Here is a 280607-nt window from a genome sequence, read left to right on the forward strand (position 1 = left end):
TCACTGCCATTCCCCTTGTTGCTATGACATTTTGTCTCATGGGTGCAGTAATGGAAAAAAATAAAAATCTCAGTCTTCTGGTTCATAATAAGCTTCATGGATATGAAGAATACTTCAGAGAATAACTAAGGAAATAACCTGTTCAAATTATCTCAAGAAGAATTTTATATTCTCTCAAGCAAAAAGCTACACTGACTATTAATCCAAGTGTTGTAGAAGATGGTTACTCTGGGCTGAATTTTTTGAGTCTGGGGAAAAAAATCATTTTTTTTAAACTAACAAATGAAAAGGCCCAGCTTATTTCTTTAAACAGTTCTGAAGAAGAAGATTTCTTTTAATTATTGCCTTTGATTTCATCATTAGATGCAAGATTGTACCAAGGAAAACCAGAAATTTTTATTTATTTCTATTTATTATTTATGTTTTTTTTTTTTTTTTTTTTCTTTCTTAGATGTCTTACTTTGTATGTATGAACATTATGTCTTCTGTTTGGACAACATAATTCACTGCCAGAGATGAAAGTTCTGGGTGCCCTGAGGGCCCTGGCTCCCAAATACACAATTGCTGATTATCAGGAATTTGAAGCTCCACTCCCACTCAAAAATTTGGAGGGAACATTGTGACGAGGGTGAAAGTAGTCTTCTGGCTGTCATCAGAAAGAAATATCCATCTTCATTCATCTCTCCACCAGGAAGTTACAAATCTTGGCAAACAAGGCTCAGTCAAAGACAAGTTCTACTTTCAGTGACATTGATGTAAATCCAACGAAACTTCTCTCACTTTGAGGGAGTTAAGCTAGTAGTATCCAAGATAAGGATTTGCCCTGACATGTTTAACATTTCTATTATTTTAATTAGAGTAACCCCCAAAATGGGGTGCTAAAGAAAATGCCATCTTGATTTCCTTTCTAATACCTGCTCTTTAATTCATTTACTTCTGCAGTGAGCTAAAATTATCACATCACTATTGTCACATGCTTCTAAAACTGTTCAGGTCAAGGTATTGTATTACCCCACACAGAATCCAAAGAGTGGACAATATTGTGAGTATAGCTGTGCAAACAGGCGGTCACTCACAAGGAATAACCTTATATTACAAAACAGTGAGATGGGAAAGTAATGAAAATATTTTGTGACTCATTTAAAAGATGGCTATGTGCAAATCAGTTGTGTCTAGTGATGAACCTTTGCACTGGGCAATATCTTATTTCTTTTGCAAAAGCATGTTGGTTTTTGTTTAAAGTCCCCACAGCCTACTTTCCTTCTGTGTGCAAGTGGTTCTATGCTAGACTTGTTTTCTGAAAAGAAAAGGCATCTTCTATTCTTGCTATAGATGCAAATATTTTCTTTTAGGAGAAATGAAAGATTTTATCTGCTTAGTAAATTATAACTTGTCCTCTGTTCAAAGAGAACATGTCTGGCTGGAAATTTTTCTTTGATGGGAATTAAACAACAACAACATTTTATTAGATGTACCTGGTCTATACTAACTAGATAGCAATAGAAGTTTTACACTAGACATGAAAGCCTAGCATCAGTTTCAGATTTACAGGCATGCTGCCAATAACTACTCCTCAGCAATCTTTGTCTCAGGAAAGATCACTCCTCTGTCCTCACCCATCTCCGTAGGCAGAAGTTCTTGAAGTCCTTCTCCTGGTTTTATACACAACAATACTATTACAAAAGAAAGCGCTGGCCTGTGATCAAAGAGAATAAATACTCCCCTTTCCCTTTTCCCCCTCAGAGAGGCCACACTATTTGAAATTTTCCAAAGAAGCCAAATACAAAAAAGGAATCAAAAGATTGTAAAGGAACAGCCTTTCAATAGTTTGACATGAGAAAAAAAAATGGGAAAAGATAAGGAAAACACCAGAGAATAACATCTGTCTTAAAACTCAGAACCACTCTGCAGTCCCATAATGAAATAAACTTCTAATATCCTTTCATTAGACATAATTAGAAGTTTCTCTCTTGAAGAGGAGAACAGCCTTCTTCGGAAAGCATTACTCCCCTCTACCTTCAGCTGCCAGAAAGTCTGAGACAGGAAGCAAGAGTCTTAAGGGCCAAGCAAACCACAGGACTTTCAGCTTTCAGGTCATGAGACCAGATCCTTCAGAGGTGAACAGCACAGCTCTCCAGACAACACTACCCTCTCTTTCATTGTAAGCAAAAGGAGAAACAGTGCTCCAGGGCTCATTTAAACTCTTCAACAACGCTAATATTATAGTTTTCACTTTATCCCCATTTTAAACTCAGAACACCCATCCATCACATCAAACAGATTAACAGGTGCTTTTCCACACAGACTGCATGTGCACTGACCCATTCTTAAGCAGGGCAGCAGAGTCAGTGTCCAAGGGGCGTGTTGTCTCCAAAAAAGGATCCACATTCACCCTGCCACAGGTTCTTGATTGAAACTTACAAGATTTGTAGATGAGCGCTCTTTTTCCATGGGCATTGCTAATACCTACTGCTTCCTGTAAAGCTAGGAAGTCCTTGCCAGTGACAGGTTCTTCTTTCTTCCTCCCCCACCCTTTTTTTTTAAATCTTCACAGAGCAAGGGGAAACAAATTTTCTTCCAGAGAACTTGTAGGCAAATGACCTGGACAAAAGCTGCCTAAGTAAGAAGGAACCAAAACTACAATAAGAAGACACCAGCCAAGAAACTATAGAGCTCTTAAAATGAACTCAATGAAAGAGATTAGGCACATGTCAGCCAAGGAACTATAGAACTCTTAAAATGAATTCAATGAAAGAGATTAGGCATATGAAAATGTAACATATTGGGTGCTAGAATATTTTCCAACATGACTTTGAATGAGAATTGTCCCTGCTCAACTGCAACCAGTGTTTTATTGAAAGAATGATTAAAGGATAGTGCCTTCATTGCTCAGAACAATATCCTGAGCTGGGCATAATTTTGCAAAGGTTTCTACATAATTTAGGCAAAATACTTATGTTCTCCTTGCCTCACACCCTTAACTGTAAAACTAAGTCAGTTACTTTTCATGATCACACTTTGGTCTAACTAGCTGTTCAAGATCCTTAATAGCTGGTTGTATTATTTTTGTATTCAGTTGCAGAAATCCTGCAGTCGCTACTATGACATGCAAAACTTCAGAGATAAAAAGCAAGTGTTGGATGAATGTATGGACAAATCGATGAATTCAGACTGTGAATTTGAGGCCAAATAGTAGGAAGTGAAGGAGAACAACTGACATTCATAGAGGTTTATTAAAGTCACAGAGCTGACAAATATCATAACCACCTTGGTTAAGAAGTATCCAGATCCCATTTTCAGTTAAACGTAAGTCTCAGTGTATTACAAGTCTCTTTAGCTCTGCTTATTCTCACATAAACATCCCTATTATCTCCACATCATGGTCTTCCTATGAAGTCCTTCCTTAATGTAACTGCATCCACTGCTCATAGAAATATTCCAAAGCCTCCTGGGTCTTTTTCCATTACTAACAAAATTCCTATTCTGTTCTGCCTTGCATTACTACTCTTAGAGCAATTATTTATCATTTGCCAGCTGCAGATAAATTACTTTCTCTTCCTTTTCTACATTTAGCAATACTGGACTCCAGACATTTGAATATAAGAGATGCCACTGCAGATTGTGGCCTCCTCGCTAAAGGCTGTTAGCTAGATGACACAACCAGGGACAGATTAAAGGAGTACAAGAGGGCATCTTTAGCACAAAGCTTTCTGAAAAGCTTGCCTGAATCTGGAAAGAAACTCTCTAGAGCAACAGTGCACTCAGGATACACAAACCAGGAATGAAAGAACCTGATAATGAACTAATGCATTCTTGATTACAGTGCAACTCTAATGAAATCATTACTTTGGTACTGGAAGAAAAGTTTTCCTTAGTGCCTATAATATGGCATTGTCTTATGCTAAAATTCAATGACTGTCCTTAAGAGAAAATTTTAAATGCAATTTATCCTATCTATTCCATTGTGGATAAAAAATGGAACAGCTTCCAACTCAAAATTGTCTTTACATGTCTGCTTTTTTATAGAAACCGCTTCTCCTTTTCCCACATATCATCCCCAAGTTTTCCCTCTTGCATAATAGTTTTTGACATTATTATGGTTTCTGTAACATAGGTAGGCCAAGAAGCTTAAACCATTTGTGTTAGGATGTGGACTTTACTTAATGGAGCAGGAGTTTTGTGGAATTCAGCACATCAGTGCTCAGAACCTTGTCAAAGAGTTCAAGGGTGTGGGTGTAGATGTGTGCATGCTCACTCCTAAGGAAAGATAACTTTTATCACTTCAAACATTTTCACTCTTGTGGAAAGAAAAAAGAGTTAACGGTAATTGTTATTTGACATCTTCAAGATAGAGCCAGCTATCTTGCACAAGCTAACTGGACAGCTGCAGTAGACTGGCTGCAGAACACCAACACAATGCGTATTCGGTGTGTGTGGAGTGGCATCTACTGCTGTCCCTGTTACCCTCCCCAGTGTGGAAGCAGCAGAAGTGTCCCCAGGCACTCTGCTCCCAACTCTGTTCCTCCCCTCTGTGGTCATAGCCCTGCCGGGTGCAACTTTTTCAAAGCTTTGGGCAGTAAAATTCAACTCTGATTCAATTTCAATAAAATAAATCTCTGTCTCAAGCTTAACAAAGAAAACTGACAACTTTACAAAATAAAAACTTAGGCCAGCCAACAAGTCAAGTGTGATTGCAAACAGCCCACTTCTTACCTGACAACACTGCCAAGAGACCTAGCAGGCTCAGGCCAGATAAGGCTGCCCCATGGAGGATCAGCAGGTGCCATTCTACAAAGACCTCATCTCTATGTGCAGACTGCTCTTTGGAGTTAGGCTAGAAAATTATTAAAAAAAAGTAAAATGAATCTTTTATTATTGTTCTGTTCTGCTAAGGAGAACAGAAATAAAAATAGAATTTGGGGCAGAGACAGCAGCACATTCTGGCAGCGAGCATTCTCATTTCTTTCTGAAAGATAATACTATCTATCAAGATCTATCCCATAAAGGGTTTCATATGCTGCTGTTCCACTTCCTCACATTCAAGCTGAAAAGATCAGAAATTGTTTTCCAGGGGACTCACAGGCAGAAATCATTCTTTCTATCCAGGTTGCTGTAAGAATGAAAAGGTTAGCAAGCCTAACAAGACAATAAAGAAAAAATGTGGTGTAAAGGGGAAACCTGAAAAGAGATGTGGGTAGAATCAGTATTCATAATGCAAATTCAACACAGCCTACCCCAGAACTTCAGCAGACTGGCAGGAAAAATTAGTGTAGTATAATGAGCTGCATTCATAGTAATTTCCCCAGTTAGATGTTAGGAAATACAACAAACAAAACTTTGCTCTGATATACTCCTCTGACAGAACATTTTAAATACTACCAATCTAAAAGGAAGCCCCTTTGAAAATTTTCAGACTAATTTCAGGTACTACTACTAAAAAAGCAAAGCTACCCACAGGACAGAGTTTGTATCAAGATCAGCAAATCATTCTGTCAATTGATTCTTCTAGGCCCAAACTCTCCCAAGCCTCTGCATGAGAAAGCAGTATTCACTGGCTTGTGCTAAGCTTTGCTGTCTGTGCGCAGTCGCAACATACATGTAGAAGTCTGCAGGTATTCCACAGAACACACTGACTGCAGGCATGAGTAACACTGAACACCAGACTTTCAGAGCTCACAGGGTGACATCCCCAGCTCTACAACGGTGTAAATACTACAAAATGTAGAATTTTGTGCCACAGATTTGGCACCACAGACTTTGGCCAGGATCCTTCATATCTGTCTGATTTCATTTCCCTGTGGGAAAAGGACGGCTGCTTTCTTCTAGTGTACAGGTAACTCATTCCCATGGTGTCTGTGACTAGGGAAATGCAGACCTTGTTCATTTAGCATTTGTGAAGTACACTGAGCTGCCCAGAGTTCCTGTATTTTAAGTAAAGATATTACTAGCAAGCAGCCAGAGGTACCTAGTAGTACAGCTATCGGTACTCCTATTACATAAAAGGGAATTCTCAGGTATTTGGAAACTGTTTGGATTGGATGTTGTCTTAGATCATAGGGACTGATGCTGGAAAAACCCTTTTTCAAATAGAGTGTCACTCAATTGCTCAATTAAATAGAGCTCTATTGCCTCATTCCTAAAGTTGGACTGGAGCTCCACTGGAACAGACTGCAGAGTCAGCACTGAAAGCTGTTCATTTTCTTACGCTCCTCAAAATACCTGTATAAAATCACTGAAGTCTTTATGCTGTGGCTTCTCCATGTTTTTAAAGAAAAGAAGGTTATGTAATCTTCTCTGCCCATCAGAAGCATCCAGCAGTCATATCAACAACTCTCTCAGACTCAGTTGATATTCCTCCTCTTTTCTATCCTTTGTACTGTCTTTAAAAGCATAGATCATAAAATATATTAGTTAACATTAAATGGACTAAAACCAGAAAAAGACAAAACCATTTTAATAAAAAGTATTCTTTCCGATGGTCATATAGATATTAGGCATATTAGGTTATGATAGACTAATTTGATTACTTCCACTTATCACATTTTCAGCTTCATCCACATCTACAGAGGTCCCAGGAGTACCTTTTTCTTTGAAGCTTTAGGGAATGGAGAAAGCATGAGGTTTTTTGACTGGAACTCTTTCCACAGTTAGGCCGTTTGTTTTCAACTGAACATGTTACAATTTATATGCATTTTCCTCCCCCTTTCTCAGTTTCATGTGAGGGGAAAAAAAGCTGGCTGAAAATCTACATCTGACCAGTCTGACAGCTGCTCTCAGGAAGTTTTTCGCATCTAACATGGACTACAGTTTTTTCTGGTTAGTGAACAAGTATAATGTTACTTTTCACATTCCTTAAAGCAATTCCACTCTTTATTTTAAAGGAGTTGAAACTGTATGACATATAAGAAAAAAATGAAAACATAAACTTATAACAAACTACTCACACTGTTTGAAAATACATATATAAATTCTGAAGTTTATCCAAGTGGTTCATTTTCCTTCCTATATAACATGATCTAGAGAGTAGAACATTTTACCCCATTGCAATCTTTTTCTTCTGGAGATTTTTTTCACAGTCCTGCATACCTTTGTGGACCTCCTTAAAGATAAGTTATTGGGCCCAACATGTGTACTTAAAGCTTTGCTGATACATAGATATGCAGGATTAGAATCTTAAAATCCAAATCTTGAGGATACATTCACATAGTTCTAACAGAACTGAACAAAAACGCAACAAACAGAAAGTATGCCACTAAGGAAAAATAAATTAAAAATAGCAGAGTTGTTTGCTGGGGGTTTTTTGTTTGGTTGTTTGTTTTTTTTTAAATAGGCCTGTTTGAATCTGGTCTTGCCACCATGTTGGAAGTTCAAAGATCAGCTTGCTTTACCTGTTTTTTGTCTTGAACCTCAGTATGCAGTCTTTCTCCTTAAATTCATCTCTGTACTGTAGTACACAGTACCATACAACCTCCACCCACTTTTCCTCTAGTCCTTCCCCGACATCCCCACCTCCCTTTGCTGGACTCCAGCAGTGTCTCTGTCCCCAGTCCAGATCAGCGTCTACCAGAACTGCAAAAACTCATTTCAGCATAAAAAAAAGTGGGGAAAAGGGGCAGGAAACTACCATGCCACAGGATAAACTAGAGTGCAGGTTCTCAAAAAGTTTGTAATGGGGGGATTTCAGCTGGTTGTAGCCTCCTAGACTTCTCGTATGTGTCTGTCACTGCCTCTTCATGTGATGTTGAAGTGTGATGATTGCTGTAGAATGAATTGCTCTATATGCATGGCTTAAACAGGAGGCAACTGCAGGCTATCAAGCATCTCAGCATTGCCATGATTCAAATAATGTCACAAGCTATGGCAGGTCTCTATGGAAATTATTTGCTTCTTATGGAGGTAGCTCTGTTTATGAGGTGCAAAATGTTTTGAATCAGATGTCTGCTGTTCAAATCTTTTACTTCTGGCAAGACTTTTGAATGATACCTCAGGGAGCAGTTCTGGACAAGTTGAGAAACTGTCTATAAAAATTTACAAGAGGTATTCTTTAAACATATCCTATACTGTACTTGATCACTTTGTACATTTTCACTAATGCACATTCACTAATGCACATTTCTCTGTGGGCCTCACCTCATGAAGCCAGAAATTTGTCAGGTCTTCATGCTTTTTTTCCTTTTCATCTCCTCTTGTAAATGAGGACTGGGGAGTCTCAGGTATTTTGGACAGCAGAACACAAACTCATTGGAGGTCTGCTCCTTTTCACATCGCTGGCAGAGTACATAAACAAAAACAAAACAAAAAAAACCAAAAAGTAGGTTTGCTTATTTCTAAATTCATTTACATGGCACAATGTAGAAGGGACTAATGATAATTCCCTTCTGTAAGCAAGATGTCAATCACAGAGAACATCAGAGTCAGCCATGATCAACATGAGCAGATGCTAGAGCTAGGATGGAATTGAAAGCTATTGGATTCCCTAACCTGTCCTTCTCAAATACACCCCATTTCTTATCTTAGAGTGTCTTATTTCCCAAAACAGCAAGTCCCAGCAGCAAGCAGGGACAGGCCTCAGCAGAGGTACCATCTTGATGGTCAGCAGGAGCCTTAACAGAGCTCTGAGACAACTTCAGTTATATGAAGCCAGTGGGCAAAGAGGAGTATCATTTATCTACACAAATGGCAAAAATAAAGCTTTAGGAAGGCACACAGTGAGAATTTCTTCACTGTTCACATCCCTGATTTTGCAGCCATGTGATGCAGCACCTGCTATGAAATAAGTTCGTGCCCTGAAAAGGCTCCAGGCTCTAAACCAGGTGCTAATGCCAGTAACTGAGTCACAGTGGAAAACTCAAGTCCTGCAGGGTAGCCATAAAACAGAAGATGAGAAAAAAATGCAAAATAGATTAAGAAACTACATAATTTATCAGAAATTTATCAACTTTATCGGAAATAACTGCTTAAAATAGGTTCAAATAGCAACACTTAAGTCACTGACAGCATACACAAATCTTGTTGTATTAGAAATTACAGTTTAAAATGAGGTGATTGATCAAGCATGATATTCTTCCCTCCTCCAGTATCACAAACAGCAGATTGTGGTATTCTCCTGTCTCATCCTCATCTACCTTTAGGTTACAATCTTTCTTTGCTTATTCATATCTGCCAGTGAAAGATCTGGAAGTTTTGGGAGGGAGTGTAAAATCTGCCAAACAGTACCAGGAAATCTAACACATGAACTCACATAGATACATTATTAGTTTTCCTGTAAATGGATTAATGCAGAAAGACAGAATCTTTTTGTTTGTTTTGTTTTGTTTTGTTTGTGCAAATGGGACATAGTGCATGATCTTTCAAGAGTAAAGAGCAGAACCACAGAATCAGTACAGCAGTTCACCCAGGCCTTGACCCTGCATCTTTGAAATTAACAGAAGTTTTGTGACTGACTTCAATAGTATGAAGGCATATTCTGGTAATATCTGAAGCTTCATAGATGCATGCAAGAAATGCCCCAGTGGAGTACCAGGAAACCAATTTAATAAGTCAGCATATCTCTCAAGTATAATATACTACCCAAATATCAAATCCTCTGCCTTTCAAAGATAAGACTCCCTACAACAGGAACCACAGAACGATCACACCTGTCAAGAAAAAAAAGGCAAAAAGAAAGAACTTTCAACAAAATCAAAAGCTCTTTCATTGGAGGACAATATATTGCATCATAAACATTTACTTTAGCCTCTAAAATGGTAAATTCATGTTGTTACTCAGAAACTAGGTTATTCTCTTTACTAATTTTGCACTACTTTTGCTCTGGGAACAAGATTCATAAGCACATATATGTATGTATATTACTAAAACACAAAGTAGGATGCTGTAATTCTGCATCTTTTATTGAAACTAACACTCATGCTTCAACAGAAGCAGCCTACTTGCTATTTAGTCTAATTTTAAGTTCCTTTTCACAATTATTGCTGTGGAATTAGAGTTGTGCCTTACTCTTGGATGTCAGAGCTTCAGACTGGAAGTCAGGCACATGCACCAGGACACGAGCGTTTCAAAGTACCCCCATCAAAACCGGACTTTGGAACAGTCTCCTAGAATTGGTCATTCCCCCCAGCAACCACATTTATAACTCTGCATCATCCATAAGCCTGAGGCTGATAAATATGCTGAAAAGGTCATGTCATGTAGCAGTTGCTAAAGGGATACTACAAAAGGCCACAAGTAATAAGTCATGCAGGAAAAATTTACTCACTAATCTTAACACTCTTACAGTCCTTCTTTGCAGAAAAGCAAAACTGCTTGCTGGAACAAAGGATGCCCCTGTCTAGCTAACACTTTCAGTACCTTCCTTTTTAAAGTCTTCTACTGAGACATACCATTTGGTACATTTTCATTGTTAAGTTGGGGCTTTTACAGCTGCAGAAGAAAAGAGGATGAGAATTTGCACAATGTGTTATACAGGTCCATTTCAGCATGGTAATTACCTGGCTTTTCCAAACATAAGATGTATCATAACGTATCCGTGATGCAATTTCCAGTGACTGACAATCTTCACAGCATATGGGATGTCACAGATAACATGGCTTTTGTTTTGCCAACAATTTTAATTCATCAATTTACTATGTCATTGCAACCCTATCAAAGCACATGTAACATCACAAACACAACTGAAACTGTCTGTCTTCTTTGTATTTCCTCTTACCTACTACAAAATAAAACCAAACAGAATATACCTGTGTGGTGTAAGGGTTAACTCCAGAAATTAGTGCAATAAACGCTCTCAAAGCATTTGTTGTCTCTTGCAGCAAGGCATGGATATAGGAAACTCATCTTGGATACAGACTGTCTTTTTATGATAGAAAGTGTATTTAGAAACAAAGTATATGGAACATCAGCTTACCTCACAAGATAAAATGGTGGGAATATTTGTTTTGGCAAAACTCACAGGGAAACAGTTACTGTTTTGTAGGAAATTTTTAAAGATAAAATAAGGCTTGGCTCATCAAAAAAGTAAACTAAACTTCAACAGTAAGCAACCCAGGAAACTTAAGTTTCTTTATTAATCTTTTTTGCTGTTGTTTTTCACTCAGTGGCACAGATCATTTAAATTGATAACCGGTAGTTGAGCTAAAAGAATGTCCTGATAAAGAGCAGCTTTAGGAGGGCAGGAAACTTTACCAGAAATATATATATTCTGCTGGTACAAACTTTCAAAGGTAAATGACACGAAATCTGAGTATCTGGCTACAATAGTGCCCCCAGGTGAAGCGTTGTTTCTATCAGTTTTTCCTGCATGCTAATGCTGTAACAGCACTAAAAGAGACTTGTATCAAGCTGTTTAAGACCTGTGTTTCCAGTGCTTTGGAGCTACAGCTCATCCTATGGAAAGTCCGTGATGCACATACAAATCCACTTCAGCACCAGAAAAGAGCAGGCTACAGAGAATGTGAGGATCAGCCCAGATTTGTCCTTTACCGGGTCCAACAGCCTTGAAGGGAAAGAAATCAGCTTCTACGCAAAGCATAGCTGATGGATGCTGCACTGAGGCCTCATCCTGCTGGGACATCAGGACAGTCTCAGCAGCTAGGCTAAGGGGTAAAGAGGGTGTTTTTGGAGGAGACTTTTTTGTTTGTTTTGCTATTAGCCAGGAAAGTGGAGGAAACAAGGGATGAGTTTAGTGGAGAGGACACTTCAAAGAAAGATTAACTTAAAGTAAGTTTAATGAATTTGCTACAGTATTACACATCTTCAACAGATGTTTCACATAAAAGCATTTATCCTGCTACCAATATTTGCCACATAGAAAAATATTAAAAATGTATGCTGGGAAGCAAACGGGAATTTGTAAGTGAGCAAGATAAACCAGGCCATTAGGCTGAAGAAACATTCAGTGATTGAACAGGTATTTCTCAGCCTTTATTCTGAGCTCTTGCATTTCCTGGAGAAGAGCCAGACCTCTCTTTTGGCCCAAAGAAAGGTTTAATCCAGGGCTGGAGGTATAAGTGATATTTCTGGCTCCATCACTTAGAGCCGAATGTGTCACTCTTAGGCAGTGCTAACAATGACGGAGTGTGGAAGTTATAATCCCTCAGCTTCCCCATAGATCTACCCTTGAAGCATAGGCTTTGAATTCATATAGCATATAGGAGTACACCCATTTCTGGTATCTGTCTGCCCGTAGTCTCCCAAATCTGACCTAACTACATACCTAAGGCCTAGGGAGGTCAGCATGCACACCTTGCATCCATGCTATCTTTCCTGAACTGGCCTCAGGAGTCTCACTTAAAGCCCACTTACATTGCTGAAGACCCAGGTGTAACCAGAAACATATCTTTCACTGTAAGACAAATGGAAACCAAGAGGGATTTAAGAACTACTATTCTTCCAAAGGTAGATACTGTTCTTTAAAAATCAGCTGTAAACAACTCTGAAACTTTAATAAAAGTTTGTCTGTCAAGCCATCCCTTCTGGACCATGGATCATTCCCAGTTAATTAATACAGGTTTCTCTAACACTTTCAAATAACTGAGGTCAAGACAAGAATACCTTGCTCATAACTGACTGAGAAACTTGACGTGGAGTGAATAACATATTTGCTATTCATCCACCTCTTCCTTTCAAGAACTAAAACAATACTGTTGTCACCACCAACACTTTGCTATTAAGAGATGTCTGACCGAGTACTACAGCTCTCCAAGTGTGCACTGCTGTTGTTGCATCCATTGCAGTGGAGTTATCATCCTGTACAATGAGGCAGCACAGATATGTCCCTGATGTGCAAGTATACCAGGAAGAGTTCTTACTCCACCCTAGCAAATATTTAAACACATCCTTAGGGCCTGTGTTCAAGGGCAGGCCTTGAAGGTTCAAGTGCTCAGGACCTTACAGGACAGAAGCCCTCTTCCCTAGAAGCTGTGTGGTATCTTTCTGACCAGTGAAGAAGTACAGATTCTACTTCAGACAGCAGGATTTGGGGTTTTTTTGTTTTGCAATTGATTGGGGCTTTTTTGTCAGTTTGAATTTAATAGGGAGTACAAGTGTATTTTCACTTGCTGCCTGAGGGAGAAAAATCAACACCTGCCATTTTGGAAGTTGTGCAGTTGAAGGGCTGGCTGCCTCAAACATGTAATCAAAATCCAGGAATCCCCAGCTAGCTGTTCCAGCTTATTAAGGGTGAAAATATTTTAAACACCTATGATTCCAGCTGTCTGTGTAATTTCTTTTCATAAAAAAAAGTCAGGCCAGCTGTAGCTTGTTTTCTAACAACTTAACGCAAGTGGCTGAAAGAGCCATCCTCTCCATAACATTAAAAGGCCAGTCAACAATGCCCTCTACTATAAAGCTTCTTCCTAGTAAGGGATAACATAGTCAGGGGCTACCCATAGAGCTGTGCTTTGATTTCTCCTTGCTCATGTTACCTTGTAGACTTAATAGGCAGTTCAGGTCTATTTATATATAGACTAGATTGTTAGTCAGGTGGAAGCTGTGTTGACACCACTTAAGCCCAACTAGCAAGATTAAAATCATTGCCATGATGAAAATGATATTCTGACCACCTATGGCACTCCAAGTACAACAAGTTTGGATGTTAGCTTCTGGAAAGAACACAAAACAAAATGTACCAAAGAAACCAAAAACATGCTCCCCCCCCACCCCAAAAGCCTAGAATTTATCTAGCAATTTTCAAGTCAGTCAAAAAAGAAAAGGCACAGGCATGAAATGGCAAAGAAGTGTTTTTTTCCAAGCTTTGAATTAATTTGGGGTACCACTGCCCAACAATACCCAGAATTAATTCAAAGGCTGGGATGGATGCTTGAAGTGGTAGGATAAAAGCACACATCCATTATGACTTTTCTTTTTAGCACAGTGTTAATGAAGTACAGGCTTTTCCCTTGCATAGAGGCAGAAGCTGGGTTAGTTACAGGCTGGTTTTCGCTCTTAACTGCAACGGAATACTTCAGCTGCCACCTCCTGGATAATCAACCCTACTGCACTGCAGCTGGCTTGTTTTCCATCTGCCTTCCTAAATCTTGTAAATACAGACGAAACAGATTCTCCTTTAAGTGTATTCTTATCCTAATCCAAACAGGTGCTTTACTAACTGTATTTTTCACCAGTAGTAAAAAGTGACAAACAACACTGTATTTTCAGCCTTGATCCCAAGTCTGCATGCAGCAGACCAGAAAAGACTAGGAACTTGGATGCAACACAGAAGGAAAGTGACGGGTCCAGTGGAGGATGGGATAGGTACCACAGACCCACCTACCAAATAAGATGGCAGTACCGAACTAGGGGGATGTCTGTTCTGCCCAGATCTGCTGAGTCCTGTCAAGTCTGGCCTTCATGGGGAAGATCAAGAAGCTAAAAGTAGAAATCCTTGATGATGGGTAGCAGTGTGTCAGAGATTTTACCAACATGACGGGGTAAAACTGGTTACTGAATAACACAGGTAAAATACAGGTTTGTGGTGAGGAAGAGAAAGGTATTTACACATGCATTTCATCATTTGATTACTATTATGACATCAGCTTCTACATAAGCCAATGTACCTTCGTCATGGGTGATATCTGAGCAGTGGTAAGAATGAAGTGAATGTCTCTGGGTGACCAGTCCATTACAGCACAGGAGCTGCAGCCTTTGAAATTCTGCATCTTGTTCATATGGGGCTATCACCCTTGAATAGATATAAAGGAAGGATATTTTCAGCCTCTCTGAACAGGAATTTTTAAGGTCACTGCATCTACCTATCTATCTGCTGCAACGCCCAAATGGAACTACAGAGAAAATGCTTATGATAAATACAGGTATTTCATGCTGGTCACTCGGGCTAAAACTAAGAATTATAGGATTCTACTCAGAATACTGAAATAAAGAGAAAAAAACCACCCTGGACCTGTCAGACATTATGTCTCAGGGCACCCTTGTACTACAAGTCAACAGAAACTGTGAGAACATGACAACATATCTCCCTATTCATCAACCCCATTCGACTTTGTTGGACAAGGCACAGGTCATAGCTGAACATTTGACCTAAACAAAACATCATGCCTAGTTAAAAACAGGCCCATAGAGAGTAGAAATTTACAGGTACAACCACCCATATAAGCACAGCCATCAGCAGAATCCAGTTACTCCCATCACAGACTAACTTGCTGCCAGTGGTGTTCCATAGTCCCTGTTGGCTTTATCCCCTTAGTACCAGTCTTCAGCAGCTCAGGGTATTCTGACACTGCGAAACAAGTATATCACACTCTCAGGAAATGTGAGTTCTTCAGGCAAGGCCATGGCTGGATGCTCTATTCAAAACCTCTGTTCATGGATGAGAAGGTCAGAGAAGCAGAGCAGTAGACTTAATCCCTGGGTTTAAAAAGAAGCAACACTACTTCATTGTACCATAACGAATCACATTTACTTCCAGCCAAGCAAGACAACACTTACATAAAAAAAGCACACTACAGAAAAATTGCTTGTACATTTGAAGTTTGCCTTTTACTCTCATAATCTCCCTGCACATTTTCAGCTGTTTTTTTTTTCTTTTTGGAAATATGGTATCCAGTGCTCTGGATCAGCGTCTGTCTCCCTGTAAAAGAGGCTGGGGATCTCTGGCTTACAAGCATAAAGATTAAAATACTATTTCTCTCTTGAAATTCCTAATAACTTAGACAATGAGAAAAGATGGGGAAATCAGCATACTCAACAAATTAGTATAATGGGAATCAGAAAAGTGGGCTTAGGAGGTTTACCTATTTTGTGATTCTTCTCTAATGGGATTTAGTGGCCTAATTATCAGTTTCTTCGAATAAGCCAATTTTTGCCCTTTTACCTCTGAATCTCAGAGTGGTTCTCCATGAACCTGCTAACACAATTTCCCACTTCTTTTTCATCCCATAATGCAGGACAGCGAATTCTCTTCTAGTATTAAACAGCCCTGTTCACACAAGAAGAGCGCAGTCACTTACTCACACTAACATCATGTTCTCTGAAGTTTCTAACACTATCAGCCATTCATTCCTGCCCAGTATTTCTTCCCCACTAGTCTGCATTCATAGACTCCTTCCTCCCAGTCCTGATGCCAGTCTTTCAAGAACCTCCTGACTCCCCATTTCCCGCTGAGCTCTTCACCCTGCCACTGCCACCTTTGGTTCATGATCTAATAAAGGCAACTTTGCTTATCAGTAATTTCAAAGTAATTTTCTAAGATGGGCATTACACTTTTTTGGCCTCTGCTGTCCACTGTATGGGTTTGTATAGAAGCCACAGTCATTTGCAAAGCACTTTGAAATTATTCTTGATGAGATGTACTGCATAAATAGTGTATTATGTATTTACAATCTGTATCAATGTTGTACTCACATCTCACACAATATTTCATAAGCTATGGGGATTGTGATGATTTTCTTACAACCTGTAATTAATATTTTTTAAAAATGAAATGAAACAAAACAAAACAACAAAACAACTCCCCTCAAATTATTTAGTCATTCTTTGATCAAATCTTGGAAATATAGGCCAAATTGATTTAACCCAATTACCCTTTCTCTCTGCTTCACTCTGTGTTTCAGTCACTTGTCACTAAGATGAAGCATGGTTTAAAGGAAAAAACTTTCACTTCTGTCTGGGAATAGCAAGCTTGTTGAAACAGAATGCTTTTTTATTTGGGGGCTGACCTTGCCTTCATTTCCTTTCACTCTTCATCTGTGTGTCACTACAGCAATGTTACTAAGGCAGGGAGATAGATATAATCTGTCTGTTGTAGGAAAATAACATCCAAGAAAGTACATGCAATTTATACCTAACTGTTAGGACAGAAACTTTTTGAGGATTTTCCTTCTTCTTACTAGCTGTACAAGGAGTTTACAACATCCTTTATGCTGATCTTACCCCCCATCCCCTCAGCTTGCAGAGAACTGTGGGACACTTACTTTCTTTTAGCACACTTACAATGTGCAAATTTGACGCAGGAGTATGATATTTTACTGCAGTTTCCCAAGGGCATCAATTAGTTTCCTTTCTTTCATCTCCACTTTCTTGGTAGGCAGGAGTGATGCTTGGTCACACTGAAGAAGAGATATCACCATTGGGGCTCTCAAATACACAAATAAACAGCACTGTTCTTCTCACGAAAGCAATGCAAGGAATAAACATGAGCTTGAACTCAAGGAAATGCAGTGTAACACAGCTGCAGGGTTAAATATGTACACAGGTTATTTTTCTGCTTCATCATCCAGATCTGCAAGTAATACAGCTCAAAACTGATGTTGCGTCACCTTGAGGAATTCACAGCTATGCAACATCAGTCAGAGCCAGATCAAAGATCCACTGCTAGAGGCAATAACTTTTTGGTCTCAGCTTGCCGTGTTTCAGAAATGTGGTTTCTCTGCAAAAGCCAGACTACTGAACTAGAAAATTCATCAAGCTGTTTCTTTCAATTAGTCATCACGATATGCAGAATGAGTTTTAGCACTTCTCAGCATTCTGTACAGGTTAGCAATGGTTTCTTAGATCATTTTGAAGTAGCAAGGCTGGAGGGAGGATCAGGTAGGTCACTGTCATTAAAAACATTTTCATCGACTTTTGCCAAAGTGAAACTGATCATTGTCCATTAATGCACTCATCACCTTTTCATACATTCAAGACTGCTTCACAACCAGACCTTGAAGCATATATTCCCTTTCTTTTTGTACTTCTTGCTCAAATTAGAGTAAGAGAAAACACACTTATTTAGTATTCTCATTCACAATCTTTAGTAGGAAGAAAATATGTCAATTTTATTCCTGATTGATACCATGCTGATAAGGGTTATGAATGCCTACATGTATTGTTTCGAAAACAAGGAAGCTTTGGAATACAAACAAAATACCTTGCAAATCAACCTGAAACAAGTCAAACCAGAACCTCTTTGTGCAAAATAATTCAGAATACTGATACTTAAATGAAGCCAATTATTAATTGGGACAGCTCACTAAGATATAGAGCAGGGAAGTAAAAATTATGTTTGGGTCCTCCATCTCATTACAGAACAGAGAAGGAGCAGTCATTTGCTATCAAAGTGATAGCACCAAGACTTCTTGGTATTTATCTAGACAACTTACTGAAAAGCTTCATACTAAGCAATATCAGGATTACAGGCTAGAGGACGAATTTTGGAAAAACTCTTAAAAGACTATCATGTATGCCAGCTTAGCCAAGGTAAAGTAAGGGGAAAATAAAGTGGATGCAAATATCTGAAGGGAAGAAACATTAAAGGAAGAAAAATCATTTGCTGAAATAGAAAGCTTGCTATGTTGAACAAAGAGGTGAAATTAAAATAAGGACATTTAATATGCTTATTACCAAAAATAGTTTGTGCTAAAATATGTCAGGCTGTGGGAAATATCACAAACAGAACTGAAACTTCGTAAGTATTTAGAGGAAGAAAAAAAGCAGTATTTTTATACACAATCATTCTGCAGCAAAAACGAGATTATGTAGAAAATACGGAACAACAGTGATCCTTTTGCCACAATGTTTCTAACTAATAGGACTGCCAATGTGTTAAAAAAACACAAACATTTAAATGCTGCATTGGTAATAACACTAAATAACCATTTTCTTAAAAAGTTGGAATCTTGGCAGGCCCTTGTAATCATTGACACACTCTTCCACTTCACATAGACATACTCAAAACATTGAGAAATACAATTTGAGCATGTTTATGCAACGTTTTGGAGTAAAAGTTTCAGGCAGTTTTCTCTCAGTTTCAGCCTCCCCACTGATACGCCAAAGGAAGAGTGTCCCACAGCAACCACAACAACAGGCTATATACCCTTCTTGATACACCACCGTCCCACACAGGGCAAACCAGCGTACCATATATGTTGAAACAGAGCAGCTCCCCAGGCAATGACACCCCCCTGCAGTGTTGTGGCAGTGCAGGGACCATGCCAGAAGAAACTCTCAAGGTTTTTTAATGATCCATAGCTATTTTCATTATTCTTGTCACTATTATTAAAACAGTGACAGTGTGACAAAGACTGCAGATTTTCAGATAGTTCTGCGGAATGAAACAGCAGAAAGCCTGCAGCCTGGCTGTACACACAATTAAAATGAACAGGCTACAGAGACTGATGCAGTCCCCCCTGACCTTAACGATGTTGATGTTTACATATGAACCTCCCCACTCGGCTGCAGATAAGGAATGACAGACAATACTACAAATTAGTGAAGGTCAATAGAGCAGGAGGCAGCAGTTAGTCAATTACAAAAGCAAACCCTCTACTAAAGCACGAAGTCCTGTGTTTTCTCAGTATAATCAACTGCCTGAGTCATGGAGTCTAATAAAATTGACCTGTTTTTCCTTTGCCTAATTGACTGATGCCTGGAATTGCATGAACTTTAGGTGTGCTAGAATTGAAGTCTTAATATCATGTAGCAAAAGGCAGACATCTAATTAGTCTGTCCTCAGGTCTAACGGCTGCTTCTGCGATGTGCAGTTCCATCCAACCATGACAAAATCTTTGCTTTGAAGGTGTTTACAAAGACAAAAAAAATTGTTTACAAGCTATGTATGAACTCTACTGGGTGCTAGTAAGGTTGCTACAGCAAAACAGTTCTTGTGTGAAGAACGAGGATTGAATTATAAACAAAAGCAAAAAACCACTCCACTTTCCTCACATAAGATGTGTTCTTTCTGGCAGAGAGTTGAAGAAAATCATGAAGTTAGTTTTCTTGATACAGCAAGGTGTAACAATTTTCCTGATTCATTCTCCTGAATAAGTCATTCAAAATCCTAAATACCCATGCAGATCTGTTTTTTCCCCTTAGCACTGTGGGTCACCTACACAACTATTTGAACCCTTTACAAAGCTCTATACATCTTCAAGATTTTCAAGGGCTTTTTTCCCCGCTTTTCCTATGTATTTTGAGCTTAACTTAAAATGGTCTTCAGATGAAATGTCTCAAAGCTTGATCCCTAGTTATAAGTAGTTGCCACTGCTCTTGCTGGTTCATGGCTCCTCCTTAGCTAAGATATTTGTGTGTACTTGATCTTAGACACCATTGCTGAGCTTTAACTGAAATAAAGTTGGACAGTGGTCTCAGGTACTATTTGACACTTGGGTTTTCAAAGGAATCCAAGGACACCCAAATCTCATTGCAAGAGTTGGTGCCTAACAAAATCTCAACCCAAATAAGAAGATATCTTACTGGTTTTTTGCTATGTCTCTGAGTAAAAAAGTAGTTGGACATGGAAGGCCTGCCAGGTTTACTTTTACTCAAGGCTCTGTGACCCTCTTCCCCTCATACTATACTCACTGAAGTCAGAAATTGGAAAGAAGCTGTAAAACTCCACTACTATATCATTTGCAGTATGAGAAGACAGATATCATTAAAAACAATAATTTAAAAAAGAGAATAAAAATTGAGACAAACTCCAAAAATGTACTTTCAGTGTATAATTCCCTACGTATTCACAACAATATCATGTAGTTTTTGTTCTAGACAAAGCAATTGCCTAGGGTTACCACTAATAAATTCTGCTTGAAAATATATTATAAATAAAGTTCCTCCAACAGTGCACCACAGAGCAGACCGCCTGCAAAGGAATTCTTCTGACACTAAGAACTATAGACCAAGACGTTGAAAAGCACATTCTCGAAAACTCAAAGCAAAATTATAGCTTTCATTTATGCATAGTTTGGTGACAAAGTATACATACTCTCTCTCTCTCTAATCACACACAATATTTTTACATATATAATTAAAACATACAGCTTGGAAAATCAGCTTCCAAATCCACTCAGTTTCCCATTGTCATGTTAGTACTTTCTCTGCCCCACTAAACCTCTAACAACATTTTTCAACAGTCCCTCTCTTTTGGCTGGGAAATTTCCTAGTTATTTTCCTTCTTTGCCAGCTGCACAGTTACCAATGCCTCACTAACACATTTCCCTTGAACTGATACTGCTTCTCAACCATCTCTATGTTCCCCAGTGTTGTACTGATATTTCTGAACTAAACAATGCATTCTATCACCACACAAGAATCATCCGCTAAAAGGCAAATCAATTTATTTGCTATTTCTCATTTCTTTTACCAAGGGGCTACTTAGTTGAAAAATCAAAATTTATTTTAAACATTCTTAAAAACAGCACACTTAAAATGCACAGCATGAAACTCAAGTTGTTTAAACAACAGCTTCAGTGCTCACATATGTTCAGAAGCGAGCATCCAATGCTTCCAAAAAGTATTAAAACAATACTTTATGTTGTCACATAAGGCTATCTAGATCTACAATAAAAGGCCAGGGGAAATGGAATCCCTTCAGTCACAGACATGAGCCTGTTACATTCAAGGACTGTCACAGATAGAAACATTTTAGAAGCAGATAGGGAAAAAGGGAAAATAAGTAGACTTTACATCTCCTGTTGATCAGATTTAGTACGTTGTACAGGTCCATTCAGTCCCGCCAGTTCCACTGACAGGTCTTAGAAACCTTTAACAAACTTTAAAGCTTCTCTTGAACTAACTCTCATATAGTTTAAGGGAGTTCACAACTGGCACTGGTCTGACATTAGCATTGTCATGCATACTCAACTTTTACATAAATATTTCCATTCCACTGAAAAATTGCTTACACAATAACATCAACAAAAACTGAGTAAACATCAGAAGCCTAAGCGTCTATTACCCACAGCCTCAAATTAAAACAAATGACTAGTATAAATGACTTTTAGCAGGATTAGTGCTCAGAAGTATGAGATTCCCTTCGGATCTTTGAGAAACCAGAGCCCAAATTTTCCTTTTAATGAAAGACGGTACTTTAGTACTAGACAGAATGTTAACAAACACCAAGGCAAAATTGGGAAAGGTTAAGAAAAAAATCCAGCTTCATTCATTACTAAACATTAACTGTGTTCAAACTCCTTCCCAAGGAAGAAATAACATTGGGTTTGTGATACTACAGTTACTTCTGATGCAGCAAAATTTTATGTCAAATAAAATTATGTTCAAGAGAATGCCTTAACATATCTTTCCTTTGGCTATCACAGTTTTTGTCTCATTATCCAAAGAGGCATGACAAAGATACAGAGGGAAGGTTAGGGGAAGAGGAGAAACAAGAGTTCTGACACATCACCTATGCCTTGAGGTTCCTGAGTCCTGTTGCACACGTTGGCAGGATCAAGTATTTCTTACTGCACTGGGTACACGCTGCCTGTGGAGCTGGCTGAGTCCAGAGAGGCGACACCAGGAGAGCTTAGGCTTTCACTGACTGCACTGAACAGACACAAATGACTTTGGTAAATATCTACACCTCTATGCCTAAATTCACTGAGCACTGTGCATACCAGTTGCATCTCCACCATAGTAGACTTGGGCCCATCCAGAGTGCACCAGTTATGTCCATACTGGAAAACAGAAGGCTCGTTTCCAGTTTGTCTAGAGTTTTATCCAGTGCTAGAGCTTCCTCACGAATGGAAGCAGACACAAACCAAAGCCAAGGCCTGATGTGTACCCGTATACAGATGATCTAGGGACAGGGTTTAAGTGAGAAGACAAACGAGCACCAACATGACCTTACAAACTCACCCACGTACATCTCCTATAATACAGTTAACAAATCTTGAGCTGGCTCTTGTATTTTATAGCACAGTAAGTGCTCTATAGAAAGTTATGATCTGATAAAATGCCAGTTAACATACCTGAAGGCCAAAGAGGTCTCAAATGGGAAAATCAGTGAGATCTTCCTGAAGAGCAAATTTAAAACATAACAGCTTATAGAAAACAGACGCTATGGCAGCACACAATTGTATGTTGCAGTTTTAGCTTAAGATACAGCCTCGTGAACCATAAAATGTGGTAATCTTATATGGAGATATGAGGTCTTTGGAGCAAAGAAAATGGATCTTTGAAAGCTATGTTAATAGAAAGTGGTTAGCACAGTAAGGCAAATGAAAGAACTAATTTACATGCAATTAAACTCCAGAGACTCGGAGAAGTAATTCTCAAGTCTGTCCAATCAAAAATGAGGCATATAAAAATAAAAGAAAGGATCTGATTAGTTGGGAAAATGGGTACTCTGGTTTTTAGCAACTTGTCAGACAAAAGCCAAAGGAAAGATATTTAAATGCTGCCTTTCAGAGAGGTGGGTCAGCATATGCCCTAATATGGGGAGAGGGCATGTCAAGAGAGACACTAGGGAGGTTAGAGTGTAATTCCTAGCATAAAGGAGATGTTGAAAATCAAAGAAAAGACAACAGAGGAATTTGAAAGGCTCAGTAAAGCCAAACAGTCCTGAACGGGTATCTGCAGTATCTCATGCTGTTGTAAAGCATGTTTGCAATTTATGAGAATTACAATTTTGCTATGGATAAATTGCAGCTTGAGTGAGAAAACTCTAGCAAGCCTACAGACCTGATTTCTGTTTCACAGAGAGACAAAAACTCTATTAAGAGAACAGGAAAAAGCACTGGTAAAAGTTCCATTTTGTAATGCTGAAGTTAGTTTGTTGGGGTTTTTTCCTTCCCTGGGTACTTTTGCAGGGACAAGCTTAAAGACTAGTATGACCTACACTGCTCCACTGAGCATTTGCAGCTAACAGGATAGCTCACTGACTTGAAAAACATGATCACAAGATGCTAACATCTTAGTAACTGTGTTTAATGTTAACTACTCTACATTGCAGCTTGTCTGAAGGACACACATGAACAGTTACCACATCTCAGCCATCAAAAAATACTATTAGTCTACAACATTACCTGAAATCTTTTTGCTCATATCATTAACTAGAAATCATGCTCAACCATGTACTATTATTTGCTGAAGTTGAATCTGACCTGTTACCTGGAATTTAATATTTTTAAAGTTAATTTCCTGAAAGGAAATCTAAAGCTATAGGGAGCCTGAATTACTGATACTCTTGCTAAAACTGTGATTAAATTTCAGTGGGATCACATCTACTTTCCTGAAATCATGCCATACTGTTCAGTGCAGCCTTAAGAATCAATGACCTGTGTATCACAGCATCATAAATACTGTGTCATTTTTTATTAAAACAGACTTTTGATTCAAGGAACACTGAAGTATAAACATGTCACAACAGTTCCAGGTGTCAATGTGCTCTAAGTGCCATTAAATGTAAAATCTCTGGCATTACAGAGCATCATTAGAATAATTTTTGTCAAATTGAGTAGAGTTAATTAAAACCTATTATATCCTGGAAGGCACACTACAAAAGACAGGGGTAGTATGCAAGAGCTATACATATTATTTCTATTCCTAACAAAAGCTGCCAAGCAGAAATTATCAGCTTGTTTAAAAATAGCAAGCTGTTAAGACTCCAAGTAATGTGGAAATATTGTACAGTGGTATTTCAACCAGTTACCTTAGAAGTGTACTAGAATCATAGAATATCTCAAGTTGGAAGGGACCCATAAGGATCATCGAGTCCAATTCCCTGGTCCTTGCAGGACTATCTAAAACTAAACCATATGACTAAGAGCATTGTCCAGACAGTCTTCAAACTCTGACGGGTTTGGTGTTGTGACCACTTCCCCAAGAAGCCTGTTCCAGTGACCGACCACCCTCTCAGTGAAGAACCTTTTCCTAATGTCCAATCTGAAGTTCCCCTGATGCAGCTTCATTCCATCTCCTCGTGTCCTATCGCGGGTCACCAGAGAGAGGAGATCACCACCTCCCCCTCCGCTGCCCCCCATGGGGAAGTTGTAGACTGTGATGAGGTCACCCCTCAGCCTTATCTTCTCCAAGCTGAACAAACCAACTGATCTCAGCCACTGCTCCTAAGTCTTGCCCCTGAGACCTTTCAACATCTTGGTCGCCCTCCTCTGGACACTGATATCTTGATGTCCTCCTTATACTGCAGCTCCCCAAACTGCACACAGTACTCGAAGCAGGGCTGCACCAGTGCAGTGTAGAGTGGGACAATCACCTCCCTCGACCGGCTAGCTATGCTGTGCTTGATGCACCCCAGGACATGGTTGGCCCTTTTGCCTGCCAGTGCACACTGTTCACTCATATTCAACTTGCCATAGTTATATACATTGATGAGATCCCTCCTGAGCCTTTTCTTCTCTAGGTGAAACAGTCCCAGCTCTCTCTGCCTTTCCTCACAGGAGAGATGCTCCAGTCCCAGGCAGACTTCTCCAAGGGGCACCCCAGAGATGGAGGAGAGCTGTGAACTCAAGAAGCTTTGAGAAATCTACTGCAGTCATGAAACATGTTTTCCTAACTTCAGTGGATGACAGGCTCTAATCCCAGAAGGAACAACTTGGCCTATCATACCATCTTTGAAGTCTGGTGCAAGATAGAACTCAGCAAAGGGGCTGGCCTGCCTTCTCAGGCTGGCTTTTCCAAGTATTGCCTGCTGCTCTTGAAGCAGGAAGATGCCATCTGTGCCCTGGGTCTGGGGTCAGGGATGTACTAAGAGCTGCCTCCAGCACCTGGTGCTCTACACACAGCATTTCCTCCCATCCAGGTCTGCTTAGACACTTGCATGGTACCCCAGGGCTGGGGGCAAAGCCCTGCGCCGCGTCACGTACACGTCCCCCTTTCTTCTTCGCACTCCCAGCTCTGCCCTGAGATATTCCCCTCCTGTGCCACTCGCAGCTTGCAGGGGAGAGGGAAACAAGAAGGAGGCACCTCCCCACCTTCTCCGTCCTGGAGCACTCCAGCTGGTATTTGTGCAATGGAGACAAGGGGCAGCCCCCATCAACATGAGCCTGATGCCATCTTTACAGCTCGATGCAAAGTGGGAGTTGGCAAAGGGGCTGGCCTGCCTTCTCAGGCCAGCTTTTCTTCTCAAGGACCAAGGTCTCAGCTGGGTCCACAGCGTGAAGCCTCAGTGCAGTGGCACGTGCTGTGGTCTGTTGTTTGAAGCATTGCAGTGAAGCGTAGCAGCCCTCCATGTGCCAAAGGCGCTGTCTGCCCTCTCCTGCAGAAGACCAGGCCACGGCCATTGCTCAGGAAGATGACTTTGCAGAGGTACAAGGCTGGACAGGGTGTTTCCCATGCTCCCTAGTCCAGCCACTGAACTTTATGAATGGGACAAGCAGAGCAGGAGATGACCGCAAGGACTTCATGTCACAGCAAGACTTTGGATGATGTCCCCTGCTCACACGCGCACTGGGAAGGGAGCGTGGCTTGCAGGAGTGCCTGAGCCCTGTGCTGAAGGGGGTCTCCTGGGTCCTCGGGGGGAAGGGCTCTGCTGGACTCCTCCAGGCTGAGAGCACAGGCTCTGTCGCCCTCAGCTAACGAGCTACCTGGCAGCTTGTGGTGCAGCAGGAGAAGGCCCTGGCCACGGCCGGGCAGGCTGTGACCTGCCTCTTGGCCCTGCCGTGGTCACACCAGGAGCCGGCTGCAGAGGGTCACAGGGTGATGCTCTTGCAGCAAGTTTTGGGATGGGGGAGGCTGCAGGGGTGGCTTCTGTGAGAAGATGACAGAGGCTTCCCCCATGTCCAATAGAGCCAGTTCCAGATGTCTCCAAGACAGACCTGCCACTGGCCAAAGCTGAGCCCGTCAGTGACACTGGTAGCACCTCTGTGATAACATATTTAAGAAGGGGAAAGAACTTCTGCAGTAGCTATCCAGGTATTGCATTGAGCTTTTCAATGCCACTGCACATTAGAACACATTTTCAGCTCTGGGATGTTGAAAAAAATTTTACATGCTGCAGTGAAGTCCTTATGCCAGTGTACAAAACCATGATGATGGTAAGGCAGAAGCAAAAGGACCAGTCTCCAGCTGTACCCTAGAGAGGCCTTCAATAGCCACTATAGCTGCAGGACAAATTCCAGCCTTACCAAACAGCACTAAAGAAACAGATAAATAGGAATGGCAGTATCGACCCATTAACTTTTCAAAAACTCCTTTCAAACATAATCCAAGCATGTTAGCAGGTTTGGGCACTACAAGGAAAATGTAGAAATTAAGCAGCCTTTTTAAACTCCTCAGAGATTCTCAGATAACAGTCATTATCCTCCCTATAACTCAAGCATCTACAAGCTGCATTCACAACTGGGACATATTAGGACAACAAATATATTTGTTTAATAAATATGGAAATTAAAACACAACAGTTGGCATTTACTATGCGTTTCTTACATGAGCTACTACAGTTCATTTTTGAAAGATATTTCTATTAGAGTTTGCTTGTGTTCCCGCTTAGCTTACTTACAAAAAGAAGTTTAACTTTTCGGGAAGCAAGGCAACAGAGAGTGGAGTACCTGCTTCTTCCCTATAGTTATTCCATACCTAAATGTAAGATTTTGTCACCGTGCTCTCTTTTAAAAGCCAGTTCAGCTTGCCTGAGAACTGAAGCCTGGTGCTACTTTAGGCAACAGTGACCATCCACTTGGTTCCATTTTAAAACAGAGCATTTGTGACAGTTTCAGAAGTGATACACACAAACCTTCTCTGGCGTTCAACTCTACTGCACCTCTGGCTATCCTACAGGATAAAACTTATTAATACTTAAACATCAGCATTAAGACTATCATGCATTTTACATAGCATGCTTTGGTTCTAACATGATTTCTTCATTGAGTCATTGGCCAGCAAGGCACTTGTTTCCATCTTACCTGAATTATTCATGAGGCATTCCCCTGTAGAAATCATCAACTTAACTGGAAGAATCATTCAACAGAACACTCCTGTCATATTTTATTTTTTCCCCTTTATTAAGTTCCAATGTTAATCAAAAGCATTGCATTTTTTTTCCCCAAGAAAGAAATAGTGTATGAAGCATTTATTCATGAACATCTATTATCTGCCACACATGAGAAATAGCACCTTGGACTAAAAGGTGGGAAATCTGTTGTGCAGATGACAAAGTTCCTAAAAATTACTGAATAAATACAAATAGGTACATATGAATAACATTTTGATATAAATACAATTTAAGTAACTACTTGCCAAACATTTAACTCTAGGAACTAGTAATTTTCTCAAAATAAAGGAACTAGTATGATTGTAACTTTGGATGAACTTATAAAGGGGATGACAATCAGCTGTTGCCATTGAATAGACACAATTCATACAATCATTTCAGGAGGACAATGTTTCATCATGAAAGCTGAAGACATATACAAGGTGTAACTAGGTTTCCATCTTCTGCGGTTGCTTCAGCAATTTTGGAGGCAGAATATATTCAGTATTTTACAGGCAAAAAATAAAAGCTAACTAAAACTTGCAGCAAATTCAATCCAAATCACCAAAATTTAATCCAAAGCTTCACAAAGTTTATACCTCTGCAAGGGGCAGCACAGGACCTCTTTTTATTATTTCAACAGAATATAAAGTGGAAGACTGTTCTCTGAAAGGATACAGCATTCACATTACAATTTTTCTGACTTGAAGGTGCTAGGAAGTCAGAGCAGATGCAAATTACCCTGTCTAAACTCTCTGATTCTATAACTCATACCTCTCTCCACATCCAATCCAATTCCTCCAGCAATTCCTCCCACACTCGTGAATTTTAGAGCTACCTTAAAAAAAATCCAAAACAAGAAACACCCAATTCCCTGTCCCCAGACTTTGTTATCACTTTGAATTAGGTATAATTTCTCATATACACACTGTGAAAACAACAACAGTAATTCAGATCAGTTTATGTCTGAGGTAAACAATGCTGCCAGGTAAGTGAATGCTTCTCGCTTGATTTTTAAATATGCTTAACTTCCTCCTGATGTAAAGTCCTCAAAAACTTAACTAAGGGTATATCCTAAAGAAGAGGCTGCATCCATCCACAGATTCACTTTTATAGCGGTAATATACAGTGTTACAACAATTTTGAGTTACACAGTAGTCAAGCCCCTTTCCCTCTGTCTTTGAAGTGATACATACCTCTAGAGACAGAAGGAAAGAACTGTTCTTGTTCCCTTGAACAGAAGGGCTGCGATTTTCCTTGCATCTTGTGAAGGGCACATAAGCGAGGACCTCCTGTTACCTGCTCATAGGCAAGGTGTAAAATCTGGTCATTAAAAGTTTGCTTTTATATTTTGCCCTTTATCATTGGACAAATACTGACTTCTTATTTTTTTCCATTTCAGATAAACCCCTAGTAAACACTAACTGCAACAGAAATGGACGTTCACACTGTGTTCTCCTTCCTTGTATCAAAAGCACATAATGCCCCAACAGCGCCAGAACAGCTCTGCAAAATATCATCCTCCACAGTGACGACGGGGTCAAAAAGGAAACTAGACTGCTGTCTGAACAGAGAGGCAGGGATGATTTAGTTTTGCAGGCAGAGGTGCAAGTTCAGCCTGCGTAGCTAAAGAATGTGAAACTCTCACTGATCACAGGGAGACGAGCAGCACGAATCCCAGAGGGGAGAACTGTTGTCTGTCTGGGGGGGACACAGGTGAACAAAGCCAAGCAGAACAAGAATCTCACAACTGTTTAAAGATCAACTGGAGTACATATTTTGTCTAATAGAAATGCCTGCTCAAACAAAAAGAGAAAGCAAATGTATTTGAATAAGGCAAGGGTCACAAATCCTAAGTGTTCTATCTTTTTTGGCTAATACCTGACTACCAGTACCTTCCATTAACAAATCTTATTATTGACACAATCCAGAATGAAACAGAATGACCAGTAAGATTTGAGTTCTGCATAACTCTCTTACACTCAAATGGAAAAAAACATAGACACTAATCCATAGACACTTTCAGTGAAAATGAAAGTCCACATAACTTTTCTAGGGAAAATTATATAAATTATCTTTTCATCTAAACTTAGTATTCCTCACAATACTGAATCCACATTTGGCAGACACCAGCACAACTAAGAGTGATGCAAGTCATCCCATCTAATCCCTGAAAAGAATAGGAAACTTGATCTTGTGTAAAGTTAAAATCCCTTAGAGGTCTGTTTCAAGTATAATAAAGTACCATAAGTTGATAAATTAATATACTACAGTATCACTTTCTCCTCATTACCTTCTGCTAGTAATTATGGAAAAAAATTCGAATGTAATGTAAATGACCTCAATTCTGCAAACACTTAATCACAACTGGTATACGACCCATTTCTCAACACATCCACCTAAAAATGTATTAAAAAAGCATACAAAAAAAAAAAAAAACCACTAGAAATTTACTATTACTTTTACCTACACATCTGTTATATACATATGAACCTTTCAGCAGCAAAAGGCAAACAAGACATTAGAACCACTGACTTTTTTTTCATAGAAATTTAATTTCATTTTAAAATCTATTTAAAAGATCGTGATAACTTATAATAATCACTTACATATTTTGTAAATACAATCTATATTTACATGCATGTATATATGCAAATGGTTTATATATTATTAATTTGCCAAATATTCTATGTTGCTCTATTCCACTAATACAGAGAAGTAGATATGTCTTAATGTGCTTTAAATCTTTTGTATATACTTTGTGATACACCTCTTTATTGAGAGTAAATCCTAGTATTCAAGCCCAAAAGAATCTTTCATATGGCAGATAAAGTCCCAGTTTCAGTTCAGCTATAAAAGCTAAAATATGTTACCTGTCCTTATAGACACAGTAGGCCACAGCATAGCATATGGTCTGTTACAGCTACTGAGGTTTTTAATTATTATTTACATGGGCAGAGAGAACAGTTCAAAGCTACTTCCAACTGAGCATCTGCTGCCTCTTACATCTATGACAGAAGATGTACAGTATGCATAGTCCAACCAGATCAAGTGGTGTATATACATCAACTTAAACCATAACTGTGCTGCAAGCATTGCTGCACCACAGGTATAGCAATTTTTCTGTTGCTTAGTGATGGGAAGTACCTTCTCAAACAGAAAACTAGTTAGCATCTTTTAGGAAATACAAAGGGATCCAAATAAATATTTAGTGAATCTTAAACTAGTAGAACAAAGCAGCTGCCCTAGGATGTACTCCACAAACAAGACAAACTGTTAGGACAATCTTGGTATTAAGTGAACACCAAGCCATAGTGATGAGTATCGAGCTTTATAGCAACCATACCCTAGCAACAGAAACAACTTTTATCTAAATCACCTACTCAACTTCTTAAAACACACACCTTTCTCTCCTTCTCCCCTCTTTACTTCCCCCTGTCACCTGTCCCCCACCACAAAAGCAGCAGCTCTCAGGACATGAAGTGCTGGGGCTTTGGAGGGATTGTGAAAAGGGACACAGGAAAAAGCCTGGTAACTAACGGTGTATGGAAGTCCCTAAAGTGCAGGTTTTGTAGCAGGGAGATGAGGAACGGCTGCATGAGAACAGAACCAGCTTTCTTTTTAGCCTGAGTACCACAATTTGGGGAAGGAAAAAATGTGGGTGAAGTTCACATCATTACTCCTAGTAGGGCACTGAGCTGGAGATACAGTGCTTGGGGGATGCTAGAGTGTGGGAAGATGTGCATGTTTGTGAGGTAGCAAACAGGAGTCAGCCACTACTGCAGAAAGAGAGACCAGAGCTCTGAAGCCGAAATGCTTGAGAAATTGCCACAGCAATTTAGTCTTCATGCAGGTTTCAATGGATAACAAAGGAACCTTTTTCTTCAAACGCCATAGGAAAAGCCACATCTCTTCATTAACTGACTGAATGGTGTTAAAAAGGCACAAAAAAGGACTAGGCTTACCTCTTTGTGATACCAGCACATGTGAACAAATTCAGTTCTGTAGAGACACAGTAGCACATGATCACAGTAAATTAGATCTTTTATTGCTTCGAAGCAGAAACAAATATATAATTTATGTGCATTCACGTATGTAGGCATAATAAACACAATCCTCAGGAGAAAAGCATGAACCACTATCCCTTTTTAAAAGTTCAGGTTTTAATTAAATTTCAAAACAAGCAGGGAAGTTGTAGAAAATAATGTAGCATAAACAATTTTTTATCTAATGTAACAATTGAGAAGAAAACCCTTGGTCTTAAAATAATTTTCGCACCTTTTGAAGTCACTTGAAAAGTTTCCTTTTTATTTCAAGAAAAACTAATAAGAGAGTAATTTATTGGTAGTATGGTAACACCATCTTCCAGCTGGAATTCCAATGGAGTTATGAGGCAATGAAACTAAAATCTTGAAGAAAAATAAATTTATGTTTGTTCTGAGCGTCTCTTCACTTTTAATTTGAAAGCTTTCTAAACAAAAGGTGTGTGTGTGGGCGGTGTTCTTATTTTGAAAGATTTCTAGCTTTGTCTTTTTTCTTAAACTTTGCTGTACAGATTATGAAAATATGGAGACTTAACAATGCCCACCTTCGTAAAATTTTTACATGTGTTCATGTGTTCAAAAGCCTGCTATCCAAGTCACCAGTTCCCCAAAGCATGACACAGTGGCACATGGAAAGCAGATTTCATTTTGGTAGCAATATTTGGAAATACAAAGTGGACAAGGACAAAGGACCAAACATTAGAAGCAAACATGTTCCTTTTTTTTAATCAATATCTTGTTAGACTGGTCGGTTTCACTCATTAATCTTTTGGTAAGTGAAAAATGAAACAGATTGACTATTACTGCAAAAAATAAAATTGCAAATTAAACTCATTCTAATGAAATTGCTTGCAAAGAGTGCTACTTCATCACATACAACTTCCGTCAAAAGAGCTTGGACTTCAGAGTACCCATTTCTTTGAGGCCATGTATTTAGAGATAAATTCTGAATCCAAAAGACTTGAAAAAAACTTTCTAGTCTTACACTATGTATATTTTTAAAGCCATGTAAGTTCCACCAAAAAAATAAAAAAAAAAGTATTTTGTGTTTAATAGCTTTGAACAAATCTGAAATTGAACTTCATGTGACTGCTGTGTTGCATCTAAATGATCACTGTATTATAGCTGAGATGGGACATACAAAAAACCCAAAAAAAGAAATGCCTGGAGGTTTGCAATGAATTATTTTTCATTTCTTCAGCAACTGCTGCATAGTGATTGATCTAGTATCGTACAACACAGGAAATTAGCAATTAAAGGCTTCCATGCATCCAGCATTACATCCTACAAATCCTGTTAACCACAGGAGCAAAATTAGAAGAACAAGATGAATCAACAAAAGTAAAAAGTGCTTATTGTAAGCTGTGTGGAATTTGTCCTTTGCTGAAAAACATGAAAACTCTGCAGAGATTGCATGCACAAGAGTATTTAATGTAGGATTATAACTCAATTAAGACAACTATTTCTCTGATCCTGTAATTCTAAGGCATTTTGCAGATGTCTGTGAATCCCAGGCTGCAATACAAATTTCTTTCTGTTCTCCATAACATAAACTCACATGTTATGAAAAGACTCATTTAGTCTTCTGTCTAGGAAAATAATCTTCACAATGTAGGTCAAAAGATATTCTACTGTTCTAGATGAATCTAAAATAAGGTAAACTAAATTAAGATACAGAACATTAAATGTGAACATTGTCCATATATGTAAATACGGCATTAACAATCAAGCCTAACTGATACCCTTGTTTCCTTAAGGAATGCTTTGACCATGTCCCTGGGCACAGGGGAAACAGATTCCCAGGCCAGCATGAGCCATGCCAACCCCAGAACTGGAGGCAGTGTCACACACAAGGCTGTGCACGCAAATTGCACAAGATTGCAACTTCAGCCTCCAAGCTAGCCTGGAGATTGCTGTGCTGTGCTTTGCTACAGGAATAAACATGTCCTTTCTCTGTTCCAATGTGAACAAAAGTGCATTTACACTATCATTAATCATATGACACTGTTTCGCTTCAGATTTGTCAAAACTAATTCAGGTTTGCTGAATTTAGCGACAGATACGGGATTTATCTAGACTGGCAGAAGAGAAAAAGGTTACATAAACTTTGCTAACATATCCAGACAAATTAAATTGTTAATCCATGCCTAAACAAAAGGTCACTATTAGCTCTAAAATTTCTTAGCTAATCTCTGACCTAATTTTGACCTCTCTTGTTAATTGCAGAAATGCTTTCAGTTAATGTATTGGTTAGCTGTGTTTACACCCTCCACTTCTGTAGTTTCTTGCCTTGCAGCTCATAAATTAAAGACAAAATATCTTTTTCTAAGTCTAATTAGTACCCAATTAGCTCCATGTTGTTACCTAGAGTGGAACCAATAGTAAAGACAAATATTAACCATTTTCATCTGTTTCATGTAGGAGGCATTTATGAACATGAAGAAAGGAACATCAAAAACTTTATTTCAATTTTTTTTCCTCCAGATCATAAAATATTACTTTACAAAGCTTGTAAAAATAGCTAATTCTTCAACTTCTATTAATTCCCGTTAGAAAGAGGTACAGTTATATCACTGCTTGAAGAGAAGAACTAATTAAAGAACACATGCAAATCTAATGGATCTGCAATCATCTTAGTAGGTTGTATCCAGACATAATCATTTCTTATTGCATCATACTTCTTACAGAGATGTTTACACTGGGTTTGTTTAATTCCTTTAGTATCATAACGATTGCATATCAGGGTATGGTGTATCAATATCCATAAAATGTCCCCTTCTGTGAAAGAGTAGTTTTTGTTGAAGTAAAAGTGAAGCACTTGAGTTATAATTCCAAAAATAATTTCTCTACATTCACTTTTTTTTTTTTTTAAGTCAGAAGTGTTCAGGTTCTAAAAACATATGTGGGCTTAATTTAAAAATTAAGCCTGAGAGACAAACTAAACCCGACTGCATTGTAAAATGTATATAAATTTATGATAAGGAATTCTAATAATGTAAGAAATAAAAAACTCAAAGTAAAAAAGAACTATACAAATAGCATGCCTTATGTTCATTTGAACTAAGTAATATAAGGAATTACAGTTTGAAAACCTACTGTAATCAGATACTGAAGTTATAATGCTCAGCAGAAATTCAATATACTTCTAAATGCTGAAGCCTTACCATTCCATCACATTCATATTCCGCGTCTTCGTACTGATAAAAGCTTCTCCAAAGTAAATTTATCCAGTCATACTGAGGATCATACTTGTCACCCAAGAGATAACATAACTCTAAATTATGCTCAGAGTTTTCTTCTTCTCTTCTATAGGAAATGAGAGTGATCTTCTATCATCTGAACAAAGGCACCTGGCCTACTGCAAAAATGAAAAAGCTTGTCCATTACTGTTTGTCACATTGGTAGATAAACTCTTGCCTATGAAGGGCCTAAAAGTTGTTTTATTACAGTACAGTCAACTGTTTGGATCAAACCCAGATTCATATTCATTTGCTAGCTGCAAATAAATCCCACTGTACTGTCAGTACAGTTTTCTTATATTTTAACATTATTCACCAAAAGCTCCATTCTTCTGAGTTTGCGCTTATTCTTTGGCATTGGCTTGTCATATAAACCATTTTTGAGAAGATGCTCCTTGCTGTGATGGATCTGGGCACCATGCTGAAGCTGGAAAGAGCATAAAGCTTGAAGTGGACGGAGTATAGTCTGCAGAAAGATGAAGGGGTGGGGGGAGACAAAAAAGCCAACTTTTTAGTAAACGATTTTAGAGACATCAATTATTACAGGCTTTGTATTCAAGGACTACTTAAAAATGCTAATAAAATATAATTTGGATGATAAATGCTGATAAAATATAACCTTTGGAGACAGAGGGCACAGCTGAATAAGAGATGTACTAAAAAGAAGCCACATAGTAGACATATATCCACCTACCTGCTGTCGTCCCTTACTCCTTCCTTGGACCCACTCACTCCTGACTTCAGTCCCAGCTACGTTACTCTAAGTTATGACTTTAACTTGACCTTACCAATGGACTACGATCAATTACTGTGGCTCAGCCAACAAGTTGTAATAAAATAAGTAACAATAACTAAGCTGTTTGTGCTTGCATCCTGAAAATACCTTAAGGCAGCATTTTAGAAAGAGAGGAGGGACTCATGATCAAGGCAGCTGGACTGCTATCCTGGAGACTGGACTGTATCCCTGCTTCTGCCCAGCGATATTATGTAGGACTAATGAAGCCACACAAACAAAATTTATCTCAATTGGTTCCTAACTGTATGTTCTTCATTTTCTGGTTGCCTGACTCGGTATCATGGGGCTTCATGTGCAGATGTGTAAAGCAATCACAAATGTAACTGCAGTCAGCAGGAGATGAGTTTCTACCAAGTAAAATGTGACTCTTCCAAGCACACAGGAAAATGAAGTTACATTGGGCATGAAACTAAGTGCCCAACTTTAACTTCCATGGCTCTCAACTTCAATTCATCATCTTATATGCTGGGAATAGCACTCATTTAATTCAGAGAGGGTATAAAAACGTGCACAAATGTTTATGAAGCTCTTGGCTATTGCAACATTTATAGAAGCACCTTTGAGAAACTGGTAATTTTGCCTTTGAAAAGTAGGCTGGGCCAGTTCTGAGTGGTAGGGATGAAACAGAATACAGGACTGGGAGTTGTAGACACTAACAAAACATTCACCCTGGACCTGAATGAGACAGAAGTCCTAATGAAGGAAAAATATGCCAATGTTGTCCTAGCACACCAAAGGAAAAAGTAAATATACAAAACCCACTTTCATTTCAGTATTTCTAATTTTTCATAGATTTAACTTCTACAATAAATAATTACATTCTTTTAGCATAAAAGCATATGGTAGCCACACTGTCATAAAAGATATACAAGTTTCTAGAAAAGTTTCTTTACATAGAGTTCCAATTTGTGAGCCATATTTTCTTGTGTGGCCACACACTGTCCCAGTCTGGTTCCAAATGCAATTGATTTAATGTTGAGGTGACTCTAGTGTCACACAGGCAGACACAGGGGTGGCATACTCTACATCATGACAATTGCAGAAGCAATTTTTGACCTGGGAATCTTTTTTAGCAGGCAGAGGTCAAGTACCAAAATATTCATTATCTGATGGAGAGGGATACGAGCACCCCAGGGTGGACACTAGAATGTAGTGAATACATGGATAAGTTTTAAATCTCTGTCACAGACCCTTCTGTACTACATTCTGGGCACAGAATCAGATTGCAGACCTGGGTCTATGGTGCAAAACTACTCATAGGTCTTTTTCAAAAGGCTTATTAAATTTGTATTACTAATGTCAGCAACAAAAGATTAAGAAGGACATTATCTTAATAACCTCTTCCATCACAGACTAGTGGGATCACAACTTGCAAGGAAAAGGCTAATGTCCAATTAGTATTCTTTGACCTAGGATAAACTTAAACTCAAGACTGTTAAGTCCCAAATTCCTCCGAAGACATGTAAGAGTTGTGAGCTGGCTGGTAGGAAGACATAACCCAGTGGGTTGCATTCCATGGCTGCAGGAGTGCAGGAGGTCAGTGGGGCACGCTTACAGAAGCATTTTATCTTCGAGCTAGCTGTAAGGGGGTATTCAGATCACCTCTGCCATCTAGTTTTTGCAGAAAGCAACTTACTACTTTCCATGCAGTAATATACTCAATTGCCTGTCTCAAACCGGATCAGTTTTTGGGTTTTTGAGAGTCGAAGATCACCCTGCTGTGCTTTGACTTCAGGGGATCATTTAAAAATACTGACCTATTAAAAAAAGATAACGGTTATTTGATTCCAGTAAATATCCTGAGACCAACATACACTAAAAAGAAAATTAATCCTACCTGACTGATAACTAATGAAACTTTTTAGAGTCTAGCACCAGTTACTCTCAATGACATTTGTCAGCCCAGTAACTTTAAATTCAGATATTAACTGAAGAAGTAAACCATAAATTTAAAGGTAGTTAAATAATTTAATATCCTACATAAGAGAGATAGAAACTTTACTGATACTAATCTCCATTTTTTCTTAAGTTTCTCACACCTTGGAAATATTTTTCCATTTTAACAAGTTATTTCTAAAGGTATTTTACAAATTCCCAAGAGCCTCAACTGATAGTACCTGAAGTAATACTATTCCCCATTATTAGAACATGAAGAGACTGGTGAAAATATCTGAATGTTTCTATGACAATTTTGTTCTCAACAGAAGTAAATAAACAGTCTAAGGTGTGTATACATATATACCATCTCCTAACATCTATTATAGGATGTACAATTTAAAATTAATAAACTCTCCTGAATTTAAGTGGTTTCAGGTTTTATCTACCATTAGGAAAAAGCACAAGAAAGTCAATGGCACAAAGCCTTCAAGACCCAGCACAAAAATTTCATTCCAAACACTGCTTGCTACATCATTCAGTACCAATGAATCACTAATCAACTAAATAATCATCAAGTTTTTTTGGCTTCATGAAAATTAGACATCAGAGTGATTATAGGCTGTAATCTCTGCCAAGCTTACTAATATCTTCCTTTGCTACAAAATACTAATCATACTTTAGAGTGAGTATAACTTCCGTTACATGAGTGCAACATGTAAATTCTATACATTATAGCACATTAGCATGTGTTGGTCTCAGAATATTTACTGGAGTCAAATAACCATTATCTTTTTTTAATAGATCAGTATTTTTAAATGATCCTCTGAAGTCAAAGCACAGCAGGGTGATCTTTGACTCTCAAAAACCCAAAAGCTAATCCAGTTTGAGACAGGCAATTGAGTATATTACTGCATGGAAAGTAGTAAGTTGCTTTCTGCAAAAACTAGATGGCAGAGACGATCTGAATACCCCCTCACAGCTAGCTTGAAGATCAAATGCTTTTGTAAGCCTGTCCCACAGCTTACAGTTAACTGTTAATTACCGTTATTTAACATAGTACATAAACCAAAGTAGTTTTCAATACACGATAGTTAAGAAATACCCAAAAGAAAACTGTTTAAAAAAAAAAATCAATCTAGCATGTTACATTTGTACAATTTAGTATATTACATGTGCCTGGTACACAGTCTATGTTTTGAAATTTTGCAATAAGAAATGTCATGTGAACTTAGAAGAATGTCACAGGAAGAGATAACTACAACAGTGCATCTCTGCACTATTTGCCCTGCAACATACAGAGTAGTACTTTTATTTGTTTTGGGATAAATCCCCAACTGTCATCTCTACAGATTTTTATTCTGTATTGTGGCAAGCATGTATTTGGTGCCTTATAAACCAACCATTTTAAAAAAGCAATGTACAGGTGAAAAGAACCTGATTCACTCCATCATATTTAGAACTGCAGGGCAAAGTGTACAAGAAAGTAGTACAGGATGAGAGAATGTGATGGGAAAGAAGAAGGAGGTAGAAGGAAAGAAGGAACTGGAAGACACTAGGACTGCTGAGTTAAAAATGCATAAAAGGTACAAAAGAGAAACAGTGAACAGAAAAGATAAATGGAAAAAAGAGGGAAAAACAAAAGGGAGATTGAGTAAAAAGTACAGGAAAAATCTTAAATCCTGAGACAAATGAACCTGGAGACTGCATAGTGAAAACTTGTAGAAGTGGAAGTGCCAGGGGAAAGCACTAGACAACTAAAGAAAAGGAAGAGAAAAAAAAAACAAGGAAAAAAGAGGAACTGAGGAGATGGGTTGAGAAGGTAGCAGTTGTTTTCAATAACCAATCTATTACTCCATACACAAATGGGCTACCACAGTAAAAATGGTCTGCAAGATAAGTAGTCTGCATTCAGCCTTGATGGACATTGCAGCACCAAATACAATCTGTTACAGGACATGATCTGACCCTAATGGGTACTTTTAACATCATCAAAGCAAGATTTTTAGCCCTGAATCTTGCCCAGGTTTACCTTCAGACAACTCTTTGTGGTAAAAGAGCCAATCTAACTCCATTATGGGGTAGAACAAAAAATACCATACTAGAATTTAACATACTCAAAAGAGGAATAGCAAAACAATCATACAAGACCTTTGTACCTAACAAGTTCCCTCAGCAATCTGACAGCAATGTTGAATAAAGAATAGGAAAACTATAGAGACTTTTGGAACACGACAGGAAAGAGTCACAGTTATCTGAACATGCTAGAGTTAATAAACATCTGAAAAAAAATAGTTTCTATTGGTACATTCTTGGTTTAGTTTGCTATGCAACAAAACCCTTACAATGCCATTAAGATTTTGAATGTCAAATGTGACATTAATAGCTAAGTACCTTTGCATCCCTTCTACTATTCATAAAAGAAAAACTCAGATGTTTAAAACTACATACCTCTTGTATACTCTTATTTTTTTCCATGATACTAAGAGCAACAGCTGCACATTCAAGTGTAGACAGACAGGTGTTTGTTGGCTGAGTACGGATTACATATTGACTTGAAATGTTGGGTTTTAACTGCACCTGAAAAATAGCACACTCTACTAAAATAAACAGGTCAGTATATCAAACAAAATACTTCCTTCCTACACTAAGCAAAACACAGGCCCTTCCCCTCTGTGGGCAGTCACCTTCTTTCCATTTTGCTGTTTTGTCTCCCAGTAGCCAATAACTTTATGTTACTGTTAAGTATAATACTATAATGCCTGTAAGTTGCCATCAGAGACATGAACAGCTCATTTGTTACTGTACAAACACATAAAGAAAATACAATTGTTTGTTTAGAGAAAGACTGGGTGAAATTTTAGCAACCAATTTCAGGTGCCATAGATATCTTATACAAAAATAATATTATTCACCTATGCTTGTTTTATCGTACACTCCCATACAATAAACAATGACTGTATAGTCACTGACACTATTTACCTTGGTTAAATATTATTTGTCAAGTTCTGAATGAAAGACTTTTAGAAACTACGTTTACTCATATAACATACTCGGGCACTGATTAGAACTATTTGCTTACCTAAATCACGTTTGAAAATGATCTGTTGGTTCTGCCTCAAGTGATAACCACTCTATACTATCACACAAGTTAAAGGTTTTTAAGAAAAAGAAATTTAATTCAACCACTACACTGCCTATTTTATCAGCTCCAAAAGCTTTTACTGAGTTTATAAACAGTGGTTGAAACATCAAAGAATTTACATTATTATATGTTGTGTCAAAATTCAGATATTATTCCTTTATTCCTAAAATTTCCATCTCCACATATGTTTAAAATATAATTTGCCAAACAAGTCAATGTTTTAGCAACATTGTCACTATTCGTAACCAAAATTTATCAGTTCCTTTTCCAAAAAATTGTACTACAGTACCATAAACCCTAAGGAGTTATTATAAAAGAGCAAGGCAATTTTCTTTTTTTTTTTATCTTATCCCAACAATTGTCTTTTATTTTTCCTTCTTCTCAAAAAAATGAGTGACTGTTCCCTATGGCCACCACAATATTGCTCCCATTCTTCGTGCCAGACGTTTTTCAGCATTCCTCACTTCATTCAGTATTTTCCCTCTTCGCTTTTCCCATTTTTGCTTTTACTTGTAATGTTTCGTTTTCCTTCATCTCTTTTACATGCAATGACCCATTTTCAGCAGTTCAAGGTATCTCATTTATAAAAGAGAAACTCCAAGCCGCTGAAGAAACCTGAATGAATAAGATCAAATTCCAATGGTTTACCTGATCCCAATGTAATGGGAATTAAAAATAAATAAATAAAAAGGTGACAAGAGAAGAAGAGAGCCATTCTGGAAAGGACAAATAAGTTAGCTATAAAAGCTCAATATACTCAAATATAGGAAAAGACAGAAAAATGTACCTTTGTGAGAGAAGGTCCTAACTTGTTTATCAAAGGAAACTTTTTTTTTTTTTTAATGCTAGTCTTCTTATTGGGTAGGCTTGAAGGATCAAAACATGCACATTTCAGAATGTTTTAAAAGTTTCCAGCAAGGATTGTTTCGATAGTTTAGAGAGATCACTTTCAACAGCCAAAGAATACACACTTGGTTTGCAAAATTGAGAAGCTGAACTCATGTTAGTTGTGTAAAGAATACAGCATACTAACATTATGATTTTTGCATTATATAAAAATACATTTGTATTCTTTCCACAACTGTAATACTGGAAATGTCATTTTAATTAAATAATTTTAAAATCACATCTTCCAAAATCTATTTTGTACCCTTGAGTGAAGATCGATGCTTTTGCTATTTTAAAGCTGCTTACCATAATAATTACCTGGAATGCATTGTATTTTTAATCATAGAATCATAGAATCATTTAGGTTGGAAAAGACCTTCAGGATCATCGAGTCCAACCATTAACCATGCCCACTAAACCATGTCCTTAAGTACCCTGTCCACTCGCTTTTTGAATATCTCCAGGGATGGTGACTCAACCACTTCCCTGGGCAGCCCATTCCAATGTTTAACAACCCTCTCAGTAAAGAAATTTTTCCTAATATCCAACCTAAACCTCCCTTGCCTCAACTTGAGGCTACTTCCTCTTGTCCTATCTCCAGCCACCTGACAGAAGAGACCAGCACCCACCTCACTACAACCCCCTTTCAGGTAGTTGTAGAGAGTGATAAGGTCTCCCCTCAGCCTTCTCTTTTCTAGACTGAACAGCCCCAGCTCCCTCAGCCGCTCCTCATAAGACTTGTGCTCCAGGCCCCTCACCAACTTGGTTGCCCTTCTCTGGACACGCTCCAGCACCTCAGTGTCTTTCCTGGAGTGAGGGGCCCAAAACTGAACACAGTACTCGAGGTGCGACCCCACCAGTGCCCAGTACAGGGGGACAACCACCTCCCTGTTCCTGCTGGCCACACTATTTCTGATACAGGCCAGGATGCCATTGGCCTTCTTGGCCACCTGGGCACACTGCTGGCTCATATTCAGCCGGCTGTCAACCAGCATCCCTAGGTCTTCTCCTGTCAGGCAGCTTTCCAGCCGCTCTTCCCCAAGCCTGTAGCGCTGCATGGGGTTGCCGTGACCCAAGTGCAGGACCCGGCACTTGGCCTTGTTGAACTTCATACGACTGGCCTCAGCCCATCGATCCAGCCTGTCCAGATCTCTCTGTAGAGCCTCCCTACCCTCAAGCAGATCGACCCTTCCCCCCAACTTGGTGTTGTCTGCAAACTTGCTGAGGGTGCACTCAATCCCCTCATCCAAATCTTTGATAAAGATAATAAACAGAACGGGGCCCAACACCGAGCCCTGGGGAACACCACTTGTGACCCGCTGCCAACTGGATTTCACCCCTTTCACAACCCTCTGGGCTCGTCCATCCAGCCAGTTTTTCACCCAGCGAAGAGTACACTTGTCCAAGCCATGAGATGCCAGCTTCTCAAGGAGTATGCCATGAGAGACAGTGTCAAAGGCCTTGCTGAAGTCAAGGTAGATAACAGCCCCAGTCCTTCCCTCATCCACTAGGCGGGTCACCTGGTCATAGAAGGAGATCAGGTTGGTCAAGCAGGACCTGCCTTTCATAAACCCATGCTGACTGGGCCTGATCCCCTTCTTATCCTGGACTTGCCATGTGAGTGCTCTCAAGACAAACCGTTCCATAATCTTCCCCGGTACCGAGTCAGGCTGACAGGCCTGTAGTTCCCCGGATCCTCCCTCCGACCCTTCTTATAAATGGGAGTCACATTGGCAAGCCTCCAGTCCTCTGGGACCTCCCCCGTTGACCACGATCGCTGATAGATGATAGAGAGTGGTTTGGCAAGGATATCTGCCAGTTTAATCAGGTTATACAATTACCAACTGTTAATTAAACTGAAAATGCACCAGTGGTCTCAAAGCACGTATAAATGTATCTTTCCTGAACTTACTTACTATTCTTAGATATTTGAAAGTAATGGTTACAGGTGATAATATACAGAGTTATTTCCTGTAAATTCAATGGTCATCCCCACTTAAAACTCATTTTCATTTTCTGCACCTATTCAGCATATTTCTGCAAATAAATTGGCACAATATATGACAAATTACTCCATGAATGCCTATTACCTACTACAAAGTCGAACCTAATATTTTATATTTAAAGCCAAGATAGTTGAAGTAGTTGATTATTCCATGTCTGCAAACTCATTGTCTTTAGTCTCTAGCTCTGTACTCTTGACTGTCGAAAGAAAAGATTTTATACCTAGCACTTCATTAGCAGATTATGCTTGCTGTTACACTATACTGGAATCCTATCATACAATCTTTAATTTATAGTCATACTGTAGAATTTTTATCTACCGTATGAAAGATGTTAACAGTTACTTGGATATTCAACAGCAAATTCTGTCCATATGCTGGGGAACAGATCCAGGGCAGATTTAAGAATGAAGGTAGTGGATACATACTAGCCTTTATCAACTACCTTCTTCAATTTGATATTGAAAAATTAAAAGAGAGTGAATTGATTTAGGGGAGAAAATGTAGAATTTGGATATCTGTGTATGTAATGAAATGCAAAAGAAAATTAAAATTAAATTAATATTTTCATTTGTTGTTCCTGAAGGTTTGCTCAGTTTTATGCTCCCTTTACTGGGACCATGTATGGATATCCATCATGACAGACTAGGAAGGCTAGTTATTTCAAGTATACAGAGATCTATGCTGGAGGGAGCTTTTAGTCCCTACTTAGAAATTCCTAGGTAGGTATTAAAAACCAGGGTAAACTCAGGCCATTGTTTCTCCAGCATGTATCCTGAGCAGCAGAGCAGGCACATATCCACACTTTTTCTCAACAGCTGACAGCCACACTCTTCACAAAGTCTTGCTACAGAGGTTGAAACCACCTCATGGACTACCTGCGGGCATACTGGCTTCCCCCTATTCAACACAGGCAACAGTGTCTAAAGGCTTTTTTTTTTTTGTAGGAGCTAGGAATAGTTTTGTCTGCTGGTTTCTATACTTCATTTCTTGAGTCTCATGCTGAAAAAATCCTAAGATCATCAGCATTCCAGAGAAGGGAAAATTATTCATGATTGCAAGACAACTTCTATGGAAGAAAAGCTGCCTGCACTCTGTCTTACACCGTGGAGCCGAGAAGTGTGTAAGGGCAGCTCTCAAACAGCTGACAATGTACGAAAGGGCAACTTTATATTTCTAACAGTAACATCAGCAGCAACCTAATTTCTTCTTTCCTGGGAAGAGTCAGAGAGGATGGAAACAAGTGGTCCCCATCCATTTTTCTGAAAAATGACATTCACTAGGATAAGATGTAAATACCACAGAGAGAGAACACAGTGGTGGAGATCAGAGGAAGAATACCTGACCAGGACAACTCCCTGGTACAGTTTGTCCCTTAGGCTTCTTTCAACAAACATGCATTTTACCCTACTCTTTACTCCAGAGCAGCACAGTATCTAAATAAGCGATCCTCAGTCACCTGAAATACTGTTAGGGTAGCCTTTGTCTATCACAAATTGGATAGACTCACCGAACGACTGATTGTCAATCAGAAACTAGGTACACTCACTGAATGAATAAAACACACAATGAGGAGCTCCACCAACTTAGAGCATAAACCGAATGGTGAGACAAAACCAAAACAACATAGAAACCAAACTGAATTCATATAGTTAATACATATTTCAGACATGGGAAGAATATCTTCTTGAAAAAAATTGCCTAGATATATGAAATATTTACTGTTCTCAAACATGACTGGGTAGGAGGATGACTTCTCTCACTTTCAGCCAGCCTTGCCTTTTGTGGAGTTACTAGTTTCAGGTAGGGTATTGCAACAGTCTCATCAAAGCTTCTGCACTACCTAGATGTATTAATTCTTTGTCTGTCACCTGCATGTATCAAATCTAGCTGAACAAGCTTAATTCAAAGTTATGGAAACGTTCCTCCACAGTTAATGTAAACAAAATCAGATCATCTACCCCTTACATTACACTTCAAAAACTCAGAATGGGTATACATAAATACCCTATTTAAGTACATTTCAAAACAATAATCATGATATTTTATAACCACTTGTGCATAAAATGATAAACATACAATTTACTTTTTTTTTTTAGCTGTCAAAGCAATTTGCAAATCATACGCATACTTTGGAATAACTTCAGTAACTAAAAAAATACAGCAATGTCAAGTCAAAAAACCAGCAGCCTATTTAACACCACTCACCAAAATAAACAACAGTATAAGACAGAAGATGAAAACTGTTGCAACCAATTCAAACTAGAGAGAGGAATTTAGATAAGCTGAATGCAATTACTCACTGGAATGTAGCCAAAACACTGAAATTAGCATACCTATTCTCTTTATAAGTACAAGGGAGTTTGGGGGCTTAGTTTCCAAGCCATCAGAAGCATGAAGCAACACATACAATCAAGTTTCATTTCTATGTGTAACTCAAGACCCAGGGTTTCCAAAAGCCTGAATGTTGGCAATTCTCACAAACTGTTACATTCACTTAATAAACACTGGCTTCTCTGCCACCGCATTACCCTCTTAGCAAATGCTACAGCCTTTGAGTATTTACAAAGGATTTGAACCACAGTAAAAATAGTAACCCTTCAGTATTTCTCAGGTCTGAGTTCCTCTTCTTCCAAGGCCCTCTTTGGAGATCCCTGAGGCAAGTCACAACCCAGCTGATCCTGAGTTCCATTCAGAACTGATGGAAGCTAAAGTGTTGCCTTGATGGGGTCAAAGACCTGCTGTTTGAAATTTTTAAAATTTAAGTCAGTAAAGACAGGCAACTGATTTCTGTTCTTATTTTAAATATTAGGACTGGAGCTTTTGCAGAAAACTCCAAGTGCTATCCTCAGTCCTCTCCTTACTGTCATTATCCTTATCTTTTTACCTTTTCTGTGATGATTTCTTCACCATTACTCTTACTAGCTTTACTCTCCAAACAGAATCCAGCATTATGCAAAATTGTATCTGGAAAACAGTGCATCCCTAAGAGCACAGAAAGACTATAAAGTTAGTACACCTGTCTCACAGGGCATACTCAACAATTCTTGGTTTTTTCTGTCCTGTTTTCTGCAATTAGACTACAGGCACCTCAAAACAGGCAGAGGAACAACATATCCTTCTGTGGCTTCTGTGAAAAACCTAGTACTTACTTTAAGTTCCCTCCTCTTTTACTTATATTGATAGTGTCCTCATAAAATCCGAATTTCTGTTTGGGAATTAATTTGCTCAACTCTCAGAGAATAAAGTAAGCAAGTACCGTCCTGCTTAACACAGGCCGTAGTTATTGTTCATATGTACTGTTACTGTAACAAATATCTTCCAGAAAAAATACTATAAGCCTTTTTTTTTAAAAGGAATTCAAAAGGCACAAAATAAACCAGAAGGAGTACAACCACATCCTGCCATCTCACCCATCATTCTAGAAACTAAGAAAAAATTGCTTTTAAGGTGCTGAAGAGGAAGAGCATTCCATGTGTGCTACTGCACAACCAACCTCAGACAGAAAAGGTAAGCAGGCATGGGAAAGACCTTTCACTCAGTATTCAGTTAGCACAAGCACCTTTTAACTGTAAGCCAAAACAAACTATTTTCTGTATCTTATAGAAATTTCATGCAGTTAAATAAAATTACCTTCGTGACAGAGAAGATAGCCTGAGTAAATTTAGTCTCAGTATGCTACTGAAATTTAAATCGAGAATATAAATAAGTTATTTTGTTCAAAAGCTTAGCTTTAATTTAAAGTGACATCTTAAGAGCACTTTGTTTCTAAATACTGGAGGGAATAACTGCCATGCAACTGTCACAAATTGATAGCCTGAAAAAGTACAGAGATGTCACAAAAAACCCTGTTCACTTTGCATGACTTTTGATTGAATATTTAGGCATATCCATGACATTCCTGTGTATCTTCCATGTAAAATGGTGAAACAAGTTATAGATTATATTGTGACTTTCAGGTAAACTTGAATAAATTTGTTCAATTTCTACAAAATTACAAGATATTTTGCACATTGTCTAGACAATTTCCAATGAACCCCAAAACATTTCTCTTGGGGTATCCCACAAACCCTTCCTCTCAGGCAATTCATGGGGTCAGGTTAGACTCCAGAGTCTTATCACTACAACAAGCCTCAGAATATCTCACTACCGCTGTAATGGGAACTGCGGTAAATACATAATATTCCATCTTTGCATGAGAAGCACAACTGCTTCTGCTGAACAATGGCTGTGTATAGGTTTTACCTACTTACGCTCCTTTCAGCCTGTGCAGAAAAATCTGAATTCAGAGTTGCAATTCAGATTAGTTCTTTCACAGGTCAAAACCAGAAGCCTTCATACACCCTTATAAAACACACCTGTGTAACAGCAGTCCCCAGAATTTCTTTCATCATACGTAGTTAATGTATGAAAATACATTAAACTTCTATGCACTTTCAAGAATGACCTTTCTTTGCTTCTGGAACCAAAACAATTTAAGAACCAGATTTTATTGCTGTGGGGTATTACATGCTAAAGATAAATGGTCCAGAAGAAATCAGTAGAGCTACTCACTGAATGATTTAATGCTCATCATCTGAATATAATCCTACACGATGTCTCTTTGTTCCACGACTATGTCAAATGACAACTCTTTTAAAAATATCACCTCTGTGTTTCATGATGTCTCCTTCCTGTTACTGTATAAACAAGACTGAAAGAAAATAAATATCCAGTAATTTGGTATATAGAAAAATATTTGAGAATGCCATAAGTACATTCTGGGAAAAAAATAATTTCAGTGTTTTACAATATTCTGACATTTCTTTTAAAATAACTTTTTAATGAGGATAACTCAGACTGTACAGAGTATTTCTCTACTGTGTTCCTTGCTTTCATTTTTAGACATAGTTGATTGACAGGAAGAGAAATTAAATTGCAAAAGGAATGTGTCCTTCACAGACAGAGATTCTTACATCACATTCCCACGGAAAATTTTTTGGGGGGGGAATGGGACAATAGAAGAAATTTCCCCAAAACTCCCCACAAGTATAAGCACTTTCTGCACCTAACCCTTGCAAAAGTTTAAGTTTTTAGAGTACTCCTACAGTGCTTCAGCCAAATTTGTTCAATAGAGATTATTTCCCAAGAGCTGGGCAAGGAAGCAATGAACATAAAAAGGAAATGTTGCCTTTAAAAAGTAAATCAGAATAAACGCAAAGCTCTTATGATCGTACACGACAACATTACATTTTCCACATGTAAAAAATTGTGGTAAATGAACCAGGGCAGAAAAAAACACTGTAAACAAAAAACTTTACCAATAGCATCATTTATCTGCTGAAGACAAGTTTCTCACACAGCAAGCTTCCCACTTTGTAATTTAGCTTGTGTAAAGACTGGAGAATTTGATACATAAACATGAAACTTCCATTTATTAAATAGTTGAAAGAATTGCAAGCCAAATACCTACTTAAGTTAAAAAATAGCAACTAAAATAGATACCTCACTTTTCTAAATATATCTGTAATCCAATCTATATGTCAATATTGATCACCTTTACACATGATACTGTATGAAGTTAAGGTAAAGTTCAAGTTCCAAAGCACAATTTTTCTTGCAGGAGAACCTGGTAATTCAAAATACTTAGTACCATGTATGCAGACTGTTTTGAGAAAGTCCAACAACTACCTAATAATTTCTTAGGCTACATATTTCTCTCTTTAATGCACTATGAAATCAAAGATCTACACAAAAACATGGAACAGTTTGCAATGGTCTCCTTAGCACTTCATTTGATTTATAAAACTATTTACAACAGGCCCTTCTTCTGCCTATGCAATCACTACTGAATTTTTTCCACAAGGAATCTGTCATTACAGTTTTTTAAGAACACAAATTTTTAGAGTCTTCTCAAAGATGCTAAGAGAATTCAACAGTTTAGCACTTGTCACATCTTGCAAAGTCAAATAAAATTGTCTCCGATTTAGATTGTCAACTAAGGTAGCGTAAACACCTGCAAACTTTAGAAGTACCACCAAAGTAAACAATGTTTTGGAAGTTATTTCAGGTGCCCATCTGCATACTTTGAATCCTTAATGTTACATACAATACGGAAGGGGTAAAATTACGGAATCACAAAGTTTCAAATCATTTCCCACGATGTTTGTCATCACTTACACAATGCATGGAAAATGTAAAGCATGAAATAAGTGTCCACCCCAAAAGAAGTTTGGAAAATAAATCTATGCCTACCCGAGAACCTCTTTTTTCAAAGAAGAAAACAGGATATTCTGGCCTACACTTAATAAATAAGATGTAAACAGTAAGTAAATATTTAAAAAAAAAGGAGTAATCTTTTCAATGTTGCTGCTCTGCAGAAAGTAAGTATCTAACTTACTAGATAAGTAACACGAACTTTTACAGTAATGAAAATCTTCATCAGTAGAAGATATCTAAACCTGCATTTTCTAAGGTGTCAAGACTAGGCTGCTGATGGTGACAGACAAGTATCAGCCTCCAGTGCTGGAAGGAGATTGAAAGTTTGTATGCATGTCTCCTGCTTCCCTGGAAGACAAGACATTGGACTTGATGTCAGGAAATAAGCTGAGCTCACTAAATCACAATGCAACATTAAATAAGCCACCTTCCTTCTCTGAGCTCCAAGGTCTCTATCTGTAAGATGGTATTTACCCAATGCTGTAAAGCACTTTGAAGACTGAGGGACTGGATGATGAAGTCGGAGACAAATCAGAAACAGTAAGTGCTGTTACTGGAGATAAGAAGAGCATCTTCCTTCTGCTATTTCTGTGCGATATATTTCTAAAAAAGCTATGGATATGGCAAGGAGAAAAAAGTAAACTTGAATTATGCCAATCTTTCTTACATATAGGGATAAAAGAAAATCAAGGTTCCCTTCACTATTTCCCCTGTGTTTCTTGTACGAAAATTTACAAGCACAAAAAGCACTACAAAAAAACTCAGGCCGCCTTACTATCCTCAAAGAAAGCAAAATAGTATGGTCTTCAGTTAAAATAGGTAACTGAGATAAAGTGCAAGTGCAGACAAGCTGTAGTTCTAATCTAAAAGTAATAGTTCAAATTCCTGTAAAATAAGGCAGCCTGAGGCGGCTGACCCAAATGGCTTACATAAAATTAAGAGCTAACAGACAGTGAATTGTAAGGAAAGGAAAGTACTTACAGCTAAGGTAAAACAGAAGATAGGACTGACCCAGTAATATTTGGACTATACATTTTGCACAAATAATTGAAATAACATCTGGTTATGGTCTCAGGTTCTGAAACTGCAGGTTTTTACGTATAACTAAGGAATGAAATAAATTAATAATGGCATTATGTAATGTAAAAATAATTAAGTCCAAGTCATACAAGGCATGCTTGGCAGTTCATGAAATGACTATGCATTTTTAGTTAATTTCCACGCATTGTAATTTTTTGAATTTAGAGAAAGAAAGATCCAGAAATTATTTCTTGTAATACCTCTCTTGCTCTGCTTACCTTTAAAAAAAGAATGTCAGGCAACAGATCAATATTTCATGGAGCACAATTCTTTTAATAATTAATACAACAGGAAAGTGCTGAAAGTAAATGCAGTCAGTGAGCAGAGTACAGATCTAGAGAATGGGGTCATGAAATGAAGGAAGAAAATTTAATTACGTGTATTGTCACAGCCATTTAACTTTAATTACCTGCAAATATCAGAAAATTGAAAAGGAAAATTAAATACCTCAGTGTCAAAAAGTAGCATCAATGCAATAACATTGTTCTTCGGAATCTACTAATTACTTTTGCTTTCTCTGATTTCTTTTCTTCTTATTATATGTGAATAGTAAGTAAGCACTTCCTTGGATACAGAAAAAGCCGTGGAAGAAGCTCCTGAGAAGAACTTTGGCAAGGGCACAAGGGAACATGTAAAGAAAGACTAAAAGGAGGAAGAAGCCTTCAATTAATCTAGTTATTTGAAAGCAAGCTCAATCAAAATGAAAAATATTTCTAGTTTCCATTTTACAAAGTGTTCATATCCCATGAGAACTTCAGCATGGGTACAATGGTACAAAACCTGCAATTGCTCCTCAATTGTTCTAGCAGCAGGATATTCAGATAGTCAGCAAAGAGTTTGACAATAATTATGACAGAAATGGCAAAGAAATAGATTAAAAGCCAAGTTTCCGCCCAAGAGTAAAAATAGCATACTCTTCTGACATCTGGCAAATTACCTGAGACCTTTCAGTCACAAAGAAAATGTCACTGTATTAAGAGGTAATAAATACGTACTTATGACCAGAAAAATGTCAAAGTGGACCAATGTCATTTAAATTAACCTAAATGTCAGAAGGACAGACTCCTGTTGATTGCTCAGCATCATATCTCAGCTGTGCATGAAGTCCTGACCCAAAGCAATGCCCATTTCTCTCCCTCTGATCTCCATCTTCTCAAACAGCAATTTCTGCCAGTCCTAGCATAAACCACTTTGTTCTTTAGGGTCCAAAATATTCTTTTGAATGTTTCAGTTGTAATGAGACAGCAGCTAAAACCTGAACACATCAAACATTTCAGAATATATAGTAGATTTTAATTATTATCTTTGTCTTTCAAGTTATACAGCAGAAGATACGAGCTACTTACTTAATGAAAACAAGTTTTCTCGCTACATTAAAAATTAAACAATTTTAAAAAGCCAACATAACTCACAAACAAAAATTTGCTGTCAAAGCTCACAAAGACTTCTACAGCCTACAGATAAGTGGGCTTTCCTGTGGGATTATTAGTAAAATCACCACTGTCACATAATATTGATAAAAAACATTTATAACAAGTCAGTGAAAACAAGGTATTTTTATTCTGTTAGTAGGAGGATGCATGGCTGAATTCATACCACTTTCTGGGACCTACATTATGACAGTCTTCCCCGCTGCAACTGTTGTTGGCTGGCCTTTGTTGCCTTGGGTTCTGATTTGCCTCCTGCCCATCTGCACCACTTATTCATGACCATACCTCTTTCCCTTGCAGAATTAAGCTGGGCATTGTCCATTTACTTGCGGTCTATGGCAAAATTTGGTATTTAATCTCTCTCATGCAAATTGGAAACTGTGACAAAGGAAAACAGATATAGGAAAACAGAAAGATAAAAGAGAGGATAAAAGGGGACTGTAATAAAACATATTTACTACTTGGCACCATTTATTATTTGGTCCTCATATATTCACTTGCCTAAGTCCCATAACCGTGGAGGATGAAAGACTGTATTTTTCTCTGCATCTCCTCAGCTTACTGAATAGGAGATTTTATAAAAATCATTCAGAGACCAAACATCGGAAAAGGAATAAGCTAAGATACAGCCAGATGATAATACTGATTCTTGCTATTTTCCTTGCTCTTCTGTTCTGCATGTTTTGCGTATGCAGATGACTGGATTTTTTTATATTTCTATTTTTACATTAAATGTAATCCTCTCTCAAGGTGTTCAGACAGTTGCATATACATCTTAAACTGTATTATACTCATGTCTGTGAACACTAACTGTATTAGCAATAAGTTTTTAACCTCCTCTAGAAGGAATTTATCTAAATGGAAGATTACATTTTAGAATAGCTGCTTGTCCCAGCAAAGAAATTCTTCTGATTTTTGAACATGCTTTCAGAAACAGACTGCTACTCCTTCTTTAAACCTCTACGCTTGAAAATGGCAAATCACCAAATAAAGTTTTACTATCTAAACATACCAGAGGACCAGACCACAAAAAACACTTTCTGTTAAAAACCACATCAATGTAACTATTCACACACCTTTAAACATTACAGTTTGTCTATCAACTCATTCATAACTTTACCTATCATTAATCATTACTGGAAAAATAACAGAATTAATTTCAGCTTCTGCTCAACTATGCATGCTGCCAGTTTTGTATTGATAATTCCAGCATTGCTGCAAGTTGAATTGCTGGCAGAAGACCCTACTGCCAACTACAATTCAAAGTTCTACACCTATTGACACTTTCGCATTTTATCCTATCTATCTGCCTTAAACCAGATGGCATTTTATCACTTCCTGCCTAGCATTTAATCCCTCATCTTTCCCCATTGGGCTTCTCCTACCTAGTAACTCCAGTGGCGCCACTAGAATTGAAAAGCAGGTGGATCTCTTAAAGGAACAGCTTTTTTAACTTCTTCTTCTCTTTTAAACAAAGAGTGGCAAGAGTATGTTGAGCCAGCTTGTTTGAACAAAGATCCCTTACCTTGCCTTCCCTACTCCAAGTGCAGTGCCTTCATTTCTTACTGCTGATACAGTGCTCAGTAAGGTCCTGCCAATAGTTTGAGCATCCCTTCACTGACTCCTACAGAAGAAGGATGAGAACGCTCTTCCAAAAAGTCCCTATGATGACAGCATTTCAAGCAAGCTGCTTGGTAAGACTTACTCTCAGACACCCCTAAGTATCTGTGAACACATGCTCACCCAGCAGAGGCAGCACAGAAACCATGAAGTCAATCCATTAAGTGCTATTCACTTTGCACAGCATGAAGTTTTGACATGACCAACAAGGTAAATTGGCAAAGAATTCTTAAAGCAGATGTTGATGTGACTGACTTTGGTGAAAGATCAAAACTCTGGAAATTCAGGCAGCAGTTTGTGTTGACAACTGCCCAGGCATATTACAAGATGGTCAGTGAACAATGGGAAAGAAACAGAAATGCACAAGTGTTTCATAAATATTTCATCACACTGTCTTCCAAATTGTAACATATGGATTTGGGCCGCATTTCTCAGAAGCTGAGAATAAGGAAAAGTTCCCCCTGCCTGATACATTGCCAAAATTCTCTTTCATTGACTGGAGTTCAAGATAGCATATAACCTTGACATTGCAAATTTCTAGGGCCTTTTTAGAAGACAGTACGTCAACTATAAACTGGTAGTAACACTTCTAATTAACTGGTTTATGAGGTCAAAGACCACAGTTTCCTGTCATCAGTAACACTTTTTGTAAACCTCTCCTGTCTATTGAAGACAATGAAGTATTTTGGGGGGGTGAGGGGGAGTACTATGGTATTTTAAATTACCAGTAAGCATTCTTGCAACCTGATTACATCGTTTGCAAATTGAAGTATGTTCAGTGAACTGTGAGCATCTTATGCATGGGATGAGAACATTACACAAAGGTCAGACAGAAGGAAGTAAATAAACTCAGCAGGAATGATCCCTTTATAAATGCAGTGCTAACTAAGAATATTTGTGTGGTACCTTGAAACTTTGCAGCTTATTGCCACAAACGAGTTCATAAACAAATCGTCCTGAAGGTCTTGGCTCAAAACCATTATGTTAATGCAAATGTGCAATCTATTTTAATAGCATTATGATGATGCATTTTACCACAGGATTCCTAAGATCTCATATAAATATGAGTAACTGGCTGTAAAAAAAGAGGTTTAAAAAAGAAAGCATATGGTAGCATTTACCTCACCTACTAGTAGGTCACATTTTTTTCTACTTCATTTAACAGTTCATTTCAAGCCCATAAAACTGTGTAACAAAGAATACTTAATTCAATTGGAAAAATGGGGAAAATTGAATTTAAGAGAATGTTTAATTACTCTGGGAAGAATTTGGCTAGGATCCCTGAGCTAACAGCCCATCACTTATGGGAAGACATCATAAAAAGCTTGTGGGTTTTTTTTTGTTTTGTTTAAATATGTTGAAAGCACTTCAGCAAAACAGCATTTCTAGCAACAGGGGCTCCCTAAACTCATCTTCCCTGGTACAGAATTGAGAATATGTTCATGGAACTAAAAAGCCAGTATCATTTGAGAGCAACCTGCTGACTGTTCTGTGCAGTCAGCACCGGCCATTTAGAACAACCTATCTCAAAGGGAAAACCTTATGCCCCACAGCTTGCCACCTATTACATGACTCCTCTGTCATTCCCACCCTGGTTGCCTGGAGAAGTCCGATGAAGTCAGGAAGGCACCTTCCCACTTTGCCCATGGGACAGAGGGACAGCTTTGCGCTGCTCCCTGAGTCTTTCTCAGCTTGTCTGGGAGTCCTTACAAGGTGAGGTCCCAGCACAGATATGAAGACCTAGAACTTGTGCATTGTGCATTAATTGCCAGGGTTTTGGTAGCAGGGGGCAGCAGGGTAGACCTTGGTAGGAGGATATGCCCTGTGCCAGACACAGCCTATTCCAGACAGATCCACAATGGACAAGTCCTGCTTCAAGCCCATGCCCTGGTGGCAGCCTGGACCATCACTACAGGAAGACCAGGACCGCTTAGCAGAGCTGGGGAGTCCATCCAACATTCTCTGTTGCAATAGCAGGGCACTAGTGAGTGCTTAGCTCGGAAGAGACCCAGCAGCCAGCAGTGCTGAGGTGCCTGCGGGGGAAGCTGCTGCCCAAGCTGCGGAGGGAGGGAGGGCACTGCCAGAGAGTGGGGGGTGACTGTCCCAGATGGGCACCCCAACATCTTGGACAGGAAAAGAGGGGACCCTGGTGGTGAGTTAACAACACAGACTGATCAGACCACTCCAGTTACAGTCCTTCACTCAGAAGAGTGAAATTCTCTAAATGAGGGATGCCGACAGCCATTGCCCCAGGGAGACACCTCTGCTATGGTATATTGGGTTTATATGTGTCCTGGTTTCAGCTGAGATAGAGTTAATTTTCTTTCTAGTAGCTGGTATGGTGTTATGTTTTGGATTCAGTATGAGAAGAATGTTGATAACACACTGATGTTTTCAGTTGTTGCTAAGCAGTGTTTATACTAAGCCAAGGATTTTTCAGCTTCTCATGCCCAGCCAGCAAGAAGGCTGGAGGGGCACAAGAAGTTGGGAGGGGACACAGCCAGGACAGCTGACCCAAACTGGCCAAAGGGATATTCCGTACCATCTGATGTCATGCCCAGTATATAAACTGGGGGAGGCCTGCGGGGGGAATCTCTGCTCAGGAACTAACTGGGCATCAGTTGGTGACTGGTGAGCAATTGCATTGTGCATCACTTTTTTTGTATATTCCAATCCTTTTATTATTATCGTAATTTTATTAGTTACTATTATCATCATTATTTTCTTCCTTTCTGTTGTATTAAACTGTTCTTATCTCAACCCCTGAGTTTTGCCTTTTTCCTTCTGATTCTCTCCCCCATCCCACTGGGGGGGGGGCGGGAAGTGTGTGAGCAGCTGCGTGGTGCTTAGTTGCTGGCTGGGGTTAAACCATGACAACGTGCCAAGGTTTTGGGGGAGGCGGGGAGGTCTGCAGGGATGGCTTCTGTGAGAAGACAGCAGGAGCTGCCCTCATATTGGACAGAGCCAGTTTTAGCTGTCTCCAAGATGGATCCACTGCTGGCCAAAGCTAAGCCTATCAGGGATGTTGGCAGCACCTCTGGGATAATGTATTTAAGGAGTAAAAAAAACCTACACAACAGCAGCTGGGAGAGAGGAGAGAAATATGTGAGAGAAACAGCCCTGTAGACCCCCAGGTCAGTGAAGAAGGAGGGGGAGGAGGTGCTCCAGGCACTGGAGCAGAGACTCCCCTGCAGCCCATGGGGAAGACCATGGTGATGTAGGTAGTCATCATGCAGCCCATGGAGGACCACAGTGGAGCAGATATCCACCTGCAGCCTGTGGAGGACATCTGCTGCAGCAGGTGGATGTGCCCTGAAGGAAGCTGTGATGCTGTGGAGACCCCATGCCAGAGCAGGTTCTTGGCAGGAACTGAAGACCATGGAGAAGAGCCCACGCAGGATCAGGTCTTCTGGCAGGACCTGTGGCCCCACGGGGGACCCACACTGGAGTAGTGTGCTCCTGAAGGACTGCGCCCCATGGAAAGGACCTACACTGGAGCAGGGAAAGAGCATAAGGAGGAAGGGGAGGCAGAGACAAAGTGTTATGAACTGACCACAACCTCCATCCTCCATTCCTCTGTGCCGCTGAGGGGGAGGGGGTAGAAGAATCAGGAGTGAAGTCGAGCCTGGGAAGAAAGGAGGAGTGGGGGGAAGGTCTTTTTTAGATTTGTCCTTATTTCTCATTATCCTGCTCTGTTTAACTGGCAATAAATTAAATTAATATACCCAAGTCAAGTCTGTTTTGCCTGTGATGGTAATTGGTAAGTGACCTCCCTGTCCTTATTTTGAACCACAAGCTTTTTGTTCTATTTTCTCCCCCTGTCCTCTTGAGGAGGGTGAGTGATAGAGCAGCTTGGTAGGTACACGGCAGCTAGCCAACGTCAACCCACCACAAATGGCTACAGTGATGTGGGGAAACCGGAGCTGGGGAGATACCACTGATGGCTCTAGAGAGCAGAGTCCCAGGTAGTCTGCACCTATGTCACTTGTAAATGCAGACCTCTGTAGGGGAAAAAGCTTTTGGGATCAGCTGATGGAGGGATACGTGAAGCAATGGATCAATTCTGTTGTTGCCACAAAGGAGACGCCCCCCAAAGGGACAAAGTTTGGAAGCCATGACAGATGAATATTCAAACAGCTATCATGATATGGATGCATGTTTTGTAGAGACAAGGGGTGGAGGTTGTTGAAATGCTGAACCTGGAACAGGACCAGGGTGACAAAGGGTAGAGATTGCAATGCATGCAGATGTTGAAACTATTGTAATGCTCTTGATTTTGGTGTTTTCCAGGGGCAAGGCGGGGAGTTTCACTGAGCACATATAGACACTGCTACCACATCCATTCCTCTTGTCTGGTAGGAAGGGCAGAGTTTATAAGACATGTCTATTAAGGTTATGGTGACGCTAAAAGCAGAGCTTGTAATGAATGTAACATGCATTTTGCTGAGGAGAGGGGTGGAATGCATCAGGCATAATTGTCAGGGGTTTGGTAGCAGTAGAGCAGCAGGACAAAGCACTGCAAGAAGTGGCCAAGGGCTGCCAACACCTCAACAGAGCCACCACAGGTCACAGCTGAGCCTGCCAGTCAAACGTGGTGCCTCTGACACGACCAGAGGAGTTTGCAACTCAAAAACATATTTAAGAAAGAGTAATAAAAAAAAAAAAAAAAGAAAGAAAAGAAAAGAAAAAAGGAACAGGGCCAGAGCGGGTGGTGAGAGGAGACAGTTGAAAAGAAAAAGACCAGACCAGACCAGGAGGAGGAGAAGGAAGACAGGAGCCAAACTAGCAGCAGACCAAGCAGAGGCCACAGCTGGAACAGTGGCCGAATGAGCAGTGGTTGAGTAGGGGGATGCTGAAGGGACTGCCATCTGCGGAGGAACCCCCACGCACTGCCCCCAACCTCGTGTGCCATCTCTCCCCTCACTGAAGGGGCCAAGTGTAGCATGCAGTGAGAGGACTGGAGAACAAACTGGGGAAGGACACGTTTCAAAGAGACAAGGGGAGCCTTCCTAAAGTGTGTGTTTGGGTTTTTTCTTTCTATTACCAGAATCAGTAATTAGAAGGTTGTTTATTGACAAAAAATTAAATTTATTGAAATTATACCAAAATCAGTAGAACAGTTTTTCCCACAACAAATCTGGCAATTAAATCATACCGTAAGCAAATGAGGAGTGACAGAAGAAAACGAGATAATACAAACAGGTTGAAATGTTGGGACTACGGTGAAAGAGGGAAATCAGACCTGTGGAGAACAGGCATACCTCTGGTATAGCAGGGCAGTATTGACACCTGAAAAACTAACAAAGTAATCCTACAAATAAGGGAAACCCACCCGTATATTCCCAGCAGTAATGAAACAGCACAGCAGGGTTCTGCTTCCTGCAGCTGCGTTTTTCTCAAAACTTGTTTAATGGCATTAGCTAACAGTGTGGCTCCAGCTCACTCTTAATGGCTATTTTAAAGTATATTTGTCTCCTCTCCTTAATTTAGCCACAGAGCACAGCACCAAAAGAATGAGAGCAATTATGCCACCTGTAGATCATCAAGCATTGCAGAAAAAGTCCAGCCTTGCATTACAAAGTATGATTACACAGTATTCCCTGTAATACTTGTAATAACCATTGCCTCCCACCTAACCCTCAGTTTAACAATTTTGCAAAAGCGGAAGCACGCGTGTCTCTGTGTTACAAGAACCTGCGATGGGGAGGATTTTATGCCTCTTCAGCTTTGTAAGAGAATCTAATTAATTGGATTTTCCCAGTTATTTAGATGGCATAATTAAAAAAAATTAATATTAAAAAAACTTCTGTACAGATGTAGAACAATTATCTAAAAATAAATCCATGCCAATCCACCTGCAGTTCATATCAGGTCATTGACATGAAGTTGGAAACTGTTTTAAAATCCATCTTTTTTTTCTGAGATTAAATTATCAGAAATTCCTTTTATTAGTAGGATAGTTCTGTATATTAATGAAAAAATCTGTATTAAGAAAAGTTGAAATTACTTTTCTGAGACAACAAAACCTCCTAGACAACCACAGACTATGAAATAAACAGTGTTTTCTTTTTGCTCCCATATGCACCTGTCTGTTAGGACTTATGAAAATCTGCTGTAATAAAAATAAAATTCCCCATGCATAATTAACCAAAAAAAGAAGATACTAGTGATAGCCACCTACTCCCTTTTTCAGAGCTATAAGCACTTCTTGTCCAAGTGACTTCAGCATTCCAATTCCAAATTTACCTGTTTCGCTCAGTTATGTGTATATCTAACTGTAATAACTGCTCCTATAAAAATACAAACACTTAACTAATTACAAAAAAATGAAACTGACAGATGTATGAATTAACAGATGGATAAAGCATGAGATTTACAAAGTTCTTTAATCCATCTTATCAACTTGCCTGCTTCCTTCTGACTTTGCGGCAGTCTCTTATGTTCCATATAATTCTTTTTCCCCAGTCTATGAAGTGACACTGTCTCCCTCCCACTTTGAAACAATGAGCTATTTGGACAAAAAGCAATCTTGGGAAGCTCATGGGCAACGGAAGAACTGAACCCCTGTTTTCAGGTAGCAAGAATTTTGGTTTAGGGTTCAAGAGTTAATCATGTCTTCTCCCACTGCCTTTGGCACAACAAACTAGGAGCTGTTGCAGCCTCTGAATTCATACCTCATCACAAAAAAATTTGTATTTCAGGATTTGCAAGAGAAATTTTTGTATACATTGTGGAAGACCTTGAACTAGTAACCAAGGCTGTAAAATACAAACAGGTAAGATTTATAACTGAGCAGGGTAAAGAGACCACTCAGCTGGAAGGGACTCAAGTACAAAAAAATGCTGGACAGGGTATTACATTACATGTCATGAAGTAAGTCATCAAAGACTGCATGTTGAGAGTTTTGTATGAAGTCCATCTATCATCACATTTGATTACTACTACTTAGCAGAATGTCAGCTTGTGGTGGGTTGACCCCGGCTGGACACCAGGTGCCCACCAAAGCTGTTCTATCACTCTTCCCCTCCTCAGCTGGACAGGGGAGACAAAATATAACAAAGGGCTTGTGGGTCGAGATAAGGACAGGAGAGATCAACTCACCAATTACCATCACAGGCAAAACAGACTCAGCTTGGGGAAAATTAACTCAATTTATTACAAATCAACCAGAGTAGGGTAATGAGAAATAAAACCGAATCTCAGAACACTTTCCCTCCACCCTTCTTTTCTTCCCGGGCACAACTTCATTCCCGGATTCTCTACCAACCCGCCCCAGAGGCGCAGGGGGACGGGGAAATGGGGTTTATGGTCAGTTCATCACACGTTATTTTCTGCTGCTTCATCCTCCTCAGGGGCAGGACTCATCACACTCTTCCCCTGCTCCAGCTTGCGGTCCCACCCACGGGAGACAGTCCTCCACAAACTTCTCCAACGTGGGCCCTTCCCACGGGCTGCAGTTCTTCACAAACTGCTCCAGCATGGGTCCCTTCCACGGTGTGCAGTCCTTCAGGAGCACACTGCTCCAGCATGGGTCCCCATGGGGTGACAAGCCCTGCCAGAAAACCTGTTCCGTGGGCTCCTCTCTCCACAGATCTGCAGGTCCTGCCAGGAGCCTGCTCCAGCGCGGGGTTCCCACAGGGTCACAGTCTCCTTTGGGAACCCACCTGCTCTGGCGTGGGGTCGTCCCCAGGCTGCAGGTGGATATCTGCTCCACTGTGGACCTCCATGGACTGCAGGGGCACAGCCTGCCTCACCATGGTCTTCCCCACGGGCCGCAGGGGAATCTCTGCTCCGGCACCTGGAGCACCTCCTCCCCCTCCTTCTTCACTGACCTGGGGGTCTGCAGGGTTGTTTCTCTTACATGTTCTCACTCCTCTCTCCGGCTGCCATTTTCGTCTGTCCCAGCTTTTTTTCCTTCTTAAAAATGTTATCACAGAGGCGTTACCACTATCGCTGATGGGCTCGGCCTTGGCCAGCGGCGGGTCCGTCTTAGAGCCGGCTGGTATTGGCTCTGTCGGACACAGGGGAAGCTTCCAGCAGCTTCTCACAGAAGCCACCCCTGTAACCCTCCCGGCTACCAAAACCTTGCCACACAAAACCCATACAGCTTGTCACTAGGTCAATTTTTTCAACCTTTTTTTGGTGCTGAAGGAGTAGAAGGTCAAATATTTTTTTTATCCATCTGTTCACGCTATGCTATGCTTATCTCCTCATAAACAGAAGCAGCTTCACCCACAGTGCTCTGTGATTGCTTTGTACGATATACCACCAGCCTAACTGTGCCAAGAGTGCCTGCTGTGCAAACCAGCTCGTTCTTCCTTCTGAACTAATGGCATCCACTGCTCCAAGTTAACAGAATACTTTTCTGTATCACCTTTGCAAACCACAACAGCTGTTGCATGAAAGCCTGCAGTGCATACTCTAATGCTTGTGGCCTCTTCCTCAGTTGTGGCTATGCAAAACATCCCGGGATAATGTGCTTCTCGAGAGGGTGCCAGCTCATGGAGTACAAGACATAATCAATGTAATCATATTAAAAACTACAAAAGTCACCTTAAGCCATGTGTCTCAAGTTTCTGCTATAAAGTTCGTCAAAGCTCATGCTTTGTCATTTGTAAAATTTCCAGACAATAAGAATGATTCTGGTTCAAGACATAAATGTAAATCTTTCTGATAAAGCTAAATAAGTTAGATTCATAAATATATTTCCTCTGGGACTTTCTGGAAGAGCTCAACTGAAATTTCTTCAAAGATTATTTTCAAAGAAAAAAGCTCTGCTGACTGAACTGTTGATTAAAAGAGCTTTTTATTGAAGATCTTTAGATTTTAATACTAACTTAAAACAACAACAAAGTTTATTAAAATATCCTACAGTATCTTTAAAATCATTCAATACAGCAATTTGTATTACCTAAAATCAGTGAAGCTGTGAAGGAACACAATTAAATGTGATCTTCAAATGCCTCCAATTTATTGTGTCTTTGTAGTATATCTTGCAATTAAGAATTGCTAATCTCTTCATTGATTAACATTGATTAAAAGCTCAAACTGCCATTTGTTGAAGAATTTTAGTTGTAACAGTTTCTTCTTCATTTACAGATAATGTCTGCAGGAATTGTACCCTCTTTTCCTTTAATACCCCCTTTCCTTAGATATTGTCATACCTACCTCACTCTCTTTCTGGACAAAAACGTGCTTTCTTAAATTCCAAATATAATGACAATCTACTCATTATAATCTTGCACAACTGCATTATCAACCCAAAGTTTCAAAACATGAAACAAATCCTCCTTATTCAGATAGAGGACCATTTACAGAGTATTTAAATATGAACTATAATGTAGGAATACAGGAAATAATGTAGAAATAGGAAAAAGCCAGAAAAACCCTGAAGTGTTGGCCATGGCGCCTAGCTCAGTAAAAAAGATGAAACAACACAGTCACATGGTGAACAAAATTTAATCCATAAGAGAGCTGGTCTTCTCTTACAGACAGTTTTATTATAAGCTTTTACCACCTGACTGCTAATTTTAACTATTTAGAAGTTATAGTTTATATATAGTTTAGAAGGACTGCACAAGTACTTCTAGTTCATTTCAGCACAAAATGACCAAACTGAGTTTAATACACAGTTGTGTACACAGTGCTTAAACGTAGCCTTTGCACTGCTCCATGCTCAATGGGTGTCTTCATCGAGCACTACCTGTCTCACAGATAACTGCTTGCAGTTACAGCAGAAGTTCTGACTTAGCACTGTACTACCAGGACAGCACAAGCAAAGCTAAAATAACACTCAAACCACTAAATACAACCTTTAAACTTGATCTAAGAGACTAAAGCCAGTTAGGTCACATTTCAAGATGGGAAAACTTTTTTTTTTTTTCTGCAAGAAGGTATTTCTGCATTTGAGAACTCCAACGTCATTAAAACAGCTCCATGTGATTTGAATAATAGCAAGTATCAACTAGTATATAAAATAAAAATCAAACCAAGCATTGATTTTAAGCTCTGGTGTATTTAGTAACAACCAAACTATCCATCATAGTTTAAAAAAATATTTTAATACACTTATTAACTTAATACTTCACAAGTCACTGTATTTTTCATTTTCACTAAGAATTTAAACCCTTTAAAACAAGACTTGCAATGCAATTCCAATAAAAAGAAGAGTAGGGACAGCAGAATATTCTCTTCCTTTAAGAAAAGATCAGCTAAAAAGTACAGAGTGTTAACTGAGACAGGTTGTAACTGCAACTGTTAAAGTCTGTGATCCATGCAATGAAGAATTCAAGTATGCACAAAGAAGCAAATCTGCTAGGAACGTTTTTGATATTCCTGCTGTCTGCTTGTATTTTTCCCCAAGAGCTTAGAGTATGATCCTTCACATCATTGCTTCATAACTCAATGGCTCAGAACTTTCTCAGAAAGAAAAGTCTGTGATTCACCCCAGTGATAAGCCATATCTGATAGTTCACTTTTGCAAAGTCTTAAACCTTCTATATAGGTGCACACTGCAAGGGAGTGAAGGTACACAGTACCCTGTTAACAATCAGCATCTGGAAGACTGATTCTTGAACTTTCAGGACTATCATGTAGTTACATGTTCAGGTACAGAGGGCTCCAAGTTAACATTGCCACACTTACCTATGTCTATAAAATTTTGTACAAAACAAAACATTTTAAAATCCAGAATACTGTTATGAGCAAATTAAGTTTCTACAAAATCACACGTAGATGTGATTTATACCTAGTCTTTCTGGCGTAATAACCTCCTACAGTAAGAGCAGATTTGTTTGTAAACAGCAAATGTTTTTTTATTTCCTGTAGTACACAAATATATTTTAGTATCTTAGTGAAATGTAAAGTAATAGTAAAATAAATCTAAAGTAAAGTAGTAAAATGGGTTTTTACTGGATTTTTTAAATACTTATTAAATATCAGTATTTCTTAAGAAATTATGAATGTTTTGGGAAAACACATTTCACTCAAAATCACAGAAGCAAAGAAGAAAACTTAAGAAGAATATTAATTCTAACTGGACTTTTTCAGAATACCAGTTCCAAGCATGTAAAACACTAACAGTCTCTCCCTGCCTCCCATTTTATTATTAATATTATTCCACCCTTAAAAAGCAATTAATAGTCTTTAATGAAGAAACACCATTATGTTCTCTCATTGTTTTAGAAAAAAAATATGTATCCTGACACATGTGTAGGGACAAGTATAAGTACCAACCGCAGTGGGAACAATGAGAATATTCAGCAAATGTTTAATTTTTCAGTTTGGCATACTGAAGCTCATCTCTATCACCATTTAGTGGTACTATCTCAAAAAGCAAAAAATGTTTCACACAGCCCAATCAATAGTACTACTCAGCTTTCCAAGAGTTTCTTGGCATAGTATCTTAGTTTACTTTCATTACATTATTTTTACTCGTCCTACCACTTCAAAGTCTTTTTCAGTTCCATTTCACAGTAGGCAGGATTTCAGAATTTTAAAAGAACTAATTGTATGTTAAATGATCCATAATTTTTCTGTCTATTATTTTAATAAAGCAAACATTTTAACAGCCTCAGGGGTACTACTTACATTTTATGCTCCACTACAAGGCCTAAAAAAATTTAGGCAAGTAAAATGCCAAAATACAGATGCATTTAGTCCACATCCCTTTGACTTTCCATAAATGATCAGACCATATGAGCATTTATATAGCTAGGTTCAATTCAGTTAGTACTTAACAGAATTGGCTTAAGCCACTGTTTACCAGGATCACAACCATGCTTACACAGCACATGCTGTGACCACACACAGCTGTGGTAGGATTGCTACTGAGATTTATATAAGACAGACTAGTTTAAACCGATTACTTCAAAACTATCTCAAGGACATATGCACACTCAGGAAAATAACCCTCTCAAGTGTGAGGCAGATATAATTTTAAGATTCAAAGTGTCAACACTCAAAACGGAATTAAACACTGGAGTCTCTTCAGACTTGAAGGGTGCATGATCTTCAATATTTGACTATTATCTCGTCTAGCACGGCAATACTTGTCTTTTCTCCATGGAGAAAAGAAGGCTCAGGGGGTACCTCAACACAGTATTCCAGTACTTGAAGGGCAGCTACAAAGAGTACAGAGGCGCTCTCTTCACAAGGAGCCACATGGGGAGGACAAGGGGCAACAGGTACAAGTTGCACTGGGAGAGTTTTGATCTCAATTTAAGAAAATTTTTTACAGTGAGAACAATCACTAGAACAACCTCCCCAGGGACATGGTGGAGTCCCCATCACTGGAGGTTTTCAAGATGCGACTGCACAAGGTGCTAGATAATCTCATACAGGCTTCCCTTCCCACAAAACAGTGGACCAGGTTATCTTTCGGAGTCCGTTCCAGCCTGGGCCGTTCTATGAATCTATGATTCTGGTCCAAAAGATTTTTCCAGGGGGTCCCATGTGAAAGAAAGAAAACATAGCATGAAGACATGGTCCCACATGGAGAACTGAAGAAGGTAACTATAAAACATAAGAAAAAGTCTGAAAGGAACATGATAAATTCTCAAATGCATGGCAAGGCCTGAGCATTAGAGACCTGGTAATTTTCAGAGTCTCTGTGGACCTCCACTCTGAATAATTATCTTTTATGACCCCTAAAATTTCACCCATGGATTCTTTCATTCTTGCCGTAAGATCAAATCACTCAGATAACCCAAAAGGCCTAATAGAACATTATGTACTTCTGACAAAAACCAAAATGTTGAAACCATTTGCATTTTGGAAATAAAAGAATTTTAAGGAATTTGTTTTTAACATTGAGTTCTTCCACAATGATAATGTACAAACCAGATTAGTAACTTCACTTCTGTCCTCTCAGACACTTGCTGCAACCAGAAACAGGTGAGGCAGAATTTGGATGACTAGTAAGTCAGCAGGGTGTATTTTTTTCATAGATGTGCTTCCTGTCAGGTATTTCTGACAGGCACCGCAGGTGATGTTCTAGTTACATCAGTGTGACCAAATTAATGTATTTGTAATACAGAAGGTTAAGTAAGAGATGAACTTATCCTGAAGTATTATTCATTTTCTGCACCTTATTTACTCAATGCTATGTTTGGCAGGTGAAAACAAGTATTTTAGTTCTATACATAATACAGATTCTTTTTATGCCCCTGCATTTACATTATGAATATATAAAATTTTGCTCTTTGGAACAGTGCAGTTTTGAGCTTAAAGACCTTCTCAACTATTGGACAAAACTGGATCAACTATCTCTCTTTTCATTTTACTACTCAATGAATTCTGCTGGTTTATGCACGACTGACCATTTTCTTTATACTTGTTTAAATAAAAGTATGGTTCACAGGCAAAATGGAACTATAACACAGGGAACAAAATTCCAACATGAAGTTGTTTAAAGAAGGTATCTGGAAAATACTTTATTTCCAACATCTTTCCCATACGGAAGTAGGACTTCAACTCATGTTACTTAATTCCATTGATTATTCTCAAGAGTTATCTGTTGTAATCAACCATTGTTTCTCTAGCTGGTTAGCTCCTGATGTATTTTTCTCAGCAATAATGTGCAAGAGTGAAGCAGAGGAAAATAAGTGTTAATATGGAATAAAGTGAAACAAGACAAACATCATTACCAAAAAATCCAGGTACCATAGTAAAACTATATGCAAAATATTAGCTTTTTTCTAAACAAAGAAATACTGTCAATTTCTTTCTGGTTCAGCTGTTTTTATTTCAACAGGTCATTAGAATCTAAATTTAGCTTACATGTTAACAACTGAATAGAGAAAAATCAAATTTTATAGTTTACAATATAGGATGAGAAATAGTTTCTAACACAGCAATTATTATTATTATTATGAAATAGCAGTAATCTAAGATGAGTAAGTAACAGCCCAGAAGCTACTCTCAACACCATAATGAAAGAGAAATCAAAGATGATACTATCTAGGAGAAGAGACACATAACAAAATGGATTATCTAGACATATTACTGTTTCATATCATAATGCTCCTACTGATCTGATCTGCCAAAAACACTGACTATGGGCAGACAGAGGTAGTAGTTAAGTGCCATAAAGCAGCAATCACCTGGAATATGCTCAAATAACTGATCTTTCAAAAATCAAAATCCACAGTCCGAGACAGTCTAACTGTCAGCAATAAAACAAAACTGAAACAATGATCAGGTTTCAGCTTTATAGAGGAAGGTGGCATGAACAAAGATGAATTAGGCACACCAGAAGTAAATGACTTAATTTTTAAATGACTGGACAAAAAAACCCCACCTTTCAAAAACATGCAATACAGTTCTGTTTCTTCCAGGTTTTGCAGAGATAACCTGTGTTACACGTACCCATTGAGAGGAAATTCTGTCAGCAGCAAGTACATAAGAGAAGGGAAGCAAAAAGGAAGGCCATCTAGAATACCAAAGCTACTACTCCCCAAGTTAATTTTCAAGAAAGGGACACTAATCACAGTACAAATTAATAGAAAAGGGCTGTTGTGGAACAGTGGGCTAGAGTTTATCCGCAACCATTGGATTTTATCTTTGAAGATATTAATCTGTTTCTCTCAGGCCAAAAAAAACCCCAAACCCCCACACCAAAATACAAAAAAAAAAAAAAAAAAAAAGAAAGCTGCAAAAGAACAGGAATAATTAAATAATTACTGGCTTTGGCTAACAAAGCTAAAACTATCTTTGCAAGTTTTAAAAGGAACAGACAAGAATGAAAACCATTTTTTTTCCTCTCTCTACCCCTCCCCACAAGTGAATAGATTAGGAAAAAGTGTTTTCTTCTGCTTTTTCTAACTGGGGAAAACACTCTGCAATTGAGAATAGCCAGTTTACAGAATTTGTGATTTTTGACTTTTGCTGGCAAATTTGGTAGGGCGCAACTAAAGATATTATGAATGGAAACACTTTCTCACTTAAAGGCAAGTCATGTGTCCATGGTCAGGTGCCTCAGCATATGACAAATGTACTGCAGAATTTGAAATGGATTGCAGTGAAATAAATTCCACAAAATCTGTTCATAAAGTTGCAGTTAAATTGAAACACATTGAAATGAATCCCATAAGTTCCTAGATGTAAATTCCATCTGTTTTACCATCTTCCTCTGAAGGCCAAAATAATTTGACTAAAACCTAGAATCTACTCTTCTGTTTCACTTACACCAATATAACCTAATTGCTATACTATAGTAAAAGCCTAAAAGCAACTCCCAGATTTGATATAAAATAGATTTCATCCCTTAAAGCAAATTAGTTGTAAGACCTACAGTAGCTCTTTTCTTGAATTAGCAGCATGTTGACTAACAGTATTCCATTTAAACTGTTCTAACATCATAGTCATAAGGCTTTGGTTTTTAAGTTTGCAAATTGTCACCTCCTCTCCCCTCCTGAAGAGGTAGTCATCTTCTCACTGATCAAAAGTTAATTGAAGGATGAAGAGAATTTTTTCCGTTAGTAAAACTGTTGGTATTAATACTTTTTTTTACAATATACTTTCAGTAATGTCCCTGAATGAAAATGGCAGCTTTGTCAACAAATTCCACCTGGACAAATAATACTAGTCTTATGGAAATACTTTAGAAAACGAAACAAAATCCTTGTTTATACCACCCAGTGGGCACTATTTTTTATAAATGTTGAAAAACTTCCCTCTAAGACACACTATTATAACAATATATGGGTAGAAATATCTTACAGACATCATGCCATCTACAAGAACCTGAGTGATCAGGACAAAATTCTGCCCCATTTTGATCTGTAGCAAAACTGCTCCTATATGTGATTTTGGACAGCCAAATCAACCTAGCTGATGGAAACAAATATTTCAGAACACTTACGTATTTGTGAATTCACACCAAAAGTCTGGAGTCCCCAGAAGTTTCAAAAAACCACAATAAATGAGGAAATGCAAACTAGTTATAAACTGGAACGAAGATTGGACTTAAGACAGCTACTTACAGAAAAACTGTGTTCATTGCATTTGACAGTTCAAGGAGGTGCACATCTTTGCTTTCAAAAGGGCCAGATGCCCTTCACCCCTCCAGGAGCTGTGTGCTTTCCCACACCCTAGCTCCCTACCAGTATGACCCTGGGGGAACTAGTCAGGAGCAAAATCAAGATCTCACTGTAAGAACCAACACAAGATAAAACCTAAAGCAATGGCAGCGCTAAACTTTAGACAGCAATTTGACTTCCAAACAAATTCAAACTTATGGTATTGCACACAAGTTCCAGCCACAGAAGAAATGTAATGGTTTGACCAGTTTTTCCATGCTCCATTGACAAGCATATGACAAAACTACAAAACCAAAAAGTTACATTTCCTTTCAAAGACTTATAAAGAATCCAACCAGTAACCTTTTCCAGCTTCTGGATTTAGAAGAAGTTGGTTATGAATGATGCACAATGCAGGTATACAAAACTGCAGTGTGCCAAATTAAAGCCTTTCCTAGAAAATCTGCAATTTGAGCATTTACCTCAGACACACAATTGTAGTACATAAAGAAATGCCTCCTGGTGTGTTTACATGACATAAATGTAAATAAGTTCAATCTAATAAGAGGAGAAAAAACTTACTCAATAACAGGAACTGAGTCACATTAGATTAAGTTTTACCTTCAAAACTTATACTCAGGACTCCTGTGCCAAAGCCACACTCAATTATCCACTAAAAAATTCCTTGAAAAGTGGTGTCATACCATTCACAATGCAGCAACAGGAACCTAAGTCCATTAATGTTATTAACATTCTATTACAATCTAGGGTATTTTCATTAGGGTAGAGACAGCTGTAATAATTGTATAACCACAGCTTAAGTCTTATTGGCAGTTCAGGGGGGTGGATGTTGATGTTCCCAAGGAAAAAAAAGAAAAAAAAAAAAAGAATAAAAAAACCCAACAAAATCCCCAAACCACATGAGGCCAGTATTTGTTCTGCTTAAAGTCTAAGGAACATTTGCCAAAAGTCAGAAAGTTTTTAATATGGTGAAGACCAAATATGCAGGAAAGAGTGTGACACTTTCGTAAGAGGCTACAAAATTCTACTTTCAGCTTTCCTATTACTGTATTGCAACATACTTATGCAGGCGGAAAAAAATGCTTATTTCATCGGATATGTTATAACATCTTAGGCAACAGGCAAAAATTTTCTACACAAAGCAGTTTTCAATTTTGCAAAACAATGATCCACTATTAAGTTAGATGCATTAACTCAAAACAAACAAAAACAAATTTCAAGTGACCAAGGGGAACCCCCCCAATATTTACAGCCATCTTTCTCACAATCTTATAGGTTGTTTTATTTAACTGTTCAAGTTTTCCTTATCTTGTCAGCTGTTTACAGCTGAGAAGGAAAAAAGATTTCCATGATTTTCACCCTCACAAAAATACTCCGTTCTGACTGGTCAGAAGGCAAGCAACTATTAGAAACACTTAAAAATTTTTATTCTACATATTATAACTCACCTGCTTGGGAAGCCGGAAGAGAGAATTTTTGTAAAATATATCTTTAGCCTGACTCCATGTTCCATCGATGATGATCATAACAGATGGCCTAGAATACATCACAGCAACTTCTTCCAAATTGGTTGCTTCAGCTCCAGGATACAAAATCAGAGTATTGGGATTTCTGCACACAGTTGCTAATTCAGGATACCTTCAATGCACAGACACACAAAATGACAATAATTGTTACAAGTTTTCATGACATACTTCCAGATGTTCCAAGTTACTAACTCCCACTCTTCTTCTCCAAATTTTACTTAAGTTTCAAAAATAGTCCATCACTCAGCTACTACTTTCTCTTTCCAACAGCTCAGAAATTGTTGATTCTCCCTCAGGTACTAAGGGGGGAGAAAAAAAACACACAGAAAAGTAATCAATGAAAGCTGGATAAAGCAATATATCAGGAATATTTTCTGATGCTTTAATCATTAAGTCTCTAATATCTATTTGAACCAAAGACGTTTTGAATTGTTTACCAAAGCTCAACATATGTATTCTTGCAAAATTTGTTCAAGCACTTGGCACAGAAATAGTACAATCATCCCATTTTGAATCTTGTATATATAAAGAACATCAGCAATTCATGGTCCACATCTACAGGACATTTTTGAAAATTTTACCATCTCAATTTATCTTTTTTTTTTTTTCTTTTTTTTTTTTAATTACTACTTCTACAGTTACAGTCCCCAAACTTGTACATTCTCTTCTTTCTTCCTGTTGGCTTCTACACTTGGCAATGGCACTAGATGAATACCTATTAAATGTTCACTTCACATACATGGAAATTCCTGAACTTTTTGCAGGACACCACTGTAAATTAGTTTATAAAAATTTATGAAAGGCATTGTCATTTAAGTAGTATTGGAAGCCTCAAAACCCTCCTAGTCAAGTAGGCTGGTAAGAGAGAATCTGAGAAAAACCTGACCTTGTAACAAAGACTGCATTTCTTGTTTTGAATCAATTCCAGCAGTATTATCATGTAGTTTTCAGAATCACCTCAAACAGAAAGCAGGAAGAAATACAAAGCAAGGGCTGATTAGCAGGAAGAAATACAAAGCAAGGGCTGATTGTCTGAAGCATGTGACAAAGAATAAGAAATTAATTCTGCATAGTACCTCAGAAGTTATAAAGAGTAAGTGATGTGGTAGGAGAAGAAGAGCAGTATGTAGTTGAAATAGCGTGTGACTATTTGTGCTCTGAAGTGGAAAGGGAAGCCAGTACAACTTATCAGAGAAAATAAGGTGTATCAGAATGAGGTTAACAATAGCCAGCACACAAAGTGGACTCTCCATGTTACCTATCAAAACCCACTAGGTGCGAGACCATCAACACAGACACAGGCAGGATGTAGGTATGTAACTTCACACAGAGAAATTCCTAATGCCACTGTGACCCCACAGGTTTTTGGGCTGGGAAACTGTACCACTCCTCCAAAAATCAAGCAAGAATCTTCCTTAAAAGGAAAAAAAAAAAAAAAAAAAAAAAAGAAAGAAAGAAAAAAAAAAAGGTTAGGGAAGAAAGAAATGGTTAACAATGTGGTTTGAGTTGATATATACTAGGTGTACTTCAAATCTGTGCACTCCATGCACTCCATTATCACTCTGTGGGGATATATGTGAAAACACAATTTTATCAGTGTCAGATTCAGGCAGAACTGCAGTGCCTAAGACATTGAAACCCTGTGCTTAAGACTCTTATAGGACCATATGGGAAATATCTAAAAGGAAAGAGGAACTGAATTCAGTGTACCAGTAAGTCCAGAGCTAGTATTCCAGTATTTGACCATCCTCACCCCCTCAATCAAACTGTCCAGACTGATGCAACACTATATGGTTCATTACTGCCAACATTATTTACTAGAAGAGTAATGATCTTTCCTTCCAAAATGAACAGTAAAAGAAGTGTAAAGAGAGACAGGAAATCTGTAAGATAAGTCTGTGGCAAATAGAAGTATATGGAAATTTCTCTGTCCACTATCTTTATAAACCTTACTTACATTACAGTAATTTGGTATCACTTCAGTTTAACCAAGAATCATGCTACATAAAATCAAAAGCAAAGTATCCTAATTCTGGGATAGCAGAGCTTTCAAATCATTGGCATCTCTTAGATGATTAAAAAAAATCATAAAATAATGAATTCTTAAAACTAATCCAAAATCATAATGATTATGAAGAACGACAAGTTCATATTATGAACATTACAACTGAAGTATTAGTCTTTGAAATATGATTCAGTTGAAAAAAATGGTTTTCAATGCATACCTATCCAAGAATTCCAGTCATTTCCGTTTACAACAGTTTATATGCAAAAGCAAAGGCAGGGGGTGTTTCAAACAAATTTTGTATATTTGTCCCACAAATTTAACCTAGGATTTGAGGGCTGATTACGCATACACTGCCATAAGAACTCATAACACTTTACAAACTAGTAGGAGTTGCTGCTATCTTCAAAGAATTTACTATCCACAGACTTAATCCTAGAGTGACACTGAGCACATGCTGAGAGCTATTTAGTACTCTTTCATAGGAACAGGTTCTCCAAAATATATGCTGCGCAACACTTTCTAGGTTATGGTTCACACTGACAGTCACAGTCCACATTAGTAGCTTTATTAAAACATGTGTCTTCCATTCAATAAAACGTGCTTGTTCTCCCTTCCTTAGAACAGCACAGGAAGAATGAGCTAAACACAAACACCTAATGATTTGCTTAGAAAGGGATATTTGTATAAAACAAATTAGAAAAAAAATTTGTATGTATTTCTATACAGGTCTCTCCTGTTAATTCCACTGCAGGTTTTGTATTTGCTGGTGTTTAAGGCTTTGCTTCCTGTTAGTTTGCTGCTGACACATAGTGGTTAGACTTTTTCTATTCACATACTACGACCATTAAGAATTTGTCCCCCAAAACAGTTTTTATGTACATCCTTCAGCTGCATTTAATTAGATCTGTGAAAGAAATTCAAAGTTCAGTAAAAGACTGAATTTGCATCTGGTAAATAAAAATGCATCTGTTAACTGAGCAAATTGATATGGCATTCAAAAGGCAAGTATATATCAACAATACCACTTTTCACAGCCACTTAGCAAGAATATGGTTCTGATGAGCTTGCTTTGGGTAAACACTGTAATACAGTGTATTTAATCATACACTACTTCTGAAATACTGCTATAGGTCAGGATTTTCACTACAAGAGTCAAATGTTTTTGAAAGAAACTTACAGGAAACAATTGTGAAAAATTAGCCATTTCGCCATAATGCTGAAATAGAGCTGTTGCCTGCTGAGCTCTTTTGAAAACCTGATCCACATCCTATGGTACAACCTTTTTTTCCATATAAGCTTTCACTTGTATGCTTAAGCTTACTACAGCATGTAAGTAAAAGGAGTAGGAATTAGATTTCATCTTCACAAAGCTTTACTTCTAAGAGTAAGTCCATATAATCCTACTATAAAAACACATTCAAACAATGTTAATTTTTTTAAATACCAATAATTTATTCCATTGTTAAGTACAAGAGTGATTTGAGACAAATAGTGTGGCTTATTAAAAATACAGGAGACAATTTCATTAAGACTGATATTTGTATTCATGACAACTCACGAAATATTAAAGGATATACACCAGTTTTGAAACTCTTCTCAGAGCCACAGCAGAAGCTCCTTGCTCAGTCCTAGGCTACCCAGGAAAATGTATTTTTGCTTCTTATCCCTGCCTAAATTTCCTGCAAACAAGGGTGGAGTCAAAAACTCAGTACCAGGTCAGTTGGCAGTCCAGACTGCCTTGTTTAGAATGACTAGACAGAAATTTCAGGCCACACACTAGATCACTGCACCGGGAGGTAGATAAGCAACTTCTTAGCAAGACACATCTCTGATCCCAAGTCCTTCAAATTGCTAAAAGCTGAGAGAGGAATTGGGTAAGTCTCACCGTGCTTGTAGACACTCTTCTGTGAGCTCTTTATCTTTTGGAATGTGTTTTGTTTGTTTGTTTCTTTTAAATTCAAGCTGCTTTTATTTAAATTCAGGAACACAATTCTGTAGCCCAGCTAGACTTGTATCTGTGGGGAAATTAAACCCAACAGAAACACAAAGGTAAGTTAGGAGCAGAAGGCCGAGTTAGGATAAGAACAAGGACAAGCACAAGCTAGGAGCACAAGCATGAGCAGCCGCACCAGAATAAGCTACTCCAAGTTACTGAAGAAACAGTTGATTATGATGATGGAAGAATTTCACACAGCAGCTGCCTGCAGTCAGAAACATGGTCGTCTTGTTTTTCTTGCTATCTTGTGACGTACAGTAGTACAGAGTTTAACAGCATTTGTGACTTCAAACATGGCAAAATATAACATGCCTGTCATCAAGACATGTAGCTTTGGCAGTGCAGATGCAAAATGAGGGGGGATGTTTGTGCTGGAGGCAGCAGTTGCTGTAGACAAGACAGCTAGACTGCATGCCTCACAACAAAGCTTTGTTTATGAAATGTCTCCAGAAATGAGTTTGCCCACTAGTTTATGACGACCTGGAATCAGGATCAATTTGGTGAAGGAAGTTCCTCCTTTAATTGTATCTCTTCTCACTAGTATTCAGAACATCAACATTTCCTGCCATCTTTGAAACTTCAACCTTGCCTGCAAATGCCTGAACATGACTGTGGCCCAATACCAGCAGACATGTCAAAGAAAATGTCGAGGCTGGGCACAGTAAAGGAGCACAGCAGTAAGCCCAAGAGGCTAAACTGTGAGGGGAAGAAGAGAGTGAAGAGCAGTGTGGTTGCTGGTCAGCGTTGGAGACTATGTTGAGTTACATCTTATTCCACATCATAGTCCTAGGTCTTTAGATCATGCTTTTGTAGAAGCCTTTCTTAATGTGAAGCATAACTAACTTCAGAGAATTAAAGGGGACCTTAATTTTACCTTCCATTTCAGTCAGAACAGACATGCTGATGGCAGACTCTTTGAAGCCACCAAATTTCAAGAGGAGACTGAGAAGCTCAATTTCTAAACAAGTACTTTTCTTCCTACAGATCAGAGGTTGACTTTTAAGGAATTCACAAGTCTGTGTCAGTCAGGACAAAAGAGAAACGTTACATTGCTACAAATGAAAAAAATCTCTTGAACAGTCTGTTCCTTCTTGGCCTTTCTCAAAGACACTGCAAAAGAATGGTATAAACTCCTAACTGAGTGACAATGAGAACTTGTTAATTTAGGTACTGTACTTTAGTGTATTACCAGACTTGGTAGGCTTTAATATTACTTTGTTTTGCATGCTACTTCACAAACAACTTCTCTCATTAAAGAAGTGGACCAAGTAAAGAATTTCAAATACAAAATTGCTCTATGTTAACTTAACAGCCATGAAGACAATCAACTAAGCAAATCCTTCATTTATTTTGCGTCACACATATTCATGCACTATTAACACCAGTTATCAAAAGCTTCCTTTAGATTTGTTATGATTAGGACTTCAAAGCCATGAATCTCAATCCTTAAAAGAGTATATTAATAGTGAATCTCTGATGAAGTTACGAGTACGAAGGAAATAACTTATGCTCCATGTCCACAGAGGGCAAGAAAAGAAATAGTAAGTATAACTGCAGCAATACAGATTCAAACCATACAGGGACAAAACCTCACAAGCTCTCCAACGGTAATAAGTTATGTTCAGTTTAAGTGTTAAAACAGACCCACTGAGAATTCTGCAGACTCTCCTGTACATGCTATTAATACCATGCCTACATGCAGCTGATCTCACTTTCGTAGGGGAGTAACAGTGGCATCTTGATGATCTTTCTCTCTCTACTTCTCCAACTACGCTGCTATATACATGTAATGAACATCAAATGCCAATGCTGGTCTTCAGCTGATCTTATTCTTAAACAATGATTTCAAGTAACAGAACTATGCTGAAGGAATATCGTCTATACGGACATGATGATGTTTCCAGTGTTCTCACACAGGTACTTAATAACACATGATTTTCCTATGAACGTTCATTCCTGGTGCTGTACCTGCTGCATTTATATATATTACTAGCTTAGAGTTTTAATTAGCAGTTTGTGGACTTCAGAAAATGCTGGAATTCCCAAGAAAAATCAGTTTGTATCACCTACAGTTGCAATATTCCACTTCAATCCAGGTTAACATTTTATTGCAATAATCAAAAATAAGATCAATCTGAAGATAATCACCTACTCTTTCTATAAATAGATAAGAAATTTTATATTGATGTGTTACCCATCTTTCCATGACTGACAGCTGATGTAAAGCTCAAAAAGATGATGCAGTTTAAAAGATATGTTTTAAGGTGCAACTATGGTTTTAAACTCTGTAAGAGAAATACTTGCAATACTTGCTTCTCATACAAACTACTGTTCAGTCTTGGTTTTGGTATGCATCAGGCACTGCAGCCCTATATAATCCATTTAGTCTGACAACAATCTCCACTAAGCAGAACTATTCAGATACTTCATTCGTGCCTGAATTGTATCCAACCACTTTGTCATAGCAGATTTATACGTTCCCATGATCGTACTTAAGACAAGTAGCATTTCATTATCTCTGGGATGCATGCTCTTGAGACGTGTAATTTAAACACTATCTTATCTCATTATTATCCAGTTTTTGTATCATAAACATTTTTATTACACATCCATACTCAGTTTCTCTCAAACTCTCTAAGTGGTTTTAATTCAATGGGGATCTATTAAACTTTGCCAGTGTGAAAGGCAAGTGTTCAAATTTTAAAAATCCAACATTGCCATTTAGTAGCGAACAGTACTAATATTATAGAACAGATGCCAATTTATTATCTGTGGAAAACCATCAAGGTAATGGCAACTTCTCAGTTTTTCTCATCATTTTTACTATTTCACCTTGGTCATAAGCAGGTGCCTTTGCCTCTCTCAATACTCCAGCACTTGAAAGATTGTAGTAATACTGATCCCCGTAATTCCCATAAGGTAATAAAATGAATAAAAACAAAGGCAACAACCCTCTATCATTTCCACACTCAGAAATACTCCCTTAGGACCAGGACTGAAGCATAAGAGATACCCAGAAAGAGAAAAAACAATGTTTTCATATTAGATACTCTACTTTTTTGTAGATAAATGACGTTTAGTCTTTAATACAATCTGGATTATTTTCTCCCTTTTAAACAGATCAATTGTATAAACAAATTATTTTTGGTGGAAAGATCAACTAATGAGAAATATTTTTAAGGTCTGGAAACCTGTAATTTTACAACTAAAAATTTTACCATTTACTAGTGAAAAAGGTCATAAATACAGCTTATTAAATAACCCTTTTTAAGCTATGAAAACCTGTATATAAAATACTTCGTTAGCAAAAACTCTGGTAAGCTCCCTAGTGAAAAATTATCATCACCAATGCCTCCAAATAACATCAGCTTTTACAGCATAAACATGTAAATAAAACAGAGGTGTGTTTGTCTGTACCAGGACCCTAGTATGTGATACCAAGTTTCTTATTACTATCACAAGTGAAGCTGGCTGCAACATTCAATAAACTAGAATAAAAAGGAATAATGGGTAATAACGGGTTGTTTTTACTGTTCTTCTATTATTCCAATTTCAATTTACTTCTCCTTACCCATGTACTGTGCTTAAATTAAAACAAAAATAGAATATAAGCTAGTAATAAAAGGAAAACTACTTCCTGTCTGTACTGTTCAGAGTAGTAACAGTTTTTTCTAGAAAAATGGGTTTCAACCAATCTCAACATTTAAAAAACTGACTCTTCTAACTAATATGCCAACAGTCATATTTGGTAACATGGGCAGATTAGTTTTAAAAATGAATGCAATGGCAGCCAAAGGTACCTGTCAAGAAATGAAAAGCAGAGCCATTGTCTTGGCAAGTTTTTGCTTTGTTAGTGGACCTCAATACCAATTCCCTCAAATATTTCATTACTTTCTCGACGAAAAAAGTTTACTGCAAACCCCTCACCACCCCTGCCCCCCATCCCCCAAAAAATTTTTAAACAAAAAACAACCCCACAACAACAACAGATTCTTACGCACTAAAACACAGGTGTCCACATTCTACTGAAGGACACTTTTTTCCTTTACACTGCATTCAGTAACCTCTTCCTATCTACTGGTCATACAATCTAAAACTTAGCAAAAACATTTTATGGCTTATCTAGCATCATGGAAAAAAAGTAAGAAAACCAATATACAGTTTTCTTATGAAGAACATGAATATTCTTTCTACAGAAGAGCAGCAGCAATCGTTTGGTTAAGTTATACCCAGCTTCTTCAAGCAATTAACTGCAGAGAAGCCTAGACAGCAGTACTTAGCAATACCTAGAAGCCATAAGCATAGGCTAAAACACTTCTCTACTTAACAAATACACCCAGACTAAGAAGCCTAAACCTCTCTCAAGCAGCATGTAGGACTTACACCAAAAGGCAGCCAGAGAAACTGCAGTAATTCTAACAGGCTTTTATAGATCTTTTACTGAGTCTTGAGATGCCTGTTATGTTACACAAGCTAACCACCCATTAACATCTCTAAACGTCTTAAAATCTTAATTTCAACAACCAGATTCCCTTTCCCCCCCTAAGTCTGTAAAACTTCAGTTAAACATTTGTTTTCTATAATATCTGCATTGCATTATTTGTAACTTGTTTGCTATAATTTAGGATGTTAACTACATACATTCTAAAAGCCAGTACTTCTTCAGAGTGCTTGTTTTGGAGAGAAGGGTGACAAAATTGAAATAGAAGCCAGGAAACTGATGAAGAATTCTTGAAGTGTCACCACCAGAGACAAAAATAACCTTCCACTCCTTCTAGTAGAGCAAAAATTCTCCAAACGTACCATAAGCCCAAGCAGGTGGGGGCGGGGGGAAAGGAATTTCTAAAGCTACAGTCCCAGAATAGTAGCAGAAGGTCATGCAGTACCTTAATTCTAGCTCAAGGTATAACAAGAAAACAAAGCAGAGAATTGTACAGAGAAAAGACTGTAGAACAAACTTCTAAATACAGAATAAATATCCAAGCAAATTAGAAACTGAAGCCCAGGAAATAAAACATGTATTTGAAATGGCAGCAGCAATTAGTATATCTAGAAATGCCACATCCCTTTAAAATAAATGACATCCATTACTGTTTCACTAAAAAAAGTTGTGACTTTTGCTTCAAGAAAGTAATGCACCTGCTTCTCATCTGTAACTTGGGCTAATACAATTAATTTCACTATTAACACGAAGTACTCGCAACAAATAATTTTCAAGTGAAACAGAGGATAAATTTCTAATGCCAGATAACTTCTACTTTTTATTTGATGTGAAAAAAGGAAAAAAGATTCAGTGCAAATTTGGCACTAATTCACAAAGCTGTTGCTGAGATAGGCCCAGAGCCATCACCCTGCCAAGGCAAATCTGGACCACCGCACTATTGTTACACAGCTGGAGAACCACAGCCACTGGTCACTTACATCCACTTCCACAGTTCTTTTGCTGCACAAAGCAATAGTATGCATTTGAAAACAAAAAGCCCATAATATCAAATCTTTCTTTTCTACTACTGTGACACATAATCTTTAAGAACAGAAACATTAGCAGAAGGATCATGCGCTGTGTTGGGTTAGTGCAGCAAGGTTTCAGTAGAGAGGGAGCTGCAGGCTTGTTCCCTGTTGGATATGTCCTGAAGAGAGCTGCAGCCCATGGAGAGGACCCACACTGGAGCAGGGGAAAAGGGTAAGGAGGAAGGAATGGGAGAGAGAAACTGCTATGGACTGACTACAAAGCTGAAGGCTGCAATAGTCAAAGAAAAAAATAGCCAGAGAAAATGTTATCCAAATTATATTGAGGAATCTGAAATTTGATATGGTAAAGTACAGTTTCAGATGTAAATGAGCACATGTTCAGTTAGACAGCATTAATTACTTTCATACACAGAATCAACAAAAGCTGTGACAGGCTGATCTCTGGCTGCATCTACTCATTGATTGAGATATGGAGTAAAAAGGCATAAACTTATTTTAATAAACATAATGACGCTGAAGCACATAAAAAAAACTTACTAGAAAGTTAATTGAATAAAGAACCATATCTTGGAAATAGTTTAAAATTATTTGGTAAGTGGTAAGGTTGATATTTGATACAGTAAGAATATTTTTATTTGTGAACAAGCATTAGAAAAGTGCCATACCTACTGTATGTAATTACCACAAACAGCTTTATAAAATTAACAGAAGTTCCATCTTATTACTTCAAAACCAGTTGAAGTTACAAATTTTCCCAAGTGCCCCAATTAATTTTTGATCTAAACTACTGAACTGTAGCAGAGCTGGCAACTATACTGTACAGAATGTACTGGAGATTTGTGTAGCTTGATTTCAGAGAGCACTGCAAATAAACCTGTAATTGCCTCCTCACTGTCCTAAGTAAGAGGGTGGTGGATGCAGAGATATTTGCATCTGTTTTCCTGTTAGTGATCACTCATTAGAGTATATAATTTTATCATAGTGCACAGAATTAGCAAAGTAGAGAAGAGTGAATATTTGCAAAGAAGGAAGGTTTGAGAATAAGATTACCTTTCCAGAAAAAAAAAAAAAAAAGAAAGAAAAAGGGAAAACCACCCCTCCCAAACTGTCACAAAGTATAAAATGAAACTTAAAAGCAATAGTGACAAGGCTGTTTATAAAACTATGATATCATACTAAAATAATGTGAATTTTTGACACGTTAGACTTTAGATATAGCTGCTATCTCTGTTCAATATATGCCAGAAATTCCTGTTGAGCGGAACAAATGGTATTATTATTCAAAACCAATTGCCTGCAAAAAGTTTATTAGTAGCCTAAAAAGAACATGAATCCCATAACTTATATTTTATTAATTAATATGAGTCTATAGTTGTTTTTCCCTAATATTTCCATAGTGAATAGCAAACCTACTGCTCAAAGAAAGTACTGCAATTGTTAAATATGGTCCTATGAACGATGCTAGGAAAAGACACTGGCACATTTCCCCCTCCCCTTCCCCTTTTCTGAAGATCATCTCTTTATAAAGAGTATCTTAATAGACATCCTTCAAATCACAGAATCATAGAATGGTTTGGGTTGGAAGGGACCTTAAAGATCATGTAGTTCCAATCCCCCTGCCATGGGGGATGCCATGTTTGAAGAATTATACATGCTTTTGATAAGCAGAAGCACTGAACCAGAAATAGTGATTTAATAAAAATAAGTTTCGATCAAGAACTATGAAGCAGAAGTTATCCTACTAATGCTAGTGAATTTGAGATACCACCAACTTAGACAGACCTAGAAATCTGAAGTCAAACTCAAAGGGCTTGGATAGGTGGTAGCTAATGAAAACAGTATGGGATTTGTAAAATAATCAGATGAAGTAATACTATAAGAGGGGAAGAAATTAGGACATGCTATTTGGATTTGTGCTGCTGGAAGACTTAAGCAAAGAATGGAAAAAAGACAAAAGACATCCATAATTTCTAACGTGAACATACCAGAGAAGGCAAGGGAAAAGGGAAAGGAAATTATGCATAAGTTATGTACATTTGAATGTTGACAAGCCTGGCACAAGTTGTCAGTACAGAAAACCCTATTAATAAAAAAAGAAAAGACATGAAGCAAACAGCAACTACGGTCATGAGAAAAGCAGTGTTTCTAAGTGAGTATCACGGTTTAAGCCCAGCCAGCAGCAAAGCACCCTGAGGCCGCTCGCTCACTCCTCCCCCACAGTGGGATGGGGAGGAGAAAATATAACAAAAAGCTCGTGGGTCGACACAAGGACAGGGAAGGATCATTCATCAGTGATGGTCCTGGGCAAAAACCAGGCTCAACTAGGGAAAAAAACCAAAATAAATTGAATTTGTTACCAATCAAATCAAAACAAGGATAATGGGAAGTAAACCCAAATCTTAAAACACCTTCCCTCCACCTCTCCCTCCTTCCCAGCTCAACTCCACTCCCAAATTCTCTACCTCCAGACACCCATTGGCATAGGGGGATGGGGAATGTGGGTTGGGGTCCGTTCATCACACGTTGTCTCTGCTGCTCCTTCCTCCTCATGGGGAGGACTCCTCACTCTTCTGCTCTGGCGTGGTGTCCTTCCCATGGGAGACAGTCCTTCACGAACTTCTCCAACCTGAGTCCTTCCCACATGCTGAAGTCCATGAACTGCTCTAATGCGAGTCCTTTCCATGGGCTGCAGTCCTTCAGGCACAGACTGCTCCAGCGCAGGCTTTCCCATGGAGTCAAGGCCATCTTCGGGGGCACCCACCTGCTCCAGCGTGGGCTCTCCACGGGCTGCAGGTGGGCATCTGCTCCCCCGCTCCCCTCCATGGGCTGGGGGGGGACAGCCTGTTGCCTCACCACGGGCTGCAGGGGCATCCCCTCCTCTGGCGCACCTCCTCCACCTCCTTCCTCACTGACCTTACTGTCTGCACAGGGTTTTCTCTCACATTCCAATCTCCTCACTCACTGCAGGTTGCCCTTCTTAAATACATTATCCCAGAAGCACTACCACCATCACTGAAGGGCTTGGCCTTGGCCAGTCACAGGTCCAACTTGGAGCCAGGGAAGCTTCTAGCAGCTTCTCACAGGAGCCATCCCTGTAGTCCCCTCCACCACTACCAAAACCCCACCACACAAACCCAATACAGTGAGAGAGGAACAAAATAAAATGGATACAATGGTAAAAAAAAAATGCATATAAACATTCTCCTACCATTCCTAATGAAGGCAATTAAGTTACACATTACGATTATTACATTTAAAAATCCATTTGGTTCACAAATACAGCATACAAATATTCTAATATCAGTATAAGCTAGCTTCCACATTTTCCTTTCTAGAAGGTTCAAAAATCTAAGGTATAGGCTGTTAGAAGAGTCTCTAATCAAATTTATTGGTAAAACAAATTTTGTCAAGATTATAATCATTCTATATGCTCCTGTGTTTTACAGCATCAGCACCACGAAAACAACAGCCTTGTAACAGAAATGAATAGAAATAACTGAAACTACTGTGAATTTAGAAATTAACCAGAATCCTACCACACTGTTTTGGTAAGTCTGGTTAATCCTTACTATCAATTTTTCAGCATCTACTACAAGATACATGGTCACTTCACAAAGTCAGAAGTGAAAACTCCAGTTACCGTGGAATCAGCCTGACCTCACGCAAGTAAGGAAGCTTGCTTTGCATAAAAGTTTTGAAAATTTCAGTAGAAGTGATTTGAGCCCTCTGCTTGCTTATGCCATCCTTCTAGCCAATGTCCAAAAGGCCCCTATATTTAACAGGCTCAGCATCTGTACTAATAAGGTATGTCAGACACACAAAGAAGTATTTTACACTTTTACATAAAATTCAATCTCCAATCCGGCAGTGATGCTAACCCCACACTCCCACACCCCTGCCTGCCATACTACTATGATACTGGGTTCATTGTAAATCTATAAGAAGAGCTGAACAGAAAATATTAACTCACAGAAGTGCTATTTTTACAATACCACCACCGTTCAGTAAGTACTGATGACAAACTGTTTGCTTTTAGCTTCATCATTTTAGCACATCAAAGATTAACCCTAATATCTGACAATAACATAATCAATACAAAAAAGGTCAGAAATTTGAGTGCCTGGGGGGAAAAAACCCACAGATAACCAACAGAACTGGTCTTGTAATTCAGAAATGCCATCTGATGAGTCAAGTCACCATGCAAAAATTACATACTTTCAGTAGCATTAAAATGCCAGATTGCAGGAATAATGGACAAGACTGAGAAAAATCACAAATTAGCACTTAAAAACAATCAGATTAATCATGTCTCATCTTTACCATTACTCTGTCTATAATATGTTGAACACGTCAACTTCAAAAAGCTTTGATTAGTTGTTTACTCCTAGAAAGACTTCCAAAAGTTGGTTCTTTAGCTTTTCTGCAATATAGGTCAATCAAGAACAAGGTAAATATAATCTACATGATTTGTGTATTAGTTTTCAACCACAAGAAAAGGTGACCCAAGAAGGTAGACCTGGGTAGAGGAAATGTCAATTAAAAAAAAAAAAGTTTACTCTGTTACCCAAACACAAGTTTGTTCGGTTTTTTCTTTTTATAAAAAAAAAAAAAAGCCTGATTTTCAGTCTTACTGTCATAAACATCAGAGGCCTAAATATTAAGCTTTCAAATCATCCTAGTTACTCTGTAGTACCCAATTCTATGCGGAGTTCCTAATGAAATCCCTCTGTGCTCCTAATTAGTTTTGGATGCTGATTACAAAGCATAGGAAAAATGTAATTTTGTAGCACTAGGACAAATGAGGAAAAATAAACTACATACACCTGGGCAACAAACTTGTCTTCCCCTTCAAGAGAGGGGCACTGAAAACTGAAAGAGCTACCCAGCACAGATGGTATGTTCGTTCTCACCTCAAAGCAGACCTCTTCTGACAGCTACAGATTAACAACTGTCAGTTTGCTGGTTGGTATGCCACTGCTAGAGCTGTTGTGATGGAGACTTAAAAAAAAAAAAAAAAAAAATCAGCCGGTGCGTACAGCTTGATTTTCACTCAAATCCATAATGACAATTATTTATGCTCCCAAAGGCTACCTACCTTGAAGTGTTCTAAGTTTTCAGAGCTGTTGCCAAGATCTGCTGGATCCTGTAATAATACAAATACTCCCACTACCATTCTACTCTGATAATTTGCAAATGTATGGACAACCATCAAGGTCATCTGCCGCATGGTGAGACTTCTACATGCAGAAAAAGCATGTGTGCACCACATTACCCCACCATCTGTAGGCACCCTTCACATGTAAGATCAGCGCGAGCACAGATTTAGTTACGCTGTTTCTGTTCCCTTCCAACCCATGCACTTCTGGTGGAAGCTGCAAAGGATGTAAATAGCGTCACACAACTTCAAAAAAAAAGCAAAGGTACAGCCTTAATGTGCTTCAAAACAATGACATTTATAAAATGTACCAGCAAGCACTCTTTGACAATTTTTTTTCTTCAAAGTAACGAAGGCAGAAGTCTTCCCCCAACACGGGGCAAGGTTGAATAAGTTGCTTGTACAGCAGCTACCAAATTGCTTACAGACAGCGTGGCTTTAAAAAAAAACAAAAAACCCAAGCCCTGTTTAGTTTAATATGCCATAAAACATGAGCCAAACCACTGCAATTTATGAAGCTTTAAAAGTCCCATTACCAGAGATTTTCACCCTAAGAGGAGGGCAGGGACCAGTACAGCCCTCCCCATCCACAGTAAACACTCAGATGTTTCTACCTCTGTCTGCAGATGCCTGTTCCTAGAACACACCACAACAGAGAAGGAACTTAAGTCATTCCAGGTGATTAATGTGAGCTCTCTGAACACATCTACCCAGTTTATGGCCTGAAAGGATGCTAGAAGTCCAAAATAGCACTGATATGATGAACTAACCAGCTATTCAAGTACCAAGTGCTAGTTACAAATAAGGAATATGGATTAAAACATTGGCAGAATGCTTATATAGCTAAGAAAAAAAAAATATGTAGAAGTAACACACTGCAAAGCTGGAAGATAACTTTTCTCTCCTTCTCATCCTTCCTCCTTCCGGGAAGGTGAGAATGAACTCTATGACTGAGCACTCCCAATTTCTGCAGTCTCACTTACATCCACAGTACAAAGCAGGCATACTGCAGATACTTAAGAGTGGAGCCATGACTACTACCTAATTTCTTTTAGCCCTGCATCTGTGTAAGTCAGATCACCAAAATTCATATTAACCTAAAGAAAACTTCCATTTCTTTCACCACCTCCAGTATGTTTTATGGCAAAAATTTCTATTAGCTCTCATAGGAACTAGGTAGTTATGAATCTATTTAAACTATTTTGAGGCTGAGATGTTCCACAACTGGTTTTGACCTAAAGAGGATCCTTTAGGTTAGAGAAATATCTCTGGATTCAAGCTTGAAGAAGCTTTAATATTGTAATCATCACTTCTAAAAAAAATTCTAAGGAGATTTACTAGAAGCAGACTGTATTGATATCGTTCCACCCTCTGCACATTAATATGAAAAGTTGCTTCATTTTCAGGTTTAATGGGAAGACAGTACAATTTCCCTGTAGCCTTGAATTTCTTAGATCATTATTATAGTTACTGTCATAGAAGACTAATAGAAAAGCAATGTATTTCTAATGTGCTTTAGTTACTATACAGGCAGCACAAAGGTGTGGGAGCACCATTCTGAATCACCTTCCGACAGTTTTGTTCACTGAACTGTACAAAAAGTTTTCTTCAAAGATTAAACTCAATTTTAGAATTAATTTCCTTCATCAGTATTCATTATTTTTATTTGCTTTTATTGAAAATATATGAAATAAAATTTCACTGGCATTTGTACCAAGAACTGGTTTCTAAGACTTAACTTCATCTAATGAAGATTAAAGACACTACACAGGACACCAATATTGTCCAAGGTTTCAGAATAATAAAAAAATACTAAAAAAAATTCTGAAAGCTATGCTTTCTTGTAGTTTATTTTAAGAGAAAGAGGAAAGGATTTGAAAAAACCCGTTCTCTAACAGTTTTTCACCAGTGGACTCCCTTCTCAAGTACAAACTCCCACACTCAAGTAAAAACTCTTACTTATATTTCAGTAACACCAAATGGTTTGTCAGACAAAGCAAATATGAAAAGAACCATAGAGAATAGCAAGACAAACCTAGTATCAGGTAAGAACAGAACTGCAAAAAGTTAGGAGTTGCAGAGTAACCACCTGAAATTTCCAAGAGCACAAAACTGAGACAATAAAAGCTACAACCTAGAGGAAGACATATCGAGTGTTTCTGACTATGATACATAATTTATCTTTGCTGGAAATCAGAAGCTTATATCAAAAGTGAATGCACACATTTGAAATAAAAATTAAGAACTCTGTTCTCTATTAATAAAGACACTGAAAAAAAAATCTCCATAATTTACAGAAGACCAGAAAAAACAGCAATCCCACTCACCTGTCTTCACTAAAACGTCGACCAACCAAAATTTTGTATTTGTCTGGAGGAAGACAAGCTGCTAGCAAAGGTACTGTCCTTAACACTCGACTTTCCTATAAAAAAGAAAAGTTACTTTTGAATAAGATCACGAGGGCTTCTATGAATTGTTAATGTTTCCATGTACTTCCAAGTTCTTTTGACTACGGACACAGAAAAAAACTTACCAGATAACAGAAAAAAAGATCTACAAGAAAAAATACCCAATTTTGATGCATTCAAATTGTATTGTTTTGATTGACAGTATTGAATTTAGTCTTACCTAACTTATGATTATCAGCATAAATTTGAAGTAGGCTATCAGTATCAAAAACAACAACAAATCTTCACAGAATAATAAACAGTGGGCAAAAAACAGCATTAGCATTAATGTAATAGGTTGGGGAGCTAATACTGGAAAATGAAGGGAGGGCTTGATTTCCACAAACAGGTGCTAAAAATAAAAGCACTGGGTGTATCAGAGCAGACAGTATGAAATACAAACATCTCCACTCTGCTGTCACTTCACAGTAACCAGGACAATGGCAGCAACACTGCCACAAGTACTCCATCTTGTGCCATTCATGCTGTGCCGTCCAGGCATCTGCCTACATCTCTGTGCCACAGATGAGGAAGGCGACTGCCATGCCTGGGTGGGGAGCAAGGGCTCTTCAGATCTCAAAAAGCATTAGAGAGCGCTGTGTTGGAGCAGGGCTTCAGAAAGTGGAGGAAGAGGGAAGTACTGCTGGCTGAAGCAAACAATCTGCTTATCAAACTGAGCAATTTGTTTCTGTCCTTTATTTAACACAGCTGGGAACACACTAGTTTTTGTCTAGACAAGAAGTATTGCAAACTCAGCTTGAATATTTAGGATGTCAATTTTTGTTTTCCCATCAAGGAAGAGAGAGCATAGGTTTATCTTGCATTTAATGAAGACAGCAAGCCAACACCAAAAAGTGAATGAAAGTTTCAGTTTGTTTATTTATCACAAGAGGAAGAAAGGAAGGTTACTAGCTGAATCTGGCAGGAGGCAAGACACTAGAGAGCAGGTGAGGACTACAAAAACCCTAAACCCAGCAAGAAATGAGTTTTTACAATATTCTCAGCCTGAATGTGTCATGATTCAAACAATGAAAATCCGAAGATAAGTCCCTAAACCACAGGATTAATTAATGAAAACCCAGGGGGGCATTGGTCTGTCTTTTAATTCAGGAGCCATATATCAACAATTCCGTATTTGTGAACACGTAAGGCCTCAATCAGCTCTCTCAGTTCTCTCTGGGCAGCTGTTACCTTCCACAAGTATCAACATGCAGCTGCCTGCACCTCTCACATTTTCTTTCTACCAAAATGCTGTTAAATTCGTTCTGTAAAGAGTTTTATCACTGTTGCCTAAAACCTTTATTAATTTTGCTTTTTCTGATCCTCTATAAATAAAACATCACGGAGTTGAAGGCATAAGTTATCCTGCTACATCCACCACCACTTTGCACAGCAGCAACAGCAGCATGATGTCTCCTAGGGACAGATGAAGATCAAAGTACCTGGGGATTGAAGTACTAACAACGGGAGGGAGAAACATCCTTCAAACTACCATTGATTTCTTCTATCTCAGCAAAGTGGAATAAGCCATCAATGGTGGTACAGTGTTGTTTGTCTTTATTTCATCATAATTAAATAACACTCCAAATTCACTAGTCAGAAGACTCCCTTCTTCATAAGAATGTAAAAAGTAGCAATAAAAGAACTGGGACAAAATCAATTATTTGTCTCTGATAAGCAAACCAAAAGAACTATCATCTGTTAAGGGAAAGTCATTCAACTGTTCCCTCCAATGTCGAATCATTACTTCAGAATTACCTTTCATACCAAATAAATACATTCTCTTACCAACAGGAAAAATGGAATTTTCCAATCTAAAAAACAATCCATGTTTACAGGAAGATAAAACATAAAATTCAAAGCTGAAAGGAATTGTTTGAGAACAGAATCTTAAGAACAGCTAAGTCAAACTAATATTAAAAAAGTTTTCATTTGTTTATAATTTTCTTCATTAAAAAACATTTGTATTTAACTAGACTATATATAACCTATTATCATATCAGTTATTTTCCATTTACTGGTTTGAAAACAAGCAGTTACTCTCTCCTTTGCTCTTCTCAGTGTTCTAATAGTGATTTGCAACTCTTTGTTTATTTGTTATTTGACCATTGAAGTACATCAATAGAAACAGGATTGGAGGACTTATGTGGTGGGTTGACCTTGGTTGGCCTCCGGGTGCCCACCAAACTGCTCTATCACTGCCCCTCCTCAGCAGGACAGGGGGAAGAAAATAAGATGAAAATGAACTTGTGGGTCAAGATAAAGGCAGTTTAATAGAGAAAAGCAAAGGCCGTGTACAGAAGCAAAGGAAAACAAAAAGATTTTATTCTCTGCTTCCCATCAGCAGGTGACATCCAGCCACTTCCTAGGAAAAAGGGCCTAAGCACATGTGGCATGCCTTAATAACAAATGCCACCTCCCCACACAGCTTTTACTGCATCATGTGGTACAGAATATCCCTTTGGTCAGCTTGGGTCAGCTGTTCTTGCTATGTCCCCTCCCAATCTCTTGCCCACCCCCAGGCCACTGGCCTTTGGAGGGGGGGTTTGGAGGGACAGCCCTGATGCTGCTCAGCAGTAACCAAAACACTGGTTTGTTACTAACATTGCTCTAGCCACAAATACAAAGCACAGGACTATGAGGACTGCTATGGAAAAAGTTAACTCCATCCCAGCCAGACCCAGTACAACTTACTTCCGCATTTGGTTTTTTTCTCTTTTCTGGGAATTAGTGGCACTTTTGGTTAGCATAGCATTATCCATCTACAAGGAGCAGGACAGTTCTAACTAATCAAAATATTTATTAAAGCCAGCTGATATATATATTTCCTCCATTTTTGATCATGACTTGTTAGGAAAATTAGCAGAATTTTTCCCCTTATATTTGATTCTTACTGTTCAATAAGGAACACAATACAGCTGTATTATAACAAGCAAGTCAAAGCTAATGACTGGCATTAGATCAATATATAAATTCATTAAATACACATATACTAAGTTTTCTTCTCAGATGCTTAACACTGAAAATTCTTACACTTACAGAAAGAAAGAAGGCAGGGAAGCAGAACAACCTAAACAGATACCCTCCGCTATGCTTTAAGGGTTCTGGCCTGAGTTATACCTATCACTCAGGTTTTGAAAAGTACATAATGGCCTAAAACTCTCCTGGAGATCACTCTAAGGATGATAAAAGGCAAAGGTAAGACAGAAGCGTACAGAGGTTTATACACCTAGCCATGCCACTGACCTGACATAAGGTTCGTAACAGTAGGCATAAGAAGGGAAAAATGACAAAATTATTTTATTTACTTTTATATCTATATCTATATGCAAAGAAAAAAAGAAATTAGCCTAGGCAAATAACTCCTTCACCTTTCCACTAGTCCTGATGCTGGGTTTAGAATACTGGGTTTCTATATACTTGATTTTTAAATTACTCTCATTATGAACAATGGTACACTAACACTATTCAGAAAACAAGTATTTAGCCCTTGACATGGAATGCTGAATTCTCTTCGAATTCCTTCACAAATAAAAATCTAATTAATCCATAGACCTATTATGCAAAATGGAAGCTGGATGGTAGGATTCCTCACCTGGGATCGATCCGCTGTTCTACAATAAGTGATTCCTCTCCCTTTCACAGTACCTGATACCTGCACAGGTCTATCTGTCAGCATGGCCTCTGGGATAGTAAGAATATGGAGACGTAGTTACGTTAATCAGAGCACAGGAAATGTTGCTCCTGACTTCCTGCATTACTATCTCACCTGAATACAAGTCTCAATTACCATCATTTGATCACAGTTGGTGGCTTACTTCATTGCACTGCGGACTTCCAAAGCCAATAAATAATGCAGCACATAGAGGATGAGAGTTGGCACTGATGTGCAGTAGGGGAAAGACATTCACTACCTGTTAGTTTAATGAGATACTTTTGAAAAGGACTCTTATAGTGTATCTGTAACGAAATGGCAGACTGAAGGATCAGATACAGTCCAGAAGGCTTATCTGCCTGATTGATTGTATTTTGAGTATGAGCAGCTACAGCAAAGGGAACCTATCTTTTGTCAGCTATGCCTGTGCTGTTCTGGAGTGAAAAGCATCACCTGTGATGATCTAAGACAAACGCTTTCAAAGATCATTGTAAGATATTCTCAGCTTCCCACCATTTGTTAGGATTTATCTCTGATAAGCCAAGTGCCCTCGTATATCAGATAGTTAAATTTTTCTTCTCAGATGGATTGTCTTCAAATACAGTGGTCTTCCAATACTACTTTATCATGTGACTTATCATTATGTAACATACACTAATGGAAGAGTTGCATTCCATTGTAACAGAGAGCTGTTGCGATGGCTGATTAGTAAAAAGTATAGATAGCCTTTCAGAAGGACACAGGAATGGTGTATGAAATCTAAAAAGAATCTGCAAACTTTTTCTAATACCTTCCACCAGGTGTAAGAAAACCAACACAATTCAAATGCCAGTTCAAAGTTCTCTGGCACATTTTTAAACTTCTTTTTTCCAGCAAGCGACTTAAGCATTGTGGCAGTACATGACCACCCCACCCCCTGCCCCCCACCAGGAAACGAAATGGAGGAGAGCAAAAAAAACCCAAACCCTAGAGGCTGCAGGTTGAAAATTGAACTGACTAATTGAGACATGCCAGGTACACCAATGGGGATTAAAATGACCACAGATCAGATTCGACAAGGGTATAAATGGGGTCCCACTGGAGGACATTTTGGGAATCAGTCCTCCTTGGAGCAGCAGGTCTGCAGATGGGGACTCCCCCTTGGGTCGGGGCACTGCCTGAGGTAACTCCTCGAGGGAGGGAGCCCTCAGCTTTTAGGCGAGTGATATGCGCATTTTGAGTCATCATTTTAAATCTTAAGAATCCTTAAGTCGGCTGTGTATACTCATTCCCCTTACATCACTGAGCCTGTGGTTTACAAATGCTACGGGAGTTCTAACTAACTTTTTACTTAAAGTAAAAAGGGTGTTTTTTGTAACTTTTCTTGTTACTGAGCTTTAACACCTGTTGCATTTGATTGTGTGTGCCTCTGTAACAAGCATATACTTAAGTACTTTGTAACAAGAAGTAACACAAAGCAGTAACCTTATTATAAGTAGCCAATTAAAAATCAGAGCTTTCCCATTTAGAGACCAACTATGTCATGGCTTCTGTTTTGTTTCTCTATGAGAGAACACTTTTCTCTAACTTTCTCTTTTACATTCTGCTTAAGTTCCTTCAGGCAAAGACTCTGCATGCTGATTGAGCTACTGCATAATGCTAAGTAAACAGCTGGACCAGAAGACTACAGGTTTCTGAACTTCACAGTCTAGTTTGTAGACCCACCATCTATCCAGACCTGTGTAACTGCAGTTCAACTTCTAAAACACTTATGATCCACCACCATACTCCGTTGTTAACAGGCAAGAAAACATCAACATAAATTCTCCTACTAGGTAAACCAAAACATACTATTCTGAAGCTAAACTATAGTTTTTCATTGGCTAAACAGCTGAGATCATCACTAAGATGAATTGCTTAATTCATATTTCTAACGCAACACTAACATCAATAAAAGACCACTGTTATAACTGAAATACTTTCCTCCCTGGATCAACTCTGAGCACCTCTGTGAGACACCATGTCAAGATTAATTATTGCAATTTGTACCAAGGCAAGTAGACTTCAGATTCTAGCAGGACTATTCAGATAAGAAAAGATGTCTTGCGTGCATGGAAGTTGCAGAAATAAGGTGTGGTTTGAGAAGATAAAAGAATTTAGAAGAACTGAATGAAAGTTACAATAACTCAGGTGAACTGGCACTTCAATCGCCAAGTTTAAAGGGAAAAATCAATCATTATATGATGTTAACAGCATAGTTGTTTCCTCTTGCCTACCATTTCCTGCATTAATACTCTAGCCAAACTCCAACAATTACCACAGCCTTACTCACCTCTGCTGGATGCTGAATTATATACAAGCAGGTGGAGACCTTTAGCGGATGTATTGGCAGGAATGGACATAAACACACCTTCTGAGGGCGGCTACATGACAGAAGGGAGTGAGAGAAAAAATAAAAGTAATCAGCTATTTATGAGAGACTGTATAAATATGTTGCACAAATACATACTGCATTCTAAGAGGCACACAAAGAACTTCCCCTTAGGACACTGTGTATTAAACAGGATGTAATTTTCTGTTTCTAAATATAAAGAAGCAAGGTTTTCATTGAAATAGAGTTCTGAGAAGAGTGTTCAGACCCTCCCTGGGGTCTGGTTAGGATTAAAGCACTCTAAAAATCCTTTCGTCGTCTTCAGGAGAAGCAACTTACTAGTATCCATACCCCAATCAGAGAAGTCTGTTACTGCTTTTCATGCCAAGTTAATGTTTCAACAATTTGATAAAATATTATAATAGAATATACAATATTTATAATTGATGTAATATTTATAACAGATTAATTACAATAGAAAACTTTAGAAGTATACACACACGAAACCCCAGACATTCTATATTTATGATTGGGTTCCTTTTTATAATTCCATCTATGCTAAAATATCTAGTCGACATCTAGTATGAAAACTAAAAAACCTTATCAGGAACTTCTAATTTAGGTGTCAAAAAAGAAAATAAAAATTATTTAAAATTCTTTGGTGTACTGCATGTAGCTGTTAAAATGACTAGGAGAAGAACTGTATCTAAAGAAATGAACTTAAATATCACTTGGCGTGAAACTAATATGCTGAATGATCAAGAATAAACAGAAGCAAAGAATTAAGCTTGAAGTTATACATACAGTAATTGAAGTTGTTACACCAAAAACATGCATACACACACGCATGTGCACGCACAGAAGTCACTATAGCTACTCACATACATTATTCAATAACTCAGAAAAATGAAGGATTTCCTTCACAGTGAAGCTTTTACCACTATTCACCACTTAAAATCATACCATCCCTGCATACAAAGCTCTCTGAGCTTAAAAAATACAGCCAGGATTTTCAGCAGAATGCTAGGTACTTGGAGCACAACTTCACCTGCATCCTCCTTGTAATCTTTATTGGTAACAGTTTATATGTTGGTCAACGTGAGTCAGTAAGCAATCACTGCAGTAGATGGGATTTACAGAAGTGAATTCTGAAGACAGGTCCAGATCAAGTTCGTTGTGAGCCCAGCTGACACAGCTCTTGCTTGTCTACAAGAGCACACACCCAGCCACGTGTACTAAGTAATGTTACAGTAATCCAAGCCAGTACAAGCGTTCCGTAGTCAAACATTACTACTTACTAGTAAATGGCAAACTTATAAAAAGGCAGTAACAATAGATAAGCTACTCTTTAACAGTTGACAGGTTTTATTAATTTAAACCCCCTACTTCTAGCCCCAGCTACTGAGTCACAGAGACTATTCCCTTCTCCATAGGGTACACAGCTAAAGGTTACCCAACAGTCTAAATCCAAACTGCTGGGGAGAGTGTTGATGCAAGGGAAGGAATTGATACTCATCAAAATAAGCACTAGAAAAAGTATTTTAAAATATTTAGACTAAAAGGCCCATGGAGAAGAAATGAGCCTAATGACAAAATGGAAATTATTCTCATACAGTCTTCCAGTATACTGTTCCAGTGGCCTGCTGTCTGTCTTTCCTTCACACTTGTGCTGGCATTTTCCTGTTGCTAATCCTGCATAAATTTGGCACATTCTGTTGTATTAATGAAGAGGCTTTGAGCCTAAAATTAAGTATTCATTAATTTCATTATTCAGTGGGCTATTCCAGGCACCTTCACCATGAATGAATTGAAACCAACCTCACTTTCAGGTCTGGTGAGTCTAATTTCAGAAGTTCTCCAGCACTGTACCACCTTTTCCAAAATTTTCTCATGTGTAACCAATTTAAACAGAAATTTCTGAAAACAGTTTTGTTAACAACCTGGAAGCAGCAAATATCCCTGGAGGCTGTTTGTTGCCTGTACCCCAATTGTTAAGTAGAAGCTTATCCTCTTTTTCATCATCAGATTTCATGGACACTCAATTTCATACTAAGTGCAATTCCTTAGTTTCTCCCCATTATTAAATGGCTGGTTTCACTAACAAGAGAATTTGTTAAAGTTCTCCCCATTGTGGTGTTTTCCACTGAGGAGACATTAAGGCATGAAAATCCACTACACAAAGCTGTTCTGAAACAGTTAGCTGGTGACTTCAATCCAAAGAGCTGCATTGTTCACTAGCTTTTATAAGCAGACAGAAACAGTTTCCAGTGATTTCAGACCTCAGGGTGTTTAACTATAGCAAAGTTGCCTAGATATAACTTACTTATTTTCAAGTCTCCCTTTTGTATATGCTTTTTGCATTTTCCACATTTGCTTGGATTTTTCACAGGTAGTTTTTTAAAGCTTTGTTAACCTCACACACAAAAAAAAACCCAAACGAAAAAAGGAAATTACACAGAAAGCAAGCATTTGCAAATAGTTATAGAATAAACTCTACCTATAATTTGATTTGTAGGGAGCAGAGCACAAACTATGACAAAAAAAATACTTTCCAATGTAATTTAATTACTTACATATGTACGTACATTATTTAACTTTAAGCACCCAATTAGGTATGCAATTATATTGAATACGTACTTTAACAACCCCATCATGGGGACACAAGACTTATTTCTGTACCTTCACATTGGTACCTAATGGTTATTGTGCCGAGACAAATAAAACATTATTCCTACATGCAACTGATATTACGAGACTACATCAGTCAGATAGGAAGCACTGCAGAACACCAGAAGTTCTGTTCCACCACCACAAAAGCTGCCTTTCCTCTGAGAAAGGCCACCTAGGCAGAAAAGGCTTTTTGCCTTTTTCTTTCTTTTAAAGATTCTGCTACAGTCTTGCGCTACATACTCAGCTGCTGTTACAGAAGAGTAGGGGCAGCACCAGGGAACTTATTTAATGATGAACATCAGTTTTCTCCCATTTCTGGAAATGAAAGTAGCAATCTGCTTCAGACAGGAACAGTAGTATTCAGAATATTAAGGCAAAGGTTTGTGGGTGGGGATTAGGATTTAAAGGAGGATAGCTTTTACAGTATTATTCATCTGTATGCAATTTCACTACAGCTCAAAGCTATCCAGTGGCTTCTTACCTGTTTTTCAATACAGCACTTCTAGTTTAAAAACTTATGTCAAAGTAACCTGTCATATTGGTGGGTCAAAAAAAAAAAAAAAAAAATCATTCTATGTCTTGCCAAAGTGCTCCATATGCAAAAGACAGCCATGCACATCCACAGACTTCTCATAGCTTTCTTTCCATTATTCACATCTAAATTAATGATGTTTAGATTCAGAATAATATTTAATTTATTTTCCCAGCAGAACTGAATCTGAACAGTGCACTGTGCTGTACTGTGGTGTCAGGTTTAGTGCAATTACTAGTTTCGGGGCAGAGATATTCTAAAAGTGAATATGCAGCAGCCTGGAAAATAGTGAGCTAATGCTGAAACTCTTTCCAAGTCTCTGTATGATTTTCCTACAAATACAGATGTCCTCACTTGCTTCAGGACTAACTTTTACTGTGTTACAACATGTCCAAAGCGCTTCTGAAAACAGGCACCATTCTGGGAATGCAAATGAATGTACTCTTACACACATATTCCAAAAACTAAAGGAAGGTAATTCAAGGATTTAAACTCAAAGCAAAGAATAACAGTGTTACAATTTCATGCTCAGCATTTGTAGACATTTCTAGGGAAAGATACAAAGAAGTTAAGTGTGCCAAACACGTGTTCCAGAAACAATGCTTGCAATATTAAAATACAGAGGAAGCTGATGTTTTTAGACTACTATCACTTGTGGCAACATTTTCATGTTCCAACACATATTGCCAAGGTCAAGCCCCAGACTCTGTATTTTCAAAGAAACACACCTGCCCAAACAGAAATGGCTGCTTCAAGTAAATTAGATTTCTCTACTGTTTAGGTCAAAACACCAAGGGTTTCAAGGTCAAAACCCACCTGAGAAGTCTGGAGAAAAGCCACAAAGTTACTGTATGTTTGTTTTATACTAATGTTTTAATATGTGTTTTATATTAACACAAGTCCATTACGCACATGCATTAAAACAACATTCAGAAGTTTTACAAAGCTGTGTTGGAAGTTTAAAGGCACAAGCCCATACATTTTATAAAATTTGAGAACAAATGTTATTTTTGCTTACGTTAAAGGACAAATACAAATCAAAAATGGTTTTAAAATTACATTTTGCATCCTCCACCTTAACCACTACAGCTGTAGAAGGACCTTAAAAGAATGAGTGGATTAAGTTAAACATAGATAAACATAAAATGATGCACTTAAGAATAAACAATCCTAACACACCACACAGAAAAACCCCAGGGTCTGAAGTTAATATGGCATGACATTCAGGAGTTAAGACCTTATGATAAACAGTTCTGTGAAAATGGCAGTTTAATGCCCGGTAGTTCTCAAAAATGCAGATCAGATGTTAAGTGTTACTAGGAAAGGATGAAAGAATTAAACAGGGAACATTATTACGCCACTACCTAAACCTCCAGTTTGCACTCCAAGTGCAAAAAAAGGCTGGAGAAGCCAGGTCAAAAACAAATACGAGGAGTAATTCCTCATTCCAATGGCCACAGATCTCCTTGCTGACCAGTGCTGTGGATAGAAGAACTTTACATGGGTTCAAGGGAAACTAGAAAAATCTGTGAAATAAAAATCCATCAGATATGGAAGCACCACCACTGAAGGTACAAAGCCACAGCCAATGCAGAAAGTCCCCTGAGCTAAAGGCAGTTGGAGAAGGAAGTATCAGCATATACTTAACGCTTCTTCTTTAGATATACATATACACTCATTACAACATCTGTTCATGGCTGGTGACTGCACGCTGTAAATGGATCTTTGATATGCTCTAGTATGGCCATTCTTCTATCCTCAGTCATTCTGCACAATTTAAAATGAATGTATACAATGCCAATTGCAATGGCTTGTGATTACCTAGCTGTGTTTTTTTTACTTTCTGTATTTTAGCTCTAAAATTTGGCTGTATGTACTTCTGCATTTCTCTGGGCAAAATCTTACAGCTCCTCCGGGGTAGCCTTCTGTAACTGGCAGGACTTACTGTCATCTTAAAAAGAATTTGCTGGGTATGTTACATTTCTGCTTTTCCTCACCCGATGGCTACACAGTATGGGACCTGATGTAATTGCCACAACTTTCATGGAAGATAAGAAGCGATCCCTATTAAATGAAAACCTCTGTCTCTTGTGCTTAACAAAAGTGAAATAGTGGATTACCTCTAGATGGCTGAGGCTCATCTGGCAAACCCAGGGCTAGTGCAGCCAGAAGGAAGATTTGGTATTCCCTGTAGCTCTGCTGATAATAAGCATAGATCCTGCAAGAAAAGCCAAACTGCCATGGTCACCAGCTGAACTGTACATTAAAGACAGGCCTAAAGCTCACTCTGGCTAAGTTTACACAGTAGACTTGAGATTTCTGAAAGCTTGCTCATCCTCTGATCCCAATAAACATGAGTCAGATTTAAACTAGAAACTCCACAGCTGATGTCCCAAATATACAAGCTCTGCTGATCTGCTTTGTTAACTGAAGCTCACACGTGCTTTTAAACTACTGAGTAAGAGGGAAACTGTGAACTATAGTACTGAAATAATAAATGAAGGAATTACTTGGAGTTATCCCTCTTCTTTTGTTTTAAAATTGAACAGGATGAGCCAATTCAATCATTACCACTGCTTCGATTATTATGAGCTGCCCTTATTTTCTCAGTAGCAGGTAGTTTGTAGCTAAAGTGGCTGGGCAATTTTAAGGCACTACAAGATGGCTGTGTAACATTACCATGTAAATATTTTTCACCATTGCAGCGCTAGTAGTCCTTCAGTCTCATGTTCAGTTACCCTGGAGCACAGAAATAACAAAATACCATCCCTGCCACACTTCAGATTTAATTATAAAATTCATGGTCATAATATTGTGTTGTTTTAACTCTCCTGCTTGCATTACTGTACATTTAAGATGTCTATTACTACCCTCACAACCATTCAAATCAACTAGCCTACAGAAGACTCCCACAGACAACATCAAGAAATAAAAACTTATCAGAAGTAAAATGCAATAGAAGCTCATCCTTTTTTAGCCTCAGTTTTCTGATTACATGCCTACCAGCTCTTCAATTTCTCTTTAAAGTAAGTTTTGGAAAGCCATCTTTCTGAGAAGTGCTACAGCTCTCATGAAATGCAGAGAAACTCAAGGAGCCATCAGCACTGTTTAGGTTTCTTCTAGGTTTATTTTGAACATTATTTATTCAAACAAAATTTCCAAGCCTTAGTTTAATGGTGTTTCCTGAAAAAAAACAGGCATACAAGATTATTCTGACTCCATCATGTTCCAGCTTCCATCCTTTCCTCCAGTCTCTTTCAAAAGACTTTGGAACCCACTGGTCACAAGGCATAAAAATTTAAAATTATATTCTCACAAACTTCAGTAAGATTTAACAGCCACATAAATTAAAAACCAGGATCAGAAACACAGGTGGAGGGACTACTGAGAACAATCAACAAAGCACTTCCTTTTCCACTTGGTAACCTGTATAGAACCAGCTTCATGGAAAAAAAAAAGGAAAAAAAAAAAAAAAAAAAAAAAAGACGCATATTGCTGAGGTTTTGCTTCCCATGAGAAGTTAAAAATAAATGGAACAGGTGTATGGTTTAGGTTTCTTGGTTGTTTTTTGTTTTTTGTTTTTTTTTTAAATGGTGCAGCCAGTGAATTTGATGGAACATATCCCAGTTTCCTGAGTAAAACAATACATTTAAATGGAGAGGCATCTAATACAAACCATAGTGAAAATTATTTGCGCCTTTTGAATTTCAAATTTATAACTTAATGGGTTATTAATTATATATATTAATTAATAAAACAACTTTCAAAAATTATGATGATATCTACTGATTAGTCAACTTGCATTCCTGGACAAATCACACAAATACTCCTCATTCCCAGCTCCTCAACCTCTTCACCAGCTCTAGAAGCATTTAAAGAGCACAAGACTATTCTGCTAACCTCTGTAAAAACACGCACAGAAAAGATATTCTATCCAAAGAAAAGATCTCACACAACAGGAAAAAAACCTATTTCCATGTTACCCGCCAACAGGCATCAACTACTTTCCAAACAAACTGCCTTTAGGCGGAAAGAGGTAAATTTTCAAAGAAATTTTACAGTTATCCTGCACAAACGTTTTTGTACCCTTTCAATACAGACAGCAACTTCAAGCAATCTGACACAGGAATAAATTAACTCAGCTGATCAGAAATATGGAATACTTGTTCTAATTCATACAAAAGCTCTACCACTGTACCATGAGAGAGCTCTGAAGTCATTTGGTGTCTTCACATTTTGTGGAAGATCATTTTCCAATGCATAGGGAATGTGAACTGTGCTAATGAGCTAGAGGCACTGAGTTTGAATGTCAGGACTCTGTATAATGTCTACAAATATCAGCTTCCTCCTTTCATTGCTCTGGAGTGCTAGGCAGAAACAGAGAAGCATCCTCCTAGAAACACACATTTAGGGCATTATCAGACTGGATCAATTCAAACCTACAATGTATTCTGTTACAAGTTTCAAAACTTTTCCACCTAGTTCCAGGAAAAGCCACTGCAGCACTACATTTTAAATTCATTAAAATATACCAGGCTGAGCTTAGCATTTTGTACCAGAAGAGATTCAAGGCAGTACCACAAAATTCCAAACCTACACGACTATAGAAGTGACCAGTTACATAGAGGTTACCATTGTATCTGACAAGTTAGTTGCCAGCAGACTTTTCTGATATTTGTATAGTTGACACAACATAGCATCTGTTCTTCTTGCCACAAGACGCTAACAACACAGCATGCTTGGTCACAGTATAAAGAGGCATGATATACAACAGAGGCACTCAAAAAGCAATACAATATTTTTAGACAAAAACTGCCTTTGAAACAACCTAATATTCCACCACTGGAACTGTAGGGGGCAGGGGATGCAGCAATGGAAGAAGGCAATGGGATGGGTTCAGAGATACATCAAAGAGGTACAGAAAGAGGTTCGGAAAGGAGGACAGAGGAATGGAGCCATCTCCCTGCCTCTAAACAAGGCATGCACTACTGCTGAGCAGCTAAGAGATCACAGCACTATTTCCCAGCATTCAGATTCCCTTGGCACCAGCTCTCAGCAATTCTCCTGCTCCTACGTGCTATGGTGAGAAAATACATCCCCTTGTCCTTCTTTCCATTTTCCACTCTACTCTCAGCAATATGGGCTACAACCCTCCTGACCAAAACCCTGATTATGTTTTCCATCATATTCAATCAAGACTTCTCCATCAATTTGAAAACTACCACTCTCTTGCAAATTTGAAACAATCAATGGACTTTAGAAAACCCAAGTAAGGAACAAGGCAGTTAATTGACAGGGGCATCAAGCAATGCCAGCAGAGTAAGTTCAAAGGAAACACCTATTAGCATCTGTTTCATGAATAGCTACATTGTACATCTTCTCACATGAACATGGGAACAAAAAATTCACAGCAGGAAAAAAGGTATCCATCATCAAGAGCTATTGAAGCATGAAGATATGCCATTTGACTCAGAAAAATCCCAGAACCACTATTCCTATCAGCCACAGAATATCACTGTACAGTTGCTCTGAGTTTATGCTGATCCCCAGGCACCTGTCATTCACCTGTTCAACTCTCCACCACACGAAGCTCGGGTCTGACCCATTTGTTCTGAGTATAGTTTACTGGCACAAATCACTATTTAAAAGAATACACCTGTGAGGCCGTGTGCACGCAGCTCTCGGATATCTTTCAGTCTTCATCGGCACGCTAACCATGAGTGCATGTTTTACTGTTACTGAACAACAACACAAACAAGTTTATGAGCAACACATCTCAAAAGAAATGAAGCAATAGACCATATCCAGCTCCTACACTCAACAGAAGAAAACGAAGTTCAGCAAAATAAGCGGTCAGAACAAGAGCACAGACTATACATGGTCCCATTTTAACATTTACTTTCAGAGTAACCCAGTACATTTCAGGAACTATGTCCTGAGCTCTTACTGGAAAAAAAAAAAAAAAAAAAAAAAAAAGTGACAAAATGTATATCAAAAAGCAAAATCACCAAAACTATCCTCAGTGCAAGTCTTAAAGAAGCTGTTGTGTTAGTGCTGGTTTTGAGCTTGGAGTTTTCTGTTGTTGACACCCAACCACTGGAAATGGGATTTACATTACCAACTCATTTCTTTTTCAGCACCAAACAGCTATCAATTTGTAATGATTTTCAGCCAAAGCTCAACTCGTCTGGATTTGAACAACTGTAGCAAAACATTTGAAAAGCCTTACTTACATAGATTACAAGATGTTATTCTTCCTGGATTTAAGACTAAAACTGGACAAAAAAGGCAACTCTCTAGAGGTAAGGGATGGAAGCAGTCATTTATTTCATGACAAGATCAGAGTTCTCATTAAGGAGAACATTCCTGTCTTTTGGAAAATTATACCAGCTACTATGTTTCTTGAAAAATTAGGCAAATAAGTAAACATACATATATATATTTCTTTCCAGGAAATGTGTCTTTGTAAAAATATCTAAAACTAGTAAAGAAAAAAACCTTCACTTTCAAGTGTTTGGTAGTTGATGTGTCATTCCAAACTTCCCTTCTATTTTGCATTATCCTATTTTTCACAGTGGCTTTGAACACTAAGTAAATAGTACAACAGATTTTTTTTTTAATTTTTATTATTATCATTATTATTATTTATTATTATTTATTGAAGAGATAGTTGTACCTAGAGAATTACTACTTAAGGGTGAAGTGGCTTTTATGGAGAAGTTTATATCACTACAGTAACAGGCAATTACATCAGAAGTATTCTAAATTAATTTGGACATTTCCTTTAGACTTTGACGTTACAATAGAAGGTAATAGGTTACCCAACAAAATTAGTAGATTTGTTAGTACAGCATCTGTATGAATGCTATATGTTAAGTGTAAGCTGTCCTCAAGGAGTGTTCTTTTACATATTTCCATGCTGAAGGTATACAGACAAAAATCAATATATTCCAGAAATGCGGACAAGGTCCATACTGCCTTTACTAAAGGCTCTAAGTTGTGCAGTGTTCTCATGTGACCATTTCCCAAGGCAAATAATCTTTTTGCCTGACCAATTAAGTCATAAATAAAGGACAAACAAGTAAGTTTGGGGATTTTTTAGCCTGGAATGTTCACGGCAGCTTTACAGTGCTAATCTGAACGTAATAAAACCCACAAATATCTTCCAATGCTATAAGAGAGAAAAGCTACAAAGAATAAAATAACAAAATATCCACCCTGTATATTTTCCTAACTTATTATATGTAAGCAGACATTGGCAGGCAGCTTTCCTTGCAAATAACTGAAATTAACAAATCAATAGGAGAACACTCTTTCAACTATTTCAACTGTTTAAATTAAAGTTGGCTGTGGTTTCCACTGTAACTAATAGGAGTAAATAAAAAAATAGCATCTAGTATATACAGCACTGCAGTCATTACAGAAAGGCCAGGAAAGCCAAGAACTAATGAGCCTGAGTTTGCTGACATTTTCATGCATCTTGGCTCTACAGTCTGGCAGAATAGCTGGCACTCTGACAAGCTCGATGACAGACAGTTAGCAGAGCTTTAAATTTGTTGAAGAAGGTGAAGCTGTAATAGCATTTAAAGCAAGCCATTGAGACATTAAGATTAAGAAGTTAAACTGAAGTTTTAGATTGCCAGCTTTATAATTCTGAATCTGTCTCAGAAGTTTAGAGGCTGTCACAAGAACAGACAAACCAGAAAAATTCTGTAACCAAAGTGTTCTTGTAGAAAAGTTCAGAATTTCCTGGGGAACTAGGAACCAACCAATTCAAGAAAGAAAAAGAAAAAAAAAAAAATCCACCAATACAGAATCAGCATCTCCATTTTTTCATCCATTTGTATATATGCAGAGAACACTCCAGTTAATAGCATAAAATAAAAACAGAAGTATATTTTTAAAGAGCATACGCAGTTCCTAAATTAATGCTTCCTAAGTTAAATGAGGCCTGTGGATATCATTGGCTGAAGGTAATTTTTTTGAACACTACAGAAGTACATTTGTTTGAATGTTTGCTTCAAACTGAAGAGTTGTGTTTCCCCAAATGCTTCTTATTGTTTTAGCCTTTGAAATAATAATTAAAAAATGAGAAACTGTGCCTTTGGCTTTATGTGATAAAGTTCAGTCCAGCTATGGTTTATTTAAGTTGACATGCAGCTTGTTTAAAAGATGGTTAAGAAGTGCCTACATCTGAAAATGCTGCACCAAGCCATTTCTACCATAAGAATACAAAATGCTTATAAAAATAAAGACTGTCAAAGAGACTCTCTTGAAGTTTTCATTTCTAACACTTCCTTAATTTATATCTCTCCACCAATTTTAACTGAAAAGACACAGAATCTGAACTTTGTGTAGACAGGATTTTACGAACTCCAGTTACACAATCTGACCTATTCCCCTGCCTAAAAGCTTATACATGAAAAAGGAGAAAAGGCGTGAGCAGTTACTTGACTAGAATTAGAGTTGTTGCCTATTTACCTGCAATGACATCATGTATTAGGAAGGTCTGTCCTAACATGGCCCAAAATATTTCTATTACCTTATTTTCTTGACTAAAACTGAAAATAAAAAGCTGAAAACTATCTTAAAGGCATGGACTGGAACAGGGCAGAGAGCACTAAGCTATGAAACAGTCCAGAGAAGCAAAAATGGTCATAACATAGAAAGTACCTGCTGTGTGACTTCCCTACCAAGGGCCACTAAGCCAAAATCCAACCTGGGCTGCTCCTGCCATGCGTGGGTGCCCTCACCAGGCAGCATCCAGCTGTCCACCACCACTGCACTGTGCCCACAGCACCCCACTCCCACACCTGCTCCTCAGCCACTCCAATTTCAGCAAACTTCAAAATAAAAAATTCCATTCAATAAGAAATTTTATTTAATATTGTGGAGTGGCATTTTAGCAAGCATTAATACACTCACCAGCAATTACTATTTTTAGCAGTATTTCAGCTTCTGTTTAGGTTAGCAACAAATAATTATATAAGTCTTAATTGTATATTTACACAATTAGTCACAAATTTTATTACATTTTTATACAGATTTGCAAGACAAATCAGTCCAGTGCATTGCTAACACATGTATCTCCACACACAAGAACATACATAACTGATAAATCAGAGAAGCAGTAGCACAGCTTAAGGGAAGTTTGCTTCTGCCTTCTACTCAGCCTGTTTTCAGCAGAACCGTAGGGTTCTTCCAAAGCAATAAAAACCACCAGACAGAACTCAATGCTGATTCTCTGCTGGCACCAAGCTTTCATTATAATCCAGAAGAGGACCAAAAATATATTACACATGCAGCTTGGAATTCTGTAGAGCAGATGACCTCTTCCAACCTGCCAGGACTAGCGGGCAGGCTTGTCTCTTTAGCCTTGGGTCTGGTAGGCTTGCTAGCCCCTTGCATGCCTGCCCGAAGGGCCGCCCTGTGGAGGACTCTCAGAAATTGTGGCTAATCAGCCCTTCTCTCCCTCTCCTTCTCAGTCTGGTACCCTGGCACGGAGAAACACAGGCTCTTTTGCACCCCATGTGGAATAAAGGGTCATAGTGAACATTGCAGTGAGCCAGGGGAAAGGCAGCTTGAGAAACTAAGGGATTAAGACAGTGCTAGCTGGAGCTAGTGACAGTGTATTTCAGCTGCATTCATTGGTTCAAATAGCAACTGAACCCGTGTAAATGAGGTCTACAAATTTGTAGTTAAACTACCTAAGAGCTCATGCATTATTGTTTTGTTATTGTTGGTTTCTTGATTAAAAAAGCATAATTACAACTTGTCATTAAGGGTACCCTTGCAAGAATCTATGCAAGAATAAAAACTTGTAACACTGATTTTCCATGTCACAGTTCATGAAGTTTTTCAGTTTTGATTTGAAGTTAAAATTACATCCACAGAATTCTCTTGTTCCAAAAACACAGACCAAGTATCAACAAAACGGACTTTTCTATCTCCACATAAGCAATAGGTCTTTTAATATTTGAAAATTAAATCTACCTATGCAACTTTACCTTATTTAATATAGTATTTAAAAGACAGAGCCTATCAGCATGTATACTTTATTTGTTAATAGCGAAACAAGTCTGAATCCTAGTTCAAAACAAGCAGATGAGAAAGAGGAGTTAAATTAAAAGCTCAGTTCTACGCCAAATGAAGTAAGAAGTGAATTCTGCCATTGATTTTTAATGAAAGCACGCTTAGTACCCACACATCTTTCAGAAGTTAAAAGAGCAGCTAAGGTTTTGTATCTCTCAATCCATGCAACAATGCCATATGCTGTCACTTAGAGCTATGAATTTAAGCTTTCTTCCTTTCACAAATGCCCCCCCCCCCCAAAAAAAAAAGGCCAATGAAAGTATTGCTATACTTTATTTTGGTAAAACAGATGAATACACAACAGAAAGCCCATTCTAATCTATATTTAGCACTGACATAAAGTGGATGCCTTCTACAGACAAAACTTCTTTAAAGTGTACATACCCCTGTTGAAAGGAAAATCTACCATTCTCTGCAGTTTACCTTCAACTGAATGTAAGCAAAAAATACAGTTAACAGAGCTTCATATGATGAACAACAGAAGTTCAGAAAATGGTTAAATATTAAACAGAATCTTCAATTAAAGTATTCTAGTGTACCATTCACCACTTCTCCATAGACGGCAAAAGAATGGAGTTGTGTTTATACATTCAGAGAACTTCAGTATAACTCAACATTATAACACATATAAAAAAAAGTCAGTGTGCAAGCAATGTTCTGTTCAGAAGACTTCCTGATACCTCTTAGCTGTAAGAGTACTATAAATGCTACACTACACTCTAGCGTCCTTTTTCTGAATAGCAGGCAGTTCTGTCAAACTCACTTTGATTTTGATCTAGCATCAATCTTACTAAAAAGCAGTCAACCAGTTTTCTGGTAAAATGCAATGAAATAACATTTTTAAATAGTATAACTGTTACTAGCAGTAAACAGTAATTATAGTTCATTAAAATGTGTTGATTTTTACTGAATACAGAATATTTTATTTATTTAACCAGGCATGAAGTTCATTAAGTTATTCTAAAGCTTTTTGGAGATACTGTAAGATGCTGTTTTTAAGGTATACAACCAATTAAGCACAAATGCTTTTAAATGCTGAATATAGCGGTCACCACATCAAACTCTAGAACCATATTGATTTGTACCTAATGACCACTCAAGGTGCTTTGCAGTCAGCATTTCTTAGGAAAAATAACTTAAAATAATACTTTCTTTTGCATAAGAAAGCCAGAGGTCTGTTGCATAGATGAACTTTTCTTGTATAACTTGGAAACACTAGTGTTATAACTGATGTAGTATATTTGGCAAGCATGCTCACAAAAGTTAACAAAAACAAGCTTAGACTGCACCTGAGTACCTCATTAAGAGATTGACGGGAGCAAGATGGACCACAACACTAAGATTTTGCACTGAGAAAATTAGCACTGCCTGGTCTGAGAAGCACTGGTATTAACTCAGACAGAGAACAACAGTACAAAGCTATAAACAGACTCATAAAATAATTCAGATTGAAAGGGACCTCCGGACATCATCTGGGCCAGCTTTCCACTCAAAGCAGGAATAATTTCAAAGGTCTTGAGCAGACTGATCTGAGCATTTCCAAGGATAGAGACTCCAGAGTCTCACCAGGCAACCAGCTCTAGCATTTAACCACTCTCACAAAGAGTAATTTGTTTTTTCTTACGTTGAAACACAGCTACCTTCTCGTTGAAACAGCCAGGATACACTGGAGCTCTTCTGACACCAGGGCACACTGCTGGCCCCCCATTCAGCCTGCTGCCCACCTTGGTGCCCTAGTTCTTTACTGCAGAGTGGTTTCCTTGCCGGCCAGTATGCAGGCCTGCAATGCTGCCAGGGCTCATTCAGCCCCGGACACAGGGCATTGAATTTGCTGAATTTTGTGAGGTTCCTAATGACAAGACAGTTCATCAACATCTCTCTGAATGGCAGCTCTATCCTCCTGCAGTCCAGCAACTGCTCCCTCTATGTTGGTGCCACCTGCAAGCTTGTTGTGCACGCCTTCCACCCTACCACCCTGATCATTAGGAACATGTTCACCAGCTTTGCACACAGCATAAACCCCCACAGAAACCTCTCCTAAGCAGCTGTCTCATAGACTTTGAACTGTCGATCACTTGAGCTCAACAGTCCAGCCAGCTCTTTGTTCATTTTGTAGCCCCATTTATCCAGTCTGCATCTTCTCACCTTGACTACCAGGGTACTGTAGAAAATTGTCAAACACCTCTCTAGTATTCTTATCCACTCAGACAAATGTAACCACCACTATTTCAAAACCTGTCATTATGGTTAGATGCTATTAAATCCATTAACCAGTTTGGCAAAGTAGGTGGGCATGCTATTCTTCGTTCTGTCCCCTACCCCCACTTCTTTTTGTGCTACATGACTTCAATAGTCCTCTGATAGTGCCGTTACTAAATTTCTCCTTTGACCCCTCTCCAAACTGCTACATAATCTATATTTGCAAACATGAACAGAATATGAAACCAAAGCAGTGGCTCACAACAGAATTATATTGAAGGGTAACTAAATTAATAGGGTTTGATGGATTATATCCACTGTACTGTTATAAATCATCAAAGACATCACCAAAGTAGTTTTAGAGACTGAAGCTCTAAGATATTTAGGTGTCCAGATCCCTCTGAAACTACTTGAGTTTAAAACACATACATATTCATCAGAATCTCTGCTTGAGTTCTGTGGTGGGTTGACCGTGGCTGGATGCCAGGTGCCCACCAAAGCCGTTCTATCACTCCCCCTCCTCAGCTGGACAGGGGAGAGAAAAATATAACAAAGAGCTTGTGGGTTGAGATACGGACAGGAGAGATCACTCACCATGATTACCGTCACGGGCCAAACAGACTCAGCTTGGGGAAAATTAACTCCATTTATTACAAATCAACCAGAGTAGGGTAATGAGAAATAAAACCAAATCTCAGAACACCTTCCCTCCATCCCTCCCTTCTTCCCGGGCACAACTTCACTCCCGGATTCTCTACCAACCCCCCCAGTGGCACAGGGGGATGGGGATGGGGTTTACGGTCAGTTCATCACACGTTATTTTCTGCCGCTTCATCCTCCTCAGGGGCAGGACACATCACACTCTTCCCCTGCTCCAGCGTGGGGTCCCTCCCACAGGAGACAGTCCTCCACAAACTTCTCCAACGTGGGCCCTTCCCACGGGTTGCAGTTCTTCACAAACTGCTCCAGCATGGGTCCTTTCCACGGTGTGCAGTCCTTCAGGAGCACACTGCTCCAGCGTGGGTCCCCATGGGGTGACAAGCCCTGCCAGAAAACCTGTTCCGTGGGCTCCTCTCTCCACAGATCTGCAGGTCCTGCCAGGAGCCTGCTCCAGCGTGGGGTTCCCACGGGGTCACAGTCTCCTTTGGGAACCCACCTGCTCTGGCGTGGGGTCCTCCCCGGGCTGCAGGTGGATATCTGCTCCACTGTGGACCTCCATGGACTGCAGGGGCACAGCCTGCCTCATCATGGTCTTCCCCACGGCTGCAAGGGAATCTCTGCTCCGGCGCCTGGAGCACCTCCTCCCCCTCCTTCTTCACTGACCTGGGGGTCTGCAGGGTTGTTTCTCTTACATGTTCTCACTCCTCTCTCCGGCTGCCGTTTTCGTCTGTCTCAGCTTTTTTTCCTTCTTAAAAATGTTATCACAGAGGCGTTACCACTATCGCTGATGGGCTCGGCCTTGGCCAGCGGCGGGTCCGTCTTAGAGCCGGCTGGTATTGGCTCTGTTGGACACAGGGGAAGCTTCCAGCAGCTTCTCACAGAAGCCACCCCTGTAGCCCACCCCACTACCAAAACCTTGCCACACAAAGCCAATACAAGTTTCGTAAGGCATAAAGGGGCTATATATGTAAGAAAGTTTGTTGTACTTGATGTTTGGGTTTTTTTAATCTACTTGGAAATGACATATTCTAAAAGGCACTTAAAATCAACATAATGCACTGCATTAGCTGCCTGCTTTTTCATACATTAGGTTTTTTAAAAGAACTTAGATGTTCCTGGAGAACTAGATGTAGGTCTCCAAGAAAAAGGCACATCTGGATTTAATTGCTCATCTCTTTGGTATTGTAATGAAGAAATTCCCTATTAGAGGGTACAACTAACAAACACTTCTATTAAAAATAGCAAAACACATGTAAACCCTGACGATTTTACAGGCTCAGAACTCCATTCAATGAAAAGTCCAACAAAGAGAAATTATCAATTTTCTAAATCAAATCCTAATAGACACTGAGGAAAAAAATTAAAGGGATTATTTCCAAATTGCGTAAGAGTAATACTGAATTCAGAACTATCAGGAAAAACAAGTTCTATACATCATAAAACTGAAGTGGACAACTACTGTTGTCCTATACAAGTAACAAAACATATGAACCCCCAAATCACCCTTTGTGAGCATCGTTCTTTATAAAATACCACTCATTTGATTCACAATTTTCTAGCAGTTAAGAATATAATCCATTGTTAACAAAACCAGCCATGGTTAGTCACTGTCCCCTCATAACAGTCTGACCTTATCTCTGATTAACTTTTCTGGCAGTGGATTTCTCCAGACTGTTTGGCTTCCTTAATAAACCCACAAACTGTAGGTGCTTTATTTAAGGTAAGGAGCATTTTCTTTCCACTATCTGATGTGAGCATCAAAATACATAATTCCTGAACATTTCACATTCATTCCAATTTCCTCCATTTATTCTCTCCCCAGTGCATGATTGACCTATTTTCAATTTCATTAAACTGGACTTATGAAATAAATGGAAATGTTGAAGTGCTGGTACTAAGCAGAAGTATAGGGAAGAATGCCTATTCTATGACACCATAAGAAAATAAAAATATTTTATAACAAACATTGTAAGGTTGTATAAGCAGATATTGTCAGTTCATATAAGAAGTGTGCCTTTTAAGGTGCTCCTCCTGAAACCTAAGGAGCATGAACACTCAATTTTATTTAAAATCTCTAGCCTTTTGGAAAACAGTTGATTGACTGCTTAAAAAAGAAAAAAAAAAAAAACCAACCACCCCCCCCCAACAAACTCAGAAAATTGTATTATCGATTGTTGATATAGAAACAATTACGAAAAATATGTAGAAAGAAATAAAGATCAGCCACAGTATTTGGTTACTCATTAGGTAAGAAAAATTCCAGTTAACTTTACAACATAAATCATCTACTATCTATTACTGTTGTGCCAGAAAAGCCATAGGATGAGGCCTCCAGGACACGTTTTGTCTGTTTTGTTTAAATTATTGTCTTGCTGGACACTATGAAGTACAGCAAGGACACATTCTTCTTTATGTGACTAAGCCAATACAGCTGGACATTCATGAGAAGACAAACTTATGATTAAACGAAAACCAGCTGTTACAGACAGTTTGCAGTTCTTCAATACCAACATAGATGTTGAATAACTAGGAACTGAGGACAAGAATTTAAAAAGAAACTCTTACCACAAATGATAAGCATCATCGGTGTAACTCAGAAATTGTATGTAGAAAGATGGAGAAAAAAATAGCTGAGGCCTATGTCTTAGAAGCCCAAGGAAAGCTATGCTTCTAGTAACAACACAGGCAACTACTAGGCTGACACATCCAGGAGTTCAAAGTTGGATTATTTGTTCCAAGCAGAAAGCATTACAGACCTTGACAAAAAAACATCTCAGCAGAGCTTGTGGAGCTAAAGTATGATCCTGGTAAAGCTATAAAAGAGCCAAAAAAACCCCGAATCCAGTGCTCAGAAGACAGTATATGACTTAAAAAATGAGAAACTGACACACAGGTGCATTGCAAGGGATAAATCTGGATGGGAGATCAGATGGTGGAATGAAATACAGCCACTAAAAGAAGACTCCAACAACGACCTTCCACAACTGAAATGGGAGAAAAAAACAAAATCATAAATGAAAGGCAGCCAAAAAACTACAGGTGGAAGAAGTCAGATCACCCTGATAATTCATTCTCAGGAAAGTCGGGGGGGGGGGGGGGGGGGGGGGGCGGGAAGAAACAAAAATAAATTCTGGCATACAGAGTCAAGAAGCGGGGAAAGTTTGAGTGGTACATCTGAAGTGACAGGAAATCTTGGTTTTGTAAAAATGAAACTCAATTAGGCTGAGGGGAAAACAAAAGACGAAAAAAAAGGGTAACTGAAGAAGAATCTGAGTGAAGTAAGATCACATCAGTCACAGGATGTTCAGACAAGCTCTACAGTACTTTTATGTCATAAACAACTCTGGGATATGTCAGGGCTGGCTTTCCTCAAAAGGAAATACTGTTCTGTTTCATAGCACCACATTCCAAATGAAATTCACCCATGCCAATCTCAGATGCAAGCCTCAGAAACTACAAGAAAAATCACAGAATTGGCTGCACTTAAACCAACTCTTACTTGCATATATGGATAACAGTCTGAAGCTCTCACCTAACCATCTTCTGTAACCATCACAGCATGAAAAGTAAAGTATGTATTTTTTTGTTTAGGTTTTTGCTTTGTGTTATGTTTATACAAATCAATAGCAATTCTTGTAAAGGAACCATTGGTATTTTTAATATTCCTCATGATTAAATTGGGAAGGCTCGATCAATGTTGAAACATCTTTGGCTTCTCTTACAATACACTACCATCCCCGAGGCAAAGTTGCACTTGGTATAATTACAGAAAAGAAGCAGATCAAAGGTACTAGAGTTGCTTTTATGAACAAGATTATTCTCTGCTGCAGTTATCTCTGGTTGTGCTCCTACTAACCTATAGTTGTCCATAGTCAAAAGGATGTGGCCAGACTGACAAACTTTTTTCTCCTTTTTCTTTTTTTATTTTAATTTTAATGCCAGCTGATCAAAATGAATGCTAACCAAGTCAGTCGAGCACAAAATAAGTGGCCTAAAAAGGTCACTACTCATGAATCTGATCACAATATAATAGAAAATGAATAAATGCCTTTGAAATTTAGACCAGCAGAAAGAAGTAACATTCAAGTCACTAAAATTTTTAAATCATCAACAGTTCTGGCACCACTCATTACTGCCAATATAGGCCAAAGAGTCAACAGCATGAGAAACTACTCTGCATATAGTAACTGCTAAATGCAGAACAAAAATAAACTGAAACCCACTGACCAATGTTTAGCTTCATATTTATAATACTAACCAATAGAAGCCACAGAATTTAGTGTGTGAACTACAATCATTTAAAGCAACATTAATAAAAGTCTGTTAAGATTGTAAGAGGCACTGAACTTCAAAACTAATGCTTGGTAATTTTTCCACTTACTTTAGCTTCTCTTCCTAAAATGTGGTACAGATTACGTATACCTTAGTTCACCAATTTCAAACAAGTTACAACTTCATCTGTAGTAAATTCTACATTTATTTTACTATTAAGTATATAATTTCAAGAGTCCTTCCTAACATTCTTTAAAACTCCTTGAGAACCTTCTACTGAAAATAAATCAAGAACTCAAGAGACGTATGTGTCTATGAAGGAAAAAGGTAATTCTTGAATGCTAGAGACTTTCAGCTTGTGTACACTTGCATTCCACACCCCCAGCCCTATTAAAATTTCTTAGCCTCTTCAGAAGAGCTGACATATTACTGCATAAATCCCTCTGCTGCTCCAATGGCAGGAAAATCTACATAACCACTTAGTGCTGGAATAAACTTCCATAGTTTGTAAAATAACTTTTTGCATTGCAAAAATAAGCATTTATTGTTAAATAATCCTGCATTAGGCTGTAAAACCTTTAAGGAATGTTTTCCCCTTGATTCACATGTGTTTAAATGTCAAACTCACAACAGTAATTTGTTCTGTGGTCTTGCAGCTAGATTCTCTGCTGGCCAGTAAAGAACAATCAACTCCCAAGTCTGAGGGCAGACAGGCCAACAGAATCTCCTTGCTCAAGCCCTTAACTCACCCTGTAGCTTTCTAAGGGTACTGCTTCAGATCTACCTATGCAAATATACAGATATCCAAGATGGCTATGAATGCATAAATCAAATATCAAAAAGAATACAGTCATGGCAACAGAGCTTTTCTTCATGCCACTCACATTTGCTACAGGTTTGACAAAGCCCCAAAGCAGGGTCAAACACCTGATTTACACCAAGGTCTCTCTTACCTTCTCAGCTGCCTAGATACCGATGCTTACAGAAACTGAAATACATTCACATCTCTACCCTTCTGTGTTAAATTATATTTGAAATGATCTACGTAAAAATCACTAAATGTCATGAATAAACACTTTTTATTCACAGTAAGGAGATGAGAAACCTTTGCCAATACTTCTAGATATTTTCTGAAGAAATACAACTTATAGGTGACAAAGCCTGTAACTATTTTATCAGGCTCATCTGGGTTGAAACTAGCTTACAAAAGCCTCATCAATTCACCAGTTCAGGGAATTCTGTCCCCACATTTGGACAACACTTTTAAAAACCTATTTATGCAATTACCGGGCCAACACAAGGGTACAACAGAATTGCATATGCACCATGTTTTTTGAAAAGTAATAAATGAAAAAAGTTACAAGAAACAAAATTCAGTTCCATAGGCCAAAAACCCATGAAGAGATAAATAATTTCTGATTCCTTCAGCTACACTGCAACACACAGAACAATTTACCCACTTTGCTATTAACAGCACGAGCTAAAGACAACTCTTTTAAAAAACATAATTCCTTTCCCCAGTGTTTCCCTGCTAGGCACTCCCCTCTTCCCAGCTTCAAACTGGTGTTGTGTCACTGACAAAGTCCTTCCACACAAATCCAAAGGCAGACCTAAGATTTAATTTCTTCAACATAATCACTCTTCACAGACACTTTGTTAGACATATCTGCAAAATACTGAATACTACCTACCAAAATATCTTCCTCAGCAAATGCTGATGCTGCAGATACTTTTGATATACTGTCTTGTAAGCTACAATACATAGCATCTTCGTAATCAACCTTTGACTGCCACCAAGAACTGGAAAGCAAGTTTCATGTTTACAAAAGGTTACTATTTCTAGGGGGTTTTGCCTCATGTCAGAATTAAATTTTATTACCAGCTATTTGTGCTCTTCTGGCAGATCTATAATTGCCTTTGTCTCATTACTATCCTATCACTTCACCAAGACCATCTCCTCTGTTGAAGGTACTACTTCTTTCTGCCAGCTTTTGGTCAAATGGCCAGGAATGAGAGTATTACTATAACTTTATCATCAGTGGTTACATTATTATCTTCTGCAGCTCACAAGAAAGATATATACTATTAATTTTAGTTTATTTTGAATGGGGATACTTTTGATTTAGTAGTATTAAGTCATCTCAGTGCTCTATCACAGCAGTTTAAACTTATCTGAGTCAAGCTTCCACAGTTCCACCTTGTCGTGGTTTAACCCCAGCCAGCAACTAAGCACCACGCAGCCGCTCACTCACTCCCCCCCCACACCCAGTGGGATGGGGGAGAGAATTGGAAAAAAGGTAAAATTTATGGGTTGAGATAAGAAAAGTTTAATAGAACGGAAAAGAAGAAACTAATAATGATAATGATAACACTAGTAAAATTACAATAGTATTACTATAAGGATAATAAAAGGATTGGAATATACAAGTAATGCACAATGCAATTGCTCACCATCCAACGACCGACGCCCAGCTAGTCCCTGAGTGGCGATCCCCTCAGCCCCACTCCCCCCAGTTTATATACTAGACATGACATCACATGGTATGGAATACCCCTTTGGCCAGTTTGGGTCAGCTGCCCTGGCTGTGTCCCCTCCCAACTTCTTGTGCCCCTCCAGACTTCTTGCTGGCTGGGTATGAGAAGCTGAAAAATTCCCTGACTATGTCTAAATATTACTTAGCAACAACTGAAAACTTCAGTGTTATCAACATTTGAACTCAAAACATAGCACTATACTAGCTATTAGGAAAACAATTAACTCTATCCCAGCTGAAACCAAGACACTGTGATTCTGTGATGTAAGCAATAGTGACAAGACAGTGTGACAAGACAGTGTGATCATACTTACAGGCACAGCTGAGAACCCTAACCCTACAGGACTCAGAGTAGTCATTGACAATTATGTCCTGATAGGAAGCAGGTAATCCTCTTCAGAGAGCAAAAGAGAAAATGCCTGAAGTGGAAAAAAATTACCCCAAAGTATGAGATGGTAACACTGCTCCATTCCACCACCATTTGGAGAAGGACCTATATTACTAGTGTCTTGTTATCACTGCTGCACCAACCACAAATAACAGAGATCCCCATAGACTAAATGATACTTACCCTCCTTCACAGTAGCGCCATACATACACACACTAATACCAAATGATGAGATATAGCAATACCCTCCTGAAATCCTACAAGAGTCCTTCCAGTCACACAGTGAACCCACCTCTCCTGATGAAGGAACATAGAACTGGCACAATCTGGCTTTTAGTTGCTGCCAAATTTAACATGTATGTGAATGGGTCTCATTTTGTTTCACCTGCTTAGCCTTTTCCTTTCTGTCTCCTGATGATGCACAAATTTAGCTCCTTCTAAACTCTGCAGGATCACCTTATTTATCCATGTAATTTTGACATGAACATTCTCAGATACACTTGTAAACACACTTTACTCATTTAACTATACTGAAAATGAGTAAATTCAGCAAAAATATTGCTCAGATTTAGGAGTCTTTGAAAGTGCTAATAGCATTTGAAAAAATTTGCCTTTGATACACCACTTAAGAACCTGGAATAATAAACTTCACTCCAGTGATGCCTGTCACCTAAACGTGGGTTGTTTTTTTTTCCTTTTTTCAATGCAAACGTAACAGGAGATGCATGAAACTTTTTAAAATATATCCTACAGAACAGTAAGTCACCTCTTACAAGTCACAAACCATGAGGAAACACACAGTTTCAGTTTCATAAAATGTTTGTTTAAGCAGTGATAAGTAATCAATACTTTCAGGGAGTGAAAAATTGCAATAAACTTAGAGCACTGAAAATAAATGCCTGGAGTTCATTTTTAAGAACATCAAAGAAATCAAAGGCTATGGAGCTATTTTCTTGCAGCAGGCATTGCTAAAAGAATTAATGCATGTTTATTTCACTGTCTCTGATAGTTAATTAAACTTTAAAATTCATGTTTACACTTAAATACCATACCAATATGCTATAAAGCAACTGCATATATTTATTGTGTTGAAAACAGACCACATTGCTGCTTCAGCCTTTGCATGACTTAACAGGAATATTAAAAAATATTAACAAATATGGACACTTACGTAAGAACACTAAATTTTTCCTCAAAACATGAAGCAGCACTATGCCATCACATCATTATCAATCTATCAACACTACCAAGAGCGCTCACACAGTACCCAGTTTAAGTATAGTATCTGTAATACCTTAGATATAGGCAAAGGGAGCATTTGTATTAAAGGATTAAAGTTACTCCTTCTCTTCTCCCCCCTGCCCCTTGAAATACAAATACCATATAACAGCATATATCATAGCAGAACCTGAGAAAACACCAGTGGTTGTTATCCTAACTTTATCCTAGCTTTACAACATAAATTAGCCCTGCAAACATAGAGGACTGTTTCCAGTGGGGATTTCTGATGGCCCACAAGAGACCTAGCAATATGCGTAGATCATAAACAATACTCACAGTTAAAAATCTTAGTTTTTCCTGAAAACATTCCTCAGAAGTTCTCCTACTACAGTAAAATTCTGCACGTGCACAGTCAAGATCTGCGGTAACAAGTCATTGTGCATTTATTGCTTTTGTACTACCAAAAGGCTTTTTCCCTAACAGCACACCAATTATCTAGAAAAGAGTGAACTCCGACCTATACAAGGACAAAATTTCAAAATGGTATATTGCTCTCAGCTTGTCACACCACAAAATCAAATTGTTGTCCTATATGGCTTCAATTGTGGGGCCTCCTCATTTTGTTTTCCATGCTAACAGCAACTTGGAAACTATATTAAGCTTATTCTGCAATTTAAATGTCTTTAACTTCTGAAAGGAAGTTGAACATTGTCAGCTGAGAAAGCCTAAGAAGTGATCAAATAATCATTGGTGATTCAAAGTTTATCACCACTGACCTTTTGGTTTTGGCAGACAACCAATTGAATTGTAGCCTCAAGAATAAAACAGCATAAAGTCAACTGCACATACTTCCTTTGCATCAGCCATTTGCCACCTCAAACACCAACTATGAGTAGGATCATTTTCCACAATCTTTTTTTTTTTTTAAACTAGTGCTTACACACACACAAACCTTCAAAATGTAAAATTTAATTACATTATTTCATTCAAACTCTCCACCATAAGCTATTGCAAATGCTAGCATTTTCTCCACAACCACCACAGGCAATAGAAAGTCTCAAATACATAATACTTAGAAACATTCTGCTCCTTCAGGACACTCAAGTCATTCACATTATCCAAATAAAAACTTATCTACCTTACTCCCACATTTCTGTTTCACATCTTGACTGAATATTTGTTAGAAAGCTGTCAATCGGACATCTTGCCTTATCAAAAAAGAAGCCAAAACCTTAAGTCAGTCCCCATGAGGAATCACCAGATAATGCTAAAGAGAACCCGTTCTTCTGTGCTTTTGTACTGAATTCAGACCATCACCACGATAAACATTGATTCCAAATACTCTTAAATCACATTCATTAAGGTGCTTTACAGTAAAAATCTACACTATAGTTTAGAAAATTGAGGGATTCAGTTAAAGATACCTGTCCCCAACCATCACCATCATGATAACATTCAGGGTAATAATCAAGTTTCATAACATTCCCTCCCACGATGTACCCTAAGTCACTGACTTACTCACTTTTACTCCAAGTCATGCCACGGAATGCTGTGCTCAATGACAACCAGAATGAGGAAGAGGATGGAGAGGATACACTGCAAAAATAGACTGAGTGCAGAATTCAGTCTTGCATCGTAACCTCCATCAAAACTTAGTTTCAAAAAAATTGCCACTTTCCTTGTTTCTTAAAAAGCAAGCAGCTCTGTGGTCTTTTTATCCTCCCTGGTTTCTCTGCCCCTACATTTCTTTGTCTCTGTCCTCATTGTACCCATGCTCTTCACAGCAAGTGTAATTCATTTAGAGCTCTTTAGGAAGCTGTTGTTTTAATACTATATGGTGATGAGGAGCTGAGTAAATACTTTCCATCAGGTTTTACTATGAAAGAAAACAGGGGGATGCCTATTCTGGAAACCATTTTTGTAGGTGACTCAGCAGAGAATCTGTCCAAAATCAAAGGAACTAGAGCAGAGGTTATGAAACACACTGACTAAATAAACAACAATAATCAGCAGCACCCTACAGGCATTTTGAAAGAACTTAAGGTTAAATAGGTGAGTAAGGAATGACAGTAGGTTAACTCTCATTCAGCTGTTCCTTGGCACCTCAGGACTAGAAATGGCAAACATAAAACAACTTCAAAAAAATTAAAATCTGCAACAAATGAAACTGTTACTGTAAGCTGAAACTATAATTAAAAATATGGTTAGTGAACACTTATAAAAACACATGATTTACATGAAAAGACTTGGCATGGCTTTTGCAAAAGGAAATCTTGCTTTTCAAAACTATTTTAAGATCTCTGAAAGATTCAACAAACATAGGGATAAGGGTGCTGTCGTTGTAAAAAAAAAAAAAAAAAAAATAAATCAACTTTAGCTTTCCAAAAGACTTTTAACAAAGTCACTTACCAAAAGGTTACTAGGAAACTAAGCAGCCATAGCATGAGAAAGGGTCCTTATAAGAATGAGCAGAAACACATTACCCAAAGTATAAATCTCTGGCTTGCTCACACCTTGAATACTATGCGCAAAAGAGGAAGGTAGCAGCTACAACCAAAATAAACAGAAAGGTAATTCTTCCCCCTGGGATTTGTTGGCCTGAGGTGTCTTCTTGCCAGCCAGATGTTACAGATAAAAGAACTTTACATGGGTTCGGGGGGGCTAGAGAAATTCATAGAAGAAAAAAAAAAATTATGTACTGGGGCATATTAAACAAACACAAACCGACATCTGGCTCAAGAAGTCCCCTGAGCTAAAACTCACTGGAGCAAAAATGAGCAGCAAAAGGGAAGTGTCATGCATCTGCTCAGTTTTCACCTTTGGGCACCAACTCTGGCCTGTAACTATTTTTTTTTTAATACTTAACACAAATGTTATGCATTACACGATACATATTTTTTATGATGACTTATTTACAGGATCCTCACCAAAAATAAGCTCCTGTACTCTGACGCTTTAAAGAGACTACAACTACACTGTTAGTAAAATTACATGCCTTTCTACTTGTTTAACTGATCAACAGAAACAGATGAAATCAATGTAAGTACTGGAAATTTTTTTCTTTGGTGCTTTTGCACAAACTTTTCAGTTCAGGGACAACTGACATACTGCCAACTCACTCTATTAAAAGGACGTATATACATGGACATATAATCAGGTTACAAGTTATTTCTGTAAGATCAAAAGTCACTGCCTGCCTTAAAAAGATACCCGAGTTCACATCAAGTTATATTAACTCTTCCATTCCCCAGTGCTTGAATGGATTTCAAAATTAGCTGCAAAGTTGTCACATAAGGTTAGTTTCTCGTTTTCTTTTGACAAAGCAGCAAAGACTGAGCAGCCGTACTGAGGTCTGGTACTTCACCGCATGGCACTTAGGGGACACCGCACCCTCCTCTTCCCCACCTCACTCTCCCACAGACTCCAGGGAACATTTTCCACCTTGTCCAGGTGTCACAGATGCAGGCTGTGCTTGGAAAGAGAGGCTTGGGGTCTAACCCAGTACAGCCAAACTTACACGCCTGGCGAGAACCAGAGACTTCTCAAAAAAAAAAAACAAAACAACAAAACAAACAAACAAAAAAAAAACCAAAACGAAAAAAACAACCCAACAACTTCACACCAGCTCGTTGCCAGCCTCTGTAAGTCCCCCCAAGCGCTCCCCACCTGCCCCCTGCCCACCATCTTCCCCGCCAAGCGCTGCCGAGGCGGCTCCCCCGCCCCGCCGCAGGGAAGGCGGTTTCCTGGGGTGAAACGGCTGACGGCGGGCCCGAAACTCTCGTCTGCGGCCAGCTCCGCTGCCTACGGACGGACGTACATCTCGGCAAGGCGCGCGTGTGCGCTTCCGCAGCCTGTCCCTGGACACGGATACGTGCCAGATTTCCGGGGGGGGGAGGGGGGCGCACGCGAGGGCGAGATTTCGGGGAGAGGCGCACGCGAGGGCTACTCCTTCCCCGCCAAGTAACCGACCCCCCCCCGCCCAGCCCGCCGCCAAGTAACCAAACACCATTTTCCCCGAGCGCTGCGCCGCCCGTCGCCCACCGACGACGCCGCCACCACGACGACGACGCGCCGCCCCGGCGCAGGCTCCCGAAGACCGGGGCGGGGCGGGGCGAGGCGAGGCGAGGGCCGACCGGGCCCGCTGCTCCCGCGGCTTCTCCACAGCCCTGCCCCGCGCGTCACCTGCAGCGCCCGCACTCCGGCCGCCTCTCGCAGCGCTCCACCGGCAGCTCCCACAGGCCCGCGCAGCCATCGCCCTCCTCGGCCGGGGCCGGGGCCGGGGCCGGCGCACTACCCCCCTCCATGCCGGCGCGGCGGGAAGCGCCGGCCGCCGCCAGGGGGCGCCAGCGGGCAGGAGAGGCCGCCGTCCACGCTCACGTGAGGCGCCCCCGCCCCTTCGCGGGGCCTCATCCAATCGGAGTGGGCGGAGCCTTTCACCCGGCACGTTGGGGAGCGACGCGGCCGGCAGGGGGCGCCGTTGCCGCGCGTCGCGTCGCTCCTGGGGGCCGGCTCTCCCCGCTCGGGCCCCTCCCGCCGCCTCTCCCGGCTGAGGCGCCCGGCGGGGCCTGGGGCCGCGGGGGCGCGGAGCTGCCCCTGCCTTTACCCGGAAGGGTGTGGGCGCCTGCAGGCGGCGAGAGCGGCGCCAGCAACCGGCCCGTCACAGCGGCGGGGCCGGCCCTAGCGCCTCCTGCCAGGCCCCGGCCTCGCCCGCCGCACCGCGCGGGGCCGGCGACGGGCGCTGCCACCCGCGGCGTCTCCTTCGGCGCGATGGCAGCTTCGGCCGTGCCTCTCGGCCCGTCCGAGCGGTACCGTGCGTGGGATGGGGCGGGGGAAGGCTGCGGGGCGGCGGGCCTGGCCGGAGCCTGGCTGGGGGCATGTGCGTGGGTGTCGGCTGCTCTGCACACTGCGAAGTGCGAGAAAACCCGGCCAAGCGCTTGGAGCTGCCGGCGTCCCGCTCCGCCCGAAGAGCTGGCGGGAACGGTCGCCTGGTGCTAGTGACAGTCATGTTGGAGATTGAACTTGATACCACTTAAAAATAAGAAAAAAATTAACTGCTGGTCGTTAAATACATACCTGGCCATTTTAATTGATATTTTATTTGAAGTGCTTCAGAGTAGGCGTTCGGGCCTTCCCATTGTGGTAGGTATTCTTTACACTCTTTCTTGAGTTCCTGCAACTCCAGGAGAGAGACTGCAGCACGAGCTATGCGAGTAGGAGGGTGGTGAAGTCACAGATAAGCTATGGCTCTCTTTTCCAACCTCAGTAGCACCTTGTCTAGTAGTTTAACTCCAGCCAGCAACTAAGCACCACGCAGCCGCTCACTCACTCCCCCCCCCACCCAATGGGATGAGGGAGAGAATCGGAAGGAAAAAGGTAAGTCTCATGGGTGGCGATAAGAACAGTTTAATAGAACAGAAAGGAAGAAACTAATAATGATGATAATAATAAAATGACAGGATAAAAAAAATAAAAGGATTGGAATATACAAAACAAGTGATGCACAGTGCAATTGCTTACCACTCACCAACCCATGCCCAGTTAGTTCCCCAGCAGAGATTCCCCCACCAGGCCAACTCCCCCCAGTTTATATACTGGGCGTGACATCACATGGTATGGAATACCCCTCTGGCCAGTTTGGGTCAGCTGTCCTGCCTGTGTCCCCTCACAACTTCTTGTGCCCCTCCAGCCTTCTTGCTGGCGGGCCATGACAAGCTGAAAAATCCTTGGCTTAGTATAAACACTGCTTAGCAACAACTGAAAACATCAGTGTGTTATCAACATTCTTCTCATACTGAATCCAAAACATAACACTATACCAGCTACTAGAAAGAAAATAGACTCTATCCCAGCCAAAACCAGGACATACCTGCTCTTAAGAATTAAACTGCAGATATAGACTAGGATTTACATGCAAGTTATACTGTGCTCATTAAGTCAGATGTAATAATAAACAGACTATATTGGAGTCTATTATACAGTAAAATGAAATTCAACCCCAAGGTTGTTGCAGCTTATGTTAGAAATCTACTGAAATACAGTAACTAGTGAATCTCCATGCAAGAGACCCTCTCCTGAAATTAGCAACTGCACATAAGTTGGCAGGTTGTGTTATTTCCTGTTTTCTGTTCTGCATCCAAAATAAAATGTGTTGTGTTTATATATTTACAGTCTTCAGAGCTATTTGATGTAATTTAGGCCTGCTGCTACTACATACATACACAATATTAAGATGGTTTTGCTTTTAGGTTTTGTATTTTTGTACCATAGTCTTGTATTTGTAGCTCAAGCTACAAATGAATTCATTTTCTCGTATAGCCGCTAGAATGCATTTTACTCACAAGATAAAAAAATCAGAGGCCAGTGATTCTGAAGCTGGCTATAAATAACACAGTGTAAATGCAAAAAAAATAAGAGGTAAGGAAAAGGAAAATATGCCACTATGCAAATTTTAAATTATGAAGTTATTTATTGCTATTATTATTTGTCACCTAATTTAGGACAGGGGGACCAATGCGGGGGGGAGGGGAGGGCACACATGGGACTTTTCTATGAAGCTGAAAGCCATGTCACAAGATGAGTTGGTATAAACTACAAAGAGCTTATTTAGGCTGATTATTAGAAGTAACGCAGTTGTAGTGGACAGGAGAAGGAGTGTGGATGACTTAGTCCGGGGTCACCTTTCTGCTTCCACCTTACTGAAAGGCATTCCCATGCAGAGCTACTGACAGGAGCCTGAATATGCCTTCACAGCTTCCCATAAGATTCCTCAAAGAATAAGGTTTTATCTGGTCTGGTAAGAATAATCGACTTCAGTCATAAGCTTAGAAGTAAACCACTGTAAATCATTCTACTACACAGAAGAGAAAAATTGATCTGCTGATAGATGCCTAAAATGTAATAATAACATGAAGTAATTTTATTGTCAAGGGAATAGGCAAATGTACCAGGGAATAGCTAGAGACTAAACAGAGAGCAAGTGCTGTAGCTTTTCTCTGTGTATATACATCTGAAGAGCAAAGTGAGCAGTTTAAACTGAAGGAAAATGTTGGCACGAGATCAGGTTAGGATAAACTGCCCGTGACTAAAACGTAGGCGTGAAGATAGAGGGTTTCTGTTATCAGAACATTGCTGTTCTGGACTACCAACAAAAGCAAAGGGGATTAAAAGCCAGCTTGACCCTAGCGTTTTTTGGAACAGAACTAGTGTTTGCTATATGCATGTTGTTGCAGAGCTTAACAGACCAGCAACTTCTCTCACTACAGGCCAGCAAACTACAAATGTGACACTAAATACGCATTTAAAAAAATTGGAAGCATGATTTCTAGGCCAAAAAGTGTTAAACAACAGAACAAGTTTAAGAGAAGAAATGCCTGAATATTGAAGATTAAGGCAAAAAGTAAAATAATTTTTATGGCAGAACTTGATAGTCTTTTACAGGCTAATAGGTAGATACATCCACACTACCTATTTAATGCGTGACTTGAGTATTTGATGTGCATACTTAAATCCAAATTAACACCTCCACCATCATATTAGAAACCTGAGGAACTCACAGCATCTCTTTGGACCAGTGTTTGCAATTTGAAAATTTACAGACCTAAATGATGGTATGACTGGGAGCTTCTTGCTTGCATTTAATACCCTTTGATGTACTGCACTGTTCCCTTTTTGGTATTGTGAATGATCACATGTTGAGTGACTAGCTGTAGACTCACTGTAGTATGGAAAGTCCATTAAATTTTACGGAAAGTACCATTCCTTTGCACATCTGATCTCTTCTGCATTCTTATATAAACCATTTCTCTTTTATTCTAGGATTAGCCTTTGTTAAGTAAGAACATGTTACATTTTTTGCTGTTAAAAGTGGTGTACCCAGAAAAGTTCCACCCCCCACCCCAAGAAGTTCAAATTTAATATTTATTTGTTTTAAGAAATGGGAAGAAGCTGTCAGGATGGCAGTTCTCAAACAAGCATATTCAAATGGCAGGTGTAGTTCCCCAGCAGCTTTAACCTTTTTCATTCAAAATGCCATGTTTCTACTCCCTGGCTGGCCTCATGGTGTCAAATACCAACATAAGTAATTTGAAATCCTGCTGGATTTATGATCTTTTTTTTTTTTTTTTTGCAAAAGCCATATCCTCATACAGAATGTGCTTTCATGGCAGCTCACAAACGTTGAATTCAGGACAGTTGTGGTTCTTCTTTCCTGTCCACCCCCATACTTGGCCACAGGTTCAGGGGATTGATCCAAAAGCCAGCAGTTAAGCTGGATGAACTGCCTGAACGGGCTCACCTGGTGTCAGCACAAGGCGTAGGCTGCGTGAGTGGAGTTGGTGCTGGGAGCTTGGAAGCCGTGACGGGCTAAACTGCTGTCTCAGTGCGCCGCAAGTGAGCCTGGAGAACTGACTAGCACTGAGAACTGTGAGCCAAGGGGAAACAAGGTTGGAGACAGGTGAGCTGGGAGGTGCTTATACAAAGGCTGCAATGAAAAAGGAGAGATGATGGGGTTTTTTGTTCTTCTATATTTCTGCCCCAATTCTTCAGAACAGAAGACAGATATCTTGCTATTTGTACAGAAGATTGGTATTAACAAAGCACCTTCTAAGCTGTTCTGTGTGAACAGAACCCTACTTGCACATATAGAAGCCAGTATGTTAGATTAGGGGGTTCATGAGCAATGTTGGCAAGTACCACTATGGGTGGCAATAGAGCTCAGTGCAGGAAAAGTTTGGGGGTGTCTGAACTCAAAACCAGGAACTGGTGAGTTTTGGGGAAGAGCTTGCTTTCTGTTTGACACAAACATGCACTGACCTGGTTTGCCAGCCCTCTTGTTTCCCGAGGCAGGCCTTTTTGAAGCAAAAAAAACAGTTTAGTGAGACAACGTGGCTGGCCAGAATAATACAACTCCAACCTGCCACCAAGGACTTGGTGACTACTACTGGAGGTGCTGTATTTTTCCAGATGCACATAGGTGCTGTGAGGGCAAAAGCTCTCTGTGACTGTTCTAGAAGATGCCATACTGTAATTGATTTACAACACAAAAGCTGGGAGTAAAACATTCTATTTTACCTGTTTGCCTGGGCAGCTACGGATTGCAGATAAGGATAAAAAAAAATCAGAACCTCCCCACACCTGAAAAACAGTGAAAAGGATTTAGCCCTCCAGTACTGAAAAATTGATTGCATGGCAAGAACAGTGTAACAATGATGTACAGTGCATAATGTTGTCTCCTAATCTGTTGAACCCATGGGCTTCAGACATTACCTGTTCGATTTAAAGTCTTTGGATTTGTCTGTCATTCATGATAACTCACTGCTTTGTAAAAACTGACAGCAAGTGACTTGAAAAACACAGAATTAATTTCAGATATTTTAGTCACTACTGAGTTGTTGGCAATGTACTTTACATAAACTAGAGAAACAGCAGCAGTGACAGAAACTTCCTGTTTGTTTCTTCATCTGCATTTTTTTCTCTTGACATAAGAACTAAAATTGGTGCAATCACGTCCAAAATGCTTTGCAGCAGTGATTCTCCCTTTATTCTGTCTGATAAAAATTCTTCTGCAGAGCTGGCTGTTGTTCTTTAGCACCTCTCTTCTACATTGTTTGCCAAAAGAGAGGTATTTTCCATAACATCATTTCCTTCTCAGAATCACAGGATTTGTTCATACATTAAAACTCTTTTTTTTCTCCACAGCCTGGAGATACACTGTAAGGAAGCACTGTTAAGAACTACTTCCATGTGAGGAAATAGCTTAAAATAACTATTCCATCCCAGCTGTCTCATGCTAACTCCTGTATATACACTTTTATTTTTGGTTATACCTACACAAATGAGTTACCATGAAATAATGAGGGTGTGACTTTGCAAGGAAACTACCACAACACAAAACCGTTGGTGTGCCTATTTTCTCATGCTGTTAATACCAGGAAGTGTTCTTCCTCTTTCTTTCTTTCACTTAGGGATAATTACCTGCCATTTTGAAAAAAGTAATAGTGTAGACAATACATATTATGAGTAGAACCATATTTCTTTACTGTCTTACAACACTGAAACCTTTTCGGGAACCTGCATTGGAACTAGTTTCAACTAAGTTATATAAAGGTACTTACATTGTAGTATTTTTCTTCCAAGAAGATGGAAAGTACTGGGGCAGGACAAATATCAATACAGACTGCAGCTTTGCTTTTGAAGGATCGCCCATGTTAGTCTAAGCGACTTAGGTAGTATAGTCCCATATTGAAGAGAGAATCCCTTAGGAGGCTGAAGATTGGTCGCAATTACATAACTTCTGCAGGCATCATTCATCACTTGCAAATGCATTTTACCTAACACAGGTATACTAGCAGAGCCCAAAGCCTCTGGCATAGATACAATTATGCCAGCAGATATTATTGAGAGGCAGCTTTTGCACATTTTGGTTGCATTTGTTACTATAAAATGTTACTAATTAGACAGAAAGAATGCTACTCCAAATTTAATAAATACTGCAGTGCTTGCTTGGCTGTTTGCAGTCTACCTGTGCTTGGAGTTCAGCATTCTGCATTTGCTGGGCAGATGCCAATGGCTCTGCAGGCATTTGTGCCTGATAAGGTAGTCACTTTTAATGGTGGATTAGCGATCCCTTCTCCTAATGAGAACTGTCAACAAACATGCACATATTGAGTTCTCATAAAATAATGTTTGCTTGTTCCAGCTCAGAAACTGGTGAGCGCTGGCAGTGTAGCAGGTGTTAGAGGATGCTGCTGCAGGCTGCCTGCAGCCAATTTCCATCAAGCTCAAATGAGCATGTTGCTCAAGCCTACATATATTTAGCAAACTTTAAAAGTCACAGCCGATTTCTAAATAACGACAAATAATTTGAAGGTGTACATGAATTGTCACTGCTGCTGAAGGTGATGATCTTGCCTTTCTTTCCACCCTCCCCATTGCCCCTGGTGCTAGAGCAAGTCATCATGTGCCCACACAACCATGCTGTCAGTTTCTTTTTCTTGTTTATTCTCAGATAGACCAGCTCAGTTTACCCTGTGGCTAGCCAGGCACTAGTGCTGGCATAAGCGTGCTGGAAGGAAGAATGAGGAGGAGAAAGAAGTCCGACTTTCCATTCAGATCTCTAGCGTCAGTAAAAAAGTAAAAGACCAGTGAAAATGTAAATGTTGGGGAAAAAAATACCGCTTTCCTGGGCATGTGCTGCTGCCCATAGGAACTGGCCTTGGTCCCCAGTGACTGTCTCGGACTGGGCCAGCCCCATGCAGGGTTCAGTCATAATCTGCTGGAAGGGCGAATGGCAATATATCCAAGTATTGCCAGCTAAAAATAACATTTCGTGGCAGCTTCACTTTTTTTTTTCTGTCACCCATCCTTTTGTGAGCCACCACTTTTCCTTTCCTGTTGCTCAGCTGCTGCTGCAGCATTCATCTTGTCTGTGCCACGGTGTGCTGTGAAGCAACATGCCAGCCTGCCGCTCATTGTGTGATGTGCCACATCACACGTTGCTGCGTTTCTGTGATTTAGCAAATCTCTGTGTGCTCAATTCTTCATTTTGCTGTTAGTGGTTAGTTGCAAAAGATGTGGAAGAGATCATGGTCTGGAAAAATACATCAAAGTACTATTTTGGTTGCCAAAGTAGGCTCATGAGTCTGGTTGGTTTTATGTTTGTAAAAACTGACTGCCTTCTCAGTTGCTTTTGGTTTTACCTATTGCAATTAGATCTCATGTTTTGCATAAGAAACTCAAATGGAATTTCATAAAGGTATTTTATGAGGTCACATGCAAGTGTCATCTCCCTTTTTAAACAGCTTTGACTGAACATCTGAGCTAAATGAGATACATCCTGTGACAAATCATTCACTTTCATTCACTTCTTTTATAAAAGAAAAAAAGTGAACATTTGTAAAATGTAAACACATTTTCAGATACAGTCTTTACAGCGCTGATTAGAAAGTTTCGTAACAAGGCTTCTGATTTCATCATGGCCTCAGTTATGATACTGAGCTAATAACAGAGGTAATTCTAATCGCTAAACCTGTAATTGCAGCCTGTGATCGCAACTCTGATAACCTGGAGCACATTACAGTAACAGGTAACTGAGAACTTTATGCTAATTTGAAAATCCTTGCCTAAAATCATATTGAAAAATCAAAATCTATGCTCTGTATTGATACAAGTACAGTTGGTCATATAATCATGGTATGCTGTGTATGTCATTTGGTATCTGTAAAATGCAGCTGAAAATACAAAAAGCAGATGCAAAACAAAACAGGTGAAATTCAGTGATGGAGATTAAAATAAGCAGCAGACAGACAGCCTTTGAAGTGGTATCTGCTAAAATACTGTAGGTAAGGGTCAATGTGTCCTCCACAGCTTTGCAGCTTTAGAGCTACACTAGACAGTTTCTGTTTTCAGGATTACTCAGTGCAGAGTCCTGTATGTTACATGTCTCTGGAAAGCTGACAAGCATGTATAGAGAATTCACTTGTATTGGCTTGCACTGTTGATGCAGAGGTGGGACATCACACGGAGAGAAAAAGATTGTGAGTGCACTGGTTAAGGAATACTGACTGAAATCTTTAACTGTCAGCTTTTATTAAAGGCCTCTGGAAGTCAATGTTCCGTTCAGCTGTACTTTTACGGGGCGCTCTGGGATGTCAGAAGCCCTTTTTCCATTCACTTTAGAAGCTTTGCATTCAGCAAGTCATTTTTAAGTCATAACAAAACAATCACCTGTTTCACAAATGTGTGTTGGGAATCCGGTCAAACATCATAATTACAGTATTTCTTTAGTGTTTCCTGCTCCAGTGACAGTAATGGTATGCTCTACCCTACTTAGTCAAAGGAGGTAGAGTCCACATGTGTGGAAACTACTCCTGTTCTTTAACTCACCTCCCACAATAAGTGTAGCTGCATTACTTTTGGTCTTAACAAACAAACAAGCAAAAAGTTAAGGATGAAAGAAGTCCAAACTGTACCTGTCTTGCAATGTAACGTTCGGCTTGTTCACTGTTCCTTCAGTCAGAATGGTATATGCAACCAACAGAGGTGACCAGAGTGATTTATTCTTGGCTACAAGAATGCACCTCCAAAAAGGAGAAGTACCTCTCTCTTTAAACCCAAGAAGTTTTGGTCGTTTGGAAAACATGACAATGCAGAGGGCAATGCAAATGTCAGGGCAAATTTACTCATGCCCACGTGCTTAGCAACATCTTGCCATTGCTTAGTTTGGGCAGTGTCACAGAACAGATGCACAATACATTGCATAGGATCTGTTTTTCTTGTACTGTAAACATACTCTTCTAGACAAGTCTACATCAGATGGAGTAAAAGCCTCAGGTTACAGCAATAGCACAGGAGATTCAGCTGAAATTTCTTGTAAAGAACAAGAAAATAACACTAGCAGTCTGTAAAGTGTGAGCATCTCACAGTTTCATCTCTAGACTGCTTAAGAAAAGTATTGACAGATGTGTGTCGTGGTTTAATGCCAGCCAGCAACTAAGCACCACACAGCCACTCACTCACTTCCCCCCCACCCAGTGGGATAGGGGAGAGAATCAGAAGGAAAAGGGTAAAACTCGTGGGCTGCAATAAGAACAGTGCAATAGAACAGAAAGGAAGAATCTAATAATGATAATAATAACAATAATAAAATTACAATAATAATAAAAGGATTGGAATATACAAAACAAGTAATGCACAGTGCAATTGCTCACCACTCACCAACCAATGCCCAGTTAGTTCCCCAGCAGTGATCCCCCCAGGCCAACTCCCCACAGTTTATATACTGGGCGTGACATCAGATGGTACGGAATACCCCTTTGGCCAGTTTCGGTCAGGTGTCCTGCCTGTGTCCCCTCACAACTTCTTGTGCCCCTCCAGCCTTCTTGCTGGCGGGCCATGACAAGCTGAAAAATCCTTGGCTTAGTATAAACACTGCTTAGCAACAACTGAAAACATCAGTGTGTTATCAACATTCTTCTCATACTGAATCCAAAATGTAACACTATACCAGCTATATAGACTCTATCCCAGCTGAAACCAGGACAATGTGAGAGTACAGGAAGCCAGAAAAGCTGTCTTCTTCCAGAGCGGTATTTATGCAGAACAATTGTCCTGGACTTATAGACCAAGCCCAGAACTAGTATTAAATAGTATATCTGGGTATCTGTCACTCTACTGTAGGACTAGACTATAGTTTGAATATAGACCACAGTGAAGTGTGAGAGGGGCAATTATGGAACCAGAAGATCATCCTGTGTAGTGAGAGAGGAGAAAATAGTTTGTGGCATGGAAAGAAAGGTGTATTTAGGAGACATATATTTCCAGCAGAATCAACTTTGAACATAACGATGCCTTAGACAGCAAAGCATAGAGCACAGCAGATCATTTTCTACCCTGAGCTAGCAAGTCCTGGCAAGTGCATTAAGAGGAATAATTCAGGATGCCACCTGGTCCTGGACAGGACCTTTCTTGGATGCTTCCTGCTCACTGTCAGAGGGCAAATCAGTCCTCTCATTCTGTATCTAACAGTATAGATGTCCCAAATCTGCTGCTATTAGGTACTGTTTCTTGTCCCTGTCTTCCACGTTGAGACACACTGCATCTATCGCAGCTGTATCTTTAGTTTATATTTATTCTTATGGTTAAGACTGAATTGTTAAATGGATGCATGTGAACAACTAAGACAAAATGTTAGCAGTGATGCATGATGTAATAATGTCCCCCTTAGTTACCTCTGCTGAAACATCTTGGGTTTTGTGATTCTGTTTTTGCTTTGCTTCTGATAATTTTGTTTACTCTGGCAATATACTTGCTAATCTTTCATCATCCCAACAATATCATTAATGATATTAGGCATTTGAGGAAGTTAAGCTGAAGTTTATGGAATTGTTTCCACTACAGAGAGTTGTTCACATAATAAAATGTACTGTCAGGCAGAACATGCTTTTTCTTACAGTATTTAGCAAATCAGAAGGAGTAAAAATAAACTGCCCTATTTATTTTAGAAATCTTTCTATTTTGCTGAGAAGTTAGTTTCCTTTTTAATAACCTAACTTGAATGCTTTGCCAGACCCTGACTAAATTCTTTTCCTTAGACTGGACTAAATCTCTTTTCACAAGAAGTTTTAACTTCTAGGGAAGACTTTGAACAAAGCTAAATAACCTAAATATGTAGTTCCATGGAGTAGCCTTGCACAGTAAATAGTTGTGGTAGTACAGATAATTTTGTGTTACTGCAGCTCTACCATCTGCTTGGTAGATAATGTAGTAGACAAGATCAATGCCTAAAATAATTATGTCAGTAGAAACCTTGATGCACTGTAGACATAATGGCCCTGCAATATACTTCCTAGGGCAGTCCCCAGACAAGGACATGGCATCTATATTATCTTTCATCTGCAACCTCAGCCTGACTTCTGGCAGTCTACAAAACCCCTCTGGTCTTGTAACAAGTCACAATAGGGATTTTCTTAAAAGGATGCTGGGACTATTTCTCTCTGACATTGTCCCTGCAAGTGCAGCAAGCTGTGTGGAGGTTAAATGGAGTGATGGGGTGTGCTTACACACCTAAACAGGGCTGCCCCTACGTAGGCACCAAATATGTTCCGTCAGGTACGTAATGTACATGATTTTAGTTGTGAAGCTGCATAGGAGGGATGGAGGAGACAGAGGAGGGAAAGGCTATTTTATATAGCACTGCAGATGCCAGGCCAGCAAAATCATTAAAAAACAGCATAAGGACACAGGAGGTAGAGGGATATGTGGTTATTATAAACTAGCTCCCTGCTTAAGGAACACCCTGGCTGTGAATTTAAGGTGTGTATTTGCATTTTATAGTATTGTCCAGTAAAAGGAAGAATGGTCACTCATGGTGTTGGGCAGACACTCCAGTAATGAGTGTGTTCTCGGGAGAATCAGAGCCAGCTTTGAAATCAGTGGGAGCGGTGAATCCCAAAGAGCCTACTGGCATCATTTTCTTTCCAAGACTGGGACCTGATTTTGCCCTGAATTAGTCATTTGACAGTCTCAAAAACCACTATCTTGAACTAACTTAAAACCGCTATGAGAAGTGCATGTGTAAGGAATAGACTGTCATGGAGCTGTCACAGGTTCTGTCACCTGTGTAGATTTTAGGAAGGCTGACAGTGGCCCACATGTACCACCGTCCTATTTGAATATAATACCATTAAGCCCTTCCTAATCTATATCCCTATCCCTACATCCACCTCTGAGCAATCCCAACCACTATTCAGTAGCAGCAGTGGGATCCTCCAAAAGGACCTTGGGGATAAAAAAAAAAAAAATTAGAAGTCTTGAAACTTACTCACAACATTGTGAAAACCTGGGGAAAAGGCAACAAGCCTTTTAACATGCTGGAGCCAAGAGAAAGGAGACTCATAGGAACTACTGATTTTCTTGAAATTGCTGGAGTTTTTAACAAATCAGGATGAGAAGGCAATTAATGAGATTTTATAGACAGTAAGCTGAGGGATAACTGCATTCCTAGGAAAAACTACTTTTGAAAAAATGCAGATTTCATACCAGACCGCAGCAGGGAGAATTCTCTAAAGAATTTTTTGACTGAACTTTAAATAATGATTCAGACACACTTCATCATATTCCTCATATTTATCTTAATTATACATACTTGGAATCATACAGTAATTGAAATTAAGAATACAAAGTGTGCAAAAGACTGGTAGAAGATACAGACTAAGCTTTATCAAGCTCTCTATGTATGTTAGGTGAAATAAAGAAATTGGCTAGAACTAAAATGTTAGAGAGAAAATATACAACTACAGTAAGTAGACTGTCCTCCAAAAGAGGAGCTTGGAAAGCTGGAAGACTCTTCAGAAGAGAGTCTAGAGCAAAAAACAGGGAGCATGCACAGCTGCTAATGATGTCCAGCACCTGAAAAATCCTGCAACATCGCAGAAAGATGTGAACACTTTGCAAGAGTTTGTTATCAAGAGAAAAAGAAGCAGAAGAAATACTGTATCTTTATCAGTGTGTCTTTAGTAGCAGAATAAAACTGGCTGTGGACCCTGTGGAATACCCTGTGGAAGTAACTGTCCAGCAACACCCCAGAAGCATTCCTCTAATCATAAGACACTCAAAGTGCAGTGTAAGCACCCTTTTACACGAGAAGTAATTAGTAAGAACAGAAGATCCTGGTAGTTATGGTACGTAAGAAAAGAGAATGACAGATTCTGACTGTGGTGCTTGGGGGTAATCAAATATATTACATTTATTTTGAGATATTCTTTGTGGTAGAAGCAAATGAGAAACTCACAGTATCCATAGGAAGGGAGAAATAAATGGGTATGCCTCCCCAAATACAATGACTGGGGGTTTTTCCCCCAGATATTACTCTGTGATTCAATAATGGGGCATAAACAGAGAAATAAAAATTGATGAGGCATCTGATACCATGAATGCTTTCAAAAGTATTTGACAATTGTATTTGAAAATGACAGGCTTTTATAGCTAAGTAATTTTTGTAGATTATCCAGTCTCAGAAATAACGAGGAATACATTTGCAGCAATCACAGCAAAAGATGAGACATTGCAGAAATTCATTAAGGTCATCCCAGTAAGGCAGCCAGGGAAGTACACACTGAGCCCCTTCTTACCAGTTCAGTTCAGTGATACATATCATTGATGATTTACTACTTCAGGTAATAAAATCATGTTAGCACAAGTATTATAGCAGGCTTCAGAAAAACATGTGGAGGTCACATGGTATAACAAACTATAAAAGAAAAGTCTGTAGAGAGAGAGAAAAATTAATAAGTACAAAACATGTAAAAAATAGTAAAGTGGATGAATGCAGCTCTGGACATGCAGAAGCCAAACTCTAAAGTAAGTACATTCTGGCAAAGATGATGTTAATAATGTCATGTCATTAGCCTGAAATTACATTATGAGAGACTCTAATAACAAATCACGTCACAGCTCACCATAAATCTGTATTTGTCAAACATTAAAATTGATCTGTGTACTAATAGTTATTGTAAATGGTCAGGAATTTAAAGAAATAGTGGACGATTAAAGAGTTAAATGAGAAACATACATTCCCAGATATTATCCACTGAACTGTTTACTGGAAAGTGTGACAAAAGAGCAAACAGATTTTCCAAAGTTTAGCCTTTGATAAAGGATCCAAGCTTGGCTCTGCTGAACTTCAGAATAGTGCCTTAAAATATAGACAATCCCCAGGAGAGCTGTTAATTAACATGAAATAGTAGCCAGAAATCTTTCTTTAACCAGGGCAGCAAAAATCATAATTGAACCCAATTAATTAAAAACATCATAAAAATGCAAAGAAAAGTAAAATGGCAGGGGTTCCAGGATGCTAAAGCCTCAAGATGATATTTACATGCACAGCAGCATGTGGTAGGCTCAAAGGGCTGTCGTTACTGAGGAAACTGCTTATATCCCTCTGAAACATAAGCTTTTGAATTACAATCTTTCAGGAAAATGTTGCCATTTCCCCTTTATCTTTAGTGGGAGACACGAAGGAGGAACATGTAGCAGCAAAGTAAACATGACGTAGAACAAGTGTAGAAATCTGTTTCTACCAGCTCTCACATGGAAAAAGGAGTCAGCAGCTGCAGCAGGCAGGAGGGAGAAAGAAGTGCCTCTTAGGGATCTGCTTCATCAAACACACTCTTGAAAGGAAGGGTTCCTAAGCACTTTCAAGATGGTTAACATTGAAAGTCCTTGTAATACAAAAGGTTGTAACATAAAATTGCAAGGTTAGATATTTTTCCATTCATGTCAAGGATCGGCTCACCGTCATTAAGAGCGAGCAAGGACTAGGTTCAAAGGACCACGGTGCCATAGGGTAATCCAGGTGAGGAGGGAGCTCAGGAGGTGCCTGGTGCAAGGCGCTTCTCCCAGCAGGGTCGGCCATGGGCTCAGACCAGGCTGTGCAGGAAGGGAGTCCTGGGGCAGCCTGTGCCACCTCTCCTCCTGGGGAAAGGTTTCCTTATGGCTGGTCTCAGCCTCACCTGTGCCTCACCTGCCCACTGTGCCCCTCTGAAAGATCCTGGCTCCCCGACAGCCCCTTGTAGGTGCTGGGGGCTGCTGTCAGGTGCCCCCAAGCCCCTGCTTGTTCAGGCTGAACCAGCCCTGGTGCCCCAGGCTCAGAGCACAGTGCTGGAGCAGGCTGGGAACCCGACAGCGTGTCCTCCATAGGTCACGTCCACGGAGTCTCTCCCATCTGCCATAGTGTGCTCAGGCACATTTGAACTGTGAGTCCGGCTATGGGTCTGCTTCCTCAAGAAGCTTGGAACATCCCCATATTCCCCTTGTAAATGCTGAAAGTTTTGTGGAGAAAAGAAAATCCAAAGGATAAAAATAACATAGAAAGCTGTATTTTTTTTCATAGTATTAATTCTGTGCATATATAGACTTGTATCTGAGGACTTGGAAAGAAGCACTTCGCTGAACAGACCTAAAATAATCACACCCTAACATTTCCCGTGACAAGTATGATCTGCCACACAGAGGAATTCAAAGTTGCGTGCTACAACACTGTGGCCCACAGAGTAATAAGAACAGCTGTGAGATAATAGGAAAAGATGGCTCAATGCTTTTCCACTGAGATCAGTAAGAAAAATCATCATGCACTTCAGTGAAGAGTGGGAAATGGGCTGGAAGGAATAAACCTCCTGCATGTTCAAGGCCAGTTAAGGTGACATCCGCATGGAAAAAAAAATCACAAAAGCAACAGCACTGTGCCTATGCAGTGCTGAAAGAACAGCCACTTAACAGACAAACACCACAAATATTGCAATTAGAGCGGCTTGTGGCTGCACAATATTATGCAAAGCTCCATATTTTAGAGTTTTCTGTAGTTGAGCTCCATCTGACACTGATTTTGCTGATGTGTATCTGTGATCATGTGCAGAAAAGATCTTTGTTATGGTGCTGTCACCTAAACTTTCACAACAGAGAAAGGGAAAACAGTTGTAGTAAGTCAATTTTATGTGCCCTTCTCAGGTGTAAAATTAATAAAACAGCCTCTGTATTAAAAAGTCTGTGCTGATATGAACAAAGGTGACAAATCCATAGGTAGCTTGTAAAGGGTTTATTTTCAGATTACCTTGATTGGCACACAGTTTGTTTACTAGAGTGCAACAGAAATGTAGTTGGTGTGATGTGTGCAGCACATGTGACAGCAGCCCCCAGCACCTACAAGGGGCTGTCGGGGAGCCAAGATCTTTCAGAGGGGCACAGTGGGCAGGTGAGGCACAGGTGAGGCTGAGACCAGCCATAAGGAAACCAAATGTAGTTGGCGAAGTCAGAAAGGTGTACAAATGAGTAAATTAAATTATCGGGAACATGCATTTACACTACTTCAGGTGCTCAGCGTGTGCACTACACTGAATAAACTCCTTTATGTAGAGGTAGAGAACTGTAGGCAGTTTTTAATGGAGGGCAGCTAACTGTAAAATAATCTAGTTTGTATCAATCTGTACATCACCTGATTTGTCCCATGCCCACGGACCATTTGTAAGGAGATTGAAAACAGCAACAAAGGGAGCTGTGTATGAGCCTGAACAGACGTGACAGGCAGGTTTATGCTGCTGACTGCTGCTGCAGTGGGGCCTGACAGCAAAGCACTGGAAGGCATGTTTAAAAAAAATTTATATCTTAATAATGACACTTGTGAATAAATCTAGTGTCCCAGCCATCTTAGGCCAAGAGCTCACATATTTCACTTAACAGTGGTAATGGAAAAGAAGGGGCACACTTCTCCCTTTACTTGGTTAATTTATTCCTGCCCACTGTGCCCTGTGATAGACTCCTACTGGGGCTACTGCCAAATATTTGCAATAGATGGGTGGCAAATGGCACCTTTAGAGGGCACTTTTAGTAAGCTTCTCGCCCTGCTTCAGTGGCGGGTTTTCCAGTCATATTGCCTGATAAGGTGTTTCACCAGTATTTATATACTTAAGTATTCGTCAACTTCACACTCCAAGTCAGATGTCACTTACCTGATTTACATAAACGAGGATCATCTTTTTATTTTGTATCTACTTAGTATTTGTGAAAGACTGGAAAATTCCCAGGTCTATCTCTCGGTTCCTTCCTCTCATCAGTAAATAAAATGCACACTTGACTGAAACTTAGATCACTTGCCTTAGGAAGGAATGAAATTATTTGTAGACATTTTTCTCATTAGATTTCTCCAAAACTGATAAAATTAGCAGCTGATATGTTTAGTGCATGAGTTGCATTGTGCTTTAATTTCCATTCCCCTTCCTCTCATCTGACCAGTGGGCAATATACAATTGTGCAACAAGTCTTCTCATTTTCCTTCTTTTATGAACCTCAAATTTCTTCCAATTCAATTATTTTATTTAATATAATATTATGCAAAGTGGCCTTATAGCAATTACTATTTCTCAAACCTAAAATACATTTGTGTTCTTTATGCAATGTATCTTCATAAAAAAGAATGCAGTGATAGCATTTAAGTTGGAACCTGATAAATGCAAAGCTTTCATAACTAAAACCAGGTTAGAATTAACATGCAAGTTACAGAATATGAAATCGGAACACTTAATTTTCCCCCCAGAAATATCTATATCCTTTGGTAAAATGGGTACATTGTTTTGTCAAAGAGTTCTAGGGTTTTTTACTCTTTTTTTTTTTTTTTTTTGAGCCCTCTTTTGCTTACGGTTTTGTAAGTTATTGAAGACAATGGTTTTAAAACTGTGCAAGCAGTACTGAAACCAAGATGTAATACTTCATTGGCACTTTCCTGAGGACAGTTATTTTTCATTACATGTGTATCAACCATTCAATGGAATATTACCGTTGTCACAGTAAATTTCATCTAGCTATGATAAAAACCAAATTGGTGATTTTAATGGTTTTGATATATTGCTTCATATTTTCTGTTGCTTATTATATAGCACATTAAAATGATGAAATATTGATTTTCAAATAGTCATTTGGTGTTAATGCAAAAACTGTAGTGGTATGTCTAGGAAAAATATCCACTTTCTATTAGACAGTATTTCTTATGTAATATGAAAACACTTTGAGTTCTTAGAATGGTAAAAATCTTGTAAACCAAAGGGTGATGAGCTTTTGGTTGAATCATCTAGCAATGAAATAATTAAAGATTCATATCTCCTCAAATTTCAAGTAATCATTGCTGATTGCTATGCATTCTGAAAACATGCCAAGTAGCATGCATTAGCGATGATTCATAGTCTCTTTCTTTCTCTCACACAAAACCACACACATATGGATGGACACATATGCACACAGACTCCCAAAAAAGTAAGCACGACTGTTTAATGTTTATGTGGAAGTCAAGAGCAGGAAACAATTTCCTAGACTGAACTGCCAGTTTTAGGCTTTTGAGTGCTGGTTATTTATTTATTTATTTATTTATTTACTTGGTTATTTTCCTCTCTGGATTGGTATATTTTTAAAACAGAATCTAATTATAGATTATATCTGATTACTATCAATCTTATTTCTCTCTCCTCCTGGGGCAAGGCTAGGTCGTTCTATTTTTATTTAGGAAGAAGATAGAGAAAGATGTAAAAGCAAACACAGAATGCATATCATGCTTCTCTTTTGCCTTCTGACTGTATTTGCTACTTGTTTCTTTGCAAAGTCCCCCAGAAAAAAAGAGATAACATACTTGATGTGAAGTTCATAGAAAAATTCCATATACACATTGGTATTGATTAAAGCACTACAGTTTTTTTACCAGTGCCACTGAATCACGGTGGCCTGTGCAATGGAAGTTCCACAGTTAACATACAGAATAAAACACTGGAATTGCAGAAGAGAAATTTACTCCTCTTCCTCCAAAATGTGTTAAAGGGCATAATTTTTACAACACAGCTGATAGTCTACCCCAATCTGTTACAATTTTTTACATGCGAGCTAACTGTATTTGTTGAACAAAGCTTTGCACAGCTGTTTTTTTATTTGCCCTGTTGGCATTTTAATATCTGTATGGTTCAAGCAGATTTTCTGTTTTTAAGTCATTGCCTGAAAACCTGGCAGAGTAAACTGCTTACAAAAAAATCTATGTAATGTGGAAGAAAAGACTGAAACAGCCTTGCCCAGAACAGAGTCTGTATTTACAAAGCGATTTAGTGTATCAAAGCAGAGTAGGACTTGATGGCTGCTTCTTCATGGCTGCTGTTATTTCATTTCTCTCCTGCTTTCTCTTAGGTTTGGTTCCTTCTGAGGTGTATCCTTCTGGTACAACAGCATCCCTTCTGTTCACACATGCATGGAAAAAATCCTATTACTTGCTCTGTAGGGGTGGAACAACACTATGGAAAATGCACCTTCCAGGTTTTATACATGCCCTGCCTCATACAGTATTTCCCCATTACTTGATCAAGTCCTACAGGTAAGGCCTAGGCAAATAAAATATTGCCAGCATCCTTCTCACCCCACCATCCGTATATGACAGGAAAACCTTCTCCGCTGTTCATCCTAGCACTAGCTGCCACACAGGCAGCTACCTCTGGCACCTGCCTCAGTAAATGCAACAGCATATTTTCTCCCTTTCAGTGATGCTGATGCCTGCTCCACCAAACAGTTATCAATATATGATTATCAGCAACATCAAATAGCCCTTTGTCATATCAAAGCACCTGACAGAATTCTCTGCCATAGTTAATCTGCATAGTCCCTTTTTCCCTCCCTAAATATTACATTTAAATGCACTTTTGCAGTTCAACTTGCTAATGGGAGCTAGGACAGATGAGGAAATCCTGCCATTGCCTGTGCCAACTCTCATATGTGAAATTAAGTGTTTTATACAGCAAAAATATTTCCTGATGAGTCTCTGCAACGAAATACTAAAATTCACGTACAAACAAATCATGTTATGCTACAAGAAGAATCAAACTTTAAATGAAAAACTATGTGATATTTCTTATCTGTTCTGTTACACATGGTTTCTGCAATCAGACTTTCATTCTAGTGCTCTGAGGTGTTGAGCACCCTTCACTTTCACTAGAAACTCATTGAATATTTCAGGATTAAGGCCTCAATGCTTTAAAAAGCTCCTGGTACCATTCAGTTGCTCAGACAGGGATTAAAACTACTGCAGTAGCAAAGCGGTAAATATTGACTCAGCAGTAAATAAAATCAGTCCATTGAGGTGGAGTGTACAATATGTGGTGGGGAAGAGTCACGAGAAAGCATTATCGCTCTTGGGCAGATTAAACAGTTCACATCACAAAACCACATGCTGTTTCAGGAAAGTCACAGTCTTCATAAAACACAGTGACACTTTACACTCACAGCAAAATTTAAACAAGGAAATTGTGTGTTCTTTTTTTAAAAAATCTAGTCAAAAATTTATTTTCTTTAGTTGCAAAACAGAGGAAGTCTGGTACTGACAGACAACCCACCACCCTTTAGTATGTCTTACAATGTGCATGTGTAAATTTTAGATCCTGTCAATAACTACACTAAAAAAAATCTCACAATTTGTTATTTATAAAACAGAGGATGTTTCAATACCATTCTTTCCTAGAAAAACACAAACACTTTACTATCAGTTAAAGAAAAACAGATGACATACAGGTGATCAAGTCATGAGAAAGACAGCAAGTTTAATAGTTTAATCTTTTCAAGCCTTTCCACTCAAAATCAGTAACTGCAGTGCCATTTTCTAGTCAGCATATAGCAATCACCTGCGAATCTACCACCAGGCTGAAATGTTAGTGTTTTATTAGTCTGAGTGCCTTTGTTTTTTATGTTTCTACAGAGCTATAAATACACCATCAAATGGTGGAAGGAATTTGCAGTAACACTAAGATGAGCTCTCCTTCATTGGGTTGCTCTTGCTTTCTCTTCTTTGGTTTGGGGGATAAAAACAATATAAAGAAGGTAGTACTATTAAAAAAGCAAGTAGCCTAACTGGTCAGGCACCCTGCATACATGTATATGAACACCTGAGCAGAGGAACATGGCTTCATTATTGACATATCGCAAGCAGAAAAAGAAACAACTCATGAGCTCTTTCACTGTATATCACTAAAAGTGCTGGCAAAAGAACAAAAAGTGAGGCTACCTCACGAAGTGGCTATGAGATAAGAGGGGGTGTATGCATTTAAGGGGAAAATGGTTTCTATTTGAGTTACACTGCAACAGGAGAGAACAACAGGCAGTATGTTTCATATTTTTCTTTCCCAACACTTGAATGGTCATCTACTTAAATCTGTGTATAGGTATGGGGTAGTAACCAGTCCTCTGTAACAAGTTCACACCACCCTCCTATGAGGTTAGAACCTAACTGTAAGGAACCTTAAAGAGGTAAAAGGTTGAAAAAATAGTATAAAATCACTTTCTTTTTTCAGGCTAGCCCTGGAGCATCTTAAGCCATTTTAAAGGCCTAAATATAAACAGGCATATGCAATAGATTTGTGCAGATATGCTGATACTGAATTTGGAAACATATACATCCAAACACTTGATATAAACATGAAAGGAACAGTAAAGCGATTGCATTATACCTCAGATAAGTTTGTTAGGGACACCTATAAAGCGTGTCATCCTTTCAAATATGATACAGAAAACATATATGAAAGTTCAAAATATATAATGGAATATTATTTATTAGAATAGACTGGCAGTATGAATAGATAATTCATTACGTGAATGTGGAGTCTATATATTTATTTACATATCATTTAACATCTCAGAGTAAACTAAAAAATATTTGGTATTATACTCAACTTGAAATCAACAGTATCTCAGAAAATAATAGACTTACTGAATAATTTAGGGTTTACATAAAAAGGACAAATACATTCTGGTAAATAGTACTGCATAATGCATATTTCAATAGCCTTTCCTGTGAATTTCAAGTAAGAGACTATACATGAGCAGCCTAATCAGAGTTCAGTGCCAGCAGGTGAGCTGTCAGAGGAACTTCTCCAAGGCCAGATGGAGTCTCCCAGCTCTACACAAAGAACTAACCAACTAAAAGAGCATCTTTGTATGGGTGAAGAAAGCCTGGCTCAGTCAATTCCAGGATACTGACTGTTGCACCATGGCATAAAAAGCACCCTGTGCACAAGAAGACTGATGACATTTGAAAATTGACTGATGTATCTGGGAATTGGCACTGTTTAGCATTTGCAGTAAGACAGGACTCCTACATGCCATGCAAGATCACTCTCAACCATGCACCGCAGAGTCCACCAGCAGGTATTTTGCACAGTGGCTCTGTGCCGAAGCAGCCTGCCTGACTCTCATAGCCCTGCTGTGGTGCAGCCCTGTGGCCTGGCAGCAGCCTGCTGGGGAAGGATTCATGAGAAACCTCCCCAGGGCCGAGCCGCTGCCCTCGCTCAAGAGATGAATTCCAGCTCAGCATCCTCAGCTGTCAGTGATCACAGAATATTTTATAATTAAACAGGGAAAGAGTGAACAGTTAATGTATTATCTAGCAGCCCTTTCAAGATTTTCTTCAAAAGTAGTTTTAATCTCAGTCTGTGAAATGAATGTAAAACTCTGAATATGAATGGAAATTTTAAAAGCTTGTTAATTGTTAACTGTTAATTTGCAAGCCTGAAGGATCTAATAATGGCTGGCTTTTACCATGGAAAAACAACTACTGAAGATACTCTGAGCTTATAAAATGGAAGTGTCACCAAAAGCCAAATAAAAGATGAATTGAATAAATCAAAACATCTTTACTAATCTCTTGTAAGAAAGTATACAAGTCAGCATGTATCTCCTTCACCAAATACAAGGTTTTATCAGATCACTCAAGTGAAAGAGAACATACTGCACTGTACATGTTAAGAGATATGACAGCAACATGAGCTGTCACAAAATGTCTTCCACCAAATTAAAATAGTACAAAAAAAGAAGCAAATATCACTCTAACCTGCAGGCTACAGATAACAAAACACAGGGTACTGAAGACATGAACCAAGCAAGCTTTCTGCAAAGAGAGGTTTCACAAAGTGGTCAACTGTTTAGGACCATACTGCTAGATGTCAGTGTTCACGTCTTTATGTATTTCAGGTTTTCCCAAGATGCCACGCTGTGTTTTGACTCTTTTTACACTGCTAAAAGTCATAAAAGCTCAAGAAGAGAATCAAGTGCTTCTTCAAGTGATTCCCAGTGTGGGCACAGAGGGGGAACTCCAGATCTTGGGGAGATCAGGAACGGTTTTTTCTCTTGACCTCACTAAGGTCAGACTTTTGCCTCGGGTATTCACAAACCAAACAAAACCTGCAGAAAGACGAAGGGCAACAAAAACAAGGTTGAAGAGTATGTGAGGTGGAACAGGTGTTCCTGGCTGCAGTGCCTTGTTTTCGTAAGATGCAAGTTAAAATACAGTGAATTCCATATGATAAATTATTTCCGAGGGAAAAAAAAAAAAAAGCTACCTGCCTTTAGCTTATTATTAAAAAATCAGGGGAAAAACCCAACATTTTCTAGTACTGTAGACAAACTCTAAACATGCCACTCAAAATGCCAGCTTCTTTCAAAGCTGCCTGTGTATCATTGACACAAGTGAGCTCACTGCTGTTAATGAGTGACTCATGGATGTTTATTGTAAAGAAAGAACACAAAGTATGTCATTGTACTTGTGCAAGTGAAATAATTTACAAATATACATCGAATTTCTACTGCATTACACTGAAGAATATTGTTAATATGCATGTGCTTTGCAGAGGTGCAATTTTGAATTTAGAAGAGACTTGTGGGAGTATGATTTCAAATTCTCATTTGGACTTTCCTCGGACATTATTAGGGAAATACAAGCAGGATTTACTAATGAAAAATGTGTATGTATATACTTGGTATTGCATTCTGGAGCATTCAAAGGCCTCATTGTTATTGAAAAAGTAATGCTTTAGTCAATAACCAAAAAGCAGTAAATCATTCATTTCCAAGCCCTTCTATGCACGCACAAATGCTGAAATTCTGGCAGACCTTCAGAACAGCCACAGCCACTGTATGTTAAAATATTGGGAAGTGATAATTGTTCCTGTCTTCTGCTATTCTGGTACGGAGAATATTTTGTATAGGGCCCCTTTAAAAAGCCAAAGGCAAGGACTGAGTGAGCCTGCTTAGCAGCAGTTGTGAATGACAAGAGTCAGCAGCTTGTGAGAAGAATTACAGCTCCTGAAAGACTCAAAGAAAGATTTACTGAGGTTAGGGGGCAAGACAACAGAAAGGAGTTTGTGACCATATTTTGTAACTCTGTAGGGCAAACTAAATGCTTTGTCTGTTTTTTAGATACTTCTAAGTGAGAGATGAAACAAAGGGCTTTTTGGAAAAAACTGTTTACTTAGAAGGTGAGAAAATTACGCAAAATGAACAAAAAGCACAGGAAACACTTCTGTGGTGGTGATTAGCTTTCTGAGATTTATTTTTTTTTAACCTTCCAATAACTGTCAGGTTTTGAAATTCTGAGCAAAACCAACCTCTGTGTTTTTGTCAATAAGACAATGTATAAATGTACTTTTAATTGTACTGTATCATTTTAAGCTTTTTTTAAAAATGCCTACAGCATGAATTTGCACAGGCCAGAGTTGAAATTTGTCAGTGTCCAACACTGCATTCACTTTGATATTATAATAAAATGTACAGTACATAATTTGTCTGTAGCTGAATTCACAGATGTTGCAAGAGAAGTGAGAAGGGGCACCAAAATGAAGGACAAGTGCCCAAGTCCCACTTCTAGTGGCTGCCCTTGCCATCACTCAGGCTGAGAAGTGGAAGAAGGACAGCAGCAGTGTCAGGACTCAGCAGTGAGGAGTGAGAGCTCCTGCACTACAGCTCACTGCTGACAGCAAATGTGGGAAGGGGAAGGTAATGTGCCCCATCCCTGTGGGGACGGGAGCCAGGATATGGATGCATGTGCCTAGCATGTCATTATGTAAGCTCTGACTCTATCCACAGAGGAGAGAATAAAAGGTAATGTCCTTTCTCTTATGAAGTAAGCCAAACGTACTAATGTGAATAGTCACAAAGACCAAATCTAGTTAGGAAGGAAATTAGAAGTTCCGTATTTTCTTACCATATCAGCATGTCAGGGTGTGTCAGTTGTAAACATATCATGTTTACATGTGTTGTAATTAGATACAGATTAAAAAGCAGTTACCAGTCAAACCCTTCCTTTCATTCTTTTACTTGGTGTCCTGAGTTTCCCCTTCTTCCTGAATTCTTCACCTTCCTTAGACTGGGGTCTGGAGTTGCTGTCTACTGTTACCCTGCTATCTTGTCATACTGCAAATCTTATGTGCTTTACACCTGTGGAGTGAATAAGGCTTGAAGAACCAATATGGTTCTGCAGGATCTCTGACCTTTTCTGTCCAGCTTATTCCAGAGCAGTCCTTGTGGGAAGAAGTATCAGCTGGCTGCAACCAAAGCTGGAGAGGTTCACAGGCTGAGCCCAGAAGTAGACAGCTGTGCTGAAAATCACAGATAAGGGCCTCTTACTGTTTTCAGTCATAATTCACTTTCTTGCTTAGGACAGAATGAAAATAACTTTTGTTAACTTAAAAATCCACGAAGGTTGCCTTATGAGATTCTGCAGCTGGCAGAAGGATAAGATCACTTACCAGTGATCAGGACTCCTGGCAAGGGTGAGATCACTATTCATTGATAGGACAATTCAATAAGCTTTTCGATCCTTTGCAAAACAAAAGCGATTAGGGTGGTAGCAGTTTATAACCAGCATGAGAAAACCATGGCTTTTTGAAGGAATGTCTACATACACACAGTGCCATATCTGATGGATTTTTCTCACATCAGAAGGCTTTAGAAAATAGGAGGAATCTTTCTTTCATTTGCGTGAATTATTGCAGCAACCAGTGTTATGGTGAGATACTTTTCAACCTGCTTTTGAAAGGATGCAAGACTTATATTTACTAAGACAATGTGTGAGACACCATGCCCGAAAGGGTATGAGGTTGATCTTGCTTACACAAGGACCGGAAAAGTAACACAAGAAGAAAAGGTATTGCCATGTACAGATACATGGTAACACCTTATAAATATTGTTGGATGTGATACACCAAGTTATGCTTATACATCATGAAATTATTTTTATTTGTATTATATCTTGGAACAGCTAGTGGGTAGAAAGAGGCTCTAATATTTGATAGTGGGATAATGTAAGAATGAAAGTTGTGGGAGCTGAAATTTACAAGGGGAAACACAAGTAATGCTGAAGTTTCTATGAGAAACTGATGGAATACTAAAAAATAGTTACAGTGGAAAGAAATATTAGTAACAAGACATAAAGTGCTTTCAGTGTAGCAGAGAGATCTCACAATTGGGAGACACTTCAATTATTCAGTCCATTTAGAGATGAAGAGCTACTTAAATGGTGAGGTGTCCTGGTAGGACAGATCTGAAGATCCCACCATCTGAATACACAGGCTACGCTGCCTGTTGCACTTGGGCCTGACTCATTTCGTTGGACCAAAGTGGCCTGCACTAATCCCACTCTTAAGTTGCGCATAAAGCAATACCCATTCATTTTTTTTCCCCTCATGTTATGAGGCAGGTGAAAAACCCAGCTGCCTACAGCCAACCTGGTGTCCCAGGAAAACGCCTTCTTCATTTCCCAAGCCTCAGGGAACCACGTCTCCCATCGCCAGATGATTCCTCTTGCAAGGGCCTGTAGAAAGGCTGCGGCCAAGTCCCTCCACTTGTGAGACTGTGCGGGCGAGAAGGGAATGCGTTTGGGGTTATTGGCTCTTGTAAGGGTTACCGACTCCTGCGTCCGCTCCACCGAGGCGGGAGGTGGAGCGGCAGGCTTGACAAGGGTTGAGTCCCCCCTCCTTCAGCCCACCCCCTGGGCCAGTCACACCGATCCCCTCGCCACCAGGCCGAGGCAGTATTTTCCAAGGCTACTTTAGTAAGAAAGTTAAATTCGCCATTGAGCTGCCACTACCCACAGCCCGCCCTAGTGACAGCCGCCGCTCGACAGAGGGCCGCCGCCCCCCGCCCCGCCGCAGGGCAGAGGCCCGCCCGCCCCGCCCAGCTCTCCCCCATGGGCGGCCCCGCCCCGCGGCCCGGGCCGGCCGCACATGCGCAGGCAGGACCAGCCGCCTCGCCCCGCCCTCGGCGTCGCCCCGCGGCGGCCGGCGCGCATGCGCGGCGGCTGGAGCCGGCTGGGGGGCGGGGGCAGGCCGCGGGGAGCGAGGTCGCGCCGTCGGGGGGCGGGCGGTGACGCGACCCGGGCGGGCTCTCGCGAGAGCTGGCGAGGCCGGTGGCAGGGGGCGCTGCGCCTCCGCGCCCCGCCCCCCGGCGAGGCGAGGCGAGGCGAGGCGAGGCTCCGCCCGGCCTCGCGAGGCTCCGCCCCGCCCCGCAGTATGTGCCACCGCCTCCTCCGCCGCCTCCTCCGCCGCCCGCGGGACCAGGGGCGGCCGAGCGGCGGGGGTCGGCGGGTCGGCGGCGCCCTCTCGCCATGAACCTGCACCAGGTGCTGACGGGGGCCGTGAACCCCGGGGACAACTGCTTCTCCGTGGGGAGCCTGCATGACCAGCCCTTCACGGTGAGTCAGTCCCCCGCCGGGGCCCGGGCGCCTCCGCCGGGCCCGCGCCCCTAGCGCCGCGCTCCCCGGCGCCTGAGCCGGCGCCGAGAGCGGCTGCGTCAGGCGCGGCGACAGCGGCAGCCGGCCCTTGGAGCGGGGCGGCTCGGCCCCACGAGCGTCGTCGGCCGGTAGCGGCACTGCCCGCCGCCGGGGCAGGGCTTCACCGAAGGGCCTGCGGCACACCTGCCCGGGGCCGGGGCCGGGGGAGGCGGGCAAAACTTTCCCCGAGCGGCGGCGGTTCCCGAGCCCGGCGGTGGGTGCAGCGCCTGGGGTGGGCGGGACGGGCGGCCTTGCCGACGGGGCAGGCATGGAGGGGGCGCGGGGCGAGTGCGGCGCCCGGCAGAGGCAGGGACGCACATGCAGCTCCTGGGGGCGGGAGGGGGGTGTTGCTAAGGCAGGAATATGGTGGCTTTGATAAAAGATTACATAAACGTCAGCCGGTGCACGCGACTTTCTGTGGAAGGGAATGTCAGCTCTCGCTTTCAGTCAGGAATGTAATGGAAATCCTCACCGGTTATGGGGTGAAGTACGTCTTGAAGTACCGTGCCTGAGCGTGAAGATGTTAAAACCATTTTGGAACTCCCTGTCGACGTTTACACTTAGAGTGGAGAAAAAAACCACTTGCACCGTTTAGTGAAGGCTATAGCCTTTTGTTAGTGTTTGTTTTCCTCCCTTTCACTTTTGCTTTGTGAACAGACTTCTGTTGTTGTGTTTTTCTTCCCACCCTCCCTGAAATATACCCTTCCTGCCTTCCGTTTTGGGCTGAAGAGGAATGAAATAAGACACAGCAAAGTTTCTCAGTGCACCACGTTTGAGCATTTTTAACCTTGCGTTTTTCTGGCCGCCCCTAATTACAGCATAGTGTGCTTTTGAGTTTGGTAAGGGAATGACAGATAGAAATGCAAGAATTAATAAACTTACTTTTTTCTGTCCCATCTGGCCTACGCAGTTAAATTTATCTGGCTACTCGGAGCTTCACTCTGCGGCAGCAGTGCAGTGTCAGTGCTGGAAAGGTGGGCTACAGTCAGTGTTCAGGGTAAAGCACCCTAGAGCTACTTCCCCAGAGTCAAGCTGGCTTTGCAAAATATGTTTATCTACAGCCTTGTCCGGTGATGTGCTTGCTTCCAAAAAAATGAATCCTGTAAATAAGTTCATGTTGGAAGAGTTCTTAAACTGCAGCATTTGGGACTTCAAATTCCAACTGTGCCAAACTTTCTGATTTTACATGTCCAGAAATGTTGAAGACCCACCAGTGGTTTGGTAAGAGACAAGGAGGTTTGCTTTACAGTGAAACACTAGTCAGCTTTCAAAGTATGTTCTTGTAAGTTTCCTATTTTGATATCATTCTTTTTTGAGGGAAATAGTTTGAGTTATTAGTGTCACTCAAGGGCTCTCTGGCTGTTATGGCCTAACTTGTCAAAAGTGTTAGAGCTCCGCAGTGGATAATAAGAGTAAGAATCTCTCTTTGGGGAGAAAGGAATGATTGGGAAGTGCAGTTTTCAGTAACTGTTTCTATGGTCTCCTTTTTACAACAGCTATTTTGACATAAATATAGTAACAATGTTTCCTATAGACACATTCATCTTCCTTTTTCCGACAAGCTTATTTATGGATTTCTTTTCCTCAGATTTAGAACTGCTAACAGAAATATCCTTGACTGCTTCAGGGCACTTTTTTTTTGGGGGGGGGGGGGGGGGGGTGTTGCTGTTATTCATTGTATAATGGTATGTTAAATTCACGAGATTGCTCAGAAGGATTAAGAAGTGAAAGGTAATGAAGCTAATTTCTGCTTTTTTGGAACGAAATGGTGGACTTAACCTTTAGAAAATCCAACAACAAAAATGGACAGTTTTCCCATATCTGAAGCCAGGACATAAGCGTTAGTAAGTGTAAATACTGTTGAATGGTATCTTAGAAATGGAAAAAAACATGTCTCGGCAAACTTCTACGCTTCCACTTTTCATAGTTGAGAACTCATAGGAGTTGATATTTCAGGGTTATGTACTGCACAGGTGGGGTGAGTTACCTTTGCCTGACAAGAGAACTTGGTTTGTAATACTTTGATTTTTTTTTTTTTTTGATACAGTATGGTTCAGAATATTGTCTGATATGCTGTAGTGACTATCTAAGGTGAAAACTTTTAAAATAATACAGTGTTTCTGTAAATATTACAGATTCTTCTCCTAAACTCTGAAAAATTGGAAGTGAAAATAGTAAAAAGTGCCTGTACCGACTGAATTGCATGTACCTTTTTGAATATGTGCAGTTCTGTTTTAAGAAGGTATTTGAGATACTTGTCCTAATGGTGTGCAGGTTTGTTGTTCTGGGCTTTTTTTTTTTTTTAGGATGTGAAGTGTCAAGTGGAGTATGAGCTTCCTTGGAGAGAACACTAATAAAGAGTTTTTGGCACTTCTTTTATTTGTATATAGAAGAAGGCTCATAAACATCAAGGTATCATGAGGACCATGCCTGTTCGTTATCTGTTGAGAGTGAGCAGTAATAACATGCACTAAATGAGTGAGAACTCAGCCCTCAGAAGTCAGAATTTAACTGTTTGCTCTCTATGTGCTTCTCCTGAAATCAAGTTCTTTTATTTTCTGTGTGCTTGCCCACAGTGGAATACATCCTTTGCTTTCTTTCATTGTTTTCAGATCTGAAATAGTTGAGTAAAAAAACCATTTGTTTAATAAGTTCGTGGAGTTCATCACATAGGATAGTGCTGTACTAGTTATTACTGAAGTCGTATTTAAGTTATTGGGTAATCAGCACTGATACCACTTTTGTGATCGGTTGGTTTTGTGCATTTTTGCTTATTCAGTTCTGCTTCTGTAATATTTTTTTTGCTTTTGGCTTTTTCCAAGTATCAGAAGAGGGGGAAAAAAAGAAATCAATAGCAATAGCAATTTTACAAGCACAAGTCCCAAGACTGGTAACGGAAGTCACAAAAGACCGATTGTTTGTAGGCGTAAAAGTTTGGAAAAGAAAGATAAATTGCATGTTTTGTTTCAATGCAACCAGAGTCTTTTCTGGGCAGATTTCCTCTCTGTGTGTGATTAAACTCATCCTGGACTTGAGACTTCCTTTGTATGACTGATAAAACTGAGAATTTCAACGTTAAGTTGAAATGCACTTGGAAAATGTGGGTTTTGGATAGTTTGGTCAAGACCACACTGAATTTTCCAAAATACTGGGTTGTGATATAAAGATTTCCAGCTTTGTAAAATTTTTTGATAAATAAAAGTAGATTCTGTGGCTCAAAATTGTTAACTTATTTGTCTAGAAAATACTCAACCCTTTCTTTGTATTTAGAACTCCATGTGTATTTATAGTCAAGAAAATTAACTGACTGGTCATGAGAGTCAGTTAACAAGAAGTTACATTGTTTATACCTCCTTCTTAATTGTGATTTAGAAAAGGGAAGGAGACCATTTTGATAACTCTGGGGTTTGGGTTTTTTTTTTCCCCATGTTCCAGTTAGCCTATTCTGAACTTAAGAAATGAATTGGTTTTTTAACTGAATTAATTAAAAAAAAAACAAAAAGGATAAAACCTCCTTACACTTCAATAAAAAGTGCAGTTGCAGTGAGCCCTGATTCTAAGTGCATGGCCAATCAATTTGCCACTTAAAGTAGTATATTATTTCAAATACTTTTCATAGATTAGAAAGTTGTTTGGTTTTTTTTCCCAAGCATGATGAAAGAGTATTTCTTAAATTTAATTATTCTTCTTAATGAAAGAAATAATTTCTTAAAAAATAAGATATTTAAATGTAATTAAAATTACATTTTAATTTAAAATTAAAAATCTAAAATTAATTTAGACTAGTGTAAGTTTTGATATAATAATGGGGGTGGGGAGAGACCATGCTAAAAAGACTAGTGCAAATTCATATCTGCACAGGTTACATTTTTTTTTTAAATAGAATAATTCAGCGAGGTACAATGTGGTTCATAGTGACTGTGCTTTTTGATTTTGACCATTCTGTGCAAAAGAGAAAAATACAGTTGTAACTGCAGTATCACCTGCTTAACAGATTTATTTGCCTTTATTTTTTGTCTTTACTTTTCACAAGAATGACCTTTGTTGTAAATTTTTCTTAGAAGAGGAACCAATGAGGAGAGGGGAAAAACTAAGAGAAGTGAGACACGAGGAAGTACTCATCCCCCACCTGTGCCTATCTGTGTTGCATATAAGCAGTATTTAGCCCTTGCAGACTGAGAATGTATAATGTTTACATGCTCAATCCAGCTGTAGAAACAGCTACCTGATGTAGTGAATAAAGATGGTTTTTTTTCTATTTTTTGGGGTAATAAGCTTTGTTTCCAGTCTACAGTGCTTTTCCTTGGAATAGCTTTTTATTTAAACTGGGAAATGAGTCTTCCGTAAGGCATAATGGTGGTAAAGGTCATAAAAACACCTATTGTGAACTTCCACTTTCAAACATGATAGAAATATTATTCAGCTATTATAGAATTTCAGTAAAATCTTTTTAATTGGTCAATTTGATTGTGAGCCTTGGCATCCTGACCTTTGGGGCTTGCTTCATTTCATTTGCAAGGGACATAAGAACCCTTGAGACCCATCAGTGATAAAAATAGCCTTTATGTGGCTTGAGAATTACCTCTGATACAGTACCTGAATCAGTTGAAAAACGAAAGAAGCAGAAGATAATGTGGGTGGTTGTACTGGTAAGCTTCCAGTATAGCTATAGCAGGGAGAGAACATTTCCAAGTTAGTTACTGTGAATTGTTAATGCAGTCCCTTGGTCTACTTCGGCTAGGTGGCTCTGTATGACCTTGGGCCCAGTGCAGAGTTCTGCATTACCTGTCTAGTCTGTATGTTCATCCCATACATATTTGTATGTGTTTATATATATATTACCTTATAAATGCCTATGTGTGCACACGTACTACTGCATTCACCTGTGGATAATAGCTGGCAATTTCTGGTAGGTGTACTTGTGCCCTTCGTGTAAGAGATGTAGGCCCTTCGCATTAGAGATGTAGGTTAAATAAAGTTTGTGCAAGTTGTGAAAGATAATGTGTCAGTCCTTATGTAGCTGTAGCAGAAACTATAGCAAAAACTTTGTGTATTAGTACACAGAATAAATATTTCAAGACAGTCAAGTATAAGGGAAATAATAGCTTTAGATGTGCTGTGCTATGTAAGAAGTCAAGACCGCTGCTCATTTGTTTTTCTTCTATTGAGAGCAGAGTCTGATTTGCCAGTACCATTCTCTGTTTTTAAGAGTTGTGTATATCAGGCTTTCACTTTAGAAAGAAATTAGAATAGTTCATATAGTTATACTATTTTCTGTTAAAACTAACACGCTTTTAAAGCACTGTTATTGTCAAAATATCTGTTAATCTTCCCCAAAGAAATATGATTTTAGGTATAAGAGCTGGCATCTGATTAAAAGGAAGGGTAGAAACTGTGAAAACCCAGTACTGCACGCAAAATCACATTTATTTTCACAAGCCTGAAACATCTTTCACTTCCTAATTTCAGGCTTGTTTTGCTATGTCAACAGCTAGTGAAGTCCATGTTCATGCAGCTTCAACTAGTTCTATCTTGTTTATTTGTGTAACAGAAGAACAAAGCATTGTTTAATAAACATTCCAAGAACACCATAATATCAACATTATCTGCTTGTCCCATTGTGCAAAGACAACTTTCTTGTAAATATTCTAGGACATTCTTAAGGTGAAAGGCTTTTATGGCTTGCCAAAATCAGACTTAGAGGCTCTGCTCGCTTTAAAAAGGCATCTTTGGTTTTTTGTTGGTTGGGTTTTTGTGTTTGTTTGGTTTTTTTTTTTTTAATTTCATACATGTTTAGGAATTCTTTCCTAGTTGAACTGTATGGCAGCATATTGTGCCCCCCTTCCTTTCCCTGCCCCCCTCCCGTCCCCTGGCAGGAACCAGGTCATGTAGACAAGAGTGCAGATAAGAGAAGTGCTTAGACCCTGAAATTGCTTCTTGCTCTACATGTAATAGAACATTTGAATTACCTTTTTTCTTAGTTTCCATAGCTTATAAAAATGCGATCTCAGTAGCTTCTGTCAAAATGAAAATGAGTGACATGCAAACTACTGTGGAAAAGTCTTGCAGTAAAAAGTAGATAAAGTTGATTGGTAGTCAGGATTGATTTTTGTTGTATCTGAGAGACTGTTAGGGTATAGAAAGTGTCCTTTACTCCTGACTACTGACTTCCCTTATACTATGGTAAAATACCTTATAAAGTTTTCTGAGGTGAAAAAAAAAGTAAGTGTAAAATTAGTCCAGCAGTTAGTTTTGTGCTCTTGTTTTAAAGGAATGTCTTTATAAGATACTACTGCTTAGAAACCTCTTTCAGAACTGGAGTCTCGGTTCCAGTGAGTGTGTACGAGGATGTGACTTCTCTGCACAGAGACAGTCTAATGGACGGGTTGCAGTGGGGCCAGCAAAGAACCAAAGGAAGGACACCTTAGGAGAAGGGGAACACTCAAGTGTCTGGTCAGTATGAGGTGTAATGGGATTGGGATGGTAGGCAACAGTAGGAAAGGGAGCCTGTTGCAGTTTCATTTGCCAGACAGCTTAGTTACCTTCCATTCAGACACTCTTTTTCCTTTGAAATATGTAACTTCCTTCCCCTTTGCATCCCTTGCCTTTTTGTCTTTGAAACTGTGGTTCTCCTGCAGGCGAACATTGACTGAACATCAAAAATAACCTCCAAGTCATCATCCTTCTGCTTGGCTGTAGTTATATTTGGAAGCTCTTTGAAAATGCCTTTTTTTTTTTTTTTTTCTTTCTACCTCTTTGGGGACAGATCAGCTCTACAGGCTTAAGAGCTAGTCAGTGGTTCTGCAGCTTATTGGGGATCAGGAAGCCAATGTGACCAAGTATGATCTAATCCATCTGAATAGGCTGATGTCAGCAGTGATTCTTTTTTTCTTGAATGTAAATTTTTTTCAGGTAATATGGAGAATTACCAGAACATAAGGGTGGAGTGTGTCCTGGTTTTGTCTGGGATAGAGTCAATTTTCTTTCTAGTAGCTGGTACAGTGTTATTTCTTGGATTCAGTATGAGAAGAATGTTGATAACACACTGATGTTTTCAGTTGTTGCTAGGTAGTGTTTAGATGAAGTCAAGGATTCTTCACCTTCTCATGCCCAGCCAGCAAGAAGGCTGGAGGGGCACAAGTTGGGAGGGGACACAGCCAGGACAGCTGACCCAAACTGGCCAAAGGGATATTCCATACCATGTGATGTCATGCCTAGTATATAAACTGGGGGGCGTTGGCTGGAGGAAGGGGGATCACTGCTTGGGAACTAACTGGGCATCAGTCAGCAAGTGGTGAGCAATTGCATTGTGCATCACTTGCTTTGTATATTCCAATTCTTTTATTATTATTACTGTCATTTTATTATTGTGATTATTATCATTATTATTTTCTTCCTTTCTGTCCTATTAAACTGTTCTTATCTCAACCCACGAGTTTTACCTTTTTCCTTCTGATTCTTTCCCCCATCCCACTGGGTGGGGGGGAAGTGAGTAAGCGGCTGCGTGGTGCTTAGTTGCTGGCTGGGGTTAAATCATGACAGAATGACTCTATTTTTCTTCCAAGAATAAGATTTTTAAAAGGCACTCCTCTTGCCCCCACCCTGGTCTAGGTTCTTACGAGTGCACTTATAATTGATTGTTAGAACTGAGAGCTGCTAGGATGAGAAGATATTCCCCAGCTTTTCTTCAGAAAGTTCATCCCCAATTTAACAAACTTTCTTTTTTAAACACACAGCATATGAAGTTGGGAGAGACATGAGTATTAAACATAGAGTAGCCATATTTAAACATAGCAAAAGGGAGGAGGAGGTATAGCTCTTGGACAAGAGTTTATATTCATAAAGGGGACATTTTCAGGAAATGGCAAGTCTAGGATTTTTGTGTACTGCTTTGAGCTACTGCTGTCCAGCATAGCCCAGATTAGCAGGAGATAGCCTGTGTTCTGGTAATGCTTTAAGTCCTGATACATTGATGAATATACCAGTTCCTAAAGACTCCAGTGTGTAGTGTTTTATAGTTACTTTAGAGTTTTTCCAGTGCAAAATGCCAAGTGTACTCAGGACTTTTTTTATATGTTAAAACTGGTCAAGTTCTTGATCGATTAAAATGATCAGTTTCTGAACTTCCGGATTGCTGCTAATGGTATGTGTTGCTCTATATGCTAGTTCTTGCTCACCGTGATGGAAATGTTGTAGTGTTATGATGCTACATGATCTCAGGCTTGCCTGTGAAGCTAGAAATGGAGAGAAACAGATGGGAGAAATCTAGTAAGTCTATAAAGTGCTGATGAGGCCTGGAGGGCTATACAGAAGAGCAAGTAGGCTTCATACAATCTTTGACACTTCAGATTATTAAAGACATTTTTAATAAAGCCATGTTATCTTTTTGAAGTGAAGCACTTCTCCCCCCCCCCCTTAAAATTGCCTTCGTATGGAACGCTATATTCAACAAAATGGCTTTGGGAAAAATTGTATCTGTTATACTTCTAAGTAACCTTTGCCCAGTGGACTACAGGCTTAATCAGTGAGTCACCAGGTGAGATGGTTTTTAACTAAAGAAAAAAAAAAGTTCTGTGAGGAACAGGTCCAAAGTTCATGTCACTGCAATATCAAAATAATCATTTTAACATTTGAACAAAAAAATAGTACTCAATCTCCTCTTTTGGAATGAGTTTTAAATTAGACTGCTTTGGAGCCTGCTGTTTATTATGTCAATTTGTAATAAATGCTGCTCTTTTGACAGGATGAATTACACTGCTTGAACCTCTTTTTGAAGCTGAAGAGGGGACAGGACAGGAAAGGGCTCAAAAACCTGACCAATAATAAATGATCATAAATAAGTACATGGTTATATTTAGTCTGCAGAAGTGTTATAGACAGCATTTTCAAGTATCAGGTAATTTTAAGGGTGGCTGATGGTCTGCTGATTGGAAAGTAATAACTGAATATTGGCTGAGAATGATGATCACAGTCTTCTGGGTAAGATTGTTTTGTGAAATGCCACTGAACCCTTTGTGGGGAAAATTGTGTCGGGACCAAAATCTCCATATTTTTTATTTTATTTGTTTATTTTAATTTATGTAATGCTATAATAGTCTAGGTCAGGCTTGGTAAAAGTACTCTCTTGCATGAAACTCCTGAAAACATGATCATCAGATTTCAAATTTGTGTATCTAGCATTCAATTTTTCTGCCTTTTTTCAAGTAAAAAAGTGGTTTTAGTTAATTAGCAGGGTTGATTGTAAGGACGTGATCATTTATGCCAGTAATAGGAAATCTTCCATCTGCAGTTTTTGTGAGACTGTTCTGCTTTTGAATCTTTTGGCCAACTAAAAGGGCATTTTTGGCCCTTTTATCGTTCTCTTGCTCTAATAGAATACTATTGTTTGTGCTCTTAATTTTGTTGCTGACTTCCTGGCTCTACCTTTTTAATGGATGTACATTCCTTGTTCTAGGACTTTCATCCTTGAATGCTATATTCTTATGCTTATTGAATTGTTCTGCTCACTGTTGTTTCCACAAGTTTCTCCAGTGCTTAATCTTTCTCTCCATTTTAATCTGTGCTCAGTTTCTAACAAAACTTGCATACAGATAGGAAGAAATTTTGACTCAGACATTGCAGTACTCAATCAGCTGGCTCTGTGAATGTGTTAGATATATCAAGTTACTTAGTAACTATAAATTTAAGAGAAAATAAAATTAATCCATGGAATGCAAGTAACAGGAGACAAATCTGAGAGCACAGTTTTGCTTTTCTGTAACTAAGCTTCATGCTGTTACCCTTTTGAAATTTCCCTTTACTAAGTTCCTTACTAAATGCTTTGTACCATTTTAGCTCCTCAGTCCTATTCCCTCTTTTCAAAAAACTATTTTTAAATGCCTCTGTCTCCAGTCTAGGAAATGCATTACTTTTTCCTACTTTGCATGAACTTTGTTCTTCATGCTTTTTCTTTTCTCTTAGATGTTTTCATAACTCCAGCTTTTTTGCCTCTTCTATTTTGAACCACTGCTTGTTAAACGAGTATTGTGATGCACTTCTAAGCATGGAGGAAGAGTAATTTGCCACTTCTGTTGCTTGATTTAAATTGTAGACACGTACTTGATCTCTGCAATTACCTTTGTACTGCTGTCTGTAATGTTCTACGTGGATAGGATATGTGGACTATACTGTTTCATACTTCACTGATATGCTGGAAGTGGCTAAAGCTCTTCTTAATTCTTGTTTCTTTTTTTTTTAGGCATATGCATCAGGATGTGATATAGTGGTGTTGGGGACTGACTTTGAAAGATTACAGATAATCCCTGGAGCAAAACATGGAAACATTCAAGTGGGGTGTGTGGACTGTTCAATGCAACAGGGGAAGGTATGTAGAGCAGTGTTTCTAAGAATCTTCTAGCAATGTCATGTTAAGCACCTTCTCAAGAGTGTGGATACTTAAGGCAAATACACAAGAGTGAATAGTAAAATGGCTGATTGCGTCATGTCTTTTTGTAGTAAGCAGCACAGTGAATGTGAAATAGTAACCGTAGATATGAGATTGCAGAAGATATATAGGGCTGCACAGGAAGATATAGATATGCACAGGGCTGCATAGATAAGACAGCAAGAATTTGACTAAAAGATGAGTAACGTGGAAGCAAAGGCAATTTATTCACTATGGCTTCACATTACTGGGCGTGTCAATGACATGCTTTGACACGTTAGTGGCTGGTGGCAGATGAGTGCTTCCACAAAAACACTGTTGGGTCATCCAGAAAAATGACATCCCTTTCAAGGAATTTATAAAGGCTTAAAATTGCTCTTGGACAGGGTTTTGCTTTCTTGAATTCTCAGCTTTTCTTTTTCTTATGTAGGTAAACTGGATCAGAAGTGTTGTATTTTAGACACCATTAGGTTTCAAGTCCTTTTTACAGAGGTCTTTCTTAATTGTTCTTTCACAGTAAAAAAGGAATAAACAGGTAACTATCCATTGGGATGTCACAGTGTGATTAAGCTGTTCACCAATTCAGTAGGAACTGTGTCTGCCTACGTGTTGGCTCATCTAAGAGGGTTTTTTTACTTTGTTTCTTTCTTTAAGCCTGTCCTAGTGGGAGATAATGTGAGCCTTCTGCACATCACTGCAAGCCTTATCAGTTGATGAGAGCTTTGGTTAAATTCTGGTGTCCATCTTGAGACAAGACCTCTGCATGGAAACCAGTTCATGTTTACATGTGAATTCTATGATGATGATCCCCAGCCACTCTCTGTTCCTGCTTTTTTATGTTTGAGTGATGAACTCTTGCAGTGATAGTGAAGGAACATAAATGAAAATGACAAAATGTTCTCCTCTGTGTCTCTGGTACCTTGTAGCCGTAAATGCTACATGTTTTTCTCCATTGGCTGCTGTTAACTACAAAGTTTTTTTGAGTCCACTGGCCATATATTAACAAATGGTGAAATACATATGCAGATCACATATCACAGTTAATCTTGTAAAATCTTTCTGCAAATTTGCAAGGTCACCTTGACTGCACAATAACAGTTCTGTATGCATTTAAATGACAACCTGTCCTTGAATTGTAAATTAACACATATGATTATATCAAATTATCAAGCTTACTATGCTTTAGAATTTTTTCATTTCATAAACCTATGTGGCCATTTTGATTCTGACAGTTGATATTGTTTGCTGTTAGCAATTAGACTAGATATATTTGCAGAGTGCTGAAATACTAAGCAGTGAATGGCTAGAATCTACTTATTGACCAGACAGATCAATACATTTCCAGTTCACTGCTGCAAGGATGGAATTTCTTCTTACAGCTTTTTCATCAGTATTGACACACAGTTTTCTCTTCACTTTGCTTCCAGATTATTCTTTGTTGTTTAAAATCTGTCAGAAGAAGCAGAATGCAAATAATGCAGTTTATTTAGGTTGCAATTTTGAACCTTTCTGAAAGTATCCAGTTATAATTTGTAGTTTACGAATTATGTACCTTTTTAATTTTTTACTTTACAGAGAGCTGCTATTGAGCATTGTATTGGGTTTGTGTGGTGGGGTTTTGATAGTGGGGGAGGGGCTACAGGGATGGCTCCTGTGAGAAGCTGCTAGAAGCTTCCCCGGCTCCAAGTCAGACCTGCCTCTGGCCAAGGCTGAGCCCATCAGTGACGGTGGTAGTGCCCCTGGGAGAACAGATTTAAGAAGGCAAAACTGCAGTGGGGGAGGAGTTTGGAATGTGAGAGGAACACTGATGCAGATACCGAGGTCAGTGAGGAAGGAGGTGGAGGAGGTGCGCCAGAGGAGGGGATGCCCCTGCAGCCAGTGAGAGATGGCAGGCTGTCCCCCCCCAGCCCATGGAGGGGAGCGGGGGAGCAGATGCCCACCTGCAGCCTGGGGAGGAGCCCACACCAGAGCAGCGGGATGCCCCCGAAGATGGCCGTGACTCCATGGGAAAGCCCATGCTGGAGGAGTCTGTGCCTGAAGGACCGCAGCCCATGAAAAGAACGCACGTTGGACAAGTTCATGGAGGACTGTCTCCCACGTGAGGGACCCCACAGTGGAGCAGGGGACGAGTGAGGAGTCCTCCCCCTGAAGAGGAAGGAGTAGCAGAGACAACGTGTGATGAACTGACCCTAACCCCTATGCCCCATCCCCCTGCGCTGCTCAGGATGGGAGGAGGTCTAGGAAACTGGGACTGGAGTTGAGCTGGGAAGAAGGGAGGGGTGGGGGGGAAGGTGTTTTAAGGTTTGGTTTTACTTCTCCTTATCCTACTCTGATTTGATTGGTAAGAAATTAAATTGATTTTGTTTGTTTTTTCTCCCCAAGTTGAGTCTGATTTTTGCCCGTGACCGTAACTGATGACTGATCCCTCCCTGTTCTTGTCTTGACACATGAGCTTTTCATGAGGTTTTTCACCGCAGGGGAGGAGCAAGTTAGCCGCTGTGTGGTGCTTTGTTGCCAGCTGAGCCTAAACCCAGTGTTTTCTCCCTAATAGCTAGCCTTTAATCTCTTTGAAGGATCTCCATCATTCTCCTTTTGGATGACAGAATTGGTTTGTAAAAGAGCTATTCTCTAGTTAGGAAAGTAATGTGTTGAAATTTCTCTCCATTCTTGCCCCCTAAATCTAATTCTAGTTTATTGGGTAGCTAGTGCCTTGTGAAGCTGCTTTGAAGTAGCAACAGCTTAGAAGTTCATGTATGACCCACCTCTCCCTTGGCTTTGAAGGGTAGGGGGGAACATGGCACCATCTTTTCTCTTCCTAGTCTAGTTTTGGAGGTAAACTTTATTTTCTGTCTCCAAGACTGAGATGAGGGGGGAAAAAATGGATGAGAATTTTTATTCATCCCAAGAAAGCATGTAGGTACATGTTTATATTTACGTGTGTTTGTATGTGTATGTATATAAACTTTTTTAAAAAAGTCTCCCGTAGATTTGCAAGGACTAGTTTCACAAACAGGACAATTTAATCTTAGGCCACTGAATCCAGTTTCTTGCCTCTGGTTGTAGGCAATTTGGTAATCAACAATTTATTTGTAAGTGGGTACAGTGATTGATCTTCTCCCACACAATGTAAGCTACAAGCCTCTTTCCATTTCCTCCAGTGAACACAAGAATTAAGGCCAAAACTCTTAAAGATAACCTGGCAAAACTTTAATTGTTTTCATGGTTTGGCTTGTATAAATATTTAACAGAGTGCCAGAAGATAGTCCTAGCTTCAGATCATCTGAAACATTTAATCAAAGTTGTTTGCGTGGTTGTTGGTGACTGCAGTGTTACAATGTATATCAAGTGGTTTTTTATGGAACAAACTTATTTTACTGATGTCAAAGAAAAATTTAGGTACTAATTAAAAATTTCATTTAGTTTACGTGCTACTAGGTTACTTGTAGAAAATTGGTAAGTAAAACCAGTGACTTTGTTAAATAAGACATTTTTAAATCAGACCTTTTTCTTTTGTAAGTAGAAGTACTGATTATTTTCAGTATGAAAGCTCAGTTTTGAATCCAGTGTTTATAATTTCATGAACTATATTACAGTGCAGTGTTTTTGTTTGTTTTTCAGTAGGCAGTCTGTGGGTTCTTTTCAAAGGAACTGCGATTGTTTTATTTTCTGCTGTTTGGTGGTGAGTGATAATGTAACTTAGAATGAGTTACCGACCTTTTGATGAATGAGAAAAATGTTGAGGGCTTCTGTGCGATATGGAGGCCTGGTGGGGAAAAACATAACTGTATCAAGAAACTATTTGGATTGTACTAAAACTTTATAAAATGAGAACCTGATGCTGTCAGTGATATTCCCACTTTTGAGAAAGTGGTGAGGATGGGAAAAGTTGTTGCCCCGAGGACTGATGCTTTATTCTTATGACAGTGCAAGAGTTACATAGTCATAGAATGGTTTGGGCTGGAAGGGACCTTTAAAGATGATCTAGTCCAAGCCCCCCTGTCATGGGCAGGGACACCTTCCACCAGATTGTGTTGCTCAAAGCCCTGTCCAGCCTGACCTTGAATCTTTCCAGGGATGGGGCATCTACAGCTTCTCTGGCAACCTGTTCCAGTGTCTCACCATCCTCATCATAAACAATTTCTTCCTTATATCTAATCTAAATCTACTGTCTTTTTTAGTTTAAACCCACTATTCCTTCTCCATCTTTCTTGTAAGTCCTGTTTAAGTATTGAAAGGCTGCAGTAAGATCTCCCTGGAGCTCTTCTCCAGGCTGAACAACCCCAACTCTCACAGCCTTTTTTTCTATAGGAGAGGTGTTCCACCCCTCTGATAACTTTTGTAGTCCTCCTCTGGACCTGCTCAAAGAGGTCCACGTCTGTGTTGTACTGGGAGCCCCAGAGCTGAATGCAGTACTCCAGGTGGGGTCTCATGAGAATAAATTAGAGGGGGCAAATCACCTCCTCACACTTACTGGCCACCCTTCTTTTGATGCAGCCCAGGATACAGTTGGCTTTCTGGGCTGCAACTGCACATTGCCAGCTCATGTCCAATTTTTCATCCACCGGTATCTGCAAGTCCTTCTCTGCAGGGATGCTCTCGATCCATTTGTCACTCAGTCTGTATTGATACTGGTGATTGCCCTGATCTAGGTGCAGGACCTTGCACTTGTCCATGTTGAACTTGATGAGGTTCACATGCGCCCACTCCCCAAGGCTGTCAAGGTCCCCCTGGAAGGCATCGCTTCCCTCTAGCAAATCAACTGCACCGCTCAGCTTGGTGTTATCTGCAAACTTGCTGGGGGTGCACTCACTACCACTGTCTATCATTAGGAATGACTGTAACCTCTTTTACAGCTCAGTAAGGCTTCTCTGCACATTGTGTTTCTAATAAAAGGACTTGGGACTACAATAGACCTTTGGTTGATGTCTGGGTGATTATTTTGTTAGTTTGGGAAATTCTTCAATGTACAAATTTGCCTTACTCTTCTTGGCAGCATGCTGCTCCGTGAGGACTGATCTGAGTGGCTGTATTGTTGTGGAAGCCTGTAGAAACTTTGAGGGAGTAGCAATTGCTCTGGACACTATTTGTTTAGCAGTTTGGCATGCTAATGTAAGTTTGTCTTAAAAACCCCCTAAACTATAAAAAAAAAAGGAAGAACCATCCACACTTGGAAAAAAAGAGAAGGGAAAAATCTAATCAATATAAATTTATATAAACTTCTTGCTGTTGGTGTGTGGAATAGAATTATGAGAATAAAAGAGTAAGTGATGTAGTTAGAGAATTAGGGAAGGCAAGTATTAGTCTGACATGTAAGGAGAAAGTTTTTTCAGGCATTTTGCAACTGTGACAAAATTATTCATGGCATTTTTGGGTCAGGCTGATGTTTAGGTTCTTAGTGTGACAAATTTATTTGACTATCTGTTCTTTTTAATGCAGAGGGTTTCTCTTGAAGCTACAGATCTATGGATTTTAGGATCTGTATGGATCTGTACGTTTGTACAGATCATGTACGTCTGTACTTAACAGATCTGTAAATTACAACAACTTGGGTATGACAGTTCAGTGGTTTTTTTCTTAAAGCTGTTGTGGCTGATACTGAAATCAAAATGTATTTTATGAAGTGACTCTGACTTTAATGTTGTTAAAGGAAAACTGTAAACACTTTGAGCCAGAATTTCACAGAAACAGGAAGTTGACTATTCCAGCATATCAGAACTGTAGATGTGCTTCTTTTAACATCAAGGATCACTTCAGAATGCAGGATGTACATTATGCATGACCTAAGCAAACTCCATTTTTGTAAATCTGTATTTCAGAGTAGCTTTAGGCAACATTGCCTTGTGATAGCACTCTCAGGCTCTCTGCCTGAAGTCTTTAATATATGTTTGGCTTGTTTTTGCTCTTCTTAGCAAGTCTTTTACACTTGCTTTTATATATATATCTTGAGATAAAATACTCTTAATTTTGTCTTAATGCAAGTTAGGGGTGGCTGATACCACTGATGGAATAAAACTTAAAAATACCAATTAAAGCTGACCATACTGTGACTTCTTTTGAAGTATTTCATGTTAGCATTTAGTAGTTCTTCTGTTCCTCATTTCTCTGCATTGGGTGTTCAGCTTGTGTAGCTTGAGTGTTCTGAATTAACTTTTTATAATGTAGCATGTTCTTGTGCCAGGAAGTCCACAAAAGTACACTGAACCTATGTTGGTTCCATTTCTGAGAATGTGAACTCTGCAGACTCCTTTAAGTGTTTACCTAATTTAATGTGGAAAGAATGTTGATAATAGATCTAATTTAAAAAAAAAAGTGCTCATGTCCACCTGTACTCTCAGTAGTTTATCAGGACTAATGTGTAAATAATGAATTTTGGTTTTATTATTGTCAACGTTTGCTTTATGATTTTTGTTAGATGTCATTTTTCTGTTTTCGAAAGGAACTATGGACATGAGCTTCAAATTTATCTACAAGGAGGGTTGAAAGTAGAATCAAAAATTTGCATCTTATTCTTGTTTGTTCTATAGCTTGTTTCTTCTGTGTGTGTGTTTATGTACATATAAATATAAACTGCTTTAGATTGCAGCTTCTTATGGAAAGGTGATTTGTATCTTTGAGCCAGTTAGCCTCTTGAAGCAGAACAGCAGTCATCGTAATGTAAGTAATTCATCACTCCTTAATTCATTTATGCAGTTATAAAGCCTGACTAATTTTTCTGGTTTGCTTTAAAGTTGAAGATTTCTTTGATGTCATATTTTAATGCTAGAATAAAATTGAGACATAAGATGGTCCTTGAGAAGTGAAAATGGTAGGAGGGCAGAGACATGTTATTTAAAATGGTTTAAAAAAAAAAGGTTTTACTATAATGCTTCATATTACTGATTTATCTAACCCTACAATTCATAACTGAAATATTCCAGAACCCAAAAAGATGTGCGCATCTCTGTTCTCCAAAAAGTGTAGCCGTTGTAATGGGAATTCTTTTTTGAACCATCCTGTGCAGCCTTTACGTCCTGATGTGTTTTACAATTCTTATTTTAACTTTGGTTTATGAAACAGCATGCTCTTAGTCAAATCTGTAATAGTTTCAAAAAGTCTGTGGTTTTTTTTTTAGAATATCTGACTGAATGCTTATACTTCAGTGCTATAATAGTGAATAAGAACAACATTTATTCTCTTGATAGCATGGCTTAGTTTCAGTGACAGTGGTTTAATGAATTGGCAGCCAGAATCTTAATTTCTGGCTAATAACATGATTAACAGCAAGCTCTTTAGCCATGCTGCTTACATGGAGAGGATTACTCTTATAATTAGAATCATTAGAGTCTAATTAAAGTCAGTTTGATGACATGAGAGGTTTGACAGCAATTGCTCAAGAAGCTTATGTCATCTTCTTCAGGGGTTTGGTCTTTCCATTTGTATTAATGAGTTGTATATATGGTCGTATAGTGGATTTCCTTCTTTATACTAACCAGCTCACTTATATGTTTCCTGGTATAACTGTAAACCAGTGGTATTTTATATATTAATTAAATAGCTGGTATTGAATATGTATATATATAATAATTTATACCACTGGAAAGCAGTGGAATAAAATAATGGTGAAATATGACTTCCTATGCTCATATGAGCTTTCTAGAAGTACTGCTCTCTCTTTTGATCATTGGAGATGTTGAATCCATCCTGAATGGTTTTCTCTACTGGTAAACAGTACACTTAATTTGAAACTTCAAAGTTAGTGTAGTAACTGTAAGCAGTAGAGGAAGCAGTCTCCACCCATGATTTGCTTTCAAATATTTATAACTGAAGAAATATTCTGCTACTTCATTCTTGCAGTTAACCTCTATGCAATAATTTCCAGCATATCTAGGTTGTTGCAAGATTGTCTGTCTTCTATTTACTAGAATGTTCAGAAAAAAAAAAAATCAGCTTCAGAAATATTTCATTTAGATCCTTATCTGCAGTTACTTCATACTGTTTTCTACCAAACTTCTCAAAGATTTAGTTGTTATATTTTAACTTTCACACCTATTGGTTTGATATTTTTGGAGTGGGGGATGATTACTTTAAAAATGTCTGTCTTTGTGAATTAAGAGCCAACAGGGTTTTTTTTTTCTTAATATTTTCCAGTAAAGGTTTCTGTTTCTTTTATAATTCAAAGCATCAAAACTTTGTAACCTATTCTGAAAACAGACCAGATAAGTATTTTGTGAATTTAATCCTCAGCTTGTTCCAGTGAAGTAATGATGCAAAATTGGAAGATAGTTGACTGTCCTGTTGTATATTAAAAAAAAAAAGGAGGGTGGGGAAGTATCATATGTGTTATCTTGACCTTATTGAAATCCTTTAATTCAGCAATACTACTGATACCAAACAGGTGCATCTAGTGTATTTCATTTTTTATATATCTCTTCTGTTTTCCAAAAATTAAATCAGACTTCCCTTTAAAAATATCTCAGATTCTAATGATGTTTTTATGTATTGAATTTTTTGCAAACTATATTTTTAAAATAACAAGTTCAAAACTTCTATTTGTATGGTCAGATTAATGGAAAGCTATTTTGTTTAAAAATCAGAATGAATCAATTTTTATTAGATAAGCAGTAATTTCGTTTACACGCATCCTTCATAAAAGTTGGAATGTGCAATGAAGATGTACTATTGCTGTTATAAAATGGGAAGGGAGGGGAAGGAAGCATTTTCATGCTAATGTTTGTGAATACTTAAAATTTCAGACATTACATTATCAATGGCAGAAGAATGCTCAAATCTTACTGGAAGCCATAGCACATAATCTAACGTGGGATCCCACAGGTAAGAATAGAATAAAAGAAGCACCTATCTATTTTGATACCACAACTAATTTTTTGTTTAAATTTCACTGTTCTTTGAGGACAAGCAAAAGACACTTGTTTTGTCCTAGCATGGTAGACAGCACTGAAGTGGAGTGAAATATACTTTTTGTCACTTGTTACAGTAGAGCCAAAATGTTAGGTGCATCTGTATGGTCTTACTCAATTATCCTAATCTCAGCAGTATCTAATGTTTAAAAACATGGCTTAAATGGTAGGTATTTGTTGTGAAAAAGGGATGTCTACAGTAGCTCTAGGTGTTTCTTTTAGAGGATAATCACCTTGCAAATTTGATTAATTTTCACAATTTGAACTGTAGATACCTAAATCAAAATGTCTTATATGTGAGAGTATCTTCTTGCAAGATCGACCCAATTTGTATCTGTGTAGGGGAATGTGTAAAAGGCACACTGCTATTATAATAACTTTGCTATAGAAAACGTGTGAAGATAATACCTGGAATATTTTGTTCTGAAGTTTCAGCTTTGCAAAACTGTTTTTTTTTTTTTCCTCTCACTTTATAGAAGTCTATATTTTGCTGCTTGTTTTGTAGTTATAGTGTTATAAATATTTGTTTTAGGCACTCGCCTTTTGACTGGTTCCAGTTGTCTTCAGCTTTGGTCCAACGTTCCTTTGGAAAACCCTTCTGACAATGACAATACTGAAAGAACAGATGTTGGACTTGGAGAATGGAGATGTATCTGGCAATGCAAGTAAGAAACTCGTTTAAAGACAAGTAATTCCTTTTCTCTTGCTGATTTGTAGCTTTCAGATGAAATACTTGGTGTAGTTCAGTGAAATCCTATTGTGTGCTGTTACATACCAATAAAATTTATCAAGTGATAAACTTGAATCATATTTCCCTTGAATATGTGATATTTCTTTCTTCCTACAAGATCAGGTGTAATTGGTTTTAGGGCAGTTCATGTTCTTAGGCAGTTCTTCAGTTATATTGAACACTAGTAGAATACTGAGGGAAGGCTGCTGTTGAGACTTTCCCAGTAGACTTGTACAAGAAGTAAGATATGTATATTACATATTTGAAAATTATTGTGCTTGCAGGACTGTTTAAAATAAACTTCCTTCTATGTCCAATGTACTCTACCTTTCTTTCCTTCTCACACACCTCCCCCCTTTCACATACCTTTTAGTTTTTCTGTGTTTATTCTGGATATTTAGAACAGTCATGCAAAGATGGATGCGCTTTCTTTTACTGCATCTCTGAATGCTCTTCATGTATTCATGTTGATTTTAGTCTTTGTGTATTGGTACATTCAGAAGAGTTTTAGTTTAGTACTTCAGTTTGTAAGACAACTTAAAGCACTGTCCTTCCTGCCATAGGAAGAGTTTTCTAATACATCAAGTGCACTGTTCACTTGGGACCAGTACACCATATGGCAGTCTCCTTAAAGAAGTCTCCTGAAGTGGCTGGCTGGAGAGACCCACCTGAAATCATTCTTTATGAAGCACTTAGCATTGGTTGGGTAGTTCCCTGGATATACCTGACAAAATCCTTTTTAAAACCCTTCAGTTGTTCCTTTTTCTGTGTACTCGCTAACTTTTATCAAGGATGTGTTTAAAATCCCAAGACCATCCAAATGACAAGTGAAAAACTTTCCTTTGAATACAAGAAGTTGAAGACTTACTCAATTTATTGGGACACCTTTGGACCCTCATATCTCAGCCTAATAAGAGGAGGAGTCAGCCTGTAGACAGAATGCTGTGGGTATGGTTTTAGAATCTGGGGATGTGGTAAAAGTAGTCAAGATCATACAGATACTGCTTTTCCTCTGTCCCTTCAATAATATGTTTTGCATTTGTATCATAAACCTTACAGAAGTCTTCATAGCTCTGCACCTGTTTGCCTCTTTAAACTCTTTTTGGAGGACAGAGAGCTCAGTGTTGTGTACTTTGAACTAGTAGGTCCTGGAAAGAGTCAACAGAACTTGCTTTGTCAGTTCACCTTTCATGCCTGTACGTCTTCTGGCATTGGTACTTCAGTTAGATTTAGAATAGGTTTTTCTTAAGGAGAAGTTTCCAGGATAGCTATCTTGCAGTACTACCCTTTGCCAGAATAGTTTTTCATGTCCAAAGGACGCATTCCCAAATGTCTTCATATTGGCCATACTAGGAGTGTTGCTTAAACCCTAAATGGTTGGAAATTTACTTTTTGATGCATGGCTTTTTTAATTGACTTCCTGTTGTTACTGCACACACTAAATGCATCATGCTTTTATTGACCTGATGGCTAACTGAATTATTCCTGAAAGTTAGGCCTTACAACTTGTTATATATGTCTAATAAATTCAAGATGAAAATGTACACTGTACTTGTGCTGCACAATTAAATTCTTCTATTTTCTTTTTGCCATTAATAAGCCTGTCACTTAGGCAATAGCTTGGTGCCTCAAAACCTGCAAAAGCAGCTCATTTATTTGTATTTACAATGAAAGTAAAACACAGCAAAAATGAACCACATATTTAGATTTAGATTATTTTGGTGTAGCATCTTTTACCAGCGTGACCATTACTGTAAAAACTAGTTTCAGATACTTCTTAACTACATAACTCTTTTTACCCCTTTTTGTTTTCTTGAGTTACAACTGTAGGAAGTATGAAAAATGGAGGTGTCTTTCAGATAAGTCGGAAGATAATATGGGACAGCAGAAATCAATTTGAAATCCAAATGATTGTGAAGTGGAAGTAGAGCATTTCTGCATACAGTTTAATCTGTTTGCAGCTGTTTTTCTCTTACGGTATTTTGGAATATTGGATATTGTAGCACCCTCAGCTACAGCTTTTTGGTTTTCTGTTTTTCCCGTGTGAATGCAGCCATGGGTTGCATGCCAAGTTTACCTCCTAGTCCTTCTGGACTTTGTTAAAGCTTAAGTTGTTTCACACAATACAATGGACACTTGCGTATAGGAATTAAATCACTTCTGTGAGTTCAAGGGGAAAAAACTGTTTAGAGTTCTTAAAAATTCTTAAAACTTATTTTCTATTTTTAATTGTCTGTTTCATAGAACTGCTTCTCAAGTTTGTTTAATGAAATTCTCACCAGATGGGGAGTTTTTTGCTACTGCTGGAAAGGTAAGTGTTTTTTTTCTAATTGTTTTATACTAATTCAGATAAGCTATTAAAGTAAACAAACAAAACAAAACCACACTTTAAAAAAAAAAAAAACTTTTTAATGTTTTTTTTTTTTTAATTTTATTTTTTTGCATAGTATTTCCAGTAATCCCTCTATGCATCTTTAAATTTTGGTAAATAGGAATTTGTGAAAAAGGTAGTTTGGGGGGACACACCCAACAAATATTCACTGCTTACAGTTTTAAAATACCTATTTTCAATCAGTGCCAAATTACAAGACATTAGAAAGAGAAGAGTTTCAGGGAATGGGGGAGATCTGTGGATGAGCTCACTTCTGGATATTCTTCTAGTGAGGAAATATATTCAGTATTTCACTATTATTGTGACACCATTAATCAACAATAGCTCTTTTAACTCTTTATGTAAACATATCTGTATGCCTGTTTGTGTACATAGAAGAGAATTCACATTCCCCTCCACAAGTATATTTGCACATAGTTAATGTCAGTGTTTGTGGCTAATCTTACAGATTAGTTCTGTGTGCCCAACATTGAGTGGTTTATCAGCAAAAGCAATAAAACCGCTTGGCAAAATAAACAAAAAAAATAAAGCAAAATGTCACTGTCATATCTTTTCACTTCCTGAAACACTTATCTTTTATTTATACTACAAAACTTGTTGTTCTGGTTTTGTAAGAGAATAATATCCTAATAAGTCAAAGCAGAAAAAGAATCAAGGTAATGTGTAGGATCCAGTGAAAAAGTGTGACAAATCCATATGAGAATTTATATTACTTCAAAGGGATTTTAAGGGAGTAGTTGTTTTCTGCAAATAATGCTGTTGTCTTTATTTGAGGGGAGAGTCACATTGACATTGGTCAGAAAGGTCCAGTAAGAATGTCCAGACCCATCTTGTGAGAATTTATGGAACTATCAGAGTAGATGATGGAAAAAAAATGTTTTCAGACTACTGTTTTTAAAAAAGAAAAAGGAAACTTAAAAGTATAAGCAGTTTTAACACAGATTAACAGATTCAAGTAGGCATCAAATTTGTGCTACCAACTAAAGAACTTAGCAGAGACTGCAGAATTATTAAAAAGGAAACAAAATGACAGTATGTAAGGTTAATTGGGATGATGCGATTGCTAAGATCAGTGAAACCCTGGTTTAAGTGTCACAGAATCCAGAGCAGTATTAACCTGACAGAATGAATTTCAGGCTTAAGAATGAAAGACAGTTGTGCAGTTTGGTCTACTCTGTCTTGGAAGCATGAATGAAAAATTACTATGTACACATAACAGTTCGTTACAACAGTGTTTGATTTAGTAGTAGTATGTGGAACTTTGCTGTTGCTGTTTGGATTATAAATGCTTGAAGCATGCTTGAAGCACAAAGATTCAAGAATGGTGCAGTCTGCAAATAAGTCTTGCTTTTAAAAGATAGTTGTCATGCAAATTTTTGTGATTCACTTGTACGCATCAAGAACAGATGAGTAACATACATTTTGCTTAGTTGTAGGTGTTTGCTTTTTCCTCTAAAGCTTGCTGTTTCAGATCATTATGCTTGCTCAGAAGACTAACTTTTAAGGCATTTGCTATCTTTAAGGAAGAGACAAAGGTGTAACAAATCTGTAAAATAATCTAGATTTCTTTTTCTAGGTAAACTACATTCCAGTTGACTAGTTTCCAACATGTGAAGTGAAATACTAGACTTTCTTCGTGATAAACTGTACTCTGTATAATAACAAAGCAACAAGTTTTCATGCTCTGTTCCTGTTTTGCTTATTTGGGATGTCATCGTATTACTTGTTGTATGTTCTGTGATGTCTTTAGCAAATTAGTGGCTGAAAGGAGAGTTATTGCACTCATGTTTAAGATAACTATTACTTATAAAATTGTTCAAGTACGGGTTTAAAAAAAAAAAGTATTTTGTCGTTTTTGGCAAAATATACTATATGTATTTACTTTTTTATGGGTAGGAGTTAATATTTATTTTAAAAGTCAAGTTTTAATGGATTCTAATGTTATAATATGATTGAATTGTGGAAAAATAAATTAATCTGCAAATAGGTTCCCTAGGGGTAATATCCATGCAGTTTTTGACTGGAATGTCTTTATGTCCTGCTGTATTATCTTATGTTATAAACTCATGCAAAGCACAATTACTAAGTAGGAATAAGTAGCTAAAATTACTAAGTAGGAAAATTATAATGGATTTCTTACCATAAGTGAATAAGTTAATTACCTGCCTGCAGAATCTTTAAAATGTATCTTTGTTTCTGTGTCTTCTGTCATAAAAAATTAAACAAAGAAAGAAGATGCTGGTCAGCAAAACACCTCCACCTCCCCCCAACAGGGTCATGTTAAGCACACCAAGGTTAATACAGTATTTCAGTACTGTTCACATTTCATAGTTGATCATCAACTGCAAATCTAGATCCAGATTAATTTATCTGGTTCTTACAGGCATAAGGACAAGGACATGAGGAGCATGATTTTTTCAATTTATGTATGTGTATATCTAAGAAAAGCAGGCTGAGCAGTACTGAGCTTGATTTTTGAGATGTCATCTTTGACCTTTGTTTGTATTCCTAACACTTAAATTTGTGAGTAGGTTTGGGGCTTTTCTGTCAAAGCACAATTAGTTGTATTAACATTTGAATACCAGCTCAAGCCAGTATAGCTTACATTTTCAGTACAGCTTGCATTTTTTGTTAAAAACTGGCAGCTAAACAGAAGGAGCAAAATTAAATCCAAGTTAGTAATGGCAAGAGAGATTAAAAGGAGGCTCTGCTACTGTGTTTTCTTTAAGATCAGGTTTTGAATTTCTATTTACTGAACTGGTTTTCTGTCATCAGAAAAGTATTTTACTTAACAGAAAAATGAAAACCCAGGAGATGTATGAAGTGCATCATATTCTTATGCAAAGTAGTCTTACTTACTGTCTTTTTTTTCTTTCCCCAGGATGATTGCCTTGTGAAAGTGTGGTACAATACAGACAGCTGGCGATCAGCCATAACACCACCTGGTGCAAGTTCAGAAAAACAAGAAGTTGATTTTTCATTTGTTTATTTGGCTCATCCTCGATCAGTAAATGCATTTTCGTGGAGGAAGACCAGTAAATTCATGCCACGGTCAGTAGTTCTAATAACCTGAGGATTGTGAAGTGGCCCAAAAACCCCAAACTGCATAGTCTTCCCAGCTGTGCAGTCAACAGTCACACAAGTTATACAGTTTACTTCAGTTAATAATTGAGTTTGCACACCTTGTATATTGTTTGTGTGTGTTCATATAATTCCTTCACATTGAAGTTCTTGAGGGAATAGTAAGCACCCTATTACCTGGGAAGGAACTGGAAAGATAGAAAGGGATACCACAGACTGGCTTAGAGATTGGACTAAATATAAAATCAGCTCTTGCAAAGTTATCTCTCTTTGCATCCTTTTATTGTACTCTTAAATGACCATTCATGCATTTGATCCCAGTTTGTTCCTCTTTCTGTCCTAATGGAATCAGAGCACTTCAAAAGTCCTGTCACTTTGTTATCTTTCTCAAACATTCGAATATTTCTGTGTCTTTTGAATTTATTTCCCTATCTAGTACAAAACTAGACCTCTGTCAGAAACAGTATCTGGAAATTGAATTAAAATGATCATTTGGAATTGATATTTTGAGTTTGATTTTTTGTGTGTGTTCTGATGATTCCTAGATGACCTGTCCCTATTCTTCACCAGTAAATGCAATCTCAAACTGAAGTACCGTCAGCAATTTTGTGCCCTGTAACCATCTTTTTGCTATATTATTCCAAATAGTAGCCACTTGAATTCTGCATACCTTTGTGTGTTTGAGCAAATTTATGCAGTCTTTTATACCAATTTTTAAGTAGAAGACTCTTCATAATGCCATTACTGTAGTCCTTAAATCAGTTTTGAAAATCAATGTACTCTATGATGCCTAAGGGAGCTTGCTGTTGGACAGTGCAGTCATGATCCATATAGTGTTCGAGTTTTAGCTAAAACTAAATTGTGAACTTACATGAAGTGGAAACCTGATGATCTGCATAGTTTTTTTTTTTTTTTTTCCTCAGTGCCTAGTTCAGGTTAATTGGATTTTTTTGATAAATATGTAACACAAATTGCATTTGGAAAAATAGTATTAAGAAAACTTCGTAGTTTTAAATTGGCTGTTTTATTCCTGGTATTACCTTGGTTTGTCTGTTTTGGATATATAATTTTGTGTGTGCTATATAGCAGGAGGATCTGGGGAATTGAGAACGGATATCCAAAGTATGATTAGCTTTTTATGTGAAGGACTTTAAAACCAGAAACCTAAATTTTGCTTTTCCAGCTATGACTAATTCTGTAAATTGAAATCCATGATTTGTTGTTGCACAGTTGTGTAATGAAGTTTGAGGTAATTTATTTTCAGATACTTGAACAAATATGAAAGCCTTTCATACATAATTTGTTTTCCTAAGAATGTATTGTTGAGTTTTTCTTTCCTTAGTATCTTTAAGTTAGTTGGTGCAATTCTGAAAACTGATAATGCAAAACTTGCTCTATTTTGATGCTATGTGATGGTAAGCAGCTTCTTCCCACCTTAAATTTTCTTTCATTAGTGGTGCTGTCTGCAATGTACTCCTGACTTGCTGTAAGGATAATGTTTGTCGTCTCTGGGCAGAGACTTTGTTACCCAATGACAGTCTGTTGTATGGTGGAGGATACAACAATTGGAGTGAAGCAGTGAACTTCACAAATAACTTCAAGAGAAATACTTCAAGTAAGGAGAAAGTGCAAAATGCTTTAGAGGTAAGAAGTGAAATTGAACAGTGAGAATAAACACATGTACACACATGTAATTTTAGACAGGATTGTAATTAACAACTTGAACGTGTATCATAAGCTGAAATCCTTTATACCATAGACATGCATAAAATGTTATAAAAGAGTGAATTTATTTGAAATCTTCCTTAGGAAGGCTAAGCTGGTAACTGTCCTACTGAGCTTTCACATTAGAACACACACTGTTCTTATGTCACTACTGCCTGTTTTGCTCTGGTGACTGAAGCTAAGTGCTTTGCAGTATCTAGCTCAAAGAGCTAGGAACAGCATGGAGCACATACCGTACGTAGGTTATGTGAAACACACTCATGATGCTGCCTTAAAATGTATGGTAGGGGCTCACTTGTTACCTCTGAAGTTATGGGATGTTCTCCGGCTTCTGCAACTGGAAAAACAGCGATGGTATGGAGGGAGGAAAGATAGCCTTTGTTGCCATTATGCTGTAGTCCTCGAGTAGAACAGACTGCTTGTAAGCTGTATCTCTAAGGCAAATGATCCTTACCAGTTAGTGTTTTCTAACCAAAGGGAAGCAGGGGGAGGGTGAAGCATTAGTGTTCTCCTACAAAGCTGTGTAGAGGGTATGTGGGCATTGTGCTTTTATCGTAATGGAGTGATGTATTTAGCATGCTCATGGTGCTTTCTTAGCACGTGGCATAGATGAAAAGTATGACAGGCTGAAAGGCATAACGCAGCAAAGAAAAAATATTCAAAGGGGGGAGGGGTAAGGAAGCTGGACATAGTTCTGTGTTCCTGTTGAAAATATGAGGCAACATTAGAGATCAGAAGTAACAATTACATAAAAATTGAGAGAAAACTATTTTACATGAGCATGCTGTGGTAAGATGGAAAGGATAGCAAGTGAAAAGACATGCCAAGAATGTAATACCATTCTTAATACAAACTGTGTTTCTTCTTTTGTCTTTTGGTGCCTACATAGATATCTACAGCACAATGGACTTGAATTGTGCAGTATGTGGAGTGAGGCTTTTTAATACTGGCATAGTCTATCTTAAACATTGAACATTATTTTTCCCATGGGAACATATATTTGCATAAAGGGAGGAAGAGCTTGAAACTCACTGGGCTTTTATGGTGGGAGTGGAAGTACTGATCTAATCAGATCCAAAATACTGATCCAGTTTTCCAGTCTCTGAAATAAGATTATTCAGATTTGCTGCTTTCTGTGTTCAGGATCTTGAATAAGCATGATATACATTTATGAAACACAATAGTATTTTCTGTTTAAGTATAAAAACTGTATTAACATTGTCTGCAGACTGAAATATGAAGTAGTTACTATGTTAAGGTACTGTATGGACCTTCATAAATGAATATGAAGGCATCGGTATCTCTCTACTGCAGACACAACCTGAACAGTGTAATTTTTGCAAGAAACTCCACTGATGTTTTAAAGTAGCTTTTAAACTGAAAAATCTCATTCACTAGTATCTAGAAAACCACTTACAGACGAAAGCTGCTTTTTCTTTTTGGAAGGAATTAAAATGATACCTTATTCTTCATGCAGTTAAACCTGAGGCACTTTAGACGAGGAAGGAGGAGGTCGGGTGCTGTTGTAGCACATACTGGATATTCTCCACATCAGCAAGATCCCCACGAAGTTCACAGGAACATCCCTCCTCATGCAAATGCACTTTGTCACTTCCATATTGCAGCCAGTATCAATCCAGCCACAGGTAAGAATTGTGGTAAATCCTTGCTACAGGGTGAGCTACAATTTCTGTTAGGTCTGTGTTGTTTGTGTAAGTTTAACTGGCTCAGATTTATTTGTACAGTTTTTACATGATCATGCAACATGCATGCTGGTTTCATTTAATGCGTGACAGAACATTCTACAGTAATGAAATGATTTGAATAAATTTCCTCTACAGTAATCCTGTCTTTCATTTTTAGTCATCTTTTAACCAAGATTCACAGTGGTCTGAGATGCAGAAGGCTAAGTATTTGTAACTGGAGTTACAAATTTACTGGGAATTGTGTATGATATTGGGACCACACTGATAAATTAAAAATTTTCCAGCTGCTTTAAAATGAGTACCTGACACTGTCTGAAGTAACCACAAATCCCTGTACTTCTCTTCTGTCTCTAAACCAAGCAAAACATGCCTTCATCTTGTGTTCCATAAACTTTAATATTCTCTTGCTCGCAAGCAATATGTTGATAGGCATTAAGGAAAATCCCTTATAGTTGCTAGTATTTCTGTCTTCATAATCATTTGTGTATGCTGAAAATTAAGTGCATGTCTGCTCATTGAAAAACTGAATAGAAGTGCAATATTGAATGGCCTTTCATTAGGGTTTTATTGCTGTGATGTGATTTCCTGTGTCTAGACTTAATGAACAAACTTATTTTGTAATCCTTTTCTTAAACTAGTTAAGCTCTGTCTTATAAGTAGTATTTTTAAATTGTTTTTTGTTCCTTTACACTTTCTCCTGTGAGATTAGACTTAGTCTTCACCTTTTTTAGTATTGGTTCATGTTTCTTTTAACAGATATGACTAGAATCACATCCAGCCTACCACAAGGGAACTTCTTGCAGTTTTATGCTGTATCATCAATGCTATCCTGTTTCTACAGGAAATGTCTCCAGTCATTACATACGTTACTATCTAATGTCATAAAGGAAAAATTCTCTAAAGCTTCTTGGAGACTTGTGGTTCTCTTCTCTGCATTTCTGCATCTTCAAATTGCACAAGGAGCTAGCTAACTTTTTCATGTGGCTAGCATGTAATACTTCACTATCTTTTTATAACTACTGTTAATGCACTTCTTTTCTTGTTTGTTTATACATAATAACTAAACTTTAATTTTGCTTTTAATAGTCTTTGCAATATAAATGTGCCCAACAGCCAACTCACAGAATGAGACTAAAAATAATTTTGGAAAAGAGTGGTAAAAGATTTTCCTAGGTGTCTATCCCTTGTCTTTGGCCTTTTTGATCTTGTATTGCTTCTATGTTATCTGTATTAATACTATCTATCTTGATACTGTCTTTTGGATCGCTTGATCTTTAACTCAATAGATTGGAGGATAACAGGTAGTTCTTTAATGCAGAACCTCTGTTCAAAGTAACTTTCACATCTTAAAGCTTAATTTGAAGAAGTATCTGTTCTCCCTCACAGTCAAGTCCTTAAGTACATCAGTCTAACCAGATTGTCTAAATAGTCCTTTTAGTTTGCCCTTTTGAAATTAAATTTAATCTGAAAACCTAATTGTATTTCCTTTCATTTAATTTAAACCAAATTGGTTTATGATCTCTCACTTGAAAATTTGCCCTTATTACAACATTTGGAGTACTTGATAAAAACTAAGGCCAAAGCAGCTTTATCTGTCATTCACTTCACTTTTCGGAGAAGAATAATGCTGTCATATATAAGAATAATTATCTTTTAAATTTTTATTGTATTTGTGTTCTGTTGTTAATTTTGAAACTCACTTTCTTAAAGCAACAAAATCCTTCAGACCTTTTATACTAGGGTCTTACTTAAACTGGTATTTAGCCTGGGTAGAGTTCAGTGAAAGGAGTAAGCAGTGGTGGTTAGAACAAAATTATCTTTAGGCAAAGCCAGAAAAAGTTGAATCCAAAAACCTTAGAAGTTTTCTGGGAAGAGTGAATGTGATTTATGAAGCAAATGGAAATTCACTAAGGATTTTGTGCAGAGCTGAGCATCAGTTAGAAGTTGCTAGTTTTGAGGTAGGAGAATGGGTAAGAAAACTGATTTCTTTAGCAATCTTTTGATATATACTCAAAGTACTTAAATTTATAATCTGAAACATCATCTTTCTACTTCACCTTCTTATTCACATTTACTGTAGCTTTGTCTTCCAAAGAGAGGTCAACAGAATTCTTCCCTCCAAGTTCTGTTTTTGTCAAATATATTACGGTATTTTTGAGACTGGCGTTAGTTGGCCTTTTTAGGAAGATGGACTGTATTAAATATTCTGTGCTCCTCTTGCCACCTTCCCCTGCTGCGTCTCTTCCCCACAACAAAATTACTGGTAGTTCTGGTGGTCCTGTGTGCTCTCAGTTACCATTTTCTTAGGCTAGACTGGAGGGTAAGTAATTCAAAGCCATCACTGACTTTGAAAATAAAACCAGAATTGGAGTAAAAAGTGTTTTGTCTCCTAGGGCATGGAATTTAAGTAATGCTACATAAATAAGGAGCAGAAGGAGATGAGAATATATAGAGAGACTTCAAGGTGGGAATTAAATGCAGGTTGAGCTTTAAGCATGTTGCTGTATGGCTCATTTGAGGAAATTGCAGTAAATCACCTAGCTGCTTTTTAGCCACTCTTGATTTAGATGGCAGCAGTCTGATACTTGCTTCTGTCACTTACTTTGTGATTATTGCTTTATTTTTCACGGCCATCTGGGACACCAAGTAGCATCACAGGGCAATGTAAAACAATAACGGAATCTACAGGAATCGGAAATCCTGGCTTGATATGATGGTGTTACAGAGGATGTCATGTGGTCACTGTACTACTTTTTGCTAGTGTAAGCCCTGTCATATGTCATCCTTGATTACAGTGTGTACCTACTGCAGCCTCCATTGTGGACTAAATGTTGGGAAATTATGCTTAAATTACTTGGTTTGTACTGAGCTGTAGTAGCAAAAGACAAGGTAAATTAACCTGTACGGACAGTTTACATCATGAAGATCTGGCAGTGCAGGGCCACACTGTAATCCTAATGCAAGCATACCAAAGAGCCTGTCTGTGGAACATCTCTTGTGGTAGCAGTCAAGCAATTTTATACTGAAAGTAAATGTTGTTGGTGAAATGAATGACAGGTGGCAATACATTTAGTGTATTTTTTTTTCATGGTAGGGTTTCTGCTTAAAAACAATTTTTCTGAAATTATTTTTTGACCAAACTACTTGGTTTTCAAAATGTCAACATCTTTTTCTGGTAGATATTCCTCTACTCCCTTCTATCACATCTCTGAGTCTTGGTGAAAATGAAGAAAGAAGTGGACCTTTTGTTGTGCACTGGCTAAACAATAAAGAACTTCATTTTACCTTATCCATGGAAGTATTTTTGCAACAACTTAAAAAGAGTTTTGAACATCATTCTCCTGAGACTAACACTGAGGAATCTAATCAGATGGATGGCAGATCAGAAGAAGGTAGAAGTCTTACCATTGACAAATGGCTTTCATTTTACAAAGTAATTTGTAATGTTCTTTCATGCGAAGTAAGAGGTGGGCAACTTGACATGTAAGGATACAGACAGATTATAGTAGCATTTCTATGCATTTCTTTCCCTTACACTGGAAGTACCTAAGTGACTTTCAGAAATCTGTATCTAAAAATTTTAAATTTGTTCATGGTTGTTCCAGAGGTTGAGTTATTTATACTGAAAGCTGTATTATTTACTTAGGCTGACCTTGAGGCCTTTGCATGAAAGTGTGTTATTTTAACATTTTTAAGGAAGCAGGTGCAACCTTAGAATTAACTTTCTTTTCTAAATATTAATGTACACCTAATTTAAATAGCTCTATTCTATAACATAATGTAGTAAATTAGTTTAAATATATACAGTTTGGAGATAATTGCTTTTGTTCTGCCTATGCATGCAAAAATTTATATAAAATGGGGAAAAATAAAAGTATTTGAAATTAAAATGCAATATAAACTGTTTTGGTTTGTTAGTCATTGACTGAGGTCCACTAGAGGATTTCTGGTTAAAATGTTCATAACTTTAAATTTGTGCCTATCTGAGTGGCTTATAAAAGGTCTGAAAGGTACTCCAATGCCTGAATAACACTGCTTGCTATACTTCTGTTTTTCAATATAATATATATATATATGTTATAGAAGTTGATGAAAATGGAGATGAACAAAAAGGAAACCAAGAAAAGAAGGAACTGGGTGATGAGAAAACTGTTCCAAATTCAAGCCTTGTTCCTTTATCTACTGCTATTATTGATCACGAGATCGAAGTACTACTTTCTGAATGGAGTAAAAATGCTGACATGCTATTCAGTATACATCCTATGGATGGTTCACTGCTGATATGGCATGTGGACTGGCTAGATGAATACCAGCCTGGCATGTTTCGCCAGGTGCAGGTACTTTATTTTTTTCTGTATTCTACTTTGTTATTCAGTGAGAAGTATGATGAGAAAACAACTTTAATACTTATTCTTTCTCCCTTTCTTAAAATTCCAGGTGTCATTTGTCTCAAGAATTCCTGTTGCGTTTCCGACGGGTGATGCAAACTCTCTTTGCAGAAGTATAGTGATGTATGCTTGTACCAAAAATGTTGATTTAGCTATTCAACAAGGCAAACAAAAGCCTCCTGGCCTTACACGATCTTCATCTATGCTAATCTCTTCTGGACACAGTAAATCAACCAACAGTTTAAAACTAAGTATCTTCACGCCTAATGTTATGATGATTTCCAAACATGCAGATGGGTCATTGAACCAGTGGCTAGTGAGTTTTGCTGAGGAATCTGCTTTTTCAACTGTAGTCAGTATTTCACATAAATCCCGATATTGTGGTCACCGTTTTCATCTTAATGACTTGGCTTGCCACTCGGTGTTACCACTGCTGCTTACAACCTCACATCACAATGCTCTAATTTCACCAGATGTTGAGAATGCAAAACAGGCAAATGATTCTTTAAAGTCTCAGGAGTCACCAGTAAGACTTCAGAGTAAAGGCAATGCGAATGTAACATCCCAGGATCCCAATGCGGTTTACAGTGAACTTATTCTTTGGAGAGTTGACCCTGTTGGGCCTTTGTCCTTTTCTGGTGGAGTTTCTGAACTTGCTCGGATCAATTCTCTCCATGTGTCAGCTTTTTCTAATGTTGCATGGCTGCCCACACTTATACCCAGCTATTGCCTTGGTGAGTTTCATTTCCTGATTTGTGAAGTGTTCTAGAATAAAAGTAATGTAGCCTAATAATGCTATTAGATTATGTAGATATACTTGAATGCACTGGAAAAAATATTAAGTATGGGTCCTTTATTTCACAAATTTCCAAGTTGCTGGTACTTGGAAATTGTTTATTCATGTGTGAAGAATTGCTGTGTTCTTCTGCCTTTTTTTATGCATTGATATTTTAGGAGCTAGTGCAGTAAAGTTCTTGGATGCTAGTGCATACTTCAGAGTGTGTTGAACACTTAAAAGCAGAGGTAGATTTTGCTCTGGTTTGCAAATGGGATTCTCATTTCCTTTCATATACTTTGATTTGGTTGCTGAGTGCAGCATTAAATTTTGTAGTTCTTGCTTGTGAACAGAAATTAACAAGAGAGAATTTTTGTTACGCTATATTGTTTTCTTTCATAACTTCAATATTGCCTCTTGCAAAAAAAAACAAGGGAGCAAGCTGGTGTTTGAATACTTGAGCACTTTTTGCATTCTTACTTTTCAGGTGCATACTGTAATTCTCCAAGTGCTTGCTTTGTGGCTAGTGATGGACAGCATTTGAGATTATATCAAGCTGTAATAGATGCTAAGAAACTTTTGTATGAGCTCTCCAATCCAGAAATTTCTGTAAGTGAAAAGCTGTCTCAAGTTTTTGGAGGTTGGAACTTCATTCAGTAGCACTAGTCTCAGACTTGTTGGTAACTGACTAAGCTGGTTGCTGACAATTTAACAGATTATGGTAGTTTAGCTCTGCTTGTGGAAACAAATATGGTAAAGCTTTTTAGCATTGTAGTCATACTGCATTCCATTTAATCTCAAACTCTGCATATTGAGGCAGGTCAATGTTTGGTTGGGAAATATCTCTGAAATGTTTGCAGTACAAGGAGCAATAACAGAGCAACAAACTATGTGTGCGCGCACGTTGTCCATACTAAGGAAAAGTTGAGAAGACAATGCAGCTTGGGGAAAGGAGGCTTTCCACGTGTTCTCATCAACTTTCAGCCATCAAAAACAATGTGGCTTTTGATAAAACTGGGAATGTTATCTGTGTTCTTGGTGGATTGCAACCAGTGTATATTTAATGCTTTAGTTAACACTTGCTTAGTGATGTTTTACCTACCTAGCAGGCTGTGCTATAGAAATGCACAAAACTGAGTTAACAAGACCATCCCTCTGACTCTTTTTAAACAGAAATATGTTGGTGAAGTTTTTAACATCGTAAGTCAGCAATCTACGGCTCGTCCAGGGTGTATCATTGAACTGGATGCTATCACAGAACTTGTAAGATCTTTTTCTGTACTCATTTTATACCATAATTAGCTTGTTTAAAAAGTGTTAATAAAGACTATACTTGTAGCTCTCCATCAGGTAAAGGTGAGGTATTTAAAGATTGATTCTGACATATATTTGCTTTTGGTTTCCTGTTACCTGTAAATGAAAAGAATGTGAGTAATGAAGGTGCATTTTCTTGAGAAACATTTCATTAATGTGTATAACTTACCAAGTTAAAACTCCCATGTTAGAGAGCAGTCTTAAACAGTACACTCCATGATGTTCACTTTTTGTGTGTGTTTTTACTTTCTTAGCATGGCAGGAAAACGCAGTTATTCCATGTCTTTCAAGAAGACTTCATTTTAAATAACCAGGAGAAGGAAAAGAACAACGATTTATCAGACTCTGGTAAAGAATTCTTCTTCACACAATATTGAAGACAAAGTATTATATTTTTCATTCAACAGAGAAAAAGAACTTGTTATATAGCTTTTAGCATTTTAAGGTCAAATAACTTACTTTGAGATCTCTATATACCAAAGAACAAAATCTAGTCTAATGAAACTCATGGTTATTGCACTTCCTTTAAGAGTAGTGTGCAACCAAATTTTAGATAAAGTAGCTTAAATCATGAAATACCCATTGTGTGCTGTATTAAGCATTCTATTGCGGATACCTATCTTGCATGAGGAGGAAGGGGTTTTAAATGTGGAGCTGTAGCTGTAGGGTATGACATAGACAAAGCTTATTGCATGCTTTCAAGATGGATGTTCATCCTTTACATCAGCTAAATACTGCTCCTCAGGCCTTGCATGGTATAATAAATGACAAGATAAATACCCCAAAACACAACAATAAAATATAATACTGTGAGTAGTGTGTGGATTTGTAGGTCAGAGCAGATCTGAATTGCTCTGGAATAAATAATCGGTTTTCCTTGGTGAGTGGGTCAGTGGTTGTGTTATATAGGCATCTCAATTTTGTTTTGTTCTGTTCTAGTGAAATAACATGGAAAAAAAGGGTCAGAGTAAAGTTTGTGATACCAAGTCATCTGCAGTAGTAAAGGGAATGCTGAACAAAAGGAAGCAAACTTGTGAACAGTGTCAAAATGTTGCATAATAACTTGGTAAACAAAATTTATTTTTGTTAGAAGAAAAGGGAGATATCTAGGAAAGTATTACCTGAATTGTATATTCATAGTGATCAATTCTGAATTAGCTGTTTCTAGTCAAAAAAGATATTTGAAGTAAGGAAGATAATCTATGAAAATGTCTACCCAACTCTCAGTAGAGGTCAAAAAATGTAAATGCGATGTTGAAAATTAGGAACAAAATAGAGAATAAAAAGAAGTGCTACTCTACAGCATAAGTTTGTTGTACATTTGCATGTTGAGTATGATAAACAGAAAGGAAGAAATACGGAAGCTATTTGATCTTTGAAGAGGGCAGCTGTATACATCTGTATGTGTTCTGAAGGTCTGTATAGATTGCTGCTGTGTAAGTTATTGGGCTAAATGGACCCTTTGAAAAACTGTAAATTAGAAGCATATTATTTGCATACATTGTAATTTGGAGGTATTTTCTAGTACTTTAACCTCCTTAGTTTTTAAAAAACCCTACTCTTTCCCCTTTAATAAAGCAGGTAAGTATTTAGCTCATGTTGTTTTTGAAAAACACAAGCAGATATGTTCTTTTTTTTCCCCGTACCATAAGCAACCCAATGTCAAACCCACAGGGCAAACACAGCTTATCCTTGATCATGTTTTACATACATGCACACCTAAAGAAGGGTTGGAGGAACTGTGGAGGAAAGATGGTCACTAAACTAACTATTCCTTCTTGGTCCTAATGCGTGTTTGGTCTAACGAAGGAGAATGGCAGGGTGCACCCTCCAGAAATGGGCTTCAACTGATACTAAATTCATGTCATCTTTTCTTGGGGTGAAACTATAGCAAATAATTTGTTAGTAAGAAGCATTGTACCTCTTGTGCATTCCAGACTATATGGTCAGTCTGGCTCGGTTGTGATTGATGAGCCTATCCATTAGACCAGGCTGTGACTTTCCCAACTGTTCACATGGTATTTCTTCTCTAGATGTAGCTTTTATAGTTTTTATACATTAAAGGCCAAACCTCTGTCTAGCTCACTGTCTTAACTGTTACAGTTCCCAGTAACAAATAGCTAAGAAACTGTAAGAAACAAGCATGTAAAAGGCAAAGATGTAGAGCTCAGAGTACATTCTGGGATTTAACTTTAAACACAGCAAATTCAGGCAAATATGTTGTTCTCTCTAAAAGGAAACATTGACAGTTCTTCATGTGTGTACCTATAATTGTAGTGGTTATTGCCTGTGATAAAATACTGAGAAAACTAATGTAACAGAGTTGGATGTAGTCAGACCACTGCATTTCTGTATTAGTTTGCAATAGCTTAATATGATTGTTTGCTAGCCAGCAAAATTTAGTTCTGCTTTCAGATGAATAACCCCTTCAATCTTCCTGTTCTGAATTTCGGCAGGAAACCAGCAGAATGGATTCTCTGAAAAATTCTACTTAATAGTAATAGAGTATACTCACAACCATTCAGTACTACATATGTGGCATTTACATTTGAAGTCAATTCCTGTCTCAGTAGGTAAGTTTCTATCTTGTAGTTCTCTGTTTAAAAAATAAAAAAAAGCCACCATCTCATGAATATACCTGCTGTTCAGTGTATTCTAAAATGTATTTCAGCTTTTTGAAAAGAATCTGCAATTCTTTGATTACAAGCTTTCATCACAACCCATTCTTTCCTGATTACTTCTTAACCTTCAGAATACTGAAGATTTTGAGTTCAGCGTGAGCCCTAAGTTTGGTATTTTTTGTGCATTCTAAGGGCAAATATATTTATCTGGTTTTATTACAGCCTAACAGTTCAGATGTTTTGCTTCTCAGAAGTTTTTGTTCTGCGATTTTTGAGTTTACGTGTAAGTTCTAAATTGGACTGTAGTCTGAAGCACCTAAACATCAGAGATACAATTACAATTCTGAACAATTTTGAAGTTCTGAAATCTGGTTCTCTTTCAGACTACCAAACTATGACAAAACCTATAAAACTTTAAGTAAGCTAAGATATACTTCAGTAGTTTTCCATTAACATTTGAAGATATTAAGAAAACAAATCTGGCATTCACCACATAACAGAGGTTAATATGTTATAATGCATGTTTTTGTCATTTAAACCAAATTGGTATTTGTCTTACTGCTGCTTTCAAAGGCAGAATTGCTTCAGTTATTTGAAGCATTATTTCAATTAGTTTATAAGTTGGTGAGAAGACTATAGATCCAAATTTTCTGTTCTACTTATATGGTGAGGGTATTACTGATAAGGCTTTTTAACCAACCTGTTGGCAATTTTCATGTTCCAAATCCATCAAATTCATACTTCAGCTGTTGAGTTTTATTAAAAAAAAAAAGTCATGAAGCATCTGTATCACATAATCTCTGAGATACTACATTTTAAGCAAATATTAACAAAACTTTTCTGAAAAATACATTTTCCCAATTTGTAAGGTAAGATAGGGAGGTCTTCATTTAATTTTCTCTAGCTGCAGGTATTCTGTGCTTCCTGAATTGTTAATTTCCATGGATAATGACAGACATACCTGTCATCTGTGCTTTTGGTGTTTCTGGTTACAGTTTGATTGTTTTAATTCTGAAGAGTTTAAAGCTATAACTTCTGAGAAGTTCTAGAATTTCAGAAGTATTTAATCTGAGTTTTGCCAGCATTTCTCTTTAAATCTGAATATGGGAATGCATTTCATTAAAATGAAAGTAAAATTTTAAGTTTTACATGTCTCTTTGGAACTTTTAATGTGAGTAAAATTACTTCTTAGGTTAAAAGAAATCATTGACTTTTTAAAATTAACAATACAAACTTTTTTAGATGAAAAGATAGATCCAAATACACCTGAAGTGGCAACACAAACAGAAGAATTGTATTCTTCACCAGATCCAGAGAAGATCCAATCACCTTTCACTCAAAAGTATCAGGCCTGTAGAGCAAACCTTCAGAGCACCAGCTGGCTTACTCTGTCTTCCAAAATGGTGTATAGTCAAGAGTTGAATTTGCCAGAAGGAGTAGAGATAATAAGTGTAAAGCCATCAGCAGGTTTGTAATTTTTTTTTAAAGAATAAAACAAGGAATCCTTGCCTTTCTGAGTTTGGTCTTAAATAGAAACAAAGTAATGGTAAGTTTGGTATTTGTTGTTAAACTTAAAAGCCTGTAGGTGGATCCAAAAGGTTTGCTAAAACTTGATCCCCTGACTTTTTATCTTGATCCTGGAACTAATACTAAAATAAAGCTTTTATTTAAGGTATAATATTTATTGAATTTAGAATTCTTGCAATAAAAGCAATTATTGAAACACAGAGTTGGTTTTTTTGTCATGAAAATTTTTGTAGGATCTGTACTTAAATTTTAAGGCTCCCATCAGTAGTCTTTCCAAAAATATTTTATAGATTTTTAGATTTCTGAATGGGAAATGTCTGTCTGATGGGAGAGATGATGGTTGTTAATATCCAGATTTAAATAACATAATTTGACTCCCCTCTAGAGCATGAAATAGAAACAAAAGGTAAAATGGTTTCATAGTCTTTTTGTCATGTTTTCTCCTCTGTGAAGCCCTGCAAACAACTCTTTTGTGAGGAAGTGCTAATATTTTTTTTTTTTGTTTCAGAATAATAAAATGATAACTGAATAAAAACATCTTTAATTTTTTGCTTGCTTTTTAGTATTTTCTCCAGTAAAAGTATATTTCATTTAATTTTAGGACATCTGAGTTCTTCTTCCATATATCCTGTCTGTCGTGCACCGTATCTGCTGGCTACTTCATGCTCTGATGGAAAAGTTCGATTCTGGAGATGCAGAGTTACCACTGAATCATCAGCTTCTTCCATGCCAGAATATAATGCATGTAGTGATGTTACATATGTATGGGAAGAATGGCCATTACTGATTGAGGATGGACTTCTTAGTAGTAGTGCTATTAATGTTCCAGGAAGGCCAACTGAAGTTAGCTGTGCACACACAAACAGATTAGCAGTAGCATACAAGCAGGTAACATCTAAAAATAGTCATCTTCCTCAAGATTTTATAATGCATGTTGGTATTTTTGAATGTGAGTCTACAGGGGGTTCTTCCTGGATTCTAGAACAGACTCTTCATTTAGATGAGATAGGCACCATATTAGACTCTGGTGTTAGTATTGATAGTAATTTAGTGGCATATAACAGACAAGATGTTTCTCTGTCTCATGGTGGGAATATTATGCCCAGCACTAAGCACTTGGTACACTTAGACTGGATGTCTAGGGAAGATGGTTCACATATTCTAACAGTGGGAATTGGATCAAAACTTTATATGTTTGGTCAGCTGTCTGGGAAGATGCAAGAACAAAATGGTAAGGAGATTGTAGCAATCTCCCATAGTGGCAGTACGAAGGCTACAACCCCTTCTAGGTTTGTTCTGCTGCGTTGTGTTGACTTGGTTTCATCTGTAGAAGGGTCACCTCCTTTTCCAGTGTCCTTGTCTTGGGTGCGTGATGGTATTCTTGTAGTTGGAATGGATTGTGAAATGCACGTTTATTCTCAGTGGCAGTCTCCTTCCAGGCAGGAACTAGTTAGTACAGATTCCTGCAGTGGAAGTACACCATGCATAACTAGCTTAATGAAACAAAGCCAGTCAGCCACCTCAGGTCTGCATCCACCAAAGCGAACCTTGACCAGATCTATGACCAGCCTTGCACAGAAACTTAGTGGGAAAAGATCTGCCAGTGATCTATCTATGGAAATGGAAGATTCTGGTCTTTTTGAAGCAGCTCATACATTATCTCCCACTTTACCTCAGTACCATCCATATCAGCTGTTGGAACTCATGGATCTTGGTAAAGTACGTAGAGCAAAAGCCATTCTGTCCCATCTGGTGAAGTGCATTGCTGGAGAAGTTGTTGCTATAAATGAATCTGAACCTAATCATGACAAGAGGCTCAGATCTCTGACCATCAGTGCTAGTGGAAGTACTGCAAGAGATCCCAAAACATTCAGCAAAACTGAGACTACAGACTATATTGAAATAGACTCTGTTCCACCATTGCCTTTGTATGCTCTGCTTGCTGCAGATGATGATTCATCTTATTCCTGTTCAGAGAAGTCTAATAATCAAAACAGTCAAAATAAAAAAGATAAGACCAATGACAACTATGAAGATCTTTTTCAAAATACTGTTATAAGTGCAGATGAACTTGTTACATTTGATGCAGATGAAGACAGTTCGAAACCAAAAGTCATTGATCTTTCTCAATATAGCCCAACTTACTTTGGACCAGAGCATGCTCAAGTTCTTTCTCGTCACTTGCTTCATTCAAGCTTGCCAGGTCTGACTAGGATGGAGCAAATGTCATTGATGGCCTTGGCAGATACAATTGCTACTACCAGTACTGACATTGGAGAAAGCAGAGACAGAAATCAGGGTAAGTTGTCTCTTCCAGGTTAAATGTACTACTGTGCTTCACAAACTTTTTGGGGACTAGTTCCTATTTTGGAACATTTTTGTGGCTTATGAAAGCACATCACAGTTTTGTTTCATAGTATAGCCTGTATTTACTGTGCCATCACAGTGTTTACTGTTTAACTAAAGTTTCAAGACTTCAGACTTCCATAAAATCAAATTTTGTATTGTTAACTGTTAATGCTAGTGTTAGTCCATCAGTCCACATACCACAATTGTTTCTAATTCACTTTTGAAGAGACAACTTTCTTAAGCGCCAATGTTTATTGCACTACGTAGAGAAATGGAGAAATAAGTTTATGGATTTTTTTAATATGATAACACTTTTTCTCTTTCTTGCATTAAGAACAAATAATTTCAAAACTTTTTGTATTAGAAATTTTCCTCTTTCCCTTCCTTGAAGGGAAGAATTATGAATTAAGCTGTTATATTTATGAGTTTAAAGCATTAATAGTCACAGAATTGTAAAGTATTTCTTCTGTTAAGACACCCAGTAGCTACTTATAGTAGTTTCTCTAAAGTGCATATAAAATATTTAATTCCAGGCGGAGAAACTCTTGATGAGTGTGGCTTAAAATTTTTATTAGCTGTTCGGCTTCACACGTTTCTAACTACTTCCCTTCCTCCTGTACATCGAGCTCAACTGCTTCACCAAGGTAACTGATTGTGTTTTTTTAGATGAGGTGAATCTTAGTGATGTAGCTGTACATATGATTGCTGTGCTGTTGACATGCCTCTGCAGAATCAATGAGTTATTTTGTTGTTTTTTTTTTAAAAAAAAAGTTCAATATGAATGTATGCCATAGCAGAAAATGTCAGCTTTATTTTACGTAGAGGCCTTGAAACAGAAATGATTTTTTTCTAACAATTTTTTTTACTTTTAATTTTTTCTATTTCCCCAAAAGAACTGGCTTTTCTGTACTTCTAGTACCATGTTGTTCCAATAACCTTCTGCAGAAATAATTCAGTAGAAAACAGAGTACATATTTATTTAGGTTTTTTAGTACGTATTTGGAAAAAAAAATCTCTTACAGTCTACTCAGACTTGAAATGTTTTTTAATATGCTTACTGTAATTATACAATGAACTATTTCAAATAGTTTTCTTTGGAATAGTTTTAAGTAGTTCCAGTCTGATACTGCAGATGACAGAATGAGATAGATTTGGTTAGGCCTAATCAAATCTAAAGGACTGGCTGTGATTGCTGCTTTACCCTTTCATTAGTCATCGTGACAGTTGATGGCATTTCCAGTCTCATGGCTTGTCACCCCTCAGATGCATCAGAGATTGGAATTTGCCAGGACTGCCACAACAGAGTACCATTGAGTTAGCGCTCTGATGGAATACTTGTAGTTAAGATACTTCTGCTTCTGCTGAGCTCAGAAATTGGTGAGAGTAAGAAATGCCTCCAGCGCATCTGCAGAGATGCAGTTGAGTGTGCCTCTGTGCAAAGAAGCATCTCCTGGTGCTAACTAGAGTTGCAATTATCCATAGCCAGCTATGCTGCTGTTTAGTAATTGCTATCTTCCTCATGTGAATTTTCTTTCCAGTTTTCTTTTGTATCTCTTTCCTCAGACCTGTTTTCTACTGTGACTATCTGAAACTTCGCATTTTCTAATGCAAGTCAAAATAGTGAACCTACTTTTCAAAACTTTTGTGAAGTTTAATCGGTGTGTTGCACTTTGTATCATGGCTAATCTTAATGCCATATCCTATAAGTATATTTTGAGCTTCAGTCAGTAACTCCATTCTTTGCAAACTTACATAAAGAGTTTGCAGGTGAAAAAATGTTTTCATCTGTATGAGCTTTCTTTAATACTTGGTATGTAGTGCTTACAAATATTCTTAAATTTCTGTTGCCTCATCAGTAATGTTCTTAGAAATCCAAAATAAACAATTCAACCTTCTTCCCTTCTGCTTTTCCCACCCCCTTGACTTGATGATCCAGATTATTTTACTAGTGAATCTCTTTTTCTTTCTCTTTTTTTTTTTTTTTTTTTTTTTTTTTTTTTTCCTCTTCTAATGGCTTATCATGCAGGCTTATCTACTAGTCATTTTGCCTGGGCTTTTCATTCAGTAGCGGAAGAAGAACTACTGAGCATGCTCCCTGCAGTGCAGAAAGGAGATCCATCATGGTCAGAACTCAGAGCTATGGGTATAGGATGGTGGGTTCGAAATATCCATAGTCTGCGGAAATGCATAGAAAAGGTAAACATACCATTCTGAAACAAAATTAACAAACTTTTTTCTAACTTCTGTCCGCTGGTGTTTGCTTTCTATTTATGTAGTTTTAAATTCTTAGATAAGTTCAGTGTTTCTGAATGTTTCATGCTGTGATTTTTGTACATATAGTTTGCTGTATGAGTATGAACTTTTGTATTTTTAACTGTTTCGGGATTTTTTAGTATTTCAGGTTTCAAATTCCAGTGTGAAGTACATTTTGGTCTTTTAGATACTCCATTCTGAAGGTGGCAATGCACAGTGCTTATTGTGGATGCTCAAGATACAGATTGAGCATATAATGTTTTTTATAGCAAAATTAGGAAACAAGTTATGGAAAAAGGTTCTCCTTAGAAACCTATCAGAAATGGGGTCAACTAAGATATTGTACATCTGTCTTGCAAATTGATACATATCCATGATAAAACCTTCTGTTGTTTTATTTTGGCTTCAGTGGTTTTGAGGTTTTTAAATATGTATTTTAATCATCACAGATGTGGCAATAAGCCTAACAAAATTATCACTTATTTTAAGCTCTTGGAAAAGCCAAGTGTGTTGAGCTAGAAAATGACATGCACAAGATACTTTGACTACAAAGCACAAAGTGGTAAAATGCATGTCTCTATTTTTACTTTTCAATCTTAAGCAATGAATCATCACTTTTTAGGAAACTTACCTGCCTTACGTATAAAAATTACAAGTCTTCTGGGCCTGCATTTAAGGTTACCTTATATGGATCTCGGACTATTCTTGCTGCCACTTACCCCTTTTTCCTTTCCAACCTCCAAAAGTAATCTCCTGTAAACAACTTTTGTCCTGTTGTGACTGGTCCCAGCCTGTTCTTCAAGACTCCATCTGTCCTTTGATTACCAGAGCAACTAATAAATTAATTTTGTTATGATTTCAGGAACTGATTTCGGATGTAGGCATTTCCATTTGATCTGCCAAAAAGCTTCTAGAACTGGAAAAGCATTAGCTAAATGGCATCAAACAAAAACAAAGGGTTGAAGCTGTGTTATCTTCACGCTTTCTTATGTCAGACTCATAGTGGGAGGAGGGATCCTATATTAAAAGAACTTCCAAGCACTATGGGGTGTAGGATACCAGAAGCAACAAGAATACCATTTAAGATTCATTTAAATTTTGGTTGGTTTTTTGCTGTTGAACTGTCTTCACAGGTAGCTAAAGCAGCCTTTCAGCGAAACAATGATCCGCTTGACGCGGCCATTTTTTACCTCGCAATGAAAAAGAAGGCTGTGATCTGGGGATTATACAGGTAGGAGACATGCAAGCTCTGATGTGGAGTTTTATACTGTGGTATAGTTTTGGGAAAAAAGTTGAATGTGATGGTAATCCAAAAGCACCACAAATATTACCAGTGAAAGCTGAGATATGATTTATAAATTAGTCACTACATTGAATAGGTAGTTTTTAAGCTGCTTGCATTTACTGAGGTAATTTAGTTGCTGTTTCTGAATGTAGATGTTTTAGGTTTTACTCTCAAATCTACTGTAATTTAAATCACTGCTTAATTCTGATTTACTTTTGAGGACTACCAGTGTAGAGTGTGGAATGACATGGCTGTCTTTTAGAAGAATGTTTATTGTCATAAATTTTAGCTTAAGTTCAGAGGACTGAATTAAGTCTGTGTTTCAAACTGGTGTTTCATAATATAACATTGCGAACTTTTTAAAATGTAGTTTGTCACTTGCTTTTAAGAGCTCACCTGGGAAAAATGAGCTTTTCTGTATTTGTATCAGGTTAACTAAAAACACCATTAGTTTTTCTACTTACTAAAGTTTTTGTTGTTTTTAAATATGAAGCCTACTATGCTCCCAGTGTGATGAAAGCCTCTGCATTCCCTAATAAAAAGATCTGTGTAAAATGCTACTGGCATCTGAGGAAATGAAGAAGGCAGTTAGTAAACTATATAATATTTTTATCAATTATGTTCAATCTGCAGGTCCCAAAAAGATACTAAAATGACACAGTTTTTTGGCAACAACTTTACTGAGGACAGATGGCGTAAAGCAGCATTAAAGAATGCTTTTTCTTTGCTTGGCAAACAGCGTTTTGAACATTCTGCAGCATTTTTCTTGCTGGCAGGACACTTAAAAGATGCAGTGGAGGTAATAAAATAATGCACTTTTTTTTTTCTTTTATTTTTTTCATGTTTAAGACTTGCATTGTCCCAAACTTACAAATATATTTAATGTGAGTTGCATTTTGCATTTGTATGACCCCTGAAGATTCTGGTTTGTTTGTGCTTTCCCTCCCCGTTGCCTTCCCCCCCGCCCCCCCAAGTTAATGACAAATACAAATCCTTGATCTTTACATTTTGTTTCTCTTTTCTCTGTCGTATTAGTGACACTAAAAAGTCCCATGGTTCATTCCTCCGTAATAATACTGAGGCCTGCCTACCATTAACTTGCTTTCAGATTGTCTGCCCTGTCGTGTATGAAGACAACATAGTGTTTCATTAGAAGTTCCATTTCTGAAAACGAAGGCTTTCTGGCAGTGATGAGGGTTGGCTCCTAGAATCCCTTCACAAAAAAAAAAAATTACTTCCTGGGTCTGTTTGAATTGAAAAGGAGGAAATTCAACTCTCTGATAATGAAAGATTTGTTCTGTAAAGCTTCGTAACCGAAACATCCAGCTTCAAGAGGTGTCAAGTGCACACTGACAATGATTTATTGAAGCCAATTGATTTCAAAGATGTATTGTCATGTCAGACTTAAACTGAAGAAATTGCAGATCAGATCTTGCATATAATAGTTGCCTACAGCTATTCTGTGTAGCTCCTGCTAATTTTTTATGGAATTGATAGACCTACTTATTTCAGTCTGAACAGATTTGTGTCAATTCCTGACTTGTGATAATTTTAACCAGAGGAGAAATTATAATGTTTGGTCCTGTGAATGTATTTCTTTTCAATTAGGTCTGCGTTGAAAAACTGAATGACATTCAATTGGCTCTTGTAATATCAAGACTTTATGAGTCAGAGTTTGAAGCATCTAGTACTTACAAATCTGTACTACAGAAGAGAATTTTGGGAAGTGTGTTTCCTGCAAAAGAGAGTTCAGGAAACATGCACTGTGACCCTTTTCTGCGAAGTATGGCTTACTGGATTTTGGAAGATTATAGCAAGGCTCTTGACACTTTGATTAAACATTCTGTTGAAGACGGAGGTAAGAATATGAGTATTCTGCCTGTTAGGTTGGTTTTAACTACTTGTTCATTTAAGTAGTAGTTTCTTAAAGTGTAGGTAGTGTTGCTCACCATTGCTAGTAAATAGCTTGCTGTAGCAAGGTGTGTGGTTTTATAGTAAATGTGGTGACTGTGGTGGTGGTATCCTGTATCCCATGAATGGATACTTAATTTAACCTTTAAGTATGTGAATATCAGGATAATGAGAACAACCTGGCAGTGATGCAGCTGTTTTTCCAGTAGCAGCTTAAAGATAGAGACAAATTAACTTCATTACTTAATTTGACTCCATCACAACCTAGGAAGAAATTTCTGATTGCACAGTTACATAGCAAAGTCTGGAAGACATGGTGTTTTGTAGCTTTTAGTCCTTGGGAAGAATGGTTGACCAGAACGCTAAACTGCCATAGAAAAGATTTTGATATTTAATGTGATACAAGGAGGCCCACGTGATACCTGAAATAGCATGTAAGTCTCCTAAAGTGATTCTTTTCCCTGTTTGCTTCCTGGCTTTGTAGGATATAAGAATCAGTTGTATTATTTCCTAAAGCTAATGTTCTCAAGGAAGGTAAATGTTTCAAGTTCCTAGTAGTTAACATGCTAGCTGGTTTCAGTCCCGGCTGCTGAGAGAAACTTGATGAGGATAAATGAAGACTTGAATTCCCAGAGTTGCATAATTCATTTTGAAAACTGATTTCAGTATAAGTTACACGCCTCAGGATAATTTTGAGCAAATGAAGGATATAATGTTCAGTTGTTTGCATTTTGGTCATGTCCTCTGGTGTAAAATCAATTTTAAATTTTGCTAATTCTTCTTTTATCAGTTCAGTGGTTTGTTTGTGGTGTTTTGCTTTATTTTCTTACTTAAAAGGTGCTTTTTCATGTACCTTTTCCTATTATCTTTAGTTAGTCATGCCATAACTCCTGATGGAGGAAACAGTAAGGGTCCATCTCAGCTAACCTGGACTGTTTGAAAGCTGTGTGAATTGTCCTGTGCTGATGCCCATATATTTTCAGGGGTTTTTGTGTTGTGGTTTTGGACATGAAAATAAAATGTGTAGGTCTTGCACTGCTATATGTTTCATTTATTTGTATGTAATACTGATACCAATATGTATAAATGTTATGGAATTCCTAGTTTTATTATAAATTGCATTTTTGTTAAGAGGTAGACAAAATAAAAAATAGTAATCCAAAATTTTAAAAAAGACTTTTTTTTCTTTAAGTAAAAATCTTTAGTAAGATGTTACATCTTATTGTCATTTAGTGATGGAGACTTAAGAAGTCTAAACTGAACAGGAAAGTGGTCTTGTCTGACTGCAGTAGAACTGGCCTGACTGCAAGGAAAAGAAATGCCAGCTGTTTTAAATTAAAGGTCTTACCTGCTCTCCTACTCAAGCTTCTCTTTTTAGTAGTGATTAGGTTTGCCAATGTTCTCCCTCCCAAGATATTCAAATGATAAAGGTGCAAAGGAAGGTGAAAAGGGGGGTGCAATGAGGTAAACAATAGAATGAATATTAAGACCTAATAGCCTTTTGATGAATTTAGAACTTTTCGGATGGATTATTTCATACAGAATGGTAGATTTTCCTCATGATGCAATATCTTTTCAGATGGAGATGGCTCATCAAGTTGTAACCCTGCAGTATTTAACTTCTATAACTACTTAAGAACACATCCTCTCTTGTTGAGACGTCATTTTGGGTCTTCTGATACATCTTCCACACACATTTGCCTAACAGTAGAAAATGGATTAGCTGACAAAATCAACCTAGGCGAAAGACAGCTGTTTTTCACCACTGCATATGCTCATCTAAAAGCTGGTTGTCCTATGTTGGCCTTAGAAGTGTTATCAAAGATGCCAAAAGTTGTCAAGAGGTCAAAGTCATTCTGTAGATCCCCTAGTTTAATGGATACTAGTAAAGATTTCTCACCATCTTCTCCAGTTAAAGAGTTGGAAACAAAAGAACCATCTTCCAGTGTTGATTGGTCACAGCCAGTATTGAATGGTCTAGGTTCATCTTCAGATTGCTCATCAGGAAAACATTCAAGTTCAACTCTTTCCTTTGACTGGAGCCAGCCAAGTGTGGTGTTCCAAGATGAACACTTGAAACTGCAGTCAGACAGTGATGACAGTGAAGATTCTTCCCTGGTAATGAAAGAGCTAAAACCTTTGAAGAAAACTGAAAAATTATATGAAACAAGTTCTAGCTACACAGAATCTTTTAGTGTAGTTGATGACAAAGATATTCTAAGTCCATCAGAAGATATAATTTCAGCACAGCTGAAGTTTAGAGCGTGCCTGAAAATTCTCACTGTAGAGCTTCGTACGCTGTCCACTGGTTATGAGGTAGATGGTGGGAAGTTGAGATATCAGCTTTATCAGTGGCTTGAAAGAGAAGTGGTAGCTCTTCAAAAGACCTGTGATTATAGTGTTGAAGGAGAAGAGATACAGCCAGGAATTTGTGTTATGCCAGAAGAAGCTGCTTTACATGAAAATACTGAAGACTTAGCTGATGAGCAAAAAAATATGCTACAGAAAGAAGACTTTCAGAAAAGACGTCAATGGCTTCTGAAATACCAGTCTCTCCTAAGAATGTTCCTTAGTTACTGTATACTTCATGGCTCTCATGGTGGAGGTTTGGCATCTGTCAGAATGGAATTAATTCTGCTATTGCAGGAATCTCAGCAGGTATGTGAGGGAGCTTAGTTTGTGTCTTCTGCTTCAGGTTTGTTGTAAATTTTTTCTTCTTTAAATGTGTTTCCTATTATTGTTGAAGTTTTCCTACTATAGCATGCACCTGTTTTCTGATAATGTAACACTGTTTTCAACATGTTATGTTTTCTGTAGGTTATGAGTTTTTTGTTTAGAATTCCCCTCCCCTCCTTCAAAAGTTCTTGTGTTCTCTTTAGGAAGCTGTACTATCACTTTGTGTGTTTCTTGCTTGATTTTAGGAGCAGTCAATACAGATACCATCCAGCCCTCTACCAGAGCAAAGCTCCATACCTCTTCTATTTGCTTGCACAGCTAGTGCCAAAACAGTGGTGGCTAATCCGTTGCTACATCTTGGTAACTTAACGCATGATATATTACATACCATAATAAACCTGGATTCGCCACCTCATCCAGATGCTCAGAACAGCAAGGTGTGTATTTTTTTATAGTTGTTTGAGTTTGTTGTTGTCATTGTCCAGTTGGCTGAGGTCATGAATCTTTTTCTGACAGCATGAAGACTCTCTGGTGTGCCTACCAGTGACAAGTAATAAAACTGTGGAGCAAATATTTTCTGTAGTACTTATCTTGGGCTAAAATAATGTCCACTCATTATTACTTACTGTTGGGCTGCTGAGCATCTGGTTAAACAAGCTGAAGCAGATTGGCCTCTCTCAGGACTGGGTATTTGTCCAAGATTACATCCCTTATGGAAAACATGTTGTACTATGCTATCAGTGTCACATTTTTCTTTATGACAATATGATCATTATTTCTGTTACATTAATGGTAAACTCTGCATTTCAGTCCTAGACCTAAGTAAAATTAAGTTTTGAAGTATAAAAACTGATTATTAGCAAAGTGCAGTAAACTCAGACTTTTTTGTAAAACGGTATGTATGTTCATACAGTAAAATATAGTCTGTTTTTTTAAAGTTGTTTCTGTAAGATTTCTTCTGTATTTCACACTGTATTGGAAACCAAACTTAAAGTGTTAGGTTAAATCTTTCCTGAAGTTTTGTACGCGTTAGGTCCCAAATCATGTTTACTCTTAACTAGGGTTTTCTAGAGAGTGCTCAAGAGATTGCTCAGTTCCTAGTCTGTGCTTCATTTCAGAGGGAACAGACAAATAAGTATAATAAACTCATTCTTTTAACGGAACGTTTTTGATCAACAGATTCTCTAGCTCTTTATGTAAGTGTGTTTTGTGATACATTAAGAAAAGTATCAGCTATGGTAAAAATAGTGATCAGTGTGATACTGAGTGTGTGTCTGAGAGCTGCACAAGAATTGATCAAAAACTAAGCTGCATTATAACTTTCATTCTGAAGCAAAGCTTTTGTTTTCTGAGCCAGCATATTGCTACTCTTAGGGTATAATCACTTACAACTGCTGTATAGAGGTTTAATATGTTGCTATTTCTTAACTGAAAACATTGCAGCTAGAGCTGATCTGTGGTTATGGCTTGGTGGGGTGAGCAAGTGCTTCCCAATCCCTTTCATTGCAAAATGAATTGATTTATCTGAAAGGAATTCTGAAGAGAAGGTGGCTTTTAAAGTGATTTTTGCCATAAGTGCTTACACCTTCCATATTCAGTGCTTGTTCCACTGTTACAAATCTGTATGCATGAAAAGGCTGTGATACTAACCACTGTTAATCTTGAGTGTAATATGTTCTATAAAACTTTGTCTTACAGATATATGTAATGCATACCTTAGCAGCATCACTCTCTGCTTGCATCTACCAATGTCTTTGTGATGGCCACAGCTACAGGTAAAGGTCTATGAAAAGTACTTTTTAGAGAATGGTCAGCACTGTCTCACTGTAGTGATGGTCTAATAGATAGTGCATGGAAGGCAGTGCTCACACCTGCCTACATCTGGAAAGGTCTATCACTTGAATAGTTTTAAACATAACTTTTTTTTTATAAATACAACATCCCACTTTTCTGTTTCACAGCTCATTTCAAGCAAATCAGTTCACTGGAACAGTGTATCAGACAGTGCTATTAACTCAGCGCCATTCTCTAAGAACAACAAGCTTAGAAGAAACAGTGACTCCCAATACATCACCTGCTCAGTGGCCAGGTATCTAGAGTTGATTTGTTTTTATCCTCTTAAGGAAAACTTAATTGTCTGGATCCACTGTAAGAGCATGTAGCTATGCTCTGGACTTTCTAGTAGTATTTGTAACATGTGTATGGTAAAAATAAGTTCTTAAAATAAAATTTTATTTTCATTTTTCGAAGGCTCTAAGCTAGTAATTCTGGTTATTCACTAACTTGATTTATATTGCTTTCTCTTGCTAAAAAACGTTAGTGGGGGCTCTAGTAAAGGGCAAGTAAACAGAAAGTAGGGTGAAGTGTGGTCCTGTGCTCTACTTGCTCCCCCTGCAGGCAACAGATCAGTCTCACCGTTATTCTACTTCCTTACTCTTGAAAAGGACTTGAAAGGCTATCTTAGTTTGTGCTCCATCTCAGAATTTCTGATTGTAACTTATGTGCACCTTTTGAACTAACTTGAAACTACTGACAATAAGAAGTTTATAACGAATTATGGCTTTCTGTAGCTAAAGCCACGTAGGACTTCAGGTAATTCTGTGCTGGGGTCTGTGCTCATGAAGCTACACTGGTCACATTAGAGGGAGTCTAAGCTATGTAGTATATGTCTATGAGCTTCAGTTTATGGGACTAACTCTAATGTAAGTGTAACCAAGAAATATGCTTTCATATTATGGGATTTGTTTTTTCAATAAAAAATCTCACATTAAATCTTTTGGAGAACCTTAAGCAGTATTTGTGTTTGGTTCTATACTGTTTTTTCTTTTCCGCAAAACATTTTGTCACTGAACCTACAGATTTTAGAGAGAAATTGGATTGTCATCTGTTTTCTCCTTATTTCATTAGAGATTTAAATTTCTGATGAATGAGACAAGGGATTATTAGCAGTTGTGCTTATAGGTAACATCACCTTGAACTGATTTCTCTATTTTTTTTTTTTTAATAGCTTTACATGCTTTATGTGCAAATGGGAGTGTATGACACAAAGCAGAATTCTTTGGCCACTGCTATTTGTATTTTCGCTTATGTGCACAAAGTGACGCAGTTGGAGCCACATCTGAAATTCCACAACTTTTTGTGGGTGCATAAAAACACTACAAGATATTTAATACTTCAGTGAAAGAACACTTGTCAGACAATGCATAGTTCAAGTTGATGCCTGTGATTTTTGGTTGGTTTTACCACTGTAAAGTGAGAACATAGCATTTCAACTTACAGTGTAAACTGGTGAAACAAGCACCACGAGAAAGTCAATGAGCACATTAGTGTTTTTATTTTACGTACAAGATTTGGATGCTATGTATTGAATATACTGTGAGGCACTGGATTAAAAGTAGAGAATAAGGAGCTAACCCTTTGCTGAAAGAATTGAGGAGCCAGAAAAGAGAGAGCTTGAGACATGGGGTGAAGAAAGATTCATGTTAGTAATGTAACTAAATGTTGTATTGTAGGGTTTCACTACCAGGGAGTTGAATTAAAGCTGCCACTCTTTTATTTAAGATATATCCCGAAATTTGAGTGCTTTTTTGTGATCCCCCCCCCCCCTTATTCTTCAAAAGTTTCTATGTGTTTCTTTGTAACTTTTTGTCCAAAACATGAAGCTGAAAAGCTATAATAAACTGTTAAAAATAAATAGCATGCCACTTTCTCCTGGAGTTTTCCATTTCCTCTAAAACTTAGAATTTTTCTACACTAGAAGGTACTAAGTAATGTAGGTTGCCAGTCAAAATACCCTTGATAATCCAGAGTATGTTCACACACACATATGTGCTTTTTCTTTTTTTTTTTTTTTTCTTATAAACAGGTATAACAGCTCTAATACGTCTCTTGAATTCTGCTGGTGAAGAAGCCCAGCCAGGTCTCACAGTTTTACTTTGTGAAATTCTAACTGCAGTCTATCTGAGTCTGTTCATCCATGGCCTAGCAACACATTCTAGCAATGAACTGTATAGAATTATGGCTCATCCACTTAACAACAAAATGTGGTCTGCTGTCTTTGGAGGAGGAGCTCATATGCCCAACAGAGGACAACTGCAATTAAAGACAAAAACTGGTTAGTTCTATTGTTTTATTTGTACTTGTCTTCTGGGTTTTTTACAGAAATGATGTGACTCCTGAAAGCTTCAGAGTGATTGCTTTAAACAGCTCATGTTCAGTAAGAATTCAATATGTTTTTAGATCTGCAAAGAAAAACAAGGATCTAAAGTTATTGGCATAGATATTGTGTAGAAGAGAGAAGTGAATGTTATTGAAATAAGGTTTCCAAGTAGCACACTTGCTGTAATGTGAGGGGGTTCAGTTCATCTTAAAGAGAAAATTTTTAGTACTATCACAGCCTAGTTTTTAATGTTAATTTTAAAGCTTTCTAGTTATCTCATAACAGGAATATATTCCCATTTTACAAATACAGTATGTTTTCTCTCTTTGGCAGGTAGGCACTTCCCAATGCCTAGCCCACATCAGGTAGTTGTGTTCTCCATGGAATGCGTGGGGTTTTCCAAATCCCTTACTGCCTTCAGTACTCATAGTCCTACCAAATCTTCAGGCAAGATACTAGATTTAGTACTAGGACTCTACATGCAGTTTGCTATGTGTGATTTTTTTGCATATGTAGAAAGACAGAAAAACTTCTGCTTGCAAGCCATGACATCAAAATTTAAAGCAAAGTTTTGTAATTAAAGCAGCAGTTGAATTGGGCCTTTCTAAAAGAGAAAATTGGCAGTGCTATTGTATTCTTACTACACTTCATTTGAAATCAATATTAAATATAATATGACTTTGACCATGGTTTGAAAGAATCAGAAGTGTTTCATATCTTTGTTGGAGAGCTGCTTGTTTTGCTTTTTGAATATAAGCGTTATTATGCATGTGGATTTCTAAGAGTTCATTCTAGACATTACAAAGAAAAAGTGTCTTGTTGATATTCAGTTTTGATAGTCTGAGAACCCTTTAGGAAAGTAAACAACCTTCACGTTTAAATTCAGGTGGTTATAAATTATCCTGAGGTCCAGAATGAATTCTGTAATGCTTTTCCTTTTGGTACAGATTTGTGCTTTGTAATTTAGTTGGACTTCTATAAAACCAAGAACAAAAATCATACAGATTTTCTAATTTTTTAAAAGGAAGATTTTGTAAAGATAAATTTACTTAGACTATGGTGACTTTGTACATCACATCTGAATATATATATAAATATATATATAACTTTAATGATTATATAGTTTTTATTATTATATTGTAATTATTGATATTAGATGTGTGTTACATGTCTTACCTTGCATTTAAGGAAAACCGAATGTGTAGTCTGTTTAAATACAGACTTTGTCAGACATTTTCTCTGTGGTATTGAATAAATATTTCTCATGATCATTTTGTTAAGGTAAATATGCCATATCAGAATAGTTGGAAGGCAGAACTGACTTTTGTTGGCAATTCTATGTTTCCTAGGTGTTGGTAACTGTACACTGAGGTGTCTTAATGCTGCTGCTACTGTTGTCCTGCAAATGGGGGTTCAATACCTGGTGTGCAATAAGCCCATCTTACACACAGAGCTGAGATATTTATTTATTTTACGTTTGCACAAAGATGTTTGCTAGGTGATAATTCCACAAAGCTAGCACACCACACCAAAGAACTACAACATATTTATTCTGTTACATGATTAGTAAAAATCCACCTAAATTTATGTTCATTGGTTAGTAGTCACCATCTCATCTACTATTGGTTAGTTATATTTAAATTAGCCTTGCTTGCTATGTAAATTAGCAAGCGTGCTCCTTGCAGGTGTGGGAGGCAAGTCTTTTCAGTCTTGAATTGAGTCGTTGTTCCTGATGTTCCCAAGTTTTCCTAGTGCATGCTGCTTTGGCAATCATCTAGCTTTCAGGCCTTCTGGAGCAGGATGTTTGCTTTTTATCCCCTTTTTAGTTCTCCTCTAAGGGCGTAGTTGTTAATAAGTTATGATACAAAGTAACCAGGCCTGCATAGGGAAACTATTGAGTAATGGTCCTTCTTAAAGGACAATGCATCATGTTTAACCCTAAATTAAGCAGTATCACCACAGCCTAGGCATTAACTCAGCTACATGGCTACACTACTACTGTTTTAAAGTGATAAGATAATTGGTTTTACTTAGAAATGTATTCTGAGATGTATACTAAATGCCTGTCTCTGTGTTTTTCTTAAAAATGAATGCTGGCTGTGTGATCACAGAATTAGTAAAACTGTGGCTGGTAGAATCAAGAAGCTGAAACTGAAAATTTAGGGGAAGGAGGGACCTTTTTAAATACTAATATGTAGGGATAATCAAACCCTGGAAAAGGGGTCTAGAGGGGTCGTGGAGTCTCCATCTTTGGAGTTATTCAAAACTCGAACAAACTAGGCCATCACCTAGGTCAGCCCTGTTCTGAGCAAGGGATTGGACCAGATCCCTTCCAACCTATGTAATTCTAGGATTCTGTAGGTCTATTATTTGTTTTTAATGCATGTATATCTAGAGCAAATTTGGGGAAAAGAATTTTGGAGAAACATCTCTCTCTGTCACTGTAAATTAAAAAAAAAAAAAAAAAGGAAAAATAGTAGAACCCCAGTGATGCAGAGGAGTCAGATTAAAATCAGCTATGTTTTTGTGCCTTTACTGTTATCTCTTACTTTTTCTTCTGACACTTAGAAACGAACACTTGGAAGTGACTGAAATGCTTGTTCCAGTCAACTATGGCACGTTCTTCCATAATGTGATTTAGATTTATATAACTTCCCATTTTGTTATGCATAACTTACACTCTTTTCTCCTAAGTTTATTTTTAGACTTTTGTGAATGTTTTCACTCCCTAATAGAGATCGAAAGCCAAAAATTCTTAACACTAAAAATTCTAATATAGTAACACTATATGTCATGCATGTCTTCTCCTCCTTGTCCTTCCAATCCTTTAGCACTTTGAATGTGGATGTTGACCTCCAAGTTTCAAAGTTGTTTTAAGAGATTATAGTACTATGTGCAGTGCTGGCCAATAAAGTTATATGATTTCCCTTTCTGCTCTTTGCTTTAGTTGACTTGAGTGTATAATATTTTTGGATATAAAATTTCTCTTAAATAAATATGATTTTTTTTTTTAGACACAAACTGAAGAATAGGAACCAAAAAATAGTTCCTGGTAGTCTTGCAAAATCCTGACCTCTGTTAGGAATTAGTTTGTATGAAAAACTATTGTTTTATTGCCTCTTTCACAGTAAAGATCAGACAAAGCATAGGAGTTTGAATGCTTTTTAGAGCTGCCTGACATGTTACACTTTCCAGCCATGTTTTTTGTTTTTGCAGTTGCAGCAAATGATTTGATAAATGAGGTTAGCATTTGAGAATTTACATTATGTCTTAAAATTGTGGGTATGTTTTGTTCTCAAAGAGGCAATTAGCATCTGAAAAATAACCCTATTGTTGATTATAGTAGATCTTTCAGAATCGTATTTACCATATAGGTTCTCTTCAAAACTGCCTCAGAAAACTGTTTTGCAACTCAAGTCTATATAGAGATGCTAAGTTCTCTATAATCCAGAGGGTTCTTAAAGAAAGGTTTGAATTTTGCTTTAACAGTTAGAAATCCATAATTTCATTTCATATATTCAATTATTCCACGCTACAAGAGTAAATTAAATGCAAAACTACTTCCTAAGCTTGAGTATTTTACAAGTATACTTTATAGACTTCAAGTTGTCATTTTGGGTTTCAGATGCAGAAGATCAGAAATCTGATACTTGACCATAAAGATGAGTTGTTTTTCTCTGCTGACTTTCCTACCTTTCTGAGCAATTAAAGTTTTAACACAAATGTTATTTCAGAGTACTTTGCTGGTGGGAAATGATAAACTGTCAGCTCTTGCTGTGATGAGTTTTGCCTAACATGCCAGGGGTTTTGAGAAACAGATGCTTTGATAGTGAGGATGTGCACATAAAATTTATCCATAGGATGTGCAGTCCTTCTGTCAGTCTTATGCATGTATTTCTCTTGTTAGATCCTCTGAATTAATTTGTAGTTTTCACTTGCTCTCCACAAAGCGTTACTCATGACCTCCTAGAAAGCATACTGCAATTACAGATTTTATAAATGTTTGATTTAGAGTAACAGAGCATCTAAGCAGAAGAAGAATTTAGTGTTTGGCCAAGTTTTTCTTAGGCAATTGTAAAGAAAAAACAAACCCTTAGAACTCTTGCATTTATCTGCTTGCTGTACCTACTGCGAGGTAGGTTTCATCCAGAATCTAAAACAAAACAACAAAAATGGAACTTGCATTAGTAGTGCCTCTGCCTTAGAAGCTTTCTGCCTCTGCCTTAGAAGCTTTCTGCCTCTGCCTTAGAAGCTTTCTGCCTCTGCCTTAGAAGCTTTCTGCCTCTGCCTTAGAAGCTTTCTGCCTCTGCCTTAGAAGCTTTCTGCCTCTGCCTTAGAAGCTTTCTGCCTCTGCCTTAGAAGCTTTCTGCCTCTGCCTTAGAAGCTTTCTGCCTCTGCCTTAGAAGCTTTCTGCCACTCAGTTTCACCAGTAATCTGAAACAACAGTGAAAAGTCTTCATATTTAGATATCTCCAGGAATAGCTTAATCTCAGAATGGATGAAAGGATACAGATTCCTCAAGTTTTAAAGCCTTTCAGCTTGTGTAAGGACCTACAACAGCCATGCCAAACTGCTCCTTTTTAATGCAGAATTCCCTGTGGTACTGTTAGTAATGGAAACTTTGACATCAATGTGAGAATAATTGCCTTGAATTCCAGCTCAGAATTAGAGACTGCAATATTTGGCTTGGTTTCTTACAGTACTTTGGAGTACTGAGTACTTCATTACTTGTGTGGCCTTTCTATTCTATATTAAAGACTTTGTCTTCTTGCTCTTACTGTCTTATTCTTGGTTAAGTCACCCATTAAAACAGATTAGAAGTTTGACTTAAGTGTTTGCACTGTGAATGATGGAGTTATTTTGGCTCAGTAGAAGAAGCCTTAGATGGTCAGAACAGGAAATGTCAACAAAGTTGGTGTATGCCACCAAGTATTTAGTTGTGCTTATATAATTTTTTTGAGAGGTTTCCATTCACTGCTTATTGAAATGCCTACAAGGTATATAATGTCTTCAGAAACATCTGAAAGTTTAATATATACTTGCCTTGAGCTTTTCAGTGAACCACTACTCATTAAATGGTGCATAAATACAACAAAGAATTCATAGTCTTGTGTACATACAGTAATCAAACTGCAGCTTATGGGACTTAATTGCAGTTGCTGGTGTTGAGTGCTAATTCATTAAATTCATCACCTTGGCCACATGAGCCATGGCCTGTGAGTAAGCAGAATATCGTGTTGAAAACTTCAGGATTTTTAACCTTGCAAAATGCAAATACTTTTTCAGTTTGAAGTCGAAATGTCCAGCACTGTAGACTTTCACCAAGCTACTGTTCTAGTTGGCTTTCATAGCTTCCCAAAGAATTACAAAAATCTGTGCAGGGCTTTACATTTACTAAAACAATTTGAGGTATGATTCAAAATCACTATTTCTTTGTCATGTCTCTCTCATTCCACTCTGTTCTGGACTTCAGCACTACTGATATTTGTTGATGCCTGCACTCAAGGGTGATGCTTTTGTAAGAGGAGGTTTTCATAATTTTACTTTGCTTAATGAAGACTTGCATCTTTCATAGGATGTTGGGGTGTTGATGCTTCATGCCTGCACACTGTCTTCAATAAAAAACAGTAACTCTGACATGCATTTTAGGTTTTTTGGGAAATTGAAAGAGATCTACCTTTTAGCTCTTCCTGGGAAGGTGAAAGAGAGGTGATGTGGGCAACAGGTCTTTGAAATATCATTGCATGTGTTAGATCTTGGGAGAAATAGAAGCATTTTCCTTGTCTGAAATATTGCAATATTCTTGGAAAATAACTTAAATTTTATATTTGTCTTATCTTTGGTCCTATTTTACTTGTAAATTTTGAATGCAAAAAAACACATAAAGGAGTTTTAACTACAAATAAATGAGAAATCTGAAAGTGAATATAATTGCTGATCTGAAATTCCAAATCACAAAGTTGGATTTTTAATGAATTTATTAATTTAAAGATTTTTAGAATGAAAAAAAAAATAAATTGGCATTAGTAGTATGTATTTCAAACCACTTAGATGGTTGTACTTTAATTTGCCTTAAATATTGATTTTTTTTTTTTTGTAATGGCTAGCCTGCAGTATTCTTAAAAATACAAAGAATGATACAGCAGAATGGAAAAAAAAAAGTATTTGCTTTTTGAATTCTGCTTAGAAAAACAAGCTGCAAGCATATACTTGCTTATTTCTGTATTACGCAACACTTGCTCCTTATTTCATGCCTAGTCAATTTCTATTTTTTTTAAGCAATTGCTAAAAATTCATACAGTTATGCATGTGCATGCTCTTCTTAGCTGATGAGCTTTAAGTAATGAAATGAAAATGCATTGTACTGCAGCTATTATTCGCAACTTTAGTACAGGTAAGTGGATTGCAAATAATAACCCTAACAGGAAAAAACGTAGTTATGATACAGTATAATAGTGCAACACAGACTGTTAAAATATCCCAGTTTCAAGATGAAAGATGAGATGTTGTCTTCTGCTTTTATTAGATTCTATATATAAATTATTTTTTAGTTCACCTGCTTGTAGTAGTAATGGTCATCTTTATACATGGTCAGAAATGTTTTTGAAAATCCTTGGAAAAACAATTTTTTTTTCTGGTCCAAAAATGACCAGAAATTATGAAAAAATTCCATCAGCCACTGTGAATACAGAGAATTTGCCCATTTGCGGGGGTGTGGGGGTGGGGGGGTGGAACATAGTTGTGAGGTATACAAACCCCAAAAGGTTTTTTAAAAAAAAACAACTTGCGTCTTACCTGCCTCAGGGTTTACAGTTGGCTAAGTTTGTGTTATGAGGATGTAAGTCTTATGTGTGGAATATAACTGTTCTTAAATGAGTGCTGTTTTTCTTTTGTCCAGAGTGTTAGACCTTCTGTTTTCAAGTGATTGGAGTACCCATAAGAGTTTTGAAGGAAATAGTCTTTCAAGCATCTATCAAGATTCAAAAGTTTCCTATGGATAAAACAAGTAAACTAAAAAAATAAGGAAATACTTCTTCGTAGTAGTTCAGTCCAGGCATACACAGGGATGCTGGCTCTTTTTGTGCCATCCCCAGCATTATTAACAGGAGGTGGTGATTTCAGAAGCTTCAGTGGAAGTTAGTTTTGTGGGCCCTTGTTAGAAGAACAGAGTAAGGAAGATTGAAACAATAAAGCACCCATTTGCATTTGTAATGTTCACATTAAGTCATCCTTGCAACCAGTGGCCCAACATGTTGATGCTTGAACTCAGTGATAGGGATATCTAATCTCCAGGTCAGCTCTTTCAGCCTGCAGATTTGCTTTCTTGGAGCCTATTTATTACTTGCGAGCCTATTTATTACTGCTTTTACATCAGCCAAAGACTCAAATTATATGCAACCCATTTACTTTACAATTCCCCTTTACTTAAGAGGTGTTTAGATGAGATCTTTTATGACTAACTGCCTGGTCTTATTATTGCTCTATGCAAAACACAAAACCCACTTAATTAAACAAGAAACAACCAAAAAGTTTTTCTGTACTCTTCTTCCCCAACTGCTTTTTCTTGCACTTAAAAAAAAGGAGTGGTGTGGGGTGGAACTTAAGTGTGTTCTGTGATTCCTTTGGGTGATGTCATAGTTTTCAAACCTTAACTGGAAAAGGGAGATTTTGAAATGCTTAAGAAAAAAGTAAATGTTCAGTACTTGGTTAAATAGGTGTTGAGATTTTTCTGAGACTTCAAAAGGCAGTTAAAAAAATCAGTTCTCTTTTTATCTTAATGTTTTAGCTTTCTTTGTTTTACCTAAGTCTTGAACCCATTCAGTTGTTTCACTATAAAAACTAATCTTCATGCATTACATGTATCTACTTGAAAATAAAAAAAACAATTTTACAATCAAGTAGGAAATGGATCCAAGTCCATTTTGTCTGTGATGGAAGATGAATGAAGGCCACCATGTTGTATCAAATTCCAAATATGATTCTGTTTCTCCCTCATCCCTTCTACTTCAGAAGTGTTCTGGAGAGCCAGAACCCTAACTTACTGTTCAGGGACAGTGACAATCAATATCATTCCTCCTCTACTAACGGAAAGGCTGTATTGCAATACAATTCACCTACTAAGAACCAGAATGATTTCAGGGTATCAGATGGTTATGTGAGCCTCTAAGTAAGCCATTACTTTTTCCGTATTTGTGAAGGTGATAATTCTCAATTAATAAGAAAATAAGGGATCTGAAATGAGGCTTGCTTGTTCATTAATTTGTGATATCAATGCATTAAGATATTTTTGATAGCTTGAATAAGCTGTTTCCTTTAGTACTGTAATCATCAAGAATATAATTCAAATACATCTCTCATGGACACTTCTTATTCTGAAAAAAGTCAATGTTGGGGAAGTGAGGGGACCCCTCAAGTTATGGTATTATTACAAATAATTGGTCCTTTCCTGTTTGAGGTATATATTGGATTGTATTAGTTAAAATGGGATATTTTATATTTGCTGGAGAAATACATTGTCAGGACATACGGATTTATCAGAATTGTACTGTTTAGAAAAAAGTACAGACCTCTCCTGGAAGGAGACAGAGTTAAAACTTGGAATAGGAATGGCAAGCCTAGGTATTTGCACTATGTATTCTGAAAGACAAGACTCTTTGCTTGTCTTAAAAAACAAGGGTAATCAGTGCTCAGTAGTGCTTATTTAAGTAATTTAGTTTTGCAGTGTTCTTGCTTGAGCAACAGTATTTGTCATCTTTGTAGGAGGAAAGCTGCTAATGCAGTTATGCATGTACTCTACTATTCTGTATTATTTGTACTGGGAGTTTTCCCCTTCTGGAGTTCTAGTTATGTATTAGTTTTGCATATTTGAGGATTAACATTTTGTGTGCTTATTTTCTATAGAAATATTAAGATAAAATTCTGAAAACTTGTAAAGAGAAATATTTTTACTTTTTATTATAAATCCCTTTATAAAAAACAGTAGGGAGGTGGAGTGGACAATTTAAAGCAATATACTCTATTTCCTTCCTCTGTAGATGATGGAGAGAAACACCAAAAACATTACAGCCTTTCATCAAAAAACTCTCCAAAAGAGAGTTCTCAGTTGCCTGCATTGCCATTGGTAGATCAAGAATCTCCATCTTACAAAGAAAGATTTATTCCTCCTGAGCTTAGCATCTGGGATTATTTCATTGCAAAGGTAATTTTTTGCTATTATGACAGTTAAATATCTTCTATCACTTCTGGAATGGTAATTTTTTTCTTCTAACTCTTTATTCTAGGTATTGATTTAGGTGTGTGATAGAAGCTGCCTGGCTTTATTACATATGTTTAGCTTTTTCTAAAACACTGCCTATAAGTATTTTTGAAACACTTAAAACCTGTTGTTCTGAAATTAATTTGTTTTCCGATAATGGTATGAACAAAACATATTGCTTTTTACAGTTGCAGTGTACAAATATGTAGGTAATTATGCATCAGCTGTTTAAATGAACAAGGAACGGTGAGAAGCTTTTTATCATCTATTTCAAATGGGTGAAATAGATGTGTATACTTACTAGAAATCAAATTATGTTGCCTTTTGTCAAGTCTGCTGTGGCAGATCTTTCTTTGTAGAAAGTTACATAATGTTGTGGAGTTGTATGGCACATTTCTATATGAAATATTAGCCATATCAGCAAGGACAAAAAAGAAATAGCAAAGACTGAATAACACAGTGGGGCACTGATGGTGGACTTATCATAAATATTGAACTCTGTAGACAGGAGATAGGATTTTCTTGTACTTTAGTCCTCTGAGCCCTTGGAAGAACTAGGGAGCAAATACACTGGTGGTTTTGTCTTCTTTCTGACAAACAACAAGCTTGTGTGTCCTATGTGTGGTTTGATATATGTGACGTGAAAGTAAAGCAAAATAAGAATTGGAAAACTGTTAGTATTTTCATTTTCGGCATTAGAATTTTGAGTAATGTAAAAAACAGTTAAGCTGTTAAAGTATGCAGTGCTCACGGACAGCCACCCTTTTGATGTACAAACTCCAAATGTTAGTAAATAGAGTAAGATGATATGCCTGCTTTTTTATGAAAAGCATTAAATATTATAATGTTGTATTTTTTGAAAGATAAGTTAAAACTAGATATTGGCTAGAAGATACTCAAGGAACATTGTTTAAATTTTTAGCCTTTTCTTCCATCGCAAAGTAGAGTGGAATATGATTCAGAAGAGAGTCAGGAAAGTGGTGAAGATGATGAAGATATTGATGGAGGTGTGTTTGCATCAAATTCACATAATCAAGAGCATTCTAATTCAAATTCATACAGGTAAGTAACTTCTAAATACAAGATGTTCTGCAATGGCTAAGCTTGCATTTCTGGCCTTTTACTTTTGAGATAATACACCAGTTAATTGCTATTTCATGGCAGTGTGTCATCTAGACTTAGTAGTTAATTTTTCACAATGATTATTTTACTCATTAATACATGGTATAGTGACTTTTGAATTCAAAGTATCTATAATATTCTAAAATACTATTTGTAGTTTTTAGCAGTTTATAATGGTGATTTAAAGCTCTAAATTTAAATCCTAATTGTGAATAAGTGAGAAATTTATTTTCTTGTTAGTAAATGACTTACTAGTTCTTTCTTGTTAGTTGGTCACTCATGAGATTGGCAATGGTTCAGCTGGTACTTCACAATCTGAAGATTTTCTACCCTTTGGCTGGACATGATCTTTCAGGTAATAAGCAACAGAGCTGTCTTTTCATACTTAATAGCCACATTTAACATCAGTAATTTGTTAAATAATATATATGTTGTAGCTTTATTTTCAGTTCAAATGTTCTTATATTTTCCATGATCTGGCAATAATTGTTCTGATACTGTTTATCATACAGGTATATTTATGAAATAACATGGTGGGTGGGTAAGATGAGTGCGTGAGAAGGAATGCTTAGTAGTTAGCAGAAGTCTCTCCATACTTAGTTTTTTCTTAGCCTCTTAGTCATACAAGAATGTTTACAATATTTATTTCTTGGTGGAAACCCTGTAGTTTTCTGTAATTCAAGTTAAATCATTCCTACTCCTTGTTTCATAGAATCATGGAATGGTTTGTGTTGGAAGGGACCTTTAAAGATGATCTAGTCCAAGCCCCCATCTTTCACTAGATTGTGTTGCTCAAAGCCCTGTCCAGCCTGACCTTGAATCTTTCCAGGGATGGGGCGTCTACAGCTTCTCTGGCAACCTGTTCCAGTGTCTCACCATCCTCATCATAAACAATTTCTTCCTTATATCTAATCTAAATCTACTGTCTTTTTTAGTTTAAACCCACTATTCCTTCTCCATCTTTCTTGTAAGTCCTGTTTAAGTATTGAAAGGCTGCAGTAAGATCTCCCTGGAGCTCTTCTCCGGGCTGAACAACCCCAACTCTCACAGCCTTTTTTTCTATAGGAGAGGTGTTCCACCCCTCTGATAACTTTTGTAGTCCTCCTCTGGACCTGCTCAAAGAGGTCCACGTCTGTGTTGTACTGGGAGCCCCAGAGCTGAATGCAGTACTCCAGGTGGGGTCTCATGAGAATAAATTAGAGGGGGCAAATCACCTCCTCACACTTACTGGCCACCCTTCTTTTGATGCAGCCCAGGATACGGTTGGCTTTCTGGGCTGCAACTGCACATTGCCAGCTCATGTCCAATTTTTCATCCACCGGTATCTGCAAGTCCTTCTCTGCAGGGATGCTCTCGATCCATTTGTCACTCAGTCTGTATTGATACTGGTGATTGCCCTGATCTAGGTGCAGGACCTTGCACTTGTCCATGTTGAACTTGATGAGGTTCACATGCGCCCACTCCCCAAGGCTGTCAAGGTCCCCCTGGAAGGCATCGCTTCCCTCTAGCAAATCAACTGCACCGCTCAGCTTGGTGTTATCTGCAAACTTGCTGGGGGTGCACTCACTACCACCGTCTATGTCCTTGTCAAAGATGTTGAACAGTACTGATCCCAATACGCACCCCTGAGGGACACCACTAGTTACTGATCTCCATTTGGACATTGAACCATTGACTGTAACTCTTTTTTGATGTACTCATTCAGCCAATTCCTTATCCATCAAATAGTCCATCCATCAAATCCATATTGCTCCAATTCAGAGGTAAGGATGTTGTGTGAGACCTTGTCAAAGGCCTTACAGAAGACAAAAGTAGAGGACATCAGTTGCTCTTCCCTTGCCCACCAGTGCAGCCAGTCCATCATAGAATGCCAGCAGATTAGTTGGGCACGATTCGCCCTTTGTGAAGCCATGCTGGCTTTCTCTCATCGCCTGCCTGTCATTCATATGCCTTGACATAGCTTCCAGGAGGATCTCTTCCATGATATTTCATTTCCATCAGCATTGGAGAAGTCTGTTCTGTGTTTAAGAATGATAGCACAAAGCAGTTCATCTTTTTATACTTGCAAATATGAAGATGAGGTTTGAATAAAGCTTACTTTTGGAGATATTTGAAATATACTTCAGGTTTCTAGCAGTGGGATTATCTTTGCCAAGGTTATAATGGAGAAGGAAGGTTTATTATTTTTTACTTCTCTTTCTAGAGCTTCCAGTTAGCTCCCCGATATGCCATGCAGTTTTGAAAACACTACAGCGCTGGGAACAAGTTCTTCTCCGACGTCTTGAGCTATATGGGGGTCCACCTCAATATTATATTTCAGTTCATGCTTCTGAAGATGCCCTAGCTGCTGGTCCTGCGTTGCTTCGCCATAAAACTTTACTTGAGCCTACAAACACTCCATTCAGGTGAGTCTAATTTCTATAAACACTGACTATAATATCTTTAATATACATCAAGCATTATGTTGTTAGTGTGTGTGGTAGACCATAATTCAATAACTATATAATGCCAGTCTCTGGATTTGCTCTAATGCATTGTGAAATTGTGGGTACACATCAGAACTCATGCATCTCTGGTCCAAAGCAAGATCAGGAAAAACAATTGTATTGGGTCTGGCTGAGATGGAGTTAATAGTCCCCATAGCAGCCCTCATAGCGCGCTGTGCTCTGCATCAGTAGCTAGAAAGGTGTTGATAACACCAGTGTTTTGGCTACTGCTGAGCAGTGCTCCCACTGCATCAAGGCTGTCTCTCCAACATTTTTGCTCCTCCCCCCCCCCCAATGGCAGGCTGGGGCAGGCCAAGATCTTGGGAGGGGACATAACCAGGACAGCTGACCTAAACTAACCAAGCAGATATTCCATACCATATGACGTCAGCTCAGATATAAAAGCTAAGTAAAGGGAGACGGAAGGGGGACATTTTTGTCTTCTGGAGCAACCACTACACGTACTGAAGCCCTGCTTCCCAGGAAGTGGCTAGACATCACCTGCTGATGGAAGTAGAGAATATTATCATTTGTTTTTCTTTGCTTTCGCTTTATTAAACTGTCCTTATCTTGACCCATGAGCCTTTTGTTATATTTTCTCCCCCCTGTCCAGCTGAGAAGGGGGAGTGATAGAGCGGCTTTGGTGGGCACCTGGCATCCAGCCAGGGTCAACCCACCACAACAATCAAAAGTTTCACCATTTTTAATGTTCTTCTATTGAAGTTTAACATACTGATTTTGAGTGTCTCTGTGGAAACACTATGGTTGACAATAAAGAACAATGAATTTGCCCTGAGAAATAATTAAGGATGAGTGACAATGGATTAAATAATTGCCCCACCTTTGGAAGGAATATAATTACCTTCTTATCTGTATTTTTTCCTAAAATCAGAGAAGAAATATATACTATTTTTAATATTTGCATAGTTGTGACTCCACATAATTGCATGTTTAGCCAGAAAAGTATGCTCAGTTTCTTAAATTGTCACTTTTTAAACAGATTTCTGCCTTTTTAATCTTGTTATCACCTGTGGTGGCAGAATCAACAGAAAGTCTGTCTTTTTGTTGTAAAATACCTCACAGTTGTCATACTTAGTAACTTGTGTTGATTAAAAAGGAACATCTTAACATATATCTGCTGCCTGGCATTATTTTTAAATTATGATTTAAAGCAATTCAGGGTTTGATGGTTTTTGGCCTGCCATAAGCAGCTGTATTTGTATTTACAAGTTTTGTTTGAGCATACAGTTTCTAGGGATGAGCATAAACATTTGAAGTCTGATCTGATTCTACAATCCTTCTGATTTTGTTACTGAAAAGTCATGGTTGTTTCAGAGATTTTACACAGCTGATGAAGTGTTCCTAGCAGGAAGTGTTAGTCATTCATTGTCCATGTGATAGAAGCACTCACCAGCAATAAACAGAAATCATGCATGTTGTAAAGAATGAGGTGGACTAATAAATAATCTGTATGCTGACCTTATTGTTCTGTGATCTCTTTAAAGAGATTTTTCCTCACTGTCCCAAGATAGGAGGTGAAAATGCTACGTGTTCTTTTCCTTCTTCCTTTTGTATCTTCTTTCACACATAGGTTTGTCAAGAAGATTGTACTAGAATGCTTCTGAATAGGTCTTGTGCAGTGTTCAGAGAGCTGTAGTTTTTGGTTCATCGTTTCTCCTGACTATTGTTTGATTAGAATATAAGATATTGCAGTCTTTTGTAAGTATGAGCATGATGTAAATATTTATTTCAACTTTGTTCTGTAGATCTAACAGTCATGTTGCACTGTCTGTGAAGAGGCTGTGGCAGTACTTGGTTAAACAGGAAGAAGTCCAGGAAACCTTTATCAGAAATATTTTTACAAAGAAGCGATGCATAAATGAGGTTGGTATGGTATACAAAATGCATAAAATATTGCAGGTCGATCTATGAGCTTTTACTTAAGTTATTTGGCTGGTGTGTTTACTTTCTAGAGCATGAGTGGATAATATACTTGGCTATGACTCTAAATCTACAGTATTTCATATTAAAAATCTTTGTCCATTGTTTCATTGAAAACAAAAATCAGTCTTTGACTGTAGACTGAGAACTAACAGCATTTAGCTACAGTCAGCCTCTTTGTAAAGATCAGTATAAAAGCCACCTCAAAAGAATGAGAAACTTCGTAATTTCAAAGATTAAAAACAATAACCTAATCAGTCAAACTTCTAAAACTTTGCGTTTGTCCCTACCATAGTCATCCTGGGTTTATCCACTGGTTTCGATCATGTTTATGATTCAGCTTTAATAAGAAAAATGGTCATACAACAGTTAATATTTCTGTCCCTGATAACTTGTCCCAGTGTCTAGCTGGATTCCAGGTTGCAGATTCAGTTAAATTTATTAAAGTTGTGGTTCTGCAGTGGAGTTTTAGGCATTTTCTCCCTCTTTAGTTGCTCCTTTTCTGCCTCACCCTACTCCCAATAATTTGAAAAAATCACTTGTATTATAGAAAAACTATGGAGTAGCAGAAACATAGGAGAAGGAGGCAGATCTAAACAAATTAAACATGCAGGAAGAGAGTATTCATGACTACTAAAGCCATGGCAGCAAAGAGTTCTGTATGAGCTAATCTTTGTCCTGTTCCAACTAGAATATTAGCTTGTTTTGAGTATTTGTGGCTAATTGTGTTCACTACAGACTGCAGTTAAAAGGAATATTGTTCCTTTTATCTTGTCCTTTGAAGATGCATCATTTCTGATCGTGTCTTATGTTAATGCAGCCATGTTGCTATGGAAAGGTATTTTGGAAAATTTTAGATGTGCTTTATATGTTTCCAAGTAGGATCATTGACGGCTTTACACAGCATAGGTATGTTGGCTTTATTTGTATGCTCTTGTTGCTGATAAAATGTCAGTGGAGATTATTTTCAAAGAAATTTGACTTCTAAGATGGACAAGGTGCTGTTACAGTGCAGAATAGGTAAATCAGTGTCTTCTGTACCGAATATAGAGTTTAGAATTTGATAATTACTGTTACTACATAAATTGCATACATGTGTGTGTGTGCTGTTGTGTTTCAATTGTTCTGTGTTGGGGTAAACAACAAGGAATTAAGGATTTCCTTGATACCTTGTGTGTTATGTTTTATCTTTATTCTTTGTTCTGTGGTTGTTCTTTCCTTGGTGAAGTCATTAGAGGAGCACAGTGAAACCATGAAAAATTCTGTGGTGGAGGAACCCATCGTCAATAAGGTACAGAGTAGTAATGCTCAAATTATTTAGACCTTACATCATTATGAAATATTACCTTTTTGAAATGGTGCTGATCTCCCTCAAAAAAATCTTTGCTGATACAGCTAATAAAGTTAAAAATTCAGTTTTGCAAGAGATTGAGTTAAACTAGGCTTGTTATAAACCCTATCTGAAACTAAATGTATCTTAGAAGCTGGATTAAACAACCAGGTAAGAACAATATATATTATCAAATTCCATAGCTATGCCAAGCAAAGAGCTGAGGCTGAGATTTGCCCAGGTGAAAAATATTCAGTAGTACTATGGGAACACAGCCCATACAGGACCTTTCACCAATATGAGATGGCTAGAATAGTTACCTATAAGTGAAGGTGGTTAAGTGAAGTCAGAGCAGTTTGTGTTGCATGATACTAGTTTGCTACAAAAATTTTCACTAAGCCTTAGTTTTAAGATGGTGACAAATGTACCCATATAACAACTTTATAGCAACTTTCTTAAAAGATTGGTATGAGAGACTAAAAAGGTATAAAAGTTTGCATTTCTAGGCATAGAAATACTGTATTCTTCAGGCTTTCTTTTACAAAACTAGTGAGAAGACAGAAATAGGAATGCCCTGTGATGTCCTTGGGCTACCTTGTTATTAATTATGCAGTGAAGCAGTATTAGCAAGTAGGTAATTGGAACTGGCTGGGGAAAAAATAATCTTGATTTTATGCAGGTTTTATGCAGCACACAACACAGATCACGTTTTTTGATCTGTTTGTCACTGCAGTTTTGTGCAATCTTGCATACACCGGAGTATCAATTTTTTTTTTAATCTTAAAATAGGTGTTCTACTTCATGGTGTATAACAGCCACAGACTTTTTTCAGATTTGAATAAGACTGTTTGCAGTTCTTTGACAGCACCATCTTAGTTTTTTAAACTAAAATATTCTTGTTTAAGTCTTTTGAAGACCAGAGAAATAAGAAATTGAAGGGGAGAGGCTAGGAAACAGTAGTTCCGGAATAATTCTTTGTTTTGAAGAAAATACAAAATTTTATATTTGTAGTTCAGGTTTGAATTTTTATGTTACCATTTGTTTGGCAATGCGTTGCGTTTTTGTTTGGTTTTTTTTTTTTACTGTAAAATTATTTTGTAACTACAACAGACTGGAGTCTGTAATCTATCAGATTAATACTTGCAATGCTGAGCTCTTTAATTTTGAACAGGAGTACTACAGTGCTGATAGAGTTTAGAGTTTTGTTGTGTGCTGGCATATACCTGCATGCATTTCTAAAATACAAAAAGGTAGACAAGATACAAATACAACATTAGATCACATTAAGGAAAACGAAAAGGTGATAGTAAAAAATTTGTGTTACTGGATTGTGCAGGTTTCCAGATTTATTTAATTGTGGAGAATGGTGAATAGGTAAGCTGACAAAGTACGAATTTATTTTCCTGCCTAGGATCTTGTCTGCACCTTCTTTTGGACTATTTCATGAGTTTCAGTGGCAAAAAGTGTTTGCTACGAGCATGAGAAGATTTAGCAAATTTTTTTGAGAACAAAGCATCAAGACTCAATTTTTATCAACACCCCCAAGTGTGCATGTAGCCTCACTGGTTTTCAGCATTCCTGAAAAACTTGAGAACGAACACAGTAATGTGACTTCTGTGACACAATACACTTGCTGTGGTAATCTCAACATGGCAGTGAGAAGCTAGATTGCTACACAAGAAACAGGTTTACCATAATTATTACAGGTTATATTTGTCATATTTTCTTAGAATTAAAATTGAGAAAAAAATATATGAAACTTCATATGATCCAGTGTTTGGTCTGTGTACTTCCAGTAAAAACAAGTGTTGCATAGAAGTTTGCATTTAAATATGCTTTACTTTGTAAATACAGGTAGAAACAGATTGTGGATACCAAGAAGGCAAGGCAAGAATAATCCATAAAGAGTCTGACATCATTACTGCTTTTGCCGTCAATAAGGTGAGTATAAAGGAGGTAGGATAATCTAATTGTGTTGTACTTCCACCTGACAAACAGGTGGTAGTCCCAATCTGAATGGTTGAGATATCCTGCTACAGCTTGAACTCTTAGCGCTCCCTTCTCTAAAGCACTTCATAATTATCTTTTCGTAATTAAACAGTTCTACTACCAGTTGTCTTTTTTCTATTGTACAATGGATTGAGGGAAGGGAGTGGTGGCCTATACTTTTTCTTTAAGCTTGTGTGTAGGAGTATTTTTCTTCTGTCAAAGACAACCAGCAAGTCATCTTTTCTTCTCCTGTTTAACTATTTAAGCCTTAACTAGTGGAGGAGGGGAGCTTGGTTGCAAGCATTGTAGTATAGTTATGTCTTGCTTATCCTCTGAGGAAAGCAAGGAGAAACTAAAGGTGCTTGAGAGAAGTATAAAATACAAATAGTGTGTGATGCTACCCCAGATGCAAATAAACTTTTAAAACAGAAATGTCAAGTTTAGACAGTTTATGTATATAGATTTGTAGACATAAATATTTGGGTTTTGTAAATTGACTAAGTGTATGTTTTTGTGAACTGTACCATAACCAGAGAATCAAAAAACCCCACCTTTTTGAGTATACCTTTTGTATCTGCCTCTCTGTGTGTTACTTTTTTCAGGCAAATCGGAACTGCATTGCAATAGCATCAAGTCATGACATTCAAGAATTAGATGTTTCTGCGATTTTAGCTACACAAATCTATACCTGGGTTGATGATGATGTGGAAATAGAAGATAAAGGGTATACTTTCTATGTTTCCAATATCACAGCTTGACTGTGTATAAATTAATGTAACAAAGCATGGTATTTAATGTTGTTGTTTTCAATCTAACTTATAATGTTGTTTCATTTATAGGGCTGATGATTTCTTAGTTATACATGCTCGTGATGATCTGGTAAATGTTCAGGGAACCACTCCTTATACTCATAGTAATCCCGGCACACCTATCAATATGCCTTGGCTTGGTAGTACACAAACTGGCAGGGGTGCATCTGTGGTAAGTTGCTTGTCAAAGATTAGCCTTATGTACTCTATCTACTTCTCTCCTTTTGTCTGTTCGGTGTTGCTGGTTATATTTTACAATTAGCATGTAAGTAAATGTAGCTTTTTTGTGTATTCAAGACGAGCTGGAATTTTTTGTAATCATCCGATTATACTGCACAGAATTTAAGATAGACCAGCTGAGCAAGCAAAGTTTTTACTCAAGCTATATATGCTTTCTTTACTTAAGATACATTGTTTAAAAATAAAGAATCAGGGTTCAGGTAAGAAGTGGCAGCTTAAATTGTCCTTTAATGACTTGAAGCCAAATACTGTATCTGAAAAGCGTATATTCGGGAGATTTCAGGATATAAATTTGTGAAGATTGGATAGACATACTTGTGTGAAATATCAGGGTGGCTTCTATTTTAAGCGTAATCTTAAGTTTCATTCTGAGTTCCAGTCTATTCCAGTTTTTATTTAAAAGTAAATACCAAATTCTGCTTTACTACAAAGTACCATTATAGTGCACTGTATATTAGTATGAGCCTGTACTATAGAAAGGACAGCAAATGAACTTCTAAAGTGGATTCCACTGGCAGGACAGAGGCTTCAAATGAAATTAATTAAACTCTGGAAACTGAGCAACTTGAACTTGGGAGAAATGGGGATTCTTGGTTTCACAAGAACAATGAGGAAGGCAGGACTGTAGAAATAGGACCAGCTACAAACTTCATGCTGAGTTTGAACTACCCATCATGCTGATGTATGACTGTTTATCTCCAAAGCTGTTGTCAGCTCTGTCTTCTTTGAAGTGCTGCGCAATTTTGCTGTAACTCTGCTTAGTAGTGTTATTAAATATCTCACTCCTGAAGATCATGTTTTAGAGGAGATAATCAGTTTCACTGTTCAGCATTTCTGAAATACAACAGAGTGAGGGACACCCAGTAAAGTGTGACTATGGCCACATTGATCCTTCTAATCATAGAGGTGACACGTGCACAAGGGTAGCTCTTATTTGTAGAAATAGATTCTGTGTCTGGAGTGAAGCTGGGCCCTGAGCAAAAAGCTATGAGCTCAGATTTAATTCAAATCAAATTATAATTCTAGTCTGGTCATTGACATACTTACCTTAGTTCCTATGCAGTATAGATGCTCCCTAATAATGCAGATCTATTGATTAGTCAGCTGGGAGATGCTTATTTGGAGCCAATTAATTGGCCTAAAATGGTCATACAAGACACCCATATCTCTCAGTCTATCTGCACATAGGTGTAGAGTTTTCCTCGATAACTGAATGCCTGAAGTCTTGTGACTTGGCTGCATTTTGTGGCATTTAACAGCTCAGAGCAAGTCCATAACTGGTGGCAGAATGGAAGAACCATGTGTTAATGTATATTGCAGTTGATTTTTGAAAATATTTGATGATTAGGAGGAGTAAATATGAATGAGCATTATAAGAATTATAATGTTTTCCACACATGGAAGTGGGTATTGTGCCACTCCCTTCTGTTTAGGAACTACTGATCCTGCTTGCCAGTTTTGCAGCACTGGTTTCACAATCAGGTCTCTTCTGCAAGTATTCTTTGAATGCCTTTGCCACTTCCTCCTCTCGCTTCCATTTTTATACGTGTGTGTGTGTATATATATATATAGGGTGTTTGTGTATTTCTCAACATAGTAATTACATAATCTAATAATGTAAACTATTCTTACCTGATAAACTATTCTTACATGACTTTCTATTTTTACTTTCTTACCTAAAGAGATATGGCTATGCTTGTGTTGAATGCGTTTGCTGTTAAAATTTGGACCTAAATTTTGTCTGGCATACTGTTTGACTGCGGCAGAGTAGAGAACCAACCACAGCACACAACGACACCTGTCCATTAGGGAGGGGAGACAAAGGTACTGAATGAAGGACAAAGTAAATAAAGGAAGATAGAGGGAGTCTTGGGAAGAAATAATGTTACTGTAGAAGGACTTAGATCTGGAGGAAAACCAGCTTCACCAAAATATTTCTGTTGCTACTATTTGTTACTTTGTTCCTTTGGATACTGCTCTTGATCCTTGTTCTCATCTTTGCTTTTCCATAAATTGCAGCCCATTTAGTAGATATAGTCCACTGTTCTTTACCATTACTGGCTTTTCAGTCTTCTTGTCTTTGCTTCACTTCCATCAGCAAGGGAGGCTATTGAACTTTTGATACTCAGGCAGTTAAAACCATTTTATTAGCTCTAGGGTTTTTCTGTTACTCTTCTTCACCGTTTCCTGTTACACAGTTCATATCTGGCGGTGAGCCTCCTCACTTACCATATCTTTCAGTACAGTGTGTTTACACAGTTCTTACAGGAGGTGTTTCTAAGAAAGCATTGAAGTAAATAGTATGTACTGTCAGCTTTGAAACTCAGGTAATGTTCGACAGCTTGTCTTCCAAGCCAGTATGACCAACACCAATATTCACCAGTTTAATAACTGGTGGGTCAGATTTTAAGCTTTTTTTATTCTTCAGTCTTACTGTACATTAGGCCCAAAGCACCCAACTCTCCAACAAAGCAATCAGTGTTCTAGCCATCAGCTATTGTTAAGGGCAAACTGAGGGCTAGCAATATCAAATGTCAGTTACATTGATAATGGAAGTATTTGCAGTTGATAAAGTTACTTGGCTTCTAAATCAGAGATGCTGCACCAGAGATTTATGTTAGCATAGTCTTTCAGAGGCCTGTTTCTGTAAGCTTGCATTTTTCCAAAGCACAATCCAGCAGGCGTTAGATCATGATGCATGCTTATCTGTTGAATGAAGGAAGATGATTTCCAATGACTTCTGGGTAAAAGTTAGTAGCTGTAAAACTCAACACAGCCCTTCATTTTGGTGAAGAAATAGAATGAGCATGAATAATTGTTCTTTCACTTACACATAGAGATAAATTGTAAGTTTAGAGAGCAAAGTACTGCAATTAGTTACTGATTGTATATGTACTGATGTTTGAAGAATATCATCCACTGTTGTGTTGTCCTAAATCCTATAATGTATATATTGTTTTATTCACCAGTGTTTTACCAAACTGTTAAGCTTTTTTTCCTTGTCATTTAAAGTACTTACAGGAAAAAAAGGAAAGTATGTATCTGAAGATCTTATTTTTTTAACTTCAGGAAAGTGTTTGGAAATAAACTTGGGTAACCGACAGACATAAGGCTTTCTCTTCAACAAATAATAAAAGCTTTGAGAATTGAAAGATCTAAGTCTGCTTCTAAAATGTAATCAAGAGGATTGCAATTAATCCTCTAATCCAAACCCCAGGAAACTTTAGCAAGAAAATAAATTATTTGCCTTCCAAGTGTTTTTCTTCCTTCTTGTTTGCAAACTAAAAATTTGGAGAACATTGCTTTTCAACTCTGGATTATATTTAGCAAAAGGAACCAAGTAAAATTTTTTAATTCATACCTCCTTCCAGTTGACACCCTGATATGATTGGAGGCCGGGGGATAATAGCGTACTTAAAATACTTGATTCGTTATGTACTGTTTCAGTGACAAAGTAGTAACAAAATACTGTACAAAATTATAGCAGTTGAAAGTCTTGGATGGACTCGATCTTAAAGGTCTTTTCCAACCTAAATGATTCTATGAAAGTAGTTCAGTGCCAGCTTGCTACTGATGTGTAGTAAGCTGCTGTGTTGAAAGTGAGTGCTCTGGCAACAACCTTTTGTTTGTGTTATAAGTTAACATCTGGCACGAATATAAACTTATGCTCTCTTGTTTCTCAAATGTTCAGGTAAATAATACATGCATAAGCAAACTGGATCCCAACAATTTTCTGAGGAGAGTCAGTCCTCAAAGTAGCCATATGCTTTTGAAGAGAACTAACAGGAAGTAAAAGAATGAAAACTTAACTTTGATGTACATTAATAGAACGAAAAGAAGGGAAGAGACATGCAAGGAAAATACAGATGTATTTCCCTGATGAAAAATCCCTACCGTTTCTTTCCTATTGTGGCCTGGACTTACGACTTAATTAGATGGGGTTTTTATCTTAACTGTCTAATGTCTCCAGTTCTCTTTGTATATTGAACTCTTTCCAGTTAACGAATTAATCAACAAAGAAAAACAGTATTCTTGGTAATGTACCTTGCTCAAAGCAAAGTTTGGAATTTAGGAACAAAAGGAAAATCCACTATTGAAAATCCATTGGATCTGTATTTGGAAAATTATAAATGCTTTTGAAGAATTTTTTTATTTACCAGTTGCTAGGTATATTGCTTATACTGGATGGCCACAAATAATCACTTTTCAATCAATGACAATAAATTAAGTAGACTTGAAAATAAATATATTCCTATTTAACTTCTGTTAAAATTTAACTTCTGTTAAAGTTTGTTTACCTCTTTCTTTACATGCTTCTGCCTCTCTCTTGCTTATCTTACAATATTCAGGAATATTCCAATAAATTTAATGGAATCAGAAAGGAATTGGCAAGAAAAGAGGTAAGACTGCAGTCTAAGGAGTGTTTATATTTGGATCCATAAATCTCGGAAGCAAAAAGTTAATATTTACCTAGATGTGTAAAGCTGCAAAAGTATTAATGTCTACACTAGTCTTGGAAGAAACTGACTTCTACCTGAATTTCTAAACCCAGTAATTGCTTTCAGTGGGAATTTTGATAGGAAACAACTCACTGCTCTAGTTCAGTAAAATTTTGTTCAGTAGTATTGTTTAATTATTTTCTGTGTGTTGAACAGATGCTCAAGAAGGCTATTAATAATGTCAGAAGAATGGCTTCTCATCCAACACTACCATATTGTAAGTTCAGTTTTGTTAAAAAAAAAAAAGTTATCTAAAGATTGTATATTTACTTATTGGCCCTGTTTCTTAGTATGCTGCTATTTTATACTAGCACAGCAATCTATTATAAGTTTTAAAAGTTGCTTATAAGCCCTATTTTACTGAAACTATTTTTCATTTCCAAAAAAAAGTAATACTGGGGGATATAGACTAGCCTTTAGAAACAGTGCTGGTTTTTATAGCAAAAAGCACTGTGTTTCTGTTTTATTTGTGACTTGGATGAAAGATACATTTTTATCTCCAAGTAAATAGCTTCATATTTCAGTACCATCTAAATACAATTCTTAAATAATAAGTAAGTACAATTCAATAAGGTTTGAATAGCACAGGTTTAAGTTTCAGTGGTACCCACTACTCCTACCCTATGCCAGGTACTGTGGCACATATTGTGGCACTAGTTATTTTGAGGATGTTGTGAGCTGGTGTGAGATTTCTTAAAATTTTGGAAGCAACCTTCCTGCTCAACTGCTACAACACCTATGAAAAGTCATGTAAACATTTTCTGTTACAGACCTGACAGGTGCTCAGGATGGTAGTGTAAGAATGTTTGAATGGGGTCATGCACAGCAGATCACATGTTTTCGGTCTGGTGGCAACTCAAGGGTAACTCGAATGAGATTCAATTACCAAGGAAATAAGGTAAATGGCAGAATGCTTCTGTACTTACCTTCTTCTCCCACCGCTGCCCCCCAGTATAATTGTAAATTAGCAGAAATGTCACTTTCTTAAAATCTGAAGTAGTTCCTCTGAATTGTGGATAACTTCTCTGTAATACATACATATGTATTTACAATTAATATATCTTTTTTCAGTTTGGAATTGTTGATGCTGATGGATATATAAGTTTATATCAAACAAATTGGAAGTGTTGCCCACTTACTGGGACTTCACCTAAACCATATTTGGTAAGCTGAAAACTAAATTTGCTTCCATAAACTTGTGCTGTGCTCTCTTATTTCCTTCCCCCTTTAGAATAGGTAGGAGAGGGCAGGGATGGTGCTGATAACCAGTATTAATCAAGATTTAATAATATATTGTTGCTATCCTGTGATCCGTATGACAGACAAGTTTTTAAATCCTAATCATATTTAGTAAGTTGGAGAGTAGAAAATGCAATGTTAGGTCTGAAATAAGTTTAATGTTCTTTGAGACTTGTCAATAATTGTCAATTGTTAGTCAATTGTCAATAATGCAGGACTGGAAAGTATACTTCCATGAAACATTGAGTATTGGAAGGCATACACATACCTTTATATCCTGTGTTCTTTAAATTGTTTTTAAAACAGCTTACCTTCTCGAGGAAGTTTAAGATTTCATGCTTACACAAAATCCATTGTTTTTTTTAATTAATAATTTCTAAACTCTAATTTTTTAGACGTGGCAGTGTCATAACAAAACAGCCAATGACTTCGTTTTCATCAGTTCATCATCTTTGATAGCCACAGCAGGATTGTCTTCTGACAACAGGTAAGAGCTACTGTGATAACGCATAAAAAAGAAGTGGTGGGGTGTTTTCTCTCCTTCCCACACCCTGCCCCCCAACCTTTTTTTTGATGATTCTCCTTAAGCAGTTTAAGAGCAACATACTTCTGATCTCTTTCTTTGTGGGAGGGGGAGAGAGGCAATGTTTACAGCTAAATTCCGTGTACCTGTTAAAGGAGGTTTCATAGGGAAGCACAAATCCTCTGTTCATGTTCCATATGAGGAGGGGAAGTGGAGAGGGAGGTGCTGAGCTCTTCTCCCTGGTATCCAGTGACAGGACATGTGTGAATGGTTCAAAGCTGCACCAGGGGAGGTTTAGACTGGACATGAGGAAGCAAGCATTTCTTTACCGAGAGGGTGGTCAAACACTGGAATAGGCTTCCTAGAGAGGTGGTTGATGCCCCAAGCCTGTCAGTGGTCAAGCGGCATTTGGACAATGCCCTTAGCATGCTTTAACTTTTGGTCAGCTCTGAATTGGTCAGGCAGTTGGACTAGGTGATCGTCGTAGGTCCCTCCCAACTGAGATTGTCTATTCTATTCATATGAGCCTGTCATAAATTATTTTTATAGACATAGGGAGTTGTGCTTAGCTTTTCATTTCACACTTATCTTCTTAAGTAAGTTTTGATCAAGAAATAGCAAAAACTGCTAACATTCAGGTGAATTCAGCTACCGAAAGATTGTAATCTCAATATGAATCCTTTATGAGAATAACCAGTTGTAGAATGATTGTGTAGAGGGCATGTTCTTGCAGTGTATGTATAACTAAAAGTAATTTGGGAACTGCTCAAAAGTAATCATTGAAAGTCTGTTTACAGTGCTTTTATGCCTGAAACAATCTCTTTAAGATTCAAATTACTTTTCAAGTGTTCAAAATACTTTAGAACATTTGTTGCTGAATTAAAACAGATCTTTTTTCTACAGAAATATTTGTCTTTGGGATACTTTGGTTTCACCTACAAATAGCTTGGTGCATGGTAAGTAAAATACAACCAGCAACATATTTGATCACAGTAAAAAAAAAAAAAAAAAAAAAAAAAAAAAATTGTGTCTGTCTTTATGGAAAAGTTATTGTGGGAAGTAATTTTCATATTGGCAGTAAAACATCTTTCAGTGTCCTGTGTGAGTGTACCAGCAGGAATATAAAAACAGATTCTTGAGAAATGATTTAGTGCTATATATAAATGATTGATTTGATGGACATGAACACCTTCCTTTGCATACTTTGTATCTTTGCATCACAAGTACAACCCCTGACAGCCAGATATCTGTAATTTCTGTTCCTTTTTAAGATTCTGAGCAACTCCTGCTTGTAGTGACTAGCATGTTGAGAAGACAATAGCTATAACTGTCAGAACTACAGTTCTTAGCACAGTTACAAGATATGCATTTGCAGGATATGCATCCACACCCTTCAATTCGAGTTTCCTATGGCTGTGTCTGTACTCATAAATCAGAGAGACTCCACTCAAAATTTATCAGTTAAGTGTTAGAAAAAATAATGGTACTATAAAGATAGCATTGAGCAGTTGCAGATACATTATCTGTTTGGAGAGTATGAGAATTTATGAATTTATGAATTGTCAGGTATTTCATTGCCTCTGAAAATCCTGTCTCAGAAAAGCCATGATTATAAAATGGTTCTCTGAAGGTATGTAAATGAAAAAATGCACCATATTTTCTAGAAAATATTTTTTATTAATATTAATTGAACAAGCAGATGTACAAATAAGATCTCAAAATTACATAGTAATTTTCAAAGTTGAACTAAAAGATGAACTTAACTGTCATATTTGTAGTAGTAGTAGTGCATTTTTGCTTTCAGAGGTTGTCCATTTCTATGGCACTTTTATTCTATGTATTATGCAGGTACTGTGGAATGTTTTAAATGCTTTCTGTGTGTGTGTGTGTGCATTTATAGTTACCTATAGTACAGTATTACAAAAATGCTTTAGAAGAATTATTCCTCTAAGTATGCTTTTTGAGATGTAATAAATATTTAGCAGGGTTTCATTAATACTAATATTTTGTTGCAGTGGAAAAAAATACATTTCAATGTCTGAAATACAGAATTAGGCTCAGGGAGAGTTGTGAACACCTTGTAATTGAAGTATGGTGAATGCTTAAGTGTATGAGAGACGCGTGGAATTTCTAAATGTAAATTTAGAGAAGCCTTTGAACTACAAGTACAGTGTGCTACATGCCATGGGTTAGGATTCATAGTGTCTAGTCTCAGACATACTAAGCTTTGTTCTGGTAATTGTAATCTTCATTCACTTCCTCCACTTGTTCGGGGGAGTAGGCATACCCGAACATGGAAAGCAGCAAATTAAAAGTGAAATAACCAGTGGAAACTTACAAGGTATTTGGACAGGTAATTTAGGACATTTCTTATGGGAAATATATGCCTTAAAATAACAAGCATTAGAGAGTTTGAAAAGAAGCTGTTTCTGGTCAAGGCTTAATAGTTTGTGATTACAGAAGGATAGAAAAAAAGATGTACTCTTTTTTCATACAGACTGTAACTGCTTAGTTTGAGGATACTGTGCAACTTCAGGGTGTCTGATGTGAACCTGGGCTTACATATGGATGGTACTGCAATAAATGGACTGGTTGTGGTCAACTGGATTACACCATCAAAGTCACTGTTACTACCATCTTGAACCATTAGAGGTTGATGGAAAATTAAAGTTAATACTGGGAAATTGAAGTTAGTACTGCGTGTTTACTTAAATTACTTTGCTTTGGCTTTCAGCTTTTATCTGTCATGATAGTGGAGCAACTGTGCTCGCATATGCTCCGAAACATCAGCTGTTAATATCTGGAGGCAGAAAAGGCTTTACATGTATAATTGATCTTCGCCAAAAACAGCAGCAACAGTTACTCCAGAGTCATGATTCTCCAGTCAAAGCAATTGCTGTTGATCCTACAGAAGAGTATTTTGTAACAGGATCTGCTGAAGGCAACATAAAGGTATTAATGAGGGGAAGGGAGCAGAGATGAAGATGGTGATGATGTGTAAATTCAATAAGAATTTTGCATAGGTGTGGAATAATCAGATATGTCATATGTTCTGCCTTTGTTCTCAACCCTGACTTTCACATTTTCTAATTTAATTATGAAATGAACCCTGACTTTCACATTTTCTAATTTAGTTATGAAATGTTAGTGTTACCTTGCAGTCCTCCTTTTAGTTAGTCTTACCTTAGTCCCCATATATATTCCTTATTATAGAAAATGAATATTAATATTCTATGTCTGTGTCATTACAGATTGCTACATATCTTTTTCTTTTACAGTTAGTGTCAGAAAAATTAATGCAAAAGGTAGTCCAGTCTCTCCATGACTCATTACTGGTCAATTTTAAGATCATGGTAATTAGCCTTATAAGAGATTCATGTTTTGATGCTTTTTCAGGTGTGGAGTCTGTCTACGTTCAGTCTTCTTCACACCTTCATCAATGAGCATGCCCGACAGTCTCTCTTCAGAAACATTGGGACGGGAGTCATGCAAATTGAAACAGGACCAGCAAATCACATATTCTCCTGTGGTGCTGATGGAACAGTAAAGATGAGAATCTTGCCCGATAGATTCAGCCCTTTAAATGATGTGCTAAAAAATGATGTTAAATTTATGATCTAATATTATTTTTTTCAGAACTGTGTATAACATTCCCCTTCTGCCATCCCTGAAAATATTTCTCCTCGAACTAGACAGCAAAGCAGATACACAATGATAGCTTGTGCCACAAAGATGTGCTTTCTTTTTTTGGTTTTTTTGGGGTTATGTTTTTTGTTGCCCATATTTGTTGCCTGGAGCTTTTAGTCCCTGATGCACTGATGCCTTAAAGATTAACAAGGTCCTTCAGATTTCGATCATTGCCTAAAATAAGAGCTATATGTGACTCTGAATTATATGCTTATAATATTACTAAGGTGTTGCTGAAGGGGTTTATTCTTCCTTTTGAGGTAGTTACACTCCCACCTGGAGTGCACCATCTGGGCATAGTCTCTGCTCATATTCAACACCTGGCCGCCTTCTAAAAGCAGGTCTGTCCAGATGAAAACCTTAGATAATGTTATTCTTTTTTACTGTGGCAACCCTAACTGTGTCTCTTCTGAACTTGCTTAGTCAGCTGACAATAAAAATTTATACCTATGTGTAGAAGAGAAACAAAGCCTGTATGAGTAGATACTCCTGGCCATGCAAGCATTCATATAATGAGCCACTGTCTGTCTCCATTCCTGGAATCGAGGCTGTTTACCTCTCTAACTTGCCTGATCTCCTTCCTCTGGTCTAGGGTCTAAGAAACTGAAGGATGTTCTGTAACTTGTCTTCTGTTCTATAGCTTGAATCACTGCCATCAGGATGGCAGGCTTACCTATTAGAAAGAAATATATTTTTAACCCTGAACACTCCCTTTACAAAAATATGTAAATATTAATGGATATCTTCCTGATAAAATAGTCAAGATCATGTGTGAAGCTTTAATCTTGATCAAAAAGATACAGGAAGATACTGCTTTAGGATATGGCACTAGAATTTCTTCAAAGACTATTTATTTACATGTCTGTAGAGGAAAAAAAACCACCAACCTAATTTATTTTTACATTTTTTCCAGTAAGACTTTTATTTAGCCCAAAGATACTCAGTTGATTATTAGCACTTACATTCTTGTTTGTCTGCTTTTCCTAAGTACTTTAAAAAAGGAAAAAGGAAAGAAGTTCAACAGCAAAGTACTTTAATACTGTCAGTCTTTGTACTGTATGTTTACATCTGGTGTAAAATGAAAGAAAAGAATTTTGAAAAGGATAGATAGATTTTTTTTTTTTTTTTGCCAAAATATTAAACTCGGTAACTCCAATGTTTGACCAAATTATTAATGCACAAAGCCTTTACTTTTTTTTTTTTTAGTCAGCTAAAAACTTTTTCTGTAAGTATTGTGGTTTACTTTTCCTGATTTGAGAGCTTGACAAAGGTTTAATTTGTAAATTAGATGTGAGGCTGGATTACTTGAATGCCAATGGTGTACTTTTTGCTAAAAGATATTTTGTGAAATATAGCACCAAGATATTAACTGTAAAATAAACTTGTCAAATTAGGAACTATGGGGATAAATAAAGCATAGCAGAAATGAAGGGCTTGTAAAATGAACTTTGTAACATTCTCAGGATGCTTTTATCTTAAGAATATAAAATTGTTTAAAAAGATTTTGTAAAACGTATTAAGGTCATTTTAAATGTATGTTTTGCAAGTTGCAGTGTAAACACTATGAAGGCTTTTATGCACATAACCTGAATTTTCAAATTGTGCAATAAAAAGAATGTGAATATTTTGCCATGGAGAAACATGTGACAGCATTTCAAACTGGTACAGCTGTTCAATTGTAATTGTTCTTCCACAACACTTACAGATTGAAGTAAAAATTGATGTCGAAACAGTTTAAGTACAGTGATGGACCAGAAAAGTGACTGACTAAAAGTGACACCACCTTACAAAACAGACTTGCCCAAAGCATATGTTATATCTGCTCAGGGGCTGAGTTTCTAGTATTCCTTACCTTTATGAAAGGAGGAGAACAATGGAGTCAACAGTAGCACACTCCTGGAGAATTGACTGAAACCCTGATTTTGTAGCTGCTACTATACATGCATTAGTTTTATGCACCCACTGAACTAACAGTGTCACATTCAGAAAAGGAAAATGTGCAAAAATCATGGCAACTTTATTTAATGATGTCCCTGATGTTTTGTCCTCAAACATTTGTATCTCATTAGCTTTAATATTACAAGCTCAGTTTATTGTACTGGCAATTACAGAAAGCTGTCTTATCATCTGCAAACTGAGCAGATTTTATATGTAATTTGCCAAGACATACACTGTTGTTATTTTTCTGAGTAGAGCTGCACTATGAATAATCCTGGCAAACTTACACTTATACCAGAAAAGTACTGACTGTAAGCAGGCATTTTCAATAATGTTATAGTTACCATGAGCTACTCTCAAAACTAAATTATGTAAAAATCACAATGTATTTGCCACACCTTCATAATCTTCCCAATAAATCCTGCAGAAACTCAACCTTCTAGAATTCCATGTTGCTGCTACTTCATTTGCAAATGGGTTGTTTGCTTGTATAATGTTCATTGATGTTTAACAATTATTGTAAGTCAAATTATCGATAGCTTTCTTGTAATGATGGAATCAAAATAACTTAACTTCTGTTGTATCTGCAACTTGTAAAGGGACACTCTCAACTTTAAGTCTATTCATCAGAGAAGACTGAACTCAAAACTCTTCCAGCTGTTGCCCTTAACTTCCACTGACTTTCATCCTCCAGCAATTAAAGCTTTCTCCCTGTTGCTATGCAAGTTACTCAAACAGAAGGGTAATAGTGGCTACCCAGGGTTCTGTGCTTGAAGTAGCCATGTGCACAAATTGACATTAAAATTTGCATTTACCAGTGCATAATCAACAATAATTCTATGTCCAGACAAAATAACTTAGCTTGTAGTTGATAATGTCCCTTTTAAATATCACAGACAAGCTGTTGTGACTTGTGTTTGTCTTTGTAGCAATACATGATGCAATCGGAGTGTGTCATTCTTGTGTTGCTAGTTGATTCAGTTATCTCAAACAGATAGATGATCCAAGTTCTCTACTGTTACCTTAGTAACTTTTGAGAGTTAAACCTCTGGCCATCTGGGTACTTAAACTGGCTTGCTGTGTGACTTTTAACAAGAAGATACTCAGCTGACAGCTGATGTTGCAGGATGTTTATGGAGAAAGATGGAGAGTGGAACAGATACAGATTTTGTACCACACTGCTGTGGCACAAGGTGAGCTTTTATACATGTTCTACTGCATTTTAGGAACCTTGCTACCAGTTACAGGAAAAAAACTGTTGAGATATCCTATATTAGGTACCACTCCCTTCCTCTTAAGAGCACCCAGTGTTAGTTTAGTTGCAATAGGTATGAAAAAAGCAACAGTGATTAAAAGTAAATAAGCTTGGAGTTGGTATGTTCTCCAAGGTAATTTTTTCAAATGTTTATTTTTACTAAAAAATAGCAAAACCACTTCTAATGGCAGGTTCAGCACACTGATCAAACTACTTTCTATAAAATAAAGATATTGATTTACCAAGTTTCTTGGTGTTTCTTATTCCTCCCCATTTCTAGCTCCAAAATCTGCATGGTTTTGATCTTTTTCCTTTCCTGTTTTGTTGTTGTTGTGGTGGTGGTGGTGGTGGTGGTGGTTTTGGGTTTTTTTTTTAATGCCTTAGCTTTCCTTGTATTAGCTTTTTGATGTTTTTGGGGGGGGGAGGGCAGGTGTTTGTGTGTTTTGTTTTTTTTTTTTTAATTCAATGCATAACTATCAGTTGTAATCAGTTCTAAGTCATTTCTCAGTGGAATGAGGTTGATGTGGTGATGGTGCTTTCTGTCACTTTCTTCCACTGTTGCCAAAGGCTGGTCAACGAAACTCTCTAAGACTCGATTTTGGAGTTTCAGAAAACAGGCATTCTTTATTGCAGTACTGGGTGCACGGCGGATTGCTCCATGTATCATGCACACCATTGCCTACAGCAAACAAATTTTATATTATTCTAGTCATATGCATATTCATGCTATCGTTTACATAGTGTCTGCCCTTTGGGCATGCGCGGTGTGGGTCATCTCTTTTTCCTAGTTAGCTGGCCTTGGAAGGTTTTAATTACAAAAACTCAGCAGGACCCAAGGCTTGTCATCAGGGCCCAAGGCCTCTTGTTTGTTGGCGCCTTTGGTGCATACCATTGACAAAGCTCAAGGTTTTCTTATCTTATTCGTACATACCAAAATTTCGAAGTTCACAAAGCAAGCAAGCAAAAGTTCGTCACTACAGCGATACAGTGAAGTGTTCCTTCTCATGCCTTTCTTCAAGGCATCACCACAACTAACTTTTTCAACCCTTTGTCTGTTTCATTTAAACTTGAAAGCCTGTGAAGGGCTTGGGGAACGGCACCTCTCCCGTTTTGCCACCTCTAGAAGAGATGTGAAGACGAGTGCCCATACTCTGGTTACACACTAGGCAGCAAGCTGCTGCCAATATACCTCAACGTACAGCTCAGTAGAACGAAAGAACAACTTTACTTAGGGTTTGCCCTTGCCATAATTTTAACTGGTCCTTTGGTAGCAAAGCAGGGAAAGAAGCAAAGAAAAGGTGTGCCCAAAATCCAGCACCGCGACTCCGATTTCCTTTGCAGACCTGTTTCCCCCCGCGCCTGCACCTGGTGCTTTGCTCGGTGTGTGCCCCGGCGGGGGGAACGCAGGCAGCCGAACTGAACCGCCTCCCGCCGCGCCGGTCTGCCTGCCGCCCGCGTTCCCCCGTGGCCGTAAGAGCCGCTTGCCTCGGGCAGCGCTGGCGGCGGCGGTTCGAGAGGGACTAAAGACGGGGGGGGGGGGCGCCCGCCGCGGGGGGCTGCCCCGCCTTCCCCCTCCCCTCCGGCCCCGGGGCGAGCGGCGGCGCCGGGCCGCCGAGGGCAGAGCCGCCCCTCTCCCGCCCGCCAGCGCCGCGCCCCGCCCCGCCCCGCCCCGCGGCGCGGGGAGCCGGGGTTGCTTCTGCCGCGCCCGCACCGCCTTGGCAGCGCCGTTCCCGCCGCTCCCGCCGCCAGCCCCGAGGAGGCGCCGCCGCCCCCGCTCCGCGCCCACGCAGTAAGTGCCGCCGCTCCGCGGGGTCCCGTTCCCGCCGCACCGGGCAGCCCCCTCCCCGGCGCGCCGGCGGAAGGAGCGGGCGAGGGCGGCAGCCTCGCCGCTGGCAGGGCGGGCCCGCGCCCGGCGGCGCCTCGGCGGCAGGGCGGGCTGGGGCCTGGCAAGCCTGGCGGTTCCCCCGGCAGCCTCCCTGCCGAGGGGGCGGCCGGGGCGGGAGGCCTGGCCGCCCGGCGGCTGCAGGTGGCGGACCCCCGGGCGGCGCCGGGAGCCCAGCTCTCCTTCCCGGCGCCGCCCCGGAGTTACTCTGGTTTCAGCGTGGGGGGCGAAAGGCGGTGGCCGGGGCGGAACTCGGGAAGCCCCCGCGGGGCCGGGGCCGGGGCGCGTCGCTGCCGCCCTGCGCCCCGGCGGCTCTCGGTGCTGTGCGGAGCCCGGCAGCACTTCGGGGCGGCTCTCCCGGTGAGAGCTGCCCCAAAGCACTCACGCTGAGAGTTTGGTCAGGCGAAAACGTATTTGGGTGAAAGCCGTGCGTGGGTTTCTGTTCGGGGAAACCTCACCGCCCGGCTTCCCTCTTGTCGCCCTTCCCGGGCAGCGGGGCAGTTTTCGGCTCTTTTCGGAAGCGTTCCTTCTTTCTCCCGGAGTGAGCCGTCGCCCTCGTCAGGGTGTGCTTGAGCTCGCACAAAACAGATCTGCAGCTGTTGAGGCAGAGGCAGCGAGCATGGTAACGCGGCTGAACTCTGCATGGTGGTGGTAAACGACGAAGTTTTCTGAGACACGCGAGTCTGGTTTAGAAATACTGGTAGCAAAAGTTCTGCCAGTAAAATTAGTTTGTATCTTATTTACGTGCCGCTAATTAAATAAGAGACGCCACGGTTCAGCGTGGGTTTTTCCTTTTTAGAAACCCGGACGGCCAGACTGTCCACGCTGGAAGTCTGTGCCTCTCTAGAGGTGCAGGTTCCCGATCTTACATGTATGCATTGGTAAAGCAAAATGCAGTCCGAATGATGTTTCGCTCTGCACGTGCCTTGTTTCGGTTATGCTCCTTTGCAAATTGTTTCACGTAACTGACTAGTGAAACTACTCACATTACAAACTGCCCTGTCAAAACTTCTCCGAGCAGTCGGGATACCCCAGACGAGGAGCTCTCAGTTGCACTCTCTGGCTGGGTTGACTGCTGCCCGCTGTGCTTATTTCTTGTCAGCTCCGAATAGGAAATTTGCTTTGGAAGAGCGCTGACAGCGGAGCCGGGCGCTTGCAGCCCTTGCGACGGCGGACTAGCCTTTCGGTTGCCGCAGACCACGGGTCTGGTCTGGAAATCGTCGCTGGTCTGAAGCGAATCGCTTTTGGGCATCGCTGTGGGATCCAGAGTTGCTGTTCTTTGTTGGCAGACCCCAGGCAGGTATTGCAGGGGCAGCACAGGTCATGCTCTGCTGTATCTGTAAGGCACAGACGCACCGAGTCGGGGTCCTGATCCTGCACACCGCTCCTGTTCCCGTGGTGGGAAGCACGTTAGATAGATGGATGTTGTTTAAAAACAGGAAAAGCCATGAACACTGTGTGTTCATGCCTCCATTTAATGGCTTTTGGTAGGAATCTGTATTTCTTTGTGGTGGCAGTTTCTGATTATTACTTCTACCTTGCAGTGATTAATGAGTGTTTTAGTAAACTTTGGAGACAGTGCGAGTCTGGGCCATTGTAAATTGAAATGAGACTGAATGCATTCCCTTTCTCATCCTGCTACTTATATTGTTGCCAAGTATTGATAGTGCAAAAATGTAACATCATGTGTTTGCAGTTAAACTTAAATAAACAAGCAAAGGATGCATGTACTGCATGTTACATGAAAAGGATACATTTTTACCTTTGCCTCATTTGAAAAATGATAATGTGGAGGAGAAAAAAAACATCCTCAAGGGAATCAGCTACTCAAGTATTAGGAGAAGGTGTTTCGATATTTCTCACTGCTTCATCCCAGAAGTCTGTTTCCTAAGAGGTGGGAATTATCTGCTGTCTGTCAAATAAACCGTATAAAAGTTTGCGGAGGATCTAAACAGGAATTGGTAGGAAAAAAAAAAATCCAGAGAAGAAGAGTTTTGCAGTGGAAGGAGGTCCAAGACCCTTATTTGGAAGACAAAATTTGGTGAACTTGGAACATGCTTAGAAGCAGGAAGAAGGAACTAAAATGTTCTAGTACATTTACATACTAATTTTTATATAACCTGGAAGCAAATTTCACATGGAATATTATCAAAACATAGGTTATGGTGCAGATCTTTGCATGAGCACAAAGCACTGAGGCTTGAAATGGAAGTCGCTCGCTGTTTGCCCTGAAAACAGGAAGCTGCTCGTTTCCGTTCAATAGTAACTAGCCTGATCTGACTAAACCTAGATTTCAGTGTACTTTGTGGCTTAATTTGCCTATTTTGAGTTTTCTTTCAATACTTGCTGCTAGGTAAAGAATAGTAATAGCTGCTTCAAATAGCTGAGGAAATAATCAAATGGTTGAGAAATCTCAACCTCCCTCAACTTCTTATTTTAGTATGTCAAGATGAGTCCTCCAAGAGAGGGACCATAAAATGCCTAATAACCTTTAAAGCAGATAATGCATCCTTAGAGATTACTTTTATATAAATAACAAAAGTATTGAGTAACAAAGTACAGTGAGTAAACAGTAGCTGGTTCGAGATAAGTTACATCTTTATGATGAACTTTCTTCTAGGTTGCAGGTGTTCGCTCTTGAGTTTACCTCTCAATAGAGGTTTTGGCCTAGAATTTCCCTTTAATTTCTTTATTAATTCTTATACATGAACAGTAAAAAGATAAAAAGGAAAAAAAGTTACCAAGTGATATTTGTCATGATCTTAAAGTTGGATATACCCACTTAAACTGCCCGCTTAATCTAAATGGTTGGTAGTATGTTTCCCATAGTTTTTACTGTATTGATTACCTTCTAGTGCAGCTTTTGCCGCTGTCTGGGTAAATTTGGTTTACAGCTTCTTACACCACTGAGACATAATGCAAGGCATTTGGACTGTATTTTGCTTGCGTTATTTTTTTCTTTCTTTCTTTCTTTTTTTTTTTTTCATTCTTTGTAGGTATGTTTCTTGCTCTTTCTTGTATTCTCCCACCTTTAGGTAGATCATTCAAACTACTTTTATCTTCCGCCACTGAAAAATTTCTTATGCTTTAAGTTAGGATTGTGGATCAGATTGATCTGATGAACAAAACAAAATCTAACTGACAAGTATATAGGAAGAATTTTCTCACAGGAAAGGTATATCTTGTATAAAATATATCTTGAACAAGCATCAAGACATATTCCAGTGATTTGTATCTCAATTTAACAAATTCTAGTACTCTTGTCTTTTATTTGGAGTATCAATACACAGAATGTGGTGCTCCAGGAGCTGATGATTTAATGGCAAAGTAACTTAGGGAATTTTTAGGGTTGGTTTGGGTTTTTTTTGTGTCTATATGCTCACAGCCATGAGCAGCCATGTTGACTATTTGATCAGTAATAGAAATGTTTGCAACATTTTTCAACTGTGATGTAGCAGAAAGTTGAGTCCTCTTTATTTGAAACTGACTTGATAGTTAAAGAAAGTGAGTATGGCTTGAAATTAGTTACGGGGGGGGGGGGGGGGGGGTGTTCCTTTATGCCTCCAGCATCTTCAGATCATAAGACCCAGAATAAATGTTTTGTGTGGTCAAGTAGAAGCTAAGATGGCATTTTGTCAGTTAAGCAAGTGAGCAGGAAGGGGCACTCGGCATTTTTACACTCTCTTTCTCGAGTAATGCTTTGCTCAAACCAGAATTTCCTTTTTTAACTTGAACATACACTGACCTCACCCCCACTGAGAAGTGTGAGCTCTGTGCCCTGAGACTGAGGTATGTAATTTGCATAGCAGTAGCACGTGCCTGTTTCATTAGCATCTCTAACAAGTCTCAAAGAAGGGGAAGAGTACAGAATACACGATTTAAATTAGAAGCTGATAATCCTGCGCTTCAGATGCTGTTTTCTGAACTGATCATTGACACGGTCACTTGGAGCCAAAACAATTCCTTCTTTTTCTTTATTTCACTGTGGTGGTTCCTGGGATCTCTGCAGCAGCCTTGAATTTAGTAAAGCAGGTGTGTGAGATGGAGTAGCAAAGAAAATACATAGCCTTTAAATAATGCAAGTTAAAGCTATTCATTAATTTCAATTCTGTTTTTGTTTGGAAACCCAGATGGTGAAAAGTAAGTGTCTCAGCTCTTGAGCAAACCTTACAGGAAGTTCAGAGGTGTTACATGCCTTTTAAATGATAAAACCATTAGCTGGCATTCGTAAGTTAATAAGATGTATGTTGAGGATTAAGTCCAGAAGATATCAGTACCAAAATCTACATTTCTTTCAATGCTTTCTCTTTGGCTAAAAGCGTATCTCCTAATGGGTGAATTTTAGTATTAAATATGCCTGGCTTAATCCAACATCTCATTTTTATTCCAGAAACAGGGTTGAGTATTTTTAAATAATCTAGTTTTGAAGTGCAGTTTATATTACAGGATCAGCAAAACTAGACACATTAAACCCCAGCATTTTCTTCCCATTTTTGGAATAATGCAGTGAAGAATACTGTAGTGTTATCCTATGGAAATCAGGCTGGGTGCAGTCATTGCTAATGGCAGTTATTTGGATACATGTCTGACCATGAGTGATAGTTGATAAATCATCTGGAGGAGGTGTGTGTGAGCAATGAGTTGCACTCTACATCCACAGCAACGTATTTGGCCTGCTTTGTGTTTGTGTCTGGAGGCCCCAGAATTCAGAATGAACTGGTGGAAATTATGTTTGGCATATGAATTTTATATTTGTTAGCTGGATCAATAGCAACATTTTTATTGTGGTGGTGTGCTTAAGCCTTCCTCAACGAATGGCTTAGTATTTGCTTGAGTATTGCGGCTTTATGGGAGCGTGTCTGAGTGCTGTGTCCTTGCTAAGGAGCTGGTCTTGAGAGCAATTCAGGAAGTAGGAGAGCAAAGCAAACTGTTTTAAACAAAAGTGGCTGGTGTTCAATAGTTGAAGATTTTATGTGCTTACTTTATTTTGGTGTCTTCATCTGATATCTGTAAACTAACTTTCTGCTAATTGAATATTTTTATAGAGACAATATGGTTTTTCTCATTGAGTGTTTTGTCTGCAAAAGTTACTGGGGCTCAAATGTATTCAGGATTGGCTGTCCTAAATAGCTGAACTGAAGAAAAACCTGTAACTATAGTCCATGTTACTCCTTTATGTAGCAAATATGTGTAGAAGGATGGACTATATTAAACTGTAAGGTACTGAGAAGTGGGAAAATATGCTCTAAACTGAGAAAGCATACCTGCACGTGGTTATTTTCAACCATTTGTCTCTTGAGCTTTGAAGTTGAATACCTAATTTGTGAAGGAAATAAAAAATCTCTAGTTACAAGTAACTGATTTTCAAGCCCTCTATCTTCTCCAGCATACATACGACACCCAGATAACGTTGTAAAATTGGCTGTCTTGAAAGGCATTTTAAGTAATTAAGTAATAAGTGATCCAGGGAGGCAAAGACAATCTTTCATCTGTTAGGGAAAAAAAATGTTTAAGGAGGAGATAATAATTTTATTCAAAGACATGCTAAAGTGTAGTTTATCAAACAAAATGCTACCACATTTCAATGACTGATTGGGAAATATAACCACTCTGATTCTCTATAGAGATGAATTTCCCTTTAGTTTCTAGCTGAAGTAAGTTGTTTTGGACCCAATTCCCATATAGCAGTGTCAGCCAGTTCCAATTTGATGGGTAGTACTGAGCTATCAAAAGTATGTTGGCATTACATATCATACTTGCCGGAAGAACTTATTTTAACTACAGGTAAAGCTGAAGTTCTGGAAGTTATCTGGAAATCCTGAAAAAAATATGTTAAAAGTAGGTTTCAGGTGATGAGGAGCATTCTCTGTCAGAAATCTGTTGGGTGGGTGTGCTAGCTAGCACTCCAAGCATAAACATATCACTGCTGTTGCTCAGTCCTAAAAGAAACAAAACCTTAACTTCCTGCTTTTGCCAGTTCTGCAGAAATCTAAGACATAACCAAGTCATTGGTGTCACTGGACACAAATAGCAAAATGCTCCTAAAGTATGGTTCAACTTTTTTGTTACAATGTCCAAAGAAATTAACTGCCTCTTGACTTACTGAAAGTGTCCTAGTATTATTTTTATACAAATAGTTATGAAGGGGGTTTTGGTGCTGCTTTGCCTTGAGGAATGAAGAGGAAGTTGTTGCTGTGTTAATTATTAATAAAGCATCACAGTTTTGTATGAAGCAGTCAGTTTTAGAGCTCTCTCTGGTATATTGTGGTTAATTAATATGAAATATGTAGCAAAACCATACCTCCATCTTTTGCAAACATTTTGTAGATTTTTTGATTATTTAGATACTCTGGTTTCAGAATGTTGTAGAGAAATACTAGTTGGTACTAGAAGGTACTTTCTGACTTTCTGACTCATCTGCTGTAGAAGGTACTATCCAAGTGGTAAGTACGCACAGGCATAAAATATTCCTAGATAAGGTAAGTCTAGTTAAATAGCATGTAATTTAGTCCTAATTGTTGAGTCAATTTAGAGTATTCATAATTAGATATGTGTTTGTTTATGATATCCTTCCACTATTTGGTAGAAGAGTATTTGGTTGGTATATTCGCTTAGCCTATTTTCTTTAGTATATTAAAGCAATTTTAAAGTCCTGTGGAGGAATCTTTGCCCATCTTCAGCTCACCACACATCCTTCCTCCTCAATTTGGAACACGAACTCTGCATTTTATCAGCTGCACTTCAGCTGAATTTTGTATTTCATGCTTCTTTACAAGGTGAAACAAAAACCAACAAAAATTGTTCAGCAAATATTTTTTTTAAATTCCAGCTCATCTTTGTGTTTTATAGTCAATAACTGTTGATACTAAGATTTTGTCTAATCCTGCTGTGCATAGTACTATCTTTATGACTACTAGCTGTAGAATTTTTTTTTTTTTTAAAATTCCCCTTCTGAGGATACCTTGCCAGCCTACATAAAGCTTTATAACCTTGATATATTTTAATTGTTGAGTTTATATTGAGGAAAATAATTTGCTACTGTTGGGCCTCCAAACTGTAGTGTTTAGGATTCCAGACCTAAAACCTGTCTCTCAAATAGTCTAGGCTTGGTCTTATTTATAGTATTGCTAGCACTTTAGCTGTGTTATCTTTTTGGCATGATTGGAATGGTTTTGTAAACAGCTAGTGCAGGGGGCGTAGTGGCATTTGGAACTTCATTATACTTTTTATGAGATTAAAAATAAGAAACCTTTTGCATAAGATACAGGAAAGAAAAGGAGAATGTAAATAGAGGGTAGACCAAGAGATACAAAACTGAGCTTATTTTAGGAGCCTTGAAGTTTACTTAGCTGTCCAAAACTTTGCGAGTCAAGTTAGAAGAAAGCAGTTGATAACATTTCTCTTTAGCTGTTCAGTTATGGTTATTATTACAGTGAAATATGGAATAATACAGCTCAATGACTTTTTGTATCTGTGCTGTTCTTGAAATTTTTGTGTAACAAAAATTATCACCACATTTTTCTGTAACAAAATCGAGAAGCTGTGTTGTTTTATTTTAACCTTGTGATACAAACTGGGTCTCTTGCATTTGAGCTAAAGGACAGATCTGCATTGGTGGGGTAACAGGTTTAATATTTCGTATTCCCCCCCAACTTCTTTTAAGTTAATAAAAACAATTATATAAAATATGTGAGGTTCATTTGTAGGGATATCTCCTGCTGAACTCTCAAGTAGATCCATGATGAGTGTAGCAAAGTTTTTCTGACATCTTCCTGTGGTTTCCAGCAGTTTCAGAATAATTTAAACACACTGAGGGGAAGCTAATGGTTTTTCTCTGTTTGACTACAGTTTTCTCTTCTTGTATCACTGGGTAGTATTTAATGTTAATAATAATGTGGATAAATGACAGAATGCTTTAGCCTCCTGTCTGATGAAATAATGAGATAAGATCATACAGATCTGTTACTACAAGCAGTATAATGGGAATCTTGATACTGTTTTTTTTAGCTGCCAGCCCTTTTTTTTCCCCTAGTAGTTGACAACATATTGACAGGTGGAATTGTTTCTTGATTGAAGATGTCATTCTACAAATGGTTTATATGATACTTCTGTATTTCCATGAATTTCATATCAAGGTCTTATCTGCTACTTTATGTGAATTCAATTTATTACTTCCAGGCACATCCACTTAATTTATTATCCATTAAAATGTTTGTTGTAGTACTTCTGTGTATTAGATTAGCCTCATGTTAAAGAAAAAGAAATCTGCAAATCCATTTTTGCTTGGAGCTTTTGAAAACTTATTAAAAGTTACATGTAGCATTGAATAATAGTGGAAATGTGATTAACCTTTCAATTGTAGAGAAATCGGTGTAATCCAAGCTATGAATTTGTGTTGTACTGGTCTGCAAAACACCACAGTGGTCAATGATGCAGAAAGTATGCTGACTGTGACTGAATGCTTTTGTGCAGATTTGCTAGCAGAGTTTGCTGTACCAATGGTTTTGAATATGCAGGTGGATAGTTTAAAGTCACTTGAAATATGAACTTTGGTGTTGATACCAGGAGGGTAACTGGGGAATAGATGAGGAGGAGTACTGAATGCAAAGTCAGTGATAGGCGATAAAATACTGTGAACATTTTTATTTATTTATTCCTGTAAGGTGTTCAAATGTAATCTGAGATGACTGGCAGTTTATACGTTTCTTCCACCTCGGATAATTATCTGGATAGGAGAGAGTACTGGAAGTCTGGATTATTAACAAAAAGATCCATCTGTTGAAAGCATGTTCTAGGCGGCACCGGAAGATGAAGAGCACAGGACATGGCCCTTGCTATTAACTGCAGTTTGTACAGTGCTGTCCATCTCGCCTGGCATCCCTAAATACCGATTGTTTACCTGTGTTTGCAAATAGGCTTTGTGGGTTTTGTTATATGTGGTTTTTTAGAAGTTTCTCAGTATTTCAGCATACTCATTTTCTAATTACTTGCTTTAAAATTTAAGACTTTAAAAAAAACTAAACCCCATATTTGTGTAAAGATCCTGCTTTACAAGAAGTACCCAGTTCTACATATCAAGCCATGTATTTAGGTTCATTGATCGTAAACATGGTGTATTGAAATCTTCTTCAGAGTGTTTGGGTCCAAGCGATGGGGAGTTCAGCATTTGAGACTTATAAAACCTTCAGGGGCCTAGAACCAGAGTAAGTGCTGCTGTCACGTACACAGGAAACCATGTCACAAAACCTGCTATTTTCTGCTCAGGCACATGAGGTTGTGTGTAGGTGACTGAGTTTGGGGAAGGAGAGTGTGTTGTTACAGTGGACTTTGAAATTAAGATTTAAAATTATAACAAAGAAGGTGTCTGTACTAGCCAAGCTTAAATGCAGCATGCACAATTTAACAATCTGCTAGTTTTACAACTTGTCCTGGTTTTGGCTGGGTTAGTTAGTTTTTTTTCTTAGTAGCTGGTATAGTGTGTTTTGGGTTTAGTGTGAGGATAATGTTGATAACACACTGATGTTTTAGTTGTTGTTAAGTAGTGCTGATCCTAAGTTAAGGATTTTTTAGTTTCCAATGCTTTGCCAGCAAGCAGGTGGGCAAGAAGCTGGGAAGGAGCATAGCCAGGACGACTGACCCGAACTAGCCAAAGGGATATTTCATACCATAAAATGTCATGGCCAATATATAAACTGGGGGAAGTTGGCCGGGAGGCGCGGATCACTGCTTGGGCATCAGTCAGTGGGTGGTGAGTAACTGCATTGTGCATCGCTTGTCTCTTCTTGGGGTTTGGGGGGTGTGTGTGTGTGTGTGTATGTGGTTTTGTTGTTGTTGTTGGTTGTTATATTCCTTTTCATTACAATTATTATTATTATTATTATTATTATATTTTATTATTGTTGTTGTTAGTATTATATTTTATTTTACTTTAGTTATTAAATCATTCTTGCCTCAACCCACTAGTTTTACTTTTTTGTTTTTCAATTCTCCTCCCCATCCCACTGGGAGCGGTGAAGAGTGAGCGAGCAGCTGTGTGGTGCCTAGTTGCTGGCTGAAGTTAAACCATGACACAACCAATGTGAGAAAAGTAGTGCAGGAGACCAGAGCTAAAAATGGACTTATGACCAATTTCACCTTTATTTGCCTTACAACCACGTTGTTTAAAAAGTGAATAGTTACAGCAAAAATCTCAAAGTTGGTGTTCTGTATCTTGATGGCAATAAATACATTGATGGAGAAGAATGGCAATTAACAGATAGGCAGAGCAATAATTAAATAATTAGCTAGGAGGAGTGAATTCAGAACTTGATCAAATTCTGGGATAGAGTTAAGGAGAAGTCTCGAGGAGCTTAAATGGACTTCTTGAGATTAAAACCAGACTGAAAATAAAAACTTCATGTATGTTTGTGATTTTTTTTCTTAATATGAAGAGCTGGATAAGACCATAATAAAGTAACCTAAAGCTAATCAAAAACATTTGACAACAGTGACAGGCAGAAGAGAGGTCTTTTTCAAAACCTCTTCATGCTACAGAAGAAGTGGTTTAGATACCCAATGTGACAGTCTGAAACTATCTGACAGTGCAGGGTTTTTTTCTGTGCTCAGTGAATGAAGGGCTTGCTATGTGGTAGCATAGCACAAAGTGGTAGAATCAGTGAACTAAAGCTTTTCTAGATATGATTTCTGTTTTGGGTGGATATGAGCTGAAAACACTTCAGGGAATTTCACTATGGTAAAAACATGTTGAAGGCTTGCTGGCTTTAGAGCACATACTTGTGTCAAGAGAAGCTGGCAGACCCGCCTGTATCATTAATGGAAGCTCACAACTGGGCATGGCTCTTTGTGAGTGTCCATAGCCGGCGCAGTGCCTTGTACTGAAGGGACGCATGGAGCAGAAGCACTCGATGTGCCACGACTGCGGTGGGCAGCCCACATCTTCTGGGGGTGGCCTGCTGGGGGGCAGGCACATCACATAAAGTGCCTTGCAAAGCCCTCACATGTGTCATGAGATTGTAGTTACATACCTGGAGTAACCATCTGCCTTCAGTACTGCTCTGGTATCAGACAGGGAGGGGTATTTTTGTCTCCTGTATTCAGGCAGGTGACCAAGTACAGAACTTCTAAGGTTATGCTGCACAACTGAGGGAAATAAACATTTTGTCAATTGTTGCTACACAGACAGCACGAAGAGCGGTGACCATTGCTTAATTTCCTCAACTCAGGTCAATTCAGCTGAAGTTCCCTTAAGGGCAACACTACTGTGCCTGACTAATTTGGAGGTAATTTGTTGAGGTGCTTAGTGTTGCTGCAGGGTAACCCTGAAAATAACATGCCTTAAGCTTGTTTATACCTTAAACAAGACCGTATTGTAATTAGGATTTTCAAGCTATGGAGCTAGGGCTGCTTGCTGAAAGCTATGTGTCCTGTTAGCAGAAGCCCTTATAGTCAGAGCAGGGGAAATCCTGTACTCTGGACAACCCCCATCCTACTCTCAACCCCTTTTATTGAAAGAAAGTACGAGGAAAACAATAACTTTCTCCAAAATTAAACATACAAAGACCTGTTAGACCCTGCTAGAATTTTCAGTTAAAAAGCATATTGTGACATTATCAACTCTGTTCTCCATGTGTGGCCACAGACCACATTTGACCACTTGTTCAAGTCACCAGTGCTGGTCACCTTAGTTTGGCATCACAGTCCTTTACAAGCAGCTGAAGACCAGATCACCTAAATGGATCTGCCTGAGGAACAAATAAGTCTCAAACAACAATTTGATGGTATTTCCCTGGTACATTCATTACTATGTCCAAATAGCATGGTGGTAGAGTAACTAGCTCTCAGAACTTGCCATACAAAAGTTGTATCTACGTATAGTTGATTTCAGAGCTGAAGCATCTGTTTTGTCTGATGACAGTTTTAGGAGATGTGCTGTTGAACGTACCCGCGTGGAAGATAAGAGACATATGGTGGGTGATGAGAGAGGATGGTGGGGTACATCCAAGTGTGATGGGCTCCCACAACTCCTGTTACTTCTGACTTCTGGGACTCCCGGCACGTGCTGAGCTGGCAGCAGAGCACAACACCAGGCCATCATGTCCCAAAAGTTATGCTACTGTATGTGAAGACTTCAGCTGCATACAGTAAGAATAGAAATAGGAAATAGCTGCCTGTACGAACGTGATTATTGTGCAGCAGTTATTCTGTAATACTTGAAGAGTGGCAGCTTATAGCAAAACTAACTCCTGTTTTGGACCTGGCTCTTGAAACTTTCAACGCAAGATTGTTTTGAAGGAATAAAAGTTGGTGAAGTGCTTCAAAAACATTAGCCCCTTTTTTTTTCTTTAAAATTATTTCAAGGTGTGGTATTTATGCACTAACAATTTTTACTATAAAAAGGCATTGATGGAGTAGTTCTGATACTTCAAATGGGAATCCCGAGGCTGTTCACAAATCCATGTAGTTTAGGACAAAAGTTAGAGTAATGATATTTTGGCAGCCCATCTTAACAGCTGAGAGAAAATGGGAAGATAAACTAAAGAAATTATTCTAACATAAGCTAGTGAAATAAGAAGTTGAAATTCAAAAACTGTGGAAAGACTTCAGGCAATAACTTGCCTGCTCCCTTAGTACCCCCTTTTCCTTTAGAGCCCTGAAAAAAAAAAATAAACTAATTAATTTTACACCCATGTACATATAAAAGTTTACTTCGACTAGCAAGCCTTGCAGTTCCTGTTGTTTTTGCGATCCATTCTTACAGGACTTGTACTAAATTCTTCCTTCTCATGCTCTTCTCCAGAAAACCCCTGGAGATATTTGAATAGTGTAAGGTGAAAGCAACCTGAGATAACCCAGTAAAAAATAATCGACACAAAAGGAAAACGGGTTCCTCTTTGAGTATACAAAATCTTGTATTGATAGTAGAGGTGTGTAAGTGAATAGTGGCTATAGCTGGTGGCTGTAGAGCTGGTTGTGTGATCCAGGGTAAATATGTTTACGGATGTTGAAGTGTTGTCTGTTTTGAACAAACCTAAACCAAGCTGAAAAGGGTCTGGTGGAGGAAAGCATTCTCTGTGAAATTTTAAGCTCCATTTACTCAACATGAGTGGAACAGTTCAGACTTTTCTGTTTGGACAAAACTTGATTTCTATTGTGTTTTGCAATCATTTAGATGAGGAGTTTTCAGTAACCAGTAATACTTGATCTTGAGTATGATTTGAGGTGGTTTTCTTACCTAACACATCCATTTTTGTGTACAGTTTAAGAGGTAATTCATACTCAGCTGAATGTTGTTATAAACAGGAGGGCTTCTCAGACACCTGTTTTTAATGCTTGTTTATTGAATTGATTCATTAAATGCAAGGTGCTTTAAAATTTGTCTGTCTTCTTACGATTCGTATCTCTTCTCTTGATTTTTTTTTTTGCAGAGTGCCAAATCCAGACGTTTCTCTAAATTTCTCTGTAACAGCTGCATATAGTTACACATACACTAAGCAAGTGTATGTCTGAGCAGTGTTCTCTGCTGCATTAATAGCATACAGAAATTACTGTGATTAAAGCTTTTCAGTGCTTGGGACCACAAAGTAAATTGCTTCTCAAAAACTAATTATTTTTTTTTTCCCCTGTTCCATTAATCTATCGCTATAGGACTGAAGAAAGTTGCTCAAGATACTCAGACTCTGCACTGTCATTCTTAACTCTTTAAATATTTTTTTAGCAAAACTTTAACCCTGAATTTTCTTGGGAAAATGCCTAGTATAGAGATAATTGCAGCATCCTCTCATTCTATTTTTTTTCCTTGACTATGTGCTCCCACTTTTGTCAGAATCATAGAATAGTTTGGGTTGGAAGGGACCTTCAAAGATCACCTAGGTCCAACGCCCCTGCCATGGGCAGTGACATCTTCCACTGTGTCAGGTTGCTCTCAAAGCCCCATCCAACCTGGCCTTGAACACTTCCAGGGATGGGGAATTCACAGCTTCTCTGGGCAACCTGCTCCAGTGTTTTACCACCTTCATTGTAAAAAACATCTTCCTTGTATCTAATCTAAACCTATCCACTTTAGTCTAAAACCAATCCCCCTAGTCCTGTCACTACAGGCCCTGGTAAAAAGTCTCTCTCCATCTCTCTGATAAGCTGCCTTTATATACTGAAAGGCCACTATAAGGTCTCCCCGGAGCCTTCTCTTCTCCAGGCAAAACAACCCCAAGTCTCTCAGCCTGCCTTCATAGGAGAGGTGCTCCAGCCCCCTGATCATTTTTGTAGCCCTCCTCTGGGCCTGCTCTAACAGGTCCATGTCCTTCTTACATTGGGGGCCCCAGAGCTGGATGAAGTACTCCAGGTGGGGTCTCACGAGAGCGTAGAGGTGGAGAATCACCTCCCTTGACCTGCTGCTCATACTTCTTTTGATGCAGCCCAGGATACCATTGGCTTTCTGGGCTGTGAGTGCACAGTGCCAGCACACGTTCAATTTTTCATCCACTGGTACCCCCAAGTCCTTCTCTTTTATCCTAGTGTAGTTTTGGTGGGTATTGCCTTAATCTTATTTAGTACTCTTTGGTGTCCTTATTTACTATTTAGAAATCCAAATATAATTTTTGCATATTTCTAACACTTGTAAGTACAGAAAGTTTACATTAAATCCTTTATTTTCAGGGATTGGGTGGTACATTATAGATGGTTTATTCTGGAGTTGAAAATACATGGCAGCTGTCTGATTGTTTAAGCTGTCGTTATAGCTGCTTTATCATAACAAAGAAAGTGCAAAACAGCTTATGTTTTCTGATTTCCCCTATTTTTATTTTCGATTCCCTTGCATGTGTGTGAATGTATGTACAGTTCCCACCTCACTTCTTAACCTGTACAGCTAAACTGTTACAGGTAGGCAGTAACTGGTTCCAAAAAGAAAGAAAGGCCCTATAGTGAAAGTCACAAGTTATTCTGCTTTAAAACCTGCTAGTCTGTATTATTTTCAGGGAAAGTATACTTAGTTTTATGCAAAGCAATGCATGGCCTTAATCGTCTAGGAAGGAAAAGTAAGGTGAGAACAGTGAAAGTGGTCATTTAACTGTGGCAGGTGACAGCCTCAATGGCTTTTATAGCACTGGAATGTAGTCAGAATTTTCAAGGAAGAATTGATTATATTTATTATTTTCACCTGTTGAGAATGACATACCTGCACATGGAATACAGTCCCATTTCCAAAAGGAGACATTCCTAGCTAATGCAAAAGAAGATGCAGGTTGCATGAGGCTTAATTCGTTTAACTTTTAGCTACAAAACGTCCAGATCCTATTGTTACTGTATGGTTTTTGACTTGTGGTATCATGTACATGTTTAAGAATTTTGTGGGTTTTTTGCGAAACATTTCCAGATCTACATATGACTTCTGGAAGCTTTAAATAGAAGACTATCTTCTATTGAGACTGTTTAGAAGAAAGATACAGTTCAGTGCAGAGTACTACAACTTTTACAGGAGTTGTTTTTAAAATTTATATTCAGAAAATGTATTTTTTGATTGGTTCTGTGTATTTTTATAAGTATTACTTATTTTGCTGGTTTTTTTCGTACGATTTCTGTGTATGTGTTAAGCAGAGCTTGACCGCAGAAACACAGAGAGTGACTCCTGGAGTATGACATTCACAGGTTCCACTTTATAGTCTCGATAGGAAGGTGCTGTTTCAGGGACTGCACCTTTCTTGTCTTGCGAGAACACCTTTATTGTTTGTCAGTCGTGGGAAGCGTGCGCTTTCAGGCCTTTTCACACTTGCTTGGGTAGCATATGTAGATTGGGAACCTGCTTTTCAGAGGTAAAATTATGGAAATTCGTAACCCTGCTGAAGTTACTTGTGTAGCCTAGAATGAGATTCTGACAGTAACTGAGAATAGCAATTAAAGCACCTCCTTGTGTTAACTACAACATCTGGCACAGGATAGCTGTAAGGTAGCATACTTTGTCAATAGCCATATAATAAGGAAATTTTACAGAGCGTCCTTCGCATAACATCAGTTTTGGTTTTGAATGCATTGAGCTTTGCTAACGTTACCTGGTGGTAAAGATGAGTAGTTACAGCACATTCCAGGAAGTGCAGCTGTTTGCCCTCTTGCAAAATAATGAATATATTTGTTGTAGAGACTATGCAAGGAAACGAATCCCCTGGTGACTGATACTGCTTTCCTTACTAGACAACTTGAAGCCAGGAATCTGAACTGTTAAGAAAATGCTTCAGCAGATGCATGTTAAAACCAGCACAAGCTTTTCCAGTCGTAGACTGAAACCAACTCTCTTTATGCAGTCATCTGCCACTTTCACTCAAATTCTTCTCTTCTACTGTTTTCCGAATAGAAACTGTAAAAAAAAGTCACTTATCAAGCTTCTTTCCTGAAAGAAAAAATACATTTATAATATTTGAAGCCTTTAAAATAATTTTTGACATGGCAGGAGTAGAAAATTGTCTATGACTTTATTAAATGTTGATTTTTTTTTTATTTTTTTTTTTGTTTAGTGGGAAGATTAATTTAATGAAATTTAGCTTAGTGATATTCATAGCATGAAGGAAATCAGAATCAAACGAATTATGGGCAATTTTGTTAGCTCCACTGGCTGTACAATTTTTTTAAATAATATTATGTCTCTGGACATAAATTTCAGTGTTCTTAAAATAATATCGAATACTATCCACTTCAATTCATAGATAATCTTTTCTAGTATTTTATCACTGATCACCTTGGGATGCATGCTAAATATTTTTTGCTAATGTTTATGCTGTTAACTTAAAATCAGGTGACACTTGCCAGAATTTTTGCCTTAATTATTAAGACATCCCCTAATTCTTTTTCATAAGATAAGGTTTATAATGAAGAGGTCTTCTGCTTTTGTCCTGGTCCTGTATACGCTCATACCAATTTCGTTAGGCTGGTGGTGGCTGTGTTTTAGGAAGAGGTTAACTGGAAGAAGCCTGTCTTCTGAACCACAGGCTCCAGGTCCCCTTGTAGCAAACAACTGCATCTAATGTTGCAGTCAAACTTCATTTTAATTCTGTGCAGGTGCTTGCACCCTCTGTACACAGTGGAGGATAGCTCTAGTACTGGAGGCTCCTGATGTTTAAAGTTTTACCTGTTTCTGTGGCTGGTCTGTTCTCACTTGTTTTCATATCGGCCTGTGAGCTGAAATAATTCTTTTCATTACCTGCTGCTCAGCCCCTGGATGTTTTTATACTGAGGCCTTCTGTAATGAGCTTGTGTGTTGAAAGAGTAAATAAGCCAAACTCTTCTGCCTGCTGCTACAGGATAGGCACTCCCTCCCCTCGACCGCTACACTCTTCCTTTGCGTTTCCTCTGGTTTGAATTCTGCTCTTCTGAACAGTGTAAGTACATACATACTTTTGTTTACATACGTACATACATGTGTGTCGTAAATAGCACTTCTAGATAAAGTTGTCTGTGCTGGAATTACTTCTCATGATTTTTTTCTTTTCTTTTCTTACTGGAGTGAGATGCATTGGCTCTTCTGCTAAGGGTTTCATGGTGCCACAGCCATAGATACACCTTGGCATTAACTGTCGTTGTATTGCGGCAGCATTTCTGGTATAGCCTGGAAGACTAATCATCAACACGCAGGCTCATCTGGCTGCGTTACCATCGGATCGTTACGCACATTAGTAGCAAACGTGTGGCAAGACATGCTTAGCTGTGAAAGCTGCTCTGAGCAGTGTGTGTGATGGTGTGGCAGATGCTTTTGGAGCTCAAGGGCATATGGGGCTGTGAGGTCCTGGGTGGATTCAGCTCTAGTGCATGCCAAGGCTGTGAAGTCCTGACTGAAGCAAAAAGAGATGCGGTGTGTTTGGCCCCTTCACTTTCTGTGTGTGAGAAACAGTACAGATCGCTTTGTTAGCAAGCGTTGGCAGGATTCATCCATTTGAGCTAATTGCAAGAATGGTGGAAAATCTGTGGGCAAAGGTGAAGTTATCCTTGTTTCAAGCAAAGAAGTTTAAATAGAGTTTGTTCTGAGCATGTGCTGCCGAGGTAGCTGCTCATCTAGAGTTGACTTGAGGGTGAAGAAGGCCCAGTTTAATAAGATAAATACCCAGTCAGCAGGAGAGAACCTCAGTGATGTTTGATTATATTGAAAAATACAGAAAATCAGTGGGTGTTGGGATTGTGGGTATGTGAGCCTCAAAGGAAGCCTGTTGGGTAAGCATTGAGATGGTGCGATCTCAGATTGTCATGGGGAGTGGCTCTGGTGTTGGCTTCTTGCCCACCTCCTCCAGGAGAACTGGGTGCTGTGCAGTGAAAGGGGTGGTTGCTGAAATGAACGGGATCAATCACTGGTGCTGATGAGGCAATGACAGCCAAGCTAGGGATGTTGTCATGGCAGGCCTGAATCTGGGTCTTGAGATGGTCAAAATGCTGGCAGGTTGGGTGCAGGGTGAGTAGATAGAAAGAAATGCAATACACTTAGGGAAAGCTGTTGAGGGCTGGTAATGTCCCTTACTTACCAAACATGCTTAATGCCTGGTGAAATGTAACGGAAATTTGGGTTGAGAAATAGGCTATCCAAGAGTTGTATTTTTGGAAAAGTGTGGTGTGTGACCGTTACTTCAAATGCAGGAGTCCCTGTGTAATCAAGCAGTGAAGGATTAGGCATGACAGATACAGCTAGAGCACTGGACTGGTAGCTGTGGTCAAGGGCTGAGTAATTGAAGGAAATACTGTAATGTAAGCTAATAAATTTTCAACCTTAGAACAGAAAACAGACGACTGGAACCGTTTTTTGACCTATGTGGTCTCTAATTGGTCAAAGGGATTATGAAATTCACTTAGCATTGGGTTTAGGATAAGAAACAAGGCATCCTTAAGCCCACAGAGTTCATGCCTTTTGTGAGTTTCTGTAGAAGAGCTGAAGCTGTGGTTTATTGTTTAATTGCATACCAAGTGTTTGTGTCATCCTTTGTATGCAGGTAAGAATCTGTGCATTCCACCATTGTTGTCTTATCTTTTTCGGAGCAGTAACAGATTTGTTGATTTGTTATGATCTTGTGGCACAAGACCTTTTCTTTTTGTTACCAGTTGATGATATCCTCTCTTTGCTGAAGGATTGAAGCAAGTAAGCACTAATTTCACACACATCTTTGGCTGCCAAAAATGTCGTTCAGTCCTGCTCCCATGCTGGTATTATTTCCTTCCTTGTGTCAGCAGAAACATTCATGTTCATCAGACTGAGGAACTTGATCACGAGATTAGTTAGCTTCCCCACCCCCCCCCCCCCCCCCCCCCAGCAATTTTTTTCTGTGAATCAGTTCTGCAATCCGGTGTGCTGTACAGCTAGACAGATGCTTATGCTACCACAGGGAGCTCTCAGGCTGGGGTGGGAGGAGAAAACAGAGTCGGTGTAACACGTCTGAGGGTTGGGAATTGTGCAACCACTTCATTTGGAGGCAATGCTTACATGTTTGTGTTCATAAAAGTCTCTCAGTCTGACTTTGCACGTAGAAATATTCGTCTGTATCTCATTTCATTGAAACTAGCCGTGCTCAGATTTGTTCACTTCCTGCGTGTTTTTTCTTTCTGTGTGCATAAACTCACACATTCTTTTGAGGCAAGTTTTATTACTGAAGTTTTGGTTAAATATGTTGCAAGGTTTAGCCTTACCTAAATTGTAGAAGAAACCTTCTTTTAGCCTGGTATTTACCCTTCCAGTACTCCCTGTTATAATTTTTCCTTTAGCAAGTCCACTGTCCAACTATGCACTAATAGTCACCAATTGTTCACTAGTAGCTTTCTATATAGTAAGTCTAGATTGGGAAAGATAGTAGGTTATTTTCACCTGACCTACTTTTGAGATAACCATTTCTCAATTATGTTTCAGTTTCATTAACCTCTCTTTCTTCAAAAAGCTTTCTGTAACCTGGAATGCTGCTGTAAACTAACAGGTTTGTAGTTGGTCAGGTCACTTTTTTCCTTTTTCCATTCCCCTTTGTTGTTTGCTGATTTGCAGTTTTCCTAAATTACAGATGTGATTTATTCAGCTTTAAATCAATGCAATCTACATCTGTGTATGAGAATTTTTTAGGAAATTTTGTAGAGGGTTTGGATTCTGAAATATTTTTAGGAAAGGTGTTTGATTCTCTTTAAGCCAGTTTTTAAAGTGGGGGTTTTTTTGTTGGAGGATTGAATATATTTGAATACAGCTTGGCTTTGTTTCTCAAACGTAAACTTGCATACCAGAAAAAGCTGCCTTTGAGTAACTCTTATGATCCATAACATGCATGTTGTGCCACTGTAGTGTTTGGCATTTATTAGTGAAACTTGCCACAGTAAAGTGAGAGATTTACCTTGGAATGCAGGGAAATTTGACCCAAGAATGTCTAAGTACAATAGATGTATGGAAAACAAAAGATGCCAGACACTGAGATTTTTTGATTAATCTTATCCTTTCTTTAGCTATGTCCAGTGATTTAATTCTGTAGTTAGCTCTTATGAATATCTGTCTTCTCAGCGTCAGCAGCGGCAGGGTTGCATTCCAGTATGTATGTGAGAAGTGCCCGATGTAGCATCTGCAATCCACATGTGTGTGTATTGTGTTTTAGATAAACCCTCTGCTGTATGAACATCTCAGTAAATAAATGTGTAGCTGACATACATATGCATGTCAAAATACTCTTATGTTTATACTAGTAACCATGGAGAGTTTTAAAAATATGCTTCTTCAGCAGTTGCTTAATTTTTTCTGTATAGCTTTTCGATACAAATGGTAAGTCAGTGCATGCAAAGGAAGCACTGGAATTTTTAAAAATATTTTAAATATTAACTAAGAGAGGAAATCTGGTAATACTTAATCCTGATCTGCAGTCTCTTTTTGAAAATAAATGAAAAAGTTAAAATGATATTATTTCTTACACTGGTTAGACTGAATCCTGAGTTACTTGCTGCAATTCTCTGCTTCTCTAAAAGCCATAATACAGAAGATCACTTAAAATAGCATTAGCTGTGACAGAGCTACTTGAACAAATCAAGACAATACACAGAAGCCAAGATGCTGTAACTTGCTTCCCTATTACAGTTGTATTTTATTATCTGCTGAACCAGAGTGGTGAAGGTTTGGTAGACACAGATGTCTGATTTTACTGTTTAGTATTTTTTTCCAGCTTCTTCAAGAGGCAGCTGAAAAGTACATTGTTTAGGGATTCGCCACCTAGTCACTTGCTCACCCCCCTCCTCCTACCCCTACCCCCCCCCCCCCCCCCAGTGGAAAGGGAGAAGATCAGAAAGACAAAAGTGAGGAAGAAACCTCATGGGTCAAGATGAAGACAGTTTATTAGGTGAAGGCAGGGGTGGGGTTGGGGAGGAGAAACAAGTAATGCAAAAGCAAACATTTACCACCAGCAGACCAGTGCTCAGCCAGTCCCAGAACAATAGCTAAACTACCCCCACCCTAACCCCGTGCTGATCACAGGGTTACATGGTATGGAAAATACCTTTGATCAGCTGGGATCAGCTGTCTCGGCTGTGCCACCTCCCCACCTCTTGCCCACTCCCAAGCTACACATGGGAAGGGGGGCAGAGCGAGAGACAGAGGAGGCCTTGACTCTGCTCAGCAATAACCAAAATGTTGGTGTTGCCAACACTGTTTTGGTCACAAATCCAAACCAGCATAAGGGCTGCTATGAAGAAAGTTAACTCCATGCCAGCTAGACGCAGTACACTTCCATTAACTCACTGGTAAGGCAGCAAGTCCAGTAAATCTTAATAGGTTTACTAACTTTGCTCTGAAAATCCAAATATTCTACAAATTCATGGTAAAGGCAGCACTCTGTCTTTATATGACCAACATTTTAATTTTGCTTTCCAAATAAAGGGTTAAGTTCTAATGCCCAAGGTGTACTTCTCTAAAGCTTATTGCCAATTATCAATTAATTTCCCATAAGCTCAAGCCTCCTGTCTGAAGCCTCATTGAATTAAAATAATGAAAGCTGCTATGAATGAAGTATCTGAATCCTCTTTCTAACAATTAGACTTTCCATTTTCTTGCTCATTAGTTCTTGATTCTTGAGAATAAGTTTTGGAAATGTAAATTAAAGTTAGCTGCTACTTTTTTTTTTAATTACCAAGAAGTTTAACCTCTTTCTCTGGCTAAAATTCTCCTTTAAAATGTTCAGTACGTTCTGTATCTCCAAATTTAGTCATGTTTTTATGAGTAAATAACTCAGGACTTTCCAACATACTGTTTTACTGAGGGTTTGAACTGCTTACCTTCCATTACATACCACACTGTACTCTTCTGTAAACAGCAGCAACTGAAATCTGTTAAAATTATAAAGAAAAGGAAAAATAACCCTTAGAGTGTGGAACCCTAAATTTTCTCCTAGACTACAAAAACTTTCATTTAGACTGTCTCGTAACTCAAAGAAAATGCAGAAATGCAAGTCAAACAGTTAACAGCTTTGTGAATTGGATCCAAAATTTAGTTGTATCTTTGGAAACTTGTATCCAATTGACAATACAAAACCTCCAGAATATAGCTCTTACCCCTGTCTATTGTTGTGAAGGTTTTCCATAGATAGCTTCAGTTGTAAGCAAACAAGCATGTGCAGTCCTCCAAATGGACAGGATATGAGCCTGATTTAACTCAAAGGCTTGAATTAACAAGCCCTGCAAGATGTGTCCTCCAATAGTACAGGCAGATTGTTTCACAAGCTGTTGATTAACAGCTGCTACTTATGAAGAGACTGTATAAACCAGCACAACTCAGCATATGGGGACATGTGTTTTGGAGTCAGTCCCAGAGACAGCTGAAGCACCAAGCTGGTTTCATAAGAAATCTGATGGCTTACTTGCTGTCCACCAAACTCATGGCAAACAGAAGCTCCCAGTTATTCAATGAAAATGTTTTGCTTCTCATTTTTAGCAACTGAAGATGTTGTTGGAATGTCCGTGGTGCTTCTTCACTGTGCTTGGGCATCTACGTATCTGTTCCAGGGGTTCTGAAAGCCCTTTGGACATCCCAAGAGATTTGTCAGTGAATTACGCAAAAGCCCTTGTGACCCTGCATTATTTTGCAGTGCTGTTTCTAAAAAGTAGATCCGAGCAGCATAGATTCAGGTTTGCTTGTTACCCCTCAAGGGAGGTTGTTGGAACCTTTCAGAAGCATTTACAAGATAAATGCGGTGAGGCTGTGGAGGTCCACAGTACTTAATCAGCAGTTAAGAGAGATAAGTAGATATAACAATTGCAGCACAGTCCTCAGGCAAACTGAGTTAATATATAATGTCATGATAGTGTCTGGACTAGTTTTGTTTTTTTTTTTTAAAGCAAAAAACCCGACAGGACCATAGTAGTTTTGGTAGCTTCCTTTTTTTTTTTTTTTTTTTTTGGCTGACATAAAATCACAAAGTAGATTTTTTGAATGCTTAACAAATTAATATAACTTTTGTTCTGATTTCAGGTTTACCTTTACAATATAAACAGATAACTCCTATTTTTTTAGGACCCTTAATTACTGTAAATTAAAACAAATTAAGTGCTAGTCCTTAAAGAATAAATTTGGTCTAGTACTCCAATAGGTAGTTCTGCTTAATTCCACAGAGAAGTAATATTTAGGAAATGTAGATAGGTTGATACTGGGACTGGATCCAGCAAATAATAAATAAAGCATTTATAACTTTAAAACATGAAAAAGTTTCACAGATGTTTGAGTAGATGAGTAGTTCCCATGTAAATCCTTTAAGTAAATGTTGTCATAATTCTTAGTGATCACTATGACGTTGTCCTCTGTTGTTTACACGTTAGTTATACAAGCTAAAAGCTTTAACCTAATGAGTTATGAAATGTATTTCCCAAGTTACAGATTTATGAACTCTTAAATGTGTTCCTGATCCTTCCTGTTTATATTTTTCTCTATTTTTATGTATTAACTCCAAAGCTTTCTAAATTCTTTTGTGTTGTATGTGATTATCTACAAGTCTCTGCCTCTGATGGATCTGAGCTGCGGATGGTTGGGAGGGTGGCTGGTGTCAGTACCACTGTGGATGTCTTGTGGTCTTCCTGCTTTTGGCCACTGTTGAAGGTAGAGTTCTGGGACAAACAGACCTTTGGTCTGGTCTGGTGCAGCTGCTCTTTGTGTTTGCAAGTGATTACTTAAAGAGAGGATCAAGGGATAATTTTTCTCTTCTCAGCACTGGAGAGGCCATGTATGGAGTGTTGTGTCCACTTCTGTGCTTCCCAGTACAAGATAGATATGGATTTACTGGAACAAGTCCAACAAAGAACCACAAAAATGATTAAGGGACTTTTCATGTGAGGAGAGGCTGAGAGCTGTTAAGCTTGAAGAGAAGCCTCAGGGGGATCTTACCAAGCCTCAGGGGGATCTTACCAAGGAAGAAGAGGGACCCAGATTCTTCTCAGTAGTGCCAGTGACAGAACAATAGGCCTTGGGCACAAATTGAAATGTATGAGATGTCATCTGAACACAGGAATACACTTTTTTACTGTGAGGTGGTCAAACAGTGCAATGGATTGCCCAGAGAGGTTTCTGAGATATTTAAAACCCAACTGGATGCCATCCTGGACAACCTGCTTTAGCAGTGGGGTTGATCTCAGCAGACCCCTTCCAGCCTTAACAAATCTGTGATTCTGTGATTTTGGTGACTACTGCAATAACAGTGGAACCAATCCTGATACAATATTTTACTACAACTCAGCTTAGAATTTCATTAGACCTTTGTCTTTCTCCTCCTCCATCAAAGAGGATTGTTTTCATAAGTGGAGGCTTTGCCTATTTGAGCATCAGCACAAAAACCCTGTAATCTCAGGAAACACTCAGGTCTCCCTGGTGACATTTTCAACCAGTGAACACAGCATTCAGAGTCATCATTTCTGCATGATCCTTACTGACATATGTCAGCCTCACTCTGTTTAAAAAATAAATAATTTTTTTAGTTTATTTGTACTCGTACAACCTCAAGATGTTTCTTCTTATACAGGGACAAGAAAGGATGTAACCATGCTTTGTTCTCCATCTGCTGCAGTACAGTGATATCTCAGATAGTGTCCTCCCTGCTGCCTCAGTCAAGGGTGGCATAATCCTCCAGCATCTGCTGTTACCATGAAAGATCTTAGGGCCTTTCCTAAAGTTGTTGAAATGTTTGGTGACAAGTCTGAGGAATTTGATAAAGGCTCTGAGGTTTTCTCCTGGTATTTGATTGCTATGGGGATTGGGGTAAGCTGCTGCCAGATGTCAGAAGCAACGAATACCATCATATTCTACCTATACAAAATTCTTGGAAAACACAAGTTTCACATGGTTTTACTGCTTAACTCAGTGGCGGCTTCTTTATCCATCTTGAACTGATTTCCCTCATTGCTGTTGACTATGAAAAATAACTGACAGCTTTATTCTGCTTTTTTTGCAAAAATCTGTATATGTCCTGGTGCTTGTGATAAAACTTGTATTTCCAAGCTACTCTACAGATTAGCACAGTAGATTGAAATTGTTTCTATCAGCATTAACAGTTTATATTCACTAGACTTAAATGCTTAAAATAATTTCCTTTTCTCAAAGAAGTAAGCTGACTGCATTACTCTTCCAGAAGATCATCTTGCTCTGAATTTTCCTTACAAGAGGTGCTGGAGTCACAACAGCAGGGACTTAGAGCTCTGCCATTGAGGAGTTAATTTTCTTCACTATCTCTGAAAGAAGCTAAAACAGAACTTAACCTTCTTTAGAACCACAAACTCTGCCTCTGTTATTTAACATTACGACCACTTCTACTCATCCATATATTCAGAAAAGGAAGCAGTACTGTTGCTGATAGAGGCTGTCTTCCCATCTTTGCCTGAAGCGGTATCTCACCACTACATCTTTGAATGCCTGGCAGAAGTGGTGTGTTTTCCTTTTTCTTCTTCCTCTCTTCTGCGTTTGGACACAGACTGTACATTTTCCATTTCACTTGCAGTGGTATCATCATAAACATCACTTCTTATGTTTATGATACCCTGCCTTATTATAGTGGAATGTGTGATGTCATCATCTGACATAGTATCTCATGCAATATTCCACATAAATTGATGCAAGGCGCCAACAATCCCTGAAGATAGCTGTGACCACAGTCCTTCTAAGAATTTTAAATTATTTCTGAATGATGCAAGGCTAGACAAGGTTTTTTGGGAACTGTCCATCCAGATTCAGATGGCATGGAAGCCGCTTTCCTCAGTGTGGTAGCACACTTAGCTGGTTAACGCACAGCATTTTTGTATACCTCTGCACAGCAGCTCCATGTGGTACAGAGGGATGTCTACCATTTTCCCACTGAGTCAACAGCTGTCATGCTTTAGTGTTGACAGTTAACAACTAATATATCGCATAAACAGAAGTATGAGATCTTTCTCCTGTGTGAGGAAGTCATTGACTTTTGGGAAGTTATCTTACAAGATAACTCAGTTTGGTTAAACATCTGGGCTGCTGGTGAGAGGCCCAGGACAAAGGTTCAAGATAACACATTTTGAATTAAGAATTCCTAAAGCTTACCTTTCTTTTTACTTTAAGAAGCAATGGCTTTTCTGTTTCTGAGCTTATTGATTCCCAGCATTGCAACTGGATGCCTTCCTCCCCCCTCAGTCTGAGGTACACACTTCTAATGAGCATTTCTGCCTCCTTTTCAAAAAAGCTCAGGAATCCCTGGAGTGCCCGGACAGCTTCCTTTCCTGAATCCTTCCCCTTTTGTCTTCTGGACTGTTTCAGCCACATAAATGTTTCTCAGCCCCATGAGGTGCACTTGACAATTTTAAATGTAGTGTTAGTCTATGCAAATGATATCCTGTGTCTCCCTGTCAGGCCTCAGTTGGGTGCCTTAGCGTTTTCCTTTGATCGGGGTAGTGTTTCACAGGGCACCTTAATCAGGCATTGATGTCTTTTGCAAAGGACCCTCACAAGGCTGTAACCATGAGTGGTCTGCTATTTCTTCTGGAGGAAAAGGAGGGTGATAAATGAATGAGCAGTCACCTGAAGGAGACGTGAAGGCTGCTTACTAATCACTAGAGGTTATTCCACATATATTCTGTAGTCACGTTCATAGTCCTCTGTCTTTCTGCAAGTGCTGTCAACTGATTTTGAGATTCAAAGATTGTAAAGAAACTAAGAATGCAGCAGCATGTTCCAGCTATTTGTGTCCTCCTGGAGGGAGGAGATGTGAGCACATCTGTCCCAGCAGCTCCAGTCATGCTTAGTCATGATGTGAGTGGACACTATCTCTTAAAGGTATTGGTTACTGGTAACATACACAATTAGGAATATAGCAGAGCTGGATTTGGAAAGCACTATGGTTTGTGAATGAAGTGTGCATGTCTCAGGAATATTTCTAAACTGTATACCAGGTAGGCAGTTGCTTAATATTGCTGTCTCATTTTATAATAAATCAAGGTTTATACAGACCAGAATGGTAGCACAGGCTTGGGGAAGGATGCTGAATATATTTGCTGAGTGTTAACATTCAAAACAAGCATTTGGCCTAAAAATAAATACTTTAATTTTTGTAATGAAACTGGTCCCCAAAACTTTGTAATCACTAATATGCATATAAAAATAGAAATACTTATTTCATTTTGAGGGAATGTCAGACATCACAAATACAGTTAAATAAGAGCCTTGCAAGTGCCTTCACAGGTGCTGTTGATGTTTTTTGTCACCACCTGGACTTCATCTTTCATATGTTGCTAACCTTGTTTTTGATGGAGGCGTATCAGATACTTTGATCAATAGCTAGTCTCCAGTTCAGTGCAGAAACTGATACTATTTATTTGTTGGGGGTTGGCAGTTCTGCTTAGATACAGAAGATACCATTTCATTTGTCTTATTTAGTCAAAACAGCATTTATGTCTAGCTTGAGTTTTAGTATAAAACAGCTGTAAATAATTAACTTCCCTGTACAGCCAAGTTTAGAGTAGGTATTTGTAGTTACAGTGTTTTTACCCTACAAAACCAGTACTATGTGAAATCAGAAATCTGTTGCTTTAGACCTGAGAGTTTTGCCGTAAGAGATTTGGGGAGGAAAAAGCTGCTGTCTTATTCACTGAGGGATTTCAGCACACAGCCCTAGGTCGGACATCAGGACCCCTGAAGAGAGTTGGCCAACTTATGTGGGATTCACAACCACCAGTAGGTTAGGTAAGGGCTTGCCTGAGCATCAGTAGGAGAAGTTGACATGCATGAGGTCCTAGTTCCCCTCTGGAGAGAGACACCCTACTTCGAATGGAAAGGCAGTGCCTGTTTCACCCCAAAATTTGTATCCTGGAGCTTTCACCTCTGAAACAAGGCCTTTCGATGCATGGAGGTTGCTAGTACATGAATTCAGACTAAATATCAGTTGAGGGGTGGTTTATTTCTTTATATACTGAGGTTAGAAACAGCTTCAAGATGATGAAAAATTCTTATTTCAAGTCTCAGTCAAGGTTGAGCATCTCAAACCCAGTTCAGTTCTGATTTCATTTAGAAACCATTTGGTGAAAAGTCATAAGTAGCTCCGAGTTGGAGATCAGATAAGATGAGCATAAATCTCTCTCTTCATGAAATATATTACTTTCAGATCTTTCTTGCACAAACATTATAACTATGAGTGGTTTGTAGTTTTTGTTGTGCACATTGGCCTGTGTACATCTGTAGTTCTGCAAAGAATTTTAAAGCTGTATTTAAAGGAAGAAGGTGGCATCGATGTGTAATGATTTTTGAAAGGTAAATATTCATAGATGCCATATTTCAAAGAATCTGGAAAAATAGATAGACAATAGGTCCCCCACAGGCGCTTTGTATGTGCATGCATGTATGCGTCATCAATGAAGGCTCAATAGAAACCTGTGTCGCACAGAGTCATGCAGGGGATACTGACATTTGCTATACCTTATCACTTAAAAATGCAACATTTCATGCTAAGTGTACTTGCATGTTTCTTAAAAACTAGAGAAATAAGAAAAAAGCATCCAGTTCACACCTCTAAGCCAAAGCATCAGTGTTTGTCAGCAATCAATCATCACAAAATACCAGTTTTGATTAGCAATGTTTTTTTAAACTTTTTGACAATATTTTTCTCTAAACCTTGTATTAAGACAGATTTATTTATTGGTGTTAGATACTTGCATATTTTAGTGCAGTAGTTCTTTTTTCTTTTTGTTATTTCCCTATTCATTAACTGTTAGGTGTTTGTATTTCATTGATTGCCGATTAGTATTGGAATAAATGCCAGAAACCCACTATGACAAATAGGAATTTCCATCTCTTCCTCGCAGTCAGTAAGGTCAAAACATTGTAACTACTGATGAGATGGCTATCCTTGTGGTTTTTGTCATGCCTGTGATTTTTGCAGTGAAGTTTTCTTCTTTACCCCTGATTCACTTTGTTTGATAAACTGATACACTTACCTACAGATTTCCAGCTTTTTACATGTGGAGTCTGCTGTGTTTAAATTCCATAGGAATTTTGAAGAGAAATTAGGTTGTTTGTGCAGTGATTGTTGAAGAGCTATCTTGAATTGGTCATAGGCTTGAAGGTTAGTCTACATTTACAGTACAAACTGTGGAGTAAAAACCACAGAAGATTGTGAAACCAAACTCTCAGGAAATGGGGAAACATGATGGCTTTAATATGATGTTGCCCAAACACATTCAGTGTTTACTGTCAGGTAAGCTTCTGCTGGCTTTTTCCTGATGTTAAAAATAAGTTTTGTTATGTAGGCATTGGAATGATCTGTTTTGGGAAGGCATTGCATTAGCTTTGAGTCAAATATATTTGTAGTCTGGCTTCATAATGTTACATTTCACCTCTGCTTTTCCATTCATCGACTAGACTTGCTACTGTTTTCTACCCGCAGTCAACAGCGCTGAGATCAAGTAAGCCTGTTTGGATATAAAAATCCAATTTGAATGGAACAGCTGTATAGCCAAGTGAACATATGAGCTTTCTGCTGAATAGATGATGTTTTACTGCTTTCAGTTAATGTGTTCTTTTGTACCATTCTTCTAGTTTCACAGTTAAGACAAGCATGTCATGTCTGGTATTTGATAAAGAATGGAGATTTATTTTTTCAATTTCGCTTCCAGAGATGAAAAACTTGATAACTCTACATTGGCTTAAAATATGGATCAAGATGTTGGGGAAAATCTTACCTGCTTAGACAGCATTGTTTAGAGCAATGGGAATGTGTTAAGTGGTGGCAATTCCTGCTTCATCTTTTTTCATGGGGAATGTGAATGCATTTGTACATATGTTAAGGATGAAATGCTTTAAGGCAACCAGGAAGTAGAAAACATAGATTTAGTATTTGTTTTATTTTCTTAGACTTCTGAAAATGCGATAGGCAGGTGTCTCTACCCAACACTGATTAGACTAGAATATCCTAATTTGTTTTATTGCATCTCTGTTACTATAAATGAACTGCAATTTTTAAAAATGTCTGCTATCGCAGTTTTACATTGTACACAGAAACAACTACTATTATCTAATTTTACGTAAACCATGCTTTCTCCACCATTTGAGTTGCTCTTAATTTTCAAAAGAAAAAATTCTTTTCAATTTTTGAATTCTCACAGAATACTGAGACTTTGTCTTTTCCTGGAAGTAACACAGAGAAGTGTAACGCTTGGGGATATTTAGCAGGCTTAGTGAGCATTATATATGTGGTCTTTATCCATGGCATTCCTCGGCTATGATGGGGATTTTAATTTTGCATAGTAGTGATATTTGTGACTTCAGACCTCATATCACTGCTACATATCAGGCAAGAGGCCATTGGGATTCCTGATGATTAGATCAGGGCTGCGACTCATCTCTCCCTTCCCACACTGACCTCCCCGCTGCTTTTTCACCCGGGTTGTACCTTGCTGTGGACGTAGGACCTGTTTTGGCATGACTTCTCCTTCACAGAGGTGACTGCAATGTGAAAAGTCCCCCTTCTCCCATTTGAATTCTTGAAATAAGGGAGACCTACTCCAGTCCAGTCCCCTCTTTCGTCCACTACCCCCCTGATTTATCCACTCTCTCCACGCTTGAAACAATCCTGCATGTCTTGCGAGAGGAAAGGCTGCCACTGACTTTGGGGCTGGGAAGGTGAGTTACAGGTATCTCAAAACCTCCCCTCTGCTGGGAAAAAGAAGGTTGCATTATCCCATTTCTGGAAGGGCAATGGCAGGATAGGGAAGGGAAAAACATACAGGCAGAGCAGGGCTGAACTGAGTTGTTGCAGGCAGAAATTGGGGGCAAGAGCTGAGAGTGGTGAGTAGCACAGTTGTATCCGTACCTTGAAGTGGTACTTAAAATTTCAGCATGGTTTTAAATTCATGGAGCCCAGTTGTTACTACTGTATCATCCGTTATATTGCTATCTTAATGTAAGCATCCTCTAGATAGATTTAAGTCTTTTTTCAGGCATATGTGGGGTTTGGGTTGGAAAAAGTGATAGACATTTTGTGCTGCTTCCTGGTGTGTTGACAACCGATTTCAGGTGACGGCCACTATGTCAGAAGTGTTTAGTTCTCCAGATCTTCCATTCCAGCACATACAGATGAAACACAATTTCAACATTTTTGTGTGAGTTGCAATATGAAATGTTAACGCGGGGCTGCAAGTGAAGCCGCTCGACTTTTTTACCTGCCCTTTGCTGCTGGTTCTGCTCTATTCCCCAGACTGGAGCAAAACACAGTCCTGAAGACCTGCTTTTTTTTTCTCAGGGTGCTGTTGCCACCTGGTGGCATTGGCCAAAACCAGCAACAAATGCTCTGTGACCTACATCAGTCACTGACTGATGTCACGAGTGAGATGGATATGGGATGCGCAGAGGGGAGTGGGTGCGAGTCTTTTGAGTCTTTACCTCTGTGCAACACTCAGAAGTTTGTTACGTGGGATTTCTGATAAAAGTGCCCCATCCCTTGTGCACCAACAGTGGCAGAGTTGGTGGTAGTCTTTATTCTTTTTCTTGCTCCATTTATTTTCTAAAGTGGCCAAAGATACTAACTGTTGTCCATACTGAGCCTCAGATTTTGGAAACACACTGTGAAGTCCTCAGCCTTTAGGAAGAATTGCAGTAGCACAGTCCTGACAGACCAGCTGCCTGAACGGTAAATCATCTTAAGTATGTGCCGTAACTCAGCTTTCGGCAAACAAGATGTTGAGTAAAAAGACTAGGAAATCTTGTTCAGATCTTGTTACCTACATCTCTCTTTTTTTTTTTTTTTTTTTTTTCTTTTTTGAAACTGAATACTTGAAATAGTTCATGAAAGCCTTGCAATAACCCTGTGAAGTGGTATTCAGTTTGGCCTGGCGCCAGCGTGCAAACTCTGTTATTGTTTTTGCTAAAGCACAGAGCTGAAGTATGAATTTCCTGTAAAGCAGATAAAATACTTGAAATGTTAGACATGTTTCTACTAAATAAACTCATTTAAGCTCCAGCAAAAATTCCAAGTTTTTTTTTAATTGGAACTCACAACAATCAATAAATATCCAACACTGAGTTTTTAATGTAATGCTAAAATGCTAAACAGGGTTTACACCTGGAATTTGCCTACATTGCTTGCTTGCGTAAGCCGGCGTAATATAGGGAAAAATGAGCAAGGTATGGATTTTCAGTTGTCATAACTAGATTAGAAATCATCCAAGCCCTTCTTTTGTAGGAGAAATACTTACTTTAAGCTGCAACTCATTTATTAGATATTAAAAAAAAAAAGGAACAGAGAGCTATTTTAGGTTAAAATTCTGCTATCCAAAAAATAAATATTAAAGGTTAGCTATAACTGGAATCTTCCTTAAGTGAACACCACATGCCTGTGCTAGCATGGTAGGTGGAAAAGAAGAGGAGGAAGATGCTCCTGCTCTTCTCAGACAGTCACTCTCACTTGGCCCAGCCTAAAGCTCTGATCTCCCAAGTGTGTTTCAGTTAAGAAAATGTCACCACAGGCCAAGGGAAGCAAGTGCTGAAAATCTTCCCTCTAAGGCTGCCATAAATGACGAGTTCTTAAATTTGTTTGGGTATTGCGAACTGACTTTTCAGCACTTGTTCGGCATAGTCTTAGTTAATATTTTCCCCAGAGAAATCCAGTTCTTGCAAGTACTTTTCCAGATTCTTAATGTGCCTTCAGTCTAAGCTTTAGGCAAATAATAAACTGATGTAAAACCGATTTGGAACATGCAGAAATCAATATGGTTCTTTGAATGAACACCACATAATAAGGTACATCTGGCTTGTCAATGTAAACTATAGCTAAACTGAATTTTTAAAGAGCAAACTCTGCTTAGGTTTAATATCCATTTAAATCACTCTTTTAATCTCTTCTAATTAGATTTGAACTAAAAGGAGATTACTCGCATAGCTTGGTACTTTTTTAGTTTTGTTTGATTTGAAATCTTATCTAGATAAGATTGCATTTGATATGCAAGTGGTGTTTCAACTGTTTGCATGATTAATGGCTTTGGCGTCTAAAAGAAAAAGGGCATGGTTTGATTGTTACGTGTTAGCAAAACACTTGGATCATTGGCTTGGGACTGGAACACAGCCCTTGCAAACTGAGACACATGTGTTTTCCCATATGTACACTGCTTTTATATGAACAAAAACCTTCCTTTTTAAAGGTAATACTCAATTTTCTGTTCTGTCAGCATCACTGCCATACCTTTGAAAAAAGATAAAAATGTACCTTGTTAGCCATACACTCCACTAACACTGTTTAAAACTAGTTCATGCACTTTGTTTTCAGGCTCTTTTTGGCTATGTGATATTAGATTTTCTGCTTTTAATTAAAATATCCCTTTTCAATTAAAATTGTTCCAGCACTGTGTTTTGATGCATAAGTATCTGGCAATACCTCTTTTCTTATGTCTTGCTGAGAGCAGATCTGGTGTAAGTATCTCTTCTCATGGCCTGTGGTGACACTGTCAGTCTCTGTGCAGCACATTGACTCCCCACTCGTCTGGGGAATCTGTGATGCTTTATGTGATTTCTGTTTCTGATGCAGGGGGTTTTAATGTTTGTTTTTGATGTTCTGCCCCTCAGATTTCCTATTAGACCTTTCTTTCATTTATGCAAAGGCTGCAATGTCATATAATAACACAACAATTTTGTAAGAATTTTATCATAAACTGGAAGCTTATTTTTCTGTGACAAAACTAGCTCAGATCTTCTGTACTCTTTACCAAACTGGAGGATTGCACCTTCCTACCTTTGCTCACGCAGGTCTCTTCATTACTGTCTCATTGTCTTCAATGGTGCCTTTTGCTTGGCATAGCTGTGTTGGCAGCATCAATCTGTGTGCTCCTTCTAAAGGAAAAATTAAAATCATGAGTGAAATTTTTGGTATCTGGAGAAACAGTGCTCTAAGCCTGTATCAGTCAGTACCTGTTGCAGTCCTTGGTGCAAGCCCCTCAAAAGACAGCTAACCTTGACTGTCTTTAACTTCTGTCACGTCCTCTATGAAATCCTGACCATTCAGCAACCGTCATTGATTATCACCTATTTGTGGATAGCAACCAAGTCATTGAATGTTATTTGGCATGTTTGCTCTTGAGAAATTGTTCTATACTTGCTCCTGCACTGAAACCTTATCTTCAGTAATTGGTAACTGCTGGATAAATAAGCTCCTCTCAGTGCATGGTAGCTACGTGGCTACAATAAAACCATTGTTACTATTAGTGGTTTTGTACAACATGATACCTATAGTCAAGGCAACAGAATTACATCAGAGTTCACATCTCAGAAGTCATGGCATTGCTCTCTGTGTGGATTTGCAGAGTTGTTTTGAAAGAAAAAAAGGTAAGCCAGTGAAACCCATTCTGAGCTGAGAGCTGTTTTGTACCTGGCAGTGTGCTGTTCTGTGACAAATGATGCTCATCCTGAGCCTGAAAGGTGGGTATCAGTCTAAGGCAGCATCCCAGTCCTGTGCTGAGGCTGTGCTGTGGCTGAAAGGTCTGAAAATTAGTGGCAGATGCAGATAAAGCTTATTGAGAAAGCCATGTTTTGAGGCTAAGTGAAGATGTTTCCTCACCTCATACCCACAGAGCTTTTGAGTGAGGCAATGGCAGCTTAAAAACGACTGTTGTTGCTATTTGGAAACCAACAATCTCAGCACATTTGTAACAGGGACACGGGTTTGGAAGATGGACACTGCACAGTAATCTTGACAGTTTGCAAGGTGGTTACTATTATATTGTCTTCTTGGGCTGTCAGCACTGGAAATACATTGACTTGATTGTGGGTATTGCACAGATGGACATTGTAAAAGGTAGAGATGAGAATAATGGGACTTTCAAATTTCATAGCAAAGTTATGTTCAATATTAAGCAGGTTCAACTTTATGAAACCTGTTGTGCATATATTTTCCTACCCTCTCACTGTTTGTTTTCTGTCTGGGAGAGAAGAGCTGAGGTGAGGAGCCTCTGTAAGGCAAGTTTTACTGCATCCATATGGAAACCAGGATCTGTCCCCTACATGCCGCTTCTTCCTATCCCTACGTTGGTGGGCTCATTGTGAATCCGTTTGTCACCTTGTACTGCTGCTTATCCTGCCAGTTTGTTATCAGAAAGGAGGTCTTTAGACATACTTTTGTACAGCCTACTCTATGGTGAAGCCCTAGGTTTTGCTTACTTTCACCAAAGGCCACACCAGTAGTGTGGTTTGGGTTCGTACCACACTAGATTTGCTACATATTGCTCTTGGCATTTGGAAATGAAAGAATGGACAGGCCTCAGTAAACCACTAGCAGGATGGAGAATTGATGCTGAAAAGGAAGGTACAGAAATAGGCAAGGAGGACAGCACAGAGGAGAAGGGGGGTAATAGGATGAAGCTCTGGATGCCAAGAACAGTGCAGAAGCTGTTGAGGGGATCGCCTGATCCCTTGGGGCTGGACTTTTTATAATTCATTAACCACATGGTAGAAACATACACCAGAGTATCATTTGTGCATCTGCCCAATAGGTGGAAGTATTGTGAGGACTTCAACAAGTGCCACAAGCATTACCATCTGAATTGGTCTGAAGTCTGTTGTGCGAAGGGGAAGAAACAAGTTAAATATAAGGAATAGCAAGCAGTGATGATCAGGCCAAAAACAGGAGTATCCATATTTTTCAGATCTGGCTACAGACAAACCTGCCAATGTTTTAGTTTATTTTGTCTCTCTAGCTTTCAGTGGACTGAATTTTCCTAAGATGAAAACAGTACCTGGTACGTGGTTTATGCACATGAAGATAAATTGCTTAAAAATTCTGCACCATAGATAACTGAGATATTAGAGATTTGCTGTTATATGAAAACACTTTATGCTGTATGCTGAAAGCAGTTTTTTTTACATCAATCAAAAGCTAAGCACTGTCTAGATCATCTTGATACTTCTGTGTTTTATGGTAGAAGATAATAAAACAAATAGAAATCAGGAGAAAAGCCTGGCTACAGCAACAACAGATGGGCTATTGCACCTAATCCTTTTAGTTACAGAACTGTATAAGCAGTGCTATAAAAATCACACAGCTAATCAAAAGTCCTCTTTTTACTATAAAATAATATTAAACTTCAAATTAACAAAATTGCGTAAGAGTTGGAATTTGTTTTTACTGCACTCACGCTACATAGACAGTGTGTATTGCACTGTCTTTTGCAATAATAGAAATAACAATTACAGATGGTGTTGCTCTACCTCTGGGTTAGGAAATAACTTCAAAAATAGCTTCTTGGTTTCCTAATTTGAATGTCTGTGTGTAACTGTTTAAGTGCATAACTGAAAGCTGAACAACTTGGATACAATGCAAGAAAATTGAAATTTTACTTTTTTCTGTGACTCTGTACCCTTCTCTCCACACCTTTCCCTCCCTGTGCACCATCATGCACATGTGATGTCCGTGTGCACCTTTGCACACACATGATGTCTGTGTGTGGCAGCAGAAGGCACAAACTGCAGGTTGGGGCTGCACTGTTTGGCACGTGGGAGGATGCCTGGCAGGTGGACTTCTGCATCCTAGGAGATGGGCAGTGCTGGAGGAGGCAGCACCTCCTTGCTTTGTGCTGCAAGATCTTAGTGCTCTGTAGGTATGCCAAAGAGCACATCTAGTAGTCTAAACTAATAGGGAACAGCTAGAAAACAAAAATGTCACCTGTTTTATAAACCTGTTCATCTTGAAACTCAGTGCAGTTATGATCTGCCTGCCTGGAAAAAGGCTGTAGTGGTACTGGAAGAGATGCAGAAAAGGACCAATGCAGCAAGTCGAGGGCACACTTCTATGTTGTCTTTGACTGCTTACTCAATCAGTAACTCCTATAAAAGATCTTTCTGGTAAAACCTGCAAGTTAACAAGGCACCACTTGGAGAAGAAGTAGCTACAGTTAATTTCCTAATGTTATTTCAATGTGGCTTCCAGGCTTTTGAATTTAACAGTTCGTCCTCTTTTTTCCATGAACTATTATCTTGTACCTTTTTTCTGAGATACTGTATAAACATCTTGTTGTCCTTCTACTGTATAAATATCTTGTTGCCCTTCTGATAGGGCAACATGTTAGGAGATTCCATAATGTGCGCAGACCAGACCTGCTGCACTTATTTCTGCTTGGGAGATCTTGGACTGAAATATAACAATCTTACATCTTGTTCCCTTTCAGAACATTAGTTTGAGAAAAACTCAAATATTTGAGAATTGTTGAAATGCATTTATGGTGGTGGGTGTATCACATCATTTCTCATTACATTTTGCAAATGATAACGTATAAAGAAATAAGACATGTGAGTGCTGCAGGACAGTATCCAATGTTCTCCCTGTCTTGTGTGAAAACTTCTATTATGTGCCTGTAATGCACACCCATTGAAGAATGTCAGAAGTTAAAAAATTTGTCAGCCCAAACCCCTTGTATCAGAAATAGGTTCAACTCGTTGGGCTTACAAAAGAGAGATTGCATAAGCTTTCCTTATATTACTGCATGGTTGCTAAATGGCAAAGTTTACATAATCCCTAGGTTTACATTTAAGTATGCTAACTTTGAGTTTACTCCATGAAACAGCTGGTTGAAAAGCTTTGTTTGTAGTAGTACTGTGGAAGCCAGTACTTTGTGTAACTATACAGTCTTACATGGGACAGTGTAGTGCAACGCTTTTACTTTCCCATCGATCCACACAACATTCTGCAGCCTTGCTATTCATGGGAAAGAAAATCTCTACGGCATGGCTATTGGCATAGCGTGAAGAAACCATACCTGCAGTTATGTGTATTATGATCTTCCAGGGTATTTGCACACCTCTTTCTTTTGTCTCACAGTTGGGAGTAGGGTGGGAAACCCAGATTTCCTCAGCTGTCATCAGAGTTCTGTCATGTGGCTTCAGATAACTCAGTGCAGTTACACTTACCAGCAAAAGACATGCAGTTGGCTTAGAAACTTAAAATGATTGGTGGCCATTGTCTGTAGCAAGGAGTTGAAGTTGGGCATGGACCTTATTTTTATTGTTTAAAGGTTTGCAATCCATTGAATGGGACTTTCTGGAAGACCAGAAGTTATCACCAGACAACTTTAATTACGTTAACCAAACATGGGGATTTTTTTTTTTTTTTTAAAAAAGCCATGAATATGTAATGTCTGAAATGTTACATTACCACTTCCTTTTCTAGAACTGTTCTAGGGCTGTGCAGGGTTGGGTTTTGTTGTGGTTTTTTTTTTCCAGTAGGAGCTCTATTCTTGCTTCCATGGTAGCTGCCTCCTCTTGAAAGCTTGTTCCTGATACTTTTCATGTAGTAGTGCTGTTTCCTTTTTTTCGTGAACCAAAACATTACAGTCTTTTTTGACATTTCAGCATTGAGCTTCAGAATCTTCTTGGCAGTAATTTTAGCACCATTTTGGGCCTACTATGATTTTTATTATTTATTTTAAATATTTATAAAAGATGTAATAGGATTTGCCACCTGTGTATCTATTAAGAAAATGCTTCTGTAAACAGAGCTGTCTCAGTGTGCATTGAGACACAAAACATGAGCAAGGTTTTGAGCTGGGCTGGGGATATGCTGACACAGCTACCCATCCTTTCACAATGCCCTGCATATTGCTGCAGTAAGCCAAGACCTGGCTATAGCCCGTTCTTTCTGTGGTAACCCTGCTGTGGTGTTAGCAGAAATGAGGACAATTTGCAAATGATGAGCTAAAAACAAAACCAAACCAAAACCAACTAAGTTTTTTGTAAAGTAAAACCAGAAGCTTTTTGTTTGAGCAGAAAAGGGTGTAAAGGACCATACTTCACTGTACCCCCTTGTCTTACCCAGCTTCGTGGCTTTTAGACTTTTAGCCACTGAAAGTTAGTGTATAAACCCATTTTTTTGTGTGCCACAAAAAAGTTTTCATTTTCCTCTGTGAATTCTGGCCTTACCTCCAAGACAGCATCTTTCCAAATGTATGGTTGATTTTAAGCCCTTAATTTTAGGACGTTACTTTTCTTTTCCCTAAGAGAATCTGCCCTATGAAATTTAGCTGTATCTACTGATTCTATTTTTAGAGGTTTTGTCATTCTTTCCTGCAGGTGAGGTAGTGTCATCGCTTACCTGGGTTCCAGTGTTTTCCACAAACTCTCTTTAATTTTTACCTGCCTTATTCCATTACTTTTACTGGCCTTCTAAGTAAAATTATTGGAGTTCATTGGGTGCATACTCTGAAGAAGGTGATAATGTCCTCATGATTGAATGCCATTACAAGTTGCTGCTTAACCTAAGATCAGAAAATTACCTACCTAAACACTCTTCAGTCTGGTTGGGGTCTTTTCAGCCAGTGCATGTGTTTTTAAGAAGCATGACAACCAAAACAAAACATAAAAAAACCATTTATGGAGTCTGAATTGAGGCCCTGTACACAGGAGGAACAGGGCTGAGTGAGGAGATGCAATCTTGACTTTGTAGGGAAGAAACAAACCAAAATCATTGGGTTTTTGTTATCTGTCCAGAGAGGTCTGATGTTTCTGAGAGATTTGAGAAATCTTAATTTGCAGAACCTGCTGACATTTAACCACAAAGCTCTTTATCTCTGTGTCCATCTGTCATCTAAAATAACAAAAGGCATCCATCTATTGTGTAAATCTGTTCACACAGGGTTCTCGAAACTGGCTTATATTCTGGCTGTTTTACCCATCTACCAACACTCCCTTTGATTAAAGGACCCCAAAGGCTATTGCAGTTCCATCTTGACTAACACTATGTTTCTTCCTGTTCCTCTTCTGTTCGGGGGGGGGGGGGGGGGGGCGCTGAGTGGTTTCAATCTACTAAACAGTAAGTACCCCAAACCAGTAATTTTGTAAAACTTTTTAAATTTTTTTTTTTTTTTTTTTTTTTTTAATAACTTGAAAATGTGGGTTCTTTAGCTGGTCCAGTGTTGTAAGTACTTTTTCTTCTGTGATACCACTTAGGGCAATATTTGCTTTCATTCTCTATGCTTTGAAGGATGTAGCTGCTGTGTTTTCCACACTGCAGGAGACGATGAGGCCTGTAGAAGACAGCTAGCTTGTAAAAGAATGTCCCTGTCAAGGGACCCATGGAGTTGGGCGTATTGCAAAATGAAAAATTGCCAGTGTCACCAAAAGTCTTTAACTAAAATGACATTTGTCTTTTAGGCATGGAAGAAGTACATGGCAAAGGACAGTCTTATCATGAATAAAATCACTCAAAATAGGACAAAAGTTGCTCACATTCTGAAGTGTTCTTTACCCCAGTCCCCAAAGGAACTTTGCCATGGCTGAAGAATTCATACCACCTTTCCTGACTCTGTACCTTTTACTTATGAGACCATCCTACCTACTTACAGTCTTCCCATAAGCGTTAATGAATACAGATGAATGTTACAATCTGAAATGCTTAATTTTTTTTTTTTTTTTTCCCTATGTGCCCCAATTTTGTGTGGGTGACAGCTTTGGCTCTTTCTAACTTCATCTTGAAAAATGCTTATTTCTACTTGACTCCAGTAACATGCTTGCTAACTGTTAATAGCTGTCAATAATGTTACTTCCAGGAAGACCCTGACAACCCTTCAGGTGCACACATTTAACCCTGTGAGGGGGAGGTAGGTGGGAATTCGGTTGCATTTCGGAGCTGGCAGCCCCATCAGGACTTCTCCAGAGAGATCACGCCTCACCTTTTGTCTGAGCAGTCGCGTTTCCACTGAGGTTTTGTCCTGTTTGCTGTGCTAAAAATATATTAAATGAATAAGTAGGAAAAGATGGTTCCTTTTGACAATTATTTTACTGGAGGCTGTGCCAATCGGAAAATAGGCTTCCAAGTAATTCCCCCTGATTTTGCTCCAAAGGCGTGTATGATGCATGGTGAGTTGGGGGATGGCTGCAAAAGACCTCTGTTCTCTTGCTGCGCTGTACAACAGTGTCGTGTAATAGTTAAAAATAATGATGTTTTCTAGAATGCAGCGGGGCCTGTAGCACAAAGAAATCAGA

The 280607-nt window shown here is 38.4% G+C and overlaps 2 protein-coding genes and 1 long non-coding RNA gene across 21 annotated transcripts; 1 reads left to right on the top strand and 2 right to left on the bottom strand.

Moving 5' to 3' along the window:
- Window positions 1-31669: 31669 nt before the first annotated feature.
- On the bottom strand, window positions 31670-123593 carry DTWD2 (DTW domain containing 2). 6 transcript variants are annotated; one of them, XM_041120880.1, is made up of 8 exons: window positions 123360-123455; window positions 99932-100029; window positions 94571-94661; window positions 92200-92288; window positions 88485-88579; window positions 71449-71638; window positions 40048-40176; window positions 31670-35391 (listed from the first exon to the last, which is right to left on the bottom strand). In XM_041120880.1, exons 2-8 carry the CDS (start codon window positions 99950-99952, stop codon window positions 35221-35223), a joined length of 786 nt encoding a protein of 261 aa, XP_040976814.1. In that variant the 5' UTR covers window positions 99953-100029; window positions 123360-123455; the 3' UTR covers window positions 31670-35220. The 6 variants fall into 6 exon arrangements, with proteins under 6 accessions (XP_040976814.1, XP_040976813.1, XP_040976816.1 ...); XM_041120879.1 differs by lacking the exon at window positions 123360-123455 and adding an exon at window positions 100491-101511; XM_041120882.1 differs by lacking the exons at window positions 99932-100029; window positions 123360-123455 and adding an exon at window positions 118140-118163.
- An 18161-nt stretch (window positions 123594-141754) lies between these two features.
- Window positions 141755-150122, bottom strand: LOC115337448. Of its 2 annotated transcripts, none has more exons than XR_003922152.1 (3): window positions 149738-150122; window positions 148502-148609; window positions 141755-142432 (listed from the first exon to the last, which is right to left on the bottom strand). It is a non-coding gene; the product is annotated as an uncharacterized LOC115337448 (long non-coding RNA). The 2 variants fall into 2 exon arrangements; XR_003922151.1 differs by lacking the exon at window positions 141755-142432 and adding an exon at window positions 144838-146417.
- Window positions 150123-150516: 394 nt separating this feature from the next.
- On the top strand, window positions 150517-237551 carry DMXL1 (Dmx like 1). 13 transcript variants are annotated; one of them, XM_041120627.1, is made up of 47 exons: window positions 152470-152624; window positions 159524-159759; window positions 161018-161143; window positions 167780-167857; window positions 169936-170014; window positions 170633-170765; window positions 173075-173141; window positions 176104-176273; window positions 177758-177947; window positions 179506-179674; window positions 182914-183126; window positions 183818-184071; window positions 184172-184856; window positions 185385-185506; window positions 186071-186160; window positions 186466-186559; window positions 188668-188784; window positions 190075-190299; window positions 190961-192658; window positions 193242-193352; window positions 194735-194904; window positions 196095-196192; window positions 196880-197045; window positions 197855-198104; window positions 199737-200815; window positions 201079-201270; window positions 202532-202608; window positions 202795-202922; window positions 204699-204947; window positions 205326-205439; window positions 214028-214191; window positions 215171-215310; window positions 215640-215725; window positions 217574-217775; window positions 219623-219740; window positions 221026-221088; window positions 222982-223068; window positions 223719-223840; window positions 223956-224097; window positions 228515-228565; window positions 228821-228881; window positions 229435-229562; window positions 229736-229828; window positions 230299-230390; window positions 231330-231382; window positions 233161-233378; window positions 233823-237551. In XM_041120627.1, exons 2-47 carry the CDS (start codon window positions 159739-159741, stop codon window positions 234045-234047), a joined length of 9210 nt encoding a protein of 3069 aa, XP_040976561.1. In that variant the 5' UTR covers window positions 152470-152624; window positions 159524-159738; the 3' UTR covers window positions 234048-237551. The 13 variants fall into 13 exon arrangements, 12 of the variants coding, with proteins under 12 accessions (XP_029859426.1, XP_029859419.1, XP_029859425.1 ...); XM_030003556.2 differs by lacking the exons at window positions 152470-152624; window positions 159524-159759 and adding an exon at window positions 150519-150702; XM_030003557.2 differs by lacking the exons at window positions 152470-152624; window positions 159524-159759 and adding an exon at window positions 153087-153192.
- The last annotated feature ends 43056 nt before the right edge of the window (window positions 237552-280607 follow it).

This window comes from Aquila chrysaetos, chromosome Z (assembly GCF_900496995.4).
Source record: "Aquila chrysaetos chrysaetos chromosome Z, bAquChr1.4, whole genome shotgun sequence".
In the NCBI taxonomy this organism is placed as follows: Eukaryota; Metazoa; Chordata; class Aves; order Accipitriformes; family Accipitridae; genus Aquila; species Aquila chrysaetos.

Bases quoted from the DNA above. Each gene is read 5' to 3' on its own strand.
- DTWD2 (XM_041120883.1), bottom strand. From the start codon at position 99,762: ATGACAGTAAGTCCTGCCAGTTACAGAAGGCTACCCCGGAGGAGCTGT. The intron at 88,580-94,570 runs GTGAGTAAGGCT...TCTTTTTTATAG, and splicing joins TAATTCAGCATCCAGCAGAG to GAAAGTCGAGTGTTAAGGAC. The intron at 40,177-71,448 runs GTGAGTTATAAT...GCTATTTTTCAG, and splicing joins TCTTCCGGCTTCCCAAGCAG to GTGCAGTTAAAACCCAACAT.
- DMXL1 (XM_030003556.2), top strand. From the start codon at position 150,616: ATGAACCTGCACCAGGTGCTGACGGGGGCCGTGAACCCCGGGGACAAC. The intron at 161,144-167,779 runs GTATGTAGAGCA...AAACTGCTTTAG, and splicing joins GTTCAATGCAACAGGGGAAG to ATTGCAGCTTCTTATGGAAA. The intron at 229,829-230,298 runs GTAAGCTGAAAA...CTAATTTTTTAG, and splicing joins CTTCACCTAAACCATATTTG to ACGTGGCAGTGTCATAACAA.